The sequence below is a fragment of the Bos javanicus genome, chromosome 5 (genome assembly GCF_032452875.1).
Source record: "Bos javanicus breed banteng chromosome 5, ARS-OSU_banteng_1.0, whole genome shotgun sequence".
Taxonomy (NCBI): Eukaryota; Metazoa; Chordata; class Mammalia; order Artiodactyla; family Bovidae; genus Bos; species Bos javanicus.
The window spans coordinates 62,849,502-63,137,859 of NC_083872.1; the positions used below are offsets into that span (position 1 = coordinate 62,849,502).

General features: G+C 40.8%; 1 long non-coding RNA gene across 1 annotated transcript; it reads right to left on the reverse strand.

The window, feature by feature from the left end:
* Positions 1 to 24,392: 24,392 nt before the first annotated feature.
* On the reverse strand, positions 24,393 to 212,913 carry LOC133248927 (uncharacterized). The gene is made up of 3 exons (XR_009736782.1): positions 212,508 to 212,913; positions 173,106 to 173,196; positions 24,393 to 24,690 (listed from the first exon to the last, which is right to left on the reverse strand). It is a non-coding gene; the product is annotated as an uncharacterized LOC133248927 (long non-coding RNA).
* Positions 212,914 to 288,358: the final 75,445 nt, after the last annotated feature.

Genomic DNA, 288,358 nt, shown 5'->3' on the forward strand with positions numbered 1-288,358 from the left:
CATCTCATTGTGCCAAATGAGAGGGGATTCCTTATAATTGTTCCTATAGGATTGCCAGCTACTGCTGGGGACATGATTGACTTACCTCCCAAGTCCCATCACCACTTAACTACCAAAGAAGTTCCCACCCAAACAGTGAGCACAAGTCAGAGCTGGATAGGCTTCCTAGAATCATGGCTCATTACCATCGCATTCCAAAGTTTGGGGAACATAATGAGTCTTTGAGAGTGGAATGAGCATCGCCTCTGACTTCCTACAAGATCCCATGCCATCTCAAGATACAATGAAGCCAAAATGCTAACAAACTGGTACACGGTGAACACTGCAAACTTCTGAAGACACTGTGTAAGCTATAGTCCATGTTTTATAAAGAACATTTAGAGCTTTCAGGAAAGCATTGAAGTAAAATCCCTTTAGTAAATTTAGATTTACTAAATGTCAGGCAGAGAAATTAAAATATCAGTATACCACAGAGAGGTCAAAACTGAATTAACAACATGCAGACAAATTACTCAATCAAATACAATTTAACAAATTGTTGTGGACACCTACTATGTGCCTAACACTGAGTAGGATCAGCAGAGGATCAAAGATAAGAAATAAGACATGCCCTCAGAGAGTTTGCAGTCCAATAAGAAGGATGAGAGCAGAATGTAAATCCCAGAAATACAAGGGGGAAAAGGCTATAAGACAATTAGAAAGAGAAAAACAAATATGGTATATTAGTGCATATATATGGGATCTAGAAAGATGGTACTGATGAACCTGTTTGCAGGGCAGCAATAGAGATGCAGACACAGAGAACAGACTTGCAGACACAGTGAGGAGAGCAGTGCTCGTGCTCAGTCACTCAGTCACATCCAACTCTTTGAGACCCCATGGACTGTAGCCCACCAGGTTCCTCAGTCCATGGAATTTTCCAGGCAAGAATACTGGAGTGGGTTACCATTTCCTCTTACAGGGCATCCATCTTCCTCAAAGATTGAACCTGAGTTTCTTTTCGTCTCCTGCATCAACAGGTGGATTCTTTACCACTGAGCCACCAGGGAAGCCAAGGGAAGGAGAAAGTGAGATAAACTGAGAGACTAGCATTGATACTATTTACATATTACCATATGTACAATAGATAATCAGTGGGAATTTGCTGTATGATGCAGAGAGATCAAACCCAGTGCTCTGTGACAACCTAGAGGGATGGGGTGGATGGAGGCAGGAGGGAGGTTCAAGAGGGAGGGGACATGTGTATATCTATGGCTGATTTATGTCGATGTATGGCAGAAAACAACCCAATGTTGTAAAGCAATTATCCTCCAGTAAAATAAATTTTAAAAGAAAAATGCTATAAGAAACAAAGTGCTAGAGGAAAAAGGATTACATCAGTTGCAAAGATCAATAAAGGCTTTCATAGAGGAAGTAAAAAACAGGGATGGTCCTTGATTGACAGATATGCAGAAAAGGTTAACCAGATGGAGAGTCAACCCAAGCAAAATCAAAGAGACAGGAAAATCCATGGTCTATTCAGAGGACAGAAATTAGTCTTTCTGAGATACAGGGTTCAGTAAAGAGGGAAACATGGCTGGTAAAGTAGGTTGGAGCTACCCCAAGAAGAGCCTTACAGGATAGGTGCATGATCTTGCTTATTCGTGGCGGGCAATGGGGAGTCACTGAAGGTTTTTGCAAGGGTGCAGTCTGTTCGGCACTAGATTGAGAAGGATCCATCTGGAGGCAATGGGAATGATAAGCAGAGGTTAGAGAGGTCAGTCAGCTGGGAGTCTGACTCAGCTTTAAGCAGGAGAGTTTGGAAAGAGAGGAGGGAAGGAGGACACCTGTGCAAGAGATAGGACAATGTGCAAACCCAGAAGAGTTCCAACCCTGGCTGCATGGTAGCCTCTCGTGAGTAACATTACTGAAATAATGCCAGGGCCCACCCCAAACCAATTACATTAGAACCTCTGTGGTTGGGCTCGAGCATTGGGATGTTTGAAAAGTTCACGAGTGATTCCCATACACAGATAGTATTGACACTCATTTATTCTTCAAGGTATAGTTCCCAGATCAGCAGGCCCAACATCACCTGAGAGTATGTTGGAACTACAGACTCTCAGACTACTCCACTCAGAATACACGCATTAACAAGATGCCCAGGAAATATGTCCATACACATTTAAGATACAGAAGCACAAACAAATACTTCTGGGTCAGGCCCTGAGATGCTTCAGGTCTAGTCAGTACCCAGGTGAAGCCAAGACAGGTCCACACACCACGCTTGAGAATGTGTTAGAAACGCAAGCGCTGTGCTTGGCCAGACTGCCTCCTGGGGCTTCTGCTGCACTCTTGGGGTCCAGTTTCCTCCCTTCCACTCCATGTCCTGGTGTCAGACCTCATCCCCATCTCTGCAACCTGTCACAACATTCACAGGTGTCAAGAACAACTCCAAGAAAACAGTTCGGCTATTCCTCAAGAAGTCACACACAAATTACCATATGACCCAGCAATTTCACTCCTAGGTATATACTCCAAAGAATTGAAAGCAGAGACTCAAACAGACACCTGTACACCAGTGTTCATGTGGTGGTTTAGTCGCTAAGTCGTGTCGGACTCTTGCAATCCCATGCATTGTAGGCTGCCAGGCTACATGGTATTCTCCATGGTATTCTCCAGGTGAGAAGACTGGAGAAGGTTGCCATTTCCTTCTCCAGAGGATCTTCCCAACCCAGGAAATGAACCCAGGTCTCCTGCATTGCAGGCAGATTCTTTACCAACTAAGCTATGAGGGAAGCTCCATACCAGTGTTCATACAACATTATTCACAGTAGCCAAAATGAGGAAACAACTTGACTATCCATTGATAGATGAATAGATAAACAAAATGCAGCAAATAGCAGTTTATTGTGTGTGTGTGTGTATATATATATATACACACACATATCAGTAGTCATGTATGGATGTGAGAGTTGGACTATAAAGAAAGCTGAACACCGAAGAATTGATGCTTTTGAACTGTAGTGTTGGAGAAGACTCTTAAGAGTCCCTTGGACAGCAAGGAGATCCAACTAGTCAATCCTAAAGGAGATCAGTCCTAAATATTGATTAGAAGGACTGATGCTGAAGCTGAAACTCCAATACTTTGACCACCTAATGTGAAAAGCTTACTCACTGGAAAAGACCCTAATGCTGGGAAAGATTGAAGGCAAGAGGAGAAGGGGATGACAGAGGATGAGATGGTTGGATGGCATCACCAACTCAATGGACATGAGTTTAAGTAAGCTCCAAGAGTTGGTGATGGACAGGGAGGACTTGTGTGCTACAGTCCATGGGGTCGCAAAGAGTCAGACACAACTGAGCGACTGAACTGAACTGCTATATAATGTAATATATATTTTGTGGGCCACAGTCCAAAGGGTCGCAAGGAGTCGGATGTGACTGATGACTAAGCACAGTACACAGCACATGGCATATTGTGTATGTATATAGATATATTATATATATATATATATAATTTCATCCTAAAAAAAACAGATTCTGACACATGTTGCAACATAGATGAACACTGAAAATACTATGCTATTTGAAATAACTCAGACACAAAAAAGGACAATAGGAGAAATATTTTATGATCCCATTTATATGAAATATTGGAATTAGGCAAACATTAACTCTAACCCTAACCCTAACCCTAACCCTGGTGGCTCAGACGGTAAAGAATCCACCTACAATGCAGTAGACCTTGTTCGATTGCTGGGTAGAGAAGATCCCCTGGGGGAGGGCATGGCAACCCATTCCAGTATTCTTGCCTGAAAAATTCCATAGACAAAGGAGCCTGGCGGGCTATAGTTCATGGTGTCACAAAGAGTCAGACATGACTGAGCAACTAACACTTTCACTACCTTTCATAGAAATAGAAATTAGATTAGAGGTTATCAAGGGCTAGAGGGAGGAGAGAATAGAGAATCATTGCTTAATGATTACAGAGTTTCTGTTTGGAATGATGAAAAGTTTTGGAAATAGTAAAGTTTCATAACATTATGTATATGATTAATGCCACTGAACTGTACACTTTAAAAATGGCAAATTTTACATTATTTGTATTTCCCCACAATTAAAAAGAAAACAAGCTCCATCCCCACCATTTAGTTGAGATTTCTAAGCCTCCTGCTCTTTGTCCCCAGACTGACACATTACTTCCAAACTACTTGCATTCCCCCAAATGCAACACTCCCTGGACTCCAGCCTAAACTCACATTGACACAGAAGGGACAGAATCTGCATTGTATCCAGATACTTCAAAATAAACCAGGGCTTCCCCGGTAGCTCAGAGGTAAAAAAAAAAAAAAAAAAAAAAAAATCTGCCTGCAATGCAGGAGATGCTGCAGACACAGGTTCGATCTCTGGGTCAAGAAGATACCCTGGAGAAGGAAATGGCAACTTACTCCAGTATTCTTGCCTGGAGAATCCCATGTACAGGGGAGCCTGGCAGGCTACAGTCCATGGTGTTGCAAAGAGTTGGACATGACTTAGCCACAAAACAACAACAAAAACTTCAAATAGAATCATCCGGCCTTTAACCCCACTCTCCAGGCTACTTGGGTTGTCACATTTCCTTCAGCTTAAAGTGATACCTCTGGTCTCTCTGCCAGGAAATGCTGCACTGTCCACCTCACTTCAAACAATCCCAAATTGGTCCAAGCTCTTCACCCCTCTCAAGGGGATATTCATGACACTCAGAATCCTAGCTTTGTGACATGACCCAAAAACCCCACTTTCAATAAACCAACACTTCTAAGGGAAGGAGGGAAAAAGTCCATTTCAAACAGCAAAGTCTTAATGCCCAGAGCTTGTGAGACCTAAAATGACCGAGATGAATAGAGTGAATACATGGGTCCTCTCATGCACATTCTCTTCTTGAAACTGAGACAATCCAGCTTGATGTTTGGTACAATGACAAATTGTTCTGGGCAGATTTTCCAAAGTAATCCAAAATCCCCGAGTCCCTCTATACAAATTGTCTACTGTGGTGACTTAATTTCATGTTTTTAGCTTTAAGGAGAAGAGATTTGGATAAATGTTCTAATGTAGTAATTAGCAATTACATTAATAGCATTGATTTCCCATTATGTTGTCCCATTATTCTAATTATATTTCTCTTTAAACATATTTCAGACTGCAATCTTTTGCTTAGATGAGCCTAACACCCCAGATAACCTCCCCCCGCCATTGTCCACCCAAATTGGTAATGAGTCCTGTGCTATTTAACTTCGCATCACACATTTTCTTAAATCATTCTGGAAGAGCTCTGAGTCAATGTATTCTCTTGAGCAATTACCGCCAGGACCCAGAACCAATGTTGCAGGAATCAAAGCAGGTGGCCATTTGGCAAGGTTCTCTACACAAACAGCTCCTTGACATCCCACTAATGTGCTTGAAATCTTACCCCTGAAGAGCACTTTTGGGAGATCTTTGGGGGTTTTCAGTCTTTAACAGTTTCTGAAAAAGAGCAACCCATGTCAAGCAATAACCAGGAAAGAAGGCCACTTAACAAGAGCCTGTAAGGCACACCAAATACTCTCAAATGAGAGCTAACACTCTATGTTTCATGCACTATTCTGAATGCCTTGCATGTATTAACTCATTTAATTCCCTCCAATACTTGTATAAGGTATGTAATATTATGATCTCCATTTTACAGATGAGGAAATTGAAGCTCATTCAAGATCACCTAACAAATTAGGGGACACGGTCAGAATTCAAACCCAAGCAGGCTGCCTGCAAGATCTGTGCTCTTCACTGATGCTGTTTTGCTCTCTGATATGTTTCCTTTTCAGCCCTCTCATGAGACCAGCATTTTATGTCTTCTTGGACAGGTGTACTTAATGATCAGAAGGTTAAATAACTTGGCCAAAGGCACACAGCTAAGTGTCCAGCTATTATGTAAACCCAGATATTTCTGACTCTAGAGACTTGCTCCTTCTCCTCTGCTGCCTACCCAAGAATATATCACAATATCCAATCATGATGGCTATTTATGAGCAAGACCAAAACAATCAGGAAATAATAATAATGGGCTATATGGTCTACTAACTAACAGAAAAAAATGGCAGATAGGTATGGCAGAGCCTACTAGCTGACTGACAAATCTATTTCCTCTTCCTCTTGGGCACAAACTGCATTTTCAAACATCCTTTGTAGTCAAGTGTAATGAAGTATCTGAATTTCAACCAGTGAGTTTTGGCCAAAATATTGTAGCAAAATATGTCAACTTTCTTTCCTCACACCTGAATGGAGAGACACCAAGAACCTAGAGTAGGGAGGAGCCACAAGAGTGAGGGAGCCTGGGTTCCTAATTGACCATGTGGAAGGTTGACCAACCAGGAAGAGATCCAAAGGATTCTGGCAATAAGAAGTAAGTGTTAGGAATTCCCTGGAGGCCTAGTGGTTAGGATTCTGGGCTTTCACTGCTGTGTCCCATGTTCAATCCCTGGTTGGGGAGCTAAGATCCCACAAGGTGCGTGGCATGGTCAAAATAAACAGTAAGCTTGTACAGTGTTGAACCATAGAGGTTTCAAACTTACCTTTTATAGCAACTACTGTTACACCAACTAATATAAGATAAAAGTTGAATGTTTTCATCAAAAACTTAGACTAAGTCATTGATTTATAGTTAGATTTTGGATAGAAGAGAAATAAATAACTAACTTGGGTTGAAAAGCTGGAGATCATGTGGTAAGTATCCACAAAACACTTGGCAAATCTTTCTCTACAGTAACTCACAAAGCAGTTCATCACTTGCCTCCTGGCTTTCACTCTAATGAAATGGGCTGCCATTTGGATGTACTGAGTAGCATCACATGACCTGATGTTATTAAATGATCATGTCTGGCTGCTGTGTTGAGATTAGTTTGCAGGTCAAGGGTAGAAGAATGACAAGAAGTTAGGAGGCTATTTCCACTGATCACAAAGAGTGAATTTGTGGAATGAAGACTCTCCTCCTACAGCTGAATGATGCCTGACTCTCCTAAAGACTGTTTCTGAACGACCAGGCCAGGTAGAGTTACCACCATGGGTTCTGAGAACATTATTGCTTCTGCCTAATGATATTTCAAAAACAAATCAAAAGTGAAGAAACTATTTGTGTCTGAGCACTCAGTTTACTCTTTGTTAACATTTTCTTTCAGATGGTTTTAATTTTCTTTTGAGATCTTATATATATTAAAAAGTATGGTGGAGAGATTTGACAGAATGTGGTCCACTGGAGAAGGGAATGGCAAACCACTTCAGTATTCTTGCCTTGACAACCCCATGAACAGTATTAAAAGGCAAAATGATAGGATACTGAAAGAAAAACTCCCCAGGTCAGTAGGTGCCCAATATGCCACTGGAGATCAGTGGAGAAATAACTCCAGGAAGAATGAAGGGATGGAGCTAAAGCAAAAACAATACCCAGCTGTGGATGTGACTGGTGATAGAAGCAAGGTCCGATGCTGTAAAGAGCAATATTGCATAGGAACCTGGAATGTCAGGTCCATGAATCAAGGCAACTTGGAAGTGGTCAAACAAGAGATGGCAAGAGTGAATGTTGACATTCTAGGAATCAGCGAATTGAAATGGACTGGAATGGGTGAATTTAACTCAGATGACCATTATATCTACCACTGCAGGCAGGAATCCCTCAGAAGAAATGGAGTGGCCATGATGGTTAACAAAAGAGTCTGAAATGCAGTATTTGGATGCAATCTCAAAAACGACAGAATGATCTCTGTTTGTTTCCAAGGCATACCATTCAATATCACAGTAATCTAAGTCTATGCCCCAACCAGTAACACTGAAGAAGCTGAAGTTGAACGATTCTATGAAGACCTACAAGACCTTTTAGAATTAACACCCAAAAGAGATGTCCTTTTCATTATAGGGGACTGGAATGCAAAAGTAGGAAGTCAAGAAACACCTGGAGTAACAGGCAAATTTGGCCTTGGAATACAGAATGAAGCAGGGCAAAGGCTAATAGAGTTTTGCCAAGAAAAGGCACTGATCATAACAAACACCCTCTTCCAACAACACAAGAGAAGACTCTACAAATGGACATCAGCAGATGGTCAACACCGAAATCAGATTGATTATATTCTTTGCAGCCAAAGATGGAGAAGCTCTATACAGTCAGCAAAAACAAGACCAGGAGCTGACTGTGGCTCAGACCATGAACTCCTTATTGCCAAATTCAGACTGAAATTGAAGAAAGTAGGGAAAACCACTAGACCATTCAGGTATGGCCTAAATCAAATCCCTTATGATTATACAGTGGAAGTGAGAAATAGATTTAAGGGCCTAGATCTGATAGATAGAGTGCCTGATGAACTATGGAATGAGGTTCGTGACATTGTACAGGAGACAGGGATCAAGACCATCCCCATGGAAAAGAAATGCAAAAAAGAAAAATGGCTGTCTGGGGAGGCCTTACAAATAGCTGTGAAAAGAAGAGAAGTGAAAAGCAAAGGAGAAAAGGAAAGATATAAACATCTGAATGCAGAGTTCCAAAGAATAGCAAGAAGAGATAAGAAAGCCTTTTTCAGTGATCAATGCAAAGAAATAGAGGAAAACAACAGAATGGGAAAGACTAGGGATCTCTTCAAGAAAATCAGAGATACCAAAGGAACATTTCATGCAAAGATGAGCTCGATAAAGGACAGAAATGGTATGGACCTAACAGAAACAGAAGATATTAAGAAGAGATGGCAAGAATACACAGAAGAACTGTACAAAAAGATCTTCACGACCCAGATAATCACGATGGTGTGATCACTGACCTAGAGCCAGATATCCTGGAAGGTGAAGTCAAGTGGGCCTTAGAAAGCATCACTACGAACAAAGCTAGTGGAGGTGATGGAATTCCAGTTGAGCTATTCCAAATCCTGAAAGATGATGCTGTGAAAGTGCTGCACTCAATATGCCAGCAAATCTGGAAAACTCAGCAGTGGCCACAGGACTGGAAAAGGTCAGTTTTCATTCCAATCCCAAAGAAAGGCAATGCCAAAGAATGCTCAAACTACTGCACAATTGCACTCATCTCACACGCTAGTAAAATAATGCTCAAAATTCTCCAAGCCAGGCTTCAGCAATATGTGAACCGTGAACTTCCTGATGTTCAAGCTGGTTTTAGAAAAGGCAGAGGAACCAGAGATCAAATTGCCAACTTCCGCTGGATCATCAAAAAAGCAAGAGAGTTCCAGAAAAACATCTAATTTCTGCTTTATTGACTATGCCAAAGCCTTTGACTGTGTGGATCACAATAAACTGTGGAAAATTCTGAAAGAGATGGGAATACCAGACCACCTGATCTGCCTCTTGAGAAATTTGTATGCAGGTCAGGAAGCAACAGTTAGAACTGGACATGGAACAACAGACTGGTTCCAAATAGGAAAAGGAGTTCATCAAGGCTGTATATTGTCACCCTGTTTATTTAACTTATATGCAGAGTACACCATGAGAAACTCTGGACTGGAAGAAACACAAGCTGGAATCAAGATTGCCAGGAGAAATATCAATCACCTCAGATATGCAGATGACACCACCCTTATAGCAGAAAGTGAAGAAGAACTAAAAAGCCTCTTGATGAAGGTGAAAGAGGAGACTGAAAAAGTTGGCTTAAAGCTCAACATTCAGAAAACTAAGATCATGGCATCCGGTCCCACCACTTCATGGGAAATAGATGGGGAAACAGTGGAAACAGTGTCAGACTTTATTTTGGGGGGCTCCAAAATCACTACAGATGGTGACTGCAGCCATGAAATTAAAAGATGCTTACTCCTTGGAAGGAAAGTTATGACCAACCTAGATAGTATATTCAAAAGCTGAGACATTACTTTGCCAACAAAGGTTCGTCTAGTCAAGGCTATGGTTTTTCCTGTGGTCATGTATGGATGTGAGAGTTGGACTATGAAGAAGGCTGAGCACCGAAGAATTGATGCTTTTGAACTGTGGTGTTGGAGAAGACTCTTGAGAGTTCCTTGGACTGCAAGGAGATCCAACCAGTCCATTCTGAAAGAGATCAGCCCTGGGATTTCTTTGGAAGGAATGATGCTAAAATTGAAACTCCAGTACTTTGGCCACCTCATGCAAAGAGTTGATTCATTGGAAAAGACCCTGATGCTGGGAGGGACTGGGGGCAGGAGGAGAAGGGGACGACAGAGGATGAGATGGCTGGATGGCATCACTGACTCGATGGAGGTGAGTCTCAGCGAACTCCGGGAGTTGGTGATGGACAGGGAGGACTGGTGTGCTGCGATTCATGGGGTCACAAAGAGTCAGACACGACTGAGTGACTGATCTGATCTGATCTGATCTGAATGGATATCCAGTTAAATAATTGGACATAGCCAATTTATTGAAAAGATCCTTAAATACCTAATTTTGTTGCTTGTAGAATCATGACTTCAATAAATTTGGGGTGTATGAAAATAAAAGGTATATTTAGGGGTCTGCAAACTGCAGTAGGGACTGAGAGATTTATACTGGCCTTCCTAAGACAGACATTTACAGGTCAAGGAAACTCCCCGGGGCATAAGCATGAAGCCCATAAAACAAGTAGCAGGAAACACCACCTCCAATGCTTCAGTTTAATATCTCTGTCCCACCTTCAAATAAGCCTAGAAAACATGTTACCCCATAGACACCCTACATAATTTTCCAGTTATAAATGGCTGTATCACCTTTATTGTATCTCTGCCTACGGTGTGATCACACTCTAGTAAAATCCTATGAGATTGGCAGGGCTGGGAGCAGTGTTCTTGGAAAACTATGAAGAAGTAGGAATTCTAGCATGCAGCATTTGAAAGTGAAAGTGCTACTCGCTCAGTTGTGTCCAACTCTTTTCAACCCCATGGACTGTAGCCCACCACGCTACAGGATGCAGTGTTTATCCATCATTTATACCCAAATTCCAGTTCAGTCAGTAATTAGAAAGTAACCCACGCTCTGGATCCTGCTTAACTGCCTAAACCTGAAGGGTATGCTTGTGTGTCCACCGCTTGTTTCTAATTCATGTCATTACTGAGATTCACATCTTAGAAGTTCAGGCTTTTGTGGTTTGTTTTGAGATTGTTTGAAAAAAAGAAAAAAATTTTTTTTTAACTACAGTGGATAGATCGGTACTCCCAGTGTTCCTCAAACGGAGGGAGGAAGGACTCTCTTCCAAGTCAGTATTTAGATTCTGCACGCTGTCATCAATGATGAAATGATCCATTGCAGGTGCTGAGAAGGAAAAGGCAAAATAGGACACCCACTGTTTTCCTGTTTGCTGATCATCATTCAAAGGTAGAGTCAGCTCTTATTGAACTAAACCATGGAGAAAATATCAAAATAAGCCTGTTACGCTAGGACCCAACCATTACAGCCAAGGAAATAAAACAATAAATCCTTTGAAACGAAGAAATATAGCAAGAGGCACTTGAAAACTGAGAGGTGTTTTGTCACTAAATTGCAGCATTAATAGTGCTTTGATGCTCCTTGCTAAATTGCATAGTTCTGACACTCAGAACGAACATTTGGAAAATCATACTTATTTTATACAACTCGTTAGCAGAAAAGAAGAAAACAAGATGATGTTTTAAAACCATAAATCTCCTTTATAACTAACTGTGAACCTAATGATATTGGAAGACGAAAGAAAATTGAAAGGGAAAGTATGATTCTAAACTGCATTATAATCTTGGGTGTAAATGAACTATTATCCCATCAGTAGAAGATAAGTTCTATTTGGAATATGATGCTGAGTGTTGGCAATATTCCTTCTCTGATAATGAAAGGAAACTAGGAATCACAGAAGAAGCTATTTCTTTTTCATTATCAGTAGGACATTGGTATCATTACCTGTGATCTTTTTTTTAACAAATTTTTCTTCCTTACATATATCCCCATGTATCCCAACTAATGAAATATCACTTAAATTTGCGTTACTTAATAAAAATGACAAATTTAAAGAATCAAAAGGAAATTGGATGCTCACAGCACACTGTTCCATAGGCAAGGTTTATGATCACCAGCACCATTTTCAGACTCTCGTTAATGCTTGCTGGTATTCTAGATGTCTGTTTACCCAATCTCATTTTAATTGGTTAAAGGAAGTTGAAGTCATGACTCAGCTATAATGTGGCAGCATTTGAGTATTAAACAAAAATGCAAATCTAGCAGTACCTCCCTAATGAGATGTAGCAAGCTCATTTTTCTTCATATCATTTCTAATTCAGTCTCTGGTTTGAGGGAGCATTTCTGTGGCACATGGTCACATTTAAACTTTATTTTATTACTTCTAAGCTTCTCCCACATTATTAGTCAACTTGAAGGCCTAATTCTGAAATCTGTTGGCTTAGAGACCTGCATAAACACTTGGGAAAATATTTTTCACGCAACCACTGCACCGAACAGGGGGAATATCTGAGCTGTTTTAAAAGTGTTCTGTCTGTGTACGACAATGAGTCTTTCTCATCTGTCTTAATTTTTCATTCTAAATAATGCATGATTTTTTCATTAACCAGCAGACAGAAGACTCCCTGAGGGGTACCTCGTTGTCTTAATTTGGGTCTTGGATGAAGGGAATATTGGGGAGCTGATCCCAGAAAACACCTTGAGCTAGTGGGGAAAACAAGAAGAGGAAGGAAGATCTGTGAAAGGTGGGTTAATGAGGGACTACTCTGTGGGCAACCCAGACTGTATCCCACAAGGGACTCTCTAAGCAGTTGTCTTTTCTAAGACCTCAAAATTGCTGAAGGGCAAGGAAACAAGGCATTAAATCTTTCCGGTTTCTAAACCTCAGTGGTTGAGGGCTGCTCCTGGAGCATGAACCCCTCAGGACTTCCAGCTAACCCAGCGTCCTAACGAAACACATTTTCGGCAACTAGAGAATACCTGAGGTCAGAGAGCTGCAGGAAGCCACCAGCAGGTAAAGGAACTTCCACGCTGGTGCCTCCAAGAGAGCCAAGGGCACATGGGCAGGGACTCCCCACAAAAGGAAGAGGCGCTGTGAGGCAGGATGCTGACAAGCTCGGCTTGAATCTTAGGAAAGCAAAACTTGCCACCCTAATTAGTCTCTTTCAGTTCAGTTCAGTTCAGTCACTCAGTCGTGTCTAACTCTTTGCGACCCCATGGACTACAGCACACCAGGCCTCCCTGTCCATCACCAACTCCTGGCGTTTACTCAAACTCACGTCCATTGAGTCAGTGATACCAATTAGTCCCTAGCATGCAGATTGTTAGCTGAAAACAATCAAGGCCCAAATGACTCAGAAAGAAATTTTGACCTTCCCCATAACTGCCTAAAACAATTCAGACACAGGACCTGAAACTGCATGTAAAACAGCTTAAACTGGTTTTGTCTCCTTAAATAGGCTGTTGTTTAACCAAACCTTGAGTTATTTTACAAAGATAGCACTGCCCATGTGCAAGACATGAACCTCTGTCTCCCAGATCACCCCAGAATCAAGAATCTCCAGTATACCGAACTCAAAGAATAGAAATGTTGTCACCAGAACCTTTTACAAAGAGAGTGTTAGTCGCTCAGTCGTGTCCAACTCTTTGCAGCCCCATGGACTGTAGCCTGTCAGGTTCCTCTGTCCATGCGATTTTCCAGGCAAGCACACTGGAATGGGTTGCCATTTCCTTCTCCATTACAAAGAAAGAAGTCTTTCAGTAAGGAAAATCTGGCTTCCAGCAGTGCAAGTAGCTTATGGACTGATTCTAGACTAGCCAATCAGCTTCCAAGTTTGAAAATCCCTTACCCCTTAAATTTCTGCTCTAAACCCTGAATTGGGAAGACTGATTTGAGCTGTATCTCCTAAGGCCATCAACCTCTTAATAAAGCTCTTTCTTTTCTCAAAGCCTGTGCCATAGTTCTGGCTTCTATGTGCTTCATTGGGCCGGGAGACTTCCTCCATAAAAGGTCTGTTCCTGGAATAGAGCTATCCCCAGAAATACCTGCAGAGAATATGAACTAGATGTGGTGAAGGGAATGGGGACTAAAGATCAAAGTCCTCTCAATGGATAAAGCTGTGGTAGATATATACAATGAATATTACTCAGCCATAAAAAGAATGAAATAATGCCATTTGCAGCAACATGGATGAACCTAGAGATTGTCATCTTAAGTGAAATAAGTCAGATAGAGAATGATAAATATCATATGACATAACTTATATATGAAATCTTAAAAAATAATACCAATGAACTTATTTACTAAACAGAAACAGACTCACAGACTCCTAAAACAAACTTATGGTGACCAAAGGGGAAACAGGGGTAGGGAGTAGGGATAAATTAGGAGTTTGGAACAAACATACACACATTACTATATATAAAATAGATAATCAACAAAGACCTACTGTATAGCTCAGGGAGCTCTACTCAATACTCTGTAATAATCTATATGGGAAAAGAAGCTAGAAAATAATCGATATATGTACATGTGTAACTGAATCACTTTGCTATACACCTGAAACTAACACAACATTGTAAAAAAAACTATATGGTATCTCAGTGGTAAAGAATCTGCCTGCCAATGCAGAAGATGAGGATTTGATTCCTGGGTCAGGAAGATCGCCTAGAGAAGGGAATGACAACCCACTCCAGTATTCTTGGGCTTGCCTGGTGGCTCAGCTGGTAAAGAATCTGCCTGCAATGCGGGAGACCTGGGTTTGATCCCTGGGTTGGGAAGATCCCCTAGAGAAGGGAATGGCTACCCACTCCAGTATTCTGGCCTGGAGAATTCCATGGACAGTCCACGGAGTCCCAAAAAGTGGGACACGACTAAGCAACTTTCACTTTCACTTTAGTGACTAAACTACAACAACGTTTTAATTTTAAAAAAAAAAAGAAGAAATTCAAAAACAGAGAGTGGTTAAATAATCAGTAAACTATCTTAAAAAAAAAAAAAAAAAGTCCTCTCTGTGTTCCCTTGTCACCAGCCAGAAGAAGCTAGAAAAGTAGAGAAAAATGTCTTCCTCCCCAACAAATCCCTGCTTCCCCTTTACTCACTGTGTGATTTGGATGCATGACTTAAGATCTCTGAACCTCACTTTTCCATACAGTGAAGTTTGTGATGCTGAGCTCTCTGGGTGATAATAAGGATTCCATATAATGATGCGATACTGTATGAAAATTTGCCCACAAAGGACTCAGCATACAGTAGGTGCTCAATAAATGCTAGTTATTTTGGTTGTGATGATTATAATCTTTACTAACTATAATGCCCAATAAATATCCTCTGAACCTCAGCCCCTCCTTGAAGAGTAGGATAGTCCTGCCATCCACGGCAGATAGTTTGGGACAGGAACCAGGAGGAGTCTGTTAATCGCCACTGCATCACTTCTCCAGCACATTTCTCGAACACAATACATTTCATGACATCGTGTGCTGGACACAAGCAGGCAATTCTCTGAGAAACCCCAGCAGCCAAGCAGGACGTGTAACAGAAATCAATCCTCATCTCGACTCCTCATAAAACTCATTAGAAGCCCTTATTACACTCAGAAGAAAAGAGTCATAGGATAAGGACTGTTGGGTCTGTGGATATTGATGTTATCTAAGGGAGATACTGACTCTGATTTCTATTAACTTTAACACTGTTGACTGAAAAAAATGAACAACGTAAAAGTTGAAAATTATGTTTTATCCAGCAGATGTACTGGAGTATTAAGCTCAGGAGATACTGCCTCTCAGCTCTGAGGGACCGTTTTGAGAGGTAAGGAAGGAACCAGGATATATCGGAGTCTTTGCAACAAAAGCCAGGTAGTTCAAACATCAAAAGACTACTGTTAATTAAAGAAAAACTAGACAGCTGAAGTTAATGGACTTAGCACTTTTCCTGTATGGGAAGATGTGTGAGTCTGGGCTCACTGAACTCATTCCTTTGATATGCACCATAATTATCTAGGGCCCGCATCCTGATTTCCTCCATCCTGCATCCCCTAAGGGTGCACGGTAGGGGGTGACTGCAGTGGCTGATTGTTTGATGCAAGCAACGCCATTTACTATGGAAGGTGATGATACTATGATACGGAAGGTGACATTCTTCATCCACAGTACTGAGACCCACTCTTGCCCCTTTCCCTCCAGCAAAGCTCCAATGCCCTCCGGATAATTGTACCATGAGGTCAAAGTCACCTTTGTCTCAACACTAAACAGGTGAAACTCCAAGGTGAAAGAGACACAACAATAGCTGTCATCAGGTAGTTTTCACTGTGAAAAGGAATACTGCTCCCAAGTTCATACTAATGTCTGTTGACTTTTATAATGCCAACCTTTCCATTACCTTGCTTTCCCTCTCTGTTTAAAAAAAAAAAAAAGTAGGAAAAAACTCAACAAACTCCTGTTCCCAAGGTTATTCTGTAGCAAAACAATGTCTTCCTGGACCTGAGTTTTACACCACTTGTGAAGTGTCAATAAAGCCCTCAGTTCCACAGATCATCAGGAGACCTCACACCTCGCCCTTGCTCATCTTTGTATATGTGGCTGAGTATTCCCTAAACTATTCCTCCCAATTCTGCAGTTACTAATAAACGTCCTGGGGAAGCATTAGAAATGAGAATACTGTGCTGGCTTCTATCCCTGTGACCCCTCCTACTGACAGTTCAGAGGAACCGTAGGATTGCAGGAAGGAAAAAAGAGGGCAAGGAACAGAGAATCATATCATCCATGAGTTTATTATATTGTACATTTATTTGCATTGGAATCAATCAGCTTTCTATTACACTGGGTACCTAAATAGTACTCGTGTTTTTATTGTTGCTGTTCAGTTGCTAAGTTGTGTCCAACTCTTTACACCCCCATGGACTACAGCCCACCAGGTTCCTCTGTCCATGGGATTTTCCCAGGCAAGAATCCTGGAGTATGTTACCATTTCCTTCTCCAAGGGATCTTCCCAGATTAGGGATCAAACCTACGTCTTCTGCATTGGCAGGCAGATGCTTTACCACCAAGCCATCTGGGAAACCCTGATAGTACATTTACTTACATGTAATTTTTATATAGGGCTTCCCAGGTGGCGCTGTGTGGGAAGACTGAGGTGAGAGAATTAGTTAGTTATATGGCCCTCAATTTTACAAAAGGAAATGAATGGTTAATGAAAAGCTACTCACTTGGTGAATTTTTATAGCTCATTCTGACGTGGCTGCATGTCTGGATGGCAGGCCGAGTTATAAATAGTTGATGCTAAGCTCTCATGCAGCAGTGCCTATTGCATTGTTGCCTCCATAAACTTTTTATGTGTTCCACTACAGAAGTGAACCAATTAAAAAGTTTTGCCCATTTGAACCCTCCACATAAAGTATCTTCAGCAAGTAGATAAACATCTTTGATGCCTTTGATTGCTTGGTGAGCTAAAATTTTATTCAAATTGGCTTTGTAATATCTTAAAATATACATGCCTGTGATGTTCTGCTCTCACATTCATACTAAATGAGTATTTGGACATCATTAAACAAGAATACTGGCTGAACTTTTTTGTCAAAGGAAATTTCAGAAATTTTAATTTGTTCAGGGCCTCCTTTTTATTAAATTTGTTTGTATCTCTAACGATTCCATTCGACCTCCCTGGCATCAATGTGAACAAATTCTTTGAGAAAAAGCTGATAGTTATGTTTCATGGAAGCCAAAGTCCTCCTTGCAAATTAAAATTACATTCCACTTTGCTGAACACTAAGAAAATCAGCTTTGGAAAATTACCTCAGCCCTAAAGATTGGGCTGCCACTTACCAGTCAAACCCTGTTCTTTTAATGCGCATCTGTGAGCAAACATGCTTGGCTCTGACTCACACTGGACTAAACAAAATCTCATTAATAGACTTGGCCTGAAGAAGCACTTGAAAAGGCAGCTAATCATGTTCTACATGATAGGAAATGTCACACAAAATCAGAACAGAGGTGAATTTTTGGACAAGTACTTCCATCAGAGGACTACCCTCTCTTCCAAACAACAGTTCAGAATGTGTCAAAGCTGCTCTTCCAACTGCTTCCATCCCTTGACCAAGATTATTAATAAGCCATTTTTAAGATGAGGACCAGGAGAGAAAAGAAAGAGGGGAACACGACAGCTTGCTTGTAATCAGGAGAAAACAAGCAATAACAATGGCTGCAGTGGGCACTGGTGTCTTAGGGACGTGAATGGGAAACCGATCCTGCCTTTCAGAAGCACGTTGTAGAGGGGATCCAGATCAACAAAATGAAACAAAAACACAATTACAAGACAGTATAAGTGTTGCTTGAATTGGGACTGAAGCAGGCAAAGAAGCTCTAAAGTCAACTTGGGGGAGTCAACAGTCTACAGAAGATGCTGAGCTGAGGCTTCAAGGATGGGTAATTCAGAAGACAAATAAGGGAAAGACACTGCAAGCTGAAGGAATGGTGTTTGAAGGTTCAGTATTGCCAGAGCAGGGGCTCAAGAGGCTAAAGGGAAGAAGTGAGGCTAAGCAGGTAACATGAAGCCACTTCAAGAAGGATTTTGAATGCTTTGAAAAGAAGCTTGGATTTGGTTCTGCAGTTAGTCTAGAAGCAATTAAGATTATCGTGTAGGAGAATAGCATGATTATACACAATTATTAGAAAAATCTCTCTGCTCACAGCACAGAAGAGAGATTTGAGAGTTGCAAGAACATAGTCAGGCTTATCTCTAAGAAGGACAGGACCCCTAACACAAATATAGTGGTATACTTCATGGACTATGTCTGTTAACACTCTCTGTTAGAGGTCTATAGCCATAGTCTCCAATTATATTTTAGCACCAGGGACTGGTTTTGTGGAAGACAGTTTTTTCATGGGCTGGGGTGCAGGGAGGATGATTCAGGCAGTAATGCGAGCAATGGGGAACAGCACATGAATCATCATTCTCTGGCCCACCACTCACCTCCTACTGTGTTACCCCATTCCTAACAGGCCACGGTTGGGGTCTTCAGCATAACACTAAACTAAAATCTAGCAAAAAAAAAAAAAAAGACAAGACCCTGATGCTGGGAAAGACTGAGGGCAGGAAGAGCAGGGGCAACAGAGAATGGGATGGTTGGATGGCATCACCTACTCAATGCACATGAGTTTGAGCAAACTCTAGGAGATACTGAAGGACAGGGAAGCCTGGCATGCTGCAGTCCATGGGGTTGCAAAGAGTTGGACACAATTTAGCGACTGAACAGCCACAAAACTAAAACCAAACGTTATGAGGAGGCCAACTGGTCTAAGTTAAGGCTCTCTGATGGCCTAACTTAAATTTGAGAATAAATTACAGAATTTAGACTATTCAATAACATAAACATTATTTAAGTCAACTTTTTGGCAAGTTTTGGACAGCTGTATATCAAAAGTTACAAGCTCCCTGGCACTTACCTGATACACACGGTTTCTTTGAAACTCATTAAGGATATGCACACGTATTAACTTCAGTGCCATGCCATTGCCATCTGTGAAAAGTCTAACCTACTCAGTCATTTGCTGCTGCTGAGTCACTTCAGTTGGGTCCAACTCTGTGCAACCCCATAGACAGTAGCCCACCAGGCTACCCCATCCCTGGGATTCTCCAGGCAAGAACACTGGAGTGGGTTGCCATTTCCTTCTCCAATGCATGAAAGTGAGAAGTGAAAGTGAAGTCACTCAGTCGTGTCCGACTCCTAGCGACCCCATGGACTGCAGCCCACCAGGCTCCTCCATCTATGGGATTCTCCAGGCAAGAGTACTGGAGTGGGGTGCCATTGCCTTCTCTGACTCAGTCATTTGAGACTCATTCAATATGCCTCAATATATTTAAAGTGGTGAATTTTGGAGTTCCTTTCCTGTCAAATCCTGATTTTTCAGATATTGTCTTGCCTTTATCTGATTACAAATTCTTAAGAACCCACACCATCCAGTTTGCTTTCCTTGAATACTTTTGGCAAGAAAAATAAAGAAAAGCATGAGGAGATAAAGCTCAGACTAGTACCTGTCCCTATTTATCTGTGCTGACAGAAAGTTAGGGAGGAAGATTTCAGAACCTCCATGGCACTTAGACATGAATACTACATTGGCTAAAGAAAAGAAAAAAAAGTGAAAGTGAAGTCTCTCAGTTGTGTCCGACCCTTTGTGACCAAATGGACTGTAGCCTACCAGGCTCCTCTGTCCATGGGATTTTCCAGGCAATAGTACTGGAACAGATTGCCATTTCCTTCTCCAGGGGATCTTCCCAACCCAGGGATCGAACCCGGGTCTCCCACATTGTAGACAGACACTTTACCATCTGAGCCACCAGGGAAGTCTACATTGGCTAAGTCTTCATTACTCAGGTTATATTGTGGGTCTGTCTAGTAACATAATGCCTAGGACATTGGGATGGTACATGCAGTAGTTGTGTAGAAACAGAAACTTAGACAGGTTATTCAGCACCTTGTATCCAGCAGACTTGGAATTACTGCCCAGATCTTCCTGAAGCTTTAGCCTGAGATGTTCCACAGTGCCATTCCACCATCTTGGAAGTAACGCTCCTTCCTGGTTTAGGTTTGGTTTCTATTCAGGAATATAACTGAATTTCATCAAAAATACAACATGAGCAAAGAATGGGTTCAAACTTCTCAGATACATCTCCACACCCAAGTTTCCAAAGCTTGAGAACAGTCCAAACTTTCTGGTGTTCATAGTTTTCATATTTTTCCCCCGAAGTCTTTTTCTGTTTTTCTCGGTAAGAATTCAATTCCTATACCACTTTCTTATTTAAAGAGTTGGGTTTTATGTGTGTTATGACAGTTAAACATTCCATCTTCTTACAACTAAATATAAAATCCAATAAATGGAGGTATGAATTTTCACAATTTCACATTAGAATGCATCTGCCTTTGGTTTCATCAATTTATATGTGGTTATTTCTTATCATAAATAGGTTCTGAGCTGTCAGAATGATCCTTTTCTTCACACATCCCCCAAACAAAAATTTTGCACAGAGCTATCTATACCCCCAAGAAGCATGAAAAATACAGGTTTCTTGACAAGGAAGAAAACATGATAATTGATGACTAAGATAGGCTGCCCTTCTCTGGAGGTTTTTAATTACCACCTTTCATTTACATAACACTTGAAGCTCTTCCAAGAGCTTTCAGGTACATTATCACATTTGTTCCTCAGCACAACCCATTAGGAGGGAGATCGAATATTATAATCATCACTTTCAAGAATAAACCACTAAGAATGAGAGAGGTGAAGTGATTTGACGAGGTCACACAGCTTGTTATGGATGGAGTTAGTGCTAGAACTCAGGACACCTAACACCTCATCAGGTATTTCCTACCATACATTCCTTCCATAATTCCACTGGCTAGAGAGATCTGGTATGGCTCCTCTTAAAGACCTAAGGAGTGTGTAGCTGATGGCAAAGTCAGTGTAACAGTTTCTTTTATGAGCATTTGTTATCTTTCCACTGTACATTTCAAAAAACTATGGTTTGAGACAAGAGGTGGGATTGTGCACATTCATTCCAGAAAAAGCCTCTTGGCTTTAGAGTCAACTCAATCACTTGGTAGATAAGCATCTATAAGTCTCATTTTCCTTAAGCATCAAATGAGCATGATAATAGTACCTATCTCATGGAGTTATTCTGAAGGCTGGAAGAAATGATGCATGTAAGGCACTTGGCATGATGCCTGGTATATAGTAAGTGCTCAATAAGTGATTGCTGCTATTTCTAGGGTTGCTGTTGTCACCATCATTGTCATTATTAATATTATAGATCATGATGTGTGTAATTCTGAACTCTGTGGTAAGATTCTCCAAATACTGCCAAGCTGTCATTTGGGGGTTACACTGGCCTGTACTTTTCTGGCCCTTACTCAAATAATAAGGTTTGCAATTCCATTGACTGGGTGTGCTAATCAGAAGCTTTATAAAGATTTCTCTTGTCCATTGAGGCCACTAAATAATCTCCACAAGGGTCAAGCTCTATAATCACCCCCATGGTCTCACAGATTGTACAAGTCAGCACTTACAGCCATGATGGAAGATCTATGGTGAAATAAAATGAAAAGTCTAAAGACCCAAAATCAAACTTATCTGTGGTCTGGTTTATTCTTTCATCGTACCCAATACTCAACTTTTATCTACATAATAATTAAATAATAAGACATTTTCTTAACCAGCATCCTGCCCATTTTTAAATACATCCTTTATTAGATAGTAGAGCTTATAAAATATTCATCAACACAAGCTACTGCAGTTTTTTTTTTTTTTCTGCTGACCTAACCTCAGAGCTGCTCAAGTGGAAATTAGATTTTTTTGTTAACTCGCTGAAACTGTCTGCATTTGCTAGATTTCCTAAGAAGCAGGAAAAAAGTAATTCTGTAGGATTAATAAGGGTAACATATATTCTTATTCCAAAAAGACACACAAAAGGGGGACAGAGATCCTATTCAGTGAGGATAATTGATATTGTAGCACAGCGTTCTGCCTAACCTCATTGTATTTTGAATAGGTGCACAGCTTCTTTGAATCCTCATCAAGAATAGCTGTGGGTCTCTTATGTCTTACCTTGAATTAAAGAAGACTTTTAGAGACCTTGTGAAATATAAGATACTCATAATGTTAATCAGCATAAATAGACATCTGATTGCACTCCCAAAAGAACAAGAAAGAGATTTTGTCATTTTATAGATTTTGCTCCTGACTTAAAAGTAGGAAAATCTAAGAATTGTTATTTATCTGCTCTTTGCACACTCACACCCATAGTCCCTATTCTTTCCATGCTCTCTCCTTCCCTCAGTGCCTTTTGCTCCTTTACTTCTCTCTCTTAATTAAAAAGTTCAAGCTTCCAGAAGATTATTGGTTTGTTATTGACTGTCTTGCTTGTTTTTCTGTGATGATTATAAAGCCAGGACCTCAAAGTGCCCTCTCTGTAATCCCATATCTTCTTACCTTGGCATCTTGGTTTGGATGCAACTTTGCTGCAGACACTCAGAGACTCACTTGATGAGACTGTTCATCAAAACACTAAAAATAGACTAAAACCCTCAACTTCATTACACAAGTCTCTGACTCCTCTACTGTAAAAAAAATGCAGCCTGCCCCCTACATGGAACCCCTCACACATGCCCAGTGTCTCAACTGTGATACGAGACGAAGTGAAGTTTCCCTATTTTAATTAGATTTAAGTTTCTCTCATTAGGGAAGAAGGAAATCTGCTTAGCATTTACATTACTGAAAAGAAGGCAACTTTGAGCCACACAGAAGAGCTTGAAACCACCACTCCCCTTATATTAATAATTATTGCAACAACATTTTTCTTGCAGAGATGTGTTTCTTGCCCACTCAGACATTAATTTTATGATAATTAAAATTTATGCTATTGATATTAAGAAAATTGAACTGTGTGAAATGAAAATATAATACAGTATTATTGTACTAGTTAAGTTTTCTGTTTGTAATTTAAGGTCTTCAGGGCCACATACCAATAATCTGCTTGAAATTTTTCTATCTCTGAAGTAACCTTAGCAACAGGATAGCATTCAAGTGGTACTTCCATTGACATACTTTCTATTTGATTAGACTGTTTATCTTAGGATGTTTATCTTAAAATGGAAGTGACGGTAATGGTCATGCCCTCCTGTTCTTATTTCCCATCTCCGTCCGCATTTCTCACATTGCTCTCCCTCCCTCTCACCTTAAGACATGGAGAATCCATGTCAGTGGTTTCCACTAAGTAAGCCCCAAGCTTTTTGGAAAGTTTCACCCATTACACCAGGTAGAAAATCCAGGTGCTGTCCAAGCATTACCTCCACTTTGTCACCATAAACAACCTCAAGCAATGAGCCTGAAGTTTTCTGAGTGAAGCTGAGGAGATAACCTCATTTCTGAAGAAAGTCCAGAATCCTATGGGCCTAGCCTGCTCAGTTAGACCTCTGAACTTTGACACATCCATCTGGTTTCGATGATATCTTGACACCCAACCCAAAATCTAAGACCATTAACCATGATGCTCAAGAGAAGGCTCTACCATCCTGTCCAGCATCAGACACATCTGCCCTAAGAAGAATGCTCTAATTGGAATCATAAATTGAACAACAATAAAGGAAGAGTTGACGCCATCTGCTTCTTTTTCCTACTGTATTCAATAATTAGGCTTCTCCTCGCCTCACATTTTTTGAAAATTCTGGTCTTAATCTTTCACCGTATAACTGAGTTAGAATTCTAATTCTATATTTACAATAGTATTCACTAAACTTTTGGTTTGTATTTTATAATTTCTGAATTCTTGAAATGCCTAAAAATCAACATGCACATTGATTATAATATTTCCTTCTTTTCTAAAATGCTATTACTAAATCAATAAGTGTATTAATCTACATCATCCTGAACACACTAAAATCAAATTCTTCCTCTGGGTAATACCACAGCCATCTATATCAACACCTAAATGTATGCTTATCTCCCAGGATACTTAAGCCCTACATGTTTTATGATGAAGCCACTCAATCACTCTGTAAATTCAGTCTCTTTATTGGACTCTGTGGCCTATCCAGTTCTCCTTATCCCCCAAATCTTGAGAAATACATCCTTACATCCCAGTAATGGTAACTGGGCTCTTACCTTGTCTCACTTCCTTTAGCAACATTCTCCCACAACCACCTGCTTGTTCTGCAGCTCCTGTAAGTCTGTCAATGCACCTTATCTCTGCTGAGTATCCATCAGGTGTCCTGTGCTCTCCTGTGTATTCTGGGGCACAGAAAAAAAGAGACCTTATTGAACTTTGCAATGTTTACTTTTATTTTTGATGTTTCTCTTGTTTTCACTTTGAACTGATGTGGCAGGGGGGATTTTAATCTCTACAGCACTTGTGTCCTCTTAAGAACTCTGTCTTTGGCTTATTACCAGATCTTCATGGCATCTCAAGCTACTGGTTTCTTGGGTCACTCACTGTTATCTCTATCATGGCCATGGCGGCCTTCAGTGACCTTGGCTGGGGCTTTCTCCTACTTCCTGCTGATGACTATTGTATCATCCTTTGTTTGCCCTTGGAGATCTATTGGATTTTCAGGACTGACACTGGCCATTTTACCCTGGGAAGTCTTGGTTATAAGGATTATCATTGTTTCATGAGCAGATTGAGTGAGGGAGATCAGTGTAGGAGTTCAAAAACATAAAATAATATCACAGGGACCTTGAGGAGGCTATTTAATTTCTCTGAACTTTATTTTCATCTATAAAATGAGACAATAATACCATTAGTATTATATGAGGATTAAATAAGAAAATGATGTAAATATCTGATTACAGTTTCTATCATACTAGCATTCCATAATATGTAGAAATTATTAGCTATTATTATTAGGTGACATGCAAAGACAGAGAGCAAGTGAGTGATCTAATTCTAAGTGATTCTAATTCTAATTCACTTGCCCGGTTTCATTTTCAGAGCTGACCTAATGGTACGGATCTGTTGTCCCACATAGAAATCTCCCCATCTGGAGCTCTCTGATCACCATGGAATAACATGGGCCTCTCTTCCCTTTCCTAGAAGAAAAGTAATCATGGGAGAAACTAATTAAACTTACTTTGTATTAGTTATACTGAGGAAAACTTGGATCTACTGGAAGAAACAAAAAGTGACTCAAGAAAAAACTGTTCTGTATGGCAATGGAACAGACCATTGCATAAGATGGCAAGCCCCTCATCACTGAAGATGTTCAAGCTCAGATAGATGTAAAGGGTTAAGAACTGACAGCCTAATCTTTGTTTCTTTCCAATCTTGAGATTCTAAAGATTAGGAAACAAGGCAGCCTCTCAGAGTTTATTCACTCATTCAACCTTAACTTTCAAAGAATACAGCACAGCTCCAAATTGTGGTTTGATTTGGAGATTCAAAAGCACTTTGTTTAAAACCACTGTAGAGGAGAAACCATGGTATAAAATTGAATCACTATGCTATGCACCTGAAACTAACACATTGTAAAGTATACAATTTTTTTTTAATGGTTTAAAAAATACAAAGAAGAGCATTGTGGTGATAGCTCCCTTCCTAGAATAGGTTGTATACCTAAATTCCTTTTTTTTTTTTTTTATTTTTAAACTTTACAATATTGTATTAGTTTTGCCAAATATCGAAATGAATCCGCCACAGGTATACCTGTGTTCCCCATCCTGAACCCTCCTCCCTCCTCCCTCCTCCCTCCTCCCTCCTCCCTCCTCCCTCCTCCCTCCCCATACCCTCCCTCTGGGTCATCCCAGTGCACCAGCCCCAAGCATCCAGTATCGTGCATCGAACCTGGACTGGCAACTCGTTTCATACATATTATACATGTTTCAATGCCATTCTCCCAAATCTCCCCACCCTCTCCCTCTCCCACAGAGTCCATAAGACTGTTCTATACATCAGTGTCTCTTTTGCTGTCTCGTACACAGGGTTATTGTTACCATCTTTCTAAATTCCATATATATGCGTTAGTATACTATATTGGTGTTTTTCTTTATGGCTTACTTCACTCTTTAAGGCAATTAAGAGAAAGGTCCAAGGTTCTTCCTGAGCCTTTTGGGGCTTGTTGTTAGCCTGAAATAATCCACATGTCAAAGAGATGCATTTTGAGGTGGCAAGTTTTGCTCGCTTACAAGAACAAGAAGCCAAGGTCCCTACAATGACCTACAAGGTTCTATGTGATCTGGTCATGCATAACGTATCTGGCCTTAGCTCCCACCACTCTCCCATCCATCAGCCAAACTGGCTGCTTTGCTGTACAGACACTCCCTTTCCACAGGGCTTTTATACTTACTGACATCCTTTCCCCAGATCTCCACGTGGTTCACTCTCTCACCCTCTCCAGGTCTTTACTCAAATACCATCTTTGCAGTGGGATATTCTCTGACCACCTTCTCTAAAATTTCAACAGTGTCCACTTCCTCAACTTTCCCTAACCCCATCTTTGCTTGATTTTTTTCCCCATAGCTCTTATCACTATACAGCATGTTAAACATGTTACTTTTCATCACATTGAATTGTCTGGCCACACACACTAGAACACCAGATCCACAAGGACAGAGATTTCCTTTGTTTTGTTTACTGCTGCGTCTTTAATGCCTGGAACGATGCCAAGAACATAGTAGGCGCCTAATGAATCTTTGTTGGATAAAGGAGAGGAACAGAAGGAGCTCAGATCTCCGACCTTGTGGAGCAGACCTATCACCTTAAGCTCAGAGAGAACCACTATTTTAATAAGTTCATTATTACATTCTCCCTTTGTTACAGCAGCCAAACCAATAGTGAATGCAGAGAGAGTGATTCTCCTTCAGCAGAGATGAAACAAGCCTCCATTCCAGCATCATTCATAACTTCCATGGGGTGCTCTTCTGATAGGGGATAAATTCATGAACTAAGACAGACATGGCTCTCCCTTCACAAAGTCTACATTTGAATAAAGAGGAAGGCATTGATCACATAATCGCACCAACAAGAAGTTGCAAGCAAGTGAGACCAAAGAGAGGTGGCCAGGAGAGCCAATAGAGGGAAGATGTGACCTGGTGGGAAAGCCTTAAGGAAAATAAACATGGAGGGTGGACTTCCTTGGTGGTCCAGTGGCTAAGACTCCATGCTCCCAATGCAGGGGGCTCAGGTTCAATCCCTGGTCAGGGAACCAGATCCCACATGCCACAACCAAGAGTTTACATGCCACAACTAAGACCCAGTGCAACCAAATAAAACATACACACACACACACACACACACACACACTCGTGTGTGTGTGTGTGTGTGTGTGTGTGGAAAGCTGATATGTGAAGGGTAAGGAAGTCTTTCTTTGGGAAGGAGGAAAGGGAAGAAACTTCTAGGCAGAGGTAACAGTATGTATCAAGCCCCTGTGTTTGGAGGAAGTGTGGCAAATGTAAGAGAACGAGGGAAGTTTACTGGCTGGAGCAGACTGTGGAGGAGAGGCGGGTGCTGTCTGAAGGAGCCCAAGAGATAAGAGTTGAGGACTTTTGACTTTCTATCATGAACAGTGCAAGTCCAAGATGTGCTTTAGGCAGGAGGGCAGGTGACATGACTGAAACAGGCCTCTTGGCTTTCAGAAATGTCCTCTGGACCCTCAGAGCCCCCTCTCCAGCACAGTCACTCCCCAGCTGCCCCTGAGATGAGGATAGACTGAAAACCTTTGGAATGGGAGCCTTGATTCTGTTACAGCTCTTTCATTTGGCGCCTCACAAATTAGTTGCAAGAACTTGCCCTGGAGACAAGGGAATGTAAATGCAGACGATGTGGAATTGTAATAACATAAACATTATGAAACAATGCAAACCAGTTGGGCCCCCTGTGGAGAAATATTCCCCCGTGCTCCTTTCCGAATTGTCTTTATGGAAATTTCATAAAATTTGCCATTATTAAAACTGAGCAGCAATTATTTCTTTCTTTGGTTCATCAGTTGTGGGAGGAAAATTAATTGCGTTCTCCTTCTTTTCTGGAGTTCATCAGCTAGGAATGAGGCAACGAGGGTTGACAGGCCCAGGCCCTCTGTTGATGGAGAGAAGGCAGGAGAGCCTGTGGGATGTTATCACAGATGTGACTTTAGAGGTGGGAGCAGTTAAGAGAGTGGTCGTGGCAGATGTGGCCGCGCTAACAAGTGTGCTCAGGAAGCCCAAGTCATTACGGTGTGTTGACATAACATTTGCCAGCTTCACAGGGGCCATCATTGTAAATTAGATTTAATATTGATCAGGCCATTCTCCATCAGGGCCAGGAGAAAATTGGACACAGAGTTCTTAGTCAAAATTGGCTCTTAAGATTCTGCTTTCTAATTACCATAGAAGAACAGAAAACCGGGGCCTGGCTGGCTGGCCCAGCATGGCAATAACTGCTCTCCTGTCCCTTAAGGGCTGTGCAGAAGTGACAGCAATTTCCGCTGTCTCTCCGTTTTCTATCCCAGCCCGACTCTGCTGTGCAGCAGCAGAGCAGAGAGGGAAGGGTGAGAAGCGGGATGTGGCAAAGAGACGAGGGGGCTTGCAGGGTACAGACGGCTGTGCTTCTCTTCTCAGTTGTCACCTCAGAAAGCTGAGAAACTTTTTAAAGAAATTTGGTTTGCCCATAGTCTAAATAAGTTATGTGTTGTTTTTTTTTTAAGTCCACTCAAAGTTAGGAGTCTGGAGAAATTGCCAGTGTACCTCCCACCACCACTGGCCTACCTTGACCCTTTGAGGGAACGTGGTGGACAAGCCTGGTTTAAATCCTGACCTTTAGAGAAGCCTGGCGGGTTATAGTCCATGGGGTCACAAAGAGTAGGACAGGATTGAGAGACTAAGCATGCACTCAGTTGACCCTCTGTACCATCTGACATTGGGCAGATGATTGACATCTCTGAACTTCAGTTCCTCTACAAAACAGAAATCATGATACTACCTGTCTCAAAGGGTTGTAGTAAGGACTAAAGGGATAATGAATTAATTAGGCATTCAGCTAATATCAGCTATGTTTTTCAGTACTGTTATTGTTATAGGCTTAATATTGCCCTTATTATGATATGATTTGTTCTATTAGACAAGAATATTAATGCTAATAATAACAATAGGAGCATGACATCTAATTTTTTACTTTAAAAACAGTCACTGGCCAGGACAACTCCAAGAGAAGTATCAGAAAGCAGTTCCAAGGCCATTTTAGACACTTGTGCTTCTCTCTACCAATTCCAGCTCCAATCTAGAGGCTTTCAGAACCCCCGAACTTCAGGTTTCTCTGTTTGACATCTTTTCCCTGTGAGCTTCAGGAGGACCTAATACTTCTCAAGACTTGTCCTCACCTTTCACGGACTTCCCAGGCAGGGAATGTACTGGAATCAGAAATCACATCCCATTTTCTTTGGATCTCTTAACACCTTACACAGAACTTGGCCCATAAAAACTAGGCCAGTACTAAGGTGAAGCAAGGAAGGCTCCCAGGGCGTAAAATCTGAGGCTGTAATCATTCTCAAGCATAGCTCTACACTTTCACGACCCTGAGAATTAGCACTTCCTTAAATTTTGTGCCCTAGAAGCCTCCTTTATGTCACCATGGTCCTGTCTCTGCTTAGAAGAGATGTTTATCAAGATGACATGAATAGATGAATGATAAGAAAAGGATTTCCCAACTGTTCTATAACCCTAACCCCCAGCCCTGGGCACCCAGATGCTACTGCTGGTTTGCTGACCTGGATACACACAGGAAGAAAAGATTTTGATACAAGAAAGTTTTTAGAAATCTGCTGTACCAATAATAAACACAAAGTACCTGATTTAGTATTTATTTATTTGGCTGCATCAGGTCTTAGTTGCAGCACAGGGGATCTTCCTTGAAGTGCAAAGGCTCTCTCGTTGTGGTCCACAGGCTTAGTTGCCTTGTGACACGTGGGATCCTAGTTTCCTGAAAAAGGAATTAAACTCACATCCCCTGCGTTGGAAGGCAGGTTCTTAACCAATGGACCACCAAGGAAGTTCCCAGAGTACCAATGTTTAAAAAGCAGCAGCCCCAGGTTTATCTTACCTGAAAAAAGCTCTTCCTCCAAGCTTCATCAAGTTATTGCTCTTCAGAATTAATTACAAAACTCCAGTCCAACCAGAAACATCTGTTGCCCGTTAGTAAAACACTAACCAAGGAACTGAAAGAAAGCAGGTCCCAGGAGTCTTAGGTCCCCAATTTAGTAATTTACAAAGCTTGTTTCCTCCTGCTCCCTCAAATGATTTCCAGAAAGAGTCAGGCAGGTCTAAAATCTCTGTGGGATTTTACTCTCTGTCTCCCAGGACTATTTCTTACACAACCGACACCTTTCCATAGGAAAAAATATATATATTTCTCTTTGTACCTTTTCATTCAATTCCAGCTTCTGCCTTCAACTCCAAAAGCTTTCTTCCCTTGAAGCCATAAGTCTCCTAATCCATCCTTCCCGATTCTTATTTTAGTGAGTTCATCTACTCTTGGAGACCAAACTGCAATTGTGGAATTTGTTTATGGAGTCAAACCATGCACTAAAAATGTTCAGAATTTTATCATAAGCACAAGGTACATGATAAAATATGTATATATGAAAAAGCATCCAGATGATGATAAACCACTAAAATGTCAACCATTTGTTGTGTATTTAGTATGTGCCAAACCTTCTTTTGGGAGAAGGCAATGGCACCCCACTCCAGTACTCTTGCCTGGAAAACCCCAGGGATGGAGGAGCCTGGTGGGCTGCAGTCCATGGGGTCGCAACTGAGCGACTTCACTTTCACTTTCCACTTTCATGCATTGGAGAAGGAAATGGCAACCCACTCCAGTGTTCTTGCCTGGAGAATCCCAGGGATGGGGGAGCCTGGTGGGCTGTAGTCCATGGGGTCGCTAAGAGTCAGACACGACTGAGCAACTTCCCTTTCACTTTTCACTTTCATGCATTGGAGAAGGAAATAGCAACCCACTCCAGTGTTCTTGCCTTGAGAATCCCAGGGACGGGGGAGCTTAGTGGGCTGCCGTCTATGGGGTTGCACAGAGTCGGATACGACTGAAGCGACTTAGCAGCAGCAGCAGCAGTGTTGGGCTACGAGGGTTACTAAAGCTCTGAGGAGCCCAGGGCCTGACTTACTTATATACTGAAGTGGACATCTATCATTTGTCCCTACCCAGCATCCATCCCCCTGTTTCTAGAAATGGTGCCCCAATTATCTTTGGGAAACCACTTTTCCTCCTCTCTCCAAACATATGTAAGGGGTTGACTCAGCCTGTTGGTTTCAGAGATGGGTATGGGTCAGAGTTCTAACTAATCTGAACAGTTCACATCCTAGCGTCTGTGGTTGCCCATGTGTGGACGTGCTGTGAAAGTCAGAGGGATGGAAGGGAGACCCAGACCATGAGTCGGAGAAGTGATTCCTTCTCTGCACAGGATGGCCATCAGCTGAAAGTTACTGAATGGTCACTTTTCTTTCATGCAGGAAGATCCCGCCAGTAGAAAGTAGACTTAGAGCTGGGGCAAAAGATTCCAGAACACCTTATGTGGACTTCTGGAGCCAGCCATCTCTGCCAGAAGTTGAAATTTGCAGTTACATAAAACAATTTGTTTTCACTTAAGCCAATATGATACATGACACATTCATAATAGCCTGAAAAGTGAAAGTGTTAGCCACTCAGTCATGTCCGACTCTTCATGACCCTATGGACTATAGCCTTCCAGGCTCCTCTGTCCATGGAATTCTCCAGGCAAGAATACTGGAGTGGGTTGCCATTCCCTTCTCCAAGGGATTGTCCCAACCCAGGGATCAAACCCTCATCTCCTGCATTGTAGGTAGATTCTTTACCATCTGAGCCACAAAGAAAGTCCATAATAGTCTGATGCAATGGCTGAAGCATTGACTTAAATCAATTGGAGGGACATCCCTTGTGGTCAAGGGCTTAAGAAACTGCCTGCCAATGAAGGGGACATGGGTTTGCTTCCTGGTCCGGGAAGACCCCACATGCACTAAGCCTGTGCGCCACAATTACTGAAGCCTGCACGCCTAAAGCCTGCGCTCTGCAACAACAGAAGCCACCAGAATGAGAAGCCCATGCCCTGCACGAAGAGTAGCCCAGCTCGCCACACCCAGAGAAAGCCTGAGCACAGCAACCAAGACCCAGCACTGCCAAAAACAAATAAATAAATTAAAAAAAAAATCATTGGCAAGTAGTGACTGCCACAGTAACACAACCACTTGGCTCAGACCAGGACTGCCACTGTTTTCACAATCAGATCTGCCAGACAAGCACCCCAGTGACTAGTCCAAATTGACCCCAAAACAAGCTACTGCAAGTATCTTTATTCATTTTACCTAAGTATTTAGGGGATGGTTTGGAGCAGATCCCATCCCCTTTCAGAGACAGAAATACCTTCCTGATGGAACTGACCTGCAGCTATGAAAGCAAGGTTTTTGTCCTCCAGTTAAATACTTCAGTGGTAAGAGCGAGGGCTCGAAGACAGGCGTGTTTTATTCTGCACCTAAACGGTGGAGATTAGGTGTGCTGCGGCTTCACACCCAGAAGCTGCAGGGGCTAATGAAAGCTGAAATGAGGCAGGAACCGGCATGCTAGGCAAGGGGAAATGGATGAACTTGGGAGAGTGGCTACTGTGGGGAGCCTTTCCCAGGCAGCACCTCTAATTGTATGAGCAATAAGGACAACACCACAGAGGCTGGAGGCTTGGCAGAAGCCGAATGTTGCCTAAATGAGACTGTACCAAGTTTCTAAACTCGGTCTTGGTCAGTAAGACCTGACTGGTTCAAAGATAGAAGCATTTACATAAATCTTCGGCCTTTAGAGCAGATTCCATAAGAAAGCTCCAGAAGCACCATGATAGGCTAAGAAGATGAAAGCACTGGTTAAAGGACCTACAGGCAGATGTAGCTCAGCCTTCGGTGATGTGTTCACAAGATTTCTGAGCTCTATTTAGACTCCTCCAAATATAAATCTTTTCTTCCTCTTTGCTTCTTCAAACTGAGGCATCTCCTGCTGAACAGTGCTAGGGAGAGGCAATGTTGGACTGAGTAACACATTTTTAATGATATGAAACAAAGCTTTAATCATCATAGTTATTTACAAAATAATGTCTTCCTTGCATTTGGTTTAATAGCACTTTGTCCACAGCTTTCATCAAAACAACTACCCGTTTGACTTATTGGAAGATTATATGAAATGTCAGAAGAGCTCCCTGGACTCATAAAGTGCTTCCTCGCCAATCAGGATTTTAATTTTGGATGGAGAAAGAATAAATACAATAATCATTGAACACTGTGACATTAACTGATCAAGACACCCACTTCCTTTGAATTATCAATTTCACATTGGCATAAAAAATAGATCAGTGACAATTTAATCCCACATCTGGTGACCTTTAAGTAATGCTGTAACACTTCACAGCTTTGTCATTAGCATGTCATCAGCCTTCTCTCTGAAAGAAATGATACCTAAATGCTTCATTTTAGAAATGTCTCCAAAGTTTGCTAATGCTTAATATCTGGTAACAAATCTAGAGAAGTATAAAGGACCCATACCAGGCAATTTTGTCAAAAGCAATCTTCAAAATAATCCTATTATAATTTACCACGTGAGAGACATTGGATAGTCAAAAAGCTGTAGAACCACGATATGCATTGTGTTCAAGGGGAGACCTGCTCACAGCCACGTCCTCCTGGTGGGTAAGGATATTGGTGCCAGCACTGTGGGACTCCATCAAGATTTCAACCATATACCCCTTTCTACTCAACAATTCTACTTCTAGAGTTCTAGTCTACTGAACTATTTATACATGGGCACAAAAGACTGTTCATTACAGCACTGTCTGTAATATCAACCATATCCAAAACTGTAAACCTAAGTCTCTTGTGACTCAGCTGGTAAAGAATCCACCTGCAGTGTAGGAGACCTGGGTTCAATCCCTGGGTTGGGAAGATCCCCTGGAGAAGGGAAATGCTACCCACTCCAGTATTCTGGCCTGGAGAATTCCATGGACTGCATAGCCCATGGGGTCACAAAGAGTCGGACACGACTGAGAGACTTTCACTTTCAAATTTCCTTTAAAAGAGGAATGCTTAAATAAATTGGCGCACCTGCATAATGGTGTATGATGCAGTCACTAAAAAGGAATGAGCTACCATATACACTGACCTCATAAGTTCTTTGTGCTGTACCATTAACACCACATCTAACCTATCAAGAAGTTGTCTTGAACTCATTTTAGACTATGACCAGAATCCAACCACTTCTCACAACCTCCTGCGCACCCATCCTGATTCAAGCCACCGCTGTCTCATTTAAATGACCACAGTCACCTCCAACAGGTCTCTCACATCTATCTTCTCTCCAAAAAGTCTGTTATGAACATGGCAGCCAAAGTCATCTCGCCAAGTGTCATTCAGATCAAGTCTCTTCCTAACAGCAAAACCTTACAGTGACTTCCCATTTGACTCCCCATAAAAGCCAAAGTCCTCACAATGGCAATGAGGTTCTTTCTGATCAACTCATTCCCTCCACCCCGACAATTACTTCTATGTCTTCCATTCTTCTATCTGCCACCCCCACCCCCCCCCCCACTCTGCTTTAGCCTCTACTTCTTTCTATTCCTCAATCATGCAGAGTCCTTGGGGCCTTTGCACTGGTTGCTCTTCCCCAGATACCCACATCCTCATTCCTTTACCTTCTTCAAATCTTTGTTCAAAAAGCAGTTTCTCAAAAAAGCACACTTTGAAAATGTTAGTCACTCAGTCGTGTCTGACTCTTTGTGACCCCATGGACTATAGCATACCAGGCTCCTCCATCCATGGAATTCTCCAGGCAAGAATACTGGAGTTGGTAGCCATTCCCTTCTCCAGGGGATCTTCCCTGACCCAGGGATTGAATCCAGGTCTCCTACACTGCAGGCAGATTCTTTACTGTCTGAGCCACCAGGGATCTTGATCAACACATATAAAATAACAAAGTATCACCCCCTGGCACTACTAATCCCATTTTCCTTTCCTCTATAGCACTTATCTCCTAATTTACCACATAATTTACTTACCTGCTATATCATTGCTTACTGTCTACCTATCCCTCTCTCCACTAGAATATAAACACCAAAAAGCAAGAATCTTTGTCTGTTTTGCTCACCAATATATTGCAAGAGCCTTGAACAGTACCTGGCACATAATAGATACTCAATACATATTTCCTGAACCAATGAATGCATGAATATAATAAAATTATATTCATAACAAAATGCTTTATTGAGCACTTATCCTCTTATAAGCACTAAACTAAGCACTTAGCATACATTATGTCATATATTCTTACATAAATACTAGGGAAAGCAGAAAGGGCAGAAGAGAGGGTAAGGTATTATAATTCCTGTTCTGCAGGTGAAGAAAATGAAAAACCAGAAGGTTAACAATCCACAAAGGTTACATTCTAATAAACAGCTGGATGACTGAGAGGAGGGGAAGGAGGTTTGAATGCAAGTCTGTCCACCTGCTAAATGGGGGATTTTAACCACTTTGCCCAATTGCTGCTCCGAATGGAGCCCAACCAGTTAAAACTCTATGTGCATTCATGTTAAGTCACTTTAATAGTGTCCAACTCTTTGCGACCCAATGGACTGGGGCCTGCCAGGCACCTCTGTCCATGGGATTCTCCAGGCAAGAATACTGGAGTGGGTTGCCATGCCCTCCTCCAGGGGATCTTCCTGACCCAGGGATCAAACCCACATCTCTATGTCTCTTGCATTGGCAAGTGGGTTCTGTACCCCTAGCGCCACCTGGGAAGCCCTAAAAAGCTACATATCCACTCAGTCTCTTGCTCCATCCTCTTTAGGTTTCCATAGTACCTATTAGGCTTCCCAGATGGCTCAGTGGTAAAGAATCTGCCTGCCAATGCAGGAGATGTGGGTTTAATCCCTAGGTCAGGAAGATCCCCTAGAGGAGGAAATGGCAACTCACTTCCCTGAAAAAATTCATGGACAGAGGAGCCTGGTGGGCTATAGTCCATGGGGTCACAAAGAGTCAGAAAAACAACTGCTGAGCATTACTTCTACTACTGCTACTAATACCTATTATTTTAGACAAATGTTACTAAATTAAACATGCTTCAACTTTGTTGATGCTTACTCCTTGGAAGAAAAGTTATGACCAACCTAGATAGCATATTAAAAAGCAGAGACGTTACTTTGCCAACAAAGGTCCATCTGGTCAAGGCTATGGTTTTTCCAATAGTCATGTATGGATGTGAGAATTGGACCATAAAGAAAGTTGAGCACCAAAGAATTGATGCTTTTGAACTGTGGTGTTGGAGAAGACTCTTGAGAGTCCCTTGGACTGCAAGGAGATCCAACCAGTCCATCCTAAAGGAAATCAGTCCTGAATATTTATCGGAAGGACTGATGTTGAAGCTGAAACTCTAATACTTTGGCCACCTCATGCAAAGAACTGACTCATTTGAAAAGACCCTGAAGCTGAGAAAGATTGAAGTTGGGAGGAGAAGGGGACAACAGAGGATGAGATGGTTGGATGGCATCACCGACTCAATGGACATGAGTTGGAATAAACTCCGGGAGTTGGTGATGGACAGGGAAGCCTAGCGTGCTGCAGTCCATGGGGTCGCAAAGAGTCGGACATGACTGAGCAACTGAACTGAACTGAACAACTTTGTATACCTAAAAATGAAGTGTGGTCCTGGGTAAGATAATGGATGAGGTCATAAGTCTTTAAATTTCCTTCAAGCTTGTGATTTTATCAATATTAAGTTGCAAATCACACTTTGCTTCTGGGAGTGGTGCTTTGCTTTATTTTCACTCTGAGGAACTGTATCTCTCCCTCTTGCCCAACTATTAGCTGTAGTCATAAACAGCAATCAGTGGAACATGAGGGTTTTTTATGAGATAGTTAATTCCAATGTGGCATTCTTTGGTATTTTGGAAAAATTTTAATGTCAGCAAATTTGCTTTTGGATCTGCAAATATGATTTTGTTCTAGATGCTCCTGTTTTATGAGTGAGATTAATTTTACTTAGAATATTGCTAGAAAGTAGACTCTCTTAAATTTAGTATAATATGTCAATAAATAATTTCTCTCCAATAAACTAAATGAATTCTGAGTTTTAAAAACATGGGTAAAGTATCTAGAATCTAAGTGGTAAAATTAAATCGGAAAGTTTTAAAGAGGAAACACCCTTATTGATTTTTTTTAGAACTTTTCTAGGATCAGTGATGTTAATGCTAATCCCACAACTCTCAATATTAATTTGGAGAGCTCACTCCATGAGGAACAGAGCAGATTCTGTGGGTGTCCCACCCATGCCTTCTGAGCTATGTCACTTCCTCCACACAGTCTGATTTCTGATGGCAGCATTCATATCTTTTGCTTCAGAAGATTCTTTGGCCTCCTATGCCTCTTCTACCCAAGCACACAGGCCAGAGTATCAAGAAATGTATACCCCTGGGAACAGCTCTCAATTACTGGGGTTTAGTATACAAAGACCCCACCCTCACAGGATGACTCTGGGGTGCCTTTCCTGCACTAGCTCCTAGTGTGTCCCAGTGAAGTTCCAGGGGTCACCTATCTGACAATATGTTCTTTATTGGCACCTTTTTTTTCCCATCTCATTTCTCCATTCCCTACCCACTGTTACCTGGGACCAACTTTCCAGTAATTTACTTGCATTTGAATCCTTATGACAGGATCTGCTTCTGGAGTAACTCAGTCTAAGACAGCTACCTTCATTTGGGGCTTAGATGTAGGTCTTGGGAATAATAATAATACATTCTTCCTTCTTCAGAAAATATATGTTGACTATCTACCATGTTCCAAGGAAAGACAGGGAAGCCTGGCGTGCTACAGTCCAGGGGGTCACAGAGAGTCAGATACGACTGAGTAACTGAACAAGAACCATGTTCCAGGCATAGTTTTTGTCACTGGAGATTCAGCAGTGACCTAATAAACAAAAATCTCAGTTTTCACAGAGTTTACATTCTTGTGGGAGAAATAATAAATGAAATAAAAATATTGTGTAAGATAGATTATGATAAGTGCTATGAGGAAAACAAAGCCAAGGAGTGGAATAGGCAGTGCCAGCTACTGAGGTGTGCGATTGCAAAAATGTGGGCAGTGAAGGCTAGACAAGACAGTGAAGTGAGCAAAGACCCGAGCGGGTGGAGAACAAGCCAGGGAAGAAGAAGCTTGCCTAGGCAGGAGGAAACAGGCACAGCGGGGGCCAGGCCTGGGATGTTGCAGAAACATCAGGGCCACTGGAGCTGGAACAGGGGCAGGAAGGGAGAAAGTGGTAGGAGATGAGTCATTTCCATTATTGTAATTATCTGTTGTTAGTACTACTGCTTAATAGGTATGTGTTGTTGTTTCCACGTTTTAGTATGAAAATTACAGAAAGGTTGAAATGCGTCACAGTGAGCACCCATGTACTCACCGCCTGAATTCTACCATATTTGCTCTACCTGCTTTTCTACACATCTATCCTTTGACTCATCTATCAAGCCATCTTTCTAATTCATCTCAAAGTAAATTATATGTAACAAACATAATCATAATACAGACATTGTTTCTAAACCTGACAACAGCCTTGAAATGTAGATGCTGTATCCCTATTTTACAGATAAGAAACCTGAGACTCAGAGAGCTTGAATATCTCGGCTAAGGCAGCAACACAGGCACTGCTTCAGTGATTCTAGTCTGAGTTTGCTCAATGCCAGCACTCACATTCTTTCCACTACCGACACATTTGCTGCTCTCGGCCAAGAAATTCATACTGAAGAATGGACAAGGAGTTGGTAAGCAGCCCTGCTCTTCTCTGAAGGGAGCTGTTTCCCTTCCCTATTTCCTCTGCATCTGAAAGACAGAGATCCAGTGATGTGCTGGTAAATGTTTGCTGCTGCTACTGCTGCTAAGTCGCTTCAGTCGTGTCCGACTCTGTGCGACCCCATAGAAGGAAGCCCATCAGGCTCCCCTGTCCCTGGGATTCTCCAGGCAAGAACACTGGAGTGGGTTGCCATTTCCTTCTCCAATGCATGAAAGTAAAAAGTGAAAGTGAAGTCGCTCAGTCGTGTCCAACTCTGAGCGACCCCATGGACTGCAGCCTACCAGGCTCCTCCGTCCATGGGATTTTCCAGGCAAGACTACTGGAGTGGGGTGCCATTGCCTTACCAATCAGCTATTTGCATGAGGATGGAGAGAAGGGGGAGGCCCCAGTTTGCAATCTTTTACCAGTTCCTGAGATATAAGTACTCCTACCCTGGCTGATCTGAAGCCACCTAACTGGGGTCATTTTGTACGCTCTTGTGAGCTGGTGCAAGCCAGCTCCAGCAGAGCACTGCAGTTGCTCAAGCTTACACTGCGGACGACAAGTACCACTGGCCCTTAGGACCAGCTCACATTCGGGATCACAGCCCATTGCCTGTACCAGAGCTCGGTAAATACAAGTAGTGGTGGTGAGAAGAGAGATCTGCACCTTTCCACCCACATCCACACCCAGCATCACACATCTGCTCACACATACGCACACACATTTTCTTCCCAGGGTGGATGACAGAACATTTGAATAATGAATATGGGACACTATATATAACACACTTGTGTAAAGCAAACTTCACCACAGAAAGTAACTAAACTCCTTTCTCCGTACAATTTCTAGCCCTTGATCCACTGCTCTTGCTTTCTGTCCCTCTTGTCTTTGTTTGTTTGTTTGTTTTTTCACCACTCCTGCTCCTCCCTGTACTGCTGACCATGATTTTCTTTGGCAAGAGCACTCATGATGTGCTGAAACCAGAGAATATCATATTTCATATGGGTTGAGGTTATAAATTAAAATATGCTTGCTCTTTGGGAAAAAAATCTATGACCAACCTAGACAGGATATTAGAAGCAGAGACATTACTTTACGAACAAAGGTCCATCTAGTCAAAGCTATGGTTTTTCTGGTAGTTATGTATGGATGTGAGAGTTGGACTATAAAGAAAGCTGAGTGCCAAAGAATTGATGCTTTTGAACTGTGGTGTTGGAGAAGACTCTTAAGAGCCCCCTGGACTGCAAGGAGATCCAACAGTCCATCCTAAAGGAAATCAGTCCTGAATATTCATTGGAAGGACTGATGTTAAAGCTGAAACTCCAATACTTTGGCCACCTGATGTGAAGAACTGACTTGTTGGAAAAGACCCTGATGCTGGGAAAGACTGAAGGCAGAAGGAGAAGGGGACAACAGAGGATAAGATGGTTGGATGGCATCACTGACTCAATGGACAGGAGTTTGAGCAAGCTCCAGGAGTTGATGATGGACAAGGAAGCCTGGCGTGCTGCAGACCATGGGGTTGCAAAGATTTGGACACGACTGAGCAACTGAACTGAACTGAACTGAGGTTATAAACCACTAAAAACACAGACACTCTGCCCTAAGAAGCTTTCTTTTCTTCCTCCTCAAGCTTCCTTTCTTGGCTGAAACATTTGCTCACCTTCAAAGCATTTCCCAGAGTTGCCCTGGACAAGATTCTGCCTGTTTCCTTTCATCACGCCATCATGCCACCTGAAGCCCGATTCTTTTTGTCTCCCTGCTCGATGCTCCTCCCCAAACTGTCCTCTACCTTCTTCACCCAAATTCCCCTCTGCAACCTCTTCCCAGGAGCCTCACACACTCAAGACAAAGCAACTGATCCCGTCACTTAAAGCTCCCTGACTCAGACCTGACTGAGGCTATTTCCACCAACTTTGGTAGGTCAGTTCCAGAAGCTTTATAGACAGGCTTCTCCAAATTGAACCCCTTAGTCATTTCCTCCTTCCCCACCTCACCCACCTCTCACCCCAAATCCCACCTGCTGCCATACTCTTGCCCCATTCAGGCCACATCCCCAACAGCCTGCAGTGCAAATAACAATCAGTGCTGGCAGAATCAGCATGGACAAAATCTGATGTTTAACGACTTCAAAGCATTTTTATAGTAGGGCAAATCCCATTACCATGCAACAAAGAACAGCTAATTGTTAAGAATTAATAATGAGAAGTAAGTATAGATAATGGTTTAGCTGACACTGTCATATTTTAATACACTATGTCCTGAAATATTTGTGCCTTTGGGTTGTGAATGTGCTATTTTTGTCACTAATAGGCCTATAGAAGCCTTGTGGAAATGAGAAGTTTCCTCAAAGAAAGTTATGCATTCTGAGATTTCTGTGATAAGGGGAAGGGGTCAATGTGCCTGTAGTTTCTGTGCTTCATTAAAATTCTGCTTCCGTACTGCATAATGTGAGTAATATTAATTTTCTAAACATTCGTGTACAGCGGCTGCTAACTAATTTCCATAACAGTGTTCCTATTCTACAGGCATTTTAAAGAGGGGGAAGGAGATGACTGTTGACTGTCTGCCAAAAAGAAAGGCTTATCCTAACCTCCTCTGAATCATTCCAGGTCAAGAAAAGGGCCACATTAGAAATGCTATCTCTCCGCCCATGAAGACCTCTAGGGTTCGACAAGCTGCCTGGGTCCCAGGGCTGACACACCTGGAATAAACTGTGGGCTTATTCCAGGGCTGCATCTTTCCCCTAACATTTCTGTGATGGCCCAGTTCATGCAACCTGGACTGGCTGCTAATATAGGCATGTCTGAGCCCCAGTCAGACTGAATACCAGCAGCTTCCCCTCCCATCCTGGTCCACAACACTGAAGTCCCCATGAGACAGGCTGCAGTTACAGCAGTCCAAGCTGGCACTTGTGGACACCATGTTTTCGGGACTTGCCTCAGGGCATCCTCCACCGAATCTCCTCCAGAAAACACAGGGATACCCGGGCACATAGTCAGAATATAATTTTAAGAGTTTTCATTATATGTTGATATGTTCTCAGATTGGACTTCTGTTTTCTGCCAAGATGAAGAACAACTAGTGTCATGAACGTGAACAATTAAATCTCCCCCTACTCTCTCCATCAGTCCTGTCCTTTTGGACAGTGACCCCCAACCTTTTTGGCACCAGGGACCAGTTTCATGGAAGACAATCTTTCCACAGATCGGGGGCAGGGAGGGAGATGGTTTGGGGATGATTCAAGCATTTTACACTTATTGAACACTTCATTTCTATTATTATTATTATTATATCGTTACACATCAGATCATCAGGCATTGGATCCTGGAGGTTGGGGACCTCTGCTTTTGGAGATACCATCCAGTGTTGCATCCATCACCTCTGCAACCCATCTTTACCTTCATACTCCAGCCCCAACTTGTCTCTCTAATCCCACCTTCCACTTCCATTTCTGACATGCTCAGCAATCCCACCACATCGATCTACTTGACCACTGCTCCTACAAAACCGTTCTTAAATTGTCATCTCTGGCTAGATAACCTATCCTTTTTAATCCCAGTAAAACTTTACTCTTTACCTTTTTCTAATCACACAAAGCTGTTCTCCTCCATTTTCAAACTGTCATCAGCTTTTGTCTTTACCCACCAATTGAGACTTGTCATGATGTTGACTGGTTGCTGGTCTGGTTGATTGGTCAATTACATGCAGATCTGTTTCCTTTGCATCTTCGTGATGCTTAGAGTCAGTGAGCCTGGGTTTTTAATCCATCTTTATATACATTGTGCTCATAATACCACAGGCACTAAGGAAATTCTTGTTGAATGGAATTTATCCTCAAAATGAGCCTGCACAGGATATGTAAAAATAAGTGACCATAAATTTTGTCAAGTCATATACAAATATAACTAGAGCCAGATCAGGGAAAACTAAACTTGCTTCTATTCTGTATGTCTCCCACCCAAAAACTGGCTACTGTTTATCAATCAATTATCATCCATATAGATTAGCCAGTGTGGGTGCTCCAGAGAAATAGAACCAAGAGAGTTGTTTTGTTCTGTCGCTAAGTCGTGTCCAGCTCTTTGTAACTGTATGGACTGCAGCACACCAGACTCCTCTGTCCTTCATCGTCTCCCGGAATTTGCTCAAATTAAAGAGATTTATTTTAAAGAATTGACTCATGCAGTTATGGAGGCTGAGACGCCCCACGATCTGGTACCTGTAAGCTGGAGACCCAGGAACTCAAGTGGTGTAGTTCCAGTCTGAGTCCAAAGGCCTGATAACTGGAGAACTAATGGTATAAATTCCAGTCCAAGCCTGGAGTCCTGAGAACCAGGAGCATCCATGGTGTAAGTCACAGTCCAAAGCCTGGAGAAGACCAGTGTCCAGCTCAAGCTGTCAGAAAGTAGGAGAGTGAATTCCCTCTTCCTCCACTTTCTTGTTCTATTCAGGCTCTCAACAAATTGGAAGAGAACCACTGGGAAAGGCATCTCCCTTACTTACTTTCCCAGTGCAAATGCCAATCTGATCCAGAAACACCCTCATAGGCACAACCAGTAATATCTGTGTCAAATACCTGTGCATCTATGATTTAGTCAAGTTGTGCATATGTACTCAGTCACTCAATCATGTCCAACTCTTTGCGACCCCATGGACTGCAGCCTGCCAGGTTCCTCTGTTCATGGGATTTCTCAGGCAAGAATACTAGAGTGGGTTGCCATCTCCACCTCCAGGGGATCTTCCTAACCCAAGGATTGAACCCATATCTGGCACTGGCAGGTGGCTTCTTTACCACTGTGCCACACAGAATTAATCATTAGAGCAAGTGTTTCATATAAGTCTATACTAATCCTCACCAACAACCCTACAAGATGTATATTATTATTACTGTTCCATTTTACATATTATGAACTGAAGAACAAGAGAGGGGAAGTAACTTAACCTAAGCCACACAGCTAGTTAGTGGCACAGCTAGTGAGGGACTCAAACCCAAGTCTGGGTAGCTCCATAGTCTGTGCCTCTGCCATCCCCTCTACTAATTCTTAGCACAAAAAGGGTACCCTGCTGCCTCACTTCACAAAGCAATCCAAAGGAAGAATTAGGAAAATAGCTAAGAGAGAGGTTGCTACTTTCCAGGGGATTTACTTCTCAGGGTAGTGTGGACAGAACAATTAGAGCCCAACCACCATAGATAAATGTTGACTGAATAGTGTTGCTAGAGAAAGGCCATCATGGAGGTTCATTCATGGCTTCCTGGACCCCAGGAGAAGAGACCTCTATATTTATGCTGGACATTTTCCCTTGTGTTCTCTCTTCTGCCTTCCTGACCCATCCTCCACACCCTCCTGAGTTGGCTCCACCACTCTCATTCTGCTCTCGTTATCATGAAATTGTTCCTTCCCCCTTTCATATTTCAACATTTACACAGTCAGTCCCCAGAGTCTCTGCCTTCTCAAAAACTGTCAAACTCATCTGAGATACAAAATTGAAACAATAAACCAAAATGAGGATACAACTCAATACTGAAAACTCTGCATGTGACAACAGTCAGAAATGCAAAATTACTGTTCCCAAGTCTGCTATCATTGAGGATTCTATGACTAAATGTTTTTGCCTTAATTCTAAATTTGGTACTGGCCTCAACACACACTAAAATGGGCAGAGACTTTCTGCAAACAATCTTTCTTGGAAGCCAAAGCAGTAGCTGATGTTAATCTCAACATGGGAGCTTCAAAGTCATCAACAGAGTTGGAACAAGACTAAGTTTCAAGTAATAAAAGTGAGAGATGAACGCCAAAGTCTTTTGGTGAAATCTCTATCAGTCTTGACCACTAACTGAGAGGTGAAGGATTATTCTATTTTTTTAATTGACTGCCTTTTTAGAATGGAGAAGGAAATGGCAACCCACTCCAGTGTTCTTGCCTGGAGAATCCCATGGACGGAGAAGCCTGGTGGGCTGCAGTCCATGGGGTCGTACAGAGTCGGACACGACTGAAGCGACTTAGCAGCAGCAGCAGCAGCAGCCTTTTTAGAATACATATTTACATACTCCTTTATTTGGCCTCATCAGGTCTTCATTGCGGCATGAGGGATCTTTGATGCGTCATGTGGGGTCTCACGATGCAACGCACAGGGACTATCTAATTATGGCATGCAGACTCTCTAAATGCAGCACGCATGCTCCTGAGCACTAAGACTCAGTAGTTGCAGCAAGTAGGTTTAGTTACCCTGCAGCATGTGAGATCTTATTTTCCTGACCAGGGATCAAACCCACATCCCCAGCATTGCAAGCAAAATTCTTAAACACTGGACCATCAGGGAAGTCCTGGAGATACATAGAGTTTAAACATCCATTCAAAAAGCACTTAAATATGAGTGAGAAAGAGTCAAAAGCTAAAGAATATGGGTCATGATTCAAATGATCAGGCATTTCCTTGACTGAAAAGTTGCCTAAAGAAGAGATGGGTCATAATCACATAGACTGTAAAGGAGAGTAGCTCAGGGGTTCTTGAAAGAATTTCCTCAACCCAAAAAGGTTCTTTAGCAACAGGCCACAGAGTAGACACTCAATATATGTTTGCTGAATGAATAAATGAACTTATGGGAAAAAATTAAATGTATTTCAATTTTATAAATTAGATTTAAATTTTTAAATTTTGTATTGTGTATAAAATAATCAGTTACTGTAGTAACATTTTTCAAAATCTTCCAACAAAGTTTATTAAGCATTCATACATACCTAGATAGAAGGAACATTAAGATGACAACTAAATATGTTCTTCAAATTCTGCTCAACAAAAGGGTTTTGAGAATTCACTGTGTCCCCCAGGGCCATACACAAGACTACGGGGGACACAGAAGCAAAGTAGAGGTGGTCCCCTTTGGCCTTTGGGGTAGCCATCTAGTGGGTGATGGTGCCTCAAGCAGGTGTGGCAGCAATCCACCTTGGGTGGCAAAGGAGCAGCCCCGGCCTCATTACCCCCCACAGGGCCTTATATTTCACCATTGAAGATTAATTCCTTCAGATCTTGAAGGTTAATTGAGTTTCTTAATAAAGGTTAAGTGAGTACCTTAGGATGCGTACCTTCTTAAGCCACTGTCACCTGCAACTGAGCCTGAGCATTGGATCACAGTTAGCAGAAAGCATGCTGGGTAGAAGACAGTGGAGCAATGGGGGGGAGGGTTTCAGTATAAAGACACAGAGAAAGGAAGCACCTGAGAGCATCATTGATTTATTTGCAATGTCCTCATTTTCCCCATTCCTTAACCACTTGAGGCTGGCACAGAAAATTCATACAAGACTCCACCCCTCTGCTGAAATACCTTTTCCCATTCCTTATCACTGGGTTTCTGGGCTCAACACCCTGCATTTTCTATTCCGAGCCAGTTCCAATAATAACAGGCCATGCTCCCTGGATATTTAATCTGTGCCAGCTAGTATCCTAAGAGCTTTACAAGAAGTATCTAACTTAAGCCTCACAACCATGATACTCCTATTCTACAGGCAAGAAAACGGAGGGTCAGAGAAGTTAAGTAACTTGTTAAAATCACCTAGCTTTATATAGCAAAGCCAGGATTTTAATTTAAGTCCAACTCCAGACCCCTAGTTCTTAATCTCATTACTACAATGCCTCATAACTTAGGCTGAAATTACTACAACAGCTCTATTAGACAGACCTACGAAGCAATGGTTGCACTCTAACCTAGATTCAAGGTCCAGTTCCTCTGAGGAACCATGAACCTTAGTGTTCTTATCTGTAAAAGAGAGTTAAGAAAATCTCATGTGAGATCGAGTGAGGACCCGATGAGTTCACAAAGAAAGTGTTTGGCCAGAATATTTTGTAAATAGCAGCTATAAGGCACAAACTTACTGCCTGTGCTTCCTTGTTTGGTAATGTTCCTGCTGGCCTCTAGGGGTTGCTCAAGCCTCCACTCCCTGCCTCTCCTGTCATGGAGTTGTCAGTGTTGTCAGCCTGACTGTGCACTCACATCTCCAGGGTATAAATACACACACACATACATATGCGTGTTAATTTAGATATACATATGTGTGCACATCTGCATACATATGTACACTTATATATGTGTGTATATATAAATACATGTCCAAGGGCAGGGCCTGGACATGTGTTTTAGAGTCATCCAAGTGACTAATATACAGCAGGGTTAAAAGCCAAAGCAAGGACTTCCTTGGTGGTCAGGTGGTTAAAAATACACCTGCAGGGCAGTGTAAAAATACAAATGCAGGGCAAGTGGGTTCGATCCCTGGTCAGGGAACTAAGATCCCACACATGAGTACCCTGCCAAGTCATTTACTTCAATTGTGTCTGACTCTGCAACCCTATGGGATGTAACCCACCAGGCTCCTCAGTCCATGGAATTCTCCAGGCAAGAATACTGGAGTTGGTTGCCATTCCCTCCTTTAGGACATCTTCCCAACCCAGGGATCGAACCCATGTCTCTTATGTCTCCTACACTGGCAGGCAGGCTCTTTGCCACTAGCACCACCTGGGAAGACTCACACACCGTGGGGCAACTAAGCCCGCATGCCGCAACTACTGAAGCCGTGTGCCTAGAGAAGCCACCGCAATGAGAAGCCCATACTGCAACAGAGAACAGCCCCTGCTCTCCGCAGCTAGAGAGAGCCTGAGTGCAGCAACGAAGATCCGCGCAGCCAAAAATAAATTTAAAAAGCCACTGCAAATGAAAACTGCTAGAAAGGGCTAATGACATTTTGGAGTTGAAGCAACAAGGAAATGGATGTTACTGAGCAAGAAGTTTAAAAGTTAACTAGAAATTGAAAGTTCTAGTGTCCATGTGGCAAATGTCCCGGTTCAGAATCTGTTCTTCAGCTCCTCCATTGTAGACTCTTCCTCTCCAGAGGAGCCGTCTCTTGGCTTATCTGTAAAAATCCTAGCCATACTTGGGCCCTGGACCCTGAGCTTGACTCTGCCCCCAAGGACCACCCTCCTAGACTCCCTGACATGAGGCCCTGATGACTACTGAAACATGACCCTGACCTTGGTGCTATCTTCAGGGAGCCTTGGTTAGAAGTTGAAGCAGTCCTCAGATGCCATGACCTCCCCACCACAATGCCCTTCCAGCATCAGCCCTAGCAGGCAGGACAGGTATCCCACTTCTGTCCGCCCCACAAGCATGACAAAGACCAGATCTATCTTGCTTCAAGTACAGTCCCTTTAAGTCGTAGGCTGAGACAAGACTCCTAGAACCAGGATCTCTTTCCCCAAAAGCAAAAATAAACATATATTAGACTTTGTTGATGACTGTTGCAGGCTGCTCACACACAATTCAAAATTCTGTCCTTGTCCACCCTGAGTGCAGCTGATAAGGCCATTCACCTGCCCCAGGTGGGCCTGCAGTTATTATAATGCAGGATTCAAATATTCCCTCCCCTACTGCCTCTCCAGATTTTCAGTTCCTCATTCATTATTCTCCCAAATTATAAAAAACCATAGAGAAACGTATGCTCACTACCCACCCTGCTCTGAATTAGGAATCTAAGCAGTTGATAAATTATCTGGTTAAGAGCCTCACTTTTTTTCCATAAGAGGTGAAATATTCCCCCTACTCACACACTTGTCACTCAAAGGGGACTGAGCACATATTCACCAGATTTGGCAACAGTTCACTCTGAGACTGAAAACAAACATGATAAATTTCTCCTCTAAAGAAAATTTTGGTGATGTGTATGGGCCACCGAAAATGAGAATGTTATGACTTTAGTGCTGTGATAATATATGGTAGTAATTATATTAACAAGGGAAATTACATCCCTTTTCAGCAATTTAAGCTCATACCACCCACATGAATAGTGGGCAGAAGCAAAAATGCTGAAATGGCACTAGTCATATAGAGGGAGCAATATTTGCTGAATTTAGAACCTATTTTAATCACTTTTTTAATCTATTGAGCTCCTACTATGTGCCAAGCACCATGTGAGCACAGTGGGGAATTAATGCAATATAGCCTCTGATCGTAAGATGCTCACCAAGTAATAAGGGATTTTAGCTATGTACATAAATCATTGTAATGCCAGGTGGGAAGTGAGAGATGACAAAAGAGGGGTACAGATAGAGTTCTACAGGGTTTGAAAAGAGGAAGCTATCACTTCTAGATAAAGCTCTGATGAAGATCTGGCTTGCCCAGAAAGCAATCAGACACCCAGGAGGTAAGGAGTAAGCAGCACCCCACAGTTTTCCAGTATCAAGATAAACTGCAGCCAATTAACACTGGAAATTCTGCCAATGACCTGGCCTCAGAAAACATCCACCAGCAGCCTCCATAATCAGATAACGATGAAAGCAAACCCCATATCCTATGGCTCCAGAAATCCTTCTAAAAACTCTTCTGCCAAGAACTTATAAATGTGTGGATTAATGAAATATAAATAGAGATTAAAAGCATGAGTAAATCTCTATAATTCATTTTGAAATTTTATTGGGATCAAATTTGAGATACTCATTCTGTTTATCTCTACCAATCTGATTAGCTTTTGTTCCCTTTCTCCCATGTACAAGAAGGTATAGAGGATTCGAAGAGAAATAGCACACAACCAGATCGTGAGGTGTCTTGGAATCTCATATGGGAGAGGAAGAGTTACAAAATAACTGTAAAAATGATCTGCTGTTTCATCAACATGATCTGGTGGAAAAAATAGTTTTGAATCAGATAGACTTACGTTGAATTCCTAGTTTGTAGCCTACTAGCTCTGTGACCTAAAAAAGAAGTATTGACTCTTTCTCTAGGTTAACATTCATTTATCTATAACTGTTCAAATCACAGGGCTGTGGTGAGGGTTAAATAATACAATATTGTGAAAACATTTTGTCTAATGCCTACAAACATCTAATGAATCTGTAGAATAACATGCATCAGAAAGCTGCTGTGTGTCAGAAGGTTTTTCTTTTTAACGTTTAAAGACAAGAATCTCAATTACTATGGTCTACACCTGAAACTAACAGAATATTGTAAATCCACTATATGCCAATAAAATTTTTTAATTAAAAATAAATAATAGGCTCCAGTTTCATCCACCTTATTAGAACTGATTCAAATGTATTCTATTAATGGCTGAGTAATACTCCATTGCGGAGAAGGCAATGGCACCCCACTCCAGTACTCTTGCCTGGAATATCCCATGGATGGAGGAGCCTGGTAGGCTGTAGTCCATGGGTTCACTGAGGGTCGGACATGACTGAGCGACTTCACTTTCCCTTTTCACTTTCATGCATTGGAGAAGGAAATGGCAACCCACTCCAGTGTTCTTGCCTGGAGAATACCAGGGACAGGGGAGCCTGGTGGGCTGCCGTCTATGGGGTCGCACAGAGTCGGACACGACTGAAGCGACTTAGCAGCAGCAGTAGCAGCAGCAGCAATACTCCATTGTGTATATGTACCACAGCTTTTTTATCCATTCATCTGCTGATGGACATCTAGGTTGCCTATTATACAGAGTGAAGTAAGCCAGAAAGAAAAACACCAATACAGTATACTAACGTATATATATGGAATTTAGAAAGATGGTAACAATAACCCTGTATGCGAGACAGCAAAAGAGACACAGATGTATAGAACAGTCTTTTGGACTCTGTGGGAGAGGGAGGGGGGGCATGATTTGGGAGAATGGCATTAAAACATGTATAATATCATATAAAAAATAAATAAAATAAATAAATCATAATGCTGGGGAAATAAATAAATAAATAAGTGAAAAAAACCTAAAATAATCCTCAAAGAAAGAGCTCATTTTGAAGTTGGAGGGACCAGGAAGTCTTTATGAAGAAGGTATCATTTGAACAGGACCCTGGAGGACAAGTAGAGATTTGTCACGATGTCATCCACTTTGGCTGACAGAGATGGGGTGTGTTGAGATATGACACTGGATTTTTAGAGGGCTAAGAATTTTGTATATGAAAACACTTGACTTACAGAGTCATTCTAGACAAATCAGTACTTTAACACACATAACCTCCAAAATACCAACCTATGTAATCAAAACTCCAATGGTGCCCAAGACAAAGGACATACACATGGCAAAGGAGGACAGTTCTTCCAGATCATAGAAAAAGGAGAACTTTGAAAAGTCAGCATAATATTTATACCACAATTTTTTAAATTCAAACAAAAATTTTCCTATGAATATTAAAGCAAAAAATGCCATAATATATTGGGAAACAATACAGAAGCATAATAAAGGAATAAAATAACACAATTCAGAGGAGTTTACCCTGCAATTGCAAAGAATTATAGGATTAAATGCCAGGAAATTTATTTATAAAATTACTTAAAGTAAGGATAAAAAGTAAAATTTAAGAAGAAATAGTAAAATTACTTAAAGGACAAAAAGAGAAATACATTGCCATTTCCAAAGGTACTAAAGTCATCTAATGAAATTTAGTATCTATTTCTAAGAGTTAAAGAAAAATGATAAACTGTGAATAGATACTTCATTAACATGGCAAATATATGCAGCAACCTGAAAGTTACCACAATTAATGGGGAAATACTAGAAGAGTCCCATTAAAGTCTGGAACAAGTTCACTTATGTCACTGACACTTCATATTACCCTGAAGCATCTAGGAAGTTAATAAAATTTGGTACCTGAAGAAAGAGAGAAAAATCATGTAAGGAGAAAGTAAAAGTGTTATGGCTCATAATTTTTAAAAGGGATGAGTGCCTAGAAACTCAATAAAATCAACTGAGAAACTAAGATCTTAGTACTGGTAACAAAAAGAATTAAATAATGTATTAGCTCAATAAAAGCAATATGTGGAAAGAAATAATTTTCATGTATACATGTAAAAATTAGAAGAAATAAAAGGCCCTAATTTACATGACTACCAAAAAATGCAAAATATATATGAATAAATTTAATAAGAAAAGTGCAGAAGCTATACAAAACAATTTTAAAGTGCTTTAATATCAGTGCAAAGAAATAGAGGAAAACAATAGAATAGGAAAGACTAGAGATCTCTTCAAGAAAATTAGAGATACCAAGGGAACATTTCATGTAAAGATAGGCCCAATAAAGGACAGAAATGGTATGGACCTAAAGAAGCAGAAGATATTAAGAAGAGATGGCAAGAATACACAGAAGAATACACAGAACTATAAAAAAAATATCTTCATGACCCAGATAATCATGATGGTGTAATCACTCACCTACAGCCAGACATTCTGGAATGTGAAGTCAAGTGGGCCTTAGGAAGCACCACTATGAACAAAGTTAGTGGATGTGACAGAATTCCAGTGGAGCTATTTCAAATCCTAAAAGGTGATACTGCGAAAGTGCTGCACTCAATATGTCAGCAAATTTGGAAAACTCAGCAGTGCCATGGGACTGGAAAAAGTCAGTTTTCATTCCAATCCCAAAGAAAGGCAACACCAAAGAATGCTCAAACTACCGCACAATTGCACTCATCTCACATGCTAGTAAAGTAATGCTCAAAATTCTCCAAGCCAGGCTTCAGCAATATGTGAACCGTGAATTTCCTCATGTTCAAGCTGGTTTTAGAAAAGCAGAGGAACCAGAGATCAAATTGCCAACATCTGCTGGATCATGGAAAAAGCAAGAGAGTTCCAGGAAAACATCTATTTCTGCTTTACTGACTATGCCAAAGAGTTCCACTGTGTGGATCACAATAAACTGTGGAAAATTCTGAAAGAGATAGAAATACCAGACCACCTGACCTGCCTCCTGAGAAATATGCATGCAGGTCAGGAAGCAACAGTTAGAACTGAACATGGAACAACAGACTGGTTCCAAATAGGAAAAGGAGTACATCAAGGAGTACATCAAGGCTGTATATTGGCACCATGCTTATTTAACTTATATGCAGAGTACATCATGAGAAACGCTGGGCTGGATGAAGCACAAGTTGGAATCAAGATTGCTGGGAGAAATATCAATAACCTTAGATATGCAGATGACACCACCCTTATGGCAGAAAGTGAAGAAGAAAGAGCCTCTTGATGAAAGTAAAAGAGGAAAGTGAAAAAGGTGGCTTAAAGCTCAACATTCAGAAAACGAAGATCATGGCATCCAGTCCCATCACTTCATGGCAAATAGATGCAAAAACAATAACAGACTCTATTTTGGGGGGCTCCAAAATCACTGCAGATGGTGACCGCAGCCATGAAATTAAAAGACGCTTACTCCTTGGAAGAAAAGTTATGACCAACCTTGACAGCGTATTAAAAAGCAGAGGCATTACTTTCCCAACAAAGGTCCATCTAGTCAAGGCTATGATTTTTCCAGCAGTCATGTGTGGATGTGAGAGTTGGACTATAAAGAAAGCTGAGTGCCAAAAAATTGATGCTTTTAAACTGTGTTGTTGGAGAAGACTTTTGGGAGTCCCTTGGACTGCAAGGAGATCCAACCAGTCAATCCTAAAGGAAATCAACCCTGATTATTCATTGGAAGGACTAATGCTGAAGCTGAAACTCCAATACTTTGGCCACCTGATGTGAAGAGCTGACTCATTTGAAAAGACCTTGATGCTGGGAAACATTGAAGGAGCAAGGAGAAAGGGATGACAGAGGATGAGATGGTTGGATGGCATCACCATCTCAATGGACATGAGTTTGAGTAAACTCTGGGAGTTGGGATGGACATGGAGGCCTGGCATGCTGCAGTCCATGGGGTCACAAAGAGTTGGACACAACTGAGCGACTGAGTAAAGTCCCACAAAAATTTTTTTAAACTAATGGAAAGACATTCCACATTTTTGCAGAAAGTTTTATCATCTTAAAGCTGTAAGTTTTCGTTAGTTTAACAATTCGCACAAATCCAAAGTCTACCAAAGGGATTACTTTTGGAACTAAAATAATTTATTCTGGTCCATAAAAAGAAAAAGGAAAAAACAAGAATAGTACAAAAGTTTGGTGGAAAAGATTTGTAATGTGAGATTGTCATTGTTGTTGTTTAGTCACTCAATCGTGTCCAGCTCTTTGCGATCCCAAGGACTATAGCCAACCAGGCTTGTCTGTCCATGGAATTTCCCAAGCAAGAATCCAGAGTGGGCTGCCATTTCCTTCTCCAGGGGATCTTCCCAACCAAAGGGAAGATCTCCCACGTCTCCTGCATTGGCAGACATATTCTTTACCACTGAGTCACCAGGGAATCCCAATGTGAGATTAGCCCTACAAAATAATAAAATGTAGACTAAAGTTACAATAATTAAATAATATGATACAAGCCATAATATGAATATGCAAATAGATAAAACAGTCTAGAAGCCCCTTAAAAAGACTCAAATATATATTTAAATTTAAATACACTGAAGATAATATTTCAAATTGGATAGTTCAAATCTTACTTTAAAGATAAAATACTGTTATATTGTTGGAACACCAGACTATCCATCAGAGAAAAATATTGACTACTTACCTCACAATCGGAGAAGGCAATGGCACCCCACTCCAGTGCTCTTGCCTGGAAAATCCCATGGATGGAGGAGCCTGGTAGGCTACAGACCATGGGGTCGCTAAGAGTCAGAAACAACTGAGCGACTTCACTTTCACTTTTCACTTTTATGCATTGGAGAAGAAAATGGCAACCCACTCCAGTGTTCTTGCCTGGAGAATCCCAGGGACGGCGGGGCCTGGTGGGCTGCCGTCTATGGGGTCGCACAGAGTCGGACACGACTGAAGCGACTTAGCAGCAGCACCTCACAATATCCACAAAAATAAATCCCAAATAGATCAAAGATTTAAAGGTGAAAATAAAACCTTAAAAAATTTAAAGAAGACATGAGGAGTATTTAATTTTTATTTTCAAGTGGGAAAGGCCTTTAAAGTATTATTTGTTTAAATCCCAGCAGTCATAAATAAATTATTAATAAATTTGACTACATAAGAATGTCTTAAATCTTTGTATGTAATAGCAGAAAAACAAAGCAAAAAAAAAAAAAGAAGAAGAAGAAGAAAGAAAAATCCTGGGGGAAACGTTGCAATTCATGACAAAACAAATATGAAGAGCATCTACAAATCAAAAAGCAAAAGATGAATAACCCAGTAGAAATATCCACAATGGGTATGAAGAGTTTTTACTAGATAGAAAATATGAATAGCAATGTAAATATATGAAGAGCTGCTCACCTGACCCATAATAAGAGAAATGCAAACTACAACTAGGTATTATTTTTCACCTAACATTGGCAAAGATCACTAAAGTTTGCTAAAATACTCTGATAATGAGGATGTGGGAAATAGCCATTTTTTATATTTCTGATGAGATTGCAAATTGCACAATCACTGAGAAGAGCAATTTGGCAATATCTGCCAACAATTAAAATGCCTACTATACCCTTTGATAAAATTGATTTCCAAGGAATTCGTCCTGCAGACTCTATAAATAAAACATATTCAGAGATAGTCCCTTCAGTATGAAATATTTAACATGGGCAAAAAAGGCCACTTTTGATGGTTTGAGAAGGTTCTACTTATCACACCCACACAATGGATTTATTAAAGAGTACGGGAACACGTTTGTCACACAGCATCTGGCACTCAGCCCAGGATAATGCAAATTGCCCCTCTAAACATCTGTTCACGTTCTTAATGCCATTCAGTTCCCAAGGAAAATCTCCACGTTTTTTGCCCTATGTCTTCAAATGAAAGGTGACTCTATCCAAATATGCTAGAAATTTGTGGGCTGTGCCATTGCCAGCATCATAAATGACCACTGCCTTGGGGAATAGGAGAAGTATAGGCTACAGAAGCATTTGCTAAGGGCAAAGACTAATAACTTAAATGTTCCTCTCAGATGGCAAGAATGCAGTTGTTGCTGTGTCCAACTCTTCGAGACCCCATTGACTGCAGGACGCCAGGCTTCCCTGTCCTTGATGATCTCCCAGAGCTTGCTCAAACTCATGTCCATTGAGTCAGTGATGCCATCCAACCATCTCATCCTCTGTCGTCCCCTCCTCCTCCTGCCTTCAGTCTTTCCCAGCATCAGGGTTTTTTAATGAGTCAGCTCTTTGCATCAGGTGGCCTAAGTATTGGAGCTTCAGCTTCAGCATCTGTCCTTCCAATGAATAATCAGGGTTGATTTCCTTTAGGATTGATTGGTTTGATCTTCCTGCAGTCCAAAGGCCTCTCAAGAGTCTTCTCCAACACCACAGTTCAAAAGCATCAATTGTTCGGCATTCAGCCTTTTTTATGGTCCAACTCTCACATCCATACATGACTACTGGAAAAACCATAGCCTTGACTATCAGCAAAGTAATGTCTCTGCTTCTTAATTCATTCTCTAGATTTGTCATAACTTTTCTTCCAAGGAGCAAGCATCTTTTAATTCCATGGCTGCGTCACCATCTGCAGTGATTTTGGAGCCCAAGAAATGTTGTTGCTCACTGTTTCCATTGTTTTCCCATCTATTTGACATGAAGTGATAGAGCAGGTGGCGGGCGCGCTAAAGTGCAGGCAAGAGGAGCCACCCCACATCCGAGGTCAGGGGCAGAAGCCAGGAGGACCCCATGCCCAAAGGGCAGCGGCCAAGAGGAGTTACCCCACGTCTGAGGTCAGGGGCAGCGGCCAAGAGTACCAGACTGCAACGGCACAGGAATGGCCAATAGGAGCTACCCCGTGTCTGAGGTCAGGGGGGCGGCCGAGAGGAGATACCCAGCGTCCGAGGTCAGGGGAGGCGATGAGAGGTTACCCCACATCCACATCCGAGGTCAGGGGCGGCGATGGGAGGGGTTACCCCATACCCCTAAGCCCGAGGCCAGGGGCAGTGGGCGGGAGGATAAGCTACCCAACGCCCCTAAGCCCTAGGCCAGGGGCAGCGGCCCAGAGGAGCAACCCCACGCCCGAGTCCAGGGGCGGTGGCCGGGAGCACCAACCCCACGTCCAAGGAGCCCTGGCTGCACGGGTGCAGGAGGGCCTGGAGGAGCTATCTCACGTTGAAGGTCAGGAAGGGCAGCGGTGAGGAGCTACCCCTCGTCCAAGGTAAGGAGCAATGGCTGCGCTTTGCTGGAGCAGCCATGAAGAGATACCCCAAGCCTAAGGTAAGAGAAACCCAAGTAAGACGGTAGGTGTTGCAAGAGGGCATTGGAGGGCAAACACACTGAAACCATACTCACAGAAAACTAGTCGATCTAATCACACTAGGACCACAGCCTTGTCTAACTCAATGAAACTAAGCCATGCCTGTGGGGCAACCCAAGATGGGCAGGTCATGGTGGAGAGATCTGACAGAGTGTGGTCCACTGGAGAAGGGAATGGCAGACCACTTCAGTATTCTTGCCTTGAGAACCCCATCAACAGTATGAAAAGGCAAAATGATAGGATACTGAAGGAGGAACTCCCCAGGTCAGTAGGTGCCCAATATTCTACTGGAGATCAGTGGAGAAATAACTCCAGAAAGAATGAAGGGATGGAGCCAAAGCAAAAACAATACCCAGCTGTGGATGTGACTGGTGATAGAAGCAAGGTCCGATGCTGTAAAGAGCAATATTGCATAGGAACCTGGAATGCCGGGTCCATGAATCAAGGCAAATTGGAAGTGGTCAAACAAGAGATGGCAAGAGTGAATGTCAACATTCTAGGAATCAGCGAATTGAAATGGACTGGAATGGGTGAATTTAACTCAGATGACCATTACATCTGCGGGCAGGAATCCCTCAGAAGAAATGGAGTGGCCATCATGGTCAACAAAGAGTCCGAAATGCAGTACTTGGATGCAATCTCAAAAATGACAGAATGATCTCTGTTCATTTCCAAGGCAAACCATTCAATATCACAGTAATCCAAGTCTATACCCCAACCAGTAACGCTGAAGAAGCTGAAGTTGAACGGTTCTATGAAGACCTACAAGACCTCCTAGAACTAACACCCAAAAAAGATGTCCTTTTCATTATAGGGGACTGGAATGCAAAAGTAGGAAGTCAAGAAACACCTGGAGTAACTGGCAAATTTGGCCTTAAAATATGGAATGAAGCAGGGCAAAGACTAATAGGGTTTTGCCAAGAAAATGCAATGGTCATAACAAACACCCTCTTCCAACAACACAAGAGAAGACTCTATACATGGACATCACCAGATGGTCAACACCGAAATCAGATTGATTATATTCTTTGCAGCCAAAGATGAAGAAGCTCTATACAGTCAGCAAAAACAAGACCAGGAGCTGACTGTGGCTCAGACCATGAACTCCTTATTGCCAAATTCAGACTGAAATTGAAGAAAGTAGGGAAAACCACTAGACCATTCAGGTATGACCTAAATCAAATCCCTTATGATTATACAGTGGAAGTGAGAAATAGATTTAAGGGCCTAGATCTGATAGATAGAGTACCTGACGAACTATGGAATGAGGTTCATGACATTGTACAGGAGACAGGGATCAAGACCATCCCCATGGAAAACAAATGCAAAAAAAGCAAAATGGCTGTCTGGGGAGGCCTTACAAATAGCTGTGAAAAGAAGAGAAGTGAAAAGCAAAGGAGAAAAGGAAAGATATAAACATCTGAATGCAGAGTTACAAAGAATAGCAAGAAGAGATAAGAAAGCCTTCTTCAGCAATCAACGCAAAGAAATAGAGGAAAACAACAGAATGGGAAACGCTAGGGATCTCTTCAAGAAAATCAGAAATACCAAAGGAACATTTCATGCAAAGATGGGCTCGATAAAGGACAGAAATTGTATGGAAGAGATGGCAAGAATACACAGAAGAACTGTACAAAGAAGATCTTCACGACCCAGATAATCACGATGGTGTGATCACTGACCTAGAGCCAGACATTCTGGAAGGTGAAGTCAAGTGGGCCTTAGAAAGCATCACTACGAACAAAGCTAGTGGAGGTGATGGAATTCCAGTTGAGCTATTCCAAATCCTGAAAGATGATGCTGTGAAAGTGCTGCACTCAATATGCCAGCAAATTTGGAAAACTCAGCAGTGGCCACAGGACTGGAAAAGGTCAGTTTTCATTCCAATCGCAAAGAAAGGCAATGCCAAAGAATGCTCAAACTACCACACAATTGCACTCATCTCACACGCTAGTAAAGGAATGCTCAAAATTCTCCAAGCCAGGCTTCAGCAATATGTGAACCGTGAACTTCCTGATGTTCAAGCTAGTTTTAGAAAAGGCAGAGGAACCAGAGATCGAATTGCTAACATCCGCTGGATCATAGAAAAAGCAAGAGAGTTCCAGAAAAACATCTATTTCTGCTTTATTGACTATGCCAAAGCCTTTGACTGTGTGGATCACAATAAACTGTGGAAAATTCTTCAAGAGATGGGAATACCAGACCACCTGATCTGCCTCTTGAGAAATTTGTATGCAGGTCAGGAAGCAAAAGTTAGAACTGGACATGGAACAACAGACTGGTTCCAAATAGGAAAAGGAATTCATCAAGGCTGTATATTGTCACCTTGTTTATTTAACTTATATGCAGAGTACACCATGAGAAACGCTGGACTGGAAGAAACACAAGCTGGAATCAAGATTGCCAGGAGAAATATCAATAACCTCAGATATGCAGATGACACCACCCTTATGGCAGAAAGTGAAGAGGAACTAAAAAGCCTCTTGATGAAAATGAAAGTAGAGAGTGAAAAAGTTGGCTTAAAGCTCAACATTCAGAAAATGAAGATCATGGCATCCGGTCCCACCACTTCATGGGAAATAGATGGGGAAACAGTGGAAACAGTGTCAGACTTTATTTTGGGGGGCTCCAAAATCACTACAGATGGTGACTGCAGCCATGAAATTAAAAGACGCTTACTCCTTGGAAGGAAAGTTATGACCAACCTAGATAGCATATTCAAAAGCAGAGACATTACTTGCCAACAAAGGTCCGTCTAGTCAAGGCTATGGTTTTTCCTGTGGTCATGTATGGATGTGAGAGTTGGACTGTGAAGAAAGCTGAGCACCGAAGAATTGATGCTTTTGAAGTGTGGTGTTGGAGAAGACTCTTGAGAGTCCCTTGGACTGCAAGGAGATCCAACTAGTCCATTCTGAAGGAGATCAGCCCTGGGATTTCTTTGGAAGGAATGATGCTAAAGCTGAAACTCCAGTACTTTGGCCACCTCATGCGAAGAGTTGACTCATTGGAAAAGACTCTGATGCTGGGAGGGACTGGGGGCAGGAGGAGAAGGGGCCAACAGAGGATGAGATGGCTGGATGGCATCACTGACTCGATGGACGTGAGTCTCAGTGAACTCGGGGAGTTGGTGATGGACAGGGAGGCCTGGCATGCTGCGATTCATGGGGTCGCAAAGAGTCGGACACGACTGATCGAGTGATCTGATCTGATCTGATCTGATGGGATCAGATGCCATGATCTTCGTTTTTTGAATGTTGAGTTTTAAGCCAGCTTTTTTACTCTCCTCTTTCACCTTCATCAAGAGGCTCTTTAGTTCCTCTTTCTGCCATAAGGGTGGTGTTGTCTGCATATCTGAGGTTATTGATATTTCTCCCAGCAATCTTGATTCCAGCTTGTACTTCTAGTCTGGCATTTCACATGATATACTCTGCATAGAAGTTAAATAAGCAGGGTGACAATATACATCCTTGATGTACTCCTTTCCCAATTTGGAACCAGTCAACTCTTCCATGTCCGGTTCTAACTGTTGCATCTTGACCTGCATACAGGTTTCTCAGGAGGCAGGTCAGGTGATCTGGTATTCCCATCTCTTGAAGAATTTTCCACAGTTTGTTGTGATCCCCACAGTCAAAGGCTTTACAGTAGTCAAGAAGCAGAAGCTTTTCTAGAATACTCTTGCTTTTTCTGTGATCCAACAGTTTGATCTCTGGTTCCCTCCTTTTCTAAATCCAGCTTGAATATCTGGAAGTTCTCAGTTCACATACTCTTGAAGCCTACCTTGGAGGATTTTGAGCAGGACCTTGCTAGCATATGCAATGACTGCAATTGTGTGGTAGTTTAAACATTCTTGGTATTACTCTTCTTATGGGATTGGAATGAATACTGACATTTTCCAGCCCTGTCGCCACTGCCAAGTTTTCCAAATTTGCTGGCATATTGAGTGCAGCACTTTTCACTCAAAAGATGATAAAAGCATCATCTTTTAGGATTTGAAACAGCTCAGCTGGTATTCCATCACCTCCACTAGCTTTGTTAGTAGTGACTTTACCTAAGGACCACTTGAATTCGGACTCGAGGATGTCTGGCTCTATGTGAGTGATCACACCTTCATGGTTATCTGGGTCATTAAGATCTTTTTGAATAATCCTTCTGTGTATTCTTGCTACCTCTTCTGAATATCTTCTGTGTCTGTTAGGTCCATACCATTTCTGTCCATTTTTGTGCCCATCTTTGCATGAAATGTTCCCTTGATATCTCATTTTCTTGAAGAGATTTCTAGTCTTTCTTATCTCTCCTTGTTATTCTTTGGTACACTGCATTCAGATGGATATATCTTTCCTTTTCTCCTTTGCCTTCTGCTTCCCTTCTCAGCTATTTGTAAAGCCTCCTCAGACAACCATTTTGCCTTTTTGCATCTTTTTCTTGGGGATAATTTTGGTCACTGCCTCCTGTACAATATTATGAACCTCTCTCCATAGTTCTTCAGGCACTCTATCAGATCTAATCCTTTGACTCTATTTGTCACTTCTACTGTATAATCATAAGGGATTTGATTTAGGTAGATTCCTGCATTCTTTTTTACAATGAAGCTGATCATACATTTTCTTGCTTCCTGTGCTTTGTTTTGTTTATTTTAACGTTTGAATTGTGATGGTATCCACAGAAGTTGCTAATAGTAATTTGTTGAGCAACGTTACCCCATGTAAACAACTAGTAATTTTTCTAATCATGGCATGATACAGATTCCTTACAACTTGGCCACTGGATGGACTTTGAACACCAGAACTGAAAAGCTTTACTTTTATATTAAATTAAATTAAATTTAAATTTAAATATTTTACTAACACAAAATTATCATTTGATTAATTACATTTATAATTAAAATATTAAGTGAGGTTAATTAATTTCAAAAAATAAATATACAATAAATTTATCTATACTCAAGTTTTTATTTTTGACATTCAGTCATCAAATTTTCCTTTTGTCTTTGCATTCAGTGGTTATTTTAAAACAAAACTTTTCAAAGACATAAAAATTAATTTTAATAAATGTTTTATACTTGTACTAATTGATTTATATTTTATATTATTGATTTATACTTTTATGCAAACATATTTAAATTTTTTACTCTTTGAATTACATGTTCAATACCAATATTATTATTGATAATCTTGATTAACATATCTTAAGTAATTTTGCTAAAATGAAAGAAGAAAATAAATTACATAGAGTACATAGATAATGAATCATATTTTTTATTTTTATTATCAATCCAAATATCAGTGTATCACCAGAATACTGTGACACGTGCAATAATAATTCCAGTTTTTATATTTTGCCAAGTTTCAGTTATATAAGAAATATAACTTTATTCATGTTTTTCTATTTCATGTTATTCATCAAAGTAATAGGGATAGAATATATTTTAGTTAATAGCTTGTGATTTATAACTTTTTAATATTTAGACACATTGTGTGGAGGTTCCATTTGAATTAATTCCCTGAGCTCCACAAACGTTATGAGAGGGGCCGTATGCAATATTACATATAGTAGAAAAAACTTAAGAAATTCTAAACACTTATTAACATGACACTTGCTGAATATTTTATTTTATATGTATAATATTTAAAGGACATATTAAGTGTTTGTATGTGGGTGGGATAAATATTTCACTAATTATCCTTTTGTATACATTGGATTTTGAACTATATACATGTTCCCTTAATCTGGGGGGAGAATGGAATCCAATGACCAAAAAATCTTAGCATTCCAGTTCTGATACTATCATCTCAGAACCAAATACCGTCAGATTTTCATAACCATCGTTTTTACTATCCAGTGTCCTAAAATTGGAATTACTGGTGGACACTGGTGCATTGTAACATAGCACTGCTTTGCATACATCTGGTTCTTTACAGTTAACCACATTCTATCACATGCACAGTGTGGCTCACCCCAGGTACGTAGAGAAAATGTCCTCATCTCTAATTTATAGATTCAAAACCTGCCCAAGTTCAAACAATGCAGAATGGGGTTCACTTTCCATAGCCCACACAGCTGTTATAGAAACAGATTCATGTCCATTTTTTATACGGCTCTGGATAGACAGCTCTGTTCTGTGGAATAGACAGCAGGTTCAGGTCTCTAAGTGGTTGGCATCCTTTACAAATACAGCATCCTCTAAAGGTGAGTTTGTGGCCAGTTCCAAACACACTTTATAGGCGAAAGAGGAACTATATTTTCTTTCCCTTATTGTTTATTTTTACGGTGCATGGTCTTTGGTAATAAATTTTGTTACACGATTGTGGCAAAATGTAATAGGTTTGCCTGAAAATCCTTCTCTTAGGTGATGAAACTTTCCAAAAAGAATTCTCCTTTCCGCTTTTTGCTTTTCCTTTTGAATCCAATTCCCTATGACTTTTATTGAAAACATGTCACTTTTTAAAAAATGACATTATCACATTTTTCTTAAGTCCATCATCTTCTCAACTCCTGCATCCTTTATACACCATGCTTTTGTATCCTTTTATTTTCAAGTTCTTTTCATGTTTTCCCCCTTTTGTTTTATTCCCATGGGAGCTTTTATTGTCATCTCTGTGTTTTTGTCTAGGCTTCTACACTGAGGCCTGACCCAACAGTGAGGAAATGAATAGGGAAAGTATCATAGCTACGCTGCAATGGTAAAGGCAGACAGGTGCAAAGGACGGGGAGAAACAAAAAGGAAAGAGAAAGACGGGATGAAGACCTGATTATTTTTTCAGCCTTCAGGGTATAATATCTTTGAAGGTGAAAAATAATGACATTTACACAGGCATCTAAATAAAAATGTGACTTGCCGAACACAGAATTGCAGAGAAAACAGTTTCCTTTATTTAGAAACTTGTTTCCATGTCCAATAGGCTGAGTCAAATTTACTTTGAAGGCATGAGCAAGAATATTACCCTGCAAAGCCAAGGTTGACAAATGAACTCAGTCTCTGTCTTGAAACCAACTCACTAGTAAGTGAAATTCACAATTCCGCTCGAAGTTTCTTAATGTTGATTTAGACGAAGCAAGCCATGCTCCTTAATGTCTAAAAGCAAGATATCAATTTAATAAATCAGTAAGAATGGCCACAGTATGATTCTCGTGCAGAAAGATCAGCAATCAGTATTACAAATTTTGAAAAATAGTTGTTCCTATCTCTACTTAATAGACATTTTTGTGTTTTGGATTTAGCTGTTTATGTGTCCCCTTTTCTTGGAGCTCATTCTGGCTTGATTTATCTTTCACCTGCCTGGCTTCCCATCGGTTTCGCCTAACTCTTTAGTCCATCTATAATTCTACCCCTACTGCCCTATAACCCCTGGAGAATCTACAGATCAAAAATGAGCAATTAAAATAAAAGGCAGATCTCTGCTAAAAGGGAATATGTGTATTTCGTAAAGTTTTTATCGCCTTTGCAATGAACTAAACTAAATCTGAAAATTTCATCTCACAAAAACATTGAAAGCGATGCGTGTGATGCATGTGTCTGTGCGTGTGTGGCTATTACTGGATGCATATACATGTGTATTCCTAAATATGCCTTGTGTGAGTATGCAAGTGTGTGTATGTATATCTGTGAGTTTGCCATAAAGAGGCAACAAGGAGGAAAATCAGTAAATCAGACCATTTTTTATTTATTTGGCATTAAATGACTGGTTATTTATAAATATGTATGATTAATTTTTTGTTTAAAAAAATGAAAATCTGGATGTTAAACATATGTGGAAAATGTGAATGACTTTGCCTTTGCCTTAAACTCTTTTTTTCATTTACTCCTTTTCCTTTCCTTATCTGCTAGCTTTCACCCTCATTTTACTTTTCCTATCTGGTGTTTCCTAGTTCTGTTCAGTTTAATTTATCCAAATGTCATACCCAATAAGTTGCTGAATTTCCACTCCATTCCTGCTGAATTATTGTATTACTTTTAAATAACTTGCATCTGCTCTTGATTCTTCCATCTGCTTCTCTTCCTTCTTACTTTCTCATCAGTATGCCTGGCTTGAAGTTAAGGACGTTGGCCAGACACCCTTTATTTTCTGTTTTTAACCATTGACACAAGTTCATTAGCCTTTCAGACTCTCGACCTGAAAAAGCCAGCCACAGGGAAAATTTGTAAGTAGGTCAGATATGTGAATGCCGCCACGCATACCTTTCATACTTTCTCGTTCATGCTTGTCATCCTCTTGCAAGAGATACCACACAATTCTGGTTTTTTCCCTTTCACTGCCCTCCTTCAAAAAGTACACATCCAGGTCTGCATTACCTCACTTCTAGGAGAAATCCAGTAGGAAAATCCATCAACATACTACGCATAGACAATAAAAACTTCATTGTTCATCTTCTATGGAGTGAGTTTCAAGATGCTTGTTTCTATGTTCTGTCATAATTGCAGGCATGTGAGGCAGCCCCAGAAAAGAAACCAGCTGTAACTGGTCTTCAGCACTTGTAAGCAAAATTGACTGCTCTCTTAAACTCAAGAATTTGATGGCATTTTAGGAAAAGAAAGGAAATTAACATTTCCCACATTTTTACTTTGTGCCAGACACAAGCTAAACTGCATGTTCATTTTAATCAATGAAAAGACAGAATACTTGCCCAAAGTGAAAAGACCATATGGCTATAAGAAATGCAGCTGCCACGTATAAGTGAAGAGCAAAAACCCAATGCTCTGTCCACACCATGCTGCTGCTTGAGACTAGAGTCGTGGACCAACAGTATTCCTCTGTTTTAGGTTCCAACCATCCATCATACCTTGATAGCTTTTATGCATCAAGACAAAGCTGGAAGTGAGAACCAGCTTGGAGTGGATGGTGAACAATTGCAAGGCCACAAAGTCTGCAGGAGGGATATGTCCTAAGAAGGATCAGCTGGGACACAATTTTGAAAGCTTTGTAGTATAGACTACAGAACTCAGACTTGGGGTGCCTTTAAAGGTTCTAAGCAAGAGAATGAGATGGGCAGAATTGAGTTCTAGGTTCATCATCCTAGAACAGGAGATATACAGGCTTTGAGAGGGACAAACTCCAAGTAGGGTGACTAGTTGGGAAGCTACATTGCTGTTATCCCAGTAAAAGATGAAAGTCAGCTTAAGTAAGACAACAGAAGATGCAACGGGACCTATATTTTAGGAGGTAAAATCAGGAGGACTTGGTGATCATTTGGATACAAAATGTAGAAGAAAAAAAAAGGAATCAAAGATGTCCATTTTTCCTTTGTATTTGTTCCCAAGTGCCACAGTCTTTTTCTAAATCAAAGGAAAGTGAAAGTGAAGGTCGCGTCCAACTCTTTGCAACCCCATGGACTATATAGTCCGTGGAATTCTCCAGGCCAGAATACTGGAACAGGTAGCCTTTCTCTTCTCCAGGAGATCTTCCGGACCCAGAGATTGAACCAGGGTCTCCTGCATTGCAGGTGGATTCTTTACCAACTGAGCTATGAGGGAAGCACTATTGTAATAAACAGGGGTGCCTTAAGACGGATTCCCAAACTGAATTTGTGAATGCTTAAGGCTGACAAAATTATACCTAACCTGACCAGTGACACATTTGGCAGGTATAGTTTATGACCAGAATATATCACATCCACACAGTTAAAGAATAATTTAGCCTTAAGAAAGGGCTAGAATTCTCTTTTCTGGAAAATTATCTTTTCCTTCCTCAAGAGGGTCTTGACAGAGACAGTCTTTATAATTCTTGGTTATGTTTACAGCAATTTGATTTTAGAAATCATCCTAAAGACAGATACTTCTATAGTAAATATTCCCAGCTGCTGTCTTTGGAAAGAGTAATTTGATTAGTGGCACTGTGTTGAATTGCATTATAACTGGTTTCTTCACATAATGTCTATTGCCTACATAAAGAAAAAAACAAATCATAAACTAATGTCTAGGTGATCTGTTTGGCACAAAAGTGATAGCAGGATGGGGTTAACAAGTGTTTGTGGAGAGAGAACAGGGAATGATGAACTCTCTCAAGTTTTGCTGTTTATTAAAGAGTTTATTGAAATCTCATAGAGCAGTAACAAATGATCTAATAAAGCAAATAAGATTAAGCAGTGCCAGTAAACAAATTTATAATAAAACTCCAGAAGAGTAGACAATTTTTATTTTTTTAATTCTTGCAAAAGTCATATTAATATTTCCAATCTTGTAAAGCATTTTGGAATTAGGACCCTGTTTGAAAATGGACATAACCATTCAAATCATGATTCATGTAATTTATTAATTCATTTAATGGGCTATATAGCCACATTAGCAAACTTTTTAAGGGAAAATAACTTTTCCTGGCATGAGATTAGGGGAAAACCACTGAACATTGATCAGCAAATAAATGGTATATGCTGCAGAGTTTTGTTGGAAAATGAAAAACAAGTCAACAAGCTTGAGTTGAAGAGACGAGGAAAGCTTCCTGAAGGAAGAAAGGCTTGCCTAAGGAAGTTACTAGACATCAGGAGATGTTTCTAGCAGCCTTCTTCCTTGCCCATCTTTCTAAAAGGAGAAAAGGGGTTCAGAGTAAATACAGGCACATGGGCTGTGGACATCCTCCAGAGATTCACATATCTAACACAGCTTGGGAAAAGTACAATTAACTATTTTGGCCAAAACAAGTTCCTAGGTAACAAAGTGACCAGCCTGCACAAGCTAAATGGACAAGAACCAGGTACATCTCAACAGCAAAGGTGTAGACCCATGTCCCCACAGAACAACAGACCTCTCCATGGATTGTTCTATGCACAGATAAAATTAGAGACCAAATACTCTCTAAACCTGGAGTTGTATGAAGTCCCTTGGAAGCTAGGCAGTGATAATATATTGACTGATATTGAGTTTGTACCACCCTGGCAGAATAGGGACTGGGCACAATAAGGACAAACAAAAATAAGGGTCTTATTTCTTGCCCACCTAAATACTGGACTAGGGGTTGTAGCTGCTACATACGGGAAAATGCTTTAAATGTCTTGGGCAGATACAGACAGGTTAGTAGAAAGAAAGAAGAGAAGGTGAAGGCATCCTGGTAAGAAATTAGGGAAATTTCTCAGGAAGGTTCCCAGAGGGGCAGAATCACTGAGTTTTAAAGATGGGTTTCTGAACCTCTTTTTGGATAAGGAAGTGTCTTATGGACTGGATGTTTATGTCCCCCAACCCAATTCACATATGGAAAGTGTAACCATCAACAATATAATATTAGATAGTATTAGAAGGCAGAAACTTTATGAGGTGATTAGGTCTAGATGGGGGAAGGCAATGGCACCCCACTCCAGTACTCTTGCCTGGAAAATCCCATGGATGGAGGAGCCTGGTAGGCTGCAGTCCATGGGGTCACTACGAGTCAGACACGACTGAGCAACTTCACTTTCACTTTTCACTTTCATGCATTGGAGAAGGAAATGGCAACCCACTCCAGTGTTCTTGCCTGGAGAATCCCAGGGACGGGGGAGCCTGGTGGGGTCGTGCAGAGTCGGACACAACTGTAGTGACTTAGTAGTAGCAGTAGCAGTAGGTCTAGATGAGGTCATGAGGGTAAAACCCTGATAATGAGATGGTGGCTCAGTGCTAAAGAATCTGCCTGCAATGCAGGAGTCTTGCAGGAGACACGGGTTCTACCCCTGGGTCAGGAAGATACACTGGAGTAGGAAAGGGTAACCCACTCCAGTGTTCTTGCTTGGGAAACCCCATGGACAAAGGAGCCTGGTGGACTACAGTCCATGGGGTCACAAAAATGTAAGACACAACTTAGCAACTAAACGACAACAAAGAAGAGGAAAAGACTACTGTTCTCTCTCTCTCTCTCTCTTTCTCTCTCTCTTTCCCTGCCATGTGAGGATACATCAAAAAGGCAGCCACCTATCAACCAGGAAAAGGATCTTCACCAAGAACTGGACCCTGTTGGCACCCTGATCTCTGACTTTCACATAGCCTGCAGAACTACAAGAAATAAATGTCTGTTGTTTAAACCTCCCAGTCTACAGTATTCTGTTACAGTACCCCAAAACGATGAAGACAAAGGACAATTCCAAAGGTGGCATGTGGATCTTGCAATTGGTGAAGATAAACACTTAGGCTGGAGTTATTCACTATCCCAAGACTGAGCTTTGAGTTTTTATCTCTGGGCTTCCTAACACTCAAAAAATGAGAAATATGAGTTAATTACATGATTCACATCTTTTAAGAAAAGTTACATGTGCCAATTCTTCTAGATAGCAACAAAAATTTAATGAAATAATTTTTTTTGCCTTTATTCCATGGATACTGTTCAACATAAGATACAATATTTCCTCTGACAGTTTTGTAAAAAATAAGAATGTAGTTTCCATTTTTTCTTGTTTTAACTCTTAATAAAACCTTTTATGTTATTACTCATCTTTGCTATGCTCATGTACTCATCTTTTCTGTTGGATTAGGTTTTCTGCCAGGATAAGGCCTGTGACTCATTACAGAAACCAAGTTCTTAGCACAGTGGCACATGCGAGGGCTTCACAAATGTGTGCTTAACCAGAAGTAAGTAATGCAGTGGAATGACTTCTGATGGAGAGAGGTACTGACCTAAACTAAAGATATGTAAATTTCTGGATCTCAGTCAGCTTGGGTTGCTATAACAAAATACCATAGACTGGGTGACTTAAACAACAGACATTTATTTCTCACAGTACCAGAGGCTGGGAAGTACACGTTCAAGGTGCCCGAAAATTCAGTTCTTGCAGATGGCACTCTTCCTGGCTCCCTTCTCACTGTAAATTCACCTGATGGAGAGACAAAGCTCTGGTGTCTTGTCCTTTTCTATAAGGGCACTAATCCTATCACAGGGGTTCCATCCTCATGACCTCATCTAAACCCAACAACCTTCCAAAGGCCCCACCTCCTAATACCATCACACTGGGGTTAGCATTTCTACCCATGAATGTTGAGGGGACACAAACATTCAGTTCATAGCAGGATCTAACTTGAACAGTACATAACAGGATCTAACTTGCACCACTGATAAAAATCTAAACCACCCAAAGTCTCCTAAGCACATAGTTTCCTTAATATATACTGAAAAGAAGCTTATAATATCTATAATTTCTCTTAAAGATATGTAAAAACATTTCCTTTTTTTGCACTATAACTATGAAAGTCTGCCTACACTTCTAGATTCTTTTTTTTAATGATGGATCTTTGGTTCAGTTACAAAATAAGATTTGTTGAATCAGGGCAAAAGCATCTAAATAAGTGTCTTAGAAATAAAGCTCAATCTTGAATCCAATGTTTCATTGTGTAAAGACTCCATTTTCAAATTTTTGTCAATGACACAGCATGGACACTGACTAATCATAAGAGGTATCAGCTGTAAACAAGTGCTGTAATCATCTGGGTGCGTGCCGGGAAATCTGTGAGTTATGATGGACTTAAAACTCAAAGTACTCAATAGGTGGTGAATAATTAAGTTAGTAATTACTTAATTGTAATTTTATTCATACACAGATTTCTAGAATTAGCAGCTATATAAACATTCTTATGATCATCTAAGGTCTTCGCTGAGGTAAAAATTAAATTTTTTTTCAGTACTGAAACCACCTAACTAACAAATCTGTATATGTAATTTGAACCTCCAAAAGGCATTCAGATGTCCCCAACATGACTGAATGTTGGAACTAATGGGGCAGTGACAATATTTCCTTTATACAAACAATTTTATAATATTGCAGGACAGTGGCATCTAATGATGGTGACCAACAGAAAATCACTGGGCAGCCAGGTTCTACTTTCTGCAGCAAGGTTAGCAATTATTCTGAAATAATTTCCTGTTACTAATGCCTCCCCAGAAGTACTTAAGCATGATGGCCTTATGAATATAGTTATTACTGGAACTACATTTAGTATTTGGATTCTTTGGGAAATCTGATAAAGATAATATTCCTCCAAAGGTTACTATCCAGATTAGAAGTCATTTTTATCACTGGACCTAAGTTCTAGCCAGCTGTCATTAAGAGCATCTTGTTAGCCAGTGAACGACTTTGTAGCTGGGTCAAGGCCAAGGAAGTCTGGGGCAAGGTTGCTAAGGTAACGAATCTGTCCAAAGGCTTCTCTCAGCATCAACCTTTCATCTTGTAAAATTTAGGTAAGCAAAGCACTGTGAGGAGAATGCTAATAAACCAAATGACAGAAACAACTGTACAAAGATATTTTTAAGCTTGATAGATGTGTGTTTAAGCTCTTTCATAAAGATACAACAATATGTGTGGGCTTAGAGATGTTCATGAAAATGAGCTAAATTATCCTGGGTCCACACATTGTTTACATTAGCATGTGAAATATGTGGCTCTACAGAACAGAATTTAATATAATGATACACATTGATTGAGTGCCTGTTTGGTACCTGAATTTGTTTTTCAGTGTAACATTTGAGTCTGAGAAGAATTAAATTCTAAAGATAGTGAAGCTTAATGTGCCTTCTAAAGAGTCCAGACTCAGTGAGGTAGAGGAACTTCAATTCTTGCTTTAGGGAGTGTTGGCTGGGTGGAGTGAGGCTACTGTGCTAAAAATATACAAGCTATCCAGCAGTCCAACTCCTGGGCATATACCCAAACAAAACTATAATTCAAAAAGATGCATGCACTCCTGTGTTCATAGCAGAACTATTCACAGTAACCAAGACATGGAAACAATCTAAATGTTCATCAACAGATGAATGGATAAAGATGTGTTACATATACCCCATGGAATATTATTCAATCATGACAACCTAGAGGGGTGGGATGGAGATGCGAGAGGGAGGAGATGTATGTATACTTACGGCTGATTCATGTTGCTGTACAGCAGAAATCAACACAATATTGTAAAGCAATTCTCTGAAAGTGAAAGTTTGGTTGCTCAACCTTGTCCAACTCTTTGCAACCCCATGGACTGTAGCCCACCAGATTCCTCTGCCAATGGAATTCTCCAGGCAAGAATACTGGAGTGGGTTGCCATTCCCTTCTCCAGGGGATCTTCCTGAACCAGAGATCAAACCTGGCTCTACAGTATTGAAGGCAGATTCTTCACTGTCTGAGCCACCAGGGAAGCTAATTAAAAATAAATAAATTACAGAGAAGAAGGATGAAATAATGCCATTTGTAGCAACATGGATGGACCTAGAGATTATCATACTAGCTAGATTGTCTAGATTATCATACTTTCTGAAGCAAGTCAGAAAGAGAAAAGTGATAAATGATATCACTTATATGTGAAGTCTAAAATATAACACAAACGAACACATACATGAAACTCACAGACACAGAGAACAGATTTGTGATTCCAAAGTGGGAGGGGGAGTAAGGAAGGAAAGATTGGAAGTTTGGGATTTAGCAGATGCAAACTACTATATACAGAATGGATAAACAGCAAGGTCCTACTGTATAGCCTGGGAAATTATACTCAATATTCTGTGATAAACCATAATAGAAAATAATATGTAAAAGAACATATATATATATATGTGTGTGTGTGTGTGTGTGTGTGTGTGTGTGTATAACTGAGTCACTTTGCTGTATAGAAGAACTTGACATTGTAAATCAACTATACTTCAATAAAATTAAAATATATGTATATTTTATATATATACTATATATATTATATATATAGGGTTTCCTTGTTAGCTCAGATGGTAAAGAATCCACCTGCAATGCTGGAAATGCCTGAAGGATCCCATGGACAGAGGAGCCTGGCAGGTCCCTGGGGTCACAAAGAGTTGGACACAACTGAGTAACTAACACTTTCACTTTCATACATATATGTGTGTGTGTGTGTGTGTATACACAATAGCAAAGACTAACAGAATCATGTCTAAAGGATACAAGAGTCAAACTGAGGGGCTCTGTCTGGCCTAAGATGGGACAATTTGAACATCAAAAAGAATAATTATGACAATGGATTGAAATACATCAAAAATGGAAAAGTCCAAGAGCTCATAATGATATTGGGGAAAAAAAAAAAAACTAATTGAACTCTATTAGGAGTTGCTAAGGCTACTAACTCACTACTAAAATTTAATAAACAATAGGAAAGAAGGAAGCATATGTCTTGCCTTTCCTATATGAATTGCATTTCTATACAACCAAATTGCTGATTAAAAAATGCTTTTAAAAATGATTCCAGATAGTAACTGCAGAAGAAATAGTAAGATTAAAAATCAGCACTTTTCTACTCTTAATGAAATGATGGATCTAGACAACATACATCAATGAATGCCAAAACTATTAGGTGAAATGTTGGTGGGGAACTTAATAATGGAGAGACTATGTTGACAACATCTGAACTCACTAATCAATCAAAACATCATTAAAGATGGGACAATCAGACCTGAGGCACCTCATAATATAATGCAATGGGAAGTACACCTATCACCTATGAAACAGTCTTGCCTAGGAATATTGATTGAACCTCAGTCTAACCAACCCTCTAGTTCTAACTACAAGGAAGAGAGGACGTAGCTTTGAAAAAGGCAAAATCCAAAAATTGGGACCTTTTAAAGACAAATGACCCAGTTTCTCCCACAAATCAATAGTGTGAAAGAAAGCAGGGAGGGGAGCTGCTTTATAATAAAAGAGTCTTAAGAGAGATAACAGTCGCATCCAATGAGTAGACCTTTTCTGGATTCTGAATCAAACAAATCAAGTAAAGCAACATCTTTGACAAAATCAGAAGAAATTTAATGTAACTGAGAAATAGATGATACAAAATTATTATTTGTGTTCAGTTTGATAATATTAGCTGGTGTTTGGAAAGATTCTAAGCAGTTAGAGATGCGTGTGGCCTGCCCGCACAGTCAAGTCTGTGTCTGCGACCCCATGGACTGTAGCCCACCAGGCTCCTCTGTCCATGGCATTCTCCAGGCAAGAATGTTGGAGTGGGTTGCCACTTCCTCCTCCAGGGGCTCTTCCTGACCCAGGGATCAAACCTCAGTCTCCTCTGCCTTTTGTTTTACAGGCAGATTCTTTACCACTGTGCCATGTGGGAAGGCCTAGAGATACATACTAAAGTATTTACAGGTGAAATAAAATGGGGTCAGAGGTTTGCTTTAAAATGCTTTAGGGAGGGACTTCCCTGGCAGTCCAGTGGTTAAGACTTTGCCTTCCAATGCAAGGGGTGTGGGTTCAATCCCTGGTCAGGGAGCTAAGATCCCACATGCCTCTAGGTCAAAACACTCAAACATAAAACAGAAGCAATGCTGTAACAAATTCAATAAAGCCTTTGAAAATGGTCCACATCAAAAAATACTTTAGAAAAAAATGCTTTAGGGAACTCTATTCTACCTTGTAATGACCTATATGGGAAAAGAATCTAAGACAAGAGTGGATAAGTGTCTGTCTATAGTTGATTCACTTTGCTATGTCATAGAAAGTAACACAACATTGTAAATCAACTATAGTCCAATAAAAAATTTAAATGGCTTTAAAATGCCAGGGGAAATGTAAGGAAGTTAGTAAAACACACTGGCAAATGTTTATGACTGTCAAAATTCTGAAAACAAAGCACCTGTGGAAAACTGGGTGCTTGAATTACAGTGTTGGAATGGATTGACTAATATTTCTTACAGTTTCTACATGGAGAGAACCAGTAGCACCTGTCTGGTGCTTAAGTAAATTATTCTTACTTCTGGCAAAAGTCTACACTGAATGGAGTCAGCCAAACCACCATATTTAAAAATTTATATTTATCCTGGCCTTTATTCCAAAAGAAACATGTCAGTTCCTAAGGATAATCTGAACTCTGAAACATGCCCTCGTCTGAAAATATAAACAAAGGAAGACTTTGGTACACTGAAAACACTGTCCCTAGATAAAGATTAATGATTTGGTGACTCAGAAGAGCATACCATATAATCACCAGGGGGAACCTCTGAAGATTCTAAGCTTTCTGCTAATTTGGGCTGCTACCAAGCAACTGAAGCTGCTTTCTTAGCAAGCCAGACACTCGTTTCTGTCAACAATATGAAAAACTGAAGGAGGAAGGCCTAGAAGTACACAGTCACTCTTCCTATTAAAATAAACTACAATTAACTAAGAACAAAAGAGATTTTAAAGAATTAAGGAATCGCTTATAATGTGACAATGATAATATATAAATAGTTCCTACAAATCAATAAAAAGATGAACACTCCAATAGAAAAATGGGCGAAGGACACAAAATCAATTGAGAATAATATAAATGACCAACATACATTATAAAAATCATTTTAAACACTTGAAAATCAACCTCAATAATAATCAATGAATGCAAATTAAGACAAGGAAATACCACTTTTATCATATTGGCAAATGTTTTCAGAGATAAATAGGATGAGATGGTTGGATGGCATCACCAACTCAACAGACATGAGTTTGAGCAAACTCTGGGAGAGGGTGAAATAATTACAAGTAAAATATACTCAAAGTGGCAATCAACGCTCTGATTTGCTATTGCTGTATCGCTTCAGTGGTGTCCAACTCTGTGCGACCCCATGGACTGCAGCCTACCAGGCTTCTCCGTCCATGGGATTCTCCAAGCAAGAACACTGGAGTGGGTTGCCATTTCCTTCTCCAATGCATGAAAGTGGAAAGTGAAAGTGAAGTCGCTCAGTTGTGTCTGACTCTTAGTGACCCCATGGACTGCAGCCTACCAGGCTTCTCCATCCATGGGATTTTCCAGGCAACAGTATTGGAGTGGGGTGCCATTGCCTTCTCCCAATAATCTGATTAATGGTAGTGTAATTAATAAAAACAATTCTTTTTACTAGTCAATATTCTCTAAAATTTGTACACTGAATATGTAAGGATAAAAGCTATCTTTTAAGAGTGAAAAGAAAACTTTCTAAGGACTAACTTCTACTTCTCCAACTGTGCTCAATTGTTCTTTCACTCAGTCTGGGTTTATTGCACTCTATTTCCTCACTGATGGAACATAAGAGGGAAGACATAGCCCTGCCATTTCTACCTGCTGGCTCCACCAAGAGCCCTAGGGAAGAGACATACTGGTAGCTGGCCTCTAAGTGTGGAAAGCCTTTATCACTCAAATTGTTATACTTACTGTTTCATTTTACCTCACAACTGTTTCAGCAGTACCAACACCTCTATCTTTTCTCCCTGGCTAAAACTAGAATTCAAGCAACATAGAGCCCCTGTGCCCTTCTCTTCTATGTCAATGGTCCCCTATCAGAAATACCCTGCCACCAAAAGACTCATTCATCTAGCCTGACTTCCATTCCAATAAATGCTTAATCTACTGGTTACAATCTTTTCATAACCCTATGCTCCTATTTCCAGGGCAAATCTATATTACTTCTTAGCTGTATCCATTTGGGGTTCTCAAAGGCAGAGTGCCTTTTTTTCTCCTTTGGTAAATTTGTTTTAAATATCAGAGCTTGATAAACAATTTTTAAATGTAGAGAATAATTGTTTTGTCATTGAAGGCGATCCTATTTCCAAATTAAGATATAATTTTAAACCTCTATCTTTATAATTTAAAAAAGTGATTAAGGTCATAGAAATCAGTTAAATTGAACATTGTACAGAGCAGATTAGAGAAATTTAATCCTTGCATTCTGGGATCTTACAATTTCAGGCAAATCACTCACATTTGAATAGTGTCAATGTACAATTTCATACACTCAACAAACATTTGTTGAGTACCTACTAATGGTCAAGGGACACTCCTTCCACCAAAGTCCTGGAGGTACAAATACGTACAGGCAGGGACACTATTGGAGAAGGCAATGGCACCCCACTCAAGTACTCTTGCCTGGAAAATCCCTAGGACGGAGGAGCCTGGTAGGCTGCAGTCCGTGCTAAGGGTCGGACACAACTGAGCGACTTCACTTTCACTTTTCACTTTCATGCATTGGAGCAGGAAATGGCAACCCACTCCAGTGTTCTTGCCTGGAGAATCCCAGGGACCGGAGAGCCTGGTGGGCTGCTGTCTATGGGGTCGCACAGAGTCAGACACGACTGAAGTGACTTAGCAGCAGCAGCAGCAGGGACACTATTTGAGAAGCTAACGAATTAGTCAAGGACATAGACAATATGTGAGCAATACAATCCAGTGGATGAGTGTAATAACAGAGTTGTGTTCAAGGTAGTATATGCCCTTCATATTTATGCCCTCCTCTTTATTCACTAAAGGAGTTTCTCAAGTAAGGTGTTACTCCAGGTGTCAGCAGGTGATAAAAATAGTGTTTCCTAAGTCCTAGGAGAGACTTTGTTAAACTGAGTTCAAGAGGTTTCTTTGCTGTGTAACTTATCAGAGCTTTTAATAGCTAATGTTCATCATGAATTCCCAAGGATAAATTTCCAAAGATTTGCATTGTGAATTTCCAAAAATTTTCCAAGGATAAGCTTATTGGACCACAGAACTCTTTCTTCCCAGATCACCTTGATCAAGAGTTTTAGAGTTCACAATGTGCTTTTCTAAGGTACATAATCTCATGTGCCCAAGATTGCAAGCTTCTTGTGAAGATGAACTGAAGACATCCATGAGATGAGGAAATGGGAACATACCTTACTTACCTTTATATCTCCAGAATCTACCACAGCATTTGGCACAGAAAAGATACTCATTTAGTCATTGATCTATTTGTGACTTACTGCACCTTCCCAGCTGAGCCACCACAACCTGAAGGGAATAGTTTAAGCATGTATTATCCTCACTTTACAGAAGAGAATATACAGTGCAGGGACATTAAGTGACTCAACCAAGATCATAGAGTAAGCTAGTGATGCCACGAGGATTAGAAAACAGATCCTCAAATCCAGTGCTCCTTTTCTTGTATGATCATAAAATCTGAATTTTCTGGGTAGTCTTAATTTCAGATAGTCTGTTTCACTTTTAAACAAGACCAAGTGACATCCTGGCCTTTTGGTTTGGAAAATAGCCTCCATAGCCACAACATTCTATGTTTTATAAACATAAAAATATAAACATCTACCTAATAAATATGGAAACATACAGTCAGTCATGATATAAGGGAATCTACATGATATTGTGTGGAGAAGGCAGTGGCACCCCACTCCAGTACTCTTGCCTAGAAAACCCCATGGACAGAGGAGCCTGGTGGGCTGCAGTCCATGGGGTCACGAAGAGTCGGAAACAACTGAGCGACTTCACTTTCACTTTTCACTTTCATGCACTGGAGAAGGAAATGGCAACCCACTCCAGTGTTCTTGCCTGGAGAATCCCAGGGACCGGAGAGCCTGGTGGGCTGCTGTCTATGGGGTCGCACAGAGTCAGACACGACTGACGCGACTTAGCAGCAGCAGCAGCACATGATACTATGTGTAAGTGATTACACAAGAATGACCTTAAGTACAGTCTGATTATTCTGTGGGAGAAGGGCATTTATAATAATGGTAAAGTCTGTTTTCAGTTCAGATTCTAAGTAAGGACAGCCACAGCTAGGCAAAGATGCCAGGAATCTCCCACATAGACATCACTCAGAGAAAGAAGATGCTCTCAGGAGCTGGCTGTGGGTCCTTCAGAGAGACCACAGCACAAAGCACTGTCAATCATCCTCAGCTAAAAAGCCTGGTGCTAGCCCCCCAAGACTACATGTCAGGAAAGCACATAAACAAAGATGAGACCAGGATGGATCAACAAATTTTCTGTAGCAAGAGATCCCCTGAGCAGCATGGACACGTGGAATAATAGAAGATAGTCCCCATCAGACCAGCCCTAGGATGGTTTGCTAAGCCACACAAGTTCAGGGTTATTGCTAGTCCTTTAGTGAGCAGGACAGAGGTAACCATCAGAATGATCTCTGTTCTGGAGGCAGAGACACTCTGAGTCAGAACCTTACCTCTGCTATAATACCTTGCCAAGTGAATTTATCTCTATAAAGCTTCATCTATAAAATGAAAATAATAATTTTAGCTTCCTCACAGGACAACTGTGGTTTACATGAGATAAAAGGACCAAGTGCTTACCAGAGGACTTAGAACACAGTGAATGCTCGATATTTTTATTATAAAGAGGTATATTTTAATTAATAATTCTATTATTATTATGTGTGTGTGTGTGCGTGTTAGTCGCTCAGTAGTATCCAACTCTTTGCGACCCCATCAACTGTAGCCCACAAGGCTTCTCTGTCCATGGGATTCTCCAGGCAAGAATACTGGAGTGGATTGCCATTCCCTTCTCCAGAGGATCTTCCGAACCCAGGGATCAAACCCTGGTCTCCTGCACTGCAGGCAGATTCTTTACCGATTGAGCTACAGGGAAGTCCTTTTATTATAAACAGGTATATTTTAATTAATAATTCTATTATCATAACATCACACACATTAGACGGTATAATCATTCCCATTACTTAATGTAACTTAGTCATCCTCAGTTAGTCCTTTGATCTTCTCCTAAAAGTTCCTAGTTCAAGACCCTTTCAGGAATCAATAGAGAATTTAAAGTAAGGGGACCTTATCTATACATTACAGTCATCACTCAGGGACCCAGAATGGGTAAAAGCATGGAAGTAGCCTCCTTGTAGAATGCTGTCTCAATAAGGCTTTGTTCTATGTGGGAATTCCAAATTATAAGTAAGTACTGGTCCAAATGATCAAAGACAGCATCACTGGAATAAAGGGAACAGCCTCTCTCTGCTATTCCTCTTAGTCAAGATCATCTTGTTCTTTGAACACAGTTACAAAAAATAATGGGCTTCCCTGGTGGCCCAGTGGTAAAGAATCCATCTGTAATGCAGGAGACTCGGGTTTGATCCCTGAGTCGGGAAGATCCCCTGGAAAAGGAAATGGCAACTCATTTCAATATTCTTGCCTGGGAAATCCCATGGACAGGGCAGCCTGGCAGGCTATAGTGCATGTGGTTAGAAAAGAAAAGGACATAACTTAGTGACTAAACAACAAAAACCAATAACCAATAAGACTGAATAACAACTAAAACCAATAAGAGCGGGTCATTTCTAGGGCTAGGATCACAAAACAAGTTTCTTCACTCACAAGGCCTTGTTTTACATTAAGTAAATAATGTATAAGTAATGTATAATGTAAATAAAAAATAAGTATTTGTTATTTTTTTTCCTTATCCAAATAGAAAGCCCTGAAAAAATTTTTTAAAGAAGAATAAAGGTAACAGGTTGATAAAAAGCCTTGATCAGTCAGCATCTAATTCCTGCTAGGTCTCTTCCATCTAAATCGTGTATTGACTAATAAGCACTCTTTCCTGTCACTTGCAATGGCTTGCATGCATCACAGAGTTATTTGCAAGTTAATATATATTAAAATCACATATGCCCACACACATTACTTCTGTGTGTCAGGAGACCTCAAGAGATAAAACATCCATCTTCATTTGTGACAGTGTATGCACCCATAGTTCATAAATGGTGATAAATGAATTGTCATGCCGTCCCAATGGTATAATACACTTATCCCCTATTCTTGCCGTATTAATACATGTTCATTTCAGCACCAGTCAAATCTTTAAAATGAGTGATCCAACGTCTGCCTCCTATTGGTAACCACAGAAGAATGCTAATTTCACCTCTCAACACCCAGTATAATTTGTTTGGTATGTAAATCAATAGCAGAAGAGAGAAGCCAAAAAAGTAATAATAACAACTTCAACTCATTATGTCTCTCTGATATGCTATGATAAATTGAGATGGAAAATGTTGACTTTGTTTATATTTCAGTGAATCGAGGGGGAGATTGCCCTCAGCAGCTGACCCACCCCCAACTCATGGCCCACCCAAGTGGGGAGGGAGGGTAAAGTGGGGAGAATTGTTCAGGTTGATGAATAGGCCTGTGAACTGTCTTTAAAACGGTCTCTAGTTGATGTGTTTATCACTTTCGCATCTGCCTGTATTAAGTGATTATTCATTAATAATTGTCATCCTCGCCTTACTTTATACTGCCAACTTTCCATTTTTCAGAGGCTAATGGTAGTTTGTCACTTAATTCTGCCTATATCTTTTGAAGGAGTATGATCTTCCAGCTATTTTAGCCCTTCCACACCTGCACTTACTGATGGCTGATGAAAGGAGATGCAACCTGAGGTCACTAAATCTTGAGGCTGGGAGGGAACTTAGGTGTCCTGGACTCTACCCTGACCTCTTCACCTCTTTACCTCTCTCTGCCTCCTGTTCCCATGCTCTCAGCCTCCCTCCCTCACACCTTCTTTCTATCCCTCCAAGCTTTTTGGTTTGTTTGGCTGGTAAAATCATATTTAGGATTACAGAAATAAAACAGATGGCTAAAATGAGGACATGCATTAAGAGTGAATCTTGTTAACTAGTTCTCACTAAAAAGATGACACAGCACTAATTAGTTGCTTCCAAATCTGGGGACCACCCACCCTATGGGTATTTAAAAATGTAAAGCACACATCATATATATAAATAAGTTCTATATATATAGGACTTTATATATTGTAGCTATTTTTTTTTAATTGGTGTCTTTTTTGGTGGGGGCAGAGCCATGCAGCATGCAGGATCTTAGTTCCCCAACCAGGGATTGAATCCAGGGCCCCTGCACTGGGAGTGCAGAGTCATAAGCACTGGAACAACACGGAAGTCCCTATACTGAAGCATTTTAAACTGAACATAGCTCAGTCGGTAAAGAATCTGCCTGCAATGCAGGAGACCCGGGTTCAGTTCCTGGGTCAGGAAGATCCTCTGGAGAAGGAAATGGCAACCCACTCCAGTATTCTTGCCTGGAGAATCCCATGGACAGAGGAGCCTGGCAGGCTGTAGTCTATGGGGACTGCAGTCCATGGAGTTGCAAGAGTCGGACACAACTTAGCAACTGAACCCACCAACCACCAAAAGGAGATAAAATGTGAACAGATAATTCTCTTTTTTTTTCCTTTTCACATATTGGAGACAACAGACCCAGATAAGCCAATCCCTTTCATGAGCATTTCGCAGATCCCGAGTGGTCCAACATATCTCTTTGGAAGAGGTCTTGTGAATAAACACTTGGACATACTCCTTTTGGTCAGAGTTCTGTGAACTCAGCACAGTTTTTGTGTGATCCCTTGTTTCCCTGAGATTTGCATGCTGATGCAATTCTGTTTCAATAAGTTTGGAGCAAAACTTAGAAAACAAGAGTCAAACCTTCTGAAGCTATGTACGCATTAAAAATGAATATTTTCTCAATCACGTCTCCATTTAAGTCTAACAGGTGGCCCTGGGATGCAGCCAGAGCCAACTTGAGGCCTCAGTCAAAAGCAAACAAAGAACAGGTGAAGCTCCTCACAGGGGTGGTCTCAGGGACAGCTGTCTGTACAACTCGGCAGAGAAAAGAACACTGGAGGGAAATGCTGAACTGACAAAGTCAGTGATTTATAATCTCTCATTCCCATAAAATGACTCTCGTTATTCTTGGAGCTTAGACTCTGAAGCGAACTGTAATGGGCCACTGGGCTAAAAATGAAGTGCAGATTTATTTCTATAATCACCACCAGCCAAGCCCTTCCCTGGGAAATAACGAACTTGGCTTCTGAAGTGCTAGGATACCTTTAGAATGCTGGAGATTTATCTTTGGGATTGAGTGCTTGTGTTGCTCTGGGAAATTCTAACTATTTGAGTTGTAGATGCCCCAATCAGTGTGCTGGGGAATGTTGGAAAGACAACAGAGAAGTGGGCTCTGCTTCCCTTTCACACTCTGTTCTGAGGAAATTCTTATGCCTAAGAGATGGTAAGTAAATAGCAATTACAAACACATCAAATACTGAGCTGAGACTACCTGATTCAGCCTCTGTCCAGGGGACCAAATGAGTTCAGCTTCAATACAAATTTAAATTCTGAAATTTAATTTGACTCACAATAGGCCTCTACACTGATGGCTCTTGGCTAAGGGTGGTGGAGTCAGCGGGGGTTGGGGAGGGGTGGGCAGGGGAGGTTTGCTGTACTTCCCTTGCTATTCAAAAAAAGTCACTGGATACAGAAAGTATTCAAGTATAATTATATAGTTATGAATCTCAAGAGTTAAGGTAAAAGATACATACAGAAAAGTAAAACAAAAACAAATAAATAAAAACCACAAGATCCTTCACGTAATTCTGGCGCAGAGCTCGCTGTATAATATTGCCCTTCCTCTGGCACATGGGTGATCCAACAGCCACTGCCGTTCCCACCAATACCTCTTGGCAGATGTCTTAACTCGTAACTAATTCATTTATTGGTTGCACACTGTTACTTCAGTTGTGTCTGACTCTTTGTGACCCTATGGACTGTAGTCCACCGGGCTCCTTGCTCCATGGGATTCTCCAGGCGAGAATAATGGAGTAAGTAGCCATGCCCTCCTCTAGAGGATTTTCCCAACCCAGGGACTGAATCTGCACCTCTTAAGTCTCCTGCATCAGCATGGAGGTTCTTTACCACTAGCGCCACCTGGGAAGCATACATACAAGTATGCTTTTCCTGGGACTTCTCTGGCTGTCCGGTGGTTAACACTCCATGCTTCCACTGCTAGGGGTGTGGGTTCAATTCCTGGTCGGGGAACTAAGATCCCACATGCCACGAGGCCAAAAAGTAAAAAATAAACAAAAAATAAAACTAAATAAATAAATTGGGCCAAGACATTTTTTAAAAAGGCTAAAAAAATTCCTTTTCCTGACTTTCCTCTGCCTCGTCTTTAAGAATCTTCTCAACTCTTAACATTGTACAATAATAAAAGTACTTCAAGCATTTTCTGGAAGTGAAAACTACAAATCTCCATTTGTGAAATTACCATGATGTTCAGAGCATAATCCAAAAAGCAGAGAATTTTAGAGCTGAAAGGTTCTGAAGGACAATTTATACCAGTCTTTATGGACAAAAACAGTGAAGCCCAGTGGGAATAAATGCATCATGTGAGGTCACTCAAACAATCAATGGTAGACAGGGAATAAAATCTGGTGCTTCTAGCTCTGCCATGATATCGCCTTAAATACTTTAAAGAATTACAGACCCAGAGGAATGACAGTAAAAGAAAGTTATTTCTTTGCTTTGAAAGGGTCAAAGGTCTGAGAAGGTCAGAAACTGCTTCCAACATCTAGAGCCTTAGCCCATAATGAGATAGACTGCCAGTATTTGCTGGAAAATGCCTTATTCTTTCACAGGCCAATTAATTTTTTAATGATTTATGGTGATTCTCAAAGAAAATGCTTTTCCTGCAAGAGGAATTAATATGCTGAACTTAAAATATTTGCACTAATTACTAAAGGTCAAAATGGGATTGTGCAAAGACATTAATCAGAAGGCCCGAGGGAATGGGAATACATTGGACAAATAATGTGAAACTCTGATCAAAATATTGAGGAAAGTGTACTTTTTTGCTTATGTGATTACAAACTGGAGCAAGGACATTCTCCCTTAAATCTAGACCACAAGTTTCATGATGAACTGCCAATAGTGACAATAATATCAAAACCCTAAATGGCTCAGAATGTCCATAAGAGAAACTGCAAAGTCAGTTACTAACATGGAGGTAAGGCTCTTCCTAATCTGATCCCACCCTGCTCATCTATTGTTTTCTTCTATCCATCCACACTGGCCTTCTTTCACTTTCTCCAAGTCACCACACCTCTAGAACTGCCCGCTTGTGTCTCCTGCCTAGAACACTTCCTCCTCTGACTATCCCACCCACTTCCTTTCATCTCAATAAATCCTACTCATCCTTTAGGTCTCATTAGCTGTCATGCTCTGTGTAGAAAGGTTGCCTCACTCTCCCCAATTCTTCACTCTTTAGTGTATTTAGTGCATGGTATTAGAAGACTCTTCTTTTCACAGCTATTTGTAAGGCCTCCCCAGACAGCCATTTTGCTTTTTTGCATTTCTTTTCCATGGGGATGGTCTTGATCCCTGTCTCCTGTACAATGTCACGAACCTCATTCCATAGTCCATCAGGTACTCTATCTATCAGATCTAGGCCCTTAAATCTATTTCTCACTTCCACTGTATAATCATAAGGGATCTGATTTAGGTCATACCTGAATGGTCTAGTGGTTTTCCCTACTTTCTTCAATTTAAGTCTGAATTTGGCAATAAGGAGTTCATGGTCTGAGCCACAGTCAGCTCCTGGTCTTGTTTTTGCTGACTGTATACAGCTTCTCCATCTTTGGCTGCAAAGAATATAATCAATCTGATTTTGGTGTTGACCATCTGGTGATGTCCATGTATAGAGTCTTCTCTTGTGTTGTTGGAAAAGGGTGTTTGTTATGACCAGTGCATTTTCTTGGCAAAATTCTATTAGTCTTTGCCCTGCTTCATTCTGTATTCCAAGGCCAAATTTGCCTGTTACTCTAGGTATTTCTTGACTTCCTACCTTTGACTGTGTGGATCACAATAAACTGTGGAAAATTCTGAAAGAGATGGGAATACCAGACCACCTGATCTGCCTCTTGAGAAATCTGTATGCAGGTCAGGAAGCAACAGTTAGAACTGGACATGGAACAACAGACTGGTTCCAAATAGGAAAAGGAGTACGTCAAGGCTGTATATTGTCACCCTGTTTATTTAACTTACATGCAGAGTACACCATGAGAAACGCTGGACTGGAAGAAACACAAGCTGGAATCAAGATTGCCAGGAGAAATATCAATAACCTCAGATATGCAGATGACACCACCCTTATAGCAGAAGGTGAAGAGGAACTCAAAAGCCTCTTGATGAAAGTGAAAGTGGAGAGTAAAAAAGTTGGCTTAAAGCTCAACATTCAGAAAACGAAGATCATGGCATCTGGTCCCATCACTTCATGGGAAATAGATGGGGATACAGTGGAAACAGTGTCAGACTTTATTTTGGGGGGCTCCAAAATCACTGCAGATGGTGACTGCAGCCATGAAATTAAAAGATGCTTACTCCTTGGAAGGAAAGTTATGACCAACCTAGATAGCATATTCAAAAGCAGAGACATTACTTTGCCAACAAAGGTTCGTCTAGTCAAGGCTATGGTTTTTCCTGTGGTCATGTATGGATGTGAGAGTTGGACTGTGAAGAAGGCTGAGCACCGAAGAATTGATGCTTTTGAACTGTGGTGTTGGAGAAGACTCTTGAGAGTCCCTTGGACAGCAAGGAGATCCAACCAGTCCATTCTGAAGGAGATCAGCCCTGGGATTTCTTTGGAAGGAATGATGCTAAAGCTGAAACTCCAGTACTTTGGCCACCTCATGGGAAGAGTTGACTCCTTGGAAAAGACTCTGATGCTGGGAGGGATTGGGGGCAGGAGGAGAAGGGGACGACAGAGGATGAAATGGCTGGATGGCATCACTGACTCGATGGACGTAAGTCTCAGTGAACTCCGGGAGTTGGTGATGGACAGGGAGGCCTGGCGTGCTGCACTTCATGGGGTCGCAAAGAGTCGGACATGACTGGGCGACTGATCTGATCTGATTAGAAGACTCTACACATGGACATCACCAGATGGTCAATACTGAAATCAGATTGATTATATTCTTTGCAGCCAAAGATGGAAAAGCTCTATACAGTCAGCAAAAACAAGACAAGGAGCTGACTCTGGCTCAGATCATGAACTCCTTATTGCCAAATTCAGACTTAAATTGAAGAAAGCAGGGGAAACCATGAGACCATTCAGGTATGACCTAAATCAAATTCCTTAGAATTATACAGTGAAATGACAAATAGATTCAAGGGATTAGATCAGAAAGACAGAGTGCCGAAAGAACTATGGACGGAGGTTCATGACACTGTACAGGAGGCAGGGATCAAGACCATCCCCAGGAAAAAGAAATGCAAAAAGGCAAAATGGTTGTCTGAGGAGGCCTTAGAAATAGCTGAGAAAAGAAGAGAAGCAAAAGGAAAATGAGAAAAGGAAAGATATACCCATTTGAATGCAGAGTTCCAGAGAATAACAAGGAGAGATAAGAAAGCATTCCTCAGTGATCAATGCAAAGAAATAGAGGAAGACAATAGAATAGGAAAGACTAGAGTTCTCTTCACGAAAATTAGAAATACCAAGGGAACATTTAATGCATAGATAGGTACAATAATGGACAGAAATGGTATGGACCTAACAGAAGCAGAAGATATTAAGAAGAGGTGGCAAGAATACAAAGAACTATACAATGAAGATCTTCACAGCTCAGATGATCACAATGGTGTGATCACTTCCCTAGAGCCAGACAGCTTGGAATGTGAAGTCAAGTGGGCCTTAGGAAGCATTACTATGAACAAAGCTAGTGGAGGTGATGGAATTCCAGTTGAACCATTTCAAATCCTAAAAGATGATGCTGTGAAAGTGCTGCACTCAATATGCCAGCAAATTTGGAAAACTCAGCAGTGGCCACAGGACTGGAAAAGGTCAGTTTTCATTCCAATCCCAAAGAAAGGTAATGCCAAAGAATGCTCAAACTACCGCACAATTGCACCCATCTCACACGCTAGCAAAGTAATGCTCAAAATTCTCCAAGCATCAACAGTATGTGAACATCTATGAACTTACGGATGTTCAAGCTGGATTTAGAACAGGCAGAGGGGCCAGAGATCAAATTGCAACATGTTGGATCATTGAAAAAAAGCAAGAGAGTTCCAGAAAAACATCCTACTTCTGCTTTATTGACTATGCCAAAGCCTCTGACTCTGTGGATCACAATAAACTGTGGGAAATTCTTAAAGAGATAGGAATACCAGACCACTGACCTGCCTCCTGAGAAATCTGTATGCAGGTCATGAAGCAACAGTTAGAACTGGACATGGAACAACAGACTGGTTCCAAATAGGAAAAGGAGTACGTCAAGGCTGTATATTGTCACCCTGTTTATTTAACTTCTATGCAGAGTACATCATGAGAAACACTGGGCTAGATGAGGCACAAGCTGGGGTCAAGATTGCCAGGAGAAATACCAATAACCTGAGATATGCAGATGACACCACCCTTATGGCAGAAAGTGAAGAGGAACTAAAGAGCCTCTTGATGAAAGTGAAAGGGGAGAATGAAGAAGTTGGCTTAAAACTCATTCAGAAAACAACGATCATGGCATCTGGTCCCATCATTTCATGGCAAATAGATGGGGTAACAGTGGAAATAGTGACATACTTTATTTTGGGGGCTCCAAAATCACTGCAGATGGTGACTGAAGCCATGAAATTAAAAGACACTTACTCCTTGGAAGAAAAGTTATGACCAACCTAGACAGCATATTAAAAAGCAGAGACATTAATTTGCCAACAAAAGTCCGTCTAGTCAAAGCTATGGTTCTTGCAGTTGTCATGTATGGAGGTGAGGGTTGGACTATAAAGAAAGCTGACCACCGAAGAATTGATGCTTTTGAACTGTGTGTTGGAAAAGATTCTTGAGAGTCTCTTGGACTGCAAGGAGATCCAACCAGTCAATCCTAAAAGAAATCAGTCCTGAATATTCATTGGAAGGACTGATGCTGAAGCTGTAACTCCAATACTTTGGCCACCTGATGCAAAGAACTAACTCTTTGGAAAAGACCCTGATGCTGGAAAAGATTGAAGGCAGGAGGAGAAGGGGACGACAGAGGATAAGATGGTTGGATGGAATCACCAACTCAATGGACATGAGTTTGAGTAAACTCCAGGAGCTGGTGACGGACAGGGAGGCCTGGCATGCTGCAGTCCATGGAGTCGCAAAGAGTTGGACATGACTGAGTGACTGAACTGAATTAAACTGAACTTAGTGTATTCACACCATTTGTCCTGTGACTTTTCAGTTTCTCCCACTAATGGATGGTGGTGACAATTTAGTCTCTAAGTTGTGTCCAGCTCTTGCAACTCTATGGACTGTACCCACCAGACCCTTCTATCCCTGGCATTTCCCAGGCAAGAAAGGTGAGATGGGTTGCCATTTCCTTCTCCAGGGGATCTTCCCGACCCAGGGATGGAACCCAGGTCTCCTGCATTGCAGGTGGATTCTTTACTGACTGAGCCACCATTTCAGTTTCTCCCACTAATAAGAGATTATTTTCCCACTCCTCAAATCTGGGTTCAGCCATATGACTTTCTTTGACTGATAGATTGAAGCAGAAGTAACAGTGTGCCAGTTATGATCATAATGCTTTAAGAAGTCTCATATATTTCTGCTTGCCTTCTTTGATTCTGCTATAGCATGAGAAGAACATATTTGGGCTAGCCGGCTGATCCCAAGAGGAAGATTAGGGATGTATAGAACAGAGTCACCCAGAAAAAGTTCATCAACCAAGCCCAGACCAGATCAGCTGTTCCCCAGGTGATGCATGGACAAATGCACGAGTCAAAAAAAGATCTGCTACTTGTTTAGCCTGGGTGAGCCAACCTAAAGGTACCTGAGAAACGACAAATGATTTCTGTAGTTAAGTCACTAAATTTAGGGCGGTTTGTTACACAGCAATGATATTTTTTCTAATAGCCATTATCAAACTTCATTATAATCCTTGGATTAATTTCCTCTCTCTTGAGGACTGAATTCCAGTACGATTGAAGCTATGCCCATTTGCTCAACACATTATTTCAAGTTTAGTACAGTCTACTGGTATGCAACAGATACCCATTAAATAAGTGGTTGTAAAATCAATTCCTTATTATTGCAAAACAGTTTCTCTTCCATTCTTTAGTCTCTCTGTAGCCCAGACAGAAAACTGCCCACCTACACTTTTCAAAGCTCTTCCATGGTAGACACACCATTTTAACCTGACAACCATCCTGCAAAGTAAATTATGCTTATTTGATCTCATGTTAGACAGAATGATTGAATACAAGCCCCTATTTTGTTCATCTATTATTGTTTATCTCATTGTAATTTTATAGTCAGTACTAAACAGATGGATGAACATTAACAAATAAAGCATATTCTTACATTCGGCATCACAGTCTATGTTCCTCCAAATTTCTTCCCCTGTATAAATTAGATTCAAAGTCAGTCTTTGAATACATGCAAAATCTGTTAGGAATTAAGATCCTGTTCTTACATGAATGGTTATTGGAAACCTGAATATAGTGGTGAAAATTGCACTTAAATAGTCATCAAAGAACTCATCTCATGCACCTGTTTCCACATGGTGCTTTGGAAAAGGGAGAGATGCAGAGAATTTTACAATCTTTTGTTAATCCATTGTGCCTTTATATCACATCCCAACTCTTCACTTGCATTGAAGGTTCATAATTGTAAAAGTTTGGCATTGTCAAAGGCTCGGCCACATGAACTATAAGAAAATGGAGCTTTTATTGATTTAGCCCATTTTTTAACTTATTTTTTAATAATTGTGGTAACAGTGTGAGGGTACTTAATATCATTGAACTGTATACACTCATTTAGCCCATCTTTGCTGCTATATGATCTCAAAATCCTTAACCTCTTGGACCTGTAGGACAAAAGAAACTGACTATGTTTGAAAGGAACCCTACTTGTCTCCACTACAGAGAAATATACTTTCTTCTCATCTACAGTCTTTATGCTCTGCCTCCCATAGGAGAGGGGCGTGGGGAAAAAAAGTATCCTTTGTGTTAGAACATGCCAATCTCTTATTACAACCACCAACACCAGGTGTGAGCTGAAGAAAATCACTAATGCAAGGGGCCTGGGTTTGATCCCTAGTCAGGGAACCAGGGAGCTTCCCACGTGGGGCAAGCGGTAAAGAATTCCCCTCCCAATGCAGGAGATGCAGGTTCGATTCCTGGATCCGGAATCTGATCTCATGCAGTAGGAAATGGCAGCCCGCTCCAGTATTCTTGCCTGGAAAACTCCATGGACAGAGGAGCCTGGCAGGCTACAGTCGATGGGGTCACCGAGAGTCTTGGACATGACTGAGCATTCACACATACACACACACAAACACATACACATACACACACACAGATTCCATATGCTCCAACTAAAGATCCTGCATGCTTCCACTAAGACCCAGCACAGCCAAATAAATAAATATTTAAAAAAAAGAAAGAAACTTCCTCCTTGCCTAGGCCCTCATGAATCTTACATGGAAACTGGGAGTAAAAATAACATTATGTCACAGTGTGAGTGTGAGGATTAGACTATATTATGCACATAAGGATTCAGAGATTGGCTTGACCTATTGAAGATGCTTCACAAATATTACTTATTATGATGCAATCTTTTATGCATGGTTGATTCCTGAAGTACAAACAACCCATCAACTTTCCCAGCTCTATGTGAGAAGGTGAAAAAAAAAAACAAAACAAAAAAACTTGCACTAAAGTGAGATCTGTTTTCCCCTCCCTTCTTAGTCTTGTGCATTCGTGCTTTTTAAAGATACTTTGTAAATACTGCCTCTTCTGTGTCCTTGCCTCACACAGAGCTGGTTTCCTCTTCAAGTCACCTGAGCTCTCCTCCATCACACCACTTGTTACCTGGCACTGGAATAGTCTGTTGATTGGTCTGCCTCTTTACTGGATTTTAACTAGCTTCAGGACAGGGTCCATTATTCCTCTAAATAAGCACTTCTGAGTACTGATCTGGCCCTCCCAATTGCCCAGGATAGTGCCCAGGACCCATAGGTGCTCAGTAAATCTTTAGGGAAGAGAGAATAAACAAAAAGGACACTTGGACAAAAAGAGTGGACATGATGACGGGTCTGGCATCAAAGCAAGCAGTCAGGTTGAAACATCCAAGCAGGAGAGCCACAGTCTTGTGTCCAGGACCTAGAGAAGGGCACAGATCAACACAGGCTCTTGGCAAGCAGGTGACTGGGCATAGTGGTTAGGGCCGCAGGCTCTGGTGCCAGGACCCTACCTGAGCTTGGCTGGAGGCTCCATCCCTCACCAGCTGTGTGGCCTTCAAAGAGTTACTCACTGATGAGCCCATTTCCTCATTTGCCAAGCAAATACCCTGATGCCTTCCTAAGAGTCATGTGAGGCTTAAATGAAATACTAATTGGAACTGTTTGCCTAGCACATAGTTAAGTGCTTAATAAATGTTAACGGCTGCTATTGTTATTATTGTTGTTACTAATGGCTGAAATTATAGGCTTTGTAGTCAGAATTGAATTGAAATCGGTGTTCTAGCTCCTATTCGGAGAAGGCAATGGCACACCACTCCAGTACTCTTGCCTGGAAAATCCCATGGACGGAGGAGCCTGGTAGGCTATAGTCCATGGGGTCGATAAGAGTCGGACAGACTGAGCGACTTCACTTTCACTTTTCACTTTCATGCATTGGAGAAGGAAATGACAACCCACTCCAGTGTTCTTGCCTGGAGAATCCCAGGGACGGGGGAGCCTGTTGGCCTGCCATCTCTGGGGTCGCACAGAGTCGGACACGACTGAAGCGACTTAGCAGCAGCAGCAGCTCCTATTAGTTTTTGTGACCTTGGGCAAATTAGTTAAATTTTGTAAACCTCAGTTTCCTCATCTATAATGAGGCAATAATACCCGTGTTGGGAAAAGAACAAATAAGAAAGTAGCATCATGATGCCTGGCCCCTATTAAGTTCTCCATAAAGGATCATTACCATTAAGTCAGGAATCCCCACACAGAGTTCAAACAGGGGCAGGGACAAAGTGGAATCCAGATAGCCTGGAGCAGTGTCATGCGATCGGGTCAAGGAAACGGTGTCACAGGTCTACTGAAAGAGGCTTGGTTACCTTCCACCCTGCTGAGTGCATGTGTAACCAGACCTAGGTGATTGTCATATCCCAAAGAGTCAAGACTATGGGGACATGACAGCCTCCCCCACACCTAAAGTTGGGCATCCTTTGCGCTCCCACAGCTCATTATGTTTCTCTGTCTTGTCTTCAGTTTAGAAGTATTTATGCGGGTATCAACACCATGTCTCATCTCCCTTGGTGCCCCTACAGCCTGGCATAGTAAAGGAATCCAGTAACATTCACTGAGTTAGCAGTGCTGACAGACAGCTAGGTGAGACTCCTTCAAGTCTCAATTCCAAAACTTGGGGTCTATGGCCCTCAATGTATTTCTTCATGTCTATACTCACTTGTATTATTATTTGCTTTAAAAATTTTGGAATTATCTTGGGCCAACTACAAAGTAAACTGGTTTTAAGTCCTCAACTTTAGATTGCATAAAATTTCTGAGGTCCACAAACCTAAGAGAAAAGCCAAACTGTCTTCTCTCTCCTTCCTACCTCCACTCCCTGCTCCCCCAACAAACGTGTCTACAGAATCTCACCAGGTAGAAAATCAACTGTTAAAAATGGCTATTTTGTAAAATAAAGTTTTGTGATCAATTTTCCCAAGGAAGTGGGGGGGGAGGGGGGAGGGGAGCAAACACGGTGTTTTTTAGTCATTTATGCACACACACACACACACCAAGAAAACTTAGCTCCTAATCTTAGTGGAGTTGATCTCTGTGTATTTCAGAAACCCAATTTGCAGCCTGGGAAAGTGATATTTATTTGAAGGAGCTTATTGCCAAAAGTGAATCATAAATCTGCTGGCTGTTGAGACTTCAAGGCAGAAAGAACAGAGGCAATTATTAGTCTGAATGTTCCACTGACAATATGAAATCTTTGTCTTTCAAAGCATTTGTTTAAGTAAGAAAAAGTTTGCCCAGGCTGGAGAACGTTCTATTATGGGAAATGAAACTTCTGAAAGCTCCAAAGCTTATTTATATATTTGCTAGGCTTCTCTCTGCCAACTTTCTTCTCTCCCAGAGCGTCCGTTAATGCTAAGAAAAGCCTCTGAAAAGCACACGTTGTAAGCAGAGAAAAATCTTAATGAATGTAATATATTTGGCAAATCTGTTTTATCTACCAAAGAGATTTCCTTCCTCTCTTCATCACTCATCTCTTTTATTTTTTAATGTTTTTCTCCTTGATTCATCTTAGGTAGTTTATTTTTCTCTCCTTCCAAAAATAAAAATAGAAACCCAAACAGTCTCTTGACTTTCATTCTCCTGTTGTCATTTTCTATTTCTTCCTACTTACTTGATTTCCCTCCTTTTGGGAAACTCTAGAAGAAGGTATTCTTGCCTGGAAAATCCCATGCACAGAGGACCCTGGTGGGCTATAGTCCATAGGGTCGCAAAGAGTAGGACATGACTGGGCGGCTAAGCACAGCAGCGTGGCACAGAAGGTTGGGGTGTGGAGGAGCAGGCGGTGCAGGGACCTTTAAGAGCCCTGTGCTAACTTCCTTTCTCTAGCTCAACCAGAGAACTATCCATTACAAAACCCAGCTCTCAACTATGCACTGTGGACTATGCACTTTACAAATGGTCTTTGGCCAATATGCATGCCAAGCTCGCCTCCCCCTCCCACTCAGCATGGTCCTTCCCTCCACTGATACATGCTCAGGAATTGCTAAGCCATCATAATACAGATCTGAACAGGTCCACATAAGTTATCAGCTATAAAAAGTGGGAGTTTTTTGGTTGTTTATACAAGGCATTCCAGATCCAAAAGATGCAGGGGTAATTTCCTCCTAACACTAATGAGGGTAAATATGAGTTGAATGCATTTGTATATCTTCATACATAATTCTCCCTTCTATCAAAGCTCTGCTATCTGACACCACATCTGTGACCTGAGATTCTGTTAACACTTTGCTAGTCAGAGCATGGTGCCCCTGCCAGAGGTATCAGCATCACCTGATACATAGCCCCAGTGGCTCAGTAGTAAAGAATCTGCCTGCCCTGCAGGAGACATGGGTTTGAACCCTGGGTCAGGAAGATCCCCTGGAGGATGGCAAGGCAACTCACTCCAGTACTGGGCTTTCCTGATGGCTCAGCTGGTAAAGAATCAGCCTGCAATGTGGGAGACCTGGGTTCGATCCCTGGGTTGGGAAGATCCCCTGGAGAAGGGAAAGGCTACCCACTCCAGTATTCTGGTCTGGAGAATTCCATGGACTGTATAGTCCGTGGGCTTGCAAAGAGTTGGACACAACTGAGCTAAGTTCACTTTCACATAGCATCTCAAGCCCCATCCCCTGACCTGCCCAGTTGGAAAATTCATTTTAACAAGATTTCCAGGTGGCTGTCCTGCACATCAAAGCCTGAGATGCTCTGTTAACAGAAAGTGCATTCAAAAGCACCTGGGGTTTGGCTTGGAGAATCAAGGGGCTGCGCTTGCTAAGCCTGCTGCTTCTGCTGTGCCACACCCTCTGCATGGGGGTCATACATCTGGGCTGCCTCCAGGCCCCCCACCCCTTCTCCATCTCTAACTGCCTTCACCTCTCCGTTTTCTACACTGATGCCAGGGCCTTGGCCTCCATAACTGCAGATGCTGCTGGTGTGTGTGCCGGCCATGCTCCCCACTTCCTGCATCTGCCATACCTGTGTGAACTGTTATCACAGAGACCGAAGACTTGACATTTACAGTTCCCTTCCCAGAGAGGAGCATGAGACATTTCATGAAAGCTGCACATAATCCTCCTCAGTCCCCTGTAGAATGGGGAAGGGGAGTGCATTTTAAAATAATCCCATTTAATTTCTCCCAACTACATGATATTCTCTCCCCTTCTTGAGAGAAGGAAAGCAAATAACTAAATCACACTGCCCCTGGGGGAAGTGCGTATGTGCGTGTGTATGTGAATGTGTATGCAATATTTTTGAGTTTCAAAAAGGTTTCTGGTTCCTTCATTGTCCACATGAAACTATCACAACATTGTTAATTGGCTATACCCCAATACAAAATTTAAAAGTTAAAGCAATAACAACATATGTTGTTATTCAGGTCTTTTAATAACAAGTTATGATTTCACCTGTAAAAAACAAAACCAACCAAACAACAACAACAACCGAAAAAAAAAAAAAACAACTTCAGACTATTCATAGGACTTCTGACTCTCTGATGATAGGCACTTCCAGGAGTAAGGCTCCCCTTGTGGTTCAGCTAGTAAAGAATCCACCTGCAGTGTGGGAGACCGGGGTTTGATCCCTGGGTTGGGAAGATCCCCTGGAGAAGGGAATGGCTACCCACTCCAGTATTCTGGCCTGGAGAATTCCGTAGACTGTATAGCCCATGGGGTCACAAAGAGTCTGACACGACTGAGCGACTTCCACCTCACTATAGGAATAATCCCCTCCCCACTCTGCAAACCCTGGCTACTGACCAGAAGCTCATAACCCCAGAGGCACCCATACTCCCACGGCTGCAAGGGTTGGAGACTGTATGTGATGAATGGGTCCCTTGAACTTTGTCTAGCTTAACACTGAAGACACAACCTCAAACCACATCATTAACCTTTCAGCAGATCCTCTCCACATTGAGGCAGTATAAACACTTCTCCACATACATACCCATGCACTTTTTAGTTCCTTGTTTTTTGTGTGGGGATCTCATACTCCCAAGCAGCCTCCAGCATTAAGTCATTCCCTTGGAATCATGAGTGCTACATTTCTTCCCTTTTAGGCAGACAAAACATGGGTGGGCAGCCTCTGGCTGATGCAAACGCAGTGAACTTTTCTCAGACATACAGGGTTCCAGCCAGTTTGTTGTGGTTTTGTTCCTCTGAATAACCTGACAGAGTCATGAACACCCTGTCAAGCTCATCTGCTTGACACTCAACACCTCAGCCCTGTAAGGAAAGCAGGGTTTGGAAACTTCCAAATGGCTCACACCTCCTGTCAGGTCACCAATGGGCATAATACCTCCTCCCAGCTGCACTTGTGAGACATGTCAGAGAGTGTGCTTCCTGACGGGTAGCCTTAGGCCTAGAACTTTTAAAATCCCTCCAAGAACAAAAAGGAAGAGTTGCATCCTCCTACTTTAACATGGCCACAGACATTGTTTTATGTTGGACTGCTAGCAGTGTGAGAGTAAGAGAGGTAGAAATGGGCAGCTTAGGAAGAGGGCTGGACCTCTCACAGGGGTGCCCACCCTGTGTTCTTCATGGAGCAGCTGTCCTCTGAAAGCCTCTGCGGGGCTCTGTAAAAACACAGCAGGCCCCTGCCCCTGAACTCCTCAATGAACTTTACAACCTCTGCAAACTCTAGGACCCCTGCCTCTCTCAGGAAGTCCCCACCTATCATCAGATTGAGATAGAAGTCTTCTCTCCTGGCCATGGAATGAAACAACCTCTCAGAAATGAAACTTTATCTAAAATTCCATTTAGATTCAATTCAATTCAGTTCAGTTCAGTCGCCCAGTCGTGTCCGACTCTTTGCGACCCCATGAATCGCAGCACGCCAGGCCTCCCTGTCCATCACCAACTCCCGGAGTTCACTCAAACTCACGTCCATCGAGTCGGTGATGCCATCCAGCCATCTCATCCTCTGTCGTCCCCTTCTCCTCCTGCCCCCAATCCCTCCCAGCATCAGAGTCTTTTCCAATGAGTCAACTCTTCGCATCAGGTGGCCAAAGTACTGGAGTTTCAGCTTTAGCATCATTCCTTCCAAAGAACACCCAGGACTGATCTCCTTTAGAATGGACTGATATTAAACCCAGTTAATTCAGCTGCAACAGAGACCATAGGGATGTGTTTTGAAGAAGGAAGAAAGCCATTGCTTTAACTGAGTTTCAACAGAGATGTTTCACTTAGAGTGGGGCCTAGGATGTAACTTTTCTGTGAGTCTCAGGGATTTGTCAAAAATTCAATTTGGATATTTTGAGATCCTTAGGAGGATCTAGTTGGTAACAGGGGGTGGTGACTTGCTTGCCACAGATTAACTGAATGGAAAATAAGATTAGTCTAAATAACCCCCGTGCCTATTTCTAGAATAGTCTCTAAATGAAATGTCCTTTTCTCACAACGCATTTCATTGTTTTGAGAGGAGTTACCATTGTTGTTGTTTTAATTTCTAGTGGAGTATAGTTGCTTTATAATGTTGTGTTAGTTTCTACTGTACAATAAAGTAAATCAGCTCTACATATACATATATCCCCTCTTTTTTGGATTTCCTTCCCATTTAGGTCACCATAGAGCACTGAGTAGCATTCCCTGGGCTATACGGTAGCTTCTCATTAGTTTCTATTTTATACATAGTATTACTATATCACAATGCATTTTTATAACATCATTCTTTCAATCTACTAAAAAAGGAACAAAACATAAGAATGGCCCTCATTTTAGCCCTTAGTCCTAATTCTGCACGTATTTAGAAGCTACCAGACTTAGTGGCATATAATCCTTGCTGCTGCTGCTAAGTCACTTCAGTCGTGTCCGTCTCTGTGTGACCCCATAGATGGCAGCCCACCAGGCTCCCCTGTCCCTGGGATTCTCCAGGCAAGAACACTGGAGTGGGTTGCCATTTCCTTCTCCAATGCATGAAAGTGAAAAGTGAAAGTGAAAGTTGCTCAGTCGTATCCGACTCTTAGCGACCCCATGGACTGTAGCCCACCAGGCTCCTCCATCCATGGGATTTTCCAGGCAAGAGTACTGGAGTGGGGTGCCATTGCTATCACTGTTTTCATACTGTGCAACAAATATTTGGTGTCCCTACTGAGTGCTTGGGGTCACCGTGGAGGATACCAAAGTATGAAACTCAGTTTACTACACAGAGTTGCAACCCACATAAAGCCAAGCTGGCCTTTTCTCACCTAGAAGTCAACCTTAGCCTGGAATCTATCAAAAAAATGAGCTCAAAAATAACCAAGAAGCAATTTATATCTATATTGAAATCTATTAAAATTCCTCCAAAGAGATCCCACTCATAACACACAACAAAACTGATTTAAACCATATTTTTGTCACTTTTATCTACATAAATATATTATTTGGTATGTGCATCTCTGTGCATTGCCCCTGGAAGCTCTCTTCTCCAAAATGTCTCAAAGTCAGACTCCCACAAGATTTCTTCTCTGTCTGCCTTCCCTGTGTCCATAGGGAACACTTTTCCCTTGTCAGCAGTACTCCGATAATTCCAGTGGAAACCTGGCTGACCTCTCCCACAGTCAGTCAGTGATTGGCCCAAGAACCCACCTGGCAAGACACGAGGGCGGGGAGGCAGGAGGGGCTGCAGGCTGCTTCTCCTCAGCAAACCAAGGAGGGGAAATGCTGTGAACATTTAAATGATATTCCTGCCCTATTTGAAGGGAATTGTTTAACAAATATTAATTGAATACTTCTTTTATGGGCTACACACTACTCAGTATGAACCTTACTGATAAAGCAGATATGGTCCCTACTCTCAAGCAGCTTAGTCTACAGAGGGCAGCAATTCTCAGTAATTGAACAGGATGGGTCCTACAGCCACCAGCAGGGTACGACTCTAATCCAGATGTCCTTGGGTGTAAATTAGAGCATCCCATATCCAGTGATTATGTCTGAAGCCCTCTGAGAAGTTGCAAAATTCCCAAAGAGAAGAAGATGGGGAGGGTGAGATATATTTTCCTGTCTCAGCTGAAATCTCCCTCATTTCCTGCCTCTGCTGAATTCTTGCTCTCTGTTCTGTGCCTGGAGGTCAATCCTTTTTCTCCTGATTCCCTACTCAAGCAACAAGGGAACAAAGCCTGTGATGTGTAGCAAACTTTCGCTGAAGTTTTCTAGGTCACCGCCAAAGACTTACATTCCTGCGTGACATAGCAAATAACGTAAAACGACACATTAGTCACCTCATCTTAAAAGTCCCTTTGGAGACTTTGCTGGTGGTACAGTAGTTAAGACTTTGCCTTCCAATGCAAGGGGCAGGGGTTTGGTCCCTGGTCATGGAACTAAGATCCCACTAAGATCATGGAACTAAGCCTTGTGGCCCAAAAAACAGCCAAAACATAAAGCAGAAGAAATATTGCAGCAAATTCAATAGACATTTTAAGAAATGGTCCACATCCATGACACAGGGGATTTCACAATGGTCTACCTACTTCAATTAGCACCTTGTCATTGACCGTCTTGCTGCTGCTGTGTGTGTGCACACACACACATAGACACAGACACACGTGTGCGCATGCAAAAATTGCCCAAGGAATTTCAAATTCCTTTCACTTTGTTATGCACAGAAATCCAGTTCTCTCCAACCCTTATATCCAAATTCAACTCTAGAACCAACCTTGGATAGCTAAAAATTTCAGCTACTCAGAGGAGAAAAAGAGCTTGTTGTATGTTAAAAGCAAAAAGAACGACATATTTATAGTCTTTTCCCTAATAGGATTGAGCCTCCTTTATTAAGTGACAAAAAGAATTATGCCAATGCTGAGAGATATAAAATTTGTCCCTTTCTGTGTAATAAGATTAGACCAATACTTGCTAAGACCCACTAGACTATAAGTTCCAAAAGAGCAAGGATAGTGTCTGTCTTATTCTCTGCTGTATCTAGTATCTAGCTATCTCAACAAATATTTTGAATAACTTACTAATATCCTGTTCAGTACTGACATTCTGTAATTATTTAATATTTGCAATTCTTTCATCTATTTTTGGAGCTCCCTTGATGGCTCAGTGGGTAAAGAATCCACCTGCAAAGCAGGAGACATAAGAGACACAGGTTCGATCCTGGGTTGGGAAGAACCCCCTAGAGGAGGAAGATGGCAACCCACTCCAGCATTCTTGCCTGAAGAATTTCGTGGAGAGAGGAGCCTAGTGGGCTACAGTCCGAAAGGTCACAGAGTCAGACACAACCGAGTGAAAGCAGAAACAACCTATTTTTATTTTTTTTTACCATACTTCTCTCACATTTGGAGGACGTGTAGAAGAAATCTTTTAGTCAAAAGAGTTAAAGCATTAAATGTATATACCTATTACTGTATCAGAATTACTTCAGCTATGAATAACTGAAGAACCACTCAAAATAACTTAAGTGACAAAGAAATGTATTATTTCACAGAATACAAAGTTCAAAGATGAGGCTGTCCTAGGGCTAACCAATTTTGCAGCTTGGCAACAATATTAATATTCAGGTTCTTTTCAGATTTCTACTCTGCCATCCTCAGTTAGGTCCTTAAGACATTTTATAACTGCAAAATGGCTGTAGCCACATCAAACATTATATTCCACACAACAAAGCCCTTCTCTGGGTCCTTCATCAGGAACAAAGATAACCTTCCCAGAAGCCACTCTGTAGACTTTAGCTCACATTTCACTAGCCAAAACCACATTACCTGCTCAGTCCTAAACCAATGCAAGGGAAATGGAATAACCACAACTGTGCAAGACTAACCAGGATTCAGTTCTTAGAGCTGGGACACCAGAATCCCAAAAGAACCCAAAATCCTTGAAGAATATGATCACTCCTTGCCTGAACAAAACCGAAGTTTTATTAGAAAGGATAAAGGAAGGAGTGTCTGCTGGGTAGTCAACCAACAGTATATATCATACTTACTATAATTTTTAAAAAAGCCATTCTGAATGCAATTAAAATTATTTCAAATGGGGAACAAATTCCAATCAAAAGGAATGTTTTTAAGACTGGATCACGGATTAACCTAAAATTGTCAATGTTGGTGTGTTAATCTCTTTTTCCTACAGACCTTTGATCGTATTTTGAATCCAAAGTTTTTGGGAATACTAAAGATAAAAATTGACAATGTCTTCCTTCCAATTATTTAGGATTCCTGTCTTAATTGGAACTTTTCAGAATATTCTGATGCCATGACACAAACAAACAAAAACCATACACAACTGATCACACCAAACTCTAGGAAGTTGTTATTTATTTGAAATGCTATATAAGCCACCCTCTTAGAAATATTCCATTACCTTGTGGAAGTTTCTCTCCTGGATACCAAGCTAGAACACAGAAGAGCTGGTCATTAACACTAATGACCATAGCAAACCATAATAGACACCGAAGCTATAAGTACGAAGTGTCAGGACATGTAGTGTAGATCCACAGAGAAAGACAACAAACCATTTTCATCTCTGTTGTTCTTGATAAATCAAAGACTCTTCTAGGTGCAAGTGACAAAAATCTGACCTTTTAAAGTATCTTAAGCAAAACAGGAATTTTGTTGACTCATCCGAACATTCTCTGTGAATCTCCATAGAAAGGAAACTTCTTTCCAATTTAAACTTTTGTATCATCATTTAGGATTTTTTTGAAAGAGTAGAAAGTTTAAAGGCTTTCTACTTGGGTGCCAAATAGCACAGCATGATAAATCTTATAGCACCCAAAATTACCATCAGTAGAAACCCAGTCGCTCACATCTGCTTGTGGAGTTCCCTTTACAATCAATCAGGTGTATTGAAAAGGTCTTTGTGATGCAGAAGGGAATAAAAGTCACCTGTGTTTTTCAGTTTACTCTAATTTGTACACAAAATATAATTTGCTACACTGCAGGTCTCTTGCTCAAAGAGATTCAAAACAACAAAAGCAAAAATAATCACTACTCTTCTGAGAGTGAGATAAGTGATAGGAAATCTAGCTGTGATCAGCTGGGAATTACATTAAATCTAAACCATACATAGAAACAAAGATTTTTAGTTGGGGGGAAAGACCTAAAAAATGTATCACTGCAACCTCTCATGTCATAGATAAAGAAATGAGGTCAATGACCTTGTAGTTAGCATGGCCAGTTGCATACATAAGTTAATTTTCATTTCCTCCACAATCCCAATTTGACTATATGAAAGGTATAAACCCACTGGGCAAAAGAGAACAGGAGAGGACATCCACAGCAGACAGGAGACCACAGGGAGTGGATGAGTGGTGGTCACACTAAAGTCAGAGAAATCTGGAAACTGAATGACTCCAGACAGATAATCCAATGGCGAGAAAACCTACTTTTGCCTCTAAACTGCAGAGAGGCGTGGGAATTGGTAACACCAGGTACCTCTGAATGGTTGAAGGATGAAAATAAAGATCCAGAGAACTGGTAGAAAGTCAGGATAAGGGCCAGTAAATCTTAGGTCACCTTCCCAAATCTACTTAGCCAAGAGATTGTTCATCCGTTTTGGCAAAAAGTGGGAAGGTTTTCACTCTAGACACTGAACCAGAGAAGCTCCATGCTAAGGCAACAGAGGGAGGGAAGGATGAGACACAATGGGGGAATTATACTGAATTAATAATGATGATGATGACAATAGTTAAAATAAGTGTGTTTGTGTGTGTTTATGTGTGTGTGTGTGTGTGTGTGTGTGCACTAAGTCATGTCCAACTCTTTGCAACCCCATGGATTGTAGCTCGCCAGGCTCCTCCGCCCATGGAACTCTCCAAGCAAGAATACTGGAGTGGGTTGCTAGTTAACATTCATGATGTTTAAAGGGCTTCCCAGATGGCTCAGTTGTAAAGAATCCACCTGCCAATGCAGGATATGGAGGAGACATGGGTGCAATCCCTGGGTCAGTAAGACCCCCTGGAGGAGGAAATGGCAACCCACTCCAATATTCTTGCCTAAGAAATCTCACGGACAGAGGAGTCTGGAGGGCTACAGTCCATGGGGTCCAAAGAATCAGACACAACTAAGCACGTGTGTACACACGCATGATGTTTAAAACACTGTAGGCACTTCATAGGCCTTGATTCATCTAATCCCCAAAACTCCAGGTCTCCCCCACTTTTCAAAAGTTCAATTTATACCACTTCAATTTTATTAAAGACCTAAATTAGTATCGTTTTCACTAACTGAAAGAACTCAAAGACAATTTTCACTTTTACAAAAAAAGACAAAGTGCAGAAACAGTGTTTATCTGCCTCAAACCGCTTGGGGTGAACCACTACAGAGGCATCTGGCACTCTGGGCAGGGAGGTTGGCACCACCAAGCTCCTTCCCCAGGTACCACACTCAGCATCTCAGCACAAGCCACCAGAGCTTTGAATTGTGTCTGTGAGCCTCTGTGCTTTATCTCCATTTATTTTGTGTGCTCATTAGCAAGATGTTTTCCTAAGGTATTGATAATTGCTTCTTCTCTTTACACTGTTTCAGCTTATGGAATGTTTCTTAAGAACACTCTACTTTTGGATAGCAGGGGAAACCTATATTCTATAAAATAAGTATTACTAGGGCCCTTATTTTACAGATGATCAAACAGGTTTTAAAGAATTTAAAGAACCACAGAGAAAAGACCTACAGGTCCTGCCAGATTCAAGTCACCCATCAGCCTGATCCACCAAAGACCCAAAGCTTTTATTCAACTCCTTAGAATGTTATAATTGCATAAGAACAGACAGCCAAGGACACTGTATATTTGAGGAAAGTCTCTAATGTGGAAAAGAGGAACCAAAGAAAATTGGAAAATGGAATTCAGAAAAATAAAAAAAAAAACTAAAATGTCTTCAGAGAAATAGGAAAAAAATACTGATCCAAGGAACAAGTACAGAATGTTATTTTTTTAAGAATTTTTTAAATTAAAATCCTAAATAGAAAAATTAGAAGTTGAAATTAGAAAATACATAAGAAAACTATATATATAATCAATCTATGATTCAAATATCTTATTAATAGGAGTTTTGCCAAAAAAAAAAAAAAAACAGAGAAAAGGGAGGGGAGAAAATTACCAAGGAAATGATTCAAGAAAATTTCTCAGAAATGAAAAACGTGAAAGGCATATTGTGTGTCCAACACAATGAACAACAAAAACAGCTCTACAGCACACAAGTAATTCTAGAATATCAGCGATAAAGAGAAGTTCCAAAAAACTTTGAAGAGGACAAGGAAAACATGTACAAAGAATTAGAAATCAGAACAACATTAGATTTCTCAAGAGGAACCCTAGAAGTTAGTAGACTAGGGAGAAATATCTTCATAATTCTTAGAGAAAGATTCCTAAACCAGCTTTGACTAACTCACTAATATATCCTGCTCTACCCTGCCCTACCCAATCTAACTTGCAACCCCAGCTTCAACTCCAGAAGAAATTTAGCAAATTCCCAGGGGCCTGTGGACTGGCCTGCACTGTACTTGATTGAGGTGGCAGCCATGGCTAACACTATAATCCCACCAGAGCTGCTGTCACCATTCCAGGGACTCCAACCTGGACAACTTTTCCGTGGCTCCCTCTATGGAAATTTTTATCATTTGTTGCAGACCCAGACTATTTCACCTTTATGACAGGTTTCCAAAATCTGATCTGTTGAAGCTAGTAAATTAATTCTATATTTGTTTTCTTTTGGCTTCTGTAACAATTACTACTAATTTAATGGTACATAATAACACAGGTTTATTATCTCACAGTTCTGTAAGTTGGAAGGCTGGGTAGACTAGGCTGATTTCTCTGCTACTAGCCTCAGAGGCTGTAATCAAGGTATAGTCTAACTTGAGCTCTTCTCTGGTGGCTCTGAAGGATAAGCTGCTCCCAGACACATTCCCGTTGTTGGGAGAATTCAGTTCCTTGTGGAGGTAGTGTCAAGGTTTTTCTTATAGACTGTCAGCCAGAAACCACTCTCAGTTCTTAGAGGTCTCCCTTCATTCTGTGCACATAGCCTTCTACATCTCAAGGCCTGAAATGGCACATCAAGTCCTTCTTACACTCAGAATCACATCGGCTTCTCCCACTGCATCTCCAGCCCAAGAAAGTTCTCTGCTTTTAAGGGCTCTTGTGATTAGATTGGGCCCATCCAGATAGTCCAGGATGAACAACTATTTTAAGGTCTGTAACCTTAAATACATCTGCAAAATCCCTTTTGCCATGTTATGTGACGTATTCACAGGATCCTAGGATTGGAACACGGATCTTGGAGGAACCATTCTGCATACCACAGTTTCTACAGAAAATAAACTCAGTTTATTATGTGGGTGTGCATGCTAAGTCACTTCAGTTGTGTCCGACTCTGTGACCCTATGGACTATAGCCTGGCAGGCTCCTCTGTCCATGGGATTCTCCAGGCAAGCATACTGGAGTGGGTTGCCATTTCCTTCTCTAGGGGATCTTCCCAACCCACATCTGTCTCTCGCATTGGCAGGCAAGTTCTTTACCACTACCACCACCTGGGAAGCCCCAGTTTACTATGGCAATAGATAAATCTATTTTCACCCCTGATCCTTCATTGGAATAGGAACATTTGTACTTACATATGTATCTGATAGCACCTGCAATTACTAATACAACAAAATTTGAGTGCTTACTATGTAAAAACATTGTGGTGAGCCTTGGGAATTAAAAAGTCATTAAACACAGAGTCCACTCTCAAGATGCTCACAGTACAGCAGGTGAGATAGAAAATAATCCTCCCTAGAAATGCGGGGGGACTTTATCAGAGATGACCTACCTATCATGACCTACCTATCACCTGATAAGACTCAGTCAGAAACTAAGCGATCCAGATCCAGTAAGAAAGTCCAGTACTTATTTCACTATGGTGCACCTTCTCTACTTTACAAGTTTTCTGTTCAATTTATTTAGCTCTTTGCCTCATTTTTATAAAGTATGTGATACAATTATGGGTTTAGGGAACACCCAAAAGACACCAATTTATTTTTACTTTTTGCCTTTGAGCTTACTGCACAAAATGGGAGCAAAATTATACCCATACTCAGACATTATTGCTTTGTTGATTTTCACATTTCCCAAAATGAATAATTTTTTGTTGTTCTACCACAGCCATTAAAAGAAACAGAAGATCTGATCTGTGGAAACATTGTGGTTGTCACAGGGAAGCCTCCTGGAGGACATGCGGGCTATTGATATTCTCTCCTCAAACTGAAAACGGTCTCTGGAGATCCATGAGAGACACAGAATAACAACAAAGACTGGAAAACAAATTGATGGAATCAGAGATGGCTGCAGACCCGTGAATAGCTTTTCACGCTGTTGCCATTTCAGTTCAAATTATACTTCAGTTTTACAAATTGACGGGAAAAAAATAGTTTTATTTCAGTGTGTTTAACTTTTCAGTTAAAGACCAAAGAGCAGATTTCTACACTCAAAATGGTTCCTTTTGGTTGCTTTGTTAAAAATCACAAAGCTCCTTTCCCCTCAAATGAGGCCCATTCATTACATTGCAATGCTAGGAGCGAACTCAAAGGAGAATGTGTGACTGTATGAAGGTTTTAATATTTTCATAAAGATCCTCTCTTTGGCTCCTCAAGCATTTGCCTTTCATTTTGTTTTATTGAATTAGGCTGCAAAGCACTTGAGCATGAAGCTCTTTGTCATCTCTAACCAAGCTTACACTGATTCCACGTATCCATATGCCTCGTCTTGGTATATTAATCTATACATCTATTCCACTGAAAAAGAGAACTCTCTAATTTATTATGTAAAAGGACAAGCCACTTCCATAGCCTATTTGCATGCAGGTATGCTAAGAAGCAGATTTGTTTCCTCAGACTTAGAGCTGATTCCTTTAGTGGCATTAAACCAAGGGGAAAATGAAATTATATTGTGATTTTTATGGTGGATTATGCTACAACCATGACAAAAGCAGGCTGAAATCTTGGCTTTATATTTCTTTAAGTATAAGCAAATTTTAGCACAAAGAATTCTAAACCAATATAAACAAAACTCTTCACACAGACACACACATACACACAACCTCAAAAATGCAAATCACACTATTAATTCACCACCTGCCACTCATTTGGGTCACTTTATCCTTAGCCCAAGCAGAGGATTTCCTGGGATGGTAAAGGGCTTTATACAAGTGACCAAAAAAATGTGTTTTCCTCACAAATATTACTGTTACAAATATTAATAAGGGAAATGTATAAAATGAGCAATAAAGCAATCAAGAATTTCAGAGTCTGAAGACGTTAGTTACTATTTATAAGGCAGAAGCAAGATAATTAATATTTTCTGAAGGCCCTCTCCTTAGTCACAGAAAGTTTTTAGATGCATTTATAAGCTTCTCTTTCACCTTATTCTGATTCAGAAGCATCTTTTCTAAGAGGAATGTGTACCTGACTTGTCTATTCTACAAAATCTATTGAGTGCCTCCTCTGTGCCAGGCACTATTCTGGGTGCTGGTGTATAGTAATGAGCCAGTCAGATGAGTTCTCTATTGTTGTGGAAAATGAACAGCAAACACATGAATATATTAACATTAGAAAACTTCAAAAGCAGTGAAGGCTTTGAAGAAAATTCAATATGACAAAGTGAAGCCAGTGGCTAATGGAGCAACAGCAGATGTGGGTATCAGTAGAGACCAAAGCTGAGATCTAAATGACAAGAGTCGATCACATAGAATCTGGGTAAGAGTCATCCAGGTGGGGGCAACAGCAAGTGCCAAGGCCTGAGCTGGAAATGGAACCCAGGCTGGTTCACTCCAGCTGGAACAGGAAGACAATCCATCCTCCATTCACTGAGCCTCTGTTCAGTACAGCCCGGGAATATAGAGGTAAAAACTTCCATTTCTGTTCTCAAAAGGCTCAGTCTAGTGGAAAAGACAGACAAAAAATTTGAACATAACGCAGTAAGTGCTATGATGGCAGTATGCACATGGGGTATGGGACACGAGAGTACAGATCAGGTAGGTCATGAAACCAGTAGTAAATTAGGTGCCAGCCAATGTCGGGTTTTCATACTGGATTAACCATTAATTAACATACACCTTAGCAGGTGAAAGTTATTCATATTTTCATGCATTCAGTATATCAGTCAACAGATACTGAGTATAATACTCCAGGACTACCTTAGGTGTGAAAGCAAAAGTGTTAGACACTCAGTTGGGTCCAGCTCTTTGCAACCCCATTGACTGTAGCCCTCCATGGGATTCTCCAAGCAAGAACAGTGGGTAGCCTTCTCCAAAGTATCTTCCTGACTTAGGGATCAAACCTGGTCTCCTACATTACAGGCAGATTCTTTACAATCTGAGCCATCAGGGAAGCCCATATTAGGTATAGGGGATTCTACATCAGCTAGGGTGCTTGCTGTTGCTAAGAATAGAAACTTGTGTGTGTTAGTCACTCAGTCATGTCCAACTCTTTGCGATTCCATGGACTGTAGCCCACCAGGCTCCTCTGTCCATGGAATTCTCCAGGCAAGAATACTGGAGTGGGTTGCCATTTCCTACTCCAGAGGATCTTCCTGACCCAGGAATCAAACCTGGGTCTCCTGTATTTCAGGCAGATTCTTTACCATCTGAGCTGAAAGTCAACTCAGAAATCTCAAAACAGGGACTTCCCTGGTGGCTCTGTGGTAAAGAATTTTCCTGCCATTGTAGGAGACACAGGTTTGATTCCTGATCCTAGAAGATCCCACATGCTGAGGAGCAACTAAACCCGTGGGCCACAGCTATTGAGCTTCTGCTCGAGAGCCCAAGAGCCGCAACTACTGAGCCCATGTGCTCTAGGGCCCGTGCTCCACAAGTGAAGCCATCACAGCGAGAAGCCCACACACAGCTAGAGTAGCCCCGGTCTCAGAAGTAGCAGAAAAACCTACACAGCAATGAAGATGAGGACAGCCAAAAATAAATAAATAAAATTATATTATAATATCATATAAGAAACGAATCGCCAGTCCAGGTTCGATGCAGGATACAGGAAGCTTGGGGCTGGTGCACTGGGATGACCCAGAGGGATGGTATGGGGAGGGAGGTGGGAGGGGGGTTCAGGATTGGGAACACGGGTACACCTGTGGCGGATTCATGTTGATGTATGGCAAAACCAATACAAGATTGTAAAGTAATTAGCCTCTAATTAAAATAAATAAATTTAATTAAAAAAATAAAAATAAATATCGAGGAACTTCTTTGATTTGCCTAACTGACAAGTCCAGGAGTTTGACTTCAAGTACAGGCTAGTCCAAATTTCAAACAATAAAGGTAAGTCCATCCAACCTCAGAAGTACAAAACTGTAGGCCTTCAATTATAACTTACATTTTGCACATCATCAGAAATTTCCTGCTCTTTGCAATGGTGTTCTTTCTTTCAGTTTGATATCTTTAATTAGCCCTATATCTTAAAGATGCTGGGTCCAACATTTGGTATTTGATGTTCCTACAGGTCTTCATTGCTGACAACAATGTTGCCATCTCTATGTCTGGCTTATACTCAAACACATATATGTCCCTACTTGCTTTTCTTTTTAATGGAAATTTGATGAGGAAAGTTCTCAGATTTTCTATAACATTCATCATAAAATAACTCTCTGTCCCAGAATCGTGCTCAAAAACCTTAAGTCGTTTTGAGATAGGATGGTTGGAGTATGAGTTTTGTTCATACATATATTTGTTGAATATAAAAATCAATAACATCACCACTCTGTACATTTATCTAATATAATAATCAATATCAATACCTTTCCTGATATTTACTTATATAATAATCAATAACAATACTGTTTGTTTATTTGATGACATTGATCAAGGAAGAAGACCAAATCTATGTGCTTTACACGCCCTACGTACATTCAGACTGGGCCACTCACTGCTAACGTCTCCCTTCTACTTCACACCCTCCAGATGTAAAGAGACAGCATCCTTCTTCTCTTGGCTATGGAAGGCACTGGGCAGTAAATTACCATATTTTTGTGAGGCAGTCAGCAAAAATATGTGATGGATCCCCTCTCTACATTATTCTTGGTAATGTGAAGGAAACAAAGAAATAGAACATGATTTACCCCTATATTTGTTAGTGTAATACTAGCTGCTGCAAAAGATAAATCCCAAGATACCAGTAGCTTAATATATGATAAACTGGTTAAGTTAGTTGCTTACCATCTGACAGTATAGTGTGGCTATTTCTGGTTGCTCAAATGTTTCCATATAATACTTTGGGGATCTACTCTTCTTCCATATTACCTTCTCCTAGAATCCTACAATCCTCTGCATTCAGATAACATACATGGAAAGAGCATGGAAGACCAAGTGTACAATGTTTTAATAAGTCAGACCTGGAAGTAGTTCCCATCACTTCTTCCTAGATCCCTTTGGCTTGATCTCAGTCTGCATATAACTAACTACAAGGCAAGCTGAGAATACATTCTGGCAATACAACCAAAAGGAAGGAAATGGATTTGTTAAACAGCCAATCTCTGCCACCATCACATCCTTACTACTACTGCTAAGTTGCTTCAGTCGTGTCCAACTCTGTGCAACCCCACAGACGGCAGCCCACCAGGCTCTGCCATCCCTGGGATTCTCCAGGCAAGAACACTGGAGTGGGTTGCCATTTCCTTCTCCAATGCATGAAAGTGAAAAGTGAAAGTGAAGTCGCTCAGTCGACTCTTCGCGACCCCATGGACTGCAGCCTACCAGGCTCCTCTGTCCATGGGATTTTCCAGGCAAGTGCTAGAGTGGGGTGCCATTGCCTTCTCTGATCACATTCTTGAGTTGCCTATAATTCAAAGAGGAAGACAAAATGAGACAAATGAAGTAATATACATCTGTAAAAAGGGAGAAATATTAGAGACTGTAATAGTCAGAATATTAGAGACTTTAATTTCTAAGGAGAAACTTTAAAAGTGAGTAGAATTTGAGGATGAACCTGAAGAGCCACTACAAGAAATAAAACAATACAGTATAAGTAAAATCAGAAGTAGAGATAGGCATGCATCTGGCAGAGGAATATAAAGGACTTATGTGACAACTGTACAGAGTCTATGCCAGAAGGTAGAAAACAACATGCCTGGCTAAGGAGACTTGTATGAAACTACCTTGACTAGGACCACAGATTGTGCCACCTTAAACACATGTTTGACTGCATTATGTGTGTTGCACGGCATCAGAATTCCTATGATACAGCCAAAGAGCCCAGTGTTCTTTACCCTCTTTTTCTGAGTAATCTCTAAATCTCAGCTGACATTTCAAGTTTGAGTAGAAAATGTTGATATTACCTAGAGGGTGTATGTGCGTTAAATCACTTCAGTCATGTCTGACTCTTTGCAATCCTATGGACTGTAGCCCGCCAGGCTCCTCTGTCCATGGGGATTCTCCAGGTGAGAATACTGGAGTGGATTGCCATGCCCTCCTTCAGGGGATCTTCCCCACCCAGAGACTGAATGCCTTTCTCCTGAGGCTCCTGCATTGCAGGCAGATTCTTTACCGCTGAGCCACCAGGGAAGCCCAGCTACCCCTCACTGATTTTGAGTTTCTCAAAGAACAAAGAAAAAACAAATAGCAAATTCTAAGAGATAATGATTAACCTAAATAACCATCTCACTTGTGAAGTAAACTACCAGTCTTTGTAATACAACAAACTTAAGAATTTGTTGAGAATCAGATGTTCCAGTTGAGGACACGTAGGAGTAGATAATTAAATTCTTAACCATGGACACAGAATTACAGCAAAATTAAAGTAGAAACTAAATGCCAGTAGTTCCCTCTTTGGAATAACCACTAAATACCCAAAGAATTAGGGAGACCGTGGCTTTAATCAAATACTTCCTACAAAAGGGGAAGTTTCTAAAGGTTAATTCACATGTGGTCCCAATAGAAGTCCTTATAGGCATGTGTTTTTGAATCTTTTAGGGAAGACTCTGGATGCCAGGGAACACACCTCTGCTTCAACTTGTTCTGATGCTTGCTCCTATATTTCAATGTGCTCCAACACTCTCCTTGCTAAACTGAAAACTATGTCTTCAACTCCATCATGCTTTGTACTCCATGATACAGCACACAAATCAGGGCTGTCCTGTCCCCTTGTGGAAATTTTAGGGCAGTGGTGATTTACCTTTGAGGAATTTTGAATTTTGAAAATTCAAAGGAAGCTATGGCTCATGTCTGCTCCCCAGAAAAATTCACATAAGCGTAGAAGGGATTTTAATTTTATGTGAGGGAGGCATTCCAAAGAACCTCTTATAATTTTCAGTCCCCGTTTTTCAGCAATAATTTCCCATAGGAATGCCATAGACTTCTATGGGGCAGGACAGCACACTAGTGAAGCCTGTTTCCTATACCAACTCAAGTTTCCCCATTTTATAGATGAGAAAAATGATGCACAGAGACATTAGACAACTTATCATCTTCCACCTCCAGGAAGTAGCAGAGCAGGAGGAAGTGAAAGTGACCAAGCAGTCTACCTCCAAAAACCTTGTTCATACATATAACCACAGTGAGATACTGTCCCCACTTGTCTGTTTTAATCATATATTCTTTTTATTTTTAAAAGAATAGAAACTGTTCTATCCATATTTCTGATGGAAACAGAAACCCTAAAGGGGTTGGGTATTGCACGTTACTAGTGCTCCATCTCCCGCCCATGCATTTTGGTCAGGTTATCAATGAGGGATACCTTCACACATCCTTAGGATGAATTCCTTACTTTCAAAAAGGCAGGCATATGTGGTACCAAATGCTGTGCCTCCTCTCTCCTAAGCTCAAGCCAGGCCACTTGGTTTCTTCTAAAGCTAATTACTGAACCATCTATAATGGTTTCTTTATTTTTTTTTTTATTTCTTTATTTTTAATCTCCCTGACTTTCAGGCCATCCATCAAGACAAAGCCCTCCGGGACCTAGTATCATTTTACATTCTCCAGACACCATCCCAGGAATAGCAGTATTCTTCTCTTAATTTGCCTCAGCTCTGGAGTCCCTAAGGTTTGCAGTTAGACATACCACTGGTCAGGGAAAGACTATAATAAGAACTCATTCAGTCCAAGTTAATAAAATCTTCTTTAGTTTTCAATTTAAATCTCCTCATGTTGGCTTTATCTGAGGCTAAAACTCAGGGTCATATCTAACTAAATTTGGAGACTTAAATATTTTAATTGATTTACTTATTTTCTGTAATGTGAAGCAATCTAATGCCTCACACTTGATTAGGCCAACTGTGTTACAATTTGCAATAAACTCAAACATTTTTAGCATATGGAATTTAGAAAGATGGTAACGATAATCCTGTGTGCGAGACAGCAAAAGAGACACAGATGTATAGAGCAGTCTTTTGGACTCTGTGAAAGAGGGAGGGGGGGATGATTTGGGAGAATGGCATTAAAATATGTATAATATCATATAAGAAATGAATCGCCAGTACAGGTTCGATGCAGGATACAGGAAGCTTGGGGCTGGTACACTGGGATGACCCAGAGGGATGGTATGGGGAGGGAGGTGGGAGTGGGGTTCAGGATTGGGAACACGGGTACACCCGTGGTGGATGCATGTTGATGTATGGCAAAACCAAGACAATATTGTAAATAATAATAATAATAAATTTAATCCAAATGCATATGTTCTAATTATTAAGTTTATGAAGAGTTCCCTCCCACCACCTCTCCAAAAAGGCATTATGGCTGGTAGGGGCCTTTATATAAATCCAGACTGGATATCTAGCTTTAACTACAAGCGGAGGCTTAAGATCATTTTCTTTCCACATTATCTCTGTCAGTACTTCTCAATCTTTTCCAAGTAAACACATGTTATAAGTAAAAACACTATTCTCACTATTTTGTTGTTGTTCAATCGCTAATTCATGTCTGACTCTGCAATGCCATGGACTCAGCATGCTAGGCTTCCCTGTCCTTCACTATCTCCCAAGTTTGCTCTAACTCATGTCCATTGAGTCAGTGATGCCATCCAACCATCTCATCCTCTGTCACCCCCTTCTCTTCTTGCCTTCAATCTTTCCCAGCATCAGGGTCTTTTCCAATGAGTTGGCTCTTCCTATCAGGTTGCCAAAGTATTGGAGCTTCACTTTCAGCATCTGTCCTTCCAATGAATACTCAGGGTTGATTCCTTTAGGAAATTTAGTTCAACATAAAGACCATGTCAAATTTTTATCAACTTGTACTCAAGCTACTCCAAATAAACATGGATATCTAGTTAAAAAAGAAAGAAAGAAAGAAAGATTATTTTTGTTGTGCATGTTGTAAATGCAACTATAATATATTGATAGATTCCTAAACAAGTTCTATCACCTTCCAGATAGAAAATTTCATGTTCCCATTGGTATCAAAGACTGTCAAAGCAACTCTATGGCTTAATTCCATATTTTTCCTATCTATAGTATTGAGTGTGGGACCTGAACTTAGAAATTATTTGCTGCTGCCGCTGCTAAGTCACTTCAGTCGTGTCCAACTCTATGTGACCCCATAGACAGCAACCCACCAGGCTCCCATGTCCCTGGGATTCTCCAGGCAAGAACACTGGAGTGGGTTGCCATTTCCTTCTCCAATGCATGAAAGTGAAAAGTGAAAGTGAAATCGCTCAGTCATGTCCAACTCTTCACGACCCCATGGACTGCAGCCTACCAGGCTCCTCCATCCATGGGATTTTCCAGACAAGAGTACTGGAGTGGGGTGCCATTGCCTTCTCCGTAGAAATTATTTAAGTGGTGTAAAAATTTGTAGTCAAGAAATTGACCTATAAACTAGTCTAGAATCACTGAAAAACATAGGCCCCTAGCAAAGATGGGGTAAAATACTCCATATAGGTGCCTCCTCAACTCAAAGCTCAATTAAGACTTCCCCAAAAGACAACTCCAACTGAAGATAAGTTCATAACCCAAAATTGTGAAACATATGGACACTCACAGCCCTTAGAGAGAAAGCAAACACAATAAATGGGGGAATTTACAGCTGGAAGAATTCAGGCAATAGAACAATCTAAAATAAAGTCTTTTTTTTAATGGCACATTATTTAATATTATTATTAAAATAATAATCGACCAAAAAACACATTAATAAAATTAAGTCTTTAAAAATTAAGTATGTTAATAATGTTCTATAAGGTAAAGGAAGGAAAAAAGTATCAACAAGACAAAACCAAAATGCTTTTAAAAAGAACAGACAGATTAAGAAAGGAAAAAAATTTTTCTAGAAATGAAAACCATAGTCATTGAAATACTCAATTGATGGCTTAAACAAAAGACTAGACATAACTGAGAAAGAAATTAGTGAGCTGGAAGGCAAAGAACTAAGTCACCCAGAATATGAAAAAAAATTAAGATACACAAAAGAGAGAAGAAGAAGTTTTAGTATACATACTATAGCAGTTTCAGAAAGAAGTAAAAGGTTATGGGAAAGAAGCAATACCGAAAGGGATAATAGTAAAGATGTTTCCAGGAAAGAAAAAAGGCATGAGTCATTAGATTTTAAAGAACATAGTGAGTTCTTGGCAGAATTTTTATTTTTTAATTTTTTTGGCCATGCTATGAAGCTTGTGGGGTTTTAGTTCCCCAACCAGAGACTGAACCAGGGCCCTTTGCAGTGAGAGTGCGGAGTCCTAACCACTGTACCACCAGGAAATTCCCTTTGCAGAATTTCTTTAAAATCACAAATCACAGTGAAACTTTAGAGAATCTAAAATAGAGATAATAAAGCTAGCTGGAAGAAATGACTGTTTACCTGCAAATAAACAACAATCAGACTGACAACAGGCCTTGTCATCCACAAAAACAGGTTCCAGAAATCAAAGGAGAAACATACTCAGTGTTCTAAGTAAAATAACTGTCAACCTTGAATCATCTGCCCAGTGAAACTAACATTCAAAAGAGTGAGAATAAAATAAAGGCACTTTCAGACATACAAAGAATAAAGGAGTTCGCTACTTACAGACTACTCTGCCCACCACTGAAAGAACCACTAAAAGCTAAACCTGACCAAAAAGCAAAGATAGAATTACAACAGAATATAAGAAACAGTGGTTTAAAAATAGAACTTGGTTTTCACTTTCATATCTAAATAAATATAGACTGTATAAAATAATAATAAAGTAACTAATTTGAGGATGATCTAAAACCACAGTGGAGCTAAAATAAGAGACTAACAATAATAATGGAAGATAGGATGGGTTCAGAGGAAAACTAAAACATTCTAAGTTTCTTGCTTTTTTTTTTTTTTTTTTTCAGGAAAATGAAGGGGGGAAGTTAACCCAATAGCACAAGAGAGAAAGGATTATGCCATAGTTGTGTTTTTATGAGTGGGAAAAAGATAATTAAGATTTTCTTTTCATAAAGTTTCAAACAATAAGATTTAATCCTTCTCAAATGAGATTAATATAAATCACTTTAAAGGTGTTTTTCAAATACTCTTTCCTTTAATTAGAAGTAACTACCATTTTTCTAGAAATTCAGACAATGACTTTGATCCAGAACTGAGAAAAGTTACCTGTTTGTGACCCAGTTCATGCAGAATTAATGTTGACATTCAGTTTCCAAGATTAATATTTGTTTCTTTGAGTTTCTATGCGCTCTAAAATCCCCATCAAAGTAGATAAATTATCTCCGTAATTCCACATACTTTACAAATTAAAAATAAAAATATTTTCCATGAGAACTGAAAGTACTAAAAACTCCTCAGAAATAGTATCTTTTATATTCTCCTAAAAAACTTCTCAAGTATCCCTTCATTCTTTCTGGGAGAAAAATCCATAGACAATTGATGTTAACCATAATTTATGAATAAATAATTATCAGGCTCCGTGCTGCCTTATAACAAAGGAATCAACCTGGAAATCAACCTCAGAGTCTACATTCATTTAAGGGGAAAAAGTCCATCTATAAAATGATATTTTAAGGATTTATTGCACTAACTAGCCACTGTCGCCTCAAAGAATCATTTTTACTTGAACACAAGTGCTAAAAACTTAACTTCGCTTTTTTATTTAGTGCTTTTGAGAGACTAAATTGCAACTCACAAAGACAGTTATTAAGGTCTGAATGGAAAATTATTTAGATTAAATATCATGTTCACATTCAAGAATCATTGTAATTGGTCCATTAAACAGAAGCATTGTAATGGGGTCTATATTTTTATTTGCTCCATTACTTAAAACTAAATAGCAGTTATTATGTGTATTACAGTGGTTAAAGATTCTACCATTTACATTGTTGATGTTGAAATTTAGCTTTGTATCAACTCATTGGCAATTTCTTCTATTTGTTTATTAAACAATAGATGATAGGTTAGCTGAATTCTCTGCCTTTATATCAAGTTTTTTCAAATAAAGAATACAATCAACAAGGTATTTATATAAGTCAAAATATAATGGTTATTAGCAATAACAAACATGTCCAAAATCTCAACAAAAACAAGGGTTTATTTCTTCTTTGTACTATATATCCATTGCTGCTTGGCCATGGATCTGCTCCATGTCAATTTCACTGTAGGACCGGAAAACTCCCTGAGGCAACATAGATCTTCATAGTGGAGAGAAAAAACAAAAAAACAAGGCAAACTATGAGATGGTTACATAAGCTTCTATTAGAAGTGCCTCACATCACCTCTATTCTTATTTTATTGGCCAGAGCAAGTCACGTGACCAAGCCTCCCTTAACAAGAAAAAAACTGTGTAATCCTCCCAAAGAATGACACCACAGGAGAGGCATCAAAATATATGGTAAGCAGTCATACAATACATCACAGTGACCATGCCAATATTTTCTATAAAATTGAGGAATCACTTCAATATACTACTTGCTTTCCAAGATAAAGTTGGTCCTGTTTATTCACTGAAGAGAAAAAGTGACTCTTACTTAAGAAAATTCCAGATAAATTAAACATATTGACTTGAACCTGAAAAAAATTTTGGTACAAGACTACAGAATTAAATTGTCCTCTGACTTTCAACAAGGAGTAAGGGCACAGAGCACGTCCACTGTAACAGGAAGCCTTAAAGAGTGTGATCATTTATGGAAACAAATTTTTCATAGAAGTCTTCTATGGGCATTTCACCAGAAGAAGCTTACATTTCAATTGCATTTCATATAAGGGATGAAAAATATGCTTAAGAGGCGGAAGCTAAAATTTGAAGTTTAAACTAATTTTGACAATTTAACACTGCCAAAATCAAATGCCACCTCAGGCACCCTTATGAGTTGTACTTCAAAAATCTTAAGAGGTTTTAGACAGCTGAGTGTATTTATTTTAAGTCTTAAAAATGTTTTGGTGTTATGGAGAGTATTTAAGAAATCTTCAGCCTGTAGAACAAATTGTCAGTATTTGAGCCTGAACTTTTTTGCTTTTATTCAAGGAAGTAAATTTTATCACAGTAGTTACTTGATGTGATTATTAGAACAAGGTCACAAATTAGAAGTCACATGAAGCCATATTCCTGATTTATTTAAATGTCAATAATGCTTTGCTGGGCTTCTCTGGTCACTCAGATGGTAAAGAATCTGCCTGCAATGTGGGAGACCTGGGTTCGATCCCTGGGTCAGGAAGATCCCCTGGAGAAGGGCATGGCAACTGACTCCAGTGTACTTGCCTGGAGAATCCCCATGGACAGAGGACCCTGGCAGGCTACAGTCCATGGGTTCGAAAAGAGTCAGACATGAATGAGCAGCTAAGCACACAGCACACACAAGTAGCTCTATATGTTTGCTGACCACTGAGATCCCATCTCTTTTATCACCACATGCCAAACCCAAAATCATATCAACATGAACCCAGGAGAGCTTCCTAATGTTTGGATTTAGAAGAATATATAAAAACTTTTTACTATAATCACAGTAAAGATCAGTAATTAAAATAAGTTCAAATGTGGCACCCTCAAGCCCACTCAAGAAACATTAACAAGCAATTCTGTTCATTCTTCTGAGAAATTTAATATCAGCCACATCAGCTTTTCCCAGAGCATATCCTATAAATTGGTAGTTCTGTAGAATTTAATTGACAGTTATGTGACATTCTATAATCAAATAAGTTTGAGAAACAGAGTTAAACAAAAGTAAAATGTTTGTTTATTGAAAAGTTCTCACAGCTATTAAAAGACCAATACACACCAAGAATCTCCAAGAAAGAAGGGTAGCATAGAGCACTTCCCAAAATTATTTGACCACTGAATCCCTTTTTATTTTTTTGAAGACATTAACAGTAGGGCCAACTGTTCTACAGGATATACTTCTAAATGTTCTGAATTAAGAGGAAGGAGAGGATGAGATGAATGGAGAGAGTAGCACGGACGCATATATACTACCGTGTGTAAAATCGACAACCAATGGAAATTTGCTGTAGGACTCAGAGAACGCAAATCAGGGCTTTGTAACAACCTAGGGGGTGGCAAAGGGTGGGAGGTAGGAGGGAGGTTCCAGAGGGAGAGGACATCTGTACATCTATGGCTAATTCATGTTGCTGTATGGCAGAAATCAAACTAATATTGTAAAGCAATCATCAATCAATTAAAAATAAATAAATATAATTTTTTTAAGTTCTGAATTAGACTCAGATGATGTCTACATTAGACTATTATTGTAAATATTATGTAGAGTTAATGCTTTAGTCACAACATCTGTGACTAAATTATTAAATCACTCCATTTAGTCAAAAAATGACTAATTAGACAGTAATGGCCATTACACAGCTGAATCAACCATAACACTGCAGATTTCCTTTTTTCCATCATCTTAAGACCAGATTTAAAGAACTTTTGACAATGTGATCAATTGCTTCATTATCAGGAATTTATGAATAAAAAGGAAAGGGAGAAGAGCAAATTAATCAGTGAATGTTTTTATTTTCTATATATCATATTTTACCATCCTATCATATAGAACCAGCCAATGTAAACCCAGTCTCAGGAGTCCCTTCAATGACATGGAAACAACATAAATAAATGCCAGGAAGCAGTAGTTTTCCCAGAAAATCAATCTGGCTGGAATAGCAGTTGCTCACATTTTTGAGAAGGAGCTTGTCTTGATTTTCCTTCAAGGATCAAAGAAGTAAACAGGATTGAGGTGCTGACAGTAAAGAACATAAGAACAAAGCACCAGTAGCCCTCTTTGTTCAGGTTGAGAGAAGGAACTGATGTCAGCTGACTTATCTTCTTTACCAATGGAAGGTACATCATAATAGGAAACGTGATGGCACACCAGTTGTCTCCAGTCAATGATACTATGAAATTATCAAGGCCTGTTGACCACCAAACCCAAATACTTTCTCAATGACGCCTACCCTGACCACTCCATTAATACTGAAAGCTGCCCCCCACCTCCATCAACCCCACCCTGTCCCTGGAACTCCCACTAACCTTGTCCTACATTTTTTCTATAATTTCTGTCATAATCCAACACATGTAATTTGCATATTTATGAAGCTTAAGAATTATTGTCTGTTTTCCCCACTAATTTAAGCTATACAATGACTGCACAAATACTTTTTGATTTAATGAAGTTAATTAGAGGAAAAGAAGTTCTGAGAATTTTGGTCCTAGGACGTTTCTCTTATAGGACTTCCAAAGACATTCATTCCAACAGTGCCTGTCTCTGTCTGCACATTCCCTCAGGAGGGAAAAGAAGATGGGGGAGGCAGCTAGAATTCCACCCACCGATAGCCCACTTGCCAGTGCTGAGGCCTTTGTCCTACTGCTCTCACCATCCTGTTAATTTACCCTCTTTAATTGAAAGGGATTATAAAGACAAGGGGGCTTCCCTGGTGGCTCAGATGGTAAAGAATCTGCCTGCAATGCAAGAGACCCGGATTTTATCTCTGAGCCAGGAAGATCCCCCGGAGCAAGAAATCACAACTCACTCCAGTGTACTTGCCTGGAGAATTCCATGGACAGAGGAGCCTGGCTGGTTACAGTCCATGGGTCACAAAGAGTTGGACAGGACTGAGTGACTAAAACACACACACACACACGTAAAGACAAGAAGAGTGGAAATCTTTCTTCGGACGATATCCTGGAAAACTCACGAAGCAAGAGAACATAGTATAGAAGCCTCTTAACTGAAGTCCCTGCCTTTTCACCTCAGTCTATTCTCGACACAGCAGCCAGGATGATCCTTTGAAACATAAGTCAGATCACACACTGCTCAGTTAAAATGGCCCCTATTTCCCTCAAACCGAAAACCAGAGTCTTCAACACTGCATGTCTGGCTTTGCATTTCCTCTCAGACCTTATTTCCAATTGCTCTCCCCACCCCTGGTCCCTACTCTTACCTCCCCGTTGTCTTTCAAACACGATAAGTGTGCTCCCACACCAGGGTCTTTGCAGCAGCTGTTCCTTCAGCCAAGAATGTTCTCCTCTTAGCAGTCTCATGGCTCATACCATCGCCTTCTTCAAAGTTTTGCTCAAGCACCGCCTTGTCAGGGAGGCCTTCTCTGATCTTCGTATTAAATACTGACACCTTGTCCCTGTTTGTCCCAACTATGTGGCTGCCCTCTCTTACCCTGCTCTACCACCCTCTTTCTTTTCTTTTCTTTCTAAATTGGAGGATAATTGCTTTACAATGTTGTGCTGGTTTCTGCCACGTGCTTAGTCGCTCAGTCATGTCTGACTCTTTGCGACCCCAAGGACTGTAGCCCGCCAGGCTCCTCCATCCATGGGGATTCTCCAGGCCAGAATACTGGAGTGGGTAGCCTTTCCCTTCTCCAGGGGATCTTCCCAACCCAGGAATCGAACCAGGGAATCCTGCATTGCAGGCAGATTCTTTACCAACTGCCCTATTAGCGAAGCCCCACTTATACCACATAATTTACTTGTCATGTTTATTGTTTTAATTCCCCACTAGAACTTTTTTTTGAAAAAGAAAAGAATCTTCAGAAGAGCAGGGAATTATTGCGATTCCTCTTTACTTTTTATCCTTAAGGCTTGGAATATTCCTAGCACATAGTGTTCTACAAATGTTTGTGGAAAGAATAGAGTAGCTTAAATAATGTATTTTGGTTACACAGACTGGGTTGAATCCCAATTCTATCATTTATTAGGGCTTTCCTTATAGCTCAGCTGGTAAAGAATCCACCTGCAATCTCTGAGTATGTACATGTACAACTTGCATACACTGAGGATAAAAATGGACATAAATTAACCAAAGTCATCACAATGGATTTGATGAATAATGCAGATAAAAATGAAAGCAGTTGACCAGTATGGTACTTTGAAGTTGCTCTCTTCATACTGGTTGATATGCACTATAAACTATTTTTCTTTTTAATACTTCAGAAACAATACTTCTATGTTGTCTCAGGGTTGCCCAGACTGTCTCCATTTCATGCATTCTAGAATATCATTAGGATGACTTTGCACTTGCCATTTCTTCCTTGTGTCTGTTAGCTAGACTGGCTTTGGCAGAAAGGAAAGGCCATATGGTGACCATCCATATGGATGGGTTGGCTGGGTTTTAGACTCTTATTCCCTACTGATGTTCCTGTTGTGTGAACAGAATAACTTCTATTTAAGAGGAAAAGACGTGGGATTCCAGTCTTGAATATTGTATCAGTTAGGAAATATGTTCAACTGTGAGCAACAGAGAGCTGAGCAGAAAATCTGAGTTTAAACAAACTAGGAGAGATACAATGGCTCTATGACCTAATCATAGACCTTTTCTCTCCTTTGCCTTTTATCTTCTCTGATCTGTGACTTCCTTCCTGTTACAATATAAGGCTGCCTCGACTTCACTTTCACTTTTCACTTTCATGCATTGGAGAAGGAAATGGCAACCCACTCCAGTGTTCTTGCCTGGAGAATCCCAGGGATGGAGGAGCCTGGTAGGCTGCCGTCTATGGGGTCGCACAGAGTCAGACACAACTGAAGCGATTTAGCAGCAGCAGCAGCAGCAGCGGCATATTCATAAAGTGGCTACTAGAATTCCAGCCAGCATTTTCTCATTCCAGGTAGGAAGAAGGGAAAAGACAAGGAACAAAGGGAGCACATCAGATGAGGCACTGTCCCTTTTTAAGGAGTTTTACCAGAAGACTCATCCAATAATTTCCTCTTATATCTCACTAGCTAGAATTCAGTCATAAACCCCTCCCATTTTCCAGGTAGGATGAGAAATCTAGCATATTTCAGTGAAGCATGATGCTGGGCTGATAAAATCAAGGTTTTATAGCCACCAAAAGGGAGAGATGGTAGGTATTTAGTAGTCTCTTGTCTAGAAAAATACTTGATTTCTCCAATAAATAGAGGAATCTTAAAAGATGACTGTCATAGGTTGCTAATGACTTTACAGTTCCTTTTGCACAAAGCTAGAAATTAAAATCCTTCCCTTTAGCTCTCCAAATGGTGGTTTACAGCAAGTATCATTTTTTAAAAGACAATCTTTACATTGGTATCTACACTAATCACCAAGACTCCAGCTCACTTTTGCAGACCATTTGGTCTCCGTTTGATTGACTACATAGGTGATTCCAATCATTCTTCGCTGAATTCTGTAGGAGGAAACACTTGTCAAATCCCATCATTGGAATCATCATTTTGCTGCAGTGCTCCAGGATCAGAAGCCCCCGTGTGTAATTGAGAATCCTGCCTGCCTCTTGCTCCTACACAATACGTACTGTAGAATTGATGTTTGGGGAGCTATATCTGTTTTTCACTTAAGAAATTCTCTAAGAATCCTTTAAGCACTCAATAGCCCTTTCAGGTCACCAGGGGGTGATTTTGGTACATTTCACCCTAGCCAACTACTTCTATGGGCATCATTCCAAGGACTAATTTATTAAATGGCCCCTCAGTTGCCTGAAAAAGTTACGCAGCTTCAGAAAGTGCCTGCCTTGCTCTCATGCAGTGGCCCATCTACTAAGAAGATCTGGAAGCCAAAAAAACGAATTATAGAATTCCTGTTGTTCCTGATTATTTTCTAATACTACTTGAGGAATGGGAAAATATAAATGCCAACAATTTGTTCTAAAGACCAAGTATGTAGTCAAATGGGACAGAGCCATGAAAAAAACACATACTATACATACCCTTCCCCTTTCCCTCTAGTCCCACTCCAGTGCTTATCTTTTGTTCTCTAAATAAAATAGAACCTGCATCCACTATGAGAAAGATAAGCCTTTGATTTTTTTAATCTATTTTTAATTGGAGGATAATTGCTTTACAATATTGTGTTGGCTTCTGCCAGACAACAATGTGAATCAACCGTAAGTATACATATGTCCCCTCCCTCTTGAACCTCCCTCCCATTCCCCTACCCCATCCCACTCCTCACAGAGACCTCAGCCATAAAAAGGAGTACATTTGAGTCAGATGAACTGAGGTAGATGAACCTAGAGCCTGTTGTACAGAGTGAAATAAGTCAGAAAACAAAATACAATTATCGTATATTAATGAATATATATGAAATAAAAAGAATGGTACTGATTTGCAGGGCAGGAAGAGAGATGGAAACACAGAGAACAGACTTTGGACACAGCAGGGGAAAGAGAGGGTGGGACGAACTGAGAGAGGAGCACTGAAACATATACATTACCATACGTAAAATAGATGGATGTGAAAAAGGAAAAAAACGCAGCAGAGGGTGAGATGGTTAGATCACCAACCCAATGGACACGAATCTGAGCAAACTTTAGGAGATAGTAAAGGATAGGGAAGCCTGGCATGCTGCAGTCCGTGGGGTCACAAAGAGTTGGACACAACTTAGTGACCGAACAACAACGACAAGTAGGAAGCCTTTGATTTTGTATCTGAATTTTTTTCTCCTTCATGGAGATGGCTCCCTGGAGCTTCCAACTTATCAGATATAATCTGTTCTGGCCACACAGTCGTGAGAGGATGACAGCCACAGAATCTGTGATGTCAGATTTAAAAAAAAAAAAAAACCAGCATGAATGCAAATGCACAGGCTTCACAGAGGTGATGGATGTGAAGTCCTCTCTTCCTGAGAAGGAATGACCAAGATGCCAGACCGGGAAGGAGCAGTTACAGCAAATGACATGGGCCTCTGTGGACAGAGTGTAGCCCAGAGCCTCAACCGGTCATGTGGGTAATTCCCAAAGGCTGTTCATCCACACATCTCTCGTCACTCCCACTGAAACCTTTTGAAAAGAGGGCCAAATCGCCCTTCATCAGGATATCCTGATTCAGACAGACAGCTAAGCCGAGATGGCTTTGGTGAACACACTGTGTGGGATGAAATGAGTTCCCCTGTGGTCAGCTGCCCTGTTGCTGTTTAACTGAAACCAGAGGATCTCAGAGTTGCTAAGAGATTGTCACACTGCTGTGGGAAGAATTTACACGATTGGCGCCCTCAGGCAAGTAGTGCTGAATCTGTCAGTATTCAAGACTGTGTAATTTTTTTTAGCTATTTCTTCATTCTAACCTCTGTGGAGTACAGCCTTCTCTCCACACTGACATAGTAGGTATTTATAGCACTGCAAGTTCTAAGCAAAGCAAAGATTGGCTACCAGAGGTGTGGGTTCAAGGACTGACTCCTGGGGCAAAATTGGTAAGAAGACAGACTGTCAGAACTGAGAGTGTGGACAGCTCCAGGGGTTTACAGAAAAAGCATCTGGAAGGAGGTGAGTCAAAGCAATGGCAGAAATGAGGAAGTGTCCCTAGAAACTAGAAGTCGTGATATGTGGGGTCTGAAACTCACTGAGCAGTCCAACAGTGGATTTGCATTAAGAATAAAGATCCAAGTTAAATGGTAGGGCAGAACCAAGATGCAGCACATATGTTGCTCAGTTTGCCCAGCTCCTTCCCCAATAATCAGAAAGTCAACACCAATAGACCCAATTGATGAGGCAGGGAGCTATGCAGTCTCACATGCCTTTGCCACAGACAACTGGATCTCAGATGAACGTCAGACTCAAACACAGCCAATCAAGCAGCTGAGTAACAACCATCTGATTCTCTCTCCTGAGAATTTAAAATAAAAGATACACTGATTGCAGCTGGTTAGATAGTGCTGAGCACTAAACCTCTAACATCATAAAGAACTGGGGCCAGAATCAACGCCACAACTACCTAGAGTCACGTGCAAGCCAGTCTCAAGGGAGCCTTTGAAGGAAGCTGGTGTGCAAAAGAACAAAGATATGCAGACAACAGCAAAGGTGAGAGATCATGTGATCCTAGAGGGAAAGAGAAATGGGGAAAGTGACTATGCTACTTTCAAGTAACTTTCCAGCTCCTAAGAAGTCTAGAGGTAATGTCTTCAGTCCGGTTCTCTCAGATTTCCCGCATCCTCATAATCTAACCAAAAGCCTTGATCCTGCATGGTGCCCCACATTCAGCCTACACCCCACTGTTGTAATGGGAGCTTTGCTCCAAACAGATTCATTGGATTGCAAAGAACACACTCAGGCCACCCTAAGAAACAGTGAATTGCCATAAAGATACCCATGAACATGTCCAGAACCACAGAAACTTCTGAGAACCAAGACAGACTGGGAGTCAGAAGCTCTCTGTCTCTCTGAGTCCCTCACAGTCTGTGTCCTGCTCCATTTTCCTCTCTATATCAACTGGTCTCTTTCCCTCCACTCTGCATAACTTTCCTCTGCTTCAAAGATTCTGCTCCCTCATAGCTTTTGCTTTATAAAGCCTGCTCCAGCCTGCTGGGACCCTTCACGGCCCTATCTTACCTCACAGCTTCTCTTTATAGGTTCCTTCTGCATCACCAGTAATTTCATTTTCTAGTACATCTTCAAAAGAGGGAATAGAATTAGCCCTGCTCATTCTTTTGCACCAGCTCATGGACTGGCCAGTCTCTGGTTTGACTATTCTTAGATCAAAACCCACTCCTTATACAGCCAGCCCCAGCCATTAGGGCAGAGTCCCATAGTATAAAACACAGCAATCTAGACCTGTGCATTTAGACAGGGCTCTGAGCCTGGAAGACACTGTGATGAGCATGTTCCATGCCAGCCCCTCCATGCCATAAATATCCTTGAAATACTCTTTTTAAGAAAAAATTAATTATGTGATAAAGCAATTGATCTTGTGATATTAATAATCATTTTGTAATTTTTTTATTTTCTTCTTTTCAGAAGTTTCCAAATTTCCAAGAAGTAATATATCCTACTTTTATAATCAATACTTTTGCATTAAGTATTAAGAAAACAAATGTAGCATCATTTATACAACAAATATATTGAGCGTCAACCACATACCTGGCTTTATGCTAAATGCTGCAGATATAGCGGTGAACAATAAATGGACTTCTTGTCATGGAACTTGGGTGACTGCATAATGTATCAGCCAAATGAGGACACTTTTGAGGGTGAAAAGGAATGTTATTAATAATCAGATAAGGACAAAACTGGAACTGTGGGCATATGGTGAATGTTTCCAATTATGCATGCCAGCTAACATTTTAACCTTCCTGTGTATGTGAGCAGAGGACTAAGGCTTTAACTCTCCCCTCAAAAATTAATTTCTAAAATCAGAAAATTCAGAGACTATGTCAGGCAGGTACTGGGGATAGGGAAGACTTTAACAGTCCTCTAACTCTCAGCATTCTCATTCTATGCATTGGAAAACAGACAGGGTTCCAGTTTAACCAAGAAGGGCCAGAAGAGGGAAGAGGGAGGTAGGGGATAAAGAGGGAGAATTAGTATTTATTGATCACTTATATGTGCCAGCTACAGGGCTGGATATTTTCCATAGGCAATCAAAGTTAATTTTGTGACAATTAGGTGATGCGGTTATTATTATACCCATTCTCCTAATGGAAAAAAAAAAGGTTCCGAGAGTTTAATTAAGTTGCCCAAGGTAACACATCCAACATTTAGGACTAAAATTTGAACCCAGCTCTAGCTAACTCCAGTACATCAAGCCACTTCTCAACAATTTGAGACCTTAAAGCACTGAAACATTATATATAATTTCCTCTAAAATAAATATGAGTAATGATGGGATTGTCATTAAAAGTCAAGTTATAGTGGTCATTTCTTCCACACCATCACTGTTTCAGCTTATACTGTAGAAATGAGCTTAACTGATACTGCTTCTTGGAATATTTCTCATGGTCCTTATGTAGGTGAATTTGCATGTAATTTGAAAATGAGATTCTTGAAGGCAATTAAAGAAAAACTTCTGAAGAATGCAGTTAGCCCAGGGAAAAACATCCAATATGCTGAAAAGCATTTGGAACTAATTTCCTATCAGTTGAGTCAAAAGAGAATAATTCCATTGATATCAGATTTGTTAGAGAGATATGTCAAATTCTGTTTTGACAAATATCATCACAATTCAAATCTCCATTCACTTTAATGGGATTTGACCTCCATCAACTTCTTCCAAAGCATGAAAGTGGAAAAAAGGTAGATTTTGCTGGAATAGTTTTGCTATGTTTGTTTGGGCTTTTCCAACTGTTATAGTTTATGCTTATTGCCAAATGAAAGGCACTCTGGATCAAAAAGTCATATGACTCTAGAAAACAATTTTTTAAGACATAAAATAAAATCACCTGTACAAGGTTTTTCAGTGCCCTATGTTAGCAAAATTCATTTACAGACTAACATTAAAGAATGTCAAAACACATAAAAATAGCATAGAAAATCATATTGCATCTGTGACTTGTTTTATCTCTGCTTCAGATCAAATCATACATTTCGAACTCATTGTCTTTGGAGGAGCCGCACTGAAGATCCTGCCATTGGAGGACCCCTCTGAAATAGAAAGTCTCTTTTTATCCTCAGATCTCTCTTGAAACAAAAGAACTTCCTAATCACATATTTTGGAAAGTCTGAAATTAAAGTTCAAAATGTGGTCCTTATTGTACTTAAAATGTGAGAGGTGAAGAAACAGAAGAATACAGTTTGATAAGGAAAGAAACTTTCTTTAAGACCTAAATGTTTTGAGTGGTACATAAATAATTGAGTAATTTCATTCACTGTAAAAGGAAAACAAGATCCTTTTGCTACAAACAAGTAACTGATGCATCTATCACAGAACTTGCACTGTTCTTCACCTTTAGACCTCAAGGCTGCAATTCAAACCAGTGTTTTAAAATACTTAGGGTCTTTATTCTCTTTCAGTTTCTTCCATTAGCTGAGAAAAACAATCTCCTTTCATGTTGTGTAGCTGATAACAAAAACTGGCTAGCACAAGAATGCCCTGCTGAATTCACAGTCAGCTTTGCAGAGCTTAATTGTATAGAAATAAATGAAACTACTTACTGCCTCACTGAATTATGGATTTTAGAAACTGTTTAATAAGGAAGAAAACATTTAAGACAGATTCTATTGAATTTTGCAAACACAGAAAACTAACATGAAACAGGAACTGATAACAGATTTTGTTGGGAAAGTTAAATTGTAATTTTATGACCATTTAAAAGCCTAGATATCTTCTCAAGGACAAACCACACAATTATCTATGTGTCAGTTACTTGGACTTGTATAATTATATTTTAAATGGTCAGATCCCTCTTTACCTACAACTTTAGAGTTAGAACTTTTGCTATTTCTGTGGCCTTTATTTAGCTCCTGGAATCTAAAGAAGAAAAAAAACAAAACAAAAACACTTTCCAAATATTTGCCACTTCCTCTCCTGCAATTGTTCAACTGTTTAGGAGACTGGATTAGCACCAGAATCATTGCTTATAAACTTCTCAGTGGAAAGTAAACCTCTTAAGACCTAAAATGTATTCATTTTTATATCTTTCAGGACACTTACTGAAGTTCCAGGCACCTCAGAAAGTGTGTTCTAATTGACATGAACTTGTATGGTTAACCCAAAGACTCACAAGACTTCTTATGTTTATTTGTTATTTTTAAATTGCATGTGCACTCAGACTTGCCGAGAGCCCACCAAACGTCACTCAAAAGTGATTAGAGAAAAAAACCAAGCTCGGTCTTCACCCTGCAGCAGCTCCCAGTCCAGTGTGAGAAACAAATAAGGAGACAAGAAATCCTAATAGTGTGTGTGTGTGCACGCTCAGTCACATCTGATGTTTTGCAACCCAGTGGACTGCAGCCCGCCAGGCTCCTCTGTCCATGGAATTTTTCCAGGCAAGAATACTGGAGTAGGTTGCTATTTCCTACTCCAGGAGATCTTCCTGTCCCAGGGATCAAAACCACATCTACTAGTGACAGCTGGGAAGCCCAAATCGTGTGACACACACCAAACATGACAGAAGCATAGGAGGGAAACACTACCTTACTCAGAGGACTCGGAGCTTTAACAGAAGTTTACGTCTAAGTTGAAAGAAGCACAAATAGTGAAAACAGAGAGGAAGGAGATTCTAGGCAAAGCGAAGAGCATACTGCAAAGGTCAAGACTCAAAAGAAAAATCATGTTTTGGGGAACTTCAAACAACTCAGTATGGGTGGCATATAGAGTGTGTGGTAGGTTGGGGCAAAGACAAGACTGAACCACGAGCAAGGGGGGAACCTTTGGAGAGCTTTAGGTACCAGGCTAACTTGTTACATACAGCCCTGGAATAAAAATTGTTGATGCTTCTATGTTCTTTCCCGTTTCAAGGAGCTGAGTTTTACCCTAACCTCCAAGATGGTGTCATTACTAAAGTCAAGAGAAACAAAAGATAATTTGCTTTAAAATCGGGTGATATCATTCAGCAGCTATTCTTGAAGTACTATAGTTTTAGCTTATAGACACAAACACGTTATATACCTTTTTTCTACCTCCACACTGAGAGAGATGGGAATACCAAACCACCTTATCTGCCTCCTGAGAAACCTATATGCTGGTCAAGAAGCAACAGTTAGAACTGGACATGGAACAACGGATTGGTTCAAAACTGGGAAAGGAGTATGTCAAGGCTGTATATTGTCACCCTGCTTATTTAACTTCTTTGCAGAGTATATCATGTGAAATACTGGGCTGGATGAAGCTCAAGCTGGAATCAAGATTTCTGGGAAAAATATCAATAACTTCAGATATGCAGATGACAGCACCGCAATGGCAGAAAGCAAAGAGGAACTAAAGAGCCTCTTGATGACAGTGAAAGAGGAGAGTGGAAAAGCTGGCTTAAAACTCAACATTCCAAAAAGTAAGATCATGGCATCTGGTTCCATCACTTCATGGCAAATAGAAGGAGAAAAAGTGGAAGCAGTGACAGATTTTCTTTTTTGGGGCTCCAAAATCACTGCAGATGGTGACTGCAGCCATGAAATTAGAAGACACTTGCTTCTTGGAAGGAAAGTTATGACAAACCTAGACAGTATATGGACTTCCCTGGTGGCTCAGATGGTAAAGTGTCTGCCTACAATGCGAGAGACCCGGGTTCAATCCCTGGGTTGGGAAGATCTCCTGGAGAAGGAAATGGCAACCCACTCCAGTTTTCTTGCCTGGAAAATCCCATTGATGGAGGAACCTGGTATGCTACAGTCCATGGGGTTGCAAAGAGTTGGACACAACTGAGAGACTTCACTTTCACTTTCAGACAGTATATTAAAAAGCAAAACATCACTTTGCCAACAACAGCCTGTCTAGTCAAAGCTATGGCTTTTCTAGTAGTCATGTACCTCTGTGAGAGTAGGACCAGAAAGAAGGCTGAGCGCCAAAGAATTGATGCTTTAGAACCATGGTGTTGGAAGAGACTCTTGAGAGTCCCTTGAACTGCAAGGAGATCAAACCATTCTATCCTAAAGGAAATCAACCCTGAATATTTATTGGAAGGACTGATGCTAAAGCTGAAGCTCTAATACTTTAGCCACCTGATGCAAAGAGACAACTCATTGGAAAAGACCCTGATGCTGGGAAAGACTGAAGACAAAAGGGGAAGTCAGAGGATGAGACGGTTAGATAGCATCATAGACTCAATGGACATGAATTTGAGCAAACTCCAGGAGATTTGTAGGATGGAGGAGCCTGACATGCTGCAGTCCATGGCGTCACAAAGAGTCAGACTTAGCGATGGAACAACAACACATATCAGCTTCAACACATGACTGAAAAAAAAGTAGATGGAGATCTCACTCTCTATTTACCATTTTAGAAATGATACATGTCTCTCTCTCTCTCTCTCTCTCTCTCTCTCTCTCACACACAATTTATTCATGCATAGTTCACTTTACTTACAGTCAAATTAGGTCAAAATTAGTCACATGGCCTTCCTAACTGCTAAGGTATCTAGAAGGCAAAAATAGGATACTGATGAGCACATCAAAACCCAATCCTTGGGCATCCTCTTTCTTACCTGGCAAAACCATTATATACTTTCCTCAAGCAAAAATTATTCTCTCAATAAAATAAATTCTACCACTAGCTTCAAAATAATTATTTGCTCTCACTTATTATATATATAATACACAGATACAAAGAAAAAAGCAAAATTATTTCTGAGTAATAGGTTTAGGAATTTTTAAATTTTCTTTTGATTAATTTGTATTTCTTGGTTTTTCATAATAAACATTGTTTTTATAAAAATAAAAATGTTTTCATGTTTAATATACATGTGTGTCTTTCTTGAATAATTCCTGCAAATTCTTATTTTGACGCTAAGATGGGGGCGGTAGAATACGTAATCATTTGGTTATCACTTTTCCAGTCACTCCCAGCAACTGTGGCAATCTTCCTTTTACATTAGAAGTTTCTCTTTAATTTTGCCTTAGAAATGCTACTTGGCATTGACTGGCAAAGCTCCTTGGAATCTAGATTTTCTTGTAAGTTTCCCTTCCCAAACACCATAGCAGCCTCCAGATCAATGTGCCTCAGGCAGATCTAATTAATGTCCTCTCAATTCCTCCCATGGCTAGTTAATGTCAAAAAATGGAAATACAGAAACCATTCAAGGAAAATACTTTTCCCTGACTTCCTCCAATAAACTGTCTGAAGAAGAATATTGTTAAAAATTTGGCAGACAATTCTTTGATTTTCATTTTTTCATCTCATTTCCATGATCTGAAATTTAATCTTCAGAGTACATAAGAAGGTTTTCTCCATCTATGAAAACCCAAGAGTGAGAAGATTGCTCTATTGGAAAAAAAGACCCTAACGGAGCATTGTGGGTGAAGGTACTTATAAAATCTAAGACTTTATACAAAGTTATTGTAAAATATCAGCTATATTACCTGTGCTGTAAACTACATCCCTGTAACTTATTTCTTTTATACCTAGTAGTTTTTAATCTCTTAATTCCTGTCACCTATTATGTCCCTCCCCCACATCTTCTCCCCACTGACAACCAGTAGTTTCTTCTCCGTATCTGTGAGTCCGTTTATGTTTTATTCATTCATTTGTTATTTAGATTCCACATATAAATAAAAACATATAATATTTGTCTTTCTCTGTCTGATTTATTTCACTAGGCATAATATCCTTCAGGTCCATCCAGGTTGTCACAGATGGCAAATTTTCCATTATTTTTATGGTTGAGTAATGTTCCCCCATGTACATATACCACATCTTCTTTCTCCACTAACTTGTTGATGTGTACTTAGGTTGCTCCCATTTCTTGGCCATTGTAAGGATTGCTGCCATGAACATAGGGGTGCATAGATCTTTTTCTAGAGTGTAATGTATAAAAAATCAAATTAGTATGTTATACACCTGAAACTAATATATATCTTACAAATCAACTATACTTCAATTTTTTAATGAAGAAACTGACAGTTTTCCATCAGCAGTACTTGAGTGTCACTTGTTCCACAGCAAGTCTAGTGAGTAGGTAAAGTAGTTTATTGTGGTATCAATATGTGTTTGTACAATAAGCCACTGGTCCTCTGCAATAAATAACAAGCAAATCTTGGTGAAAATGATATTAAAACAATTATCCTGATGTACTGTAATATCAAGGGCTAACAAGGTTGTCAATCACTTCCCTGTATATATTAATAAACCATAAAAAGGCAAAAAAAAACTAAGGCTCTAAATAAATACAAGTTGTTATTACTACATTATATTATATCTAATATTCATTTGTATTTAATATACATGAGTTTTCTAGAAGTTGTTACTTGTGCACCAACTTCTATTTATTTTAATATCATCCTTCAGAATAATGCATTTGTTATTGATTGCCTTTAGTACTGAAATAATAAAGATTTGCATCTACATTTTTAACCTGGAATAAATGAATAGCAGTCTTTCCTAATTGTTTACTTATAATCCAAGTTATTTTTCAAAGCAGATTTTAGAATAGCAAATGCATAAATCTAAATATTCTTTAAAGGTAAAAAATACAGCACGAAGACAAATTTATAAATATTTTAGAGGACTTTTGACACAACTTTATTACCACTGCAATGTTCCCCTACGTATCAGGCAACCATTTCCCTGAACTGAATGTTCTGTCAGATAATGGAGGAATATTCATCGAATTGAAAAGGGCTAGAGAACGACATTAGATTACAACTTTTATATACAGGAGAAGTACATCAAGCAATGCCTTTTCTTCTTTTTATCTGCTTCCCCTTTCCCTTCAGGCAAAAATATAAATGAAAAATGCCTTCTACCTTCAATCAAATACCAAAGATAAAATACCGATTGCTTGCTCGACTGCTTACAATGGAGGTATAACAAATGTTAATCTATTTCTGCAGCCAACAGAGAGGGGAAGTTGGAAAGGGGAGAAAGGGATTAGAAGAGCTTTTCCTCGGTGGCATTTTTGAGACTTCAAAATGCTCTTAGAAGCTACTTAACAACAAAATCAGTTGATCCCATTGTTGTGGCTCAGAATTCTGTTTCAGTATATTGCAGCTGAGTAAGGAGGCTAAGGTCCTGGAGTAGAATTAATGCATTGCCCATGGATATTTCCAAAATCTTTTCATTGTAACACTTTAAAAAAGACCTATGAAAATCCTCTGGCCTGCCACAAGACCTGTGTCTCTGGAGGCAGGCCCACCATGGAGAAAATCAAAGCCCACATCACCACCTCAGAGGATCTAGCTTATTTCTGAAACTCTAATTCTGCCCAGTCTTTAACTGTTCCCCACCCATGCTCTGGCTTTACCCCTCCTCTGTAGTGCAGGAGACATTCTCTCCTTCATCATGGGTTCCATATGACTTCCTGTTTCACTATTACAGTTTCTGATTTCACTCCTTTGTTGCAGCCACCAATGCCCAGCCTTGAACACTAACATCCCCTGGGATAACCCTGACCTGCCACCACCATCACCAATAAAGTTTCATATCCTGCTTAGCTACTAGAGCAGAGAGGAAGAAGAAAAGGAATTTGAGAGAACATCTTTCCCCGCTCCTTTGATGGTTAATTTTATGCATCAACTTTACTGGCCCATGGTGCCTAGCTGTTGGCTCACACACTAGTCCAAATGTTGTTATAAGGGTATTATTTAGATTAACATTTGAATCAGTAGAGCTTGAGGAAAGCAGATTGCCCTCCATAATGTAGGCGGTCCTCATCCAAACAATTGAAGGCCTTCAGGGGAATAGACTGAGGTCCCCTGAAGAGGAAGGAATTCTGCCTACACACTGCCTTCAGATCCAAGACTGCAGTATCAACTCTGGCTCGATTTCCAGCCTGCTGGCCTGTCCTGAAGATTTTAGACTTTCCAACTCCCATGACTGCATGAGTCCGTTTTTATATATATTTCTATTGTTTCTGTTTCTCCAAATGGTTCTGCTTCTTCGAAGTTCCCTGACAAATACACTTCCCCAGCAGCTTTCCCTTCCTTAAAAGGTAGACTTGAACACTCAGGATTCTAATCCCCTCAACGAAGGGATCACCTAAACCTTCAGGGTGTGAGTTGTGAAGCCCAATCATGTAACTTTTCTCTGACCAGGTTTTGAGGCTAACCCACCTTCTAAGGTATCAAGAGAACCCTGCCTTCTCGCCCTGCCACTTCCTCAAACCTAGTGGCCAAGGGGACTTTGGCTCCTCTCCCAACCCAGGGGGACCCTGTGTTTCTCTCTCCTTTTGGTGACTACTCCTGAGGAGAAACAGCTTTTCCTTTTAATAAGACTCTGTCATCTGATAGACCATAGCACTAATGGGTAGGCCACTTCTGGACATGTGCCTGTATCCACTACGTACTTCATGATGATTGAACCTCAATACAGACAGGGTTTTCTTCAAGCTTCCGGAAAGGAAGATTCCCAATAGGTATTATAAGGTGAAATTGTACACGATTCCATTTATCTGCCTCATGGAACAAGAGTTTGGACAGGAGAAAAGACCCAAATTCTACCCCCTGAGACTTTTCATTCTTTCTAGCTCTTTAAACTCTGAGTTGTTCTCTGCAGGCATAAATCAAACTCTAAGATCATCTAAATTCTTCAGTAGTCACCCCGAGTCCTGACTCTCCAAACTAGGATAAATCTTCCTGATCCACACCCTTTCCATGTGATCTTAGTGTATTTCATCATCACCTTTCATCTTTCGAAAGTCAAACCAGCTTTTCATATGCTTTCTCCTTTATCTTTCTCCATTCTCCCTTCACCAATTTTCCCTTTTTTCTTTGGTCTCTCTCTGGTATTGGATTTGACCTGAATTATTTCAACAACTGCATTTTCCTTCTACGTCACGCTTGCTCTACAGACCAAATCTCAACATATTTCTCCATTCACTATATTCTGGATTGTTTTTCTATTATACTTTTTTCTCATATGTCCATGAGTTCATGGAAAAAACTAGGAAAGCTTGAATTACAAGTATCTAATTGGCTTACCTACTTCATTCATATTTATTACCTTTACTCATATAAAAACGGCACCAAAATTCTCCAGGAAATTAGCTCTGCTACCCCCAAAGTACAAGGAAGAAATTGTGTGAGATTCCCGGAGAGATGTAAAGTCATTATCATGGTAACTTGGAAATAACCAGCTACAACTGCTCCACTGAGGCCAAAGACTTGGCTAACTACCGCTGCTTAATTAATCCAAGACACTCTAACTGAATGCCCAACTGTTGTGAAAATAATCACTAAATAACCAAAAGGTCATCTAGAAGCCAAGAGAATAGCACTTAGGCCTGCCTACAGAAACAGAGATTGAATTCCTCCCTTCTGGCTTCCTTCATGTCTACCACAAAGTTGGTTACCCTAAGAAGAAAGGGAAGGAAAAAGAGCTCTGAACAGAAGAGCTTTGACCAAAAGTCAGGCTCTCCCAAGAGAGGGAGCCACATTCCCTGGAAAAGACACAGCAGCCCATGAATCATGAAACAGAAAGAACGATCTGTCAGTAACTAGTGTCTTGGGATGAAAAGGAAGGATATCCTGGGTAACTACCCTGACAAAATGTATGGAGGCGCCCTCACAAGGCTAAAGTAGAGTTACCGTCCAGCAATGCAAAACAACGTTTAAGAATGTGAGACATAGAGGTGGCCTGAGTTCAAATCCCGACTCCCCATTTTACCAAATGTGTCATCTTGCTGAGCTAATCTAACTAAGCCTGAGTGTCCCTACCTGTAAAGCAGGAGTAACCATAGCATTGTGATGAGAATTAAATAATAGCATCCAAATTAAGTACTTCATTAAGTATTTGATTAAATTATACATGGTAAAAGTTTTTAAAATCATGACTAATTATCATGTATGAAAGCACCAACCACTAAAAAATTTGGAAAACAATTGCACCATCACAAGAAGTCTTAGATTTTGAGATACTCAAGGATCAAGCAAGAAATTAAAAGAACTGGATGACCAGTAGCATTAGTGTTTTTATCCCAAGTAATGGTAAGAAATTTGAAAAATAAACGAGGAAACAGAATCCAGGAAGTGAGCAGCTGATATTATTAGACAGTGTCAGAGAATGGGTTTGGGATTCCTGAATGATTGTTTAAGGTCTCAGAACAGACACCTGGCTGGGGATAGGGCTGGTGTATGGGAACATCTACTGTCTATCAACAGGAGAATGAATAAACAAAAGGGTGGCCTATTCATGTAAAAAATGAGATACTACTCACAATTTAAAAAATAATTAAGTACTAAACACACAATATATAGATAAATCTCAAAAACACTATGAGTCAAACAAAGCCAATTACAGAAGTATACACCGCATGATTCCATTTTTATGAAGCTCTAGAAGAGACAAAACTAATATAATGATGACAGAAAACCAAACAGTGGTTTGGCTCTGTGACGGGGTGGGAGGGGAGGGATTGACAGGAAGAGGCCACTTGGGGAGGGATGGAAATGTTCTACATCTTGCTTTGGTGGTGATTTACCAAAATTCATTGAACTGAACTATGTGATTGTTTTACTGTATCTTAATTATCACTTAAGAACAACACAGTGAAAGCAAAATAAACACATTTCAGATTAACAAACACAGAGTTTACCATTCAGAGGCCCTCTTTGAAAAATGTACTAAAAGATGTCCCTCATGAGAAAGAAAATTAATGAAGAAATGAAAAATGAGAGCAAAGAAACAAAGAAACTGGAGGTGCATCAACTGTATAAAAGATGCCAAAAATATTCACTAATCTTGTGTGTTTGTATTTCAAAAGGCAGAATTAAACACTATACAGGGCTACCCAGGCAGTGCTAGTGGTAAAGAACCTGCCTGCCAACACAGGAGACGTAAGAGACATGGGTTCAATCTCCAGGTCGGGAAGATCCCCTGGAGGAGAGCATGACAACCCCTCCAATATTCTTGCCTGGAGAATCCCACAGACAGAGGAGCCTGGTTGGTTACCGTCCATGGGGTCATAGAAAGTCGGACATAACTAAAGTGATTTAGCATGCACAAACACTATACAATAATAAGATGAAAGGCAGGAGCTACTGCTTTTTTCATGAAAAGAGCAGAAATAATGATTAAATTTAGACTTTTTAGGTCAAGTATGCATGCAAAAAGGAATAATGGCACCTAAAATGGTATCACAATGTACAACTTGTGGAGTGGAAGGTGATGTAGAAAGCTGAAGTAAAAAAAGTGAAAGTGTTAGTCACTCAGTCATGTCCGACTCTTTGTGACCCATAGACTATAGCCCACCAGGCTCCTCTGTCCATGGAATTCTCCCAGCAAGAATACTGGAGCAAGTAGCCATGCCCTTCTCCAGGGGATCTTCCTGACCAGAGATCGAACCCAGGACTCCTACATTGCAGACAGATTCTTTACCATCTGAGCCACCAGGGAAGTCCTATAGAAAGGTACACAGAGCTAAAGAACACTCAATGAATCTAATGGACACAACCAAACACATATGCAAATACACAAACACATACACACACACACAAATGAGTGAGAGAATGAAAAATCAAAGAAATATTGTAATCATAAAGTACAAAATAAAATGGTGGAAATAGAGACATCAGTAATGACAAAAAACATACATACAATACACTCATCAGTGTTATACTGGTTTTTAAACATGTGCACTCTCCAATTACATACTGCTTCCACCTAAACATAATACCAAAAAGATTAAAAGAAGAGAGGTGCAAAATTATACAATGGGCAAATCCTAATAAAAATAAAATCAATATGGTCATATTAAATCAGACAAAAATAGATTCACAGGAGAAAACATATGATGAAAAATGTTATTATGTAGTAACAAAGTAAATAATTTTTCTGAAATATATAATAATACTGAATCTGTATAATAACATAGCTTCAAAATATATAAAGCAAAACAAAAAACTCACAGGGAGAAATGAATAAATTTACAATCATTAGGGAAAGATTTTAATATATTGTACTAACTGCTGTATAAAAAGTTAATAAATTTTCTCAAATGCACTGTAATGTATGTCCTACACCAAAAATTAAAGAATAATTTAACACAAAAAAATTAATTTATTTTAACAAAAAAGTTTATTTTCAATTGCACATGAATGAATTACCAAAATTTGACTAAGTACTTGCTTACAAAGCAAGATTCAATAAATTTAAAACTTTCTGTAGCATACAGACCACATTTTGTGACAAAAGTACTAAAATATTAGAAATCAACAGTTCAAAAATCCTAAAGTGAAGTGAAAGTGAAGTCGCTCAGTCGTGTCCAACTCTTTGGGACCCCATGGACTTTAGCCCACCAGGCTCCTCCATCCATGAGACTCTCCAGGCAAGAGTACTGGAGTGGGTTGCCATTTCCTTCTCCAGGGGATCTTCCTGACCCAGGGATCAAACCCAGGTGTCCCACATTGTAGGCAGACGCTTTACCATCTGAGCCACCAGGGGAAGTCCTAAAGTATCTCATAAATCATCTACAAGACCAGGGATAAATCAGAAAGAAAATTATCACCATTCAAACCTGAGGCAATAAAAGTACTACATATCAAAACTGATGTATGCAAATAGCAATACTCAGTACTTTGGGTCAATAGAAGTCTTCAATGCATATATTAGAAAAAAAATCAAAAAGTTATGACTTTAGCATCTAAGTCAAAAAATCAGAAAATGAAAAATAGTAAACCTGTATGAAGGAGCAGTAGAAAGGAAACACAAACTAGAAATTTATCATGTAGAAACAAAAAAAAAATAAGTAAAGAGGGTCAGCAGAACCAAAACCTTTGCAAAGACAGAAAATAAGCCAGTCCTCTGGCAAGGTACAAATTAGCCTTACTAGACATAAAAACTCCATCCAACTAGTCCATCCTAAAGGAAATCAGCCCTGAATATTCATTGGAAGGACTGGTGTTGAAGCTGAAACCCCAATACTTAGGCCACCTGATGCGAAGAACTGACTCATTGGAACAGACCCTGATGCTAGGAAAGCCTGAAGGCGGGTGGTGGGGTGGGGGTGAGGCAGGGGGCGGAGAAGAGGAGGACAGAGGATGAGATGGGTAGATGGCATCACCAACTCAATGGACATGAGTTTCAGTAAACTCCAGGAGTTGGTGATGGACAGGGAGGCCTGGCGTGCTGCAGTCCATGCGGTCACAAAGAGTCAGACACAACTGAGCAACTGAACTGAACTGACTAAACTGAGACATAAAAAGGGCTTCCCTGGTGGCTAAGGTGGTAAAGAATCCACCCACAATATGGGAGACCTTGGTTTGATTCCTGGGTTGGGAAGATCCCCTGGAGAAGGGAACAGATACCCACTCCAGTATCCTGGCCTGGAGAACTCCATGGACTGTATAGTCTAGGTGGTTGCAAAGAGTTGGACACAACTGAGCAACTTCCACTTTCAGACATTAAAAAAGATATATAATTGCATCTGGTCTCATCACTTCATGGCAAATGGATGGGGAAACAATGAGAGACTTTATTTTCTTGGGCTCCAAAATCACTCCAGCTGGTGACTGCAGCCATGAAATTAAAAGATGCTTGCTCCTTGGAAGAAAAGCTATGACCAAACTAGACAGCATATTAAAAAGCAGATGCATTACATTGCCAACAAAGGTCCGTCTAGTCAAAGCTGTAGTTTTTCCAGTGGTCATGTATAGATGTGAGAGTTGGACCACAGAGAAAGCTGAGCACTGAAGAATTGGTGCTTTTGAACTGTGGTATTGGAGAAGACTCTTGAGAGTCCCTTGGACTGCAAGGAGGTCAGATCCAGTCAATCCTAAAGGAAATTGGAAGGACTGATGCTGACACTCCAATACTTTGGCGACCTGATGCAAAGAACTGACTCATTGGAAAAGACCCTGATGCTGGGCAAGATTGAAGGCAGGAGGAGAAGGGGACAACAGAGGATAAGATGGTTGGAGGCATCACCGGCCCAATGGACGTGAGTTTAAGCAAGTTCAGGAGTTGGTTATGGACAGGGAGGCCTGGTGTGCTGCAGTCCATGGGGCGGCAAAGAGTCAGACATGACTGAGCAACTGAACTGACTGATAACTGAAGTGAAATGAAAGTTTCTCAGTTGAGTCCAACTCTTTGTGACCCCATGAATTATACAGTCCATGGAATTCTCCAGGCCAGAATACTGGAGTGAGTAGCCATTCCCTTCTCCATGGGATTTTCCCCAACCCAGGGATCTAACCCTGGTCTCCCGCATTGCAGGTGGATTCTTTAACAGCTGAGACACCAGGGAAGCCCCTATATAATTACAGATACAATAAAAATTTAAAGCATCTTAAGAGAATGCTTGAACAACTTGATGCCAATAAATTTGAAACTTAGAAAGGCATGCATTTAAAAAGAAAAAAAGCTTGAATCATCAAACTTTCTCATAAAAGAATATGGAAAACCTGAACAGACTTATGATTGTTAAAGCTGAATCTGTGATTTAAAAACCTATGCTCTCCCCCTCCTCCAAAAAAAGTGGGGCCACAATGATTGTACAGATAGATATCAAACTTGCAAAGAACAAATATTTCCTAACCTATGTAAATGTTTCCAAGTATTTAGAAAGGAAAAGCTCCCCAACTTGTTATATAAAGCTCTATAACACTTAGTGCCCAAAATGGAGGAGGATGACACAAAAAGTGAAAATTACAGCTCAGGCTCACTTGTGAACACAGATGTCAAAGTCTTAAATAATTTTTTTAGCAATCAAATGCAGTGAAGTATTTAAAAACAAATACCCCATGACCAAGGAGGGCTTATTTCAAGAATGCAGTGAGGATTTAGTATTAGAAAATCAATAAAAGTAATAAACAACCCTAATAGAAAAGAAGAGACAACCCATGTGATAATCTCCAAAGATGCAGAAAAAGAACAAATGAAATTATATTGACTCAAGTAAAAACTCTTAGCAACCAGGACTGGGAGAGAACTTTCTTTATATGATTAAGAGTATCTACCCCAAAAACGTCAACAAATATTGTGCTGAGTAGTGCAATGTTGAAAGTGTTCCATTTTAAGGAATAAGGATGCCATTTAGGACTGATTGTATTCAGCATTTTCCTGAAGGTCCTAGCTAAAGCAAAAAGACCAGGGGAGAAAAAAGACGTAATGATTGGGCAGGAAGAATCAAAACTGTCATTATTCACAGATGATATAATTGTCTACATGGAAAAAAATCCATGAGATTATATTTTAAAACTATTAAAAGCAATAAGAGCTTGGTGGATACAAAATAATATACCAAAATCAATAATATCTCTATACACCAGCAACATCCAATTTAAAAATATAGAAATCACATTGGTCACAGTAGCAACAATATCTTCTATTTATAAGGTATGTAAGCACAACACTAACAAAATATATTAATATTATAGAAATTGTATAAAATTTTATTGAAGGATATAAATTTTTAAAACCTGGAAAGAGAAGTGAAAAATGCAGCAAATTCATGGGTAAGAAAGATTCACTATTTTAAAGATAGCAATTCTCTCCAAATTAATCCATTAAGTCAATACATTCCAGTCAAAACTTCCTAGAAGTTTCTTCATAGACCTCATCAAGCCGATGCTAAAATTCACGTAGAACAAGTAAGGACAAAGAAGAACCAGGAAAATTTTGAAGGAAGTAAATGAAAGGGGAAATATAATATCTCACATTGTAGGAGATAATAATGTCAGATCACAGGGCAGGGTGACTGCGTTTGTGCTTGGTCACTCAGTCATGACTGACTGACTGTGATCCTTTGGACTGTAGCCCACCAGGCTCCTCTGTCCATGGGATTTCCCAGGCAAGACTACTATAATGGGTTGCCATTTCCTCCTCCAGGGGATCTTCCCAACCCAGGAATCAAACCCGAGTCGCCTGTGTCTCCTGCATCTGCTGCGTTGCAGGTGAATTCTTTACCCGCTGAGCCATCAGGGTTAGGTGAGAGAGTAGACAATTGGAACAGAGCAAGAGCCTTGAAACAGACCTGGGTTTATGTATTGGAACTTAGTATGTGATGAAACAGGCCTTAAAACTAGCAATTAGAACCTTACATGAAACAAATGACTGGTTCAAAATTGGGAAAGGAGTACAACAAAGCTGGATATCGTCAGCCTGTTTATTCAACTTATTCGCAGAATGTTGTTGTTCAGTTGCTCAGTTATGTCCAATTTTTGTGACCCCATGGACAACACCACACCAGGCTTCCCTGTCCTTCCCTATCTCCTGGAGTTTGCTCAAACTCATGTCCATTGAGTTGGTGATGCCATCCAGCCATCTCACCCTCTGTCACCCCCTTCTGCTCCTGCCCTCAATCTTTCCTAGCATCAGAGTCCTTTCCAATGAGTTGGCTCTTGATATCAGGTGGCCAAAGTTTTGGAGCTTCAGTTTCAGCATCAGTCCTTCCAATGAACATTCAAAGTTGAATATAAGGATTGACTGGTTGGATCTCCTTGCAGTCCAAGGGACTCTCAAGAGTCTTCTCCAGCACCACAATTCAAAAGCACCAATTCTTTGGCTCTCAGCCTTGCTTATGGTCCAACTCTCTCATCTGTACATGACTATTGGAAAAACCACTGCTTTGACTATACAGATCTTTGCAGGCAAAGTGAAGTCTCTGCCTTTTAAGAGGCTGTCTAGGTTTGTCATAGCTTTTCTTCCAAAGAGCAAGCATCTTTTAGTTTCATGGCTGTAGTCACCATCTGGAGTGATTTTGGAGCCCAAGAAAATAAAGTCTCTCGTTGTTTCCATTGTTTCCCCATCTGTTTGCCATGAAGTGACGGGACCAGATGCCATGATCTTAGTTTTTTGAATGTTGTTTTGAGCCAGCTTTTTCAATCTTCTGTCTCACTTTCATCAAGAGTCTCTTTATTTCCTCTTCACTTTCTGCCACTAGAGTGGTATCATGTGCATATCTGACATTGTTGATATTTCTCCTGTCAATCTTGATTCCAGCTTGAGCTTCTGGTCCCATCACTTCATGGAAAATAGATGGGGGAACAATGCAAACAGTGATAGACTTTATTTTCTTGGGCTCCAAAATCACTGCAGATAGTGACTTCAGCCAAGAAATTAAAAGATGCTTGCTCCTTAGAAGAAAAGTTATGACAAACCTAGACAGTGTATTAAAAAGCAGAGACATTACTTTGCGGACAAAAGTCCATATAGTCAAAACTATGATTTTTCCAGTAGTCATGTATGGATGTAAAATTTGGAGCATAAAGAAGGCTGAGTGTTGAAGAACAGATGCTTTTGAACTCTGGTGTTGGAGAAGACTCTTGGGAGTCCCTTGGACTGCAAGGAGATCAAACCAGTCAATCCTAAAGGAAATCAACTCTGAATATTCATTGGAAGGACTGATGCTGAAACTGAAGCTCCAATACTTTGGCCACCTGATGTCAAGAGCCAATTCATTTGAAAAGACCCTGATGCTGGGAAAGATTAAGGGCAGGAGCAGAAGGGGATGACAAAGGATGACATGATTGGATGACATCACCAACTTAATGTACATGAGTTTGAGCAAACTCCGGGAGATGGTGAAGGACAAGGAAGCGCGGTATGCTGCTGTCCATGGGGTCACAAAGAGTCAGACATGACTGAGCAACTGAACAACAACTCTTTTCTCAACACTATGTGTAGTCAGCCACCTCTGGAATTAATCTAGCTTCCCTGGTAGGCTAACACTCCGCTGTGGATAGACTGGAAAGCACTCACTGGAAAGGAAGATCTCTGCCATTGAGAGTGTGATGAAGCCACTATGATTTGGCCTTTGGATTAGGATCCAGAAACCCCTGAGCTCAAATCCCACTCTCTCAGTGCTGGGTTATTTTTGGGCAAGTTAACCACCCTCTCTGGGCCTCCATTTCTTCATCCTCAAAATGGGCATAACAAGAATACTTGCTTCACTGGGTTACTCTGAAGTTTAAATAGTACGATGTTACTATTTAAACAAAGTCATTCTGATGGCATAAGAATTTGAAAATTACTGGGTTCAAATAATCAGGAACACCCGAAAAGCTGAAGTCAATTAGTCTCCTCCCTTCCATCGACTGCACAGAGGAGGGCAGGGTGGACACAAGAACAAAATTAGCATACTCTCTTTTTTAACTTTGGCTGTGCTGGGTCTTTGTTGCGGTGTACAGCTTTTCTCTAGTTGTAGCATAAGGGCTCACCTGTTTCGTGGCATGTGGGATCTTAGTTCCCAGACCAGGGATCGAACCCGTGTCCTTGCATTGCAAGGCAGATTCTTAACCACTGGACCACCAGAGAAGTCCCAAAATTAATACACTTTTAAAGAAAAGGAAGAGGAATGAATGCTAGGAAAGAAGACATATATATGCTAACAGTCCTTGACTATTTACTACAAACCACTGGGTTAACCATTTTGCAAATGTTATGTAACAACCAATAAGACAGGCAGTATTTTTGCCCACGTAACAAGTGCAAAAATTGAAGCACAGAGGGTCCACACGACTTGCCCAAGATCACAATATAACCAGTGACAGGGTTGGATTTTCATCAAGCTAGACTCCAGAGATTGCCTTCTAAACTAAACCATGTGTGTGCTTTTTTTTCTTTAGGTGTAGCCTTTATTTTTTTAATTAATTAATTTTAATTGGAGGCTAATTACTTCACAATACTGTGGTGGTTTTTGCCGTACATTCACATGAATCAGCCATGGGTGTACATGTGTTCCCCATCCTGAAACTCCCCTCCCATCCCATCCCATCCCATCCCTCAGGGTCATTCCAATGCACCAGCCCTGAGCACCCTGTCTCATGCATTGAACCTGGACTGGCAATCTATTTCACATATGATAATATACAAGTTTCAATGCTGTTCACTCAAATCATCCCACCCTCGCCTTTTCCCACCAAGTCCAAAAGTCTGTTCTTTACATGTGTCTCTTTTGCTGTCTCGCATATAAGGTCATCGTTACCATCTTTCTAAATTCCATATATATGCATTAATATACTGTATTGGTGTTTTTCTTTCCGACTTATTTCGCTCTGTATAATAGGCTCCAGTTTCATCCACCTCCTTAGAGGTGTATTGTGTATATGTACCATTGTACTCATCCATTGTGTATATGTACCACAGCTTTCTTATCCATTCATCTGCGGATGGACATCTAGGTTGCTTCCATGTCCTAGCTGTTGTAAACAGTGCTGCGATGAACATTGGGGTACATGTGTCTCTTTCAATTCTGGTTTCCTTCATGTGTATGCCCTGCAGTGGGATTGCTGGGTCGTATGGCAGTTCTGTTTCCAGTTTTTTAAGTAATCTTGTGTGGGCTTTTCTTTTCAAAGTTTCTCTACTTGCAAAACAGAGGACTAGCTCCAGATTGCTGGTAAGCCTCATGCTGCCGGGAGGAAGCCAGCTTCTTTGGTGACATTGTACCCTGCCTCACTTTACAAATAAGGAAACAGATTAAGGATGAAGCGAAGAGAAGTTAAAATACTTCCCTAAGTCAATGAGTCTGCTGGCACCACAACCAGAACTTGAAATCCACTTTTCTTAGAATAAGAAGATTTATGATATCTGTTAAATGTACATCTGTCTTAGCATTTGGGGATATTTATTCCCTTTTTTATTTCATTTAAGTTGTTGTTAAACCTGGAGTTTTAAGCAATTCAAGTATTAGCAGCTTCTTGACTGAGTAGAAACTGCTGAAAAGATCCTAAATGAGCAGTTCACTCAGGGAGGAAAGGTCTTCTACTTCCTTCTTAAACCCTCTGAAAAATTGCCGTCTGTGCTATGGTAGCAGCTGTTCGATTCTCATATTTGACTCCATGGGGAGTCAACTAACTTTGGGTTCCTTTTTTAAAAATTGGAAATCAATGTCAAATCCAGTGATGGAGAAGGCCAATGAAGCCCTTTTGTTCATATTCCCTAGCTACAGGGCACAGACACTCTTCCCTTCACCAGCATTGATCTGAAAGCAGACAATTGTCTGCAATTCTTATGTTGGCATACCGAGATCCTTCAAGTACTCTGAGGCTGGCATAGGCTGGACTTGCTTTAGACTAGAAAAAAAGAAATCAATATTTCTTTCTAAAAGTTTTACTTGGGGCAGTGTTCAGAAGCCTTCTTATTTCTGCTGCTTTGGTCAAAATGACTGAAAGATTCAGTATGAGACATACACTCTGTTCTCTGTAATTTGCTGCCTTAAATTTCTAAATTGAGCAAAAATGGGCAAAGAGTTAACACTATCAGTTAGGCTAAGGAAAGTCAGCAGAATGACTGCTTCTTTTCAAATTATCACCCTTTGTGATGTGGGTACCTAGTGTACTATTTGATCATTTTCTATTTTCATGGCACTGTCTTTCATCTTTCTCCTTCTTTGAGGTAGACTGAAAGATGGGTTCCGATTCTCCACCCTTCCCTTGCCAAGGCCTCACAATGGCCTGATATATTTCCTGCCCTTCATGTTGGGCTCTACTATGTGGCTTGCTTTCTTCAGTGGCAGAGGAAGGAAGAGCCCAAAGCCTAGACATGAATTTTTCTGATGGCCATCTTGTTCCTCTGCTGTCGCCATGAGAAGAACTGGAGCTGGATGGCTCCAAGGAGGATGAGAGGCAGGTTAAACCCATCTAGCCTAGACCTGCAGTGAGAAGAAAGCCACTCCAGCCACTGCAGCCTGACAGGTGACACTCAGCTGAGACCAGTGCACGTGAGCCGACCTCCACCTAATCTACTCATTTGTGAGCTTACTGTTGTATGCTACTGAGACTTTATGCTGCATCGATGTAACAATAGTTAACTGGAACGCTCTATTTTTTTACTTTTTATTTTGTATTGGTGTATAGCCCATTGACAATGTTGTGATTGTTTCAGGTGTACAGCAAAGGGACTCTGCCTTACATATACATGTATCCATTCTCCCCCAAACTCCCCTCCCATCCAGGCTGCCACAGAACATTGAGCAGAGTTCCCTGTGCTCTACAGGAGGTCCTTTTGGTTATCCATTTTTAAAATAGTAGTATGTACATGTCCAGAACACTCTTTTAAAAGAAAATCAGATAATTACATGCATAAATAAGCCTATGAGAAAACATGATAGCTTTTGAAACACACATACAGAAAACAGTCAGATTCGTGAAATTTTCCCCTTTGGAAATGATCTATTCATTCTTTTGGTGCTGCCTTCTTCCAAAAAAATTTGGGGAAATGCTTTTAAGAATTGGTTTCTTAATCTATAGCACACACACACACACACAAAAATCTATAGCACATTTTGGATTGTCCTCAGTAACAGCAACCCTTCATACTTTGAAAAATACTTTTTTTTTTAAGCTAGAAGACATTAGGGTGTATTTTAATTTCTTCAGAATCAACCAGAATTATTTTAATGCTTAGACTGGAGAAAATAACATAAGTATAGTTTAGATGATTAAAATAAAATATTTTACCATCAAACTCACAACCATAACTCAATTGTCATTCTGGTGTATTCGATATCTTTTTTCCTCAAATGCATATGTTTTTCTAATGTTCTACAAAAGCTCTTTTCCAAGATGAGATATGTTTCTTGTTACAAGTTTGCAATGTGAGACTTGAACTGAAAATAAATATCTGGTATCAACTGCAATCATTTATAAAATATCTCTGGCCATGAGTCTATATATATATATACATACATATATTTATTTATTTATTTATTTATGCTAATTGCAGCTTCCAAATGTGTGCCAATAAAATTGTCATTCATATATCTCTCTGCTTCCTCTGAAATAAATAAGGAGTAAGAAGACAGTGGCAGGAAAATTCAAGAGATAGAAGAATTAGAAGGTATGATTCAGAAGTGTAAAAACCAAGAACCTAAATGGGGGGCTTAACTAGATCTGTCAACACAAGGACATGGTGCATATTTGGTGAAACTTGGAATGAAAGCATTCTCTACTTTAAGCCAATTCCAAAAAGAACCTCTTGATGAAAGTGAAAGAGGAGAGTGAAAAAGTTGACTTAAAAATCAACATTCAGAAAACTAAGATCATGGCATCTGGTCCCATCACTTCATGGCAAATAGATGGGGAAACAATGGAAACAGTGACAGACTTTATTTTGGGGGGACTCAAAAATCACTGCAAATGGTGACTGCAGCCATGAAAATAAAAGATGCTCCTTGGAAGAAAAGCTATGACCAACCTAGACAGTATATTAAAAAGCAGAGACATTACTTTGCCGACAAAGGTCCATCTAGTCAAAGCTATGATTTTTCCAGTAGTTATGTATGGATGTGAGGGTTGGACTATAAAGAAAGCTGAGTGCAGAAGAATTGATGCTTTTGAGGTGTTGGAGAAGACTCTTGAGAATCCCTTGGACTGCAAGGAGATCCAAACAGTCCATCCTAAAGGAAATCAGCCCTGAATATTCACTGGAAAGACTGATGCTAAAGCTGAAACTCCAATACTCTGCCCACCTGATGTGAAGAACTGACTCATTGGAAAAGACCCTGATGCTGGGAAAGATTGAAGACAGAAGGAGAAGGAGACGACAGAGGAGATGGTTGGATGGTATCACCGACTCAATGGACATGAGTTTGAGTAAATTCCGGCAGTTGGGATAGACAGGGAAGCATGGCCTGCTGCAGTCCATGGGGTCGCAAAGAGTAGACACAATTGAGCAACTGAACTGAACTGACCTGGTTGTCAGGCTTCAGTCTATCAAGAGCATTATATTCCTTCACAAAGCAATATCCCAGCTTGATAAACAACTTTTGGTGTCAGTAAAAATCTAGAATTTGGATGGGGTCCAAGTTGTGACACACTTATTTACTGCCATCACACTGTGGTTCTTCCAGGCCATGGCCATATTTTTGTGCAGACAGTCCCAGTTCTTTGCCTCCAATTCCAAGGAATGACACTAATGCCCAAAGATGAGTCATAATCAACAAATATGACAAGCCATATTTCACAAATATCTTTATTTAGCACCCAGTGGAACATCTTATGGAAATGAACTTGTGATAAACCTTTATGTATAACTGAATGTTTTCTTGTCAGTTTCTTTAACAATTTATCCTAATCTTTACACAGAGTTATTATTATGGTATTCCTACAAACTTTTTTCCTTTCTTTAACATAATATTTGTTTGTAAGCATATAACTGCATATATTTAACAACTGCTCAATATTTCACAATTAATGACATCACATTTATTTAGTCATTGTCTTACAATGGGATATTTAGTTTTTTTTTTTTATAAATAATACTGAAAGTAACATACCAGTGCATATAAATTTCCCCTTTTATACTAATTTCTTGTGAAAGATTCCTAGATATGAAACTATTAGATCAACAGTTGTGAACACTTTTAGGGCCCTTTGTACATAGTAAGGGGCTTCCCAGATAGGCTCAGTGGTAAAGAATCTGCCTGCCAATGCAGGAGATGCAGGAGACTTGGGTTCTATCCATGGGTCAGGAAGATTCCCCAGAGGATGAAACGGCAACCCACTCCAGTATTCTTGCCTGAAAAATTCCCTGGACAGAGTAGCCTGGCTGGCTACAGTCCATGGGGTCACAAAGAGTCAGACATGACTTAAGCGAATGAGCTTGCACACATACAGTGAAATGCTGTTTTCTAGAAGGTTATGCTATTTTCACTGGAGTGAAGAATATCAATTTCACTAGTGTTACAAGTATTAGATATTATCATTTAAAAATCATTTTGCTGATATAATAGGCAAGTTACCTCTTTATATTTTCAAAGCAGTGTTTATTTGATTATAAGCAGATAGACTATTTTCCATGTTTATTTGTAGTTTTATACCATGTTTATTCACATGCTAGTAAAGTAATGCTCAAAATTCTCCAAGCCAGGCTTCAGCAATATGTGAACCGTGAACTTCCTGATGTTCAAGCTGGTTTTAGAAAAGGCAGAGGAACCAGAGATCAAATTGCCAACATACGTTGGATCATCAAAAGAGCAAGAGAGTTCCAGAAAAACATCTATTTCTACTTTATTGACTATGCCAAAGCCTTTGACTGTGTGGATCACAAGAAACTGTGGACAATTCTGAAAGAGATGGGAATACCAGACCACCCGACCTGCCTCTTGAGAAATCTGTATGCAGGTCAGGAAGCAACAGTTAGAACTGGACATGGAACAACAGACTGGTTCCAAATAGGAAAAGGAGTTCATCAAGGCTGTATATTGTCACCCTGTTTATTTAACTTATATGCAGAGTACATCATGAGAAATGCTGGACTGGAAGAAACACAAGCTGGAATCAAGATTGCCAGGAGAAATATCAATCACCTCAGATATGCAGATGACACCACCCTTATGGCAGAAAGTGAAGAGGAACTCAAAAGCCTCTTGATGAAAGTGAAAGTGGAGAGTGAAAAAGTTGGCTTAAAGCTCAACATTCAGAAAACGAAGATCATGGCATCCGGTCCCACCACTTCATGGGAAATAGATGGGGAAACAGTGGAAACAGTGTCAGACTTTAGTTTTCTGGGCTCCAAAATCACTGTAGATGATGATGCAGCCATAAAATTAAAAGACGCTTACTCCTTGGAAGGAAAGTTATGACCAAACTAGATAGCATATTGAAAAGCAGAGACATTACCTTGCCAACAAAGGTCCGGCTAGTCAAGGCTATGGTTTTTCCTGTGGTCATGTATGGATGTGAGAGTTGGACTGTGAAGAAGGCTGAGTGCCGAAGAATTGATGCTTTTGAACTGTGGTGTTAGAGAAGACTCTTGAGAGTCCCTTGGACTGCAAGGAGATCCAACCAGTCCATTCTGAAGATCAGCCCTGGGATTTCTTTGGAAGGAATGACGCTAAAGCTGAAACTCCAGTACTTTGGCCATCTCATGTGAAGAGTTGACTCATTGGAAAAGATTCTGATGCTGGGAGGGACTGGGGGCAGGAGGAGAAGGGGACGACAGAGGATGAAATGGCTGGATGGCATCACTGACTCGATGGACGTGAGTCTGAGTGAACTCCGGGACCTGGTGATGGATAGGGAAGCCTGGCGTGCTGCGATTCATGGGGTCGCAAAGAGTCGGACACGACTGAGCGACTGATCTGATCTGATCTGACCATGTTTGTTTGCTAGTAATCTTTTCATGGGTTTTTTTTTTCTGGTTTTATATTTAGTAAAGAAAGGATATCAGCTAAAGGATTAGTGACTTGCTGGGGGTTAGGAGATGAGCGGGTAGGCAGACTCAAAATAAAGAGATTATAAAGAATCATCTTTACCAATAAATGCATCAAAGATGTTCCCACCTCCAAGATGTTCTTTGAAAACTGTAGCTTAAGGGATAATAGGGGAAACTGTGTTAAATGCATAGAATATGCTAGACCTAATAGACAACTGGAAATAAACAATGTACTTGGAGTAAATAATAATAGCAACATAAGACTTTTTGAACCACCCAAAAATGACAGTGTGGTGCAAATGAACAAAAAGTACAAGTTGTGACTAAACTTGGTGTCTGTACTAAGAACCTGCCTGGGGGCACCCAGCACATCAATACTCAGGAGAACCTGGGCCTTGCAAGGTTAAACTCAATCTATATTTGGGAACAATGGCATTTAATGGTGTCCTTAGACCCACAAACCAGATATGACCCCTGTTGAGGACAATGACAAGATGGGTATATAGTAAAGTGGTTAAGGGATGAAGATTTGCTCTTGATCTCTATTACCTTCTAGCTGTGTGACCTCGAAAACATGACTTCCTCTCTCTAACCCTCCATTCCGCCTATGAGACTTGACTAACTGCACTTCTCTCCAAAGACTGTGAGAATTCAATACGACAGCGCTTGGAAACTGCTTAGCTCAGTTCCCAGCCCTGATTTAGCTCTCAGCAAATCTGATTTTCTAAGCAATTATTGTTAATTGCCCGTAAAAGAATTGTCTACATGAATGATATTTTAGAACCCTTTAATAGACTAAATGAGACAAAGAATAGGGAGTTACTTAAACCCATGTTTGCCAGGTTTGGACTTGAACATTTGATTTGGCCAGCTTGCCTGGCCCCCATGTCATGCATCCAGCACCCAAAAAGAGTACATCTATGGCAGTTTGAGATTATTCCCAGCCTGTTCTGAATTTTACAACAATGAGAGTTATAGTTTAGTATTAATCTACTAATGTGAATTTAATAATAATGCAACTAATGTAGCTATTATATATAATATTATTATAGAGATCTCTTCAAGAAAATTAGAGATATGAGGGGAACATTTCATGCAAAGATGGGCACAATAAAGGAAAGAAACAGTATGGACCTAACAGAAGCAGAAGATATAAAGAAGAAGTGGCAAGAATACACAGAACTATACAAAAAAGATCTTAATGACCCAGATAATCATGATGGTGTGATCATTCTGGAGCCTGACATCCTAGAATGTGAAGCCTGAGGAAGCATTACTATGAACAAAGCTAGTGGAAGTGATGGAATTCCAGCTGAGTTATTTCAAATCCTAAAAGATGATGCTGTGAAGGTGCTGCATTCAATATGCCAGCAAATCTGGAAAATTCAGCAGTGGCCACAAGACTGAAAAAGGACAGTTTTCATTTCAATCCCAAAGAAGGTCAATGCTAAAGAATGTTCAAGTTACCACACAACTGCACTCATTTCACATGCTAGCAAGGTAATGCTCAAAATCCTCCAAGCTAGGCTTCAACAGTTCATGAACTGAGAAATTCCAGATATACAAGCTGGATTTTAAAAAGGCAGAGGAACCAGAGATCAAATTGCCAACATTCATTGGATAATAGAAAAAGCAAGAGAATTCCAGAAAAATATCTACTGCTTCATTAACTACCCTAAAGCCTTTAACTGTGTGGATCACAACAAAGTGTGGAAAATTCTGAAAGAGATGGGAATACCAGACCACCTTACCTGCCTCCTGAGAAATCTGCATGCAAGTCAAGAAGAAACAGTTACAACTGGACATAGGACAACGGACTGGTTCAAAATTGGGACAGGAGTACGTCAAGGCTGTATATTGTCCCTTTACTTATTTAACTTATATGCAGAGTATATCATGCAAAATGCTGGATTAGATGAAGCACAAGCTGGAATCAAAATCACCAGGAGAAATATCAATAATCTCAGATATGTAGATGACACCACCTTTATGGCAGAAAGCAAAAAATAACTAAAGAGCCTCTTGATGAAAGTGAAAGACGAGAGTGAAAAAGCTGACTTAAAACTCAACATTCAAAAAACTAAGATCATGGCACCCAGTCCCATCACTTCATAGCAAATAGATGGGGAAACAATGGAAACAGTGACAGACTTTATTCTCTTGGACTCCAAAATCACTGGGGCTTCCTTGGTAGCTCAGACAGTAAAGAATCTGCCTGCAACGCAGGACACCCAGGTTTGATCCCTGGGTCAGGAAGACCTTCTGGAGATGGGAACAGCAACCCACTCCAGTATTCTTGTCTGGAGAATTTACAGAGGAGCCTGGCAGGCTATAGTCCATGGGGTTGCAGAGTTGGACATGACTGAGTGACTTAACACATCCAAAATGACTGCAGATGGTGACTGAAGCCATGAAATTAAAAGATGCTTGCTCCTTGGAAGAAAAGCCAAGACCAACCTAGACAGCATATTAAAAAGCAGATGCATTACTTTGCCAACAAAGGTCCATCTACTCGAAGCTATGGTTTTTCCAGTAGTCATGTATGGATGTAAGAGTTGAACCATAAAGAAAGCTGAGCGCCGAAGAATTGATGCTTTTGAACTGTGGTGTTGGAGAAGACCCCTGAGAGTCCCTTGTACTGCAAAGAGATCCAACCAATCCATCCTAAACGAAATCAGTCCTGAATATTCATTGGAAGGACTTATGCTGAAGCTGAAGCTCCAATCCTTTGGCCACCTGATGTGAAGAGCTAACTCATTGAAAAAGACCCTGATGCTGGGAAAGATTGAAGGCAGGAGAAGGGGATAACAGTGGATGGCATCACTGACTCAATGGACATGAGTTTGAGCAAGCTCCGGGAGTTGGTGATGGACAGGGAAGCCTGGCATGCTGCAGTCCATGGGGTTGCAAAGAGTCAGATATGACTGAGCGACTGAACTGAATTGAATATAGTTATTAATAAAAATCTTTATTTTCTGCTACACGATATTGTGCACAGCCCTGAATTATATGCTACAGTCACAGTGTAAGAGGAATATGATTATTATCCCAATGTGGAAGAATGAATAAAGGATTCTTTTAGCCAGTTGGCATCACAGGACCTCTTTTGGAGGGGACTGCCTTGTGTAATGGCCACTCCCCTAAAAGATAGATAGTATACATCCTTTTCCCCATTTTCCTATTCCTCCTTTCCTTCTTTATGCTGCTTGAAGCTTGGTGTGACAGCTGGGATTCCATTTGGGGCCATGAGGACAAGGAACCCTAGAAAGAATATAGGGAAAACCTGGAAGCAGCCTGAATCTGAGGTGTTAGAGACAGCATGCCAGCTCTTTATTGTCCATCAGTGGACTTCATAGGGAAAGAAAAAATAATTTCTGTTTTTTGAGCCAATAGTTTCAAGTCTCTAATTCTAACTGCTAAGAGAGGGCATTGGACTTTATCCAGAAGCCAAACTTATTAAGGGCCAAAAAATAGTATAACCTCAGCTAACATCTGGGTCACAACTATTTTAAAGACGGGGAAACAGAGGGTCAAAGAAATTAAGTGCCCTGCCCAAAGCTATACACATGGCATAACTAAATTTGGGACAAGGTTTACCTGGTTTAAACCCTGTATTCTAACATTTCTTCTTTTCTAATTTCTCTCTTGGAGCTGACACTAACACTGCTTTTTGAACACTGAACTTACCTCCCTTCTCAGCAAAAATCTGCATTCTCACTCTTTGCTCCCTCCAGTGGTGGTCAGCCTCCAGGCCCCGCAAGAAAACTGACACTTTCTCCATTCCAGTTGAGACTAGACCTCAGGGTAAATACATATGACCAGTATCCCTACAAAAGCAGTCCAGTAACAAGGAACTGGAAATTAATTCAGCCATATTTCCCTTAAGACTTTTTATTAAAATTAGGTACAAATGCATTTTTTTTTCTTCAAGTTGAGTCACAGTGAGATTCAAGAAGAATTTCTAAAAATATGAGGATAATACATTCAAATCAGTTATTAAAGAAAGCTAGAGGTGTTTAGGGTATGTCCTTCAACCTCCTGAGATTGATATCAGGGAAAAACATGCCCTTTCAAAAAAGATTCTAGAATGCCACTGTGAGAGAGAAAATGCTAAGCTGGCCTGACCCTTCTGGCATTTCTTTGGATCAAGTCTAATAAATTCATTCTTAAAATAAATTTTTCTATTATGAAAGTAGTTTCAGTTCATTATGAAATAATTAAAATAAAGAAAGATTTATATCTCAAAAAGAACCACTGTCACCCCACCCTTGAAGTATTGTTATAAAACTCATCAAGCTCTCCTGGGTTGGGACACATAGTTTTTCAAGGTGGGAGCCCTTTGCCTGGCAAAGCAATAAAGCTATCCTTTCCTACTTCAGAAAGAAAAACAAGAATCATTGTTAACATTTTGGAGTTTCCAATTTGCAGTCTCTTTGCTTCATAAATAGTTTAAACTTTTGCAATCATATGGCAAACAAAAGCTTACAGAGTGATTGTTAACAGCAACTATTTTTATTTTTCAAGTTATAATACAAATTGCAAAATATTTGAAAAAAATAAAAGTATGAAAATATAAAATCAACCAGAACATCTATGTTCAAAGAAAACTAATGAAAAACATTTTAGTGTTTGTCCCCACTGCCTTCCCACTCTATACATTTTACATTATTGAAATCAAATTCTAAAGGTTATACTTAAAGTAAATTCAACACAAAAACACCCAGATACTATATAGACATTTCAAAGAGTCTTTCCCTTGGAAACTTAATGTCTAAGATCATTAATTTGAATTTTAAAGAAATAGGGCATTGTCTCTCAAGTTCCTTGCCAAAGAAAATGGTTAATAAATTGCTCTCTGTAACTCTGATTTTGTGGAAGGGAAAGAATATAATTTATTCAGTAATTTTTCTGGCACAGTATCCCCAACATGTAAATAGTTTTGTCACTCTTAGTAAGTGTTTGCAGAACAACACCAATTATCATTTCAAGTGGTTTTCAAACATGGCAGCAACGTCCATCTGAATTATGGTGGAAAGAATGCACCTCAGAAAAACACATTTCCTAGTACTATAAAAAGAGCCAAAACAAACAATAAAGAACAGAGAGACACACTGTCTCAGTCAGTGCAGGGTCCTATGACAAAATATTATAGATTGATTGGCTTCAACATTTATTGCTCACAGGAATGGAGGTTGGCTGTGCAAGATCAAGGCCCCAGCAGGGTCTTAGGGCCTGACTGCTGAGGGCCCATTTCCTGGTTCATAGATGGCTATCTTTTCATGATGGGAGGGGAAAGAGTTCTCTGGGGCTTCCTTTATAAGGGCACCAATACCATTCATGAAGGCTCCAACCTCATGACCTACTCACCTCCCTTAATCAGACCACCACTCCCTTAATACCATCACATTTGGCATTAGGTTACAACATATGAACTTGGCTGGGGGGACACATTACTCTGTTCAGTTCAATTCAGTCACTCAGTCATGTCCAACTCTTTGTAACCCCATGGACTGCAGTACGCCAGGCTTCCCTGTCCATTAGCAACTCCTGGAGCCTACTCAAACTCATGTCCATTGTGTCAGTGATGCCATCCAACCATCTCATCCTCTGTCGTCCCCTTCTCCTCCTGCCTTCAGTCTTTCCCAGCATCAGGGTCATTTAGTCTGTAGCACCCACTTTCTCCCTTTTCATCTTTCCTCCTCACGCTGTCCACCAGTAATCTTCTTTGTTTCACAAAAGACATAGCTTTTCTTTTCTTTGGAGGTTTTCAGTTATCTGTTTTATACATGTGTGTATAAATACTTTGGCCACCTCATGCGAACAGCTGACTCATTGGAAAAGACCCTGATGCTGGGAAAAATTGAAGGCAAGAGCAGAAGTGGGCAACAGAGGATGAGATGGTTGGACAGACGTGAACTTGGGCAAACTCCATGAGATGGTAAGGGACAGGGAGGCCTGGCGGGCTGCAGTACATGGGGTCACAAAGAGTCAGACACAACTTGGTGACTGAACAAGTGTGTGTTAAGTAGCTTCAGTTGTGGCCAACTCTTTGCAACCCTATGGACTGTAGCCCACCATGCTCCTCTGTCTGTGGGATTATCCAGGCAAGAATACTGGAGTGGATTGCCATGCGCCAGGGGATCTTCCCAACCTGGGAACTGAACCCACATCTCTTATGTCTCCTGCATTGGCAGGCAGGTTCTTTACTACTAGCTCCACAGTGCAGTGTATATATGTCAATTCCAATTCACCTCACCTCCCCTTTCCCCACTTGATCTTCATATGTTTGTTTTCCACATCTGTGTCTCTATTTCTGCTTTGCAAATAGTTTAATCTCTACCATTTTTCTAGATTCCACATATATGTGCTAATACACAATATTTGTTTTTCCTTCTGACTTAACTTCAGTCTGTATGACAGTCCCTGGGTCCATCCACATCTCTGCAGATGGCACAATATTATTCCTTTTTAATGCTGAGTAATATTCCATTGTGTATATGTACCATAATCTTCTTTATACTTGCCTCTGTTGATGGGCATTTCAGTTGTTTCCATGTCCTGGCTATTGTAAATAGTGCTGCAAGGCTGCATGTATCTTTTCGAATTATTAGTTTCTCTGGGTAGATAGATGCCCAGGAGTGGGACTGTTGGGTCATATCATGGTTCTATTTTTAGTTTTTCAATGAACCTCCATGTTGGTCTCCATAGTGACTGTATCAATTTACATTCTCACAAACAGTGTATTAATCTCAAAAATATACAAACAGCTCATGCAGCTTAATATTAAAAAAAAAAAAAGCTCAATCAAAAAATGAGCAGAAGACCTAAACAGACATTTCTCCAAAGAAGACATACAGATGGCCAAGAGGCACATGAGAAGAGGCTCAACATCAGTAATAACTGGAGAAATGCAAATCAAAACCACAACGCAGGATCACCTTATACTGGTCAGAATGGCCATTATCAAAAATATCTACAAACAATAAATGCTGGAGAGGGTGTAGAGACAAAGAACATGGCTTCTTGCTACATCTGTGTTTCTTCCTGCTCGTGTCTCACCCCCACAGTTTTATAGAGACTGCCACCTCTGAATAGATGAAGATAGAAGAGGCTATAACTCATACTGTGAATATATATGGAAGTGCAACTGAAACCCAGGCACAAGGATCCTCAGAGTTGCACAACTCTGAAATTACATCTGTAATGAGATCCCAAAAAAAGCCACTTCTTGCTCTATACAGTCAACCAATTACTATCATAACAGATATAAAACCTTACATCACAGCCTCAGAGCTGCATTGTGTTTAAAGAAGCAAAGCCCAGGAGTTTCTAAGCTTCACCTTTGCCTCATTAAAATATTAACAGATATCCAAAGGAACTAATTAAAACTCCCAGGAGTGAATACCTTGTTCCACTTTCCCAAAAGATGACTCTCTTTCTCATCTTTATCACTATTCCTACCAACCTGCTGCCTCAGTGGACTCTCTCCTCCTTGGCCTCAAGAAACAAGCTGTTGGGATGACCAACAGGCACGAAAAGATGCTCAACATCACGAACTATTATAAAAACGTAAATCAAAACTCCAATGAGGTACCACCTCACAGAATGGCCATCATTAAAAAGTCCACAAATAACAAATGCTAAAGAGGGTTTGCAGAAAAGGGAACACTTCTACCCTGTGAGTGGGAATGTAAATTGGTGTAGCCATTATGGAAATAAGCACAGAGGTTCCTCAAAAACCTAAAAACTGAGTTGCTGCATAAGGCCCAGCATTCCACTCTTGAGAATATATCCAGACAAAACTATAATTCATAAAGATACTCGTGCCCTTATGCTCAAAGCACCACTATTCACATAGACAAGACACAGAAACAATCTATGCCAGATGAATGGATAAAGATGTGGTATATATCAGTATGCTTCCCTGGTGGCACAGTGGTAAAGAATCCACCTGCCAGTGCACGAGACACAGGACACGTGGGTTCAATCCCTGGGTCAGGAAGATCCCCTGGAGAAGGAAATGGTGACCCACTCCAGTATTCTTGTCTGGGGAATCCTATGGACAGAGGAGCCTGGTGTGCTACAGTCCATGGGTTACAAAAGAGTCCGACATGACTTAGCGACTAAACAACAACATATCAATATATACAATGGAATACTACTTAGCCATTTTAAAAAAGATGAAACAATGCCATTTGCAGAAACATGGGTGGACATAAACATTATCATACTAAGTGAAGTATCGATTAGTCAGAAAAATAAATACAATATAATATCACTTATATGTGGAATCTAAAATATGACACATATGACCTTATCTATAAAACAGAAATAGACTCAGGCATAGAGATGAGATTTGTGGTTACCAAGGGGGTGGGGGACGGAAGGGGAATGGATTGGAAGTTTGGGCTTAGCAGACGAACACTCTTATATAGAATGGATAAACAGCAAGGTCCTACTGCATATTGCGGGGAACTATATTCAGTATCCTGTGGTAAACCATAATAGAAAAGAATATGAAAAAGAACTATTTAAAGGTATAATTCAACACTTTGCTGCACAGCAGAAATTAGCATATTGTAAATCAACTATATTTCAATAAAGTAAATTTTAAAATACAAGAAAGCAATAAGCTGCTGGCATTTCTGTCTCCTACTAGACCCCAGGGAAGTCGTCCTTTTTCTAGGCTTCTGTTCTTCTCTTGAGAATACACCTAGAGTTCCTCATCTTTTTTTGGAAGAAAAAGGGGAGGAAAGTCAAGAGAGCAAGTGAAATAAACTGTGCTTTTCACATCATTGTCCAATATGGCCCAGGACTAAGTATCCTAGCAAGAATGAGATGTTGCCAGCGTATAGAGAGGAAACCAGTGAGACTGGATCCCAAAGAATCAACCACTCCAGGGACACGGTAGAGTACAAAGCATGCTTCTAAAATATGTCCCTCCTTCTCAAGTTTCAAAACTCACACACAAGTGTCTGGATTGGGGGACAACAGGGGAAAGCTTATTACACATGCAAAGTTCATGCAGAGGGCATGTGAGAACATAAATCACACTGGACACATAGCACCAACCCTCCACACCTCCACCTCCTCCTCCTCCTCGGCTGCCACCAGCCGCCACCTTCACCTCTTCCAGCACCACCACCGCCAGCACCACCACCTAGGTGCAAGTTACTATCTTTTCTCTTTTTAAAGAAATCCTTAACATATGAAAAACATAGAGAATAAAAGTCCCAGTGCAAATATATCATTGTTAGCCTATTGTCATGTGTTTTAGAGTCTTTTTATTAATTTATTTTTTTATGCTGAGTTGGTAAGACATTCACATGGCTTCAAAATATAAAAGGTAAGAGAGTATGCATCTCCTATCCACTGTTGCCCAGATATCCAGTTCTCTGCCCCTGGAGGCTACTACATTTTGAATATTTTTTTAAATGCAAAAAATAAAACATTATAGATACAGCTGAAGTCTCCTTTTCTGCATTCTCCTTCAATGCTCCCTAGAGGCAACCATTATCATGAATTTGATGCATCCTTCTAACACCTTTTTATGGTTTTTACATACATATGCATGTATTTGTGAACCACAGAGAGTTTCGTACTGTGTGCTTTTTGTAATTCACATCATGATATCATATCTTTAAGCGCTTCCTATGTTGCCAGCTCATTCCTTTTAACTGATATATGATATTCTAGTGTATAACTATACCATGTTTTATTCATCCTTTTTCCTGTTGATAGATAGGAAACTCTTTCCCACTTTTCGAGATTATAAATAATGCTACCACTTTTGTGTTTTCTAAATTAAAATAACACGTAGGGCCATTCCTCCCCCAGATGAATTTGTAAATCCAAAATAATCAAGCCAAAATCGAAGAAGATATTTTATGAAAATTGATAAACTAATTCTAAAGTTCATCTGGAAGAAAAGAATGGGCAAATATTTCTTGAAAAAGAGACAAGGAAAACTGCCCTTTAGTTTTAGATCTGCTTTTCCTTTCATTGTGTATATCATGTACAGGAGAGGGAGGATCAGCTGGATGCTTCCAAAAAAGAAGAGGGGATTCTCCTTTCCCTGGAAGCTGTTCTCCCTAGAAGGGATGCTGGAAATGGTACAGCCATCTAGCTACCAGTCTAAGTGTGAAGCCAACACAGCATAGCTTAAAGAGGAAGAATCAAGAGAAATTAAACCACACCTTGAAATAACACAGTTGGGACCAGCCCTACCTCTGCACTTGTTATTTAGATAATGTCTTCAGGGGTTTTGTGTGTGTGTGTGTGTGTGTGTGTGTGTGTGTGTGTGTGTGTGCGTGCGCACACACATGTGCATGCACATGCACACATGCTCAGTCACTCAGTTGTGTCTGACCCTTTGCAACGCCATGGACTGTAGCCCGCCAGGTCCTCTGCCCATGGATTTTTCCAGGCAAGAATACTGGAGCAAGTTGCCTTTCCTACACCAGCGGATCTACCTAACCCAGGGATCAAACCTGCGTCTCTTGCATCTCCTGAAATGACAGGAGGATTCTTGTATACCCTTTTAAAGGAGCAGAAGAGGGAAGGATTATTCTATTTGTAGCCAAAAGTGTCAAAACTGGTAGTTCTTAAAATGTTGTTCAATTTAATCAGTCCTGGACTGTTGGGAGTTTTTTAAGTGATTTTCAACTTTTTGGTGACCCCACCAAACAAAATACCGCAAGGAATATCCCTGATGCTAAATCCCTATGCAAGTCTATGATCACTTTCTTAAGATTGATTTCTAAGAATTCCTACTCAAGTGGAATTACTCAACCTAGAATGGGGGGCAGGGGAGGTTTCCTTGATAGAAAACAAGCAACATATTCTAACTCAGTAGAAAAAATAAAGAAATTCAAAGTAATTTCTGCGTCTCAAGCCTGTACCCAATGTCTCTGGGCTTCACTTCCTATCTCCAGAGGGCCAAGACATCTCCTTGCCTTGGATCCCAAAGCCCCTACTGTGTTTGCTGCCAACAGAATAGCAATAATAACTACAATGATGATAATAGTTAACATTAACTAAGCATTTATTCTGTGCAACAAGGTATCTATTACATCATCTCATTTAATTTTATAACAATTCTATTAAGAAGATACGGCTATTACTCCTATCTCATAAATAAGAGAACAAGGCTCAGAAAGCATTAGTGGCTGGCCCGGGATCACATTGCTACATGAAGGAGCTGGGATTCCAGGCTGGGTCCTACTTCTCTCATTCCTGCTTCTCTTACCTCTCCAGAATCTTTGTTGAGAATTCTACTCCCAGATATTTCCACCCAAGTTTCCTGGCTTTTCCATGTATTCCTTTAGGGTTTTTATATTTATTAAAAGAATATTCCAAAAAAAAAAATACCCAGGCTACCAGGAATGAGGCAAGTAAACAGGTGTTCCTAGCACCCTCACCTGCCCCCCCAGTTACTTCAGAGGTGGGAGCTCACCTGGAGGGGTATCTTTGTGTTGGTGGAGCTGAGCAAGAACGTGTCCCAGTAAAGTCCCTATACCATACATCATGATCCTTCCTCTTCTTTCAGAACGAAGTCAAAAACTTCAGCAAGTGCTGCCTAAGGCCAGGCACAAAGATCTCCTATTACAGACACTGTTACTGGTTCTCCAGCACCCATTCCTCCCTTCCTTCTTCACTGAAGCTCATTACTCATGTGGTTCCAGGGAATGCAGTTTCACCCCCAGCTAGAGGGGTATCATGATTTGAGTTAAGATCTATACAAACTGAGTGATTCAGAGATGTGCTGTGGCCTAAGCTGGTCCAATCAGACTGACTCTCAAGCACAAAGCCTTAATAGTCCCCTCAGCTCAATTATCTTTTAGTACAAAACTTTCATCACAGTCTCCTAATAATAGCAATGCTAATACTTAAATAGCACTTCTATATCCCAGGCACTAACTTAAGCATTTTGTATGTATTTTATTTATTTAACCCTCTACAAGAGCCCTATGAGGTAGTTGGGATTTTTTAAGCGGCATTTTAGAAATGAGAAAACTGAGGCACAAAATCAGGTTAAATAACTTTGTCAGAGCCAGCAGGTGGCTACATGGATCCTCTGGCTCTAAAGTTCTTAGTCTTAAAACCATGTGCCAGCAGCTCACCCACTGCTGTCCTGGGCTCCCTTCTGGAGGGAGACTAACAGCATCACATTGGACTGCAGAAGTTGGGAGTGGGATGTAGGTGATCTGTCCAGTCGCTAAGTCGCGTCCAACTCTGCGACCCCATGGACTGCAGCATGCCAGGTTTCTCTGTCCTTCACTGTCTCCCGCAGTTTGCTCAAATTCATGTCCATTGAGTTGGTGATGTGGGTAGGGGGTATGCAAATGTTCACTTCCACTTCTTTCTTTTAAAGGAAACTAAAGGCACATATTTCAGTTTTCATTAACCTCCAATCCAACTGAGAATTTGACTATCTCACTCTCCCAAGTCACTAATGAAACTTCTTCCGCCAGGTTGTTTCTCAGTGGCTGACAGGGGTGGTCTATGGCTGGGCCCATGCTTTCAGGTCTGCTCATAATCCTGTGTGTCAAGATCACTGAAAAATAAGCACCAGGGTTTTTTCTTGGTGTTCTAGCTGTTGCTATGATTTTAGACACAAACTCTGAAGTCTATCTCCAAAGTATCATGTATACAGAATTCAAGAGGTATAAATTCATGTAGAATATATTCATATAAACATGGAAGTATTCTCAACTCATGTGCTTTTTGAAGCAAAGCAGCCCATGCATCATATTCATTTTGCTGAGGTGGCTGTGGAAGCTTCAACCAATGACACTTGAGTTTCAAACTATGCCTTTATCTCCAGGCCAAATGCTCTTAAATTTTTTATTAAAAAGAAAAAGAAAACCTGAAGTTCTATAAAAAAAATTCTCTTTGCAATCAGGAGCTTGTGATGTTTTCAATTAATAATCATCTTTAATGGAATGGGCACTATTTTCTATATTATTGTATCTCTTCCTCTCTTTGTTTCTGTTGTTTTTCTATTTATTAATTCAACCATGAGAGGGGCTCAAGAGGGAAAAGAAAGAAGAAGACTGGGGGCAGTACCTGCAAGTTAAAAGAACAACTGTTGGGAAATCATTGTTCTTAACAGCTGAGTCTGAGATGTGATGTCTGAATACATACATTTCAAAGTGAACCAGAAAACTTTCCCTGGGAGCCAGAGGAAAAGGAGGTTTCCAATGTTCTTGTCCAATGCAAATGATTCTCATAATGGTCTGTGGAATTAGTCAGACCACCACAAAAACAGACAATATAGCCAAAACTACATATTGCACTTACTTTTTAGTTAATAATATATGTGTCCATTTTTTCACACTTGTAATTATTTCCTTTTTCTCCAGTGTTATTGAGGTATAATTGACATAAACAATTATTTCTTTATCATTTTATCACAAACTTTCTTCCAATATACCTCCATTTTGTTTTTTATTTTATAATTTATTTTTAATTGAAGGATAATTGCTTTATTTTTAATTAGCAGATGAGATGGTTAGATAGTATTACCAACTCAATGAACATGAATCTGAGCCAGAGACAGTGAAGGACAATGAAGCCTGGCAAGCTGCAGTCCATGGGGTTTCAAAGACTCGATGTGACTGAGCGACTGAACAACACACCGCTTTACAATGTTGTGTTGGTTTCTGCCATACATCAACATGAATCAGCCATAGGTATGCATGTGTCCCTTCCCCCTTGAACCTCCCTCCCACCTCACATCCCACCCCTCTTGGTTGTCACAGAGCACCAGACTGAGCTCCCTGTGCTATACAGTAACTTCCCACTAGCTATCATTTTGCACATGGTGATGGATACACACCAATGTTACTCTTCTCAATTCATTCCACCTTCTCCTTTCCCCACTGTCTTCATAAGTCTATTCTCTATGTCTGAGTCTCTATTTCTGCCCTGCAAACAGGTTCACCAGGACCATTTTTCTAAATTCCATATATATGTGTTAATATATGCTATTTACTTTTCTCTTTCTGACTTACTTCACTCTATATAACAGGCTCTAGGTTCATCCACTTCACTAGAAAAGAAAAAAGTGACATCGCTCAGTTGTGTCTGACTCTTTGCAACCCCATAGACTGATTGTAGCCTGCCAGGCTCTTCCATACATGGAATTTTCCAGGCAAGGATACTGGAGTGGGTTGCCATTTCCTTCCCAGGGAATCTTTCCAACCCACAGATCAAACCTGGGTCTCCTGCACTGCAGGCAGACTCTTCATCATCTAAGCCACCAGATCTGACTCAAATTCTTCCCTTTTATGGCTGAGTAATATTCCATTGCATATATGGACCACATCTTCTTTATCCATTCATCTGTTGATGGACATTTAGGTTGCTTCCATGTCCTGGCTATTGTAAATAGTGCTACAATGAACATTGGGGTGCATATATCTTTTTCAAATATGCTTTTCTCAGGGTATATGCCCAGTAGTGGGATGGCTGGGTCATATATACACCTGTATTTTAAATGAAGCTGGAATCTATCTGGAAAATATAGATTAATCTTGTATGGGGGTAGGGGAGAACCCAGAACATCACTTCTCTGAACTCTTCTTTACTTTTTCAGTATCTATATGAAGGCCAAACAGAAACGGACATAAAGTGAAACCAATTACTAAAAATCTACTAAATACTAAGTCCTAAATAAGATGCATTTGTTGTTCAGTCGCTCAGTCATGTCTGACTCTTTACGACCGCATGGACTGCAAAACACCAGGCTTCACTGTCCTTCACATCTCCTGGAGTTTGCTCAAACCCATGTCCATTGAGTCGGTGATACCATCCAACCATCTCATCCTCTGTCATCCCCTTCTCCTCCTGCCTTCAATCTTTCCCAGAATCAGGGTCTTTTCCAATGAGTCGGCTCTTTGCTGAATGTAAAGATGCTTTACATTCATTATTTAAACCTATGACAGCTCATGAAATGTTAACCATCCCATTTTAAGTAGGAGAGAACTGAAGAAACTTAAATTCTGTTGCAGTGAGTAACAGATATAGACTTGCAATTCTTCCGATCTGTGCATTTTCTGTTACCATGCTTTATTTCTATAACAACTGAAAAACAAATATACATGAGGCCAATGATTTCAGCACAGTGGACAAGCCAGTATGAGACAACTCTCAGTATGAAGACTGTCCTCCTCCATTGTCACACAGCCATAGAAGGCAGGCATATTTGCAAAACAGGAATTTACTAAATTTCTAGTATCACAAGTGTTAATACAGTAGCCAATAGGAATAGGAATATAACCAGTGTTAATAGAAAGCAGCTAATGAAGATCCCATGCTTTAAATCTCATTACTAAAAATTTACTGACTGAGGGACTGCAAGTCTGCTTCATATACCACATATATATATGTGGTACAGCCAAACAATACACAAAAAAGAGAAAGAGAGAGAGAAGTACCAGAAATCAAGGGTACTGATTCTACTGCTGTTGCAAATTAGTAATCAAACCCAGTCAAAATAACAGTTTTATTTTTTTGATATCCTGAACAAATTTTATTACATATTATTAGTTCTAATCCTACAGTGCTGAATGTAAGATTTATCACAAACTCTTTACTAACTTATAAAGAAATATGCTTGAAAGCCTAATTTTTCCACAGGTAAATTAGAGATTAAAATGTGTGCCTTTCCATTTTTCCTCCAAAGCTTTGCAAGCTGCTGGAAGGAACTGTGAAGAAATGAATAGATGTCAGAGACAATTTTGTACCATGAATGATTGGTGGACAAAAAAGATTCCAGATTTTTCTGCAATTTTTATCTTAGAGAAGCTTCAGTAGTTCACAGATACACATTCCTGATTAGCCTTTATGGAAAATGCATCCTTTTCAAGGCCAGCTCTAGAAATATTAGCCCCTTGTCTCTCATTGGTTTTTTGACACATTCCTATGAGTCACTTGCACACTCTCAGTGTGTAAGCCTTGGCGAAAGAGGCTTTGTTTTGTTTTATGCAAAACCTTTGACTCCTGTAATGTGCAGTTCACACCTTTAGTGTCAGATAAATGACAAGCAATCATTGTTAGAGGCAATAACACATTCAAATGTGAAGTTTTACAACAATCCCTGTTTTCCTTAAGCTGCTAAAATCATTAAATTTGTGACATTGGTGGATTAGAAGAACTGTATGCCTCTGTTCTATTTACTTAAGTTTTGAATAGACTGGAACGTGCTTTTAATGTGGAAATCATATTATGGTGTTCAAATATCTTGTGCTGTGAACAAGATTATTAGCTATAGAAACCAAATGGGATTTTATCCCTTGTCATCGCCCTCTATTTTTCTTGACGTGTTCATCCCATCTATTGGCAAACCAAATTTGATGTAAGAATTTGCTCCAAAATACCAACAACATGTTTTGTAATTGCAAAGCTAACACCTATGAATAATAAAATTGCAAACAAGTAGAGAGCCATCAAAAATTCAAGATGATTATTTTTTAATGATTGTATTATTTCCTGTATGTGATGGCATACAAACCATGGGGCATTGTCTTTCTCAAGACTGAATTCCAGTGAATTTCTGAGCCTGAGGACCATGAGGGCAGAAGCAATATTTTTTCCATCAATCTAATGGTAATGCGTGTCTTGGAAAGCAGCAAGTTAGTTAAGAGAAAAGGATTCTTAGCTCATACCACATCTTCCCCCAAACACTTTTAAGCTAATTATGTGAACACTGCACAAGGAATGAAATATCCTTTGCCTCTAGTGCTAGTTCTGAGGGTGTGAAGACAGAATTCCAATTCTAGTCCTATCATTGATCTGTTAAACTTATTAATACAACTTCTAAAATCTATCTCAATTTAAGTTTATCTAAGAACCATGAGATGATAGAGACTACATAATAGTCCTGTATGCAAGTCAGGAAGCAACAGTTAGAACTGGACATGGAACAACAGACTGGTTCCAAATAGGAAAAGGAGTACGTCAAGGTTGTATATTGTCACCCTGCTTATTAAACTTATATGCAGAGTACATCATGAGAAACGCTGGGCTGGAAGAAGCACAAGCTGGAATCAAGATTGCCAGGAGAAATATCAATAACCTCAGATATGCAGATGACACCACCCTTATGGCAGAAAGTGAAGAGGAACTAAAGAGCCTATTGATGAAGTGAAAGAGGAGAGTGAAAAAGTTGGCTTAATGCTCAACATTCAGAAAACAAAGATCATGGCATCCAGCCCATCACTTCATGGCAAATAGATGGGGAAACAGTGGCTGACTTTATTTTTTTTGGCTGCAAAATCACTGCAGATGGTGATGCAGCCATGAAATTAAAAGACATTTACTCCTTGGAAGGAAAGTTATGACCAACCTAGACAGCATATTCAAAAGCAGAGACATTATTTTGCCAACAAAGGTCCGTCTAGTCAAGGCTATGGTTTTTCCAGTGGTCATGTATGGACATGAGAGTTGGACCATAAAGAAAGCTGAGCACCAAAGAATTGATGCTTTTGAACTGTGGTGTTGGAGAAGACTCTTGAGAGTCCCTTGGACTGCAAGGAGATCCAACCAGTCCATCCTAAAGGAGATCAGTCCTAGGTTTCATTGAAAGGACTGATGCTGAAGCTGAAGCTCCAATACTTTGGCCACCTGATACAAAGAGCTGACTCATTAGAAAAGACCCTGATGCTGGGAAAGATTGAAGGCAGAAGGAGAAGGGGATGACAGAGGATGAGATGGTTGGATGGCATCTCTGACTCAATGGAAATGAGTTTGAGTAAGCTCCAGCAGTTGGTGATGTTCAGGGAAGCCTGGTGTGCTGCAGCCCATGGGGTTGCAAAGAGTCGGACATGACTGAGCGACTGAATTGAACTGAAGAGAATTCAGCACCACCTAACCAGCTTTATGACAAATGCTAAAGGAACTTCTCCAGGCAGGAAACATAAGAGAAAGAAAAGACCTACAGAAAATAAACCCAAAACAATTAAGAAAACAGTAATAGGACCATACATATTACATTACCTTAAATGTAAATGGATTAAATGCACCAGCCAAAAAACATAAGACTGGCTGGGTGGATGAAAACATAGACACTGCCACTTACCACATCACTCTGCTTGACCCCCCTGCCAAATTGTAGTAATTATTTTATATTGTTAAGTTAATCATGTTCCCATTATGGCTTGCAGTTATCTTACCTTGCAATTTAATTATCTTTTATTTGTTGTCTGGCTATTGATTGTGAAGTCTTTTACTATTGTGATTATGTAACTATTACTCACTTAATATCATTGTATCATGATTGGTTAACAGAAAAATAATAGAACTCTGTATCACCAAAACTAAGATCTAATAGAAAAACCTATAATCATTTTTTAAAATCCAGATGCATATCAGAATTATCTTGAAATTTTTTGAAAAATACAAATGATCAGGTATTGTTTTTAATCTCCAGAGCTCCAGATATGTTTCTAATGAGAAGTCATGTTTAAAAACAACTGGACTATATGATGATCTTTTCCTTTTATCTTGTTTGTTTCACTTTTCTATTTCATATTTGGTGCTCCCATTTCATTTAGTTTATGTTCTCCAGTTTCTCCATCTCTTTATTTTTTTGATGTTCTCTCTCAAGTCTTTATCATGTGTAGTAGAAAAGCTTTTGTATACATATATATAATATGCATATATATTTTGGAAAACTTATGAATTTTTTTCTAAATAAAAAATTTATGACATTTTGGGTCCACTTGTTTGACTTAGTATGAATAGAATGCTAAATTTCTAATTAAAAGCTAGATATGAAACAAGCAACAAAGGTTTACTGTAGAGCATAGGGAACCATAGTCAATATCTTGTAATAACCTATGATGGAAAATAATTTCAAAATTAATATATGGAATTTAGAAAGATGGTAACAATAACCCTGTATACGAGACAGCAAAAGAGACACTGATGTATAGAACAGTTTTTTGGACTCTGTGGGAGAGAGAGAGGGTGGGATGATTTGGGAGAATGGCATTGAAACATGTATAATATCATATATGAAACAAGTCGCCAGTCCAGGTTCGATGCACAATACTGGATGCTTTGGGCTGGTGCACTGGGACGACCCAGAGGGATGGTATGGGGAGGGAGGAGGGAGGAGGGTTCGGGATGGGGAACACATGTATACCTGTGGTGGATTCATTTTTATATATGGCCAAACCAATACAATATTGTAAAGTTAAAAAATAAAATAAAAATTTAAAAAAAATTAATGTACGGGTATTTGTATAATTGAATCACCTTGCTGGGCATCTGTAACATTGTGAGTCAACTATACATCAATAAAATTTATATATTAAAAAAAAAGGCATGCATCCAAGCCTCCATATTCTCAGGTAGCTCTGCAAATTCCAAATATCTTTCTGAATTTCCTCCCAGCCTCAGTTGCTATCCTTTCCCCCACCCAGCCCCACAGCTCCTCAATTTGCAAAAGTTGCAAGCTGTCTTTGCCTGGGTCTGTAAGGTGGTTCCTGCCCTCTGCCCACATACCTAGACAGGATGTTCAGCAGTTCACTCAGCTGTCTGTTTTTATTTGTTATGCACTCATACTCTGTGGGTATTTCATAAATTGCTAATGCTTGCAGAATTTAGTTCTCTGACTGCTTCCCCACCTCTTCGCTCATTCACCAACTGCCAATGTAGCAACTGTTCTTCCCCTCATATTTGAACACTGGCTCAAGCTTCCTCTTTAAATTATTTCAGCTATCAGTTTATTTAGTGGCATCACTCATGCCCAGGCTTGGGGTTTGCTTTTTTTTTTAAGTTTGTTCCTTCAACAAAGCCGTGAAGGCAGGGTCCCGTACTGATCACACTATGTTCTTCTGATCATTTGTCACTTGCATCTTGAACGTATTTCATCACAAAAATGCTTTTTCTACTGCCTCTTCATCTCCACAGATTTGTGAAATGTTCCATATTGGGCTATATGAGATGGGGTGAGAAAGGGCAGGGGGTACCTTACCGTGGGTTCTGATTTCTCTTTTAACTTTCCACATTTGTCTTAAGTGGGTTCATTAAGCTCGGGAAAAACAGCAATCAAAGCAACTAAGCATCTGTGAGATATAAGCAAAGCAAAACAGTTAAACCCTACAAAGACGAATTGTGTTTAAAAAAAAAAAAAGATTATTTACTCATAGCAAGAAATTAAAAAGTCGAATAGAAAAGAAACAGTGAAGTGTGAGAAGGAAAGGCTGACAGCTAAATTACCCTTCAAGGAAAGAGAGATAATCCTCCTGCCAGGCCTAGGAGAGGGGGCACTTATACCAGAGCTCAAATTTAAATTCCAACAGCCTTGTATGGACTTTCGGCCCATTATTCTCATTTCTGTATTTAGTTATTGGTTCTTTCTTCATTGCAATAAATGTTTGGATGCATTCAGCCAGAGGCTTTTTTGATGATGAGCACATTTCTACAAAGCAGAAAAAATAAACATGATATACTTGCTGCCTATTTCCAGAATCCCATACGGCTGTGTTTAGAGGGAGCTGTCTGCCTCTAGAGGCCAGCTTCCCATTGGAAAGACTGTGTAGCTCATCCCAAGATCAGCTTTCTAAATCAATTAAAAAATTCCAATCTCATTCTGTCACTCACTTCAGCTTTGTAAGGAAAAAAAGGGGGAAATTTTTAATGATTCTGGAAACTTCCATATACATAAAAGCTACAACCAGCAAATATGCATTTCCTTTTTTGGTAGATGACTCTGGTAACTAGGATAAACCAGTAATAACCCTTTTAAAAGTGTATGATAAATGGTTCTGAAACATATCGAGAAGAATCTTATTGAGCAGTTTTAAGTCCGGACAGATCCTGAGAGAAAGCCCTGCCAAGAACAGCAACAAACAACAAAAAAAATACTGCCCATAAGGAAAAAATAAACCTGGAGTAGTCAATGTCTGAGTTTTCACCAATCTGTCTGATGCATTCTGTGATGCACCCTTTTATGATAATTAGCTTGTGCTCCAATTCTTCTCAAAAGTTGATATAAATGTGACCAACACTTTTTTTTAATTTTTAATTTATTTTTAAATTGGAGTATAATTGCCTTATGATATTGTGTTAGTTTCTGCTGTACAACACGAATTAGATATAAGTATACATATATCCCTTCCCTTTCAATCCTTTTTTAAAGCAAGTGTTTTAATGACTGCATTTGCCAAAGAATCTTGAGCGTGGTTGGCAAATTCTTCTGTAAAGGGCCAGATAATCAGTATTTTCTGCCATACTGTCTCTCTGGCAACTATAAACTCTGTGTTGTAATGAGGAAGCAGCCATAGACAACAGTAAACACTTGACTAGTTTATGTAACAGTGAAACTTTATTTATAAAAACAGGGTGGCCCATATATAGCATAAGGGCTATGGTTTCCTGATCCCTGCTCTTGGGAACAAGTTAGTAGGGTATGACCAAGACCAACACAGCCACTTCCACTTCCCAGGGTCTGGGCTTCCTGGTTCCAGACATAAGCAGTATGTACCACCTGGGGAAAATGAGCTCAATCTATGGGGAAAACAACTCATTTTGGAATCTAGACTTCCCGAGCCCTCTGACAACGATGACACATCACAGCATTATGTCGTCTCTCGCTCACTTACAATGAGTCACTGCTTGATTTGCAAGTTTCCCTACTTCAATGATAATATTGAAAGCCCACTAATATTAGTCACAGCAAGAAACTGCCCTGAAAGCTGGGACAGGAAATTACTTTACAGTTTTAATTTCAGACTATAAACTAGAATGACTATATATCAGATGGTTTTTAATGCTGCCTTTGGTACTAACACAAACAAGAATGATCACTTTTAAGTTATGTTATTCTTCATAGCAGAAAATTGCCTGGAGTCTTGAAATAAGAGACAAACCGATGTGCTCTACAATATGGAGAAAAAGGCATGGGCTTTGGACTCTGACAAAGCTGGCTTCTAACCTCTGCTCTGCCAAGTACTACCAATGGAATCCATCAAGTTATTTAACCTCCCTGAGTTCATTTTCCTGATTGCAGAATGATGCACTAGGCCTTGCCCTGGCTCTTGCTCTCTACCTCAAAGGATTATTAACCAAGAATTAGGGTGCTGGAGACAGAGGGCTGCTGTGAAATGAGATAATGGCTAAAGACTAGCTCTGTCCATCGTTTACAGTGCTCCTCACACAAGAAGGGTTATAATTTATGAGACGGTATCAGCCACTAGACTCAAGAGTCCCCCTACTTTCTTTGCATCAATTTGTGCCACTAGTGTGATCCTCAGAGTAGATTTACCCCTTGAAAATCTATCTGGTCTCATGGATTAAGTTCACTGAGGAGCATCCTGACCAGACATTGATACTGAGCCATATTAGGGCAAAAATCACTAAATAACTCCAGAGGTAGAAAAAACAGGCAGGCAGATAATGCAGGCTCAGGGAAAGGGGTCCTCTTCCCCCATTCTGAAGTCTCTCATCTTTCTTTCATATTCCACTTTGGAAGTCTGCAGAAGAATAGTGCACTCCACTGTTCTCTTGATGGGTGATTTATTCCTAGGCCAGACATTCTTCTCACAAGATTTTTCTCCTTAACTGAAGATGTCCCCTGTCTTGATATTTCCATCTCTCCTGATTATAAAGATAAAAAAATTCATTCATTTTTCACCATGATATTTTGCCTTTGCAACAGTCAGAGGCAATTGGTCAGTCTTAGATAGCCCCAAGGGATGAAGTAGATTTATCAAAAGCATCCTGTAGAGAAGAAAATGTAATTTAAATGGGATGAGCAGTGGAGATGCCAGCCCTGCTCCTAGATGATGAAACTATTGTCAAGGTATCTGTTCCTTACCCAACTAATATCATTTCTGTGATTTATATACCACGAGATTATCTAAAGTTCATACAGATAAATAAACAGAAGAAACAAGTTGAGGAAAGTTTTAAAATGAAGAGTGATGATTAGATGTTTAACCTAACATCAATTCTAATTTTCAAATTGTGATACTAGCATATGAAATAAAAACTGAAATCCAGATCAGTGGAAATAGTTTCACACTGAAACAGATTCCTGTGTATTTATGGCAAAGTATCAAAGCTATATGTACCTTAAATTTATACAGCACTGTGTGTCAATTATATCTCAATAAAACTGGAAGAATAAATAAATACATACACACCCAAAAAAATTACATATGGCACAGGTAAAGATTAAAGACTGAGAACCACCTCTTATAGGGAGCCTCCCCTGGTTATCTCAGTTCTGGATTAAATGTCTGTCTTCAGTAACCATATAGTATCCTGTGAATGTTTCCTTTTTTATATATTAGAGCATACCATACAGGCGAGTACAAAGCATAAAATTTCATCTCAATAAACTTTCACAAAGTGAACACGACTAAGTAACCAGCACCCAGATCAAAAAAATAAAATGCTATTCAAATGTCAGAAGCCCCCTCATTCCCCTTCCAGGGACCATCCTCACCTCTAGCACCGAGGTCTCTGATAGTCACTATTATTCTGACTTCTAATATTGAGATTAGTTTTGCCTATTTTGGGACTTTCTATTAATAGACTCATATAATACATATTCTTTTGTGTCTGGCTTCTTTGGTTCAATATTATTTTTGTAAGGTTTATCCACATTGTTGAAGTTCATGTTTTCTCATTGCTGTATAGTAACCTATTAAGTGAATATACTGTGATATATCATTCCAATTTATCACAGATGATATTTGTCTTATTTCCATTTGGGGGCTATGTGCCACTACACACATTCTTGTGCAAGTCTTTTGGTTGGACATATATGCACATTTCTGTTGGTATATGCCTAGTGGTAGAAGGCATATATGATCTACAATGCTAAGCATCTTTTCATTAGTGACTGTACCAACTTACATGCCCACCAGCAGTGTATGGGAATTTCCTTTGCTCCACATCCTCACCAATTCTTGGTATTATCTGTTTCATTTTAGCCATTCTGGTGGGGTTCTAGGCATACATCTAAAAGTACTCTGTCATACTTGACCTGGGTACTTGTCTATCTCCCTCACAAATGTGCAGGAATCCATTCTAAAAAGTTAAGAAACCATGGCTCAGAGAGGCTGAAAGATATACCTAGGATCACAACTTATAATTATTCTTTACAGCACAGAAGTCCCTAATGAACAATGTTCATAGGATCAGGAAAGACAAACTGCCTTCTTTAAAAGAGTTTTAAAAACTACTGCCACATAATTAATACAACTTGCTCACATAACCAGAGTTGCTCAGACACGTGTGCAGGCACCCACACACATACACACATTCAGCATTTCTAAATGGAAGGTTTAATTTGGAAGCACACTGCTGTTAGTTAAATGATCCTGCAACCAACAGCCACGCATTCCTCCCTTATCTCCCCTTGGTTAAATGTTTTGAAATGAGTTTCAAATGGGTTTGGCTCAAACAACAGCTCTTCATTTCACCTTGTTTCTGCAGATGCCATTTGTGGGAATGTTTTATGGTTCCGTTAATTACCCACATCAAGAGGTTATTTTATTGTTTCTAGAGAAGTAGAGTTATAAATGTAAATATTCTGAGGCAGCAAATTGCCTCAGCAAACTAAAATTAGGAGTTCTTACTATATGAATCAATGTATATACTTAAATTTTGCATTATTTCAGCTATTACTAATGGCCTAAAATATTTTTCAGACACAGATCAGTGCATGGAAAATCTGAGGCAGAGGCTGTGCTTTAAAAGTAGACTGGAAGCCCAAAAGATGTGGATTTGAAACCCAGTCGTAGCATTCCAACAACACTCTTTTATCCTCTCTGGACTTAGGTTTCCTCATCTCTGAAATGGGAAATTATAACACTAGCTACCTGCTAGTGTCACACAGAGAAGGCAATGGCACCCCACTCCAGTACTCTTGCCTGGAAAATCCCATGGACGGAGGAGCCTGGTGGGCTGCAGTCCATGGGGCCGATAAGAGCTGGACACGACTGAGTGACTTCACTTTCACTTTTCACTTTCATGCATTGGAGAAGGAAATGGCAACCCACTCCAGTGTTCTTGCCTGGAGAATCCCAAGGACAGGGCAGCCTGGTGGGCTGCCGTCTATGGGGTCGCATAGAGTCGGATACAACTGAGGTGACTTAGCAGCAGTGTCACTGGGCAAAGTCTATTATTTTCTAGGAAATAAAAATAGAATCTGAGTAATAAGTCTAACCTTTTTTTCCCTTTGTGCTTAGTCTAGGTTCATTTGCTCACAGGCTGCCACATGCAGAGGTCTTGCCCCCGGCAGTACAGACCAGAGTTTCCAGTGTAAAATAGCTGTGCCAACACCTCAGCTCCCAGACTATGCGCAGAAGCTCTGCGCACAACACTCAGTCCAAGATGGCAGGGGCCAGACATGTGCAGGGGCGCTGTGCCAGGTTTGCGGTCTGGAACCTGAGCAGCACACCTGCGCCCATCCAGCAAGAACTCTACCCCACTCCTGGCTGACAAGAACCCTATAAAGAGCAGTTAATCTACAGCTTGAGCTTGCACTTCTCCCATTTTTTGATCAAAGAATAGAACTCTACTTTGCTTCTGAACCAAACTCAGTCTCATTCTATGGGCTCAGATGACTTCCAGCAAGAGAACTTCTGTTGGGGACCAACTTGGGAGAGTCAATAACAGTAGTATTGTTGTGAGGTTCAGTAGGATATTACATTAAAAGACCTGAAAATCATAAATGCACAATTATTGCCTCCTGATGACTGGGGACTGAGGAATTCTGTCACACAATGAATGCATAAAGAGGTTGTAGCATAACAGTTGGGAGCAGTACTGCCTGGATAACTATTCTGACTGCCCTCATTACTAGCTCTGCTTCAGCTTCTGTGTCAATAAAATGTGTAGCAATAGTACCAGTTTCACAGTGCTGTGAAGACTCAATAAGATAATCCACAAAGCCTGCTTAGAACAGAACTTGACACGTAGTTGACCATAAACATTGGCTGCAGACAAGTGTGGCTTTGCCCAGGGATGATGAAGTACGTTTACCTTGATGACCGGATAGTATGGAAATAGGACTGATTCCCTTTGCTGCATTTCACTTGTCCCAGCCCAGCTGGCACCTCTCCAACTCTAACATTTCTCCTGCAATGAGCCCCGATGTGTTTGTACCTCACAGCTCTGGCACCTTCCGCAGGTGGCAGTGGAAACAGCTCACTGTCCCAGCCCAGAATAGAGCTCACCACAGAGCCCTTAGAGAAAGGGTGCCCAACATATATCCAGAGAAAAACATGAACCAAAAGGATACATGCACCCCAAAGTTCATTACAACACTGTTTACAACAGCCAAGACATGGAAGCAACCTAAATGCCCATCAACAGAGGAATGGATAAAGAATATGTGGTACATACATGCAATGGAATATCACTCAGCTATTAAAAAGAATGAAATAATGCTATTTGAAGCAACATGGACAGACCTAGAGAGTGTCATACTGAGTGAAGTAAGTCAGACAGAGAAGGAGAAATACTGCATGACATCCCTCATATGTGGATTCTAAAAAGAAATGATACAAATGAACTTAATTACAAAATAGAAAGAGACTCCCAGAAAAAGAACTTGTGGTTGCTGGGGGAAGGGATAGTTAGGGTAGTTTGGGAAGATTATGTACACATTGCTATATTCCAAATGGATAACCAACAAGGACCTATTATATAGCACATGGAACTCTACTCAATGTTATGTGCCAGCCTGGATGGGAGAGGGCTTTGGGGGAGAACGGATACATGTATATATATGGCTGAGTCCCTTCTCTGTTCACCTGAAACTACCACGACATTGTTAATTGGCTAGACCCCAGTACAAAATAAGAAGTTTAAAGTCTGAAAAAAAAGAAAGGGGGCCGAGAGGACTGCCTCTCAGGCCACAGCCACCCAGACAGTGCTTCATATGGGAACATGGCCCCAGTTGCCCCCCAGCCTTGCACCAGAAGGGACACCTCAATTCCAGCATTGGGAGAAAAGCCTAGATTTTGAGCTCACTCTGACCTGAGTTCAAATCCCAATTCCACCATTTAAAACAGCCTGATCCAGGGCAGGTTATTTACCTTTACTGAGCATCAGTCTCATCAATAAAACAGGAGTAAGAAGACTTACTCCTTGGTGTAAGCCACTCCTTGGACTTCCCTGGTGGCTCAGACAGTAAAGCATCTGCCTACAATGCGGGAAACCTGGGTTCGATTCCTGGGTCAGAAGGATCCCCTGGAGAAGGAAATGGCAATCCACTTCAGTACTCTTGCCTAGAAAATCCCATGGACAGAGGATCCTGGTAGGCTATCGTCCATGGGGTCGCAAAGAGTCAGACACGACTGAGTGACTTAACTTTCAACTTTCAAGAAGACTTACCTCAGATGTGATCATGAAGAATGAGGTTAAGTAGTTTTATAAAGTTAGGTCTGACAAACCTCAAACAGAGAATTTAATTCAAAATAATTAGGACTGACAGTGCCTCGGGCGACTGACAACAATAAATGCAAACATTATTTCTGGCAAACACACGATTACACGTCAATGATTTCATAAATCAGCTTGGGATTTTACATAGTGTTACGGTGTAGAGTTAAAACCCAGACCTATGGTCAGGCTGAAGGACTCCTCTCCTATTTACACCTCTTTCTAGTCCAAATATCCTAGCCTAATTATCTGTAGTTTCAGGTTCCACATCCTCAAAATGGCATCATAATAGTGCTAGTTTTAAAACTGTCATCAGGAGATAATTAAATGAGATATTAAATGCTCATTTAATATAGATATTTCATATTAAATGAGACAATCCACATTAAATGCTTACTACTGTATCTGGTATGTGATAAATACCAAATAAATGTTTAAAAAAAAAAAAAGTAGGTTTATAAAGCACTTCTGCCAGGAGTTGGCATGTAGCAGCTATGATTATAATTTTCCAAACCTCAGCATTAATGTATCTGGACCTTTCCATATACAACTGCTACAAGAGCCATGGAGACTCCTCCAAAAAGCCTGAGCTGCATCTTATTATCTGCTCCTTGGAGTACAGAAGCAAATGGCTGTTTCAGGCCTGAAGGGCCTCACGTGATCTGACCCTCAATCAATTTAGGCTGCAGGCCACAGGCAGAGAAGGCAAGGCCTCCCTTCACATAGTTTAATTACCTTTCATCTTTGCTTACAAACTGGCAAGATTTCTTTCTTACAGAAGTTTGCTAAAAATGTCAAGAAGCAACCAACACACTTCACTATTCTGACCTTTTTCAACCACTTCCCCTGGAGGAACGGGCTTGGGAGACATGTGGTCTTGCTTCCAAGGTTGTCACAGGCGACAGTTTACTAAAAATTCTACCACATGTATCAGAAGAAGGGTCACCAACTTCCCAGACTGCAGGCTCTTCATTCCTGCTGTTCAACTCTCAACACCTGCCCAGGAAACCAAGATCACATACTGTTAGGGTTTTTACAATAGTGTTTTATCCCCAGTTCCAATTCCATATTCAAAAAGATTCAGATTTCAGCTACTCTAATATATCAGGAACTGAAACAGGATACCGGCTCGGACAGGGTACAGGTCAGATAACATAGTTACAGTCCAGACTCTACAATTTATTTCTGCATGACTTTGAACATGTAACTTAAGGGCTCAGAGCCCAGTTTTTTCATCTGTGAAATGGAGGTGGTAATCATATTACCTACTTCAAGGGGTTGTGAGCATTAAATGAGTTGATATTATATAAAGCCCTCTCTGCCAGGCATATCTTGACAAACTCTCAATAAATGTTAGCTCTCATTATTAATAAGCACCTCATTGTTCTGAGCATTGTGCTAGTTTGGGGGGAAGACCATTGATAATAGGGGCTTCACAGGTGGCTCAATGGTAAAGAATCCACCTGCCAATGCAGGAGATGCAAGAGATAAGGGTTCAATTCCTGGGTTGGGAAGATCTCCTGGAGGAGAGCATGGCAACCCATTCCAGTGTTCTTGACTGGAGAATCCCATGGACAGAAGAGCCTGGTGGGCTATACAGTCCATGGGGTCGCAAAGAGTCAGACACAACTGAAGCAACTTAGCATGCAAGAACACACACTTAGTCACTTCAAATGTTTCGAGACTGCTCCCATCTAATGCTATGCTGTCACTTCTATGGTCCCACCCATACTTCTGATTTTAGAAAGTCAAACTGAAGACAGCTGTTTGTAAATCCAGGCTGGATGACAAGGATAGAGGTTTCTAGAACCCACCCTAGGAACAGCTGGTCACTTGATATCACTTTCATTTCCATTAAAACAGGATAAATGAGAGGAAGCTTCCTGGTGTTGTGAAACCCAGCAACTGTCTGGTCAGTCTGGGAGAATGTCCTGGTCACCCCAGCCCACACCCCATGATTATGCTTTCAAACATGTTTGCCACAAGAGGCAGAATATTCTAGTTGCTATCAGAACCCTCAAAAAGACTTCATAACATGCAGTTCAACAGATTACAAGTCGCAAAGAGACACTATTCTTTGCAAATGACAATGAATTTCTCATCTCAGGCTTTTGATGTGTAGGATGTATATTTAGAAGGAAAAGCTCTGTTACAGCGAATCGAAGAAAAGAGGTTCTTTTTAAAAAGAAATATTTATCAGGAGTTTCTTCGGGACAAACAGTGTGACCTGGGGCTTTGTTCATGCAGATGGTGTGCCTTTGAGAACAATGGAAACTGTGGCAGGATTGTTTGACTGCCCCCTCCCCGTTGGCACAAGGCAGCCCCATACAAATGGCCTCCAACACACTGCGGAGGTGGTGAGGAAAACAGTCAATTACCTCACATTTATTTGGCCTCATGTAGTTCTCCTGGGTACCATTTCTTCGCTCTGAGCTTTGTAGATGCTGCTGTTCTGCTTGCTAATGACATTAACAGGAGAGTCGTGTCTCATCTATGAGCTGTGGCCATTTTGAGCAAAAGCACTTGGGTCTGTAAAGCTCCAAATTCACTAAATACACACATGTAAAGGATTCCTTTCGAACAAACTATATGTACCAGATTTAACTTTAAAAAGAAGTGAAGTAGAAATATCCAGGTGTGTGTGTGTGTGTGTGTGTGTGCATATGTGCACAATGCAAGTGTGGGTGTCTGAAGGGAAAACCATGGAAATTCAGCATTATAGAAAGCAGATATATTATGAAGGAAAAAAATTTAACTGTATTCTTGCACTTTCGAAAATCAACTTTCTCCTTGTTATTCTGTCAAGTATGGTGTCTGTGTTTCAGCCTGTGAGCCCTGTTTATTGCATACGCATCCAGCACTTCAACTCTCGTACCTGTTCTTAAGGAGATTAGGGTAACCTGACCAGCTTGCCTCTCAGGTGAAGCTGGCCTCCTCAAGCCCTGGTAACAGTCAGTTTTCCCTGTCGGCTGGCCTCAAAGATTCAGGGAAAATAAAAACATTAGAAGCGTATCAGTTTGGACAACACTCCTTGTGAAATGTTCACTTTAATGACACTATAATGTCATGCCCTTGGTGTGCTGTTTTATTGTGAGACTTAATCAAAGGTAAAGAGAAATAAAGATGCCTGGCTCGGATGCAGGGGCTTCTTTGTTGGAGTGCTTCCTGGGGGTGGGGGAGTGGCCCACAGTAGGGCTTAAGCGCAAAGGCTAAGCTGCCCAGAGCCTGGGAGGGTGTTTTTGAGTGAATCCAGAGGTTTAGCCTGTATCTGTGTGTGCGCTTTGTATGTTGTTGTTGTTCAGTGGCTAAGTCATGTCTGACTCTTTGCAACCGCATGGACTGCAGCACGCCAGGCTTCCCTGTCCTTCACTATATCCTGGAGTTTGCTCAAACTTATATCCATTGAGTCATCCTCTGTCATCCCCTTCTCCTCCTGCCCTCAATCTTTCACATCATCAGGGTCTTTTCCAGTGAGTTGGTTCTTTGCATCAGGTGACCAAAGTATTAGAGCTTCAGTTTCAGCATCAGTCCTTCCAGTGAATATTCAGGGTTGATTTCCTTTAGGATTGACTGGTTTGAGCTTCTTGCTGTCCATGGGACTCTCAAGAGTCTTCTCCAGCACCACAATTTGAAAGCATCAACTCTTGGGTGTTCAGCCTTCTTTGTAGTCCAACTCCCACATCCGTACATGACTACTAGAAAAACCATAGCTGTGACTATACTTTGACTACATATATGCTCCCATATGTATCAACCCCAGGATTAAGACAAAATATGTATATATATATATAGAGAGAGAGAGAGAGAGAGAGAGAGACATGCCACACACACATACCTTGACAAAATGCACACATTTACCATATACATACAAACTACTCACTCACACAAACATTTCTCACTCTAACATACATGCACGGGCACACATACCACCAATGTGTAAACATACAATCCCAAGGTTTCCTGACATTCATTCTCTCTGTCTCCATATGTGTGTGTGTGTGTGTCTATGCATGTATGTTGGAGTGGGAAATATTTGTGTGTGTAGTTTGTATGTATATGATACATGTGTGGTATGTGTGCATTTTGTCAGGGTATGTGCATGTGGCATGTGTGTGTACATGGATGTATTCGTGTGTTGTATGTATACGTGTGGGAAGTATGATGTGGGATTGCATATATGATGAACATGTTTGTCTGCATTGTGTGTGGTATGTGGGTGTGTATGGTATGTGTCCATGCATGTGATGTGGATGTGTGTTCAGAGTTCATGCGTGTGAGGTGGGTATGTTTGTGTGTATATGTGTGCATACATGTGATAGTCTGTGTGCATGTGATAGGTATATGAACACATGAATGTGCACTCACATGCCCATGTATATGTTCATATGATCTGCAGGGTCTTTCATAGCCCCTAGGATTCATGTACTCATTATATTGAGCACAAGAATATGAAAATGTCTTATATTTACGGCCACATACATATTTGGGCTATCTGTGGCCCTATACACTGTGTATGGAGCCAACAATTTTTATTCAAAAGAAAACACAAAGCAATTAACTTAAGTGCCAAGTTCACAATGGTCACTCCATCTGGCAAACGTTTTTGAAGAATACGGGGGAGAAGAAGAAAAAAATTCCAAAGAATTTCAAAATTAGGATTTTTTTTTCACTCTGACATGGACGTTAGAATTTAAGGTATGATACTAATTAATCACATCTTTTCCCTGATGGGTTCTGAATCCACTGAGGAGTTAGACTTAGATAAGCAGACCTGAAATGATCAACTTTATTTCCAAAAAAGACTGCCTTAGAGAAGTGTCTTGACCTCTGACAGAACTGACTTGTCAACCAGAACCCCAGGTTTCCCTCCAAAGAGCAGAGTCTCCATGCAGAGTTCATAGTCTGGAAAGGCTGAACTTTGACTCACCCTCTTCCCAGCCAAGCAAGGGACCAGAAAAAAGGACAGAGGCTTTCTCCCCAAGCTTTCCATTCTTCCACAAGGTGGAAGTTCCTATTTACAGATCAAGACAAAAAAAAATAATGATAATAACAAGAGAAAGAAAATAATTTTCTTTATGACTCTGAAGATTTGCTCCTTAACCTGCCAGGTTTAAGCATCCAGGTCAACCAAGAGTGTGTGAAGAACTGCGGAGTTCCCTTGGGGGAGCAGATCATGGTTAACAGGACACCTTCACATATCCCACACGTTACAGTCCTCCACTATCCGGTCCCTTTCCAAATTTATCTATATTTCTCCTCAAATCCCCTTCTTCCAGAAAACCCAGACCTACATACCCATGTGAATTCCCATCTTTCCATTTTTATACTAATGTCACATCTTAACTTTCCTAAGTAATCTTGTGAGAATTCAGTCTTATACAGTCTTCCCACCACTCTAGTCATTCCTCCATTCCACTGTAGGGCACACAAGATAACACAGATTATGTCTCCTTTTGAGTGGAGTTCACCCCACTGCTGACTATTCCTCCTCCTCAAACTGACCATCAGTACCTCAACTTGCTCCCCAATACTTGTATCAACTTAGCATGGGCATCAGAAATATAGATGGGATCACTTCTTTGTCCTTGAGCTCACTTGGCCTTGAAATTGAGATGGAGTTTAGCAATATCAAACAGCCAGCCACAGAGACAAAGGACCATCTCCTTGTCATGCACCAATCTTCACTTGCCTCACTCTCAATATTATAAGCATCTTGCCTCAACAATTTGCAGATAGTGGTTAAAGTGGTTAAAGCGATGCTATTCTTGTTCAACACCATCCCAAACACAAGCCAACTATAGAAATTTGAGGGGTGGAAGAGGCTCTGTGGTCCAAAGAAGTAGCAATCTGTGCTAACTCTGCAGGGAAAAGTGACTGTGCTGAGCTTAAAGACAGAAGGTGCATGCATTCCACAGAGTCAGTATAAGAGCCTACACTTCGTTGTCTATTTAAAGAAGTTGTAAGAGTAAAAATCTAACTTTCCATGAATTTATGCTTATATGCCCCTCTTTTAAGTGCAACTTTTGCATAAGACATGACACTGCTGTGCCTAATCCAAGTGCCCCGCCCAAAACCCTCTTTGTTTCAATGTACATTTGAGTCCCACCTATTCCTCAGTGCTGCCTCTGACCACAGAACCCTTAGTGATCACTCCCTCCTCTGGACTCACTGGATACCTGTATCATTTTCCTGGAATGTAATTTAGCAACCTACTATTATTACCCATCTAATTATGGGTACCATATATGTACATAGCCAACATGTCTGATGGCATTATAACCCCTGGAAGACAGGGACCTTATCTTAGTGTTTGAATTCCTAGCATCCAGCCAGAGAAAATTCTGGGTAAACATATTTGATGTCAGTGAATGAATAAAAATTATGGTCCTTTGGAAAGACCCGAAAGTCAAGGTGCCAAGAAAAATGTTTGCATATTCTGTCCACCTAGAAATGCCTGCTCATCCTTAATGATCCAAACCAAATGCCAGCTCCTCTTCACTCTTCGGTGTAGTTGAGATAGACACAGGCTTTGGAGTCAGCCAGAGAGGTATTCAAATCTTTTCTGCACTATAACTGGCCAAGTGATTTTGAGTGACAAGTGAACTTGAGCCTTGGTTTCTACTTCTGTTAAATGGAAACAGTGATAACTACTTTCGAAGACAAGAATAAAATTAAATAACATATGGAAGTGTTTTGAACAAGGTAGGCATGGAAAGCAAGGTAGACATGGTAATTATTAATATTTTCTTCAAAGTCCTCTTCTCTGTGCTCCCACCCCACTTTGTACATGTTGCTGTCCCGGTCCTTATAGCTCCCAGCCTAGTTGGTGGAGGAGACAGGTGTCAACCCAAACACTCATTGCAACTACCGATCCTATTTACTACAACTATTGAAGCCCATGTGCCTAGAACCAGTGCTCCGCAGCGAGAGGCCACTACAATGAGAAGCCTGTACACCACAGCTAAGAGTAGCCCCTGCTAACCACAATTGGAAGCCTTCCCACAGCTACAAAGACTCAGAGCAGCCAAAAATAACCTAAATAGATAAATTATTTTTTAAAAAAAGAAAAGGGCTCTAAATTTACCAGCTTCTGTTTCATAGGAGGCACACATTTAGTACATAAAGGAAAATCACTGTTTACATCCCTAAGAGATCCTCCGATAAGTCTGGAGGGAGGATGTTCATTGCAGTCTTAATTTGTGGAGGGAGGAAATTGGAGTATCATCACTGGGAGAGTGGAAAGGCAATATGTGATAGATGTGCACCCTGCGGTACAGCCACTGTAAGAATAGATCATAAGTGGACAAAGCAACATGGATTCTTCTTAAAGGCAAAGTGCTGAGTGAAAAAAGAAACAAATTGAGATTTATGCGGTGCCATTTATACAATATCATTTACATAAATTAAAAATACATAAACATAAAACATAGTACATATTCTGGTGGTGTGGCTGATAATTAAAAGCATGATTTAAGACCTGCACTGCCTAGGTTCAAATTCCAACCTCTTTGCTTAGTAGCGGAGTGACCTCAGGCAAGTTATTTACCCTGTGCCTCAATTCTTCTACTCAATGGGAACAGTAAAGGTTTTTAACTCGTAATGCTGTTGTGAGAATTAAATAGTAACATGTAGAGGGCTTAGAACAGAACCCAGCACATAGTAAGTTCTATACACGTGTTACCCTTGTAACAGTTTTTAAACACACATACAAAGAAGAAAACACATAAGAAACATTTTAAAATTACTGCCTATAGGGAATGGAATGGGGATAGGATAATAAGGAATAAATTCAGAAAAAAAACAAGAGCCTTGCATGAAACAGTGATGATACTCTACCTTGTATTCAGAAGTATGATTAATTTAAACCTCTTTAATTTACATTTTTTTTTAGTATTTGAGAAGTTTTATTTGAAAATTACTGGTTATATACATATAACATTTCAACCCCCCCCCAAATAGAATAGAAAATGGTAGAAACAAGGACTTCATTGTGAATGTGGTTACCTTTGGTTTATTTTTTATTATTTTTTTTTACTTTTTATTTTATCTTATTTTATTTTTTAATTTTACAATATTGTATTGGTTTTGCCATATATCAAAATGAATCTGCCACAGGTACACATGCGTTCCCCATTCTGAACCCTCCTCCATCCTCCCTCCCCATACCATCCCTCTGGGTCGTCCCAGTGCACCAGCCCCAAGCATCCAGTATCGTGCATCAAACCTGGACTGGCGACTCGTTTCATATATGATATTATACATGTTTCAATGCCATTCTCCCAAATCATCCCACCCTCTCCCTCTCCCACAAAAACAACACTAGCATTTACTAACCAACTTGTTATTAACCATTTGCCTTATTGACTTGGTAAGTGATTATTTGAATGTCCCACTTGTGGTAAGTCAACTGTCCAAAATTCAAAAAACTCACTAAGAAATTAGGATCAATATATACTTGAGATATGACTACAGGGAAATAGATGGGGAAACAATGGAAACTGTGTCAGACTTTATTTTGGGGGGCTCCAAAATCACTGCAGATGGTTACTGCAGCCATGGAATTAAAAGACACTTACTCCTTGGAAGGAAAGTTATGACCAACCTAGATAGCATATTCAAAAGCAGAGATATTATTTTGCCAACAAAGGTCCATCTAGTCAAGGCTATGGCTTTTCCAGTGGTCATGTATGGATGTGAGAGTTGGACTGTGAAGAAAGCTGAGTGCCGAAGAATTGATGCTTTTGAACTGTAGTGTTGGAGAAGACTCTTGAGAGTCCCTTGGACTGCAAGGAGATCCAATCAGTCCATTCTAAAGGAGATCAGTCCTGGGTGTTCTTTGGAAGGACTGATGCTGAGGCTGAAACTCCAATACTTTGGCCACCTCATGCGAAGAGCTGACTCATTGGAAAAGACTCTGATGCTGGGAGGGATTGGGGGCAGGAGGAGAAGGGGCCAACAGAGGATGAGATGGCTGGATGGCATCACCGACTCGATGGACATGAGTTTGAGTGAACTCCGGGAGTTGGTGATGGAGAGGGAGGCCTGGCGTGCTGCGATTCAAGGGGTCGCAAAGAGCTGGACACAACTGAGCGACTGAACTGAACTGAAGCCTAACCAACCCCAATACCCATTCTGAGCCAACACAGCCATTGGGTAATAAAAAAACAAGCATTTACTAAGTGTCTACTATGTGAAGGACACTGAATTGGCTATGATAAAGCAAAAGAAAGTCCTTAATGTAAACTTTTATAAGATAAAATGCTGTTTGAGGGCCAGGTGGGCTGTACCAACTACAGCTGCTGAAAGGCATTTTAAACTACTATTAGCTGAAGTACTAGGAAAAGAAAGTCTTCACAGGAGAAGTGGGAACCACAGCCAACCCCATTAACTGCTTAAATAACTTCCAATGAATATCCTTAAAAAGAGATGCTTCAGAAACAACCTATGTGCCCATCGGTGGATGAAAGGATAAAGAAAATATAGTAGATACATTCAATGGAATACTATTCAACCATAAAAAAGAAGGGAATCTGGTCATTTTGCAACAACATGGATGAAATTTGAGGACATTATGTTAAGTGAAATAAGTCAAATACTCAGTTCAGTTCAGTCACTCAGTCGTGTCCGAATCTTTGCAACCCCATGAACTGCAGCATGCCAGGCCTCCCTGTCCATCACCAACTCCCGGAGTACATCCAAACTCATGTCCATGAAGCCAGGGATGCCATCCAACCGTCTCATCCTCTGTTTTCCCTCCTCCTCCTGCCCTCAATCTTTCCCAGCATCGGGGTCTTTTCAACTGAATCAGCTCTTCACATCAGGTGGCCAAAGGATTGGAGTTTCACCTTCAACATCAGTCCTACCAATGAACACCCAGGATAGATCTCCTTTAGAATGGACTGATTGGATCTTCTTGCAGTCCAAGGGACTCTCAAGAGTCTTCTCCAACACCACAGTTCAAAAGCATCAATTCTTCGGCACTCAGCTTTCTTCACAGTTCAACGCTCACATCCATACATGACCACTGGAAAAACCATAGCCTTGACTAGATGGACCTTTGTTGACAAAAAAATGTCTCTGCTTTTTAATATGCTATCCAGGTTGGTCATAACTTTCCTTCTAAGGAGTAAGCGTCTTTTAATTTCATGGCTGCAGTCACCATCTGCAGTGATTTTGGAGCCCCAAAAAATAAAGTCAGCCACTATTCCCACTGTTTCCCCATCTATTTGCCATGAAGTGATGGGACTGGATGCCATGATCTTAGTTTTCTGAATGTTGAGTTTTAAGTCAACTTTTCACTCTCCTCTTTCACTTTCATCAAGAGGCTTTTTAGTTCCCCTTCACTTTCTGCCATAAGGGTGGTGTCATCTGCATATCTGAGGTTATTGATATTTCTCCCAGCAATCTTGACTCCAGCTTGTGCTTCATCCAGCCCAGTGTGTCTCATGATATACTCTGCATATAAGTTAAATAAGCAGGGTGACAATATACAGCCTTGATGTACTCCTTTCCCAATTTGCAAACAGTCTGTTGTTCCATGTCCAGTTCTAACTGTTGCTTCCTGACCTGCATACAGATCTCTCAAGAGGCAAGTTGGGTGCTCTGGTATTCCCATCTTTTTCAGAATTTTCCACAGTTTATTATGATCCACACAGACAAAGGCTTTGGCATAGTCAATAAAGCAGAAACAGATGTTTTTCTGGAACTCTCTTGCTTTTTCAATGATCCAGCAGATGTTCGCAATTTGATCTCTGGTTCCTCTGCCTTTTCCAAAACCAGCTTGAACATCTGGAAGTTCATGGTTCACGTGTTGCTGAAGCCTGGCTTGGAGAATTTTGAGCATTACTTTACTAGTTTGTGAGATGAATGCAATTGTGCAGTAGTTTGAGCATTCTTTGGCATTGCCTTTCTTTGGGATTGGAATGAAAACTGGCCTTTTCCAGTCCTGTGGCCACTGCTGAGTTTTCCAAATTTGCTGACATATTGAGTGCAGCACTTTCACAGCATCATCTTTTAGGATTTGAAATAGCTCCACTGGAATTCTATCACCTCCACTAGCTTTGCTCATAGTGATGCTTCCTAAGGCCCACTTGACTTCACATTCCAGGATGTCTGGCTCTAGGTGAGTGATCACACCATCATGGTTATCTGGGTCGAGAAGCTCTTTTCTGTACAGTTCTTCTGTGTATTCTTCCCACCTCTTCTTAATATCTTCTGCTTCTGTTAGGTCCATACCATTTCTGTCCTTTATTGAGCTCATCTTTGCATGAAATATTCCTTTGGTATCTCTAATTTTCTTGAAGAGATCTCTAGTCTTTCCCATTCTATTGTTTTCCTCTATTTCTTTGCACTGATCACTGAAGAAGGCTTTCTTAGCTCTCCTTGCTATTCTTTGGAACTCTGCATTCAAATGGGTATATCTTTCCTTTTCTTTTTTGCTTTTCACTTCTCTTCTTTTCACAGCTATTTGTAAAGCCTCCCCAGACAGCCATTTTGCTTTTTTGCATTTCTTTTTCTTGGGGATGGTCTTGATCCCTGTCTCCTGTACAATGTCATGAATCTCCATCCATAGTTCATCAGGCACTCTATCTATCAGGTCTAGTCCCTTAAATCTATTTCTCATTCCACTGTATAATTGTAAACGATTTGATTTAGGTCATACCTGAATGGTCTAGTGGTTTTCCCTATTTTATTCAATTTAAGTCTGAATTTGGCAATAAGGAGTTCATGATCTGAGCCACAGTCAGCTCCTGGTCATGTTTTTGCTGACTGTATAGAGCTTCTCCATCTTTGGTTGCAAAGAATATAATCAATCTGATTTCGGTGTTGACCACCTGGTGATGTCCATGCATACAGTCTTCTCCTGTGTTGTTGGAAGAGGGTGTTTGCTATGATCATTGCATTCTCTTGGCAAAACTCTATTAGCCTTTGCCCTGCTTCCTTCTGTACTCCAAGGCCAAATTTGCCTGTTACTCCAGGTGTTTCTTGACTTCCTACTTTTACATTCCAGTCCCCTATCATGAAAAGGACATCTTTTTTGGGTGTTAGTTCTAGAAGGTCTTGTAGGTCTTCATAGAACCATTCAACTTCAGCTTCTTCAGCGTTACTGGTTGGGGCATAGACTTGGAATACCGTGATATTGAATGGTTTGCCTTGGAAACAAACAGAGATCATTCACTACATGATGTTATATGTGGAGTCTTAAAACAACTGAGCTCATAGATACAGGGAACAGATCAGTAGTTGGCACAGGCAGGGGCTGAGAGGTGAGTTTAATGGGGTCAAAAGTTCACAGATCTCAGTTACAAAATAAATGTCATGTGGATATAATATACAGCATGGTGACTGTAGCTAATAATGGTATAGTGCATATATTAAAGCTGCTGCTGCTGCTGCTAAGTTGCATCAGTTGTGTCCAACTCTATGCAACCCCAGAGATGGCAGCCCACCAGGCTCCCCCATCCCTGGGATTCTCCAGGCAAGAACACTGGAGTGGGTTGCCATTTTCTTCTCCAATGCATGAAAGTGAAAAGTGAAAGTGAAGTCGCTCAGTCATGTCTGACTCCTAGCGACCCCATGGACTGCAGAGAGGCTCCTCCGTCCATGGGTTTTTCCAGGCAAGAGTACTGGAGTGGGGTGCCATTGCCTTCTAATCATGTAAATCTTCAAAGTTCTCATCATACGGAAAAAAACTGTAACTATGTATGGTGATGAATATTAACTAGCCTTACTCTGGCAATCCTTTCATGAGACATACAAATATCAAGTCATTATGTTGTATACCTAAATCTAACATGCCAAAATACCTTTTTTTTAATTTTTAATAATAAATGAAATTTTTAAAAGAGATCCTTAAGCCACAGATTAGCTAAGAGCTACACATAAAGGGAAGACTCATGTGACAAAGTAACTTCAACTGACTTCAGCCTCCAGATGGACTAACACCTCCTGATATCTGGCACTACAGTTAAAATGGCACTGTGCTCTCATTCCCTAAGAGATGAGCCAGCAATGCAGTGTGGACAACACATAAATAGGAGGAAATTCCTATTTCAGAGATTGGGGGAGGGGAGAGTTTTTAACACCAATTTATTTTGAATCTTATCAAATCATTAATAATTACTAAATTCTCAGTAATAAGATGCAAATGCAAAGTGATAGGATTATGCTGTGAGTAGAGTCTTAATTTTTAAAATGCATGTTTTAGTACAAACATCAAATATACATATGCATGATTCTTGCACTACTGCAAATGATCCCAAAATCTAGTCTAAAGAGAGGTCTTATTATAGTATGATTACTGTCATCAGGATTCTTAGCAATTCAAGACTGACATGGTCCAGAATGACGCAGAACTTTAGAAATTAGTAACCTGTGCACGCTAACACTGTCTATGTCTTCTTCATTGGTGAAAATGTGAAATCAAAGCTTTAACTTGGCCAGCTTTGTATTGGAAACCAATAGGCTTGGTTGTTTTCCTTCCTTATTTTGATGGGATGGCATTTTTATAATAAGTTCTTATGAGGAATTCATATTCCCTTTGGGCCTTGACTTTATCTCCTAAAATATTCAGGTCCCTTTTTAAAGCTATGTCCTTTCAAAGACTATATCAATGATGAAATAATTATTAGGATTAGTTTGTGCTGCAAGTGACCAAAAGCCCCAACAACAGTGGCTTTAAAAAGATTGAAATTTAGAACTCCCCTAGAGGTCCGGTGGTTAAGAATCTGCCTGCCAATGCAGGGGACAGGTTTGTTCCCTGGTCTGGGAAGATCCCACATGCCTCCAGACAACTAAGCCCAAGTACCACAACTACTGAGCCCGTGCACCCTACAGCCTGTGCTCCACAACAAGAGACGCCACCGCAATGAGAAGCCTGTGCATCACAACGAAGAAAAGCCTTCACTTGCTGCAACTAAAGAAAGCCCATGAGCAACAGCAAAGACCCAGTGCAGCCAAGATAATTAATAAATGAAAAGTTTTTAAAAAGTCCATGCTTCCACTGCAGGGTGCCTGGGTTCAATCCCTGGTTGGGGAACTAAGATCCCACATGCCTCGAGTGAAAGTGATAGTTGCTCACTTGTGTCCAACTCTTTGCGACCCCATGGACTGTAGTCTGCCAATGTCTCTGTCCATGGAATTCTCCAGGCAAAAATGGTGGAGTGGGCAGCCATTCCCTTCTCTAGAGGATCTTCCTGACCCAGGGATCAAACCTGAGTCTCCTTCATTGTAGGCAAATTCTTTACCACATGAGCCACCAGGGAAGCCACAATTCATGGCCCAAAAACAGAAGTGTATTCTTTTTCTGATAAGCATCAGCAGTCCAGCACTGAGCTGGTAGCTCCATATTCATAAAGGATCCAGTCTTCATCCTTTAATGAGGCCCATACCTCAGAACCCAGATAACTATTCCACACAAATACAGCCATCAACATCAACATTCCAGCAAGCAGAGGAGGAAGGGAAGGAAAGAGCACACAGTCTCTCTTTAAGAAGACATAGGGTAGATGGCACACCCTGCTTCCTCTCACCACCCATTGTCCTTGGCCACACCCTTTACAAAAGAGGCCGAAACAGGAAGTCATTATTCTAAGCAGCCATGGGGCCATCTATCACGGAGTGATTATGTTAGAGCAGGAGAAAAGGAGAATGGATTTTAAAGGAGAATCAGCAAACTCAGCCACACTATTCCTGAATAAAACAATTACTTTTATGTGTTATTTCCCACCTTGGGATAACTATTCTGGTATACTGTACATTTTCCAAATGTTACTTTTTCTATCAGAAGGAGAATAAAAAAGCAAAATAGTTTTCAACTATTTCTAGTATTCAAGAGATATTGGGCATTGTATTTGGTGCTTTCACATTTGTTATCTCCTTTAATTCTCACAACAAGGTATTGTCCTCATTCGGGGAAATTAAGATTCACAGCACTGATATGAGAAATGGGAGTATTTAAAGCTTAAGCCTCTCCTAATTTTCTCCCCTATGAAATGTATTTAGCTAAGTTCTTTTCCTCCTTAGAATCTAATCAATGACCCCTATTCAACTCTCTCCATGACCAAAACCTTTTTCTGAAGCACCAGTAAATAAGTCAGGATTCTGCTGTGCATCTGTAGAAAGGTAATTACCAACATTTGAAATGAGAAATAGAAATTCTCAAATGTTTCAGTCTTTAAGTCTCAAATTCATATTCTTCATACCCCCATTATTAACGGGATGTTTTATTTTACCATGTGCTGCTTAGAAGTATCATGTAATGTTTTCTCTGGCTCTAGTGCCACATAACATCACAAAGGAACCACTTGGCTTCCACTCCAGAAAAACTCCCAACTTTCATGATATGCTTCAGCAATCCCACCTTTCTGTCCACTCTAAAGTATGTATCATCATATCACTGGGACTTTTAAGGCCACTGAATTCATATTTGTAGCAGAAGATATTTATTGAGTGTTTCATATGTGCCAATGATGTGGAAATGATCTATGAAGTAGAATGAACTGCTGTCATTATTATTATCCCCATTTTGCGGATAAAAACACAGGACCTTAGAAAGGCTTAGGAACATACCCCAATTCCCATAATTATTATGTAGGACAGCTGAGACTCAAACTTGCTTCTCTTTGACCAAATAGCTCACACTCTTAACTTGCCTACAAGGAACCGGGTACCTGCTCAGATGTTGAAAACACAGCAGCTGTGCCATAATCAGTCCCTGTCCTCAAGGAATCACAGTCCAGTGAGATAAATGGCACTGTGCCTTTAATTTCACTGCACTGTGACAAGTTCTAGGACTGCCCAAGACGCACTGCTGTTGGTGCCAACACAGGTGTAGCTAATCCCACACTGAGGATGTAAGACCCTGCATCATCTCCTATCTCCTATTGTCTCCAGCATCTCTCTACTTCGGGACCAGAGTCTCATACATCTTTCTTTCCTTAGTCCCTAATACAATTCCTGACACAAAATAAGTATTCATGAAGTGGCCCATACTATGAAAGCAGAATTAGCCAGAATGGAGAGTGGGTACCCTGACATGTAAGTCAATCTAGGACTAAATCCACACTTTCTAGCTGAAAGGCTACCAGCATAGACTTACACCAATCTCATTTCTCATCTAGTGGTATTAGAAGACACATGAACTAGTAGGAAAGAAAAATCCCAGCATGAGCAGCAACTGAGCTGTCTCTAATCACTGGGCCAGCTTCTGGCAGAGTAAGAAGGACACTGAGGAAGCAGTCACAAAGTAGGTTTCTGAGACCTGGGGGAGACCTGGAATGCTAAGGACCAAAGTTGTTTTCTTTTTCAAAAATGCCAGTCAGTCATCTAAAAATCCTCCCTCCATCACCAAAGATGAAGACATTATGCAACGACCGAAGGGCACTGGAGATATCTGGAGGACTGGTCACTTCAGCAGCAAACTGGAACAGAAATAGCTAAAGCGATTGAAATACAATTGATCAATTGATGGAGTCACAGCACTTTAAGTCTGCACAATGAGCAGTTTCAAAGAAACAGAATTCTCTGCATTTGCAATGTCAACTCAAAAAAAAAAAAAAACCCATGAACCTATTTAAATCAGCATGGAAAGCAGATTGGTGTGGAACATGAAAGAGAATTAGCATAACCCAGAAAAAAAACATGGTGACCAGCGTGGAAATAAATGAAGACCAATCAAATGAGAGCAAGCAAACCTGTTTATTCAGAGCTTGCTATAGAAAGGGAGTCAACCTCTATCACTTACATTTGGCCAAAGGCAGGCAGAAGCATGGGAAAGCTTTACAATTGGAAAAAGAGAAGGCTTCAGGCACGCCCTGATTGGAAGTTGTTGGCATGGGAAAGCTGTAGGCAGGCTAACCAGAAAAGGAACATCTTATGTGATTGATTATGGGTGTGTATTTGGCTTTCACTAACTAGGGCTTCCCAGGTGACTCAGTGAATCCGCCTGACAATGCAGGAAACTCAGAAGACATGCGTTCAACCCCTAGGTTGGGAAGATCCCTGGAGAAGGAAATGGCAACCCCTTCCAGTATTCTTGCCTGAGAAATTACAAGGACAGAGGAGCCTGGCAGACTATAGTCCACAGGGTCACAAAGAGTCAGAAATGACTGAGCACACGTGCACGCAAATTAGTCCTAAGTTTGAAATGGTAACAAAAATTAGGGAAGCTATCAGTTATTAAGTTTGGCCATTTGGGGCCAATTGTTCCGAAGGCTATTGTTTGGCTTCCAGGACCACTTGCTAGAGATAGTGATCTGACTTCCTACAAATCTGACTGATAGCAGGCTGGTTTCCTGGGCTGGTTATGGTTGATAAAGAGTTGGACACAACTAAGTAACTTCGCTTCTTACTCCTTCCTTATGGTTGATAACGGATCCATTTCCTGGGCTAGTTGCTGCAGATGGTGGGTGAGAGTTCTGTTTTTATATATGGTGTGACCTTTGTCTGTTTGTAATAGGAAAAGGAGTACGTCCAGGCTGTATAATGTCACCCTGTTTATTTAACTTATGTGCAGAGTACATCATGAGAAATGCTGGGTTGACTGAAGCACAAGTTGGAATCAAGATTGATGGGAGAAATATCAATAACCTCAGATATGCAGATGACACAGCAGAAAACAAAGAAGAACTAAAGAGCCTCTTGATGAAAGTGAAAGAGGAGAGTAAAAAAGTTGGCTTAAAGCTCAACATTCAGAAAACTAAGATCATGGCATCTAGTCCCATCACTTCGTGGCAAATAGATGGGGAAGCAGTGGAAACAGTGGCAGACTTTATTTCTGGGGGCTCCAAAATCACTGCAGATGGTGACTGCAGCCATGAAATTAAAAGATGCTTACTACTTGGAAGGAAAGTTATGACCAACCTAGACAGCATATTAAAAAGCAGAGACATTACTTTGACAACAAAGGTCTGTCTAGTCAAGGCTATGGTTTTTCCAGTAGTTATGTATGGATGTGAGAGTTGGACTATAAAGAAAGCTGAGTGCCAAAGAATTGATGCTTTTGAATTGTGGTGTTGGAGAAGACTTTTGAGAGTCCCTTGGACAGCAAGGAGATCCAACCAGTCCATCCTAAAGGAGATCAGTCCTGAGTGTTCATTGGAAGGATTGATGTTGAAGCTGAAACTCCAAACTTTGGCCACCTGATGTGAAGAGCTGACTCATTTGAAAAGACCCTGATGCTGGGAAAGATTGAAGACAGGAGGAGAAGGGGACAACAGAGAATGAGATGGTTAGAAGGCATCACCGACTCAATGGACATGAATTTGGGTAAACTCCAGGAAGTGGTGATGGACAGGGAAGCCTGGCATGCTGCAGTCCATGGGGTCACAAAGAGTCCAACAAGATTGAGCGACTGAACTGAACTGAACTGATATTCCCTCTCTCCCTGGGGAAACAAACTTTTTAGAATAACCTAGCACAGGACTGATGTCAGTATACTGTGAGTAGGCCCACGGCTCTACTTTCTAGTTGTATGACTTGCACAAAGTTGCTTGGCTTCCTTAGCCCTCAGTTTCCTCATCTGCAAAGTGGTGATATGGCATAGTAAAAGTCTGATGAACATTGAATGACGTAGGGCACCTAGCATGTTTAGCATAGTGCCTGGAACATGGAGAGTAGCCAATTGATGTGAGCTGCTATTAACATTATGAATATTGTCAGTATCCTTTTTTACCTAACCTAATCCAGGGGTTTAACCAGATAAAGAGGATGAAATTGCAAAGGATACCATTCCAGGAAAAACCTTATGGAGAGGTTTAATAAGATATAGAGAATATATTGGATGCTCTGTATGATCACAAAAAGGTTAGTTGGTAAAGGCATATGAATCCCCCCATGCTCAGAGAACCAGAGAGTTGCCTGTAGTATCTTATGATTGATACTAAACCGCCTGAGAGTAAATTGATTCCAGAGAAAGTTACATGGTGGCAATACAGAAAAAAAGTACAGAGGAGGTTAAAACAATTTTCAAACTTGTGAGAAGAAACAAGAAAAGAACACAAGATAATAAGAATATAGTGACATCTCCTGAAGTAGACACTATTATCACACCTATTTTACCTACAAGAAGATGGAGGCAGAGAGGACTTAGTAACCTGATGGTCACAGTCATAATCAAAAAGGAACTTTAGCAGCTAAGTAGAAATTTGCAGGGAAAAAAAAAAGACCTAGATGGTTCCATTAAGAACACAGCACAGAAATAGAGGCTTAGGTGTAAATGAACTGAGCATGTGGAACAAAAAAGTTTATAATCACCAAGTTGTCTCTTCAAAATGTCCCCCTATTATGAAATATCAGGATTTTGCATTTCAGCATTATGGAACTATTGTATTTAGTTATATTTGCTTCCCACATTTTGCATTAAGTTTCTTGGAAATGTTATTCACTTTCCTCAGGGGAGAAGATGCCTGAAAAAGGCAAATTATTCTTTCTGCAACAGGACCTAGACATCCCTTCTCTCTCAGCCTTGACCTCCAAGATCCCAAGGACCTCCTCCTAGCAGCTAAGACCAGAACAGGCTTTGGTTCAAAGAGACTGAGTCTGTATTATAAGAAAAGAAGAGAAACAGCCACTAAAAATGTTTGGTTGATTTAACAAGGCAGTTTGTACCTTCTGGAATGTACAAGTTGTTAATAAATTGCATTTCTTACCTTTTTATAGAGTACATTCCTAGTGTGGTGTTTTGGTTTATGTTTTATGATAGGTGCTATAGTTTCAGCATCTGAATATGGATTTCATTAATCCTTAATTTGTGCCTCCACCAGAAGGAATTGCGTCTTCTAGACTTTGCAAACAGTGCCCTCTCCTGGATGAAGTGACCCCTGCTTTTCTGATCTGCAAAGCTTAGAGACAGGACATGAATGCTAAAATACAGGAAAGGCTCTGGAGACCCCCATATATGGGATTTCTGGTCTCTTTTGGGGATGCAGAGATGGTACCCAGGCCCAGTTCTGTCCCAGTGAAAGGTGAGAGCCCTGGACTTACATGGCTATAAAGAAAAAGAAAAGAAAGAAAAGCCAAGGACCTGAGGATATGATCACTGTCTGGATCTAGAAGTCTAAACACCTGACAATGAGTTGGATGGATGAACTTAATCTCACTTCAGATTGGTGCAGGAACTCAAACAGAACCTTGATGGGCTTGAAAAAAAAAGTCACATACTTAATGCTTAGGATGACTGCTGAAAATCAGATCTTAATCATCTACTAAATTTGTTTAACTTCACCAAAGCAACTGAGTTGGACTGCATTTAAAGGACACTTTTTGAAGCTGTTGAGAGCTTGAGGAAACACTGGCTTCTCTAAAAAAGAATAGAGAAGGGGTTCGTGATCACTGGTGCTATTCATCAATATTTCCCATTCTCTTTCTCGACAAGGATAAGGATTACACTTTCTGTTCCTCCATGAATTTAGATGTGGCCAGGTGGTTTGCTGTAGCCAATCAAGTGTGAGTGAAAGTTATGCCTTAAAGAATTTGCGCAAGGTTCCCCACCTTTCCTTCTCTTTTCCACCATAGGGTGGACAAACTATAGCCCACAGCCCAAATCCAGCCCACTGCCAATTTTTATAAATAAAGCTTTATTGGGACACAATCATGCCCATTCTTTTACATATAGTCTATGGCTTTTTGCTTGCTACACAACAGAGTTGAGTAGCTGCCACAGAGACCATATGGCCTGCAAAACTGAAAATATTTACCATCTGGCCCTTTACAGAAAAAGTTTGCGAACCTGTGCTCTCAACAGTGGGGGGTCCCTGAAAGAAAACATCATGGAGCACAGCTCATGCTGGACAAGACTGACATGTAGCAATGTAGCACAAGAATGAAATGAACCCTCATTGTTTTAAGCCACTGAGATTTTGGTGGTTTTGCTGCCCCAGCATGACAGATCTAACAAAAATAGCAGAAGAGAATGTATACCCAGAATGTAAAACACCTTGAAAGAAGCTCTCCAAATACTAATGATGGAGAATATGCAAATTCAACGTCATTGACATTATTCTTTTAACCAGGTGGGGAATAAGCATGATCCCCACATGCAAATGAGGCTGTTATCGGGTAAGCCAGACAAGTGTGATACTTTTCCCCCTAAAATCAACATGAATTAATTTCTGTATCTAAGGAAGGCCAGCCAGCTCTAATCAGACACTGGTTTGTTTTATGAGAGGAGTAAAGAGGCTCATTACAGCAAATCCCAAGCATGTTGATAAATTCCCAATCTTGGGCTCTCATAAAACTCAGAAACACACTTTCCAATGCCTTCCACACTTCTTCTGAATCACTGAGCCAGAGGCAGCTGCCTGATTTGTGACCTTCCGCCATCCGCCATCTCGCATAGATCATTTTCACCAAATAGAGTCTTAAAATTGTCATCATTTTCTTTACATTGACATTTGAAAGAAATGTTAGATTGATCCACCACTGGGTTAGCTATTTTGCAACTTCTCCCGGCTGGTTAAGGAAGTCGTTGTAAATAAATGCAGCTTTTCTGGACATTTTAAATGGTAGCAATCACAACAATTTTAGCAACACAGAGAGGAAGGGAGGATAGAGAAAAAGAAAACTGGAGAGAATGGTCCATGGGCAACACACATCACCCCTAGGGAGCTGGAGAAGAGCTTTTCCCAGCTCCCTCTGATTGGAAGCTGTAACCACTTAGTAGCCAGGAGCTTGGAGGAAAAGGAGCACTGCCTGTCTATGCTTTCCATCAGCCTTGACTTCACATCTGGCTTAATCTAAAAACTCATCTGTGCCCCAAGGGAGGACACAGAGCACTGAAGAAGCGTGGCTCCTCATTAACCCACTAGCAGTTTAGAGGTGAACCCTGGTTGCAAGTACCCAACAAGGTCATGGCAGGTAAGTTGGGAGGTTCCATCAGAAAGACATCTGTGGAGCTAGGGATCAATTCATCTGAACCTAGGAGTGGAACAAAGGGGATGGCAGGAGTAAGGTACTCTGTCTCAGGGATCAGCCTCCAGGCATCCTATGGCTCCATCCCTGGACGCTGGATTTGTGCTGCTCATAACTGCTTCATCCAAATTCGGTTCAGAATGGAAATTCTTCTAATTAATACAGAACTTCATGCTCCCTCAGGCTGTGACTTGTGTTCTCTATGGATCCAAAAACTAAGGAGAAAGAAAGGAAGCATCTTTTCCCTTTTGCCATTAGTGCCAGCCTTCTTATGAGCCTGTCTGATTCCTTCCAATCTATTCCAGGACAATAAGTAGAAACAAGCTTCTCAACCCCTTTAGAGCAGGTAGGAACCATAAGAATGGAAATAGAGCTGGAGGCCTCAGCTGAAGTGGTTGAACTGAGACTGGGATTCTGGTTTTGTCAATTGCCTGTAGTTGCTTGTTAAGTTCACAGGTAATTTGCAACTAGGGCAGCTGCTGAACACACTGGAAAAACAAAAGTTCAAAACGGCCTTACTAAATTAAAGGTGAGACCCAAAGCCACCAGCAAATGAAGGTTAATAGAGGGCTTCTACTGCATCTCAGATTAAGGTAAAAACAGCAAAACTACCCAAGTACAAACAGCATGCGGAAGTACTGGCTGTGAGCGTGAAGGGCAGAGGAAGATCTCCAGGTCTTAGTGGACAAGTTCACTGAGCCAGAAATGTAAGATAAATGTTAAACAAGAATATAAAAGACAGCAATTATAAAATAATCTTCATTGACTCATGTATTCTTTTATTCAACAAACTTTACTGAATGCCTACTATGTGTCATGCATTGTGCTAGCATCTAGAGCGAGATTCAACAAACCAGAGTCCACAAGTCAAATCTGACCTACTATTTGTTTTTGCATGGCCCTTGACCTAAGAATGATTTTCACATTTCTATAATGCAAAACAAACAAACAAAAGAACCAGTATTAGCCTTTCAGAGACAACAGCTATTCAAAGAAGATAGGCCTGCAATGGCTAAAGTATTGCTATCTGTCTCTTTTTAGGGAAAAAGAGGGTTGCCAACCCCCCAATCTAGGGGTACAAAGTTCAATAAGAAATAACCCTTACCCTCAAGGAAGTCACAGTTTGGTATGAACTTAGTAAACAGTATCAGTGCACCTTGTCCTTTCCTTGCTTCACAACCTAGAAGCAAGATAGAAAACTTAAAGGAAGCTCAGGGAAAGTTATAAAGATTAATAAAAGAATGGGAAGAAGGATCTATTAGAAAATTTTAAAAGAATTTGGATTATTTATTTTCGAGAAAAAGAGGCTATGGGGAGACTTAAGAATAGCCTTCAAATATTTGAAGAGATATTATTAAGCAAAAAGTTTTTCCATTTTGGACATAAAGATTAATAGAATGTAGGCTAAAAATTTTTATTATAGACATGGAAGGATTTCCTGGAAGGCTTTTAAACTTCTACAATGAATTGAGAAATCCATTTTCTTTAATCTTCTAAAACTAGTGTCTTTTCTCATCTGTCTGGGAGCTGTTAAATGTTTGAGTGTTGTCGGAGCTAAAGGTAGAGGTGGAGTAAATGTCCTAAGTTCAACCCAGGTCTCTGATTCTTCCATTCAGAACTTGGGGGTTTTCAGAAGGAGAAAGTCTTTTTCCCCTCCGGGTCTCAATTTTCCTCTTTTGCAAAATGAGAACCTAACATGCTCTGAGTCTGTGATTTCTTGGGCAGAAACTTTGATATGGTTTAGCAGCTGAGGAAGACAAAGGAGCTTCAAGGATCTCCTCTTATGACAGAGGAGGCAACAGATGCTGTTTCATTTTTTATATGAATAAAGAAACTTAGACTCAATATCTGTTTTAATTCAAAGGTAACCACTAGTTGCAAAAAAAGAACATATTTACTAGACAGAAAAGACCAAAGAAATTTTGAATAAATGACTAAAGACAGTACAGCATAACAGGGTAATGTCAAGGAGGCATACACAAAGAAAAATATAAAATAAGAAGACAGAGCAAGAACTGACGTTCCACAAGCACAGTCAATGTGATGGGGTCGTAGGCTCCTCCTTCGAAGATGAACTCTTAGACAGACCTAAAAGTACAAAATTCTACTACATGCTGTTTGTGAGCCACTGAAAACCAAATGGCACACAAGTGTAAAAAATACAGGGGTTAATATGGAACTTGGTTCATGATAGGCATGCTGAAGTCTTTAAGGGTAAAGCATACTAAAGTCTACAGTTGACCATGGAATTCATCAAAAAATAAAGTAAGATGGAAAGATGTTTACATAGAGGGATGGATGGACAGATATGTGAAAAAGTAAATATAAGAATATATTAAATGTAGAAGCTATCCCTGGTTGGGAAGATCCCTTGGAGGAGGGCATGGCAACCCACTTCAGTATTCTTTGCCTGGAGAATCCCATGGACAGAGGAGCCTGGTGGACTACAGTCCATGGGGTCGAAAAGAGTTGGATATGACTGAGTGACTAAGCACAGCACAGGAGGTAAATATATAGATGCTTACCGAACAATTCTATATGTCTGAATTTTTTTATACTAAAAACTTAGGCGGGGAAATGACTGGCCAAAAATAAAAAAGTATAAAGAGTGAGATTTCATTTTTTGTTGATTCTATCGATGCATAAAGAAAAAGAAAGCTTTTTAAAATAAATGATATCTGAAGTAGGCAGAATTTGAATTATTTGGGCTTCTTTGCCCTGCTCTTTTTATAGCTTTGATAATAATTCCCAGGCCCACACCAGGAAATCAACTTCCTTTAATGTGCTCTGTGCTTCTCTCCAAATATGACCATCCCTTGATTTTTAGGGAGGATCGTAAGGAACCACAGTTTAAAGATAGCTTTTAGGAAATGGTGTTATTAGAGGCTTCCTTATGCTGATTTTTTGTACAGTTCTTCGGTGTATTCTTGCCACCTCTTCTTAATATCTTCTGTTTCTGTTAGGTCCATACCATTTCTGTCCTTTATAGAGCCCATCTTTGCATGAAATGTTCCCTTGGTATCTCTAATTTTCTTGAGATCTCTAGTCTTTCCCATTCTGTTGTTTTCCTCTATTTCTTTGCATTGATCACTGAGGAAGGCTTTATCTCTCCTTGCTATTCTTTGGAACTCTGCATTCAGATGCTTATATCTTTCCTTTTTTCCTTTACTCTTCACTTCTTTTCTTTTCACAGCTATTTGTAAGGCCTCCCCAGACAGCCATTTTGCTCTTTTGCATTTCTTTTCTATGGGGATGGTCTTGATCCCTGTTTCCTGTAGAATGTCACGAATCTCCATCCATAGTTCATCAGGCACTCTATCAGATATAGGCCCTTAAATCTATTTCTCACTTCCACTGTATAATCATAAGGGATTTGATTTAGGTCATACCAGAATGGTCTAGTGGTTTTCCCTACTTTCTTCAATTTAAGTCTGAATTTGGCAATAAGGAGTTCATGATCTGAGCCACAGTCAGCTCCTGGTCTTGTTTTTGCTGACTGTATAGAGCTTCTCCATCTTTGGCTGCAGAGAATATAATCAATCTGATTTCGGTGTTGACCATCTGGTGATGCCCATGTGTAGAGTCTTCTCTTGTGTTGTTGGAAGAGGGTGTTTGCTATGACCAGTGCATTCTCTTGGCAAAACTCTATTAGCCTTTGCCCTGCTTCATTCCATACTCCAAGGCCAAATTTGCCTGTTACTCCAGGTGTTTCTTGACTTCCTACTTTTGCATTCCAGTCCCCTATAATGAAAAGGATATCTTTTGGGGGCGTTAGTTCTAAAAGGTCTTGAAACTCCAATACTTTGGCCACTTCAAATGAAGAGTTGACTCACTGGAAAAGACTCTGATGCTGGGAGGGATTGGGGGCAGGAGGAGAAGGGGATGACAGAGGATGAGATGGATGGATGGCATCACTGACTCGATGGACGTGAGTTTGAGTGAACTCCAGGAGTTGGTGATGGACAGGGAGGCCTGGCGTGCTGCAGTTCATGGGGTCGCAAAGAGTCGGACACGACTGAGCAACTGAACTGAACTGAACTATGCTGATTTACATCTAGAACTCTCCATCAGTAGAAGGACATTGGTCTTAGAATCAGATAGAGTGTGATGTCATCCCAGTTTCATCACACTGTAGCCATGGGCATGTTAATTAAACACTGGTCTTTGGTTAAAGAGAGATATAACATTGGATATGTTATATGTTATCTGATACGACATAACTATACCTCCACTCAGGTTTCTAATAAGCACCTTACACTTAACATGTTAAAACCAGCACTCCTGATTTTTCACCTCAATCCTGTTTCTCTTATGGTGGTGTATAGTCACTAAATCGTGCCAACTCTTGCAATGCCATGGACAGTAGCCTGCTAGGCTCCTCTGTCCACGGGATTCTCCAGGCAAGACTACTGCAATGGGTTTTCCATTTCCTTCTCCTGGCGATCTTCCCAACCCAGGAATCAAACCTGGGTCTCCTGCGCTGCAGGCAGATTCTTTACCAACTGAGCTATAAGCCTCCCCTATTTCAAATGTGGAAGTTTCTCAGTCCAAAATCCTTGGAGTCACCTCTTTTCTTTTTCTCTCATACCATTTATGATGCAAATCCTTCAATAGATTGTGGCTCAACCTTGAGTAGATACCCAGAATCAGACTGACTTCATCACATCCAATGCTACATCTCTGGTACCAACCACTACTGTTTCTTTTCTGGATTATTGCAACAGCCCCAGAACTGGCCTCAAATTTTAGGCCCCTCAGATTAGCCTCAACACAGTAGCCAGACTGGTCTCTTAAAATTATATTGATCATGTCACTTCTCTGCTCAGAATTCTTCAGTGATTCCCCATCTCAATCAGTTAGTTCAGTCGCTCAGTTGTGCCTGACTCTTTGCGACCTCATGGACTGCAGCATGCCAGGCCTCCCTGTCCATCACCAACTCCCAGAGTCTACTCAAACTCATGTTCATTGAGTCGGTGATGCCATCCAACCGTCTCATCCTCTGTCATCCCCTTCTCCTCCTGCCTTCAATCATTCCCAGCATCAGAGTCTTTTCAAATGAGTCAGCTCTTCACATAAGGTGGCCAAAGTATTGGAGTTTCACCTTCAACATCAGTCCTTCCAATGAATACTCAGGACTGATCTCCTTTAGGATGGGCTAGTTGGATCTCCTTGCAGTCCAAGGGACTCTCAAGAGTCCTCTCCAATACCACAGTTCAAAAGCATCAATTCTTCTGTGCTCAGCTTTCTTTATGGCCCAACTCTCACATCCATACATGACTACTGGAAAAATCATAGCTTTGACTAGATGGACCTTTATTGGCTAAGTCATGTCTCTGTTTTTTAATATGCTGTCTAAGTTGGCCATAGATTTTCTTCCAAGGAGCAAGCATCTTTTACTTCCATGGCTGCAGTCACCATTTGCAGTGATTTTGAAGCCCCCAAAATAAAGTCTGTCACTGTTTCCACTGTTTCCCCATCTATTTCTCATGAAATGATGGGATCGGATGCCGTGATCTTCGTTTTCTGAATGTTGAGCTTTGAGCCAACTTTTTCACTCTCCACTTTCACTTTCATCAAGAGGCTCATCAAGAGGTTCTTTTTCACTTTCTGCCATAAGGGTGGTGTCATCTCCATATCTGAGGTTATTGATATTTCTCCCGGCAATCTTGATTCCAGCTTGTGCTTCATCCAGCCCAGAATTTCGCATGATGTACTCTGCATATAAGTTAAATAAGCAAGGTGACAATACACAGCCTTGACATATTCCTTTCCCTGTTTGGAACCTGTCTGTTATTTCATATCCAGTTCTAACTGTTGCTTCCTGACCTGCATACAGATTTCTCAAGAGGCAGGTCAGGTGGTCTGGTATTCCCATCTCTTTCAGAATTTTCCAGAGTTTGTTGTGATCCACACAGTCAAAGGCTTTGGCATAGTCAATAAAGCAGAAGTAGATTTTTTTCTGGAACTCTCTTTCTCTTTTGATGATCCAACGGATGTTGGCAATTTGATCTCTGGTTCCTCTGCTTTTTCTAAATCCAGCTTGAACGTCTGGAAGTTCACAGTTCACATACTGTTGAAGCCTGGCTTGGAGAATTTTGAGTTTTACTAGTGTGTGAGATGAGTGCAATTGTGTGGTGGTTTGAGCATTCTTTGGCATTGCCTTTCTTTGGGATTGGAATGAAGACTGACCTTTTCCAGTCCTGTGCCCACTACTGAGTTTTCCAAATTTGCTGGCATATTGAGTGCAGCACTTTCACAGCATCATCTTTTAGGATTTGAAATAGCTCAGCTGGAATTCCATCACCTTCACTAGCTTTGTTCATAGTGATGCTTCCTAAGGTCCACTTGACTTTGCACTCCAGGATGTCTGGCTCTAGGTGAGTGATCATACCATCATGATTATCTGGGTCATGAAAACCTTTTTTTTTTTTCCCTTTGGGGTAGTTTACTTTTTTATTTTATTTTTTTTAATTTTAACTGGAGGCTAATTGCTTTACAATATTGTAGTGGTTTTTGCCATACATTCACATGAATCAGCCATGGGTGTACATGTGTTCCCCATTCTGACCCTCCCTCCCACCTCCCTCCCCATCCCATCTCTCAGGGTCATCCCAGTGCACCAGCCCTGAGCACCGTGCCTCATGCATCAAACCTGGACTGGCGATCTATTTCACATATGATAATATACATGTTTCAATGCTATTCTCTCAAATCATCCCATCCTCGCCTTCTCCCGGAGAGTCCAACAGTCTGTTCTTTACATCTGTGTCTATTTTGCTGTCCCGCATATAGGGTCATCGTTACCATCTTTCTAAATTCCATATATAGGCATTAATATACTGTATTGGTGTTTTTCTTTCTGACTTACTTCACTCTGTATAATAGGCTCCAGTTTCATCCACCTCATTAGAACTGATTCAAATGCATTCTTTTTAATAGCTGAGTAATATTCCACCTCATGCGAAGAGTTGACTCATTGGAAAAGACTCTGATGCTGGGGGGGATTGGGGGCAGGAGGAGAAGGGGACGACAGAGGATGAGATGGCTGGATGGCATCACTGACTCGATGGACGTGAGTCTGGGTGAACTCCAGTAGTTGGTGATGGACAGGGAGGCCTGGCGTGCTGCGATTCATGGGGTCACAAAGAGTCGGACACGACTGAGCGACTGAACTGAACTGAACTGAACTGAATATTCCATTGTATATATGTACCAGAGCTTTCCTATCCATTCATCTGCTAGGACATCTAGGTTGCTTCCGTGCCCTGGCTACTGTAAACAGTGCTGTGATGAACATTAGGGTACATGTGTCTCTTTCAATTCTGGTTTCCTCCATGTGTATGCCCAGCAGTGGGATTGCTGGGTCGTATGGCAGTTCTATTTCCAGCTTTTTAAGGAATCTCCACACTGTTCTCCATAGCAGCTGTACTAGTTTGCATTCCCACCAATGATGGAAGAGGGTTCCTTTTTCTCTGCACCCTCTCCAGCATTTATTGTTTGTAGACTTTTGGATAGCAGCCATTCTGACTGGCAAGAGATGGTACCTCACTGTGGTTTTTATTTGCATTTCTCTGATAATAAGTAACGTTGAGCATCTTTTCATGTGTTTGTTAGCCATTTGTATGTCTTCTTTGAAGAAATGTTTGTTCATTCTTTGGCCTATTTTTTGACTGGGTTGCTTATTTTTCTGGAATTGAGCTGCAGGAGCTGCTTGTATATTTTTGAGATTAATTCTTTGTCAGTTGATGAAGATCATTTTTGTATACTTCTTCTGTGTATTATTGCCACCTCTTCTTAATATCTTAAGGTTAGGTACATACCATCGGCAGACGAATGGATAGGAAAGCTGTGGTACATATATACAATGGAATATTACTCAGCTATTAAAAAGAATGCTTCTGTTAGGTACATACCATTTCTGTCCTTTATTGAGCCCATCTTTGCATGAAATGTTCCCTTGGTCTCTCTAATTTTCTTGAAGAGATCTCTAGTCTTTCCCATCCTATTGTTTTCCTCTATTTCTTTGCACTGATCACTGAAGAAGGTTTTCTTATCTCTATTTGCTATTATTTGGAACTCTGTATTCAAATGGGTATATCTTTCCTTTTCTCCTTTGCCTTTCACTTCTCTTCTTTTCTCAGCTATTTATAAGGCCTCCTCAGACAACCATTTTGTCTTTTTGCATTTCTTTTTCTTGGGGATGGTCTTGATTCCTGCCTCCTGTACAATGTCACAAACCTCCATCCATAGTTCTTCAGGCACTCTGTCTATCAGATCTAATCCCTTGAATCTATTTCTGTACACTCCTACTGTATAATAGTTAGGGATTTGATTTAGGTCGTACCTGAATGGTCTAGTAGTTTTCCCTACTTTCTTCAATTTAAGTCTGAATTTGGCAATAAGGAGTTCATGATCTGAGCCACAGTCAGCTCCCAGTCTTGTTTTTGCTGACTGTATACAGCTTCTCCATCTTTGGCTGCAAAGAATATAATCAGTCTGATTTCAGTATCGACCATCTGGTGACGCCCATGTGTAGAGTCGTCTCTTGTGTTGTTGGAAGAGGGTGTTTGCAATGACCAGTGTGTTCTCTTGGCAAAACTCTATTAGCCTTTGCCCTGCTTCATTCCATATTCTCAATCAGAGTCAAACCCAAAGTCCTTCTTCAGTGGCTTACAAGGTCTCTGGGCTACTATCTCTGAGACTTCATCTTCCCTGTTTCTCCACCATTCACTCAGCTCCAGCCATACCAGCCTCCTTACCATTCCTTGAACTTGTCAAGCACACACCAGTCCCAGAGCACCTGCTGTTCTCTCTGCCTGGAACTCTCCTCTCCCTGATATCTACATGATTCACTCTCTTCCCCTCTTCACATCTCTGCAAAACTACCCACCTTAGTCATGGACCTCCCCTCCCCAATTATGTGACATGGCAACACCCTGACGCCCACATTCTCAAGTATGCAAACTCTGCTTTATACTGTTTCACGGTGCCTATCTTTCTCCAATGTATTACATACTTATTTGTTTCCTCTGGTCTGTGTCCCCCACCCCTCATACATAAGCTTCAAGAGGCCAAGAAACTTTTATTTGGTCTCCTCTGTATGCTCAGAACTAGAACAGAACATGGCATTAGTTTCTCCTCAATTTGTTAAAAGAATATAAAAGTGCTCTGAAAATTATAAAGCTGTAAATACATGTGATGGGGCATTATTCTTATTTATATGGGTAAACCATAAGAGAGCCTTTTTTAAAAATCCCCAGTTCATTTTTCTCCTCAACTCTGCTACATATAAGGAGATTCTTTCTCTGCAACCTGCAGACTAGATACTGTCACACTTCAGGTGACACCCAGCGGTGTGACTCAAAACACTTAACCACCTGCTCCCCAGGAACCCAGCAGAATGGATACAATGACCCACTGTCACCACCAAAACCCATTAACAATTCCTGGGAAATAAAAATGGAATCTGGCCGTATCGGCTAGAACCACCATCTTCCAGTAATTTGTCAAAATTACCAACACAAAGGGAAACAGGAGGGACACCCACTATGTGTTCTCCAGAACTTTTAGAAAACACGGAGTTGTTCCTTTGCCCACATACAAGTGAATATACAAGAAAGGTGATATTGTAGATATCAAGGGACTGGGTACGTACAAAAAGGAACGTCCCACAAATGTTACCATGGCAAAACTAGGAGAGTCTACAATGTTACCCAGCATGCTTTGGCATCACTGTAAACAAACAAGGGCAAGATTCTTGCCAAGAGAATGAACGTGCCTATGGAGCATATTGAGTGCTCTTAAGAGCTGAGATAGCTTCCTAAAACGTGCAAAGGAAAATGATCAGAAAAAGAAGGACGCCAAAGAGAAAGGGGCTTGGGTTCAGCTAAGTGCCAGCCTGCTCCACCCTGAGAAGCGCGCTTCGTGAGAGTCAGTGAAAAGGAGCCTCAACTGTTGGAGCCCGTTCCCTGTGAACTCATGACCTGACCGGTATAAAGAAAATAAAGACCTGGACTACACAAATGTTTTTAGAAAAAAATGGAATCTGGTAATAAAAGAGTCTAACCTTTTTTTCTCCTTTGTGGTTAGTCTCTTTTTCACACGCTCACAGGCTGACGCATGTAGAGGCCTTGCCCTCCGGCCTTCAGACCAGTATTCCCAGAACCAAACAGCTGTGCCAACGCCTCAGCTCCAGGGCCGTGCGCAGAAGCACTGCACAAGCATTCAATCCAAGATGGCGGTGGCGGGCCGCGTGCAGAGGAGCTGCGCTGGTGTTGCAGTCTACCACACCCCTGCGCCTGTCCCAGGAGAAATCAGCCCACTCCCCACTGACAAGAATTCCATAAAGACACTTCCCTGGGGGACCAGTGATTAAAATTCTGTGCTTTCACTGCAGGGGGAACAGGTTCCAGGAACTAAGATCCCGAATTCCCTGTAGTTCAGAAAAAAAGAAAAACCAATAAAGCAGCCTGTAAGGGAGAGCATGTACTCTACAACATGAGCTCACACCTCTCTGTTCCTTAATCACATTACAGCTTTCCTTTGCTTCTGAACCAAATTCAGTCTCCTTCTATTGGCACAAGCGACACTGGGCAGAAGGGTCCTTGCTAAGGGTTAACTTGGGATTGGTCAATAACAATCAAAATAATATCAGCTGAAGCTACCACCATACCAGAGGCACATCGGCCTGGAGAAACTTATGATCAATGACAGTTCTACTGCACTATTATCTTTAGAAACTTGTAGAAAAATAAGCGTTGAATTGGGAATAAAAAAAAAAAAAAACTGGGTTCCCTGCCACTCCCTTCGGTTCAGGGTTCTCAGCCTCAGCACTGCTGACATCCTGTGCCTATAAAACTTTGATGTGAGGGGTTGTCCTGTGCTTAGTAATACTTGACAGCATCCCTCATCTCTACCATCAGAAGCATATTCTCTCCATTGTGACAACCAGAAATGTCTCCAGACATTGCTAGATGTCTCCTGAGCATTGAGGACTACTACTCTGCCTCCTGGCTATGGAAACCAATAAATTAGTAAGACTCTTTGGGGGTTAATTTCCTTGTTTGTAAAAGAGGCCCAGTAATACCTATCACACAGGATGGCTTTAACAACTAAAAGAAATCATGCATACAAGTACTCAGCAAATCTTACCATATTACTATTTTTGTACCTATTTATTCCTACTCCCAATAAATAATAAGTTATTTATCTTGCTCTAATAAACGTCTTTCCTTATGTAGGCTACAATGATGAGCATCCTGCCTTTCTACAGCCATAAAGTTGAGCTTTTCAGTGCCTTATCAGGTCACACCTGCAACACACAAATTATCTCCAAATCCATTCCCTAGTTGCTTTCTCCTCTTAAAGAGCATGCCCTTTAAAGAGTGCATTAAGAGACTGTCTGCTCACCCATGGTTAATTTTACGGGTTGTTTATCTACAGTAGGATTTACTTGAGCCTATCTTGGCAAATGTAATGAAGCCTGGGTGTGCTTTCATGGGGGACTGTGAGGTGAGGTTAGTGAGAGCAGAGCAAAGTCTTAGGCTAGTTTCAGAAATGTCATTTCAGAATCACTTAAATTGGAAAAGTTCTAGACAGTTCTAAAAGAAGAGCTCCAGTAAACAAACCCATCACAACAAATAAGACAGAAAACCCACATCCGCTCTATGGAGGCAGAGAACAGTGCGGCATTCGATGTGGATTCTATCTTGAAAACTATTAATAACCCAGTCTGCCAATTTTTCAATCCCCTCAAGGACTAGACAAGTACATTGTGCAGTAGACTATATCCATTGCGATATTAATTCATGTCTCTCTTCGGTGAAAAGATTTAAATGGATGGTAGGACTCTAGGAGGGATGGATAGAATTACCATCATTTTACAAATGAAAAAAGAGGTTTGGTAGCCTGTGCAAGGTCACACAGACAATAATTGATGGAGTCAAGATTTGAACTCAAGTCAGCTACCTTTGGATCCCAGCTCCTTTCATTAAACTGCACTGAAATAATTCAGCATTCTTGGAGTGCATTACCACGGTGAGCGATAGTGGGAAATGTAAGTGGGTTTTAACAGCATCAACACATTTACAAAAGGAAAAGCCAAAAAAACCTGAGAAAAGTACGTTGAGTTAATGACAGGAAATACTATTAGCCCCTCCCTAGAGCAAGTGTTGATGAAGGAACACCAGCGAGAGCGTATGCATCTGAACGTTCAGGGAGATCATACACTCTCTTAGAGGATTTTTAAGCTACAAACCCTAACCTGCCAGGTGGGATGTGTGCTATGAAAACTACCTCCTCCAACAGATGTACATCCAATGCAGCAGAGAACCCACCCAATGAGAGCAGATTCTGGCCCCAGAGACCCCTACGGTACAAACCCCTCCTTAGTTGGCTGATCATGGAGCAGACTAGGGATGTGTGAACCTCAGAAGAGTTTGTGATGACTACTTACTACTAGAATAGAAATTTTTCAGTATTTTAATGACTTGTCCAGTCATTCAACCCTGCTCCACACTTCTTAGACATGTGGCCTTACGTGAATTATTTAATCCTTCCAAGCCTTCATTTATTTGTAAAACAATGACGTTAACAATGCTTACCACCCAAAATTGCTATAAGGATTAAATGAGATGCAAACAAAGTGCTATGCACTGTTCTTGACATATATTAGATGCACAACAACTATTAGTGCTCATTATTATTAAAGGAGAAACCTTGAAATGTCCAATGTATCAATTAATTTTGGTAAAAAATGAACTTGAGTCTCACATTATATGTGACAATTCCTAAGGTCAGACACCATGGCATAGTCTACACTCTCATTGAATCACACAGTCCAACCCTGGTAACTGAGTCAACTTGATCCCCTTTTGGCTCTATTCCAGGCACTGGTACTAATTTTGTCTCTAAATAAGACAAATAGGATGGGCTGTCTGTGAACAGGGTGTCTTATGGAGTCAGTCATGATTCATTCTGTTTCTACCAGCGGCTGAGTCCCCCATTTGGCTTCTCAACTTTTCAGTTGCAAAGATCAACCTTCTCAGTAGCTAAACACAGAATCTTATGTGTCAGCCCTCAATGGCTAGGTTTCCTGTCCCTCGGTGCTGGTCACCAGCTCCCTAGCTGCTGATCCCTGGCTTTACCAGTGCTCACTGCCAATCTGATCAGAACCCAGCTTTTTCAAAGCTGAGTCTCAGGCAAATCTATTTCCCAGATCTTGCATCCTCAGTAGATCCTGGATTAAAAGGCTTAGGAATCCCACATATTCTTCCCTTGGACTTAGCTCCCCACGGTGGATTTTCTAAACCTCTCTATGTGAAAACCCTGGATATGCTGCTATCTGTGGTCCCTGTCATTTTTTGACCTAGACTCCAGGTAGTAAAGCAGGGTGGTTTATGAGCATAGTGTTGAAGTTACCCAAAGGAGAGTTCGAACCCCAGGTCTGCCACTTACTAAGGTTTTGAGTAATTTTTTATTCTTTTTGAACCAAATTATAAAATGGAGATAAAAATACATACTTCTGAGAGTTGCTCTAAGAGGGGTAGGTTAAACTTGGTTCCATAGCTGGCACAGATAAGCATTCCACAGTCTTATTTTTGATGGAAAGCCGCACTTCCCCTCTACTGCAACTTGATGTCTGATCATTTTCTATTTACTTAAACTAGATCCTTAATAAAACTACCTGGAAATTACTAGAAAGTCTAGGCAGCTGCTCACACCAATACTTCCTGGCCTCTCAATCAAAATTGTCCAAAATCAAATTTGGATATACACTGTTTTTACTGTTTATGATTTCATTCCTTTGTGAGCCTCGAGTGTGCCAATGACTGGGCCATGTGAACAAGAATTTGCCCTCGTGGAGGTTACAGCCCGGTGGTCCCCAACCAGATTTTTAAAAATATTTGTTTATTTAGTTGGCTGTACCAGATCTTAGTTGCAGCGTGTGGGATCTAGTTCCCTGACGAGAGATTGAACCCAGGTCCCCTGCACTGGGAGCGTTGAATCTTAGCTACCGGACCACCAGGGAAGTCCCCCTCACCCAGATTCAAGGGACCGTCTTTCATGGAAATCTCATTAATCCAGGATTATGTCTAGCACAATGCTTGTGAGATAATTCTTCTGTTAGTACTTGTCTACCTACATTTTCCAGTATTTTCAAGAGTATATTACACTTATCATTTAAAAATTCATTAAATTTGAAAAATACTGGCTGGCTTTCCAGGAAGTGCATGAAAGTCCTTTGTCAGCCCACCTTCTGCAGCAGGAAGTCCCGACCTTCCCGTTGCAGTAGCTGTGTCTCTTTTAGGTAAACTCCTGAGTGAACAGTCACTGCTGGCTCTTCATCTGCTGCCCAATATCTATTCTCTTCCTTCCAAAGACTTTGCCATTTTTCTAGGTCTGAACCACCCAGGATTCCAAAATAAATACTGTGTTTAAAATCCAACCCATTTCCTCTGGAAGTTTAGAACAGACACCAATTACTTTATCTGGATTCTTTAAACAAGAAAAAAAACTCCAGTTGCTACAGTCAATCTTTTCGAAAGGCAAAGCAACTTCTCTCTTTGGGAGTTGCTACGTATGATGCCACTCTGTTTTAAAGGGTCTGAGATAAGTCTTCAATTTTTTGAAGTTTAGAGATTAATAATACCTTTGGGGGTAAAAAATGCTGAAAGGTAGGCAGGACTTGTCACAGGAAAAGAAAAGAATCTCTCCTGCTTTGCTGTGATTAGCTGCATAAATTGTAGTGCGAATTCCAGAGCTAAATGAATTAGTATGCATCCCACCCAGAGTTCTTTATTTGTTGAAGTAAAATGCTTACAATCTTTGCTTGGGGGAGAAAAAGAGAGTATGTCATTGAATGAATATGAATTAATCAGTACTTTATGGACAGAACCCATAATTTTAAAGCAGTGAAAAAAGGCAAGGCATTTATCAGGGTTCCACTCAGCAATCTCCCTCTGTCATTGCTAATAAATCTTTTATGAAATGGAGTTTTGCAATCTTTGCAGGAACATTCCCCCTCCCTCCAACCTTTCCTTGGAAGAAAAAAATAAGTTAGCATTCATCTCTAATATTTTCTCTTCCTTTCCCTATTTGAATTTCCTGTACACAGAAAATCTCTGAACCTTTTTGTTTTCAAAGCTTTTCCCCCAAATTTATAAGCTCAAGACCTCTTTCATCAGAAGAAATAATTCATATGAAACTTCTCCCAGGAGATTGGAGGCAAGAAGCTGAGTTTCAGGTGAGAAACACAATATTTTAGTAAGTATAATATCCTGGGCCTGCTAAACAATCAACGTTTATAGACAGAGTGACACAGTCTGTAGACTAAAGGAGTTTGGAGACAGTAATTAAAGGATACAACATTCTGGTTCTAATGCTTTATAATTTTCCTATAACTACTCATAGAAACAAGACTCTGCCGAATTATAAACAGCCTGCCAATAACCTCACGTTGTCCTGATTTAATTAGGATTTTATGCTCCTACTTGAAGGTTAGGTTCATTAGCTGTGAAATACGCCACTGGATGTCTGGATTAAGATTTTAAGAGAACCCTAAATATGGAGTGGCACGTAGCCAGTTTCTAGCCGCTTAAACTGTGCAAAGGGATGTGTGATCATTCTCCCTGAGGTTGGTAACTTTTTATTTTTAGCCACAAATCCACAGGCCATCTCTCTTGGTTAGGGATGGGGCCTGATGGCCGGTCGAAAGCTTAAAAAGGTACATGACTGAGAAACAAGTTGTTAAGAGGCTATAATGAAGGGTTGGCAAGAGGGGGGTAGGATGCCTGTAATGATTTTGCCATTAAGAGTGTGTTCCATTTTACAGCTTGGATTTATTTATAACAACAGGTGGTGGTATTTGTGGGGAATTGCTTGTTTTTTCATTTGAGAAGGGCAGCTCCATACATCTGTTAGAAGGCGAAACAAAACCTTTTCCAAACACCGTTTTCCTCGCTTTCTGCATCACCATTAGGAAGCAAGAATTTGTAGCAAAAGGCCACCCTGCCATTATTTCTTCCTGATGACACTCATTTAGCAGCCATTAAAATGCAAATAGAACTATGATTTTTAGATCACAAAATTAACATTAACGGTTGGATGATTGATTAAAGGTCATGGCAACGGTATAACTTAATTTCTTAGATAATTGTGTTCAGTTTTCTGCAGACTGTTTGGGTTTCTGAATTAATTTGATCTGTTGTTGAACACTGACAGGTGCGGTAATTGGCAGAGCCTCCTTGGGGCTCATTTCTTCCCTTAAACCGCGCGCTCTTGTCTTCCTCGAAGTCCTTGTCTAAAACACAGAAGAGAGGTCCAAGCCAGCCAGCACACAACCAGTGGACTTGTAAGTCTGAGTGAGGTCACTGGAGAGGTTATTACAGACCTGGAAAGAGCCAAATAGAATTCCATTCCATGGTTAACGAGTTTTTCCCCTAAGAACTTCCTGCATTGGGCTCACGGGGGTATAGAATGACCCCTGGCCCTTCCCTGGGGCTCAGGCTAGCCTCTTGAGCACCCGGCTTGAAGGAGCCCATCTCGGACCCATTTTTCTTTAATGGAGGCAATAAGCCATAAAGAGAGGTAATAATAAATCACCAGCTTTTCATGTCACCTCTGAATGTGACAGTTCAGGCAGTGACCCAGTAAGCTGAGACCAGAAGTGGCCAGAGATTTGGTCCAGCTGCTCTGCTTCTCTCAAATGTCAAAACATCAAATATATATGGTGCTTACCTGGTAGGCTAAATGCCTTTGAACTCTGTATTGTAAAGTTAGGAATTCACAGGGAAAGCACTGAGAAAATTTAGTTAAGCTGCTTGATTATTGTTGCTATTATTATTATCTCTTCAAGTACTTTCTTGAAGTACTTTCTTTCTGGGAATTTCATAGGACTTTGTTTTATCATGATGGATTCTATCCTGCAACCTTCTGTCCATCAGCTGCTTGATTCCAGCTCAAATCAAGCAACACCTCTCAATAGCCGAGTTATAGCTGATCTCAATGACGTTATCCTCGAAGTAAACAAATTCACCCTTAGTTCAAAACAACTTCACTTAAATGATAGCAAACCAATACACAATAAGGTCACAACCACATCTCATCAGGATTTAATTCAACATAAGCATTGACTCAACAAGTATACGTTGAGCATCTACTATATGCCAGACTCTATTGCAGGACTGAGGATATTCTAATAAAGAGGACAGATGATTCCTTCAGGATGTAACTCACAGCCTCTGACAAGACACAGGGAAGTGAGGACAAGCGATGACTGACACTTAAAGGTAGGCTGAGCACTAAGAAAAGAAAAAGTCAAAGAGTAGTATTTGAGCTTATAGCAGGCTCTGTATTCCCAGTGCCTTTCGCAGTGGACACTAGGTCCTAAAGGCATATTTGTTGAAATCATCAATCTCTTCACTAATGAATCAACAAGAGGATATAAGGATGTAATTCTGGTAAGTTCTAGAAGAGCCTATGGAAGAAGTGGGACTTGCAGGCCACCACACTGGCTACCGTCGGTTCCTCAAACACACCATATTTCCCCTGCCCTGGGGCCTTTGTACATCCGCTCTTACTGTGATATACTCCCTTACCTCCTATATGCCTAGTTAATGTTCGCTTATATTTCAGACCTCAGCCCAAAGGACTACAGGAAAGATGTCCCTGACTTCCCCTTCCCTTTCAACCAGGTCAGATCCAGAGCCTGGGTACAGAGGCCCAGCCAGGTGCCCAGGTACAGGCTCCCACAGGCTCCACCATGCCAACCCCCCACCACACACCCCCTGCGTGGCCCCATCACACAATCTGTGCTGATCTGGATGATTATTACATAAATGTCTCCCTCCCTCCCTGGACTCAAAGCTCCATGGGGGATTAGCAATGTCTGTCTTGCACCATTGTGTCCATGGCAGTCTCTCACTAAATAGCTGTTAAATGCATAGATGAACTTGGGCACATTATGTGTCAGGTCTTTAAAAAAGGCAAGAATCTGAAGAGGCAAAGAAGAAGAGCAAACACAGGGGTGGAAAGAGTACAGAGTACGTCCCACGGGGCTGTGCAGGGTGGATGAAAAGCATTTCACCAGCTGTGCAACTGGGCTCAGACCACACCAAGCAGATGGTTCAAGGCTGGCACTCCCTGCCTGCGTTAACCCTTTTGCTCCTGGGTTGTGGAAGAGTGGGCAGGTCCCATAGGTGATCTGGGGCTGGCCTGTACGGGTGCCCTTCGGGGCAGCAGCTATCCACCAATATTTTAACAAGCCAAAGATTCAGTCAGGGCACCGGCTGCCTGAGAGCAATCTCAGAAATAAAGAAGACCCAATGGGGGCCTATTCCTTTGTGGAATATATATATATATATTTGGAAGATAAACTAGATTACGAGAAACCTTAAAATTCAGACATAGGCATTTGATCTTGAGTTCAGCAAACAACATAGGAAGTCACTGTAGATCCCTGAGAAGGAGAGCAAAGATGAAAGGCATACTTTTAGGAAGACTGATTACAAAGTTCAGGTCAGACACTGTGCTAGGTGCTAGAGAACCAAAGATGACACCCAGACATTAGGCTTTGCCAAAACAAAACTCCCCATTTTGTAATGCCCAAGGGAGGGTATGAATTTCCCCAGAAGTTAAAGTCTCCATTTTCCATTGCTAGGAGACTGGTTTGGGCTGTTTTCTCTTCTGGTATCTGAGCTCCCTAAGGAAATTCCTTACATCCTTAGTAATGAGTCTGGAAGTGTGAGTCACTCAGTTGTGTCCAACCCTTTGTGACCCCAAGGACTGGAGCCCACCAGGCTTCTCTCTCCATGGAATTCTTCAAGCAGGAATTCTGGAGCAGGTTGCCTTTTCCTTCTCCAGGGAATCTTCCTGATCCAAGGGTCAATCCCAGGTCTCTAGCACTGCAGATGGATTCTTTATCATCTGAGCCACCAGGGAAGCCCAGTAATGAGTCTACACTTTGGTAAATGTTTGTTGAATGAATGAAATGAATGGCCTTCTTCAGAATAAAAATATCAAAATTAGCCCGCAAATCTGTGCTACTATGGAAATCCTCTTTCCCCTCCATCCTTCCTTAAACAAGTTTTCCCCAACTAAAGCTTGCCTTTCATCAGCTTTGCCAAAACCAAAGACAGCCTAAATCTCCTCCTTCTTTATCTGCAGTCTGCAGAGCCCCATTTCAGGATGTGATTGCCTGCATTCTTCTGAATCCAACCCAGTCCCCCTCTTGGCTAACACTAACTTGGTAAGCAGTATTTTATGAAGTTAACCAGGCTCATTACAGAGAACATATTTCCAAGAGAAGGGATGTTAATTTCTTCCTCATACAAAGACCAAAAGTCAATATCATAAATCCAGGAAATCTCCCCTAATGTCTCTCCCATCATCATTCTTCCCTGCGCGCTGGGTAAATATACCGTTATGACAGGTTAGCTATATTTCTGCTCAGCAATGTAATATTGAGGTGACTGCAAGACAAGTCACGCTGCTGAAGTAAGGAGTATTGGCTGAGCTGTTACTCTTCAAGTTATTTTGTGACATTGGAATTCCATCAAATAGAGTTAAATGTACCTTTAACTTTTAAACAAGCCCCAGTTCTGAGCCTTAACCTGGATGATGACCTACAGATTCTCAACCTGAGTTAGAGGTGGATGAAAAGGAAGCAGTTTTCTAGGGCGTGTTTTCATGTCAATAGATTCATTTACTCAAATGTGTAATAAACACCAACTGCTCATAGTCTATGAGAGATACATAAAAACGTGGGGACAGAGGAACCAATTTTGCAGGAATTTGCAGTCTAAGTAAGCAAAGAGAGTTTAAACTAAGACTCAGTATTTTAATTTTAATACACACATACACATCAGACCCTAGTAAAAGTTTCTGCACAGAAGTGTGAAATCTCCAAGTAATGTTTTCCCTACCACCTTTTGAGAGTCCCTTAATCTCATACAATATCAGGGAGAGGAACACAGCTTCATTTTAGAAGTAAACAAGAATCTAATTTTAGAAATCCTCCAAGATGTTGACCTTTGTGTAGGGATCTGTCAGCCTAAGACTCAGGGTCTTGGATGGGTTATTATAAATTAAAATCTAATACTCCATCCTTCTATTTGGATCTATAAGGCCCCATTCAATCAGCAACGTCCAGTTTATGTGTGCAATTCAGCTCCATAAGGTAGACTGCAAAATCTGGTGACTTTAACATCTCAAGGGCATGGGCGAAATTAATTAAGGCATTGCCACTAAATATTAGCCCTTCCTGAATCCTTCTTCCTAAGTTTATTTCTAATTATCTCCCATTGAGTCATGTCCCCACTGAGTCAAAAATTTTATTACATTTTTAGGAACCTATCTCCTGACAGCTTCAAAGGATTTTTATATTTTAGCATAGTTGATTCCTTCTAATATGCTTCCATCTCTTAACTAAACTCTGTCCTGAATTATATTATAAAGCTATAGAGTGGAAAGACTCCTTTGAGGTCACCTACCCCTATTCCATCTGATTACAGACAAGGAAACTGAGGCATAAGGAAGTCTGGTATCTTGAGAAATATGAATAAGTTCATGTTGCAGAAACCTGATGTTACAAAGACCTACTATTAGATCCTATCAAGACCAAGTTAGAAATGGTCCTAGAATAAAGGCTTACATATTTTGATTTTGAAGATATTCTATCAAAAGGTTATCCTATGCTCCAATCATCCTACGTAAAGTCTTCCACATCAACAAGCCCAGCCCAGGCACTCAGAGCTTCCAACTGATCTTTTTCGCGTCTGCTTCTCTAATGTGAAAAAATAGACAAGTGATCCCTATATATAGAAGCAAAGATTCCACCATAAGACAAATTAAAGCAAACTCAAAGCAAAACAGAAAAAAGGAAACTAGAGACAACAGAAAATCCAGAGAAACAGAAGAAAATCTCAAAAATTAGTATCCTCAGAGTGATATTTTATACATAAAACATGATACTATGAAAGGGAATTTCTTAAAGGACAAGAATGAGTTCTTAGATATTAAAACTATGCAAGAAAACTTAAAAACATAATAAAGAGTCTGGACAATCAAACTCAGAAGCCTCATAGAAAGGAAAACAAAAAATAAATCAAGGAAAAGTGGGCCAAAAATATTATGAGAATGGTAAGGGGATTCATTCAGAAAGTCTACCATGCAACCAACAGGTACCCCAAGAATTCAGCAAACTAAGGAAAGGGAACTATCAGAGCATAAAACAAGAACATTTCTCAGGACTACAGGACAGAAGTCTGCCTGAAGGACCTTTCTGAGTGCCCAGTTCCACACTGCAGTGGTGTGGAATTCCAGAAGGCCAGGGATAACGAGGAGACCTAGAGAGCCTTTGAGAAGAGAAGGACAGTTTTCAACAAAGGACAGGCTTGACTTCTAGACATTGGGAATGAAAAATAGTGGAGCAAGTCCTTAAAAATCATGAGTGGATATTATGTGAAGCCTAGCATTCTGTACTAAACAAATGATGAATCAAAAGAGAGGATGGAATATTGACTGCTTCCCATCAACAAGGTCCAGAGCATGTGTCTCCTATGCATTATTTCTTAGAAAGTTACTAAAGGGTTTTCAGTAAATAGTACTGTTTTGTTTTATGCCTGAAGAAAATATGGCAAAATGTTAGGTTATAACTATGTGAGATTATAGGTATCTGGGTATTCATGGTATTTCTTTTCTCTAATCATTTGCTTGAAATTTTCATAACAGCATCCTAGTACCCTAATTGGCTCAGTAATCTATCCATAGTCAAAGTAATGTTAAAGTTGGTTACTGAATGAACTTAAAATTGTCATATAAAAATATGAACAGAAGGGAAAACAAGAGGCATGAGAACTCTAATGAAAAATAGATCTAAAATGTTGACAACTTTAAAATGAAGGGGGAAATGATAACTTTAGTCCTAAAAGGGACCTCAGAGAGCCCTCTTGCCTTCTTTCCGCCATCTGAGGGCAAAGCAAGAAGACAGCCATCTAGTTAGGAGGTTTGGGGTGGACACATGCACACATGTATATTATTTAAAATGCACAGCCAGCCAAGGACCTACAGAAGAGCGCACGGAACTCTGCTCAACATTACAGTGGCGGTCTGGATGGAGACAAGTTTGGGGGAGAATGGATACATGTACATGTATGGACAGTTTTGCTGTCCACCTGAAACTATCACAACATTGTTTGTTAATCGGCTGTACTCCAATATGAAAAAAAGTTTAAAAAAAAAGACAGCCATCTATGAACCTAGAAGTGGGCCCGCATCAGTCTTCAGATCTCATTTCCTGGATCTCAGCCCCCAGAACTGTAAGAAATAAATATTTGTTGCTAAACCACCAAGTCTATGGTACTTTTTATGGCAGCCCATACTAGACCAAGACACTTACCAACAAAACTGCAATTTTGTTCAGAGTAGCAGTGTACCCAGGCCAAGGTAATGAACCATAATGATTTGATGCCAGGGTCCTCTAAAACTAAGAGTGGCCCCATGACCCAGCTCTGACCGATGAGTCACAACAAAACTCTGCTCAGGGGCTTCCAGACAGTGTTTTACTTTCCTAATAAAAGAGTCAAACTTGGCCATTACCAAAACTGCCCCTTCAATCTTTCCTTGAGGGCACATATTATAATGCTTGGATTTCTGGCAGCCGTCATGTGACCACACAATAAGCATGAAAATGAAAAGTCAATATGCTGAGGGTGGAAGTGAAGAAGATACAGAGAGTTTGGATTCTTGATTGCATTATTAAACAACTAAACAAATGCCAGCAGCCACTTACCACCAGATTTCTTGTTATGCAAGAAAGTTAATTCCAATCGTTTAAGCCGATATTAGGTTTCTTTTGCTTGCAACTGAAAGCATTCCTAGCTGATACAAACTCATAGTTTCATTTAAGTCTCACAATAAATGAACTAGGTATTGTGCATTTTTGGCTTTATTACCCCATTTTCCATGCTGAAACTTGAATCACTTTTCTAAGGCTTCAGAGCTAGAGAATAATGCCATATTTTGAACCCAGGGATAATGTCAAAGCCCAAGGTTCTTCCTTTACTCCCTTTCTATTCACAGGATGGCCCTTGAACAAGCAGGATTGGCATCACCTGGGAGCTTGTTAGAGATCCAGAATCTCTGACCCTGTCTTACATCCACCAGCTCAAAATGTGAAGTTTAAAAAATCCACAAGTCTTGCTTAAATATACCCAGGAGGGAAATGAGAGCCACTGGTTGCAGCTTACAGGAGGCCAGATTTGATTTCAGGTCAAAGAAAATGAGAAGCTTTTAATAAGTAAAGCTATCAGGAAGGAAAGGATCTGCTTATAAAGTAGTGAGTTCCCCATCACTGGAGGTATTCAACATCAATGGAACACCCACTTGCTATGGAGATATGGGATCCTATGGAGATAACCTTGAGGCCTTTCCATTATGGTGAGCATTGCCATCAACCTTCCCAGTGCCTGAAACTTCACCATTATAGGCATCCCTAGACAATACAGTCTTATCTAGTAAATGTCATTTAAAGTCCTTGATATTGCACAGAGTAAAATCTGCAGTGCTCTGTGTGTGGGTAGGGATACGTAGGTAATGCTGGAAGATGGGAAGAAAAAGGTCTGGGCAGGGTGCTGGCCCCCTGCAGGCCAGCTCACATGAGGCAACCCAGCTGGGAGCAAGAGGAAGAATACAGGCAGAGCATCTGAACCTGGGGCAGCAGGTGGTGAAGGAAGGGACCTCAGGGCTGTGGCTATCAGTGGCCCAGGATGCAAAGTCTGCCGTTGCCTCTGCTCCAAGCAGATGCCACATGCTGTTGGCTTTGAAGTTTCCCTCAGCTTCCCCTGCAGTTGCATCATCCCTGCCTGAGCCCCTGGCAAAACCTGCAAACTGAAGCAGGCTTTGGAAACGTACACACGTAACCACATTCTCACCCTTTTGAATTTAATTCCACAGTATAATTAAATACATATATGCACACACGGCTATAACACGAGCTGTCAATTCAATGTGAAAATGTGCGTTAAACAAATCCAAGTGAGGAGCTACAACCTCTGAGCCTTAGGCTTGAGGAGGAGACACACACCAGACCCGCGAATAACATTTTGTGGGACACACTGCCACCCAGTGGCCAAAATGGAAATTGTCAAGACTTGGAAGCACAAAATCAACAGTGCCTTTGGAGTCCTTGGATCTCCTAAGGCCTGGCAGTTCAGTTCAGTTCAGTTCAGTCACTCAGTCATGTCCGACTCTTTGTGACCCCATGGACTGCAGCACACCAGGCTTCCCTGTCCATCACCAACTCCCAGAGTTTACTCAAACTCATGTCCGTCGAGTCGGTGATACCATCCAACCATCTCATCCTCTGTCCTCCCCTTCTCCTCCTGCCTTTAATCTTTCCCAGCATCAGGGTCTTTTCCAAGGAGTCGGTTCTTCAAATCAGGTGGCCAAAGTATTGGAGTTTCAGCTTCAGCATCAGTCTTTCCAATGAACATTCAGGACTGATTTCCTTTAGGATGGACTGGTTGGATCTCCTTGCAGTCCAAGGAAATCTCGAGAGTCTTCTCCAACACCACAGTTCAAAAGCATCAGTTGGCAAGTTCTCATAAATGTTTTGAACCAAATTATCCCCTCAGTCTCAAGAGTCTCAGGATGATGGCAGAAGCTCTGTTCAGGGAACACATGTCTGTGTTAAAATAGAATAAATATGTTTTTTTGAAGCCTGCATCAATTCAACAGAAAGCATGCCTCCCTTTCTCCATTCCTTTCTTCTTTCCTCTTTCCCTCCCTCCCCCACTTATCTCTTATGTGATGAGTACGGTGTAGGCACATGGGATCCAAAGTTACCTCTGAAAGCTCACAGCCCGAAAGGGGCAGAGGCTTTAAACCCACCATCACTACACAATGTGGAAAGAGCTGGAATGACAGTAGAGTGTTCAAGGTGTGGTTGGACCTCAGGGAAGAGAGACTAATGGTGGCAGATAGGAATCTTGTTACTTCCATCTCGGCCTGTTTATTAAGGGTTTGAGTTCACATTTTGTTTGTATATGAAGATTTCTATACTTATGTGCTGAGTATTTATTTGTAAACTATCAGAAACAGGATTTATACTGGAGTCCTGGTAGACCACACGCAATCACCATTTGAGCCAAGGTACACAATGAAACCTGACTTTTTGAGATCTTTCCTGATAAAACTCTCTCCTTTTTCTTGACACAAATTGCAGGTAGGATGTTTCCCTTTGGTCTAAAATATACTGTGCTTTCAGGGGTTCAGGAGTAGGTCATCAAACCCTGACCACTGTTCCAATATAACTCTCCTCACTTCTCCCTGTGGCATCTACACTTAGAGCCTTTCAAAAGCTACATAAAGCTTTTCAAATCTTTATCCCATCAAGGCCATCTAGAAAACTAGGTACCAATGACAAACTCCCAGGGAGAAATTTTGTTAAACCAGGTATGAATTCACACATGAGGATGATTTTTAAAGAAACAAATGCATGCTGAGGAGAAAGGAGGAGCAGGGGAGTCTTTGCTGAAAGGAGTATTTAAATTAAGATTTTCATTTATAGCACCAATGAGTCCAAAATGGAAACTATCACCACCATGAGAACAGGTTATATCTGTGCACAATATATTTACATTTAGTTTTCTTTTCTTAAAAGATTAATCTCTCTCTCTCTCACACACACACCCCTTTGTCTACGATGAAAACTACTCTTACTTCAGGGAGTTCTCAGCTAACCCTCTCCATGAAGTTGTCACAGTTGGCCCCGCAGTCAGGCCAAAGTACCCTCCCCCTCCTGCAATGGACTGAATGTTTGCATCCCTCCAAACTTCCTATGCTAAAACTTTGATCCTAATGTGATGGGGGTAGGTGAGGCCTTTGGGAGATGATTAAATCATGAGGAGCCTTCATGAATGAAATTAGTGCTCTTAGAGGCCAGAGTGCTCGCTAGGAGACAGCAAGCTGTGGGGAGAAAGCAAGAAGACAGCTATCCACAAACCTAGAAGAGGGTCCTCACCAGAACCTAACCATGTTGGTGCCTAATGAGATTTTCAGACTCTAGAACTGTGAAAAATGAATCGTTGCTTAAGCCACTGAGTCTGCGGTCATTTCTAACAGCAGCCCACACTAAATAAGACCCTCCCTCTACTCCCCAGCACACTCTGCATAGTCATTGGGCATCTAACATTTTGGTTGCTTCACTATCCCATAAGCTTCCGGAGATCAGGAATGATGGGAAAAAACTAGTAATCACACTCCTCTGGAGTTCAGAGAATAATCAAGATGATTCTAGAAGATTAACAAGAGGGTCACAGCCTCATGGCTCTACCCCCTGCTCCCCACAACTAGAGAAAGTCAGCTGTCAACAATGAAGACCCAGTGCAGCCATAAGTAAATAAATAAATGATTATTTAATTGTTAATTTCAAAATGGCAAAGGCAGAACATTAACCCAAGCACAGGGCCCTTCTGAGCATCAGGGCCTGTGTAACTACATCAAGGTACACACCTATGAAGCCAGTCCTGCCTCTGCAACAGGCAGATTCCAATGAGAGAGAGGCCCTGGAGACTCCAGAGGGGCAATCAGACTCCTCAAGCACAGAAGGTGTTCCAGGGAAGGGGTGAACCCGACTGCGGGTCTTCCTATCCTCTATCCTGCTGGAAAGTAGAATGAGAATTCCTTCCTTCTGCTCAACAGAAAATGAGTAGTGGGGAAGAAACAAACTACCAGTGAGGAAACTCTTTTGAGAAAGAGCTAGGTAAAAGTTATGTATGTGCACACTGACATTTTACACACACTTTCTTTTTCTAATAATTCTAAAAATTATTAGCAGGGGTGAGGGTGGGTATGCCACATGGCACAGGGGCTTTTATTTCCCAGCCCAGAGATCAAACCCAACGTCCCCTGCATTAGAAGCACAGGGTCTTAACCACTGGACCACCAGGGAAGTCCCTTGCACAGACTTTCATGGGCTTCACAAACTTCTTTGAGTATTGCATCAGCCCCATAGGCTGCTATAGCAAAATACCATAGACAGGGTGGTTTACACAACAGACATGTATTCTTCACAGTTCTGCAGTCTGGGAAGTCCAAGATCAAGTGTCTGGTGAGAGTGTCTGACTCCAACTCAGTGTCTAGTGAGAGGCTGCTTCCAGGTTTGCAGAAGGCCTCCTTCTCATTGTGTTTTTTTATGACTAAGAGAGAAGGAGAGGGCAAGCTCTCTGGTGTCTCTTCTTACAAGGGTACTTATTCCTTCATGGGGGCCCCACTTCACAACCCCATCTAAATGCAATCCCCTCCCAAAGGCTCCACCCCCAAATACCATCACATTGAGGGCTTAGGGCTTCAACATATGAATTTGGCAGGGGAGACAAACATAGCAGATGTGTCTCTGCAAATCTGACGCCTTAAGCATAGAAGGGGACAGGAATGAGTACACACACATGTACATACATATGTATATAAACAAGTGCATGCATAGGTATATACACTGTATACACACACACATATACACATACGGGAATGCCTGGTGGCTCAGCAGTAAAGAATCCACCTGCAATACAGGAGACATGGGTTCCAACCCAGGGTCAGGAAGATGCCCCAGAGAAGAAAGTGGAAACCCACTCCAGTATTCTTGCCTGGAGAACTCCATGGACAGAGGAGCCTGGCAGGTTACAGTCCATGCTGTCTCAAGAGTTGGACATGACTTAGAGACTAAATCACCACCACCATACACACACACACACACACACACATATATATATGCATAAGAGACCACCTCAAGGTCCCTTACAGCTCTCAAACTGATCTTCCTGAAACTTTCACACCAGCAGCACTCCACCTGGCTCAGAATGAGCCAACTCATCCTCTCCCCCAGGTAAAGGTCAGACCGCATCTACTGTGCACCGGAATCTTCGGTCTCTGTCACCCATGGCTGTCAATCCAAAGGGCTAGATTTACATCCAGTGCAGTCTGGGCTCTCATTAACCTTGAATCACCTCCTCCTACGCAGAGCCATGACATTTAAAATCCTATCAAAGTTGTCTAAAACAACCATCAGATTGAACCTTTGGGGGATAAAATAAATGACCCATGAGCCTAGGATGAGAAAGAAATAAAAGCAGGCCCTAAGGAACTAAGGTCTCTAGTGAAAGCATCACTCACAACACATCACTCTATGTTGATCTGTTTGCGGTATACCTGGAATTGAGTGATAGTCATCAAATGGAGCCCTTTAAATGTAATTTTGGCTCAGAAGGCCACCTTGAAAATGCCGATCAATCGAAGTTTCCAAGAAAGCATATTGTAATTTTTAATTGGTTTCAATAGGTGTTAATACAAATTCTGAAGACTTTGGTTTTATTTTTTTTAATAAATGATGATTGATGTAGGCTATTGTAAAAGTGATCGATTTTCCAATAAGCTTATACTGCCTCAAATGTGTGTCTCTCCCCAGCCAGGCTAGTGGAATCACTTATACTTATTCATTGGTTGAAAACTGATTGAGAACCTACTATGTGTCAGATGATGTGATAGTATCCAGGAATACAAAGACAATAAAAACTAGCTTCTGTCTTAAAGGGCTTCCCAGAGCAGGCAGGAAACAATCATATGGGGATAAATGATGTGAAAGAAGCTTGTTCACAGTACAGGCTCTAGAAGGCAAGGGGCTGACAGAACCAGGAAGGAGACACTTTGATGGGATAGCATCCTGGGCAGAGGAAAAGGCAAGAGTAGAGACAGAGTGATCCAAATGTGAATGTGATCTGTGTGCATGCTCAGTCATGTCTGACTCTTTGTGATCTCAGGGACTGTAGCCCACCAGGCTCCTCTGTCCATGGGGTTTTCCAGGCAAGAATACTGGAGTGGGTAGCCATTTGCTCCTGCAGAGGATCTTTCCAACTCAAGGATCCAACTGGAGTCTCCTGCATCTACTGCATTGGTAGGCAGATTCTTTACCACTGAGCCACCTGGACTGCAGTTTTCATGCTAAGTCACTTCAGTCATATCCAACTCTTTGCCACCCCATGGACTGTAACCTGCCAGGCTCCTCTGTCCACGGGATTCTCCAGGCAAGAATACCGGAGTGAATTGCCATGCCCTTCTCCAGGGGATCTTCTTGATCCAGGGATCGAACCTGGGTCTCCCGCATTGCAAGCAGAGTTTTTACCATCTGAGCCACCAAGGAATGCAGTTTAGGGAGCACTAAATGCACAGCAGCGTTCTATTGGAAAGATGAGTCTCAATTCTACCACTTGCTAACCTCATAGCCTTGAATGGATCATCTGACTTTCAGAACTTCAGTTTCTTCATCTGTAAATTAGGGTAGCTATCCCTATTCAGATATGCTAAGAGGTTCTGATGAAAATTTATCTAAAAATTATTTGCAGACTTGGTGAGCTCTACAAATGTCAGTCGTGCTTATCTTTCATTTTAAGCCTATTACTTCTCTTTTCTCTTAATCATGAAAACGAAGACTCTCAGAAGGGGTGTCACAGGCCACCTGATTCAAGTCACTCAGATAAGAGAGCTGAAGCCCAGAGAGACGATCGCCAGCATCACCATCATCAACAGCAAAAGCTTCAGCATCAGCACCATGGTCGTCACTGTCACCCTTACCCTGGTTTTTTCCCAAGGGTTTAATTTCCCTTGACTAATTTACAACAGCCCTACATGACCACTAGAATAATTACCTCCATCTGAAAGAGGAAGGCGCTGAGACTTGTCTAGCAACCCATAGTTTAAAATGGCAAAGTCAGAATGCGAACCCAGGTCTGACCGGTGATCCACGCCTTCCACGTGAAGCTCTAGGGCCTCCGCTTCTGTCCTTTCGTTCCTCCCTCCTCTCGCTTGTACTTTCTTCCTTGACACTTCTAAACACCCACCCTTTCAAGGAGATAGCTTTTCTAGGAGGAAGTAAGGGAGGAAAACAGTGACGCTGCAGACACGCCCCCCAGCTGCAAGTGTCTGAGCCCCGCGGCGCCTGTGGCCAGAAAAGCGCCACAAGGCACAGAACCCTCCCCTCAGAATGAGAGCTCATGCAGGAAGCAGGAGCTGCATGGTGGGAGCTCCCAGCAAAAGGCAGGGGCAGCTGGCTGGGCAGAAATGTTCCTGACTCTTTACTTTGTAAAGGTGTGGCGCACGCTCAGAGCTGGCAGACGCAGGGGCGCAGTCACGCGCTCGCCCAGATGTCACGAGGCACTCAGGCCCCTTCTCTTCCACCCAGCTCTCTTCCTCGTCGCAGGTTATCTGCGTCCTCCTAAGGCAATTCTTTTTATTTGTCCCACTGCATTTTTACTTCTGGAGTGGAATCATTGCCTTCTTTCTTATTACAATGTAACAGGCATTTCTTGGGGTGTGAGGAGAATATTTAAATACCTTTGCTGCCACAGTTAACTTTGGAAGACAAAGGGACACATGACCATCCCTTTATTAAAAGCAGGGTATTCCAAGCATCAAGCTCAGGCACCTTTGCGTGAATTTGTAAAGAAGTGTGGGACCACAGGAACACAAATCCAAGGAGAAAATAAAAACTATAATCTAAAAGGAATCAAGCTGTCTTGGTTTGGGCACTGGTATCCCAAAGGATAAGCTATACCTACAGGGAACTAGGTGCACGCCCCTAGGGGAAGACTGGAATCAGGCCTTGACTCTTCTAGGCGTCTACTTTAGAACCATTTGCAGATTTTAAGCCAGCTAATTTTAACATCTCATGAGAACAGTTCCTGGAGGGGCCCAGAGGCTGGCATTAAATAACTCCCAATAGCTATCTGTGGAAGGAAGGAATGAATGAGGACATTGAAGGTCCTCGTAAAAATCTAAATATGTCTTGTAAGGCATATTTAGAAGGCATACAGGAAGGGCAGTCATGAGGCTACACTCTCCAAGAATTTGAAATTACCCTCTGAAAATGAAGTATGCAAGTGATAGTGAGAAAAGATGTATTCTGACCAAACTTGATTTGTGACCTAGGGAGAGAAATCATGTATATGCGACATGCCCATTCCAGTCAGCTGGCTGTGTGTGGTCCCTGGAGTGCTGTGTAGAAGATTCTTGAGGCCTCATTTGAGCCCACTGGAAAAGAGAGCCATGATCAACTAGTAATGTCTGCCATGCACACCGAAGGAGGTTGATGGCAAGGAGAGCGTACACTTGCCATCCATTTATTGACACATCCAAAACCTGTTAGTCAGCAGTGGGACTGATCAACCACAGAAGAGTGGATTAAGGGGAGCCACTGAGACAGATGTAGACACTGCCCAAGGGGGCCCTAGAGCAAGATTTCTCTTATGTGGAAGGGCACAAAGCAGGCACATGTCATTTAGCACTCACCACCCTAGTGCTGATTCCAGGTTGACCAAACAGACTCTTATTTGCCTTCCCATGTAACGCCTCTGTTGTTGTTCAGTTGCCAAGTCGTGCCCAATTCTTTGAGACCCCTTGGACTGCAGCGCACCAGGCTTCCCTGTCCTCCACTATCTCCCGGAGTTTGCTCAAGTTCATGTCCGTGCCATGGTTGGTGGTGCCACCCAACCATCTCATTCTGTGCCGCCCTCTACTCCTTTTGCCTTTAGGGAAATAATATTCTGGGTCAGGACACAGAGTCAAGTGGCAAGTTCCCTTGACACTTATAGTTCATGGTGGAGATTAAGAGGATGTCTTTCTGGTTTCATTGATCACTCTCTGCAGACTATGTTCATGGGTGCCCATCTCAGAAAGGTGAATCTACACAGAATAAATTAAATCATGGGTCATCATTGAGTGAACACTACCTCAAATCATCTCTCCTCCACAGAGGTCAGGGGTGGGGATGAAAGTTTCCAACCTCTAATCACACAGTTGGTCCTTCTGGAAACCAGCCTCCCCACCTCTTCAGGTATGGGTGAAAGAGGTTTGCTATGAATAACAAAAAACACCCCTTTTAGTTCTATCACACAGAAATTCCAAGGGCTTCAGGAGTAAGAGTTGTGTATCAGGACCTAGGCATAAAGACCAAATATATCTTTCTTGTTATATCACAGCATAATAGCATGCAGAGGTGCACGAATAATATGCAGAGTAGTATAGAAGCGTGTAATAGGTTTAAGCTATGCAAGGACGTCAGAGAAGGTTTGCCTAAAGCAGGAAGGAGAGCTGAGACCTAAACAGTAATAGGAATTATCCGATGCAAAAGTGTAAGAAAGTACGTTCCGTGAGGAAGGGAACAGCTGGGCAAAGTCTTTGTGGTAAGAGGAGCTAGGAACACAAGAAGGAAGATGGTACCAGATGCTGGAAAGGAAGGAAGGATCCAGATCCCATGGGATTTACAGGGCAAATGAAGGATGTTTTTCTTTACCCACATTGGGGAGAGAGAGTGACATGCTTACATGTGTGCTGCAGACAACCTCAGTGTGAAGGATAAATTATCACATCACATTCATGCATTCGCATTCCGGGGCTCTGCCAAGGACAGCCACAGGGAAGTTGGCAGAGCTCACCTTCAACAGCAGCCCCCAGACTCTTGATCATCTTTTCAAGATTGAATCATATTTTTATTATCACATATGTGTATGCTATGCACAAGAAAAGACACATTTCCCAAGAACACTTTGGAGAGAAACAACTTGGTTATATCCCTCACATACAGAGGCATAGAGGGGTTCATATTGGCTTTTTGTGTTTAATTTATTTTACAGGAAGAAATTTAAAAGTCTTTGGGATTGGAGGTTTCCTTTGAACTAACTTCAAACCACCAGACCTGCTAAGAAAGGTTCAGCCAAGCTTTGATATGCCTCAGCACACACATAACATTACTTCTGCTTTGGACACGCAAAGAGAAGAGAAAAAAAAATAGCACTCTGCATCATGAGTCACTCCTTATTAAAAATAATTAGTGGAGATAGTGCATAAGTCACTTTTAAACCCATCCTTTTCTGTAATTATCGTCTTAAATACCTACCAAGACCAATTCACTGAACACATCTTTGGACATTTTAAGGAAAAATATCTTTTTACTTTATCCAACAAGAGCTTAAGCAAGAAAACTGTTTGCACTCAGGCCAAACAAAACATTAATTAAACTGACTTGTTTTTCTTTAAGTCTCACTCTTTTTCATGCTAAAATTTTAACTGTCATGTTTTAGCTGAGAATTAAATGAATTGCTTTCCCAACATCACCACCCAAATTATCATTTCATTAGAGAATATGGAGACATCCACAGCCACCATTAAATTCTTGTGGGATTTTATATACTTTTCTGGGGATAAAGCAGAAATTTTGCAGATTAAGGAGATTAAGACTGTGTACTTTATGGAATGTGTGTGTGCTTGGCTGTGTCCTACTCTTTGTGACCCTGTGGACTATAGATTGCCAGGCTCCTCTGTCTATGGAATTTTCCAGGCAAGGATACTGGAGTGGGTTGCCATATCCTCTTCCAAGGGATCTTCCTGCCCCAGGGATCAAACTCGCATCTCCTGCATCTCCTGCACTGCAGGAAGATTCTTGACCTCTGAGCCATCACGGAAATAGACTTTCTTTTAAAAAGCTAAACTCTTTACTTTTCATAAATTCTAACCAATACCAATAAAATCTGCTTTATATTCACAGTCATTCTAATATGGCTCTGCTTCTTACCAACCATGACATGAACAAACCACTTCACCTGTTTGGTTAGCTTACCTTTAAAATGGGAATAATAATTAAGGTTTAAAGACAGCTTCAAAGCAAAAGGTGAAGCTATCAGGCCTGTGTTTCTAACATATGCTGGAAATGCTCTGGTTATTTCAGAACCTCAGGGCATTAACCACTCTCTGTCCTTAGCACACTTTAGTCCTGCTGCCCTGAAAACACAAGCCACGGTTTTCATTGCTTTGAGCTTCAGAAAATGCTCACATCCGCTCTGCCTGAACTTCCCCAACTTCCGTATCTTGAGGTGCTCACCCCCTACTCTGTGTTTTCATGACCTTCCCCCAGCTTATCACACTCTATTTTAATTACTTATTTATGTCCCTGGATCTCTCAACAAGGCATGTTGTCCCTTGGAGCAGGAAGAATGTCTTAGTCATCCATATATCCTTCGCCTCTTTCAGATTTTCTGACATTAGAAATGCGTTGACTAGAGGACATCCCTGGTGGTCCAGTGACTAGGACTCTGTGCTCCCAATGCAGAGGGCCTGGGTTCAATCCCTGATGAGGGAACTAGATCCCACGTACTGCAACTAAAGTGTTCGCGTGCTGCAATGAAGATTGAAGATCCTGCATGCCGCAACTAAGACCCCACACAACCTACTACATTCATATATAAATACATAAATATCAATCAATAAATAAAGGAAATGCGTTGACTAAAGAAATGAATGCATAACAATTTATTACAATATGTAATAAATCTAGCAAAAATATGTAAGTTATAGGGAGACTAAAAGTTATTCCCACCATATATCAAGTTTCCTAACTACTGGTTTTGTCTCCATTCAAACATCATGGGCAATTTTAATTAATGATTGAACTTGCAAGGATGAGCTCTGCCTATAACCAAATCCACTCTATCTAAAGCCACCCTCTGCCTCTTTTATTTTTTCTTGCCCTTTGTTTCTTTCCATCCTGGAAATAATCACAATTCACAACAATTTCCTTTTGTTACTATTTTTTTTCGACAAGAAGTTCTTGATGGCAGGAATTTGTCTCTGTTGCCCACTGCTGAGGCATAGCTCCTGAAACACAGTAGATTTTTTTTTTGTTCAGGAAATGAATGAAGCCAGAAAATGTGGAACAAACTATCATATGGAATCTCTGCATTCTTTCAGCAAGTTATGAAGTTTTCAAGATGATTAAGGAGAGTCATAATTTCAACTTTGTTGGGACCTAAAGAGGGCCCAGTAATAGCCCTCTTTTCCCCTTTCTGAGCCAGTTCAGAATTAATACAAAGGAGCTGACAGAATCAAAATTTTGCTTTTATTAACAATAGAGCTAAAATGTAAAAAATTGGCAAGTGACCCCGCAGTACTAAACCTCAGAATCATACGAAGTCAATTCCTAATCTCTAGGCAGGCTCTGCTTAGGGGTGGGGGAGCCTCCCTTACAAAATTATGTCATAGGCTATAACAGCTGAATCTTGAGGACATTGTGCTAAGGGAAATAAGCCCATCACAAAAAGACAAGTACTGTTATATACAATGAGATAAAAATGAGGAAATCCTACCACTTGCAACAATGTGGATGGACTTTGAGGGCATTGTGCTGAGTGAAATAAGTCAGACAGAGCAAAAAAAAAAATACTGTATGATCTCACTCATGGGTGGAATTTATAAACAAAACACAAGGACTTCCCTGGTGGTCCGGTGGTTAAGATATCACATTTCCACTGCAAGGGTCACGAGTTCAGTCCCTGGTGGGGGAACTAACATGCCACGTGCTGTGTGGCACAACCAAAAGAAGCAAAAGCAAAACACTAAAAAGCAAACACATAGAAAAAGACATCAGATTTGTAGATAATAGAGGCGGGGTGGGGGGAGGGAGGGAAAGTTGGAACAAGGTGGCCAAAAGGTACAAACTCCCATTCATAAGTAAGTAAGTACTAGGGATGTAACATAGAACATGATGACTACAGCTAACACTGCTGTATTTTATGGAGGAAAGTAAAGAGAGTGTCGTTGTTTTTAGTCGCTAATTCATGTCCGACTCTGTGTGATGTCACGGACTGCAGCATGCCTGGCCTCCCTATTAAGAGAGTCAATTCTATGAATTCTCATCACAAGGAGAAAATTTTTTTTCTTTTTTTCTTTCTTTCCTTTTTATTGTATCTATGTGAGAAGACAGATGTTTAACTGAATCTCTTGTGGTAAATATTTTATAACATATGTAAATCAAACCATCAGGCTACATGCCTTAAACCTATACAGTGATGTATGTCAACTATTTCTCAATAAGACGGGGGGAAAAGGAATTTTTTTAAATGACAAATACCATACGAGTCCTCTAGCTATATGAGGTACCTAGAATAATCAAAACCACAGAGAAAGATAGTCAAATGGTGGTTGCCAGAGGCTAAGCAGGAGGGGAAATGAAGAGTAACTGTTTAACAGGTGCAGAGTTTCAGCCTTACAAGTCGAATGAGCTTTGAAGATGGATGATGGTGATGGTTGTGCATGAATATATTTAAGATCACTGACCTGAACACTTAAGATATGGTTAAGATGGTTCAGTTCAGTTCAGTTGCTCAGTCATGTCCGACTCTGCGACCCCATGGACTGCAGAACGCTAGGCCCCCCTGTCCATCACCAACTCCCAGAGCCCACTCAAATTCATGTTCATCGCATTGGTGATGCCATCCAACCATCTCATCCTCTATCGTCCCCTTCTCCTCCTGCCTTCAAACTTTCCCCAGCATCAGGATCTTTTCCAAGGAGTCAGTTCTTTGTATCAGGTGGACAAAGTATTGGAGTTTCAGCTTCACCATCAGTCCTTCCTATGAATATTCAGAACTGATTTCCTTTAGGATGGACAATTGGATCTTCTTGCAGTCCAAGGGACTCTCAAGAGTCTTCTCCATCACCACAGTTCAAAAGCATCAATTCTTCAGTGCTCACCTTTCTTTATAGCCCAACTCTCATATCCGTACATGACTACTGGAAAAAACCATAGCTTTGACTAGATGGACCTTTGTTGGTAAAGTAACGTCTCTGCTTTTTAATATGCTGTTGGTCAAACTAGGTTGGTCATAGTTTTTCTTCCAAGGAGCAAGTGTCTTTTAATTTCATGGCTGCAATCACTATCTGCAGTGATTTTGGAGCCCAAAAAATAAAGTCTCTCACTGTTTCCATCTATTTCCCATGAAGTGATGGGACCGGATGCCATGATCTTAGTTTTCTGAATGTTGAGTTTTAAGCCATCTTTTTCATTCTCCTCTTTCACTTTCATCAAGAGGCTCTTTAGTTCTTCACTTTCTGCCATTAGGGTGGTGTCATCTGCATATCTGAAGCTATTGATATTCCTCCCGGCAATCTTGATTCCAGCTTATGTTTTATCCAGCCCGGCATTTCTCATTATGTACTCTGCATATAAGTTAAATAAGCAGGGTGACAAGATACAGCCTTGATGTACTCCTTTCCTGATTTGGAACCAGTCTGTTGTTCTGTGTTCAGTTCTAACTGTTGCTTCTTGACCTGCATACAGATATCTCAGGAGGCAGGTCAGGTCGTCTAGTAAATTTTATGTTATGTACATTTTACCACAATAAAAAATGGGGGAAGTTATGGTACAAAATTGCAGAAGAGAACACAGGTTCCCCATGGACAATTCATTCCTAAGAGCAGGGTGGGAGGGTTTGGACCCCAAATGCACAGCTTCTTCATTCACTCACAGCTCAGGGGCAGCTCTCTGTCTCCTGTGGGGAAAGGCAGGCAGAAAATGGAGAGGCAGGTAAACAAACAGAGCTCCTGGTCCCTCCGTGGAGGAAGACACTAGAAATGGAGACATCTCCCCTCTCCCATCTCCAATAAGACTCTAAATATACCTGCTCTCAGATGCTCTCTACCAAGATCCTGAATTTGACCCCATGCATTACATCAATCAGGTCAATATTGATGTTTAGAAGAGATAGCAGACATCTTCACTCTCAAGTCAACAAAATAGCCAAGAGGCCCAGGCATCCTAGTTAATTGACTTATTTTCCATCAGTTTTGGAACCCATAATACTACTGGACAGTAATATAACTAAGAGGGAAAACTTACAAAATAACACCAACAGCTATTTTCCCTCCACTTTGATTTCATGGCTTGTTCTATAGCCTCCCAGCCAGTTTGCTCCCTGATCTGATCCAAAACACTCCCAGCTACTGAACTGCCGGTGAAGGGAAGAAGCCACCTAGGACAGCCCTTTCTTAAATACTGGAGATGCCCTATATTGAAGTCATTCTTTTCCTGGATGGCGAAAGGGCCTAAGGAATTCTCTGGAAACAGTACTCTTCCCCCGGGGAAAGCCACAGAGAGGAAGGCAGGTGGTAGAGTGAGAAAGAGATTCTTAACACTCTTCATGAACACTTCTTCAAGATGCCAAAAAGGAGAAACTCTGAACAGCATATTCCCCAGACCTATCAGGCTAGTGGGAGCAGAGCTTCTGGGGAGGGGTCAGAGAAAATTTATTACAAAACAGAGAGAAAGCCCCAAACATAAATGTTTGAAGACTTGGCCTGGTGCCTGCCTTTTGAGCTCAAAGAAGGAAAAGTACATGGGGAAAAAGGCCCTTAAAACTTCTAAGTAATTTTTTTTTCTGCTTTGCTTCTCCCCTGTGTAGAGCAAACTCTTGTTACATCCCAGCCTGGAATAAATCTTCTGGGCTGAATGATAAATCAGGGATTGTAATGGAAATCACTATTGACCTTTAAAAGGGCACTGTCTTTATATTTTCACACTGTGCTGTTTGAAATGTCGACTTGGAATCAGGAAAATAATATGCCATCGATTTCTCTCCATACCTCTTATAACAGAACTTGAAATTGACCTGGGAAACATTGGTATGGGTTTTCTCATTACGATTTCAGCATCATCGGAAATGGTGATTAATGATTCAGTCTTGGGAAGGGCATTGTTAGACCTTGTAATTACTTTGCGGATGGTGTCCAAACAGCAACTGGCTTATCCTGTTCATACCCCCACAACCCGCACCCCCAGAAATGGATGTATTTCAACCCTCACGTGGCACAACCTTGTGGTTCTTGATTAAAAGTCTATATAAGATCAGAACATCGTTTTCTTGTATTATTGTTTATCTTGCTTACTGTCTTCTCTTTGTCCAATTATTCTTTTTTCATCTCTCCTCCCATTTCTTAATGCACCAGGCCTTTTCAGAGATTCGTTAGCTTTAGTTTTTCATTCTTCAGTCATTTTATTTCTGATTCCCCTTTTCATTCTTCCTCCAATTTCATAAGTGCTCTCTCTCTCCTTCATTTTTTTAAATCCGATTTATCCATTCCATTTCTTATCTGCTCCACAAGAACCTTTAAAAACCCTCCAGGTTCTCTTAGTCTTGCCTGTTTGGGCTGACAGCATGGAATGTCTTCCTTCACCTGCCTTAACCATCACATGACACAACCCATGGAGGATGATGGCTGAACTGCACACAGTCAGCCCTTACTGCTAGCTCCCTTAGCAGACTGCTGCAGAGAGGCAGCTATAGACTTTGGTTAAACACAGACCTCTCTTCATTTTAAAAACACCTAGGTAAAAAATGATTAATATTTTTCTCTGTTAAAACATTTTAAATAGATTTTAGATGATTGAGGCTTTTCTGGGGAGATCAGGACAGGCCTCCCAATCAGGTCCACAATGACTTGGGAATCCAAGGAAAGGAAGCTGGGGAGGATTACAGGGTATAGTGAGGGGTTGGGCCAGAGAGAGGGTGCACACATGCTGCGAGGGGCTGGCATCCTTTACATCTTCCACTGGCACCAAAGCACTCTGATTTTCTTATCAGCTTGTCTAGACGTGGGGCCGAGAGGGAGAGGAGGAGGTGAGGCTTCAAAGCTGTCAACGGTAGAACATCAAATATGGAGTCCAACTCCCTGCAAGACCCTGATCCAAGACAACTTAAAGCAAGTTGACAATCTCAGACCTAAACCATGACCGGGGAAGCCCAGAGAGAGAGGGAGAGAAAGTTCTACAGAGAATCCCTGGGACTTGGAAAAGAGAAGCATCTCCCAGGCATGGTGAGCTCATTCATGCATCTCTTTAGCCAAAGTCCTCACAGGAATTTAAATCTTAGCCAACTTAAAAAGCAAACAAGAGGGACTTCCTTGGTGGTCCAGTGGTTAAGAATTCACCTACCAACACAGAGGACATGGGTTCAATCCCTGGTCCAGGAACTTAGATTCCCACATGCTGCAGGGCAACTAAACCCATGTGCCCTAAATACTGAGCCCACGTGCTGCAACTACTGAAGCCCATGCACCCTAAAGCCTGTTCTCTGCAATGAGAGAAGCCATCGCAATGAGAACCCTGTGCCTCTCAACCAGAGAGCAGGGCTTGCTCGACAATAGAGAAGCCCCACAATGTAGAGCCCAAGCGCCGCAATGAAGACCCAGTGCAGGCATAAATAAACAAACAAAATGTTTAAAAAGAGAAGAAAAGTTCACCCTGCAGTACATGGCCACCCACAAGATGTGATGTGAACTTCACAAAAAGTGTTTCTTTGTCCGAAAAGTCTTCTGTGTCAGATTTAGGAGGTCTCCATTTAAACCACTGGCCCTCCTTTAAACCCAGGGGTCAAAGATGCCCATAATGGTTGGAATACCACTGAAGAGAGGAAATATTTTGTGGACTTGGACTCAAATCCCTCTTTTGCCACTTTTATGACCTTGAGAAATGTACTCATTTCTGAGCCCTGGGCTCTGCATCTAAACAACGGGGGTAAATAACACCTACTCCATTCCATCAATTCTAAAGTATCTTTTTCCTGGCATTTTAGCATCTCCAAAAACTGGATACATTTGGGGGCTTCTGACAAATTGCAATTGTAATTGGCAGCTTTTTTTTCCCAGTGGCACATGAAATAATGGTGCATCTTATGATCAATGGCATCTTAAATTAGTGAAATAGAGTCCTTTACAGGGCTTAAAAATGCAAGTGTGAAAAGATTTTATTCATTATAAACTCTATATGAATGTATTGTATACTTCTTAGAAGCCCAGCCTCCTTAACTGTAAAATGGAGATACCAACTTAATGGAGTTGTTTTAAGGGTCAAGTAAGTTAACACACAGAAAGCGTTCAAAACAGAGTATGGCTCAGGGCAGCAGACCTTAGTATTATTATCATTCCAAGACCTCTGACTCATCTGAAGACGAACTGGTTATTGATCTAGTCCCCAAACATTGAATGTTCTGTGGGTGCCATTAGGGCTCTAGAGTCAAACTCAATGGTTCTGAATACTTGCTCTGCCACTTATTAACTGTGGGCAAAGTCCACAGTTTCATTCAGCTTCTTCTTCGGCATCTGTCAAATGAGAATTACAACAGGAATTGCTTCAAGAAGTGTGTGTATGTGTTAGTTACTTAGTTGTGTCCGACTCTCTGCAACCCCATGGGCTGTAGCCTGCCAGGCTCCTCTGTCTATGGAATTCTCCAGGCAGTAATACTGGAGTGGGTAGCCATTCACTTCTCCAGGGGATCTTCCTGACCCAGGAATTGAACCTGGAGCTCGTGCATTGCAGGAAGATTCTTTACCATCTGAGGCCCCAGAGAAGCCCTCAAAAAATGTGGGTGAACCTTAAATAAGAGCCTAGCATGGTGCCTGGCAAGTGGAAGTCCTCAATAAATTTTAGTTACCATCTTTAGTAAGTATTTCTGCTTTGAAAAACTTCTAGTCTAGCTATAGAGATGGCCCAGAGACAGAGAATTACAATACCACAAGTGAAAGGTAACCCCTCTTGATACACAGCCCTTGTATTTGTATAAGTCCTGTCAATGTCCCCTAGCCAAAGACCATCCAGGAACACACCTGAGGTCAAATAGAGTAGATGCTGCTTCCTGCTATGAGGACACCTGACATCATAAGGAACCATGAAGTGTCTCAGAAAGAGGACATCAGGAAGAGATTGTTCTAGGAGTTGGAGCCATGTTAGCTGATTTGCAGGAGGACTCAAGGAAGTGAATTGGGAGCTATCAGAACATAGGCAAATTTTGTGATTATATTATTTTTGATTTAGTAATCAGGAGGAAAGAAGCAGGGCTAGAGTTGTCATTGAAGAAGAAACAGTAGTCCTTCTTGTTAGCAGTAGAGGGGATCATTTGGTCATTTTGGCAGTTGCATGGTATTTACTTTTATCCCTGTTCGGGCATAATTACAGAGTGGTCTTTTTTCTGTCTTGTTCCATCACATCCATGAAATCCCCCATCTGATGCTGATAGTCCATGAAATTGCTTATGTTCACCAAGGGCACTGGTTGTCTGAGGAGGCCTTACAAATAGCTGAGAAAAGAAGAGAAGTGAAAGGCAAAGGAGAAAAGGAAAGATATACCCATTTGAATGCAGAGTTCCAAAGAATAGTATGGAGAGATAAGAAAGCCTCCCTCAGTGATCAGTGCAAAGAAATAGAGGAAAACAATAGAATGGGAAAGACTAGAGATCTCGTCAAGAAAATTAGAGATACCAAGGGAACATTTCATGCAAAGATGGGCACAATAAAGGACGGAAATGGTATGGACCTGACAGAAGCAGGAGATATTAAGCAGAGGTTGCAAGAATACACAGAAGAACTATAAAAAAAAACCTTCATGACCCAGATAACCACACTGGTGTCACCTAGAGCCAGACACTGTGGAATGCAAAGTCAAGTGGGCCTTAGGAAGCATCACTACGAACAAAGCTAGTGGAGGGGATGGAACTCCAGCTGAGATATTTCAAATCCTAGAAGATGATGCTGTGAAAGTGCTGCACTCAATATGCCAGCAAATTTGGAAGACTCAGCAGTGGCCACAGGACTGGAAAAGGACAGTTTTCATTCCAATCCCAAAGAAAGGCAATGCCAAAGGATGCTCAAACTGCCACACAATTTCACTCATCTCACACACTAGCAAAGAAATGTTCAAAATTCTCCAAGCCAGGCTTCAACAGTACATGAACCGTGAACCTCTAGATGTTCAGGCTGGACTTAGAAAAGGCAGAAGAACCAGAGATCAAATTGCCAACATCCACTGGATCATTGAAAAAGCAAGAGAGTTCCAGAAAAACATCTATTTCTGCTTTATTGACAATGCCAAAGCCTTTGACAATGTGGATCACAACAAACTGTGGAAAATTCTCCTAAGAAATCTGTATGCAGGTCAAGAAGCAACAGTTAGAACTGGACATCGAACAACAGACTGGTTTCAAATAGGGAAAGAAGTATGTCAAGGCTGTATATTGTCACCCTGCTCATTTAACTTATTATGCAGAGTACATCGTGCGAAATGTTGGACTTGATGAAGCACAAGCTGGAATCAAGATTTCCAGGAGAAATATTAACAACCTCATATATGCAGATGACTCTACCCTTATGGTAGAAAGTGAAGAAGAACTAAAGAGCCTCTTGGTGAAAGTGAAAGAGGAGAGTGAAAAGGTTGACTTAAAACTCAACATTCAAAAAACTAAGATTATGGCATCTGGTCCCAACACTTCATGTCAAATAGATGGGGAAACAATGGAAACAATGAGAGACTATTTTGAGGGGCTCCAGAATCACTACAGATGGTGACTGCAGCCATGAAATTAAAAGATGCTTGCTCCTTGGAAGAAAAACTATGACCAACCTAGACAGCATATTAAAAAGCAGAGACATTACTTTACCAACAAAGGTCCATCTAGTCAAAGCTATGGTTTTTCCAGTAGTTACGTTTGGATATGAAAGTTGGACTATAAAGAAAGCTGAGCACCAAAGAATTGATGCTTTTGAACTGTGGTGTTGGAGAAGACTCTTGAGAGTCTCTTGGACTGCAAGGAGATCCAACCAGTCCATCCTAAAGGAAATCAGTTCTGAATATTCATTGGAAGGACTGATGCTGAAGCTGAAACTCCAATACTTTGGCCACCTGACGTGAAGAACTGACTTTTTGGAAAAGACCCTGATGCTGGGAAAGATTGAAGGCAGAGGGAGAAGGGGACAACAGAGGATGAGATGGTTGGACGGCATCACCAACTTGATGGACATGAGTTTGAGCAAGTTCCAGGAGTTGGTGATGGCCAGGGAAGACTGGCGTGCTGCAGTCCACGGGGTCACAAAGTGTCAGACATGACTGAGTGACTGAACTGACCAAGGGCACATCCACTAGCTGTCAGCTGTGGGGTGACCAAGTGTCTCAGTTTGCCTGGACTGAGGAGGCCCCAGACTGAGGGGCTGGGACACAGGACTTTCAGCGCTAAGATGAAAAATCACAGGCAAATCAGGACACACTGGTCACCCCAGCTCTCAGGGCCGCTGTCTTCTCAGCCCTCACCACTTCTGAGAACACGTCCTGCTGACTACCTGGTTTATACCCTATTGACTGACTCATGTCCACATGTGAGAATGTGCTTTGGAAGCAAAGTCCCAGCTGTATCATTCACTGGTCGCAGGGCTTTGAGCAACGTATTCAATACCTCTGAATCTCCAACTCCTCCTCTCTGAAATGAGACTGGGACATACTTTGTGTGAGGTATGACATACTTCATGTGACATACTTAATGAGATAATGACTTCCAAAAAATGACTTCTTCAAAAATGCCTCACACATCATACATGCTGCATTGATGCCACACTTCATTCCTCCCTTAACTTCCTCCTCTATCCCATAGGCTCTGTGCCATTTCAAGCAATGGTCTTGGATTACAGATTACATTTTGGGAGCCTCATTTTTAGAGCTCTTAGTATGGTCCCAGATGCCTGTAAACACTTAAAAATTGATTTTAATTATATTATCACTGTTTCTACTCTTCTCTTCAGTATTCCACTTGTGTCTTATGCATCTCTATTGCCTTTTCTCACAGGAAACCTAAACCCATAAGTAAAGGCAATAATAATAACAAACCCTGCGTTTCTAGAACACTTTACAGCTAATAAGATGTTTTCCACCAGAAAATTAAAAACAAAAACCTGATAGGCAAATATTATTACTCTCCTGTTTACGAATTAATAAACTGAGCCTTGGAGAAACTGTGCGCCTGATTCATGATGACATGCCCAGTGAAGAAACAGAACCAACCTTCTGAATCTCCAGTCTGTTCTAAAACAACTTTCCCCCAGGGGCTCAAAACTGGATTCTAATGCATCCCCATTCCTCAACTCGCAGGGGCCCTGGACGGGGCCTCCTGAGCACATGTGGTTATTGGGACAAGCAGCTGTCATTTGTAATTTCCTGTGTTATCCCCCAGAGTCCACAACTTAATTTCACTTTAAATCCAGCATGGCTCTTGCCAGACCCATGAGAAAATCCTATTCGAGATGGAACTGCTGAAATCTGATTCAGAACTCTGCTGGATTTTCATCTGACTATCAATTCTGCTCAGGCCCTGGCAGCTGGGCTCAGCTGGGAATGGATCATTCTAACTTCCTTTGACTTGCCATCACCTGCTCCAATGCCCCAAGAAGGATGCCAAGTGGCCTCATGACTGTTCCCCTTGGGAATCCTTTAAGTGTCTAGGCCTAAGCAGAAATTACAAATAGGGTTTGGTATTTAACTCAGGCTGATTCCAAAATATTTCCGCATCTGGAGCTCTTCCACAGAAAAAGCATTTGCAGTATGTGGGTGCAGGGTGAGGGACTGGAGGGGAGCCAGGAACCATTACAGCTCCGAGTCCCACCAGCAGAAGGTGTGTCAACACAGGCTACCTTCCAGGGTAACCCAAGCCAGTGGAATTTGTTATGGGGCAGAAGGAAGCTAAGTTTGGGGTCAGCAGATCCAAGATCAAACACCAGTTCCCACGTTAACAAGGTGAGTGGCCCCATGGTATGCACTCAGTCTCTTCGAGTATGCGCTCTCCTTTGTAACAAGAAAACAACAATGCCTGGACTGCCCTTCTCTTTACAGCAGTCCTGAGCTAACAGACGTAAAACCACTTTAGAAACTGAAAATGGCTGGACAGGCACCAGCTGTTAATATCACGGTGCAGGCTTTCTAAAGTTTGCAATATATTTTTCCAACGAGATTCACTGAGCATTCCAATTCTCTCTGGTCTTTGTTTTTTTTTCCCCTTTGGATTCCTTTGATCTCCCTGCACAAAGTCAAAGTTAGCCAAAGAACAGATCTGCATTTGTTTCCTAATTCACACAACTATTCAAGGCAGTATCTGATATCCCATCTCACAAAGATAGCCCAAGAAAGTCTGGCTGAAAGGAGGGGAAAATATTTTTCCCTAAAAATTTGCTTTGTGTATTTTGTTTCTCTAATCTTGAAGGAAATTTTACATTCTGTTTCAGAGTGGGGAAAAGAAACAGGAAGATAAGGGAACTTGAAAATTAGAAAGCGAAATTACATCTCTCACACTTAAGGATGATTGAAAAGAGATTATATTTATAAATCACGTACAGTTACTGATAACGTAGAGTCAAGGAGAAGATGTGAATTTACAACACAGAGATAACATCGTCAAAGTGATGTTCCAGGTATTTGCAAATCTTTGCTAAGCAAAGATGAATTTACTTATCACAACTCTAGTCAGGCTTCGTCCAGGAAAACAGAGATTTTTAGAAAATATGACCCATTTGTTCTTTACGTACTAATACTGTTTCTCTTTTATTCACACAGGAGTTAATATGTTTCCTGAGAACTGGCTATATCATTTATAAATCATTCACAAAGGACTAAGACTAGGAAAATCCAGAAATGTATTTCTCTCTGTGCTGTCCTTCCAATCTGACCCTGCTTCTGTTCACAGTACCCCATTGTTATATGCTTCCAGCAGAACCTTTTTGTTTTAGAAACTTTCCATTTCATCAGGATGATTGACAGAGGAGCCTAGCTGTGAACAGGTGACAGTCAGGACATGTGCATACATACTAACCACATAGCATGAAATCCTTCTGCAACACTCACCAGCCCACAAACACTGGAATTTAAATTTGGCAGCTGAATCTTGGACTCCCTCCAGAAGATTTCGTTCAGGAAATACCAAAAGTTCTCACCACCGTATAGCAGCTTCACTTTCAAGGTCACACCTCAGTACAAGGGGAACAATGTAGGAACGCAGACAATGCTGCGTGTCAGAAATGGGACACTTTTCAAAGTGACCACAAGATGGCCTCACTGTTCAGACCCACGTTCGTGTTCAGGTTGTAACTTCAGTCCTCAAAGCAGGGTGACGGACACAGAGCTGTGTTTTAAAGATTGCCATCGAAATCACGATCAAGAAGTGGCAGCTTTTCTGTTGTTCTCCAGAAACTTATCAACTTATCTGGAAAATTATCAATAACAACATAGGTATAGAGTCTTCAGTTGAAGAAAATTAAATTTTATACATTTTTCACTCTAATGTTGCAGCTAAATTTTCTGTTCAACAATATATACTTTTATTAAATTTCCTTGGTATCTTGATACAGAGAAATGAATTCACTGATTAATAAGTATATTCCCATGCTTTTTTAAAAACTGATATCCTGAGGACGCTTTGTGTGTGTGTTAGTCACTTAGTCGTGTTCAATTCTTTCCAATCCCATGGATTGTAGCCCTCCAGACTTCTCTGTCCATAGCATTCTCCAGGCAAGAATACTGAAGTGGGTTGCCATTCCCTTCTCCAGGGGAACTTCCCAACCCAGGGATCAAATCCCAGTCTCCTGCATTATAGGCAGATTCTTTACCATCTGAGCCACCAGGGAAGCCCCAAAGACTCTTTAAACACATCATAAATTGGTTCTGCAAAGGGCTGTAAATAGCTTTAGGCTAACAGACAAAATGAGGATGTCCATACCTGCACCTCATCACCACTGAGTATATCTTTTCTTAAAATATATCTTTTTTTAAATCTGTCTTTTGTGTAAGATATTCTCTTCTGGGTCTCCCTACATAATGCACTAGGGTTTGGGTGAAATTTCACAACATTCCATGACATGGAATTCGGAATAAACTTAATTGGATAAAGAAGCTTTCAAGGCCAGGGGCAGCATGACAAGAGCTCACAGTCACTCCTCCAGCCCATGCTGAGGCATGCCATAGTCTGCTGGACCAATGCCATATACCTTCTTATATGACAAGAATGAGAGGTCAGCCTTACAGCAATCTGGCTTGGGGGTGCCAGCTATTTACAGGAATTGTCCTGAAATGCCAACTGCCCAGCACCTGGAGACTGCCAAGCCCCCAAGTAAAAATCTAAGTGTTAGTTGCTCACTTTGCGACCAACTCTTGCAACCCCATGAACTGCAGCCTGCCAGGGTCCTCTGTTCATGGTATTCCCAGGCAAGAATACTGGAGTGGATAGTCACTCCCTTCTCCAGGGCTCTGGAGCCCCAAGGACATTTTAATTCAGTCCCCGCCTTCACAAGGGGAGGAAGCCCAAGTTCCTCAAGAAGGTGAGCTTGGGCACTGCCCCTCCAACTGGAGGAAGAGAAAGGCCCTGAGCCGTAGTCAGCCTCCGGCCCACGCAATTTAATTGCCCACTAGGGCTGCCACAGTCTGCAGTGGCTTAAACAACAGAAATGTATTTCTAACAACTCTGAGACTGGAAGTCCAAGATCAAGGTGTTGGCAGATTTTGTTGCCTCTTTCCTTGGTTCCCTTCTCACTGTGTCCTCGTATGGCCTTTCTCTGTGCACACATGTTCCTGGTATCTCTTCCTCTTCCTTTAAGGACCAGTCTTATTGTTAGGGACCAAAGTTTATAACCACATTTAACCTGAATCATCTCCTCAAAGGCCTTTCTCCAAATATAGTTGCATGGTGGTGGGCGGGGAGGGGGGGTGGCTTCAGCCCTGAATCTTAGTGGAGGATGCAATTCTGTCTACAACACCAGGTAAGCACACAGGGCTATTTGGGACAATCCTGCTCCTTGCATAATACTTAGTCTACTGATTAAGCAAAAAGTGGTATGACATAATAGCTTTTATTTTCATTTCTTTGATTAACTAATGAAATTATATATCTTCTACATACTATTGGCCAGTTCTATTTATGCACTTTGTCCATTTTTCTTAGGGGATATTAGCGTTTCACTCTTTAATTTGTCAAAACAAATTGGGGGGCTACACTGAGTCTTAGTTGCAGGGTACAAGCTTAGTTGTCCCATAGCATATGGGATCTCAGTTCCCAGACCAGGGACAGAACCTGAGTCCCCTGCATTGGAAAGCAGATTCCTAACCATTGGACCATCGTGGAATTCCCTGCCAAATATTTTTATAGAGAATGTCTTTTACTCCATTATGGTTACCATGTGTTTTTTTAATTGGATATGTTGATGACATAATTTGTGTGTGCATACTCAGTTGTTAAGTCGTGTCTGACTCTTTGCAACCCCATGGACTGTAACCTACCAGGCTCCTCTGTCCATGCTATTTCCCATGCAAGAGTACTGGAATGGGTTGCCATTTCCTTCTCCATGGCATCTTCCCAATCCAGGGGTGAACCGTGTCTCCTGCAAAGCTGGCAGATTCTTTACCACTGAGCCACCTGACATAATTTGCATTAATATAAAAGGTATTTGTGGATTATCTCATCTGTGTCAACACTCATCCCCTTCCTGGTAGCCTTCAAATGCCTATCAGGGGACACAAGTGTTTCCAGAAAAGCTGACTCCACCCCCAACCCTGTGGGGTATAGACCTTGACCAAGTCAACCAGCACAAGTCATGCCCTATGATTGGTACAGGGTGGGCCTGTGACCCAAGTTGGTCCAATCAAAGTACTTTAAATACTGACACAAAGATACCTCTATTTCTAAACAAGGTCAGTGAAGCACATAACCTCAGGAGCTACTGTCAACCACACTGATGAGTCCTTTTAGGATAAAGGTGGAAGCAAAGACAGCAGAGCAGAGAGGAGAGCAACAGGGTGTATTTTCCACAGACTTCACACTTGTCTCAACCTCTCTCTCTCTTTCTTTTAGTGACTCACTTGGGTTGAGTTCTCCCAATACATTCAATTTAGCTTCAGTTCAGTTCAGTTCAGTCGCTCAGTTGTGTCCGACTCTTTGTAATCCCATGAATCACAGCACACCAGGCCTTCCTGTCCATCACCAACTCCCAGAGTTCACTCAAACTCACATCCATCGAGTCGGTGATGCCATCCAGCCACCTCATCCTCTGTCGTCCCCTTTTCCTCCTGCCCCCAATCCCTCCCACCATCAGAGTCTTTTCCAATGAGTCAACTCTTTGCATGAGGTGGCCAAAGTATTGGAGCTTCAGCTTTAGCATCAGTCCTTCCAAAGAATACCCAGGACTGATCTCCTTTAGAATGGACTGGTTGGATCTCCTTGCAGTCCAAGGGACTCTCAAGAGTCTTCTCCAACACCACAGTTCAAAAGCATCAATTCTTCGGTGCTCTGCCTTCTTCACAGTCCAACTCTCACATCCATACATGACCACTGGAAAAACCATAGCCTTGACTAGACGGACCTTTGTTGGCAAAGTAATGTCTCTGCTTTTGAATATGCTGTCTAGGTTGGTCATAACTTTCCTTTCAAGGAGTAAGCGTCTTTTCATTTCATGGCTGCAATCACCATCTGCAGTGATTTTGGAGCCCAAAAAAATAAAGTCTGACACTGTTTCTACTGTTCCCCCATCTATTTGCCATGAAGTGATGGGACCAGATGCCATGATCTTAGTTTTCTGAATGTTGAGCTTTAAGCCAACTTTTTCACTCTCCTCTTTCACTTTCATCAAGAGGCTTTTTAGTTCCTCTTCACTTTCTGCCATAAGGGTGGTGTCATCTGCATATCTGAGGTTATTGATATTCAATTTAGCTTTCACAGGAACAATTCTTTTTTTCCACACTCATATTTCATCAGTGTACACACATGCTTGATTAGATTGCATAAATACAGAAACAAGTACACTTGACATAAACTGGTTTGGAAACACGTTATTATCTGAGCAAAATTGCCAGAACTACCAGGGTAAAACTTATCATGAGCACTCATCATTCTGTGGTCATCAGTATCTTTTACAGAGAAAATGATGAACTTTTCTTAATCTGATAAATTGATTAAGTGGAGATTGATCAGGTGAATGCAACTGTTTAACTTGTCATTTCACTTAGAAATTTCCCATACGCTTGCACATAAATCTATTCTATAATTTTGTTGTTCATTTATCAGGCCCTAGTGGTAAGGTTATGCTAAGTTTATAGGATGAATTTGATGCTATCATGTATTTCTACATAACTAACAGAGCATAAGAATTTGGTGTTTTTTGAAGAAATGTATTCTTGAATAAAAGTATCAGATCTTAGAATCTCTTCTGGAGGTGACTCTTTTATAATTTCTTCCAAGGTTACTTTTCTTCCAGATTTTCTACTTTGTGAGTTGGTTTTAGTAATGTGTTTTCTCAGAAAACCATCTACTTCATTAGGAAGCTTCCTAAATATATTACCAAAGAGTCAGACATAACATTCTCTTCTAAATTTTTCAACTGTTAATTGAAGAAATTTTTATGCACACATAAAATGAGACAGAATATGTAATAGAATAGAATATGTAATAGACCTCCACATATCCATTACCCAGCGTTAAAAGTAATCAACATTTTTGCCAATATTCTTTCACTTATTCCTCAACCACCTCTTTAAAATAGAGCCCTATATTTTTTCAGCTTTACTGAAGCATAATTAACAAATAAAATTGTAAGATATCTAAAGTGTACATAATGATGATTTGACACACATACATATTTTGAAAAATTTACCCGAATCTAGTTAATTAACACATCCACCTTACCACATATTTATCTTTTTTCCCTTGATGAGAATCTTCCAAGATCTAAAATCTTATCAAATTTCAATTATACAAAACAGTGTTAACAACCACAGTCACCATGTTATACATTAGAACCTCAGAGCTTATTTACCTCATAGCTGAGAAGCACTGTATTGTAAAACAAGTGCCAGCCTTAAATCATTCCATTCATACAAACTTCAGTAATTCTTCCTTTAGAACTTTTTTATTTAAAAGTTTAAACTCTTCTGTGTTTATAAGTTTATCTCATTTCTCATTCAGTTTAAACATTTTTTCTCTTTCTTTTTCTATTTTCCCAAGGTTTTCTTGACAAAGATATTGGTTTCTCAATGTGTTGGGTCTTAGATTAATGTATCAATTCTACAGTTTTTTGTTTTCTAAATCAAAGATTTCTGTTAATAAGTTATTTAATATTTCATTTTTACCACTGCTTTCCTTAGGTTGATTCAGTTAGTTTTTCTTAGGTTGAATGTTGCTTTTTTCATAAGAATTCTCTTGAGAATATTAACTTGCTGAACTCAATTTTGGACTCATTCCTTATGATGTACTCATTTCCAATATTTTCTAAATCATTTGTAGTTGTAGTTTTTAAAGTCTACTTCAAACTGTGAAATATTTAAATTGTTTCTTCTTTTCTTCTCATTTCTAAGTGAATGTGAGTTTTTGTTTAGAATGTGTTTGTTAATTTTATCACATTCATTTTCTTCCACCCATCTCCATTGTTATGTCACATATTATAATAACACCAGTTGCGGATGTGACTGGTGATGGAAGTAATGTCTAAAACTGGATAGGAACCTGGAATGTTAGGTCCATGAATCAAGGCAAACTGGAAGTGATCAAACAGGAGATGGCAAGAGTGAACATCGAGATTTTAGGAATCAGTGAACTAAAATGGACTGGATGGGTGAATTTAACTCAGATGACCATTATATCTACTACTGTGGGCAAGAATCCCTTATAAGAAACGGAGTACCCCCTTATAGTCAACAAAAGAGTCTGAAATGCAGTACTTGGGTGAAGTCTCAAAAATGGCAGAATGATCTCTGTTCATTTCCAAGCCAAACCATTCAGTATCACAGTAATCCAAGTCTATGCCCCAACCAGTAATGCTGAAGAAGCTGAAGTTGAACAATTCTATGAAGACCTACAAGACCTTCTAGAACAAACACCCAAAAAAGATGTCCTTTTCATTATAGAGGACTGGAATGCAAAAGTAGGAAGTCAAGAAACACCTGGAATAACAGGCAAATTTGGCCTTGGAGTACAGAATGAAGCAGGGCAAAGACTAATAGAGTTTTGCCAAGATAATGCACTGGTCATAGCAAACACTCTCTTCTAACAACACAAGAGACGACTCTATACATGGACATCACCAGATGGTCAACACTGAAATCAGATTGATTATGGTCTTTGCAGTCAAAGATGGAGAAGCTCCATACAGTCAGCAAGAACAAGACCGGGAGCTGACTGGCTCAGATCTTGAACTTCTTATTGCCAAATTCAGACTTACATTGAAGAAAGTAGGGAAAACCACTAGGCCATTCAGGTATGACATAAATCAAATTCCTTATGATTATACAGTGGAAGTGAGAAATGGATTCAAGGGATCAGATCTGATAGACACAGTGCCTGAAGAACTATGGACAGAGGTTTGTGACATTGTACAGGAAGCAGTGCTCAAGACCATCTCCAAGAAAAAGAAATGCAAAAAGGCAAAATGGTTGTCTGAGGAGATCTTACAAATAGCTGAGAAAAGAAGAGAAGTGAAAGGCAAAGGAGAAAAGGAAAGATATACCCATTTGAATGCAGAGTTCCAAAGAATAGCAAGGAGAGATAAGAAAGCCTTCTTCAGCAATCAATGCAAAGAAATAGAGGAAAACAACAGAATGGGAAAGACTAGAGATCTCTTCAAGAAAATTAGAGATACCAAGTGGACATTTCATGCAAAGATGGGCACAATAAAACAGAAATGGTATGGACCTAACAGAAGCAGAAGATATTAAGAAGAGGTGGCAAGAATACACAGAACTATACAAAAAAGATTCTTCATGACCCAGATAACCACGATGGCATGATCACTCACCTAGAGGCAGACATCCTGGAATGCGAAGTCAAGTGGTCCTTAGGAAGCATCACTATGAACAAAGATTGTGCAGGTGACAGAATTCCAGTTGAGCTTGTTTCAAATCCTAAAAGATGATATTGTGAAAGTGCTGCACTCAATATGCCAGCAAATTTGGAAAACTCAGCAGTGGCCACAGGACTGGAAAAGGTCAGTTTTCACTCCAATCCCAAAGTAAAGCAATGCCAAAGAATGTTCAAACTACTGCACAATTGCATCATCTCACACGCTAGCAAGCCAGTCTTCAACAGTATGTGAACCGTGAACTTCCAGATTGCCAGAGTCCAGCTCCAGCAGCCAGGGGATCAGCCTGAAGGGATGAGCTGTGTCCACGAAGAATGACTTAGCCTCTGACTGGAGGTACACATGTTTATTTCAAGCATCAGGTCTTCTTTTATACTTTGACAAAAGCATTAGGTCAGAGGTTTGACATTTTCAGTTCCCCCTCCCCCAGATTTATTGTCTCATTGTTGCCCTTCAAACAGAGTTCCTGCTTCAGGGATTCTCTCAGAATAGTGTTTACTTGTGATTACATTGTAACTCATGCTTATGTCTGGGCTGCATACCACATTCCTCAGTTTATTTCTTATCTTTCTAAATCCTGCTTGCCCCTAGTATCCTAAGCTCACTGTCTCCTAAAAAGGCTTCTAACTATTATTAATTATTCCTAAACCCTAAACGCAGCAAACTTCCTTTGCCATAAACATTTCCCTCACAAACAGGTCTCAGATAACAATCCTTTCCATGGCCTCAAACTGTGGCCTACATACTCGTCCTGGGACATTCTTTGTTAAAATCCTTGAACAAATGTCAATGGTTACTTTATAGATTATTTTCTGGGCACAACTGCAGAAGGCTTTGTGCTTTCTCATGCTTCTCTCAAGAACCTTAACATTCTTTCCAGCCAACCCAACCAAAGAAAGGAAAGAACAAGTCAGAATCACAAAACCTAACTCCTTCATCCTGGGACCGTGCCTTCGGGATGAGAAGAGGAGGTTGGGGCTGTGTCTCCATTTTGTCAGTAATGCCTAACGTGGCTTCCAACACCAGATGTTCAAGCTGGTTTTAGAAAAGGCAGAGGAACCAGAGACCAAATTGTCAACATCCGCTGGATCATCGAAAAAGCCAGAGAGTTCCAGAAAAATATCTACTTCTGCTTTATTGACAACGCCAAAGCCTTTGACTATGTGGATCACAACAAACTGTGGAAAATTCTTCAAGAGACAGGAATACCAGACCACCTGACCCATCTCCTGAGAAATCTTTTTGCAGGTCAAGAAGCAACAGTTAGAACCAGACATGGAACAATAGACTGGTTCCAAATTGAGAAAGGAGTATGTCGAGGCTGTATATTGTCACCCTGCTTATATGCAGACTACATCATGCAAAATGCTAGGCTGGATGAAGCACAAGCTGGAATCAAGTTTGCCAGGAGAAATATTAATAACCTCAGATATGCAGATGACACCACCCTTATGGCAGAAAGCAAGGAAGAGTTAAAGAGCCTCTTGATGAAAGTGAAAGAGGAGAGTGAAAAAGTTGGCTTAAAACTCAACTTTCAGAAAACTAAGATCATGGCATCCATCACTTCATGGCAAATAGATGGGGAAACTATGGAAACAGTAAGAAACTTTATTTTGGGGAGGCTCCAAAATCACTGAAGATGGTGACTGCAGCCAGGAAATTAAAAAATGCTTGCTCCTTGGAAGAAAAGCTATGACAAACCTAGACAGCATATTAAAAGCAGAGACATTACTTTGCCAACAAAGGTCTATCTAGTCAAAGGTATGGTTTTTCTAGTAGTCATGTATGGATGTGAGAGTTGGACTCTAAAAAAGCTGAGCTCCGAAGAATTGATGCTTTTGAACTGTGGTGATGGAAAAGACTCTTGAGAGTCCCTTGGACTGCAAGGAGATCCAACTAGTCCATCCTAAAGGAAATCAGTCCCGAATATTCATTGCAAGGACTGATATTGAAGCTGAAACTCCAATACTTTGGCCACCTGATGCGAAGAGCTGACTCATTTGAAAAGACCTTGATGCTGGGAAAGATTTAAGGCAGGAGAAGGGGAGGACAGAGGATGAGATGGTTGGATGGCATCACCGACTCGATGGGCATGTGTTTGAGCAAACTCCGGGGGTTTGTGATGGCCAGGAAGCCTGAAGTGCTGCAGTCCACAGGGTCACAAAGAGTTGGACATGACTGAGTGACTGAACTGATACTTTAGGATTCAAATTACATATATTCACTTTAAAGAATGCTAACACATTCCGTTTTGTAAGTGTCTAGAATTAGTCAATCAGTTAGACTTTAATAAACTTCGGCATGCGTGTGTGCAGTCTCCACCAACTCTTTAAAACTAAAATAATGTAATACTTTAATTCTGTAACTTTCACTTTGAGATATGTTTTGGTCATCTAAACCACATCTTTAAGAAGCTTCTTGCCAGAATGATATCACTAATACATATCTTGAGGTCCTCTCCTCTGATCCTTTATTAATACATAAAATATGGAAGAAAATAACAGCCATGGCCATGTTAACTAGACATTGTGCTCATTTTTAAACAAATACAGATATCAAAGCATTATGTTGGGGGCTTCCCTGGTGACTCAGGGTAAAGAATCTGCCTGCCAATGCAGGAGACACAGGGTTTGATCCCCAGTCCAGGAAGATCCCATATGCTGCAGAGCAACTAAGCCTGCGTGCCACAACTGTTGAACCTGTGCTCTAGAGCCCAGAAGCTGCAATTACCGAAGCCCACATGCCTAGAGCCTGTACTCCACAATGAGAGAAGCCACCACAATGAGAAGCCGGTGTACCACAACCAGAGAAAAGCCTTTGCAGCAACAGAGACCCAGCACAGCCAATAAATAAGAAAATAAATTTCTTGAAAAATTATTTTTAAAAATCATTACATTGAACATTTGAAACTAATACAGTTGACCCTTGAAAAACATGGATTTGAACTGCATGTGTCCATCTGTAAATGGATTTCAATAGTAAATGCTACAGTACTACACCCTCCACAACTGGCTGAACCTGTCAATGCAGAACCGTAGGTACAAGGACTTAGAGGATGCAGAAGAATCTCAGATATCAAGGGCCAATTGGAAGTTATACACAGATTTTTTAGAATTTCAATTGTGTGGAGTTTCAGCACCCCTAACACCTGAGTTGTTCAAGGGTCAATGGCATAATGTTGTGTGTCAATTATACCTCAATTTTAATTTTTTTAATTTTATATTTGTTTAAAAACAAAATGAAAAGTCACAGATCCAGTCACCGAGCCCATAGACAGCTTGCCTGGCAGCCAAGTGGAGAGGCTGAGCTGTGCCTAAGGTTGCAGTATCACAGATGATGTGATCAAGGTCACAGGGAGAAGGTTGATATGAAAAAGAAAATACCAGCGAATACCTTTTTCAAGAGAGCTATACGAATGGTATATTTCATAAGCCTTTAAGCATCTATCCTCCTGCTATGCTTACACCTGAAAAACAACCTGGCTGAGCATAAAATTCTCATACCTTCTATCCCCCAAATACATAGTCATCATTCTACTTTCTTCTGCCATTTATCTTTGCAGAAAAGAAGGCTAAGGCCAATCTGTATGTTTTTCTTTAACAGATTTACAAGGGGGCAAGGGGGACTATCTGGATGCATCTGAGGGTCTTTATCTTTGCATTTCAAAGAATTTGTCCCAGTGTCTAGTACGGCTTCTTTTCATGAATTTTACTGGTATAGACTGAGTCCTTTTCATGCTTATCTGGTTATTGCTGCTATATCAGCCAGTGTTTAATTGTGGAAAACACAACCTACAAGTTTAAGCAGAGAGAGATTCATTACAGGGTATTAAGTTATCTACTGAATTTCCAGGAAGGAAAAAACAGGCTCTAGACCTTCACTGTGCAATATAGGAGCCACATATAGCTACTCAGTACAAGAAAAAGTGATATATCGATATGTGGGAATAAGAGTATTTGGGGATATATTGTATTAAAATATATTACTAAAATTAATGCCACCTATTTCTTTGTACTGCAAGGAGATCCAACTAGTCCATTCTAAAGGAGATCAGTCCTGGGTGTTCATTGGAAGGAGTGATGCTAAAGCTGAAACTGCAATACTTTGGCCACCTCATGCAAAGAGTTGACTCATTGGAAAAGACTCTGATGCTGGGAGGGATTGGGGGCAGGAGGAGAAGGGGACAACAGAGGATGAGATGGCTGGATGGCATCACCGACTTGATGGACATGAGTCTGAGTGAACTCCGGGAGTTGGTGATGGACAGGGAGGCCTGGCGTGCTGCGATTCATGGGGTCGCAAAGAGTCAGACACGACTGAGTGACTGAACTGAACTGATTTCTTTGTACTTCTTTAACCACAGCTACTAGAAAAATGTAGGCTTCCCAGGTGGTGCAGTGGTAAAGAATCCATCTGCCAATGCAGGAGACATGGGTTCAATCCCTGGGTCAGGAGGATCCCCTGGAGCAAGAAATGGCAACCCACTCCAGTATTCTTGCTGGGATAATCCCATGGACCTGTGGGTTACAGTCCATGGGGTCACAAAGAGTCAGACACATTGAGTACACATACATACTAGAAAAGTTTAAATGATATATGTGTGTTGTTACATTTCTATAGGCTGGTGCTGCTCTAGACTGGCCTTCCATGATTGACTCCAAGAGGCACATCTGAGAACTGGGCTACCAAGAAAGCCGCTGCTCCAGCACTAGTCAGGGAGTCCAGAGTCAGGAGGCTGCCTGCCAAGACAAGAGCCATTGCAACCCCTGCTGGCTCCAGAACTCAGCCACCTCTGCCCCTATCAGGAAGCTGATTGCCAAACTGAAAAGCTGTCTCCAGAGTTGCCTCTGCCACAGTCAGCACCAGCAAACTAGATGCCCCACGACAGCCCTGCCTGCTGCTCTCCCACGTGTGCGTACATGCTCAGTTGCTCAGTCGTGTCTAACTCTTTGTGACCCCGTGGACTATAGCCACAAGGGTCCTCTGCCCATGGAATTCTCCAGGAGAGAATACTGGAGTGGGTGGCCATGCTCTCCTCCCGGGATCTTCCCAAACCAGGGATCGAACCATGTCTCTTGCATCTCTTGAAAGGCAGGCAGTCTTTACCACTGTACCCTCAGGGAAGCAATAATACAGCAGGCAATTCTAGGAAGAGTGAGACTTGGCTCTGCATGCTATAGAGGGCTGGAATGCATTTTGAGAGAGCCAATTTGCATAACTAGCACTGCGCCCATGAAGATCACTCTTGTTTTTTCATAGTGAACACAAATCCTTGTTGGATTGAATTGCTTTGTGTCTACTATGTGCTTTCCCATTATTCTTTTCTTTGGTCTAGGAAAACCTCTCAGGTTTCCTCTCAATCTTACCACTTCCATTTTCTACAGTATTAGTTTGGCTCCTTAATTAGGATTTTCAATTTCCTACTAATTTTGGCTTCCCTTGTGGCTCAGACGGTAAAGAATCTGCCGTCCATGCAGTAGACCCAAGTTCGATCCCTGGGTTAGGAAGATCCTCTGGAGAAGGGAATGGCTACCCACTCCAGTATTCTTGCCTGGAGAATTCCATGGACAGAGGAACCTGGCAGGCTACAGTCCATGGGGTCACAGAGTCAGACACAACTGAGCAACAAACACACTAGTAAATATTAGTTTCCTCAGAATTCTGTGATGAACAGTACAAAACTGGAAGTTATAGAAATGTATAGCTAGGGCCCCCAACCAAGTCCAAGGATGCTCTTCTTTTTTCTTTATCAGCAGCAGTTTTTCCCCCTAGACCCCATGTCATGTTTCATTTTATTGCCTGCTTATCTTTGAAAGAAGAGGGATTAACCCTTAATTGGTATTTGCCAAGTACCTATTATCCCATTCTCTGTCCATTGTCCTCAAACCAAAGGCCAGTCAGTATCACACTGAACAAGTCTGATGTATTACCAATTGAGTTAGAGAGCATTATGCCATGGGGAACTACGAGGCAGTTCAGTGAGAGGATGTAGAAAGAACTTATTTTAGGATCTGGGCTTTGATTGGGTGATTTGGCAGATTAGGCACTGTCATAAAGCAAGGGCAATTTTATAATTGGGTGTCTCGGTAAGTTTTATTCACAGGAGGGCAGAATGGAGCAAGGCAGAAGTTATAATGGCAAGGAAGCAGCTGTCACTCATTTTAGCTGGCAGAGGCTGCTTGGTATTTTGTGACTTGAACAGTGTTCTTGTATTGTCTGTGTTCAGACATGATTACTGAGTGCTCTCGTGTTGGTTTTGAAGCATCCTGGTCATGGAATGGCCTTGTCTAATGTTGAAGTCCTGTGAAACTTCCTACGTCCAACCAGAGCACATCAAGATGTAACTGTAAGCACACACCAGCTTATAATGACACCCCGGACTCATTCCTGAATGTTAGGGACTGCTTCTCTCCTTGGCATCACTGGCCGCTAGTATAATTCCACTCTATAATCCATGTTGGGGGAAAAGCTGTTGACAGTTCCTTGGCCCAGTTCCCAGGATCAAGCAGAAATTTATCTAGTGCCACTGCATCTCTGTTGTTGGTTCTTTCATTTTCTGAACAGATGCAAAGTGATCTAGCTTTTTAAAAAAATATTTATTTATCCATTTATTTGGCTGCTCCAGGTCTTAGTTGAGGCACATAGGACCCTCCATCTATATTGAGGCATGTGGGATTTTTAGTTGCAGTGTGCAGGGTTTCATTTCCTGACCAAGAAAGGATTGATTCAGGTCGTCTGCACTGGCAGCTCGGAGTTTTAACCACAGGACCACCAGGGAAGTTCCTGTCTAGCTTCTAGGGCTCACCCCAAGGTGAAACGCACCAACCCCCATCCCTTCGTGCTTCCTGCCATTCATCTCTGGAAACTCCAGACAGTGAGAGTTTGAGGAAAGAAAGATACCCATTGGAACAGTGAGGAGAAGCATGCTCCAGGCCCCTCCTCTAGTCACACCCTGCATTTTGAACCCAGGTAGAGACAGTAGAAGACTGATAAAAAGTGCTTTGAGAATTTTTTTTAATTTTTTAAACTGAAATATAGTTGATGTACAGTATTATATAATTACAAGTATACAGTATAGTGATCCACAATTTTAAAGGTTATATTCCATTTATAATTATAAAATATTGTCTATACTCCTCATGTTATACAATATATTATTGTAGCTTATTCTATACATCATAGTTTGTACCTCTTATTATTTTTAGACAAAAATACTTCCTCTATCTCAGGCCACACGTGTTTCTCAATCCATTTCCACTGGCTGTTTAGTAAATGAAAGTTCTCCTAGATCTGCCAATACACTAAACATGTGTGTTCTAGTTTTTGAAAGGTATTGTCTGTCTGTTCTTTTTTGGAGAACAAGTACTGGGAATTTCTAGCCCAGTACCATGATTTTCAGTTGGAAACTTGCTAATCCACATTTGCATTGAAAATGTTATTACCTTGACCAGTTTTCCTTGCCCAAAGTTCCCGAGAATTGTCTGTTATCCACCTATCCCTCGTTTACTTAGTTTATCAAATGGGCTAACCTCACTGGTGTTCCCCAGATAATATTAATAATTTTATTTTTCTCTAATCACTTCTTCTCAACATGCTGTGACAAATTACCCTTTCTCATCTCTAGGAAATATCTCAAGCCTGCCCCGACAGATTTGTAAAGCTACTTTGAAGAATTAAAACTCATCAGGGAATTCCCAGTGTCTAGGACTCTGTGCTTGCACTGCAGGAGGCATGGGTTCGATCCCAGGTCTGCGAACTAAGATCCCACAGGCTGCTTACTACAGCCAAATAAACCCCACAACTCATTTTAAAAGTCCTGTTTAAAACTTCAATCACATACACAAATCGGAGTCCCCTGTCACCATACCTGGAGCCCCACCCCAACCAGAGACACAGTGACTACAACCTTCTTGTTATTGTTGTTCAGTCGCTAAATTGTGTCCAACTCTTTGTGACCCCATGGACTGTAGGCCACTAGGCTCTTCTGTCTGTGGGATTTTCCAGGCAAAAATACTGGAGTGGACTTCCATTTCCTCCTCCAGGGGACCTTCCTGACCCAGGAGTTGAACCCGGGTCTCCCGCATCTCCTGGATTGGCAGGCCTAGAGCGTGGGAAGGAAGTACTACCTGTCCTTCCTGCATCTCCTTCACTCTCTTTCCCCTCCCGCTGCTTCTGGCTTCTCCAGGGTCAAAGCATAGGGCACAGGGATCAGAGGAAAAGGAGAGAGTTTCTTTCATGGTTGGTACTATTGCAACACAGTAGACCCTGGTCTTGAGGTAGGAGCCCACTTGTTGGCTCTCTCCAGTGGGGTCATTTGTGGGGCTTTCAAAGGCTCCCGGTGGGAACAGCCTGGCTAGAAAGCCCCATTTAACCCTGATGCATTCTCCCACTTCTCCCAGGAGCTTCTTGCAAACAGCTCAACTCCTGCTCAGAAATACACCATAGGGCAGCTTATTGCTGGGTCCCTTCACACCATCAGCAGAGCTCCTGGTTCAAGGTCAGTTATCTTCCTTTGTAATTCCTAGAACACGCATGTCCTCACCACTGGAAATTCCGGCAGTGCAGACAGGCTCACTACAGCCTTCTTCACTCATTTAGAGATCGATCATAGTTCTGACCAGCCTCCCACATTCCAGACTCATAAGGCAGGAGGTAAGCCCTAGGTCCTATTTATTCATATGCCTAAGTTTCACAGGACACATATCCATTTCTCCATGAATTCTCTCATCTTGCTCTATTCCAATCCCAGGGTACCACTGGAGCCCCCAGTTCTCTCAAAGGTCTCCCCATAAGAAGAGAAAGGGAAATGCCACAATAGTGTCCACTACCTCCAGAGAGTCTTTAATCAAACCCCTTCTCCTGCATCAGCTGGAGGTGTGTGATGGCAAGTTGATACACAGTCAACTTTTTGCTGTCTTTTTACAATTTCTGCATGGATACGTCTAGTATTAACTAGCACCCCATTCAGAAACCTAGGAATACTTATCATTTTTGTTCTCAACTTTGAAGCTTCAGATGAAATATCAAGACACAATGAAAAGTTCCATTTGATATCCTGTCACACTTAAAACACACCGTGACGCCTTCCATATAAGCCCTTGGCCCTCACCAGTGCTATCTGCAGACTACACAATGGTAAACAGAGAAGCTGTGACTATTGGCACAGTCCTGCGTCTGGGCTGCTGAGATAAGACTTTTGGAAAGATTCAAACCACAGCCTTTTGCAAGAGTTACACAATCACTTCCGGCCCACCCTCCTACTGAATTCATTTCAGAAAACTGAACATTCCTTAGGAGGCTATCATACAATTAAAGTAGAAAGGGTTATAACCGATGTGCAGGAATATCCTTTGGGGAATTGAAAATATATCACATGAAAAGACTTAATTAATTAGCACAAAGTAGCTTCATATAGTTAAAGGCCAGTCTGCAGAGAAGGGATTTAAATCCTTCTGAATCATCCCAAGGAAGATGTTACGGAAGCCAGTTTGGGGCCTGATGATATTTGTTCATTCACTCATTCATTTGCTGAGTTCCTGCTTTGTTCCAGGCTCTGAGCTGGCCTGGTGTTGCCATGATAATAAGATTTGGCCCTTGCCTTCAAGGAGCTCAAAAAAAAATCTCCATAATGGAATAAACTGACACAGGAAGTAGGACAACACCCCTGGATCCCACACTTGTATATCCTGGATGACAGTGAGGACTACTTAGTCGCTCAGTTGTGTCCAACTCTTTGTGACCCCATGGACTGTAGCTAACCAGGCTCCTCTGTCCATGGGATTTTCCAAGCAAGAATACTGCAGTGGCTTGCCATTCCCTTCTCCAAGAGATCTTCCCAACCCAGGGACCAAATCCACATCTCTTGTATCTCCTGCCTTGGCAGATGGATTCTTTACCAGTGCTCTACCTAGGAAGCCCCTTGACAGTGTGAAGAGATGATTGAAAATTCAGGAGTGGTAGGAAAGAAGCAAATCAAAGATCTCATCTTTAGATTCCCTTCAACTCATCCAAACCTGAAGTTCCATTTATGTTCTGGAAGCCATAGACCTAAGACATGATATGTCTCTACCAATTTACATAAAATAGAATGAGAGCATGAAGGAGCTGACTTGGTTGCATAAATTTATTTCAGACCAGAAACATAAGCAAAAATGTACAGGCCCCAACACAAGGAATGTGTTTATCAAAATGCATGAGGACACTCAGTAACAGAGTCTCTATTAAGGAGACCAAGTCCAGCAAAGGAATTCAGGCAGCTAGTGAGTAATGGAAATACTTAGAGATGGTTTATATGCACCTGTACTGAAACACAGAACAAGGGACAAAGATTTACAAAACTTGTCCAGAAATGTTAAATGGGACTTTTCCTGCCTCTGCACTGTGACTGAGGGAGTAAGGGTGCTAAAATAATGTACTGGGCACACCAAGACACATTTGCAGAGTCAATATCCAAATATTGATGATTTATCAAACAGGGTACTTTTGTTGGTTCTTCGGGGACACCCTATTGGAGACCTCTGACACTGAAACATCCACCAGGACAATGCACTGGGATTCACCTGGATGATCTACCAGATTACCCTCTCCATCTCAAAATCCCTAACCTCAATTACATCTGCAAAGTCCAGTTTGTCATGTGAGGGAACATACTAACAGGTTTCTGGGCTTAAGGCATGTACAACAGTGGGGGGCAATTTTCTGCCTACCCCAGAGAATTTGATCCGTGTTCCCTGGAGTCTGGGGAACACAGAGACTTATGCCTGATTCTCACCTCATAAAGTCCAAGAAGGAGAGCACGGCTGGAGTTATCTGTAATGGAAACCAAAGACAGAATACTGTAATTTTAGGATCCAGAGGGGTAACATGCCAGGTAACCTGTGGGCTAAATGGATGTTGCAGAGGAGAGCCAGGCTAGAGCCTCCTTAAGGAGACCCCATCCAAGAACTCTGCCCACCAGGGTCTAGATGGCCTCAACAGAAAAATTTCAGTTCAGTTCAGTTCAGTTCAATAACTGAGTCATGTCCGATTCTTTGCGACCCCATGGACTGCAGCATGCCAGGCCTCCCTGTCCATCACCAACTCCCAGAGTTTACTCAAGCTCATGTCCATTGAGTCCGTGATGCCATACAACCATCTGGTCATCTGTTGTCCCCTTCTCCTCCTGCCTTCAATCTTTCCCAGCATCAGGGTCTTTTCAAATGAGTCAGCTCTTCGCGTCAGGTGGCTGAAGTATTGGAGTTTCAGCTTCAGCATCAGTCCTTCCAATGAACACCCAGGACTGATCTCCTTTAGGATGGACTGCTTGGATCTCCTCGCAGTCAAAGGGACTTTCAAGAGTCTTCTCCAACACCACAGTTCAAAAGCATCAATTCTTCTGTGCTCAGCTTTCTTCACAGTCCAACTCTCACATCCATACATGACCACTGGAAAAACCATAGCCTTGACTAGACGGACCTTTGTTGGCAAAGTAATATCTCTGCTTTTTAATATGCTGTCTAGGTTGGCTATAACTTTCCTTCCAAGGAGTAAGCATCTTTTAAGTTCATGGCTGCAGTCACCATCTGCAGTGATTTTGGAGCCCAAAAAAATAAAGTCAGCCACTGTTTCTACTCTTTCCCCATCTATTTGCCATGAAGTGACGGGACCCGATGCCATGATCTTAGTTTTCTGAATGTTGAGCTTTAAGCCAACTTTTTCACTCTCCTCTTTCACTTTCATCACGAGGCTCTTTAGTTCTTCACTTTCTGCCATAAGAGTGGTGTCATCTGCATATCTGAGTGCCGGGAGCCTGCATATTGCATATTGAGTGCATATTGCATATTGAGTGCAGCACCTTCACAGCATCATCTTTCAGGGTCTGGAAGAGCTCAACTGGAAGTCTATCACTGCCAGGAGCCAGCGTGAGGAACTCCTCCCGTGGCAAAGGTCATGAGGAAGGAGGCTCAGCATACGCAAAGGCGGGATGGAGCCTCAGGAGTCCCCCTGGAAATTCTCGAGCATCTACCCCCCAAACCAGAGTCTGCCTACTTTCTGCTTTGTGCTTTCACCTAAACCTCTGACTTTAGGGGGGGCTGTCCCCCACTACCTCTCTCTAAAAAAAGAGTTAGCTTACAGCTTCAGTTAATAATTCCTGGGTGTGACAGTGTTTCAACCTACAAACTCCTTTGGAAATCCTCTAGCCTGCCTGAATAGGTTTTTCCGGCCACATGTGATTGTTCAGAGCCTCCCAACTGTGAGAGGCAGGAGATGTTCTAAACTGTCTAAACACAGATTCTTTTGAGTAGTTAAAAGATTGATTAGAAATTGTATTGGTGAAGGGTTTTTCACTTATTGGGCCCATGTTTGCTGCTGAGTCTCCATACTCCTTACCTACTGTGTCCTTGGCAGTGTATTGATTGATATAATGGGTGTATAGAAATGTAAGTAGTAGCCTCAATGTTTGTAATCTTGGACCCTTGAGTTAATTCTTTTCTTGATTGAGCCCACCTCACCTTTGCCCTATAGGAATGCAGCTTTGTCCAGTGCTTTTTAGAGGCTGGTGCCTGACTTTAGAATAATCACCTTTAGAGAAAAATAAGTTTCTTAAAATGTTAACAGGTCTCCGGGCCAGAAGATGATGCAAATCACCTAAACTTTTGCATATGATAAGTTTGCAGGAAGAAAGCCTGGCTTACTGCATGACTCTACCCCTTCCCCCATTATCCTCTATGCACAACTTAAGGTATAAAAACTACTTTGGAAAATAAAGTGCGGGCCTTGTTCACCGAAACTTGGTCTCCCCATGTCACTCTCTCTCTCAAATTCTGGCTGAGTCTCCATCTGGAGTGCGGAACCTGCCATGCTTGCTAATTATGCCTGGGATTCTAAGATCCAACCGGGGAGGCCTCAGTATCTCCTCTCCTTTGGGAGAACAGAAGGATGCCTGCGGCCTACGTAAGTGGTGCAAACTTCTTGTCTTGAAGTTTTATTGCTCTCCCGCGTAAACCAAGCTACTCAGCCTCTTTTCTCCACTGAATTTCCTCACTGAGCTATCCTCATTCTATTACTCTTTATATCCTTAATTAATGTTTAATTAAGCAGTTGTTTCCTGATCCTCGCCTACGCCGTCTCTCCTTCGAATACCCTGGATCAGCCGGGGCTGGACCCCGGCATCTGAGGTGATTGATATTTCTCTCAGCAATCTTGATTCCAGCTTGTGCTTCTTCCAGCCCAGCATTTCTCATGATGTACTCTGCATATAAGTTAAATAAGCAGGGTGACAATATACAGCCTTGACGTACTCCTTTTCCTATTTGGAACCAGTCTGTTGTTCCATGTCCAGTTCTAACTGTTGCTTCATGACCTGCATACAGGTTTCTCAAGAGGCAGGTCAGGTGATCTGGTATTCCCATCTCTGTCAGAATTTTCCACAGTTTATTGTGATCTACACAGTCAAAGGCTTTGGCATAGTGAACAAAGCAGAAGTAGATGTTTTTCTGGAACTCTCTTGCTTTTTCAGTGATCCAGCAGATGTTGGCAATTTGATTGCTGGTTCCTCTGCCTTTTCTAAAACCAGATTGAACATCTGGAAGTTCATGGTTCACATACTGTTGAAGACTGGCTTGGAGGATTTTGAGCATTACTTTGCTAGCGTGTGAGATGAGTGCAATTGTGCGGTAATTTGAGCATTCTTTGGCATTGCCCTTCTTTGGGATTGGAATGAAAACTGATCTTTTCCAGTCCTGTGGCCACTGCTGAGTTTTCCAAATTTCCTGGCATACTGAAGTGTAGCACTTTCACAGCATCATCTTTTAGGATTTGAAATAGCTCAATTGGAATTCCATCATCTCCACTAGCTTTGTTCGTAGTGATGCTTCCTAAGGCCCACTTGACTTCACATTCCAGGATGTCTGGCTCTAGGTGAGTGATCACACCATCGTGATTATTTGGGTCGTGAAGATCTTTTTTGTACAGTTCTTCTGTGTATTCTTGCCACCTCTTCTTAATGTCTTCTGCTTCTGTTAGGTCCATACCATTTCTGTCCTTTATCAAGCCCATCTTTGCATGAAATGTCCGCTTGGTATCTCTAATTTTCTTGAAGAGATCTCTAGTCTTTCACATTCTGTTGTTTTCCTCTATTTCTTCACACTGATCACTGAAGAAGGCTTTCTTATCTCTCCTTGCTATTCTTTGGAACTCTGCATTCAGATGTTTATATCTTTCCTTTTCTCCTTTGCTTTTCGCTTCTCTTCTTTTCACAGCTATTTGTAAATCCTGCTCAGACAGCCATTTTGCTTTTTTGCATTTCTTTTTCTTGGGGATGGTCTTGATCCCTGTCTCCTGTACAATGTCATCAACCTCTGACCATAGTTCATCAGGCACTCTATCAGATCTAGTCCCTTAAATCTATTTCTCACTTCCACTGTGTAATCATTAGGGATTTGATTTAGGTCACACCTGAATGGTCTAATGGTTTTCCCTACTTTCTTCAATTTAAGTCTGAATTTGGCAATAAGAAGTTCAAGATCTGAGCCACAGTCAGCTCCTGGTCCTGTTTTTGCTGACTATATAGAGCATCTCCATCTTTAACTGCAAGGAATATAAGCAATCTGATTTTTGTATTGACCATCTAGTGATGTCCATGTGTAGAGTCTTCTCTTGTGTTGTTGGAAGAGGGTGTTTGCTATGACCAATGCATTCTCTTGGCAAAACTCTACTAGCCTTTGCCCTGCTTCATTCCGTATTCTAAGGCCAAATTTGCCTGTTACTCCAGGTGTTTCTTGATTTCCTACTTTTGCATTCCAGTCCCCTATAATGAAAAGGACATCTTTTTTTGGATGTTAATTCTAGAAGGTCTTGTAGGTCTTCATAGAACCGTTCAACTTCAGCTTCTTAGCATTACTGGTTGGGGCATAGATTTGGATTACTGTGATATTGAATGGTTTGCCTTGGAAACAAACAGAGATCATTCTGTCGTTATTGAGACTGCATCCAACTACTGCATTTCAGACTCTTTTGTTGACTATGATAGCTACTTCATTTCTTCTAAAGGATTCTTGCCCACAGTAGTGGATATAATGGTCATCTGAGTTGAATTCACCCATTCCAGTCCATTTTAGTCGCTGATTCTTAAAATGTTGACATTCAGTCTTGCCATCTCCTGTTTGACCACTTCCAGTTTGCCTTGATTCATGGACCTAACATTCCAGCTTCCTATGCAATATTGCTCTTTACAGCATTGGACCTTGCTTCCATCACCAGTCACATCCACAACTCGGTATTGTTTTTGCTTTGGTTCCTTCTCTTCATTCTTTCTAGAGTTATTTCTCCAGTGATCTCAAGTAGCATATTTGGCACCTACCAACCTGGGGAGTTCATCTTTCAGTGTCCTATCTTTTTGCCTTTTCATACTGTTCATGGGGTACTCAAGGCAGGAATACTGAAGTGGTTTGCCATTCCCTTCTCCAGTGGACCACACTCCATCAAAAAGAGGTCACCCAGTATGAACTGCTGGAGGAGGACTGAGGACATGTCACAAGAGAGCAGCAAGAGAGTACCTCTCAGAAATGTTGCAGAGTCAGAGGGCTCCAACAGGGTGTCCCCAAAGAACCAACACAAGCACCTTATTTTAAAAATGGTCAGTATTTGCATATTGACTATGCAGAGGGTTATTTGCAGACTAGACTAATTAAGTTTTTTAAAAATGTCCCTCAACTTCTAGCCCCTCCTCACCCCTAACTGTGCATCTAGCAGGCAGGTTCAAAAGGTGGAAAGAGGAAGGAAGCAAAGGCAGACTTTGCCTCCCCCTTTCCCACATCAAGTCTCTGGGAACACATGGAAGGAGAATCTTTTCATTAGACATGTGATTAAAATCTTGATTTAGATTGGGCTGGAATTTTTAATAACTGAAATTGCTCTAATCCCCCACATCCAGAGAAACAAAAACCTGAGACACCATCAGGAGTTTGGAGTTTATGTAAAGGTTTGATTTGAAGGCAGCGGTAAGAAGAAATAAAGTGGTTTCCTACTGGCATAACACCCAAAGTCAATTGTTTTTATTGTTGTTCAGTCACTCAGTGGTGTCTGAAATGCTACACTATGGACTGCAGAATGCCAGGCTTCCCTATCCTTCACTCTCTTCCAGAGTTTGCTCAAACCCATGTAGATTGAATCCATTGATGCCATCCAACCATCTCATCCTCTGTCATCCCCTTCTCCTCCTGCTTTCAACCTCTCCCAGCATTAGGGTCTTTTCAAATGAGTTGGCTCTTCCCATCATGTGGCCAAAGTATTGGAGCTTCAGCTTCAACAACAGCCCTTCCAATGAATATTCAGGGTTGATTTCATTTGGGATGGACTGGCTTGATCTCCGTGCAATCCAAGGGACTCTCAGAGTCTTCTCTAGCACCACAGTTCAAAGGCATCAATTCTTGGTGCTCTATGGCCCAACTCTACATAACTATCCAAAGCCAGTACATCCAATATACTGATCACATTTGCAAGCAGTATTGGGGGTGGGGGAGGGGTACCTCTCCAGTATCCTTTAAGAACCTGAATACTGCCCAAGAGATGTGCTGCCACTGCTGCTGCTAAGTCTCTTCAGTCTTGTCCAACTCTCTGCGACCCCATAGACGGCAGCCCACCAGGCTCCCCGTCCCTGGGATTCTCCTGGCAAGAACACTGGAGTGGGTTGCCATTTCCTTCTCCAGTGCATGAAAGTGAAAAGTGAAAGTGAAGTCGTTCAGTCGTATCCGACTCTTAGTGACCCCATGGACTGCAGCCTATCAGGCTCCTCCATCCACAGGATTTTCCAGGCAAGAGTACTGGAGTGGGGTGCCATTGCCTTCTCCCCAAGAGATGTGCACTTGTCAAAAAAGACCAGTAGACACATAAAGAGAACATCAATCCATCTCTAAGAGGCTAGAGCAGTGTTTAATGAATCGATTCTGTCCAGAGATTTATCTGTGCAATGGCATCTAAACTTCTCAAGGAGCATGAGTTCTATACTGTCCTTTGCTTTGTTTAATGTCAGACTTGAGTTAGGGCTTGACCAGTGAGTTTGGTTTTAAGTGAGGAAAGGAGGGAAAGTATTCCAGGAGGAAAGCATTAGGCAAAGAAAGCACTATAGACTAAATGTTTGTGTTCCCCACAAAATTAATATGTTGAAACCTAATCCCATGTATACCTGTGGCGGATTCATTTTGATGTATGGCAAAACCAATACAATATTTTAAAGTTAAAAAATAAAATAAAATAAAAATTAAAAAAAAAAAAGTAACCTAATCCCAGTGTGAAGTGTGGAGGTGGGGCCCTTGGGAGCCAATTAGGCCATGAGGGTGGAGCTCTCAAGAATGGGATTAGTACCCTTATAAAGTGACCCCAGAAATACTCCTTGTCCTTCCACCACGTGAAGACATGTATGAATCAGGAAGCAAGCTCTCCCCAGATGCCAAATCTGCCTTGACCTTGGACTCACCAGCCTCCAGAATGGTTGCAAATAAATTTTTGTTGTTTATAAGCCACCCAGTCTATTATATTCTATTTTAGCTGCTGGAACAGATTGACAAAAGGAAAACAACAGCATAACAGGTGGAAATGAACAGGTCAACTGCAAGGAAAAGAGATCAGAGGTACTTGACTAGAGCGAAAGAGTGTCCAGGAAACAAGAATAATAAGGTTACCTAAGTGGGGCAGAGTCTTTAAAGATGGAAAAAAGAAGTTTGGGCTTATTGCAATGTATAATAAAGAACCATTAGACTTTCTGAGACTGAGAATTGAACATAAAAGTGTGTTGTTCAGTCCATGAAAATAAGTAAAATGGGTTAGAAGAGAGGAGTTGAGGTGAGAACAGCTCAGAATTTGTTGCCAAATTCCTATGTTGACTCTGCTGTTTTGAACAGAAGCTGGGACCTGTGATCTGGCAAGTAGGCTGCACTGTAGATTAACAAAACAGAGTACCTGAATTGAGGATATCCCAGAAAATCTTTGCTTATTGTAAGTACAGGCATGTGGCAATGAGGAAGTGTAATTTCTTGACCCCTCCATCTTTGGTGTAACATGGTATAAGATGAGATCTCCCTGATCCTTCTGAAACTGGCCACTCTAGGGACAAGCAGGAAATTATTTAGCAACAGTTGCATCATTGTGAGATTTCATTCTTTCCCGAAGCTATGCTGTTAGTTAGACTTCTATTTACAGCCATTCATCTCAAGCAACCAAAACAAAAAAACAAAATTATCCTGAATGTGGATAAACTAGTTGGCTACCTTCTTGAGGCTAAATTTCTCAGAAAGTGATATGCTCCCTTCTTCATTCTTATTGCACAGTTGGGCATCATAGGTATCAGTCATGCTGATAGTATTAATACTTCTCAGTAGGGACAATACAATTTCTCTATGGGAAAATATTTCATATGCACACTCTAACAATTGTATAACTTTAGCTCTATCTGTCTTGATTTCCTTACTCAGCTCCCACTACCATTAAATTCCCCCTATGCACTAGGACCTCATGAAATTTGATCTTGAGTTTAACATAATTTTCTAAGTTTTGAAGCAACAGAAGAAACTACAAAAGATAGGACCAATTATTTTATCATTCAAAATTCAAAACATGATAAACCAAAAAAACTGGAAAGCAATACAATGGACAAAATAATATTCAGAGTAATTAAGCAAAGGGTTAATACCTACATTAAAATGCACTTGTGAAAATCTGGTAAGAACACTATTAAGGCTCCCAGGACACAAATAAATATATAATATAATCAAAGAGTTTGCACCCCAAAATAGAAATTATAATTAGTAGATACAAATATGGGGAAATGTTCAATCCATCTAATATTGATAGAAATAAGCACTGAAATAACAATAAAGCACCATTTTATGGGCTTTCCAGGTGGCACTAGTGGTAAAGAACCTGCCTGCCAAGGCAGGAGACTTAAGAGACACAGGTTCCTTCTCTGGGTCGGGAAGATCCCCTGGAGGAGGGCATGGCAACTCCAGTATTTTTGCCTGGAGAACCCCATGGACAGAAGAGACTGGTGGACTACAGTCCAGAATCACAAAGAGTTGAACACAACTGAAGCGACTTAGCACACAGCACCATTTTATACCAACTTGATTTCAAATTAAAATATCCAGATGAGGCAGTGTACTTGCATAAAATAAAATGATATGATAATTTTTAGAGTTAACATAATAAAGAACTATTAAAATGGTAATGTCCTTTTATTCAGAAATCTTATTTCTGTGGATTTATTCTAGGAAAACAATGCAAAAGTTTTTCCTAAATTTGCACAAAGATTAGCATTATTACAATACTAAAGCAAAACAAAACATCCCTGGGCTGTCTGCCTTATAGTTTGGAAATGGCCAACAAACAATGTTCCACCTAATTAACAGAACAAAAGAATCCTTAAAAAAAAAAAGGAGAACAGATTGATTTGGAAGTAGCAGAAATGTAAGTGATTTTTTTTCTTTTATTTAAAGTTCCATTGATGTTACTGTAATCATGTTTGCATAGTTAATTTCTTTCTTAATCAGTGTGCTACTCTGATACCTGTAATAAAGAACTTTCCTTTCTTCTTTCTTCTCTATTTGCTCTTTTCTGTACCACTGGCAATTCAAATAAACCATTAAGCAATCCTCAGTTTACATTATAAATGCCCCATAGAAAGACATTTCAAAACATGCTATTTATTATTTTGTCCTTGGATTTCAACTTCCCAAATCAGCCAATTCGGAGTTTCCTATTCCAAATAAGAATCATTTTTTTATTATCTGTCAAATTATTTCATCTTGCTCCAGGATATTATCACCCTGAAGTAGCCTGTCTGTGTTTTACTTCTAAATATGAAGAGAAAGTCTTCTTGAAAAGGACAGATATTTTCCTGAATCATTAACATTTTACTTGGACAATTAATAACCACTTTTTAAGAGTGTAATTGACATTCTGACCTAAGAACTAAGCCCAAAGAAGAGGACACAGAGTAAGAAGCTTTTAAATGGGTCTGGTAATATATGTGGCTGCTTTAAAAGGTGTTGGTTTTAAACACCTTTTAAACACCTGGATCAAAAGTACTAAACAACAGTTTGTTTTGTAAATCATGGTCCAAAATTCGCTTAGAATTCCTCCAGGAAACTGCATCATTTAAAACTAAATCATCTTTATCCCAGTGCAATGTATTCAACCAGTCAGGAGAGGTAATGTCCTTGGGAGACTCAGCAGCGTTAAACAAAAATATCATTACAAGTCTCTTTAAATATTTAATACCAAAAAGGAGTACTAAAACTGAGGCTTTTATATGAGAACACAAAACGTTTTGAATTAGATTTTGAAGTAGTCTGTGCATGGGTGCTAAGTCTATTCTGCTAAATACTGTCCAACCCTTCGCGATCCTATTGACCACAGCTTGCCAGGCTCCTCTGTCCATGGGATTCTCCAGGCAAGAATGCTCTCCTCTAGGGATCTTCCCCACCCAGGGATCAAACTCTAATAGAGTATGTTAGGGAAAGAGATGTCTGGTGGGGGGAAGCGGGAGTAAAGAAATACGAAAAGAAAAAGTAAAAAGACACTCAGATCCTTCAGAATCAGCCCTGTTTATGAAGAGAAGGAATGGGATAAATTAAGAAGTTAAGTTTTCAGTGGGGTCACTAGATGAGGCCTGAGGAACTGTAAAGGTATTAGACTTGCTTTCCTGCTGGGAGACAAAAGGTGGACAGGAAATCTGTTCTGTTTGCTGGAAGAGGACTTTATTTTAGGATATTGCAACATAAGACTCTTTAGGGAAAAAAGAGTGGCGCTTGCCATTTTCCAGAGGAAGAACTCAAGTCCTATTGTGGAAAAGCAAACTCTTCCTCCTGCTGTGAGCTTCCTGCCGTGTCACAGGACCTCTGGTGAGGATGGAGGTTTGCACATCCGCAGATTACTCCCAGTGCTTGTCTGGCGCCCCTGTGCCAAATATCTACTTATCTTTGGTTTATAATAGAATCAGAACCCTGGATCAGGACAATTCACACAGTTTTGCTGAACCACATATAAAATCAGAAAGGAAGGGCCAGCCAGATCAAAGGTCTGAGTTTTCACTCTTCAGGTCATTTACCCTTCAACTCTAACCCCCAAATTGCCAAGCTTCCCAAAACCAGCATGAACCAGGATATAAAACTCTTCTGTGAAATTTAAATTGAAAGAAAAAAAAAGTTAGGTTTCTGTTGTGTTTTGTTTTCTAAACTTAGCTGAGCCTTCCTGGAAAGGTTATGTGAACCATGGAGGAATATGGACCAGTAGGTCATATTCCATTATTTCAGGCAAAGCTGTAGTGAAGGCAGTGCTTATTCCTCTGAAGTTTCAGAAGTTAGTCAAAATCAGGAAAAAAAAAAAAAGAAAGGCAAAGTCCAAGACAGAACCCACTATAAAAGTGTTGATTTTCACCAGGCTCCTAGGAACACATCAGAGACAGTAACAACAGTTTCAAGTCAGGGATCGGAGCAAAATTTATATGCTTAGGCTATGCTATGCTATGCTAAGTCACTTCAGTTGTGCACGACTCTGTGTGACCCCATGGCAGCCCACCAGGCCCTGCTGTCCCTGAGATTCTCCAGGCAAGAACACTGGAGTGGTTTGCCATTTCCTTCTCCAATGCATGAAAGTGAAAAGTGAAAGGGAAGTCGCTCAATCGTGTCCGACTCTTAGTGACCCCATGGATTGCAGCCTAACAGGCTCCTCAGTCCATGGGATTTTCCAAGCAAGAGTACTGGAGTGGGGTGCCATTGCCTTCTCCGTTACTTAGGCTAGAAGTCAGCAAACCTTTCCTGTAAAGAGCCAGCTTTAATAAGTATGTTAGCCTTTGTAGGCTATACAATCTGTTGCCACTCTCCAACTAGGTCTCAGGATGTGGAAGAAGCCACACCCCATGCAGGAATGAATGGGCATAGCTGTATTGCAATAAAACTTGACATATGGACATCAAGCTTGGTTTCATATTATTTTTATGTCACAAACTACTATCCTTTTGATTTTTCAACCATTTAAAATGCAAAAATCATTATATTTTTCAATAAATGTGATAAGTTAGTGATATGTTTTATATAAATGTAAATGTAAGTCTGGGCTTCCCTGGTGGCTCAGTGGTAAAGAATTCACCTGACAATGCAGGAGACATGAGTTCAATCCCTGGAGAAGGAAATGGCAACCCACTCTAGTAGTCTTGCCTGGGAAATCCCAAGGACAGAGGAGTCCTGGTAGGCTACAGTCCATATTTATACACATGCATACATAGAGGATTGAATTCTGCCCCCAGGCTGTAAACAGCCTACCCCCTAGTTTCAGTTCAGTTCAGTTGCTCAGTCGTGTCCGACTCTTTGCAACCTCATGAATCGCAGCACGTCAGGCCTCCCTGTCCATCACCAACTCCTGGAGTTCACTCAGACTCACGTCCATCAAGTCAGTGATGCCATCCAGCCATCTCATCCTCTGTCGTCCCCTTCTCCTCCTGCCCCCAATCCCTCCCAGCATCAGAGTCTTTTCCAGTGAGTCAACTCTTCGCATGAGGTGGCCAACGGACAATCACAAAACAGACCATGGTAACAGCCAGTGTAGTAAAGGACTAGAAATGCCTCTCGTGGGAACAAATCAGAAGCAATACCTTACAGGGCTCACATTTAGTTTTACGCTGGTGTGTGTGGCAGAGAAGCAGGCTTCAAAAGGCAGTTGGGAGTAAGGAAGCTTTGAATATGCTGAAGAGGAAAGAAGGGCATCTCAAATAATTGTCGGGGCATGGCACTTCGGCAAATTTCTAAATTTTACAAAAGCTGTTCTCTGGGACAGGAAGCACTATGCGTTGAGGAATTTCCCCCAAGATACAGTAAACACAGGGCCTGATGCCATAGTTATTCCATAATTGATACCTGAAGGAAGATTCTCCTGAGTTTCTGTTTGGTCATCATGGTCTCCAAGCAATTGGCACAGACTGACTGATACCTGGTAAGGCTGAGATTCACAGGACTTTCTCTTTGCATCATGTGTTTCCACTGTTTCTCTCCTTCCTTCAAATACCCCTGAAAGTCTGGTCAGGAACACACCAAGGTAAGGGTTCTAGGAAGGTCACCTTGCTTGTAATAATTACTCAAGAGGCAAAGGATATGACTATTTTTTAAATTTTTTGCTTGATAACTGTATTTATATAGGACCTATTCAGGTTTTAGACTTCTTAAAAAGTGGGGCTTTTGAATGACTTTAGTTTGGATTAATTCAATCTCCGTATTCCTGAGAAGGTGTATCAATCAGGATGATACTGTATAAGTCAAGATTCTCCATCTATACTACATGTCTATTGCTAGGGAATTCTACTAATCACAGTAAATCAGGGATCCCATCCACTGGATGTTCCATCTCAAGCCAAAATTTCCACAGGTGCTGGGGCAGAAGGACTAAGCAAAGTGCTCATAAATTTTCCACCAGGAAGTAACACACTGTTTCAACTCACATTCCATTGGTCAATGTGAGTCAAATATTAGGGCTAATTTCAAAGATAGCAAAAAAGTGAAATCCAGCTTGTGTGATGAAAGTGCAAAGCAGAAAATCTTGAGTTCACCATGCTGATGATTCTCACAGAAAACAGTATTATTCCAACAGAAGAAGCCAGAGCTGCCAATGGCAAAGTTTCTACAAAGCAGAAAATCTTGAGTTCACCATGCTGATGATTCTCACAGAAAACGGTATTATTCCAACAGAAGAAGCCAGAGCTGCCAATGGCAGTTTCTATCCAGAGTTTGAGAGTAACCCTTCTGAAATTAAGCAGAGTAAGTCGGTAAGAGCTATAATTTCTTTGCACTTAAATTTATATAAAGGAAAAGAATTTAGTTCTTGGACTTTCAATGTGGGGCAGGGGGGTTTAAATTTGTGATACTATATTACTTGAAGGATTTTATTTTGTCATTTGGGCTCACTGCCTGATTTCTGATTTACTCTATCAACTAGCAGCTGAGCATAAACTGAAGTGAGAAATAGAATAGGGACTTATTTTCAGCCAAGAATGCAGACCAACCTTGCTGATAGTTTAATTCATGCTCCTCTTCTGTACCATTCTAGAGCTTTCTGGTAACAAAAGATACAGCTCCCACCTGCAGTCACAGGAGGATACTCAGAGGAGTTGGGGTTGGTATGAAGAGTGTGGTTTCAAGAAAATAAGAAAGAGGAGAAATTGACCATCTTCTCTGCCAAGGGAAATCATCACACTGGGCATGGAAACTTTAAGAATTAATAAAGAAGAAAAAGCCAGGGATTCTCAGGGAAGGTCATTATCCCCTTGGATGAGCAGTCCTAAGTCAAGGCTTAGAGAAACAATATTAGGATAGCTAGTTGTTGCCATGGAACCAGACTGCAATCCCCAGTTGAGTGTTACTCATAATAAAGCTGATTTTTTTAATTTATTCATTTATTTTAATCGGAGGCTAAATACTTTACAATATTATGGGGGTTTTTCCATACATTGACATGAATCAGCCACAGGTGCACATGTGTCCCCCCATCCTGAACCCCTCTCCCACCTCCCTCCACACCCTACCCCTCTGGGTTGTTCCAGAGCACCAGCTTTCACTGCCCTGCTTCATGCATCAAACTTGTACTGGACATCTATTTTACATATAGTAATATACATGTTTCAATACTACTCTCTCAAATCATCCCACCCTCGCCTTGACCCATTTAGTCCAAAAGTCTGTTCTTTACATCTGTGTCTCTTTTGCTGTCTTGCATATAGGGTTGTCATTTTAAAACTCTCCATCTAACTACTGCATCTACTTCTCAAATAGTTTGAAAGCTGGAAAAGGAAAAGGTGTGACTAAAACCAGAACAGACACACTTAGAAAAGCTTCAAGCAGAACACATCTTTCAAATATAATCTTAGAGCCTGAAAATATAAGATGAATAAAATTGGAATCATTTTAGTGAAAGAAGAAAAAGGGAAGTTAGGAAGTCCATCTACTCGGCGTGCCCCTCACCTCCTATGGAGCCTCTGAGTGCTCTTAAGAGCACAGCTTGAAAATCACTGCCTTAAACAATTAGAATCACCAGTCATTTGATGCATATGGTGAACTAGCCAGAAACGGCAACCCACTCCAGTATTCTTGCCTGGGAAATCCCATGGACAGAGGAGCCTGGCAGGCTACAGGCCATTAGGTCACAAGAGTCAGACATGACAACAAAATGACAATAGATTGACCAAGGACCTATGAGCTGTCCTGGCTCAAAACCCTGAGCACAGCTGATCAGATGATTTGTTCAGGGAATCCAAGAAGACCACACACAAAAAAATAAGGCTGTTAATGTAGGTGACCCTGAAGGGTACTAAGAAGGGTCATGAACTTGAAAAGTACCATAAAGCGTAAGGAAAATGAAGAGGCAAAAGCTGTTAAGAGGGAAAACCTAATCCAGCAGTTAAGTCAAAAGGAAGCAAAACAAGCAGAATGTGAGTCCCATTAGGGACTCCCCTGGGGTTCAGTGGTTAAGACTTCACGCTTCCACTGCAGGAGGCTTGGATTCCATCTCTGGTTGGAGAACTAAGATCCCACATGCCTCTGGGCACAGTCAAAAGAAAGTGAGCCCCATTAATAGTGAAGCTGCTGCTGCTGCTGCTAAGTCACTTCAGTCGTGTCCGACTCTGTGCGACCCCATAGACGGCAGCCCACCAGGCTCCCCTGTCCCTGGGATTCTCCAGGCAAGAGCACTGGAGTGGGTAGCCATTTCCTTCTCCAATGCGTGAAAGTGAAGTCGCTCAGTCGTGTCCGACTCTTAGTGACACCATGGACTGCAACCTACCAGGCTCCCCCGCCCATGGGATTTTCCAGGCAAGAGTACTGGAGTGGTTTGCCATTGCCTTCTCTGTAATAGTGAAGCACTTAAGTAGAAATCTACCAACGGTTGTAGCTGAGGTCCCTTCACAGGGCATTTGGGATTCCTTCCTCACCTGCACACAGTCAGCACTTAAGAAATAGATACTTTAAGAATTGAAAACAAAGACTGTTGTGTCTTGTCCCATACTCCAGTCCCTAATCTTCTTGAAATCTTGATGCTTCCTTTCCCCAGGTTCCCACATCCTCCTCAGACATGCTCCTCATTGCTTGGCAGCTTGAATGAGAATTTGTTCACACCGAAGCGAAAGAGTGTGCCTGAAGCAGGGACATACCACAGTTAAGAGTACTTTCAGAAAACTGAGATATAGAGGACAGAACCTCTGGCAATATACTGAGAGAACTGGAGCTCAGGAGAGAGTCCAAGGCAAAAGTTGATCTGAAGGTCATGCCCAGACAAGCTCTACAAAGCAGATCACACAGAGAAAAGGAATAAGCATGTCCTGAGGAAACCCTTCACTTAGGGAAGGAGAAGAGACAGAGGAGGTAAAGGAGACAGAAGTCATATTTTTGGCAGGCCCAACCTGTTTTGCATTAGGGTCCTCTATACTCCTTTGCACTGACCATTCAAACAGGGCTGCTTTTATCTTAAACAAAACACTGTGGTAGGAGACCTCTTTCCCTGGCTTCATATTTTCATGGAGAGGGACTATTGCAGGAGAAACTATCCTGGTTTCTCATCTACCCCCTTATTCACACCTCCCCAAGAGAGGAGAAATGACTTAACTAATTGGTAAACAGGAAATAGAAATAGGCTTAGTGGCAGACTCTGAGTAAATACAACTGGGAATGACATACGGGTGAACCCATTAGGCTCTCAGCTGTGTTCTCTAGTCTCAGCTCTGCAATAATCAGTCTAAGAGAATCTTTTGAACCCATGTGCCAATCTCTCAGGAGAAGGCAATGGCACCCCACTCCAGTACTCTTGCCTGGAAAATCCCATGGACAGAGGAGCCTGGTAAGCTGCAGGCCATGGGTTCACGAACAGTCGGACACGACTGAGCGACTTCACTTTCACTTTTTACTTTCATGCACTGGAGAAGGAAATGGCAACCCACTCCAGTGTTCTTGCCTGGAGAATCCCAGGGATGGGGGAGCCATCTATGGGGTCGCACAGAGTTGGACACGACTGAAGCGACTTAGCAGCAGCCAATCTCTCAACTGGTTGTAAAATTCAGGCAGGACAAAGAAAGGTGTTTTAAGTTTCTATTGTAGACTCGTTACTCAGAAGCAGACTCTGCGACAGAGGTCAGCATGCAGGAAGGTGGCTGGGGAATGAGGAAGAGAAGCGGGAAAATAGGAGATGAAGTTAGGCTGTGATGTCTCTTGGGGCTGCCAGGTTTAGCAAATGAACGTGCAGGGTGCACAGTTAAACTCAAATTTCAGAGAAATAGCAAAAAGAATTTTAGCAGCAATATGTTCCATGCAATATGTGGGACATACTGATTTTTAAAAATTATTTATTGTTTATCTAAAATTCAGATTTACCTAGACATGCTGTATTTATTTTATCTGGCAACCCTACAGCCTCAACCAGCTGACAGGGAGCCCTGGAGCTGGGAGAGCCCTTCCAGTCTGTCCTGAGTAGGACAAGGATGCTGGGATGTTACAGTTGCACTCAGGCTAGTCAGCTGACACAGAGGCTCCTGAGGAGAGGGTGGAAGCTTGAACAAAGTGGTTCTCTTCAGTCACAAGTAATTCCTGGAAAACGACTGGCAGCTGGAGAGCGTCAGCCAACTATGATCCCAACAGCTCGGGGTGGTGGGAGGATGTCCTTCAGTCCTGGAGAGGGTAGTCTAGGTGATGCAATACAGCTTCCACATCCCATGTTTCTTCCCCACAAAAACCTTATAACTATGAAACATTTATTTAGTCCCTTCTGTGTTTTCAGCAATGTGCTAAGTACCATAGACACTTATCTCATTGAAAACTGTCACTTGATGAAAAGAGAGAAGCCAATTTAAGTGTTTGATGAATGAGTTCTCAATTTTTTTATATTGAGATTCTCCTGCTTTTTTCCTTGGTCTTTCCAAATAGGTGGACCCTGTCACAGTTTTCCTTTCAAAAAATTTTTTGAAGACACATTTTAATTCTATTCCCATCTTAGATGGTAAAGAATCTGCCTGCGATGCAGAAGACCCAGGTTCTATCACTGGATCGGGAAGATCCCCTGGAGAAGGGAATGGCTACCCACTCCAGTATTCTTGCCTGGTGAATTTCATGGTCGGAGGAGCCTGGTGGGCTACAGTCCATGGGGTCTCAAAGAGTCGGACACGACTGAGAGACTAACATATTCAAATAAAAATTTACAATAAGATAAGGAAAAAAGATACTTGCTTAATTTGGAAAGTAGTTTCTACCAAAAACCTAAAACATCTTGTTCTCCTTTATTTATTTAATAACTCTTTTAACTCTTTATTATAAAAGTTTTCAAGCATATACAAATATAGGGAAAACAGATTAATGAGCTCCATGTATCTATCACTCATCTTTAACAATTACTAACATTTTGCTAATTTTCAAATGTTATTCTGAAAAAAAATTAAACCACATCTTCATAAAAGTCAGGAACAATATATAATGATACCTACGGTCAATAATTTTGTCCTGGAGTTACTAGTCAACACAAAAAAAGCAGAAAAAAATAAATATGAATATTGGCATGGTAGACAGATACCAGGAAAATTTAAGGCAATCACATAATATCTATATGGACTAATTAAATATTTCTAGAGACACAGAAACAAGATTAACATATAAAAATCTATAGCTTTTCTACAATACAAATTTGAAAACATAATAGAGAAGAAAGCCAAATTCAGTTTCAATGAATTTCTGAATTTATTAGGAAAAACTTAAAATTATGAAACTTATTGAAGATAACCATATAATTTTAATGAAAGCCATAAAAGATATTCCTAATTAAAAGGTTTAATATTATCCAGATATTAATGCTCCCCAATTTAAATTAAAAATGTGATGCAATTTGGGGGTATTTTATAGAACTGGGCTTCCCAGGTGGCTCAGAGGTAAAGAATCTGCCTGTTAATGCCAGAGCCACAGGAGACGCAGGTTCGATCCCTGGGTCAGAAAGATCCCCTGGAGGAGGAAATGGTAACCCACTCCAGTATTCTTGCTGTGATAATCCATGGACAGAGGAGCCTGGGGTTGCAAAGAGTCAGACATGATTGAGCACACATTTTATAGAACTGGCATGCTAGTTTTCAAGTTTATGAGTTGAGCCAAAAAAGCCAAGGGTTTTTTTAAAACAAGAAACAGGACTAACTTCAGCAGGTATTAAAATGTATATTATAAAGTCACAGTAATTGAAATAATGTGGTACTGTGAAAAACAGTCAATGATCTTAGTATGTGATAAATGAGGCATTTAAAAATCAGAAAGGTACTGGCATATTATTAAAAAACTGGTGTTAGGACACAAAGCCTTTCTCACACCATACATAAAAAACATAAATTCCACATGTATTTAAGATGTAAATTTTTTTAAGGATAAAATAAAATATGGAAAAATATATTTATACCTTGGGGAGAGAAAGCAATCTTTTTTTGGCCACAAGGCTTGTGGGACCTTAGTTCCCCGACCAGCAATTGAACCCTGGCCAGAGTCTGAACTACTGGATTACCAGGGAATTGCCCAAGAGAAAGCTATCTTGACAAAACATAAAACTCAACATATATTATGTGTATGACAGAAGACATATAAACAAAGTCGAAAAGCAAGTGAATTATGACAAAATATATTTGCAATTGATATAATAAAATTTTATGCTTTATTTTACTTTAAATATATATGTATCACAGTTTATCTGAGTTATCCAAATACAGACAAATATTTTAAATACATATATATTCATACAAAGAATCTATCGATCAGTAAAAAAACAACCCAAGAGTTGATATGTATCCCTATGGGGTTTTTCCTATAGACTCGCATGCTCACATTGTTGGAAATGCCTCATGGAGTCAACTGTGTGGTTTTGCTCCATTCACAGAACTACTTGTTAGATCTCTGGAAAGAATTATAAGAACCGTTAAAAGTATGAGAGACCTAGTATTTCATTTTTATACCTTCCCACAGTCTGTAATATTCTTGGGTGTAATAGCTTTGAAGTGTATATGATTTGAACTCATTAGGTTTAGAGGGTGTCTGAAATTGAAAACCCAGGCAAATCCATCTACACTGACCCTACAAGTCACCCTAAAGTAAATTACTTGAAGAATTAGGTCCCAAAGATCCGAGGTGGGGAAATGTTTGATATTATCAGTGTGTGCAAATTCAAGTGGAGATAAAAGAAGTCCAACTAAAAGAATTATGGGCTGACTGACAGGACAACTGTGGATTAAGCATAGATTATTTTTAAAAGAGATATCTTCTTAAGAGATATCTTCTTAAAGTTGCTTCCCAAGTTTCTTTTTAAATTATCATCCCTTTTGAAGACACTAAGACTAAAAGTTAAAAATGATCAATTACAGATATTTGTTGGAGAATGATTACATGGTGTTCAACATCCAAAGACCTTGGTCCTACATACAAATATTTGTGAGCTATTACACTTATCTGTTTTAAGTTAAACTAATGAAAGTAAGTATGTGCATTATTTATTTATGATTCTTTGAGGCTCACAGACAATTTTCCATTAATTACATCTTCATAGAAGGTAAAGGTCTTTTCCAAGTTCACACCATTCATGAATATGGAAATGACACTAAAACTTCATGCTACTCTTGGAACTCTGTACTCAATCCTAGGGTCAGTGCGTGGCATCATTTAGAGATTGAAATAAAGCAAAACTTTGGGGGTGGGAAAAGGGCTGTCTTGAAGATAAACCTTGACTCAAGCTTTCGAGGAACTAAAGTGACTTTGATGGACAGTAGAAGCAATCACATGTAAAATTCTTTAAATAATGTACTGACTTTAAATAATTTTGCCTAATGTTACAAATAAATTTTTAAAACCCTTACATTGTTAAAAAAAAATCAACCATCTAATTAAAAATAACTTAATATTAATTAAGAATATAAGCATACAACTTGCAGATGACAAGATACAAATATTCAAAACCATATATGAACTATTGTTCATACGATTAAATTTAGTTAATAAAATAATGAGATATAAAGTTAATGAAAATAAGTTAATAAATCAAGTTAACAATGAGAAATCAATTTTTTAAACGTTTATTTAGCTGAGCCAGGTCTTAGTTGTGGCATATGGTATTTTTAGTTGCTGCATTCAACTCTTAGTTGCAGTATGTGGGACTTAGTTCTCTGACCAGGTCCCCTGGATTGGGAGCACAGAGTCTTAACCACTGGGCCACCAGGAAAGTCCATGAGCTATCAATATTTTTTTTAATTTATGACATAACAATTTTTGACCATCATTCTAAGCCAGAAACTGTAAAAGGCCTGTGATTTTACCCTACTTGCAAGCTGACAAGTTAGCTTACCACAGTGTTATATACATTCTGACAAAAGAATATAAGCCCCCCCCCCCAATACACACACACACACACAAGATGCTCTGATCAGCAAATATATGTATAAAATCTGTTTGGTGCTTATGTTCCTAATTTTAAGTAATTAGCATTCAGGTATATGTATTGGCTATTAGAAGTTTGGTTCAGTTCAGTTCAGTTGCTCAGTCATGTCCAACTCTTTGTGACCCCATGAATCGCAGCACGCCAGGCCTCCCTGTCCATCACCAACTCCTGGAGTTCACTCAGACTCACGTCCATCAAGTCAGTGATGCCATCCAGCCATCTCATCCTCTGTCATCCCCTTCTCCTCCTGCCCCCAATCCCTCCCAGCATCAGTCTTTTCCAATGAGTCAACTCTTCACATGAGGTGGCCTGGAGTTTCAGCTTTAGCATCATTCCTTCCAAAGAAATCCCAGGGCTGATGTCCTTTAGAATGGACTGGTTGGATCTCTTTGCAGTCCAAGGGACTCTCAAGAGTCTTCTCCAACACCACAGTTCAAAAAGCATCAATTCTTTGGCGCTCAGCTTTCTTCACAGTCCAATTCTCACATCCATACATGACTACTGGAAAAACCATAGCCTTGACTAGACGGACCTTTGTTGGCAAAGTAATGTCTCTGCTTTTCAATATGCTATCTAGGTTGGTCATAACTTTCCTTCCAAGGAGTAAGCGTCTTTTAATTTCATGGCTGCAATCACCATCTGCAGTGATTTTGGAGCCCAAAAAAATAAAATCTGACACTGTTTCCACTGTTTCTCCATCTATTTGCCATGAAGTGATGGGACCAGATGACATGATCTTAGTTTTCTGAATATTGAGTTTTAAGCCAACTTTTTCATTCTCCTCTTTCACTTTCATCAAGAGGCTCTTTAGTTCTTCTTCACTTTCTGCCATAAGGGTGGTGTCATCTACATATCTGAGGTTATTGGTATTTCTCCCAGCAATCTTGATTCCAGCTTGTGCTTCTTCCAGCTCAGCGTTTCTCATGATGTACTCTGCATATAAGTTAAATAAGCAGG